General features: G+C 45.2%; 2 protein-coding genes and 1 long non-coding RNA gene across 3 annotated transcripts; 1 reads left to right on the top strand and 2 right to left on the bottom strand.

The window, feature by feature from the left end:
* The first annotated feature begins 225 nt into the window (after positions 1–225).
* On the top strand, positions 226–53,571 carry CLIC4 (chloride intracellular channel 4). Its single transcript, XM_030539120.1, has 6 exons — positions 226–379; positions 29,915–30,024; positions 38,330–38,455; positions 43,484–43,590; positions 51,662–51,843; positions 52,732–53,571. Exons 1-6 carry the CDS (start codon positions 308–310, stop codon positions 52,894–52,896), a joined length of 762 nt encoding a protein of 253 aa, XP_030394980.1. The 5' UTR covers positions 226–307; the 3' UTR covers positions 52,897–53,571.
* Positions 53,572–118,959: 65,388 nt separating this feature from the next.
* RUNX3 (RUNX family transcription factor 3) lies at positions 118,960–235,245 on the bottom strand. Its single transcript, XM_030539279.1, is given in 8 exon segments — positions 118,960–122,834; positions 122,836–123,172; positions 141,403–141,567; positions 168,877–168,981; positions 177,177–177,333; positions 179,803–180,047; positions 234,760–234,900; positions 235,138–235,245. Coding segments are annotated over 7 exon segments (1,254 nt in total). The 5' UTR covers positions 234,818–234,900; positions 235,138–235,245; the 3' UTR covers positions 118,960–122,647.
* Positions 197,315–207,671, bottom strand: LOC115637728. The gene is made up of 3 exons (XR_003997337.1): positions 207,660–207,671; positions 200,395–200,397; positions 197,315–197,424 (listed from the first exon to the last, which is right to left on the bottom strand). It is a non-coding gene; the product is annotated as an uncharacterized LOC115637728 (long non-coding RNA).
* Positions 235,246–288,358: the final 53,113 nt, after the last annotated feature.

A 288,358-nucleotide genomic window follows, 5' to 3' on the forward strand; every position in this document is an offset into this window, starting at 1 on the left:
CCCACCCCTCGGAGCTGCAGGCCGAGGCTCACTCCCGTCCGGTAGCCATAGGCCACGCCCCCTCCCATTGGCTCCCGCAGAGTCCGCCCGGCCGGGGACTCGTTTGTCCCAGCCCCGCCCCTATCCCCATAGACCACGCCCCTAACAGAGACTGATTGGTCCGGCCCCGCCCCCTCTGGCGCCGGCAGCGCGGGGCGGTCGGTCGGTCAGTCAGTCGCGCTCAGGGCGGGTGCTGGGAGCGGCGGCGTCTGTTGGTCCGCGCGAGGTGGGCAGGAGCGAGCCGGCGCTGCCGGCCGGGCAGGGGAGCATGGCGCTGTCGGTGCCGGTGAACGGGCTGAAGGACGGTGACAAGGAGCCGCTCATCGAACTCTTCGTCAAGGTATGAGCGGCTGGGGAGGCGCGCCGCCCTCAGCCCCCTCCACCCCGGGACCCCCCCTCAGCCCCCTCCGGACCCCCCCTCAGCCCCCTCCACCCCGGGACCCCCCCTCAGCCCCCTCCCGACCCCCCTCCACCCCGGGACCCCCCCTCAGCCCCCTCCGGACCCCCCTCAGCCTCCTCCACCCCGGGACCCGCCGTCAGCCCCCTCCACCCCGGGGAGACCGGCCGCCCCCCGGGACCCGCCCTCAGCCCCCTCCCGACCCCCCTCCACCCCGGGACCCCCCCTCAGCCCCCTACGGACCCCCCCCTCAGCCCCCTCCACCCCGGGACCCGCCCTCAGCCCCCTCCACCCCGGGGAGACCGGCCGCCCCCCGGGACCCGCCCTCAGCCCCCTCCGACCCCCCTCAGCTCCCTCCACCCCGGGACCCCCCCTCAGCTCCCTCCACCCCGGAGAGACTGGCCGCCCCCCGGGACCCGCCCTCAGCCCCCTCCCGACCCCCCTCCACCCCGGGACCCCCCCTCAGCCCCCTCCGGACCCCCCCCTCAGCCCCCTCCACCCCGGGGAGACCGGCCGCCCCCCGGGACCCGCCCTCAGCCCCCTCCCGAGCCCCCTCCACCCCGGGACCCGCCGTCAGCCCCCTCCGACCCCCCTCAGCTTCTTCCACCCCGGGACCCCCCCTCAGCTCCCTCCACCCCGGGGAGACCGGCCGCCCCCTGGAACTCGTCCCCGCTCTCAACTCTCCACCCCGGGGAGACCGGCCCCCCAGCTCCAAGTCTGAATCCATCCCCGCCGCCCCCCCCCCCGGACTCAGCCTCGGGGGCGATGTAGCCCTCCCCTTAGGAACCCCCCCACCCCCCCGAGGGAGCCCCCGCGGCTTCCCCCTCTCCGGGTCCGGCCGCTCCCGGCCTCCGTGGCCAGCCCCGGTGAGTCCCCTCCGCTCACCCGTCCCTGGGCGGCTCCCTCTGAGCAGCGCTAGGTCGCTCCCAGCAGGGAATTCCCCCGCGTCCCGCCTTGGGGCGAGGCCTCCCCCCTCCCCGGGGGTTTTCCCGCTGCCGCCTCCCCCCCCCCAACATCATCGTCCTTCGTCCAGGGTCTCCCTCGCCATGCCGGCCGGCCGGGGGTCGGGCTGGTGCGGGATGCACACGGGATCCTTGTATGAGGGGATCAGAGTTTAGAGGGGGAAAGTTTTTTTTGATGAAACTCTCTGGAGTGGGAGAGAGGAAACTGCCCCAAGAGGAGAGATCTTCACTCTTTAGAAGTCATTGTTAGTCCCTCCCTCCCCCCGCCATTGTTGCAAATGTAATTTATTTTGTGGGTTTCATGGACCTACCCCTATGAGTTAATAATCAGATTAGTTCTATCCCAGCCCCTTGTTTAAGCGGCACAGAGAAGATGTCTTCAGCTGAGATTTGAAAAAAGAGATGGAGAGTCGATGAGGCAGAAGCTAGAGCGGCTGAAGTCATGCTGTGGTGAAATCATTCTGTTATGCAGACGGTGAATAGTCTGTTACTCACCCGTTCTTGGTGTGAAAAGTGGTGAATTTCTTTGTTGTGGTGTTTCCAAAACCTTTTCTTAGATCTGCAAAATGCTTTTGCCCTCAGTGGCTGTAGGTAATGCCCACCTTCCTGCTGCACTTGAGGGGAAATGCATGCAGGGCTGGAGACAACTCAAGACAGGGCACCCTGTGTAGTCTTCAACTGAAAAGGAAGGTGTGTGCCAATTTGTTAAATGTTTTCCAGGAAGTGGAAGCTACCTAAAGGTCTTGAAGCTGTGACCTACAGTAAATATGTTCATATAGTTAGCAAATGATAATACAAACCACAGAAATACTTGAAGATACTAAGAATATGCATGGACTTTACAGAAAAATTGTCCAAACAGGAAGGAGAGCAACTGTTGCTATTATAATTTCTTCATACCAGACAATGTGCTCAATGTTGAAATGGCAAGGAATAGCTTCTATTTTCCATACCTCACAAATGCACCACAGTTCACCTCCCTACAGTTTGTCCCTACCTGTGTGCATGCAGTTAGTTATTAAAACATTAATAACTTTTTTCTTCTCTGCAACAATTTAACTATTTTGATTGAAACATAATAGGCCTTTAAATACACAACCAATTTTTCTTCCAGGCAAGGAGAGAGGTGTGTGGTGTTGCACTGTATTTGCATTTATCATAAAATAATGCAAATGCCATATGGTTCTCAAATGTGTATTTGTACGATGTAAAATCTTGGTTCCTCTGGGGCTCTTTGGTGATGCAGCATCATCCTTTCTGCATCAAAGTGGGGGAAGAAGTTTGTGAGCAATAAGTAGCAATATTTTTGTTTGCCCATAGGTTATTCATCAAGGAAAAATACTTTGGGGGACTCACTTTTTAAAAACTGTTTTTAACCCTTCAAATGAGGTTTCTGTTCAGTGCCATGAGAGGATAATACAAGATTCTTAATCTCTCTTTTTTTGGAAACTGCTCATTATATCAACCACAGGGGTAGAGTTGAGGAGTTAAAGCCTCCACCAAGACCTTTTTAAGTTCGTGCTGAAGTTAAGTGACCCACTTCTAAAAACTAAAACCTTTCCATTATTTAAAAGGTTGTATCAAGTCTGTACCAGAGGATGTACTAGTAACCACCTAGAGAAGACACTGCAGCAGAGGATTCTTGTTTTGTTTGCCCTTTTTTTCAAAATATTTTAAATCATAGAAGCACAGTACAAATGGTGACAGTAAAAAGTAAAATATAGATTATTCTTATTTGAAATGTTAGTCACAATTGTCTGTAATGCTTATTTAATATTCTAATAGCACGCAGAGATCTCAATGAGGATTTGAGCCTTATTGTGCTAGGTAAATCTAGGGTGATATTTTCAATGATTTCATAAGTCACTGCAGTGCTTTTGAAAATTCGACCGGATAGTGCAGGGGTGGGCAAACTTTTTGGCCTGAAGGCCACAGCAGGGTTGCAAAACTGCATGGAGGGCCAGGTAGGGAAGGCTGTGCCTTCCCAAACAGCCTGGCCCCCACTCCTTGTCCGATCCTCCCACTTTCTGCCCCCTAACTGGCCCCCTCCTGGGATCCGCCTCCCCATCCCCTGACCACCACCCCCAATTTCCACCCAATCCAACTGCCCCCTGGGACTCCCACGCCTACCCAAACCCCCTTGTTCCCTGTCCCCTGACCACCACCCCCAAACCTTCACCCCATCCAGGGCTATAAGTGAGTATTGCCTACCACTAGGAATCTCTCCTTCCTAATTTTATGAAAATACCATCTCACAACTCTCATCTGGGGTTATAATATCTGCCTTTAAAGTCAAGTCCTCAGACCTGAAGAAGAGCTCTATGTCACTCCAAATCTTGTGAGTCTCACCAACAGAAGTTGGTCAAATAAAAGAAATTACTTCATCCATCTTGTCACTTTAAAGTCAATATCAGGTTTTTTTTAAAAAACAAACAAAAAAGCTCATAACTGGTCCAGGGCATTATCTTTCCCTTCCTGATGCTTAGATCAGGGGAAATCTTAGAGGAAGATCCCACATTTGTAGGGAGAAAGGAAAAGTTTTTTCTGGCAACTTGATTAAAAAGCCATTTCCATTTCCAGTGCTCTGTAACCTATCCCACATTGTGCTTAAATCACTCTTTCTGTGAACAATAGTCTGTCATGCAGTTATTGTTTAGTGGGGAGCCAGCTGGGTAGAAAATAGCAGGACAATTAAGATGGTCATTTCCATATAAGCTAAGGTCAAAACAAATAGAACGTTTAAAAGAAGACACCTATTAATTTTTAGCTTAACCTCAATGGCAAGCTAATTTGGTGTTGCAGTCAGGCATTATGTCCCATAACCAGGAAACAGTGTATATGTTCCAGTTAATCAGAAGATGTAGCCTCATGCGTGGAATAGATTAAAAAAACATTAAGACATTTTCTGTGGTTACTTAATGAATGTAAAACCAAAAGATTGCATGGAATAGGGAACCTAAGTAATCCGTTACCAAAGTGAATACTACAATCTTTTGCGCAGCCTGTGCACAGTGAACCTTTTAATATAGAGGTAATGTAATGGAAAGACACTGACCAAGCGAGAAGTCTGGTTCATGAAGTCTGTGCCAAATGACCTGTGTAGACAGGATTGGAGCAGTCGGACTGAAATAAAATACAGGTATGGATTAAAGTTTCCGAAGTAAATTTATGAAGCATTAGTTAGTCTGGTTATATTCCCAACATTTTGGTCTTAAGGCCATCGTATTGGATTGTGATCAGTGACAGAACTGACTAGAGAAAAATGTGCTCCCATGGTTAGCTTTCAGTCATGTACAACTGTAAAAAGCTGTTAGAATAATCAAAACAATTTGAGGGTTTCTCAAGACAATATTCATACTGGGGGCTGTTGTAATTCATATTTGTCTTTTCTGTGCTGAGGCATATTTGAAAAGTAAGCACTAGATGTAGGGATAGCAAAACAGTTTCTGTAGTACAAAGCTATTGATGTGCTGTGCGAAGAATAATGTATGGTGTCGCTTGTGAAATTTATACTGGTGGTCTCTGGTAATGAATAGTTTTAGTATTTGTATAATTTGTCTTTCATTAACCTCACTGATAGGCTGTCTGCAGCCCATTTTAACCTACAAATGCAAAGGTTTGCTAAGTCTTCCTCCTAAGAAGCTCATAAAGAAACTAGTGATGTATCTCATTCCCCATGTGCTTTCAGTGTAGCTTCCTAGCATGTTCACATGTATTATTGATAAGGGAGGCCTGCTTCCATTGTCTAACTGGAATGTTTTTAAAAGACCCAAGTGGCATCTTACAGTAATGAAGACTGAAATGTAATAAGCATGAGGTATCACGCATAGCAACTCAGGCAATATGCTTTGATTAGAGCTCTTAGAAAGCAACCTATGGTATGGTAATTGCAGTTCAGTTTGTCTTGTGTGGATTTTGCTTTTTTTTTTTTTTTTTTAAGTGTTGGGTTAATGTTTCTTTAGTCAAATAGAAGCACTCATCTGTGAAACCTGATGATAGAGTACACAGAGCTTCTTGTAAGGTTTGTTTAAGATGGCATGCAAAAGAGCTGTGGATGAGGGATGCCCAGCACCCCACCTCCCCTTCTAGAGGGCAGCTTGAATACTCTGTAACAGCAGGGTGAACATAGAGCACATCAGTATTCCCAGACAGTTTAGGAAAGGAGGGAATTGCTGTATTACACTGAAACTACAGGGAGCATTTGAGAAGGTAAATTATAGTTAGCCAGATTGGGGCTAACATCCATACTCCTGCAAAAAGTGCTATGGGATCTTTAACTACAAGTGCCAAAGACTTTGATTTTGTCATATGTGTAAGAGCGCCTCTAGCACCAAGTGCCCTTTGACACCATGCTGAAGCATTGGTTCAGTGCTGGGTGAGAGGGAAGAATACACTGAATTGCCAATGTTCAGTGTTTTCTTTGGTTTTCTGGTCACATTTTAACAAGGCCCATCCCTTGTTAGAGATCTTGTGTCTCATGGGTGGTATGATAGCTGTATATTGTAACAGGTCATCCTTCAAACGTGTCATTGCCATAATTGTTTGCTTTGACAGCAAAACCATACAATCAGAACAAGACCCAGTCAGTAAATAAGCAATGTTACTTATTTCCAGCATCGTCCTAAGAAGATGATCTTGTCAGGGAGTGGCTCGTCACAGGTAATCTCATTAGACAGTCTTTTCTCTGGGTACAGTATTCTCAGTGAAGGATAATCGGGTAATAGCCTCTGCACCTGGGAATTTACACCAAATGTATTTCAGATGTAGGGTGAGAAAAGATAAACATTGTTTTATGGGTAACAGACATCTTGTTATTCCTCTCCACCTGGCTATCCTTTTCTTTGTCTGCTTTTATTTGTGGGGCAGGTCGGGGGGGAGGGGGAGTGGTTTCCCAGTGTTTGAGAGCAAATATTGGCAAAGCATAAGTGATTCTTTATACACTGAGGATTAAATGTCTTGCATGTCCTCAAAGGCAATTAATTATAATGAATCATACATTAGAAACTGGCATTGAACTTCTTCCCCTTCTTTGATCAGGCAAATCATATTTCTTTAACAACTGCCATTTGCTTTGGAGGAGGCATTAGTGCTCATAACCATAAACCCCATTGTTTTCTCATCTGCATCTGTTTTCTAATATCTCTTTTTAACAACAAAAAAAGCAGAGCAATGATACTTGGTTCTATATTCAGCTTTTTAAAAGTTTCAAGTTTCAACATCAAGTTCTGTCTAATGTTTAACCCCAGTAGAAAACAGGATAAAAAACTTGGAACAATTAACCATTAGTAATGGTTACACATGTGAATTAGCTCCTCTTAGACTGGAGGTCACTTGCAACATTTTGCTGAATTTCTGTTGTACTGTTTTTAACCAATAATTTTATTTCTGGCAGGTATTCCCCCTAATGCTGCTGTTAATGTTAAGGCAGTTCCATTTATGAACATCTTAGCTTTTTCAAGTTTAAAATCTGTATGTAGTTTCTCAACGGACCCTCTGTTTTACTTTGCAACTGGAAGATGTCTGACAGTGCACTGATTTCCCGCCCCCCCTCCCCCGGGGTGCTGTGAGCATTGGCTGAGTGTGTGGATTTGAACCCATTGTCTTCTGGCCCAAAATCAAGTGCTACAAATAGGACCATGGTGATATCTGCGGTGTATCTTGTGAGGGAAACAGACTTTTGCTCTGACATCCTCTGAAGCAGCTGTAACAGTTTACACCATAAACACTTTATATGAACATGGCGACTGCCAAGAAAGCACTCTTCAGTGGGAAGTATTGGGGGCTTTATTAGTACTGTATAAGCAATAAAGGGGGAAAAAATCAAAAGCTTTTGTGTACACAAACCTTGTCTCAAAACAGTCACACAGTAGAACAAAGAGTTTCAGCACATCAACCTAATAGAGATCAGCAAACAAAAAAGCACATCAAAGGCAATGGCAGACTGAATCCTGTCATATGCTCCATTGATGTTTGAGATGCATTTTTTTTATTGTCATGGTCTCTAATCATGTGTATATTAGGGAATGCACAGAATCATGGGAAGATAGTACTTATGAATGCGACATCAGAGGTCACATGTAAGTATTTGAGAAGGTGACACTAGCTGACTGCTGGAAAATAGCACACTTGTGAGGAAAGTTTATGTAAACTCACTAGTTACCCATATGAGCGAATGGGAGAGTCCGTAGTTTCAGATTCAAACACCTTGCAGATGTCGAATTTTGCATAAGTTGGGAGCATATACCCAATAATTACCTTCCCCCCCCCCCCCCCCAAAAAAAAAAAAAAAGCTTGCGGGACTTTTTCTGTAGATCCAGATTTGCCTAAGTTGGGTTTGCGTAACCTGGGGAGCGTCTGTAATCTTTCAGTGGCAGCACCCTAAAGACAGTATTAGCATCCTAAGAAGTTAGGCTGCAAGGGTAATGATTACCTGAAGTGACTCAAGATCACTGTCGAGTACAACAGAGGTTCTCAACTGTTTTCTTTTGGAGGCCCCCCCCAACATGCTGTAAAAACTCCACAGCCCACCTGTGCCACAACTACTATTTTTCTGCATATAAAAGCCAGGACTAGCATTAGGACAGGGGTCGGTAACCTTGCAACAGTGGTGTGCCGAGTCTTCATATGTACGCTCTAATTTAAGGCTTTGTGTGCCGGTAATACATTTTAATGTTTTTTTTAGAAGTTCTCTCTAAGTCTACATATAACAGTAGTTTGTTTATATATTATAAAGTAAACAAGGTTTTCTAAATGTTTCAGAAGCTTTATTTAAAATTAAATTAAAATGCAGATCTTATTAGTTTAGTGTGATCCTTGCCCTTGCTTTTCCTTGCTGAGATTTCCAATGTCTGATGGCATGTTTTTGGATACTTTAAGATGCACACAGGCTTCTGAGTGATCGGTTGTTTACTGGCTGGAACCCCAGATCAGCATCTGAGGTGAGTGGAGCTGGCGGCTGGTAGGGCTGAGCAGGGCCAGAGGCCTGGACCCTGTCTGGCAGGAGCCAGTAGCCAAAACCCCAGAGGGGGTGCAGGCGGAGACCCTCAGCCCACTGCCAAAACCCCACAGTTGGGCCTGCGCTGGAACTCCAACTGGAAGCAAGGTGAGTGGGGCTGCGGCGGGGACCCCAGCTGGCAAAGGGCCAGCAGCTGGAACCCTGAGTGGCAGCGGGCTGAGTGGGTCAGCCCGCCCAACTCTGGGGTTTTGGTGGTGGGCTGAGAGTCTCCGCCTGCCCCCCCCCCGGGGTTTTGGCTTCTGGTTCCTGCCAGCCGGGGTCTCAGCCCGCATCCAGCCTGGGGAAAGGAACCCCAGGCCAGCAGCAGGCACTGAGTGGGACCGGCAGTGGGACCCTGGCTGGCAGGAGCTGGCGGTGGAAACCCCAGAGTGGTGGCGGGCTGAGTGGCTCAGCCCACCACCGCTCGGGTTTCCACCGCCAGCTCCTGCCGGCTGGGGTCACAGCTCGCTGCCAGTGTGGGGTTCTTTCCCCCAGGCCAGCAGTGGGTGCTGAGTGGGACCAGTGGCAGGACCCTGGCTGGCAAGGGGCCAGCAGCGGGAACCCCGGAGCGGCACTCGGCCTGCCCTGTTCTGGGGTTTCAGCTGCCGGCTCCTGCCAGCTAGGGTCTCAGCCTGCCGCCAGTCAGGGGTTCCTTCCCCCAGGCCAGCTGCGGGTGCTGAGTGGGACCCCAGCTGGCAAGGGACCAGCAGTGGGAACTCCAGAGCGGCGGTGGGCTGAGCAGCTCAGCCTACCTCCACTCTGGGGTTTCCACCGCCAGCTTCTGCCCGCTGGGGTCTCAGCCCGCCGCCAGCTTGGGGGAAGGAAACCCAGTCCAGCAGCGGGCACTGAGTGGGACCACTGGCAAGGGGCCAGCGGTGGGAACCCCAGAGCGGTGGCAGGCTGAGCGGCTCAGCCTACCCTGCGTGCCATGAAAAATAGGTTCGCGTGCCACCTTTTGGCACTTGTGCTGTAGGTTGCTAACCTCTGCATTAGGGGATAGCAAGCAGGATGATTGCCTGGGGCCTACGCCACAGGGGGCCCTGTGAAGGTAAGTTGCTCAGGCTTTGACTTCAGCCCCGGTGGTAGGGTTCTGGGCCCCAGGCTTCAGCCATATGCAGTGGGGCTTCAGCTTTCTGCCCTGGGCCCCAGCATGTCTAGTGCCGGCCTTGCTTTGTGGACCCCCAGAAACTTGTGGACCCCCAGAAACTTGCGGTCCCCCCAAGGGGGCCCTGGACTGCTAGTTGAGAACCACTGCAGTACGGGATAGCAAGCATGAACTAACTTGTGGAGGAGGCAGTCAGACTACCTCATGGAAGAAACAGTTCTTCTGAGATTAGTTGGAATGACAGCAATTCCTTTTTTCCTTTGCATGCTTATCCCCAGAGTGGACAGAGAAGAAAATTCCCTGTTATCTACAGCTAGCTTTTCACATCTCCATTGCAGGCCCTTCTTGGTGTTTTATCCCCAGTGTGTCTCAGACCTTGTTCAGAGACTGGAAGTAGCTTATGGCAGACAGTTATATGAATCGAATATACTAGCCATGCCTAGGCTGAGTTGGTATGAACTAGCAAAGAGAGTTCTACTACAACAACGGGAGGATGGAGAACCTAATTTCTTTACCTAGACCCATTAGCTGAGTGCTTCTCATTCTCCAGAGAAGGAGCAAGCTCTGAGTTGCATTTCATTATAACATCTGTGTGTGTTAGTGCAGCTGCTAGTTAAACAGTAAGTTCTGTGCTTCTGAGACAGAATGACTTTTGTACTCCGTGAGGTTGCATATTTGTTTAAAAGGTTTAACTCTTTCAAAATGGGCAATGGGGGACTTGAATTCATGTTAACATTTCTTGTTTGGCTTATGAGAGTTTACTCATCGATTCATAGACTCATTTTTACAGTCAGGATGACAATTATGATCACCTAGCTCAGGGGTTCTCAAACTGGGAATGGGGACCCCTCAGGGGGTTGCAAGCTTCGTATGGGGGGGGGATCACAAACTGTCAGCCTCCACCCCAAATCCTGCTTTGCTTCCAGCATTTGTAATGGAGTTCAAATATATAAAGCATTTTTAATTGATGGGGGGGGGGTCACACTCAGAGGCTTGCTATGTGAAAGGGGTCGCCATTAAAAAGAAGTTTGAGAATCACTGACCTAGCTTGACATGCATAACACAAGCCATAGAATTTCACCTAACGATTCCTGCATCAAGCCCATAAATCCTGATTGAGCTAAACATATCTTTTAGAAGGGCATTTAATCTTAAAATGAAGTCTGAGCGGAACTTGTATACCTGTCAGTAACTAGTATGTTCTTTTTGGGTAGAGGTTCTCTATATCAATCAGTCCCCTGAAATTGAGGGTGGCTGCATTCAACTTTTTCTGGAGGTTGTTGGCCTTTTGTCTTGGATTATCAAAAGAGTCACTTAAGCAATGTAGGGGCAGTGTTCTGGACCAAAGCATATTGCTTTCATGGTACTCACACTCTGTTGGCCTGAGGAGTGAAGGACTGAGCTTGGACCAAGGATTTAGGTCGAGGTTATCAAACTGGGGGTCAGGACCCCTCAGGGGGTCTCAAGGTTATTACATGGGGGTGCGGGTCACAAGCTGTCAGCCTCACTCCAAACCCAGCTTTGCCTCCAGCATTTATAATGCTGTTAAATATATTAAAGTGTTTTTACTTTATAAGGGTGGTTGCACTCAGGCTTGCTGTGTGAGAGGGGTCACCAATACAAAAGTGTGAGAACTACCGATTTAGGTGAAACTAAACCGTTAGTAACTTTGCTTTGAATGCCCTACTGCAGCAAGATCTCTGTCGGGGGACAGTTTGCACAGAAAACTGATGTAAATCTGTATTTGTAACAAAACCCAACTTATTTGTAAAGTACTTTGAGTATGGGAAAACATTATATAAAGTGATCTTTATTAATAGTCAAGTTTCATTTACAATTTTTTTCTTGCAGCTACTTCTCAAACTGTGAATAAACTTAATTTGTAAAATTACTCTGATTTGATCTATTCCACCCTTGAAACACTTAGTACCCAAAAAGGCAGTCCCCTTATACTGTGCTCATCACAATGGGTATCTGAGTGCCTGAACATATTCTCTGTCTTCAGGAAACTTCCTGCTTAACTTTCATACTTCTGTGATTTTAGGCAGAAATTTGGTCTTTGGTTCTGTTAACTCCTATATTGGCTTTTTGCTAAAGAGGAGAGCGTAGCTATAAACTTAGGTTGAATATTTTCCATTTCAAGTAAAAATTTGCCGTTGTGGCACAGTCTGATTTCAGTGTGTAGAATGCTGCATTTGCTTATATTAAAGCTTAAAACATAAACCAAACTTCCCATTAATTACAAGGCTCTTTGTGTTGCAGTGTTCTAAAGAGACCAAACTTAATCTTTGTATCGTTGGCTAGACAAAGGGTCAAGGGGCTTTCTTTATGCAAGGAAAGGAAATGACTTTCAGTTCTGTAGTTTAAATGTCCATATTAGGTATAAACTAAATATAGGAGTGTAATCCAGGAGTGAAGTCACATCTGTCTAATTTCATGAGGCGACCTAATGAGATCATTCAGTGCTACTGCATCGGCTTCAGATTCCTCCCCCTTTTATATTTTTGGCTCTGTTAAAATGTTATCAGATTGGCAAGAGCCTCTAGGTCTGCACTTTTAGTTTTCTTTAAATAAAGGAAATAGTTTCTACAAAGAATTGGTTGGCTATAAATAAGTTCAACAAATGCAAGTGTTTTTATAAACTTTCAGAGCTAGGATATATTTCTCTGTAGCAGAATAGGCCATACAGACAATTGTATTATAGCTTCAGTGTCATGGGGAAGTGGGTTTGAGGGGTATTGGCTCCCAGTAAATGAGAAATAGGTATGCCATAATCTATTCTAATGCGTGTAGAGTGCATGCAGATGCTGGAGATGTGATTGCAGACTTCCATTTTGAAAAGATGGCTCCTAATAAATCTACTAGTTTGCCTGCTGGTTAAAAAAGAGCTTTGTAAACTAAGATGCTGCTGTTTTCCTTCTATAGATATGGAAAACTCCAGAGCATGTGCATTGTCAGTGTGTAATCCTTCATTTTGATTGGCTTTAACAGCTTGAATTATTTTTTTCACATGCACATTCTGGATATGAAGCATAAGAGAACTGTGAAACTTTGGAATCCTATTGTTTTAGTCATATTCTTCTGGCTTTATCGGAAAATCAAACCCCTCAACTTTCTACTTTTGTCACTTGAGCGCTCCCCATTGGCTCTAACTCTCCTGATCCATGAGGATTATTTTTTCATAATAATTTAACATGACAGCTTGAATGACTTGAACTTATATTTCGTTTGAACAAAAATTGCTCTTCTAAGAGTTTCTTCTGTTCTTTGTTTTTATCATTCCACTCCACTAATTTACCCAACTTTTCCCCATTAGTTTATAAATTAAATTGCAAAATACTCAGAACTGAGAACTTGTTAATTTGTTTGCATTACTCTGCACACCTATGGCATTATAAATCTTAAACTATCAAGAATCAGAACTTTATTCATGTTTCTGAAGTCCAGTGGCTGGGGATATGATTCCTTCTTCTACAGTTTTATGAGCCATTGCTGTATTTTGCGTGGAGGCCAGGCCAAAGCTAGGGAGTAGATCTCTTGTGCTGTAGCCAGAGCTCGTGTTGTACTCTACCAAACTTAAGGGAGGGTGGTGGGAAGGCTCTCTCAATAGCTTTTTCCAAGCTCTTGTGCTAAGTATGCAACTTTGAGTTCCAAGCACTTTGTTGAACAAACTTACCAGAGTGCAGTTAACTTTGTACTTAGATTTTCATTTAAATATTGCAACGTTTTATATCCAGCTATTACACACAGTTGATTTTAGTCAATTTTGTCACACATTATTTATTCTTTCGTAACAAAAGCCTAGCTCTTTTATCAGAGAATCTGCCCTCAACAGGTAGAGATTGCAGCTGAGACACACCAGTGGAATATCTGATGTGACAGTTTTTATGCCATTACTTAATAGGTGTTGTGCCAAGGCAGGAAAACTTAATGCATGTGGAATATTTCACACAATCCAAGTTTTTATTTATGTGGTTACATTTCTTTGTCCACTGAAGGACTCTGACCTGTATGTGATGCAGTTTTTGACCTGACCACTTAGCTGATTCCCATGACGATGAATTCCTGACGAATAACAAAATAAGAACTTATATATTTTAATATCCTGCCATGAAAAATGAAGACTTTTTTTACAGAATTGCACTTTGAGAATTGGGTAATGGCAAACATAATTCTTCTGGAACCATAAAAAAAGATGTCTGACTTTTCCTTTCTTATAGAGCTCTAAGATACTAAAGACAGTAATCGCATAATCAGTTCTGGTTCATACTGGTTACTAGCACAACATCATTTTCTTGCTTTGTGGTGGCTTATTTGAAAGGTGCCATGTTGGATTTAAGGTGGAGATTCTTATCCCTTCATTGGTGATAGTCAAGTAGAGAGAGGGAGGGGTAGTTCATTCTATTCTTTTCATTGCTTTTGAGGTTACACAGAAGAATACCAACTGATGTGGCCAGGGATTAATTAAAAAGATCACCAACTAATTTCATATAGGACTACTGGAGTGTCATCAGGCAGTAGTAATCTTTTCAGTCTCTTCTAATCTGGGCCAGATTTCAGCTAATAACCTGTAAGAGAAATGTTCCATATCCTGTTGTCAGTCTTTTGAGCCTTTTGGTCCCTCTGACTTGGTTTCCAGTTTCACTGAATCAATACAAAATTCTGCTGCAGTCTGGTTAAGCTACTTTTATTACCTCTTCTGCTGCTCCTGACTATAACTTCTGGTTATCGGATATGTCCATTTTTTGTTTTCATTTTTATCGGTCTGTCTAAAAAGTCTCTGGATATTTGAGACTTGCCCAAAGTTACTTTTGATCATTTTTGCTATATAGATAAAATTAACTAAATTAATGCAAGTTTTGTGTGTAGAGGAGGCTATAGTCTAGCTGCTGTAGATTAATTCATTATTTCTTTAGTGGTGTTTCCTCAAGTTGCAGGAGGAGAAAGCTATAGAAGTGACTGTAAATATGCTAGTCCTCCTACTTGGAAACTCTTGAATTAATTGTTTATTTCCCTTCATTCTTGTAAAGGTTTTTGGGTAAAATTGGCCTGAGAATAATTTATACCTGTAGTTACTAATTTTGTCCTTTTTATATAAATTAGATTTCAATTTTGGAAATATTTTATTTTCTGAATACTAAACCAGTTTGTATTCCTCAGTAACTGGTAAGGTAGGATGGGTTTAGTGTATAATTATGCTGCTCTGGTTCTTTTAATAGAAAATAGGACTATTGAGGAAATGGCATAACGTAGTGGCACTGCCCTTCCTGCGTTGGCAGTAGTCTGTAATATGTTCTGGGTGTGTCTGCCCAGGAAAAGGAATATAGTGGGCAGAAGTAAATTTGAAGAATTAGGTATTTAAAGCTCTCACATAGTAAGTTTATTTTACACAACTTCCAGAGTTTAATATTAGACATGATTTGATATGGTAGCTTACCAGCATTATGGAAGTGTATGAGTTAAATTTTCAGCACAATGCAAAGGTAGTTGGATGCATAAATTATTGGGTGTTTCATATCTAATCTATGCTTATGAATGAATTTGTAACAATTTACTGTTCTGTTTCTGTAAAAGGCATTTCAGTAGGATATGTTTCCAAACATCTATATACTCAGACTTTTTTGTAATGTTTATTGGTTCTTTTTCAAATAGCTGTTATGTGGCAAAGGAAGACAAGAAACCTGGATTGCTTTATGGGACCTGCAATGTGAATCTGAGAGCTCAATTTTTGCCCTAAACTTGTTAGCTATTTCAGTGGATTGAGCTGAGAATACATATAAACCTTTCTGCACTAAATATGGGAAACAGACCTGAGTGTGTTTAGACACAGTCCCACTAAATATTTATATAAGCACAAATCTCCTGTGTTTTTTCTTGACTTCTGCTTAATGTTTAGTTAATCAAACTGTCTTCTATATTTTTATGCTTTTGTAGAAGTTTTCAGATATTGCACAGCTTGAACCTGTTTGAGATTTGCCTTTGGTCTGATTTGGCTGAGAGTCTCCAGTTGGTTAATTTGCCCTCGAGATAAACAACTTTGGTCCTAAGTAGTTGCTGAATGTATCTTATCTATGGACAAAAGATATCAGAGGAATGAGTTTTGAATCTCAAATAAACATGACAGACATGTACTGCAAGAAACTTCCCAAACTGGAACAAAGAAACTTACAGTGTAAACTAGTTAGTGAATGTTTTCTTTTTTACAAGTCTTAGCTCTAATACCCTGCCACACAGAGGTTACAAAGTACACTAGCTTAGAGGGAAATGTTCTGAAATGTGTTCTGTTCTATCCCCACATGACTGGTTGTTGTAGATACACTACTTTCTTCTTCATGCTAAGATCCACGTAGCTCTTTCAGTGAATAATACTTCAGCCTGCTTGCAGCTTGGGAGCAGAACTAGACCTGTCAGTCATAGTCAGTAGCTGAGTGACCTGTTCTCTCCTCACCCTACCCCTTATCTGCCTGCACAGCAGTGGGCCAGTTCAACCAGACCCCCTGCTAAAGAGCTTTTTTTTTTTTTTTAGAGAATATTCCAAATTCAAATTTCTGACATTTTTGGCTCAATGTGTCTAATTCCTAGCTGTCTGTCTGGACTACGTTTGGTTTTTGGGCAGACTTTCCCTTCAGTTCTGCTTCCCCTTCAGAGATGTTTCCAGGGTAGTGACCCTGCAGGCTTCAAGGAAAGAGTTAAGATGAGAAAAGCCAGAGGCAAAAGGAAGTGTCTGTCTCCTGTTTCACCCCTTTATCAACTGCCTCATTGGGGAGCTTGGCTGGGTGTGGGGGAAGATTGCAGTAATTCTCTTCCCCCCGCCCCGGTAGCCCCTGGTTGGTGAAGGGTCTCTTTGGCTCTGCTTCCGAAGGCAGGCAGGATGTTGCCAATGACTATTCTCTAACTAGAGCACAGTACCTGTCTGAAAAAAAAAAAAATAATTACAAAGGTCTTAAAAGCGGGGAGGGCTGTTCTGAAATGAATGTGGATGGGAAGTTAATATCACGCTGTAGGGGCCACTGTTACAAAGGTGCGGTGTTGGGATCCTCAAAAGGTGGTTGGTGCACAGATACTGAAATGCAGCAGGCTCACTCCAAAGTAATTCCTATAGAGAGATTTGCTCATTAGCAATTGATTTAACTACAAAGAATCACACTTCCATTTGTTAATGGTTTGCCTGCAGTTGGCTTCTCTAGCTCTTTGTGTTCCACCCATACATATAAGAAACAGAACATCTGAGATGGAGGGAGGTGAGTGGAAAACTGGCTAACTGCTTTAGGTAAAGTCGATCTAAAATAGACAGCTTCAATTTTAGAATTTGAATGACTCAGCTGCTCCATTTCAGTGCATTTTGGAGACACGCAGCTTAGATATTGAGTTCTTATATTATAGCAGAACTTGCAGCTTACCACTATTGTTACAGGCTTGTCAATGTTCCGATTGCCAGTTCACTAACTAATAATATTGGTTCACAGTAACTCTGTAGCAAGGCATATTTGCTCTAGGCTGAAACTTGGCAAGAAGATCTTTCTGGCATTCCAAGAAGTCTCTGCCTTGTGAAATGAAGTCTTGCTGGCTGTTCGCTCTGCGTGCGGACTAGACCTCTTTGTTGCCCTGACCTTCAGTTTTTCTCTCGCATATTATGGCAAAGAATTCTTTCAGGCTCTCAGCAATATCAGCCTCATCTGTCACTAACTACCCACTCTTGCCCTTTAAAGGTCCCACTAATTCTTCACCTGGCTAGTTGTACACCTCTGCCCCGATATAATGCTGTCCTCGGGAGCCAAAAAATCTTACCGCGTTATAGGAGAAACTGCATTATATTGAACTTGCTTTGATCTGCCCGAGTGTGCAGCTCCAATCCTCCGGAGCACTGCTTTACCGCATTATATCCGAATTTGTGTTATATCGGGTCACGTTATGTCAGGGTAGAGGTGTATGTGGGAGAGGGCAGTAGAGTCCAAAACAAAAAGTGTCACTTAAGCAAGGACACAGTCTATCCCTACAAGCCTGGGGCAGCAAGATGGAAAAGGAAATTAAGTGGAAATTCTTACTTTGCCATCATAGGACATCAACAGTGTTAGGGCCAGCTTTATTCTGATCATTAGCATCAAAGTGCAGAGTCCAAAGAAAATCCTGGAGATATGCAAGTTCACTGAGCAAGTGGAGCATTGCATATTGGATTCAGAATACATTTTGGTTTCGTGAACTGCCACTGTAATAATTGGACAGTTGGGATTTTTGGATGAGACTTCGTTAATATTTTAGACAGAGCATCTTTCATCTTGAAGGGTTCCAAAATGCCTTGCAAACTATTCACAGTGCATGTAGTGTCACTGAGATTCAGCCATTTCTTGGGCAGAGAACAACAAATAACTGGTACACAGCATGCTGCTCAACAGTAGGGACATTTTGGTCACTGTTATAGCAAACACTTAATCGTGTAGTTCTTGCATGGATTTTAGTTTTTACGTCTTATCTGAAAGACTCACATGGTTAACTGTATGGAACTTTATTTATACAATTTGATAAGATAAAGATCCAAGTTGGATTTGAACCAGTAGTACTGGACAGTTTTAGGTATTTATGTGTGGGCCTCTGAATCACTTTTTCATCTCTCTGGGTTTTTGAATAGCTGCATACGTTTTCCCTCTGATCACTTCATGAATCACCTCACTAATCCATCTAAAACTGCTCCTCCATCTGTAATCCTATGTGGATCAGTGATTTATTTAACTTTTTCGTGGGTAAACTTACTGCTCATGAAGTATCAAGCTAACTCTGCTAGCATGCCCAGTACTTGATGCATCATGCTGGTTTCCTCATAACTTCTCCAGTATATTTCTGTCCGGACTGGCAACATCTCTGCTGTCCCAGTATTGCAGAGCCCAGCTTTTCTTCCTGCTCTATTTAGTTATTTGTGTGAAAACAGTCGCCAGAGGTGAAACCTGTTGAATCCTCAAATCCATTTCAATTTTTTATTCAAGGGGCAGGGAGTTCTCTTACTAATGTATCCAACAGTCTCATTACTTTTCTTCTTTCACAATAGGTTACTCAGATTTTTACTATTTTGCACCCCCACTCCTGCCCTGCTTCTTCCAAACCTCACTTTCTCTGCTCTCTGGCATATCAAATCTGAGAGAGTTTCCCTTGCTAGTTACTGATGAATTAGGAAATAATCCTGTGCAAGGTCTTCCAACATTCTGCCCTTTGCCTCAATTTTATTTACAGAGCCAGAGACTAATATATATTAAATATCCCACTGCATGCACTTTGACCTTATTATTTCTGCCTCATAGTGTGTTCCTGTTACTGATTTGCTATTTGAAACAATTCTACCTTGAGTCCAGAATTATACCCCAAATTTAATGATCCTCTGGTTCCATAAGTTCCTCATTGTGTTACATGGACTTCAAACTCCTCCTACATATTTCCACACTGCTCTTTTATATTCCAGTTCCTGTCCTGCTGATCTGAAGAATCACATGCTATCCAGTTTATGTATATAATAAAAAGGGAGGGGGGAGGTAGGAATGGATATGAAGGGGAAAAATACATCTAACATATTTCACAACTGAACATAAGCAAGCCATAATGGATCAAGTCAGTGGTCCATCTAGCCCAGTATCCTCTTTCTCTGTGGCTTGTGCCAGATGCCTCTGAGGGAATGAACAGAACAGGGCAATTTCAAGTGGCCCATCCCATCATCCAGTCCTAGCTTCTGGGCTAGCTGTCAGTGGGGTGATAGATTTTTTTTTTTCTTTTTCAGCGAGCTCACCCTCTCATTGAACCAAACTCTGACAGGGGAGCAGTCAATAATTTAAAAAATGAAGCTGTGGGCTGTGATAGTTCTGGTTCTCATTGCCCTCTTAATGCTTGCTGATATTTTTGCCCGATCACTACAGAGTTTCTCCTGATACCTTTTTTTTTGGGGTCGGAGGGGGGCTAAAACTCTCCCTGTTTCCATTCTTTGGATCTCTTGCTTCCTTCTATAAAATGATATAAACAAAAAACATTGCAGAGGTGGTTATAAAGACTTCAACTATGATGTTTGAATACCTGTCCCTTTCTACTAATATTTTTCATACCATATACACCTCTACCCCTATATAATGCAACCCGATATAATACAAATTTGGATATAATGCGGTAAAGCAGTGCTCCGGGTGGGCGGCGCTGCACACTCCTTTGGATCAAAGCAAGTTTGAAATAATGCGGTTTCACCTGTAAGATGGTAAGATTTTTTGGCTCCTGATGACAGCGTTATATTGGGGTAGAGGTGTAGTACTTTAATGTACTTGTCAGTTAAGTTATAAAGCAGTTGAGCCCATTTTGCCATTTTTTCTAAACAGTGTTAAATTAGCAACAGAAGCATAAAAATTTATCTTCATAGAACTGCGCATCATCTACCATAATGAATCTGCTATAGCTTGAAAAGTTTCTAGTTTAGCATCCAGACTAGTGTCAGTATCACCGCTCAAACTGGGCATGGCTACATTGTAGTTCAGGGGCAAGGTTACACTTCGGGTGTCAGCAGTGTACCTTCCTTGATCAAACAGAAGGCAAGTTTTGTCAGAGCTAGTGATCCCTTAATCTTTAATGACTAAAATATTCACTTGCAGATGAAAAATGTCATGTTATCTGCACAACATGGGAGTGAAAAGATAACCCCTGCCTCTAATCTCTCACTGTACAAATGAAATGCCAAGGTGTGGTGAGTCAGATTAATGGATGACTGGAAAGAGTGCTGCAAGTATGAAGCTCTCCTAACCCTTTGTTAAAATTATTTGTGCAAAGTTAGGTCTGATTTGAAAGAAACCCATATTTGTCCACTATAAAGACAAACCCTACAACTGATGACATTGGCGTGATTTAGTGATATCAGTTAGAGATAGCCCTACACTATGGTTTTGCATTTATTACTTAACGTGATGATTCTGAGAGAGACTTTACTAAAATTAGTTTTGTTTGCCAGTTAAGGGACAAGGCATTAAATAAAAGCTCAGATCTGTGCTAAATGATTCCAAGCAGATTATTATTCCTCCATTGCCTCTATATAAATCCATGGTATTCTCACATCTTGAATACTGCATGCAGATGTGCTCGCCTCATCTCAAAAAAGATATACTGGAATTGGAAATGGTTCAGAAAAGGGCAACAAATATGATTAGGGGATGGAATGGCTTCCGTATGATGAGAGATTAATAAAACTGGGACTTTTCAGCTTGGAAAAGACAACTAAGGGGGGATATGTTAGAGGTCTATAAAAATATGATGTATGCTCAACACAAGAACTAGGGGTCCCCAAATGAAATTAATAGGCAGCGAGTTTAAAACAAACAAAAGGAAGCTTTTTTTTTTTTTCACACAGTGCACAGTCAACCTGTGGAACTCCTTGCAAGAGGGTGTTGTGTAGGCCAAGACTATCACAGGGTTCAAAAAAGAACTAGATAAATTCATGGAGGATTGGTCCATCAGTTGCTATTAGCCAGGATGGGCAGGGATGGTGTCCCTAGCCTCTGTTTGCCAGAAGTTGGGAATGGGTGATGGGATGGATCACTTGATGATTCCCTGTTCTGTTCATTCCCTCTGGTGCACCTGGCATTGGCTACTGTTGGAAGACAGGATACTAGGCTAGATGGACTTTCTGTTTGACCCAGCATGGCCTTTTTTATGTGATTCAGCACAGAAATAAAACACTTAATAGTTTCCTCCCTAATGTGAAGTGAATTGGTGGTACTTGGCTCACTGGAGATGCTATAGAATGTTGCAGCGTGATCTCAGATACAAGGTATGCATCATTTCATGGTTTCTTCAGCAAGCTAGTAAGTGTCATTGCATTTTATGGAGGTGGGGAGCAGAGGGCTTGATTTCAGATGTTAACTGGTGTATGTACTGAAATCCCTCTTTCCCTTATTTTTCCTTCCTCCCCACAAAATATAGTCTGGTGAAGCAAAACTGGGGCATCTAGGCTTAATGCTATTAATTTAGCATTGCAATTCCCTGTTTGAATAGGGAGGGAGTATAGTCAAATGGTTAGAGCCACAGGGCCTGGAGCTGAATTCTGGTCTCTTCCTGGCTCTGCTGCTGACTTGCTATGTGACTAGTCATTTAACCTTGCTGTGCCTCAATTTACTCATCTATAAAAATACCTGGCTCACAGCTTTGAGACTTAACTCTTCTGTTTGATGTCCATAGGTGAGGTGCTAGAGAATTCCAAAGTACTATTACATTGTTTCCCAGGATTTTTGTTGTATTGTCAGCACAACATCCTGTTGCAGTGGAGACAATTGATACTTATTTAACAGCTGAAATCTTTTACCCAGGGATTCTCAACCTTTTTCTTTCTAAGACACCCCCTCCACTCCCCCCCCCGACCACCCAACTGGCTGTAAAAACTCCGCAGCTCAGCTGTGTACCACAACTGTTTTTCTGCAAATAAAAGCCAGGGCCAGTGTTAGGGGGTAGCAAGCAGGGCATTTGCCTGGGGCCCCACACCAGAGCGGGCCCTGCAATACTAAAGTTGCCCAAGCTTCAGCTTTAGCCCTGGGTGGTAGGGCTTGGTGCCTGGGCTGCAGTTCTGTGCAGTGGGGCTTTGGCTTTCTGCCCTGGGCCCTAGCAAGTCTAACACCAGTCATTCCTGGTGGAATCTGAAACCTGCTTGCAGCCCCCCAGGGTGCCCCAGAGCCCTTGTTGAGAACCACTGATTTATACGCCATATTTTGCAGGGCTCTACAGAACATTTGCTTTGAGCACAGGTATCAATATGCAGTTATAATGTAACTGTTTGAGGACTTTGACAGACGTTTGAAAAATGTTGGTAGGAGAGTTCTGAGTGGAACTAGTTTGACTTTCAGAGTTGTTTACATAGTTTGTTTTTCTTTCAGTAATTAAAACAAATCAAAATTCAGATCTGTCTCAAAGTTTTGTCTTCAAAATACCACTACTTAGTTGTTCCTCGTTTTTTTCATTGTAACAAATCACACACGCTGCACCCCCAAAATATAACAAACATCAGGCCTATGTAAAAATGGACCTCTCATGCAAACAGTCACATAGCAGAATTCCTCAGCTCAACAGGACTGAAGCCAAAAGTTCCTTGGCATTCTCAAGACATTCTTTCATTTTCCAGAATGTGCTCAGAATTTTTACTCCTTTAGTGTGTAGACAAAAACATACATTCAATTTATAGCTTCTCCACTTCAGATTTTTAAAAAAATGGATCTAGATTTTATTTAAATCAAAGGACATTGTTTAATGGACTGTAATATTTCTCATCTGATTCAAATCATACAGAAAACCGAGACAGGCTAAGTGAAAGCAGATGCTATTGGAGTTTTTATTTATTTGAAAACTGCACTCTGGGTGGGAGAGGAAAGTGACTAATGGAAGAAGTTAAAACTGTATTTCTAATCTATTTCACCTTTTTTGAGGGGGCGCATCCTCATAAGTTATATATTGTGCACTGCGATATTGTAGTAGCTATTAAATGTAACACTACTCAGAATGTTGCATCTGCTTTCTAAGAGCATGCTTATGAGTAAATATTTGAAATAATGATTGGAATAGTTTCAAATTTCTAAGATTTGTTTTGGTGCAGTTCAGTGTTTTTAACTAAGATCCTGACAGTTTTGGACCTGTGCGCTTGATATAAAAGCAGTTCTGCTTTGGGCTCCAAACTGACTAATCTTAGTTCCGTCCCAATGGTGATCTTATTAAACAAAACTATTTGCTGCACTTGAGATTTGTATTTACAGTTGCAGCTCTTATAATCTTTCACTATCAATGCATGAAATTCTACAGTGGAATTAAAACTTAAGTGATGGAAGATATGGCCTTCCATCCAGCACCGTGCTTCTTTAGAACAGTGCCAGTTTCACAGCTGATAAATTCTAGAGATCGTGAATATGAAATGCTTTACATCTGCAAGTCATTAACATTAAGATTCTTTTCTGTGCCCTCAGTACATCATTTTGGAGCTGAATGTTACTACTCCTTTCTATCAGGCTGACAGGCAGCAGAGGCTGCCAAGGCTAATGGTTTCTTGGCACCTTTTCTTGAGCTGTAATTTCTCGCACAGATTGACATTTTCATAGCCAATACTTTGATTTGTGTGTTTTTTTTTTTTTTAAATTACAAAATCTCTTTGCTGTAAATTTTTTTTGCAGTTTCAAATCATCAGCTTTCAAACCTGGCCGTTCTAGTTTGGTACACTCAGCAAACTGTAGCTTTTTCATCTGATTTCAAAGCACTTTACAAATCTTCTCACCACGTTTATGAGATAAACCTTACATTTTTGGCTCAGAGGGGGAGTGACCTTATCCAAGGTCACAAGTTGTATGGCACACAAATGAGCCTATGAGTCCTTACTCAGTCCCCTCTTGTAGTCAGAATATCCGGGTTGGAAGGGACCTCAGATCATCTAGTCCAGCCTCCTACTCAAAGCAGGACAAATCCCTAGACAGTTTTTTTTTTCCCTTTTAAACCCCTGTTCCCTAAATGGCCCCCTCAAGGATTGAACTCACAACCCTGGGTTTAGCAGGCTAATGCTCAAACCACTGAGCTGTCCCTTCCCCCCTAATCACTAGACTATATCCCTGTCTTATGTGAAGTGAGACTTAATGTTTTATGATCACCAGGTTGACTTGTGAAATAAAGTCCTGTACAGATGCCTGCCTGTTACGCATCAGAACTGTGTGTATAGTGAGTGCTGATCCTGGGGGCACAATCTGTTCTCTGTCAAGCTTACCAGTATGTTATGATATAGGAACATCATGGAATATTTGACAATTTTGATGGAATATTGGACAATTTTTACATGTACACAGTAGAATAGCTCTGTGGATTTGTCTAGTATTTTGGCATTTTGATTATATGGGCTTCTGCTTAGTTCATTCTTCTATCAGAGGGGCCTGAGAAATCAAACAGTTAAACTAGTGCAGTGAGACCTACAGAAACTAATACTTTTAAATGAAAATGTTAGTGGTGAGATGCTAGTTTGTAGTATTCTCTGACCAAAGTATACTGTTCATTCCCTTAGGAGTAGCTGTTTGCTGTTTGCTGTCATGGGAGGGGGTGAGCTGTTTACAGAAACTTTTCGTGTTTCAGTATCATAGCAGTTACATTCCCACTGGCATACAGTAAAATCTAGTCTCTCCAGTGAACTGATTACTTACTTTAAGCTATTCTAAGGAGGCACAATCTGCAGTTTTTTAGCCTGGATTTTGCCTTCATCTCTTCCTTCAAATCTTACATGATGATGGTAAAATGATGACTAAAACGGTCTTATCTGTCCCTTCTGTAGTAAATAATTCAAAAGAATGGGGCAGCCCGACAAAAGGGATATTTGTGGTAATGAGACTAGTGTTTGAGGAGAAATGCTGAGAAAAGGGGATATTGAAGTTGGGTATCATGGAGCTCTAATGATGAGTCCTAGTACAAGCTTTGCAGTTAAGGCTTTAGCTAGGCCTCCATTATAAATCAGATTTGTGACTCCTTTCTAGCTTTGTGTGTGTTAAAATACAATAAGCTAACTCCACCTGAAATTTCTGGTGGCCTTCTTCCAGAAGCTCCTGTGGTACTTCTGATTTTTAAAATGTTCATAAGTATTTTACTAGTTGCAGAATGTTCTGGTCTCTCTTGCAACATCCTGTCTGAAAAGTGGCTTGGTCTGCAGATTCCAAACTCTGTTTGTTCAAGTGTCCTTATTTGGGGGGTTTGTGCCTCTGAGGAGTTTTGGAATGTTTGAATGATTACTGATACTTCTGCAGTTGTTTACTGACTTGTGAACTCTATGAACTTCATGCTGTCTGCAGACTGGGAGTGATGCGGACATTCAGTTTTACAGGATCAGAGCCACTGAGTCCAAGAACCACTCTGTTTCTGTAGAGCAGAAGTGCTGAAGCTTGTCAGGAGCTGGTGGGTCTTTCGGGTACCAGTTCTTACAGCATATTTGGGTCTTCATCAGAGCTCCTGGAGTGAGGATGCTTTTCTAAATTTATAAACATCATTGAAGTGGATCTATATTAAGAAACTGCCCAGTGCAATTACTGAACATTACAGTCTTGCCCACATGCTCAGGGTTTAGCTGATCGCCATATTTGGGGTCGGGAAGGAATTTTCCTCCAGGGCGGATTGGCAGGGGCACTGGAGGTTTTTCGTCTTCCTCTGCAGCGTGGGGCATGGGTCGCTTGCTGGTGGATTCTCTGCAGTTTGAGGTCTCCAAACCAGTTTTGAGGATTTCAGTAACTCAGTCCTGGATTAGGGGTTGTATAAAAGTGGATGGGTAGGGTTCTGTGGCCTGCCTTGTGCAGGAGGTCAGACTAGATGATCATATTGGTCCCTTCTGGTCTATGAGTCTATGGGCTTGTCTACATCAGAAAGTTGCAGCGCTGGTGAGGGAGTTACAGCGCTGCAACTTAGGAGGTGTACACATCTGCAGGGCACCACCAGCGCTGCAACTCCCTGTTTGCAGCGCTGGCCGTACTCCCGTTTTGTCTCGGGTGTAGAGGATCCAGCGCTGGTGATCCAGCGCTGGTAATCAAGTATAGACACTTACCAGCGCTTTTCTTGACCTCCGTGGAATAAGCAGGTATCCCAGCATACCTGAGGAAGCCTCTGGTAATCAAACTGGTCTCCTTCCCCAGCTTGCTCTCGCGTTCCCCGAACCCCGAGCAAGCAGGTCTCCTTCCCTGAGGTTTGCTGGGTGGTTCCGGGAACGCGAGAGCAAACCGCGGCAAAGCTGGTCTCCTTCCCCGGTTTGCTATCGCGTTCCCCGAACCCCCGAGCAAGCAGGTCTCCTTCCCTACGGTTTGCAGGGTGGTTCGGGGAACGCGAGAGCAAACCGCGGCGAAGCTGGTCTCCTTTCCCGGTTTGCTCTCTCGTTCCCCGAACCCCCGAGCAAGCAGGTCTCCTTCCCTACGGTTTGCAGGGTGGTTCGGGGAACGCGAGAGCAAACAGCGGCGAAGCTGGTCTCCTTTCCCGGTTTGCTCTCTCGTTCCCCGAACCCCCGAGCAAGCAGGTCTCCTTCCCTGCGGTTTGCAGGGTGGTTCGGGGAACGCGAGAGCAAACCGGGAAAGGAGACCAGCTTCGCCGCGGTTTGCTCTCGCGTTCCCCGAACAAGCAGGTCTCCTTCCCTGCGGTTTGCAGGGTGGTTCGGGGAACGCGAGAGCAAACCGCGGCGAAGCTGGTCTCCTTTCCCGGTTTGCGCTCTCGTTCCCCGAGCAAGCAGGTCTCCTTCCCTGCAGTTTGCAGGGTGGTTCGGGGAACGCGAGAGCAAACCGCGGCGAAGCTGGTCTCCTTTCCCAGTTTGCTCTCGCGTTCCCCGAACCCCCCTTGAAGCCGCCCAACAGCGCTGCAGTGTGGCCACATCTAACACCACTTGCAGCGCTGGTTGCTGTAAGTGTGGCCACTCTGCAGCGCTGGCCCTATACAGCTGTACTAATACAGCTGTAACAACCAGCGCTGCAAAATTTTAGATGTAGACATGGCCTATGAGTAGCAAAGCTTTTTGCAAAACTTCTATCTGCCTCTCAGCTCAGGTGATTACTCTGACTACATGCAGGAAAGGCTCCCTGGGGAGGACTTTCTACTGTAGCCTATTCCCAGATGCCAGATACACCATGACCAATACACAGTGTTAAAAATCATGAGTTGGGCCCCTCAAAATCATAAGATTATCGTGAGGTTTTTAAAAAAACCATTTGTTTTCAATTGCTTTCTAGTCTGAGTCTTTAGAATTTTTCACATTTTCAAGCTTGTCTACAGAACTCACGGTCAGAAACTTACGTTTTAAAATAAAAACTGAGATTCTTGTATAGTCATGAGTCCAGGAGCTGGGACTTCAAGAAAAACTCCAAATCTAGCTGGACTTGTGATAGTCATGAGTTGGCAACTGTTCAATGATATTTTAATTTAATTAGATGACTTCTATAGAGGTAGGTAGGATAAAACTTGTTCGAATTTAAAAACTGAATACTTCTAATGGTGAACTTTAGATGTACTTCTATTTCTTACCTTAGAAATAAAGGAATTTAGTGACCAGAAATCCCTAAGATTGATGATGAAACCTTAAGATTACTTCTAGACTTCTTAACGCTTTTAAGCTTTTTTTTCCCCTTGAACTACTGGTCCAGTGTTCTAATTACCTGACTTTTCAATGTTTAACTACAAATTTAAAATGTTTTAATAGATTTCTGTTTCTAACCTTGTCTTTCTTGCCTGGGAATTTTTCTGGAGACCACTAAAAATGTAACATTACTTAAGCTGTACATACATGCATAAATTCATTTTCCTAGCAAAGCAGTCATGAGAGACAAATCATTGCATGCTGTGGAGTGCCTTATTGTGATCATGCAATAGATCTTTGTTGTGCTAAGATACTGTCTGTGTGAAAATTGTTCCTGTCATGTATGGATGAAGATAGTCTTACCCTGATGTCACTTATGACTGCAGATAGTGAATCTTGCCTTTCCTCGAAAGATCCACAATATAATCGAGATACATAGTCACTAACTGAAACTGGCTGACTGCAGTACTACTCACTCGATGAGAGGTAGCAGAAATGGGGTAGAACGTTACTATAGCAATTCACCCCAAAAGAAGGGAAATAAGTGGAAAGGTCAACATAGAATTATCTGTTGGAATGTTGCCATCAAAAGATGTGTTCAGGTGAAGTTTAGTTGCCACCTAATGTTAAAAAGCTCTTGAATCATCTAATACTTGAAAGATGAGCTATTTTTACGTACATCAAAAACTGTTTAAAAAATCCATAAGCAGTCATTGAAGGAAATGAGAAGCAAGTAGTTTATTCAGGTTTACAAGTATGCAAAACCGCAGCATAATTCACATCTCTACTAAAATGCCAGTCCTGCCTTTGTTGCAAAGAATCATTGTACAATGGTCACAACAAATGACCAATAAAAAGCAACTTGGCAACAAACAAAGCAGATGCAGGCATCCAAGTTTATACTCCCAGAGGAGGCATGCACTTCACACCTCTCCTTAATGATCCGTTGCTGCTTATTTCCTTTGAGTGCCTGGGCAAGAGCTAGGATTTTAAGAGTTAAAGCTGCAGCGTTTTCCATTATTGGCATCTTATTTAGGATGGAGATGTGTGTGGCAAGTGAATGTCTCATGCTCCTTTTTAATGCTCACTATCCTTGTACAGTCCTGAATGTATTTATAAGTCACATCACCAGCGTATGGGAGAGCAGAGGTTTGCATAGTGCTGCCCTGGCAGAGGGGTGGGAGAGTAGAAAGTCTTATATACCCTTGTGAGATTAAAATGCATATATTTCTTAAGCAGCAGCAATGCAATTTCCCCTCCTTTCCCAGTTTGTTCCTCACTGTGACTTCTAGGAACGACAGGGTCCAACTTCAATGGCTTATACAGTTCTCCCCCCCTTTGAGAAAGTCAGTTGGGTTTCCATTTGTTCTGATGGTTTTGTGAGATAAGCATCTGTCCTTTGGAAATGAGACTGAGACCATTACCCCCCAACGTGGTTTTATGCAGGCGACTTACCAGCCATCAGGTGATAACTTTCAATCACTACCAGTCTGTGTTGGATTCAAACTGAAACTTTGTGTTTGAGACAGCCTTTCACATGGAAACTGACTCATAAGGCAACTCCCTTATCTTCAATATCTATTTCTACTCCTGTGAGTAATTAAACAACTAACCTTGGTGAGTTAGAGGGGAAGCAGACTATATCATTTTGATGGTATGGCTTATCCATCTATTCCCATCCTTCATATGTTGCTTATCTTAGATGGCAAGCTCCTTGGAACAGGAATTTTGCCGTACCTGCGTGGACAGCACGTAACACTCTGTAGGATATTCTTGAATACAAATAACACTTCAGCATGTACATTCAGTCCCCAAGGTAGCCAGTCTGGAAGTTCTACCACTAGCTATTTAAGTGCAATAGGATTGGGAGTGCTCCCTGCCACAGGAGGTTAAAGGATAAAATGAAAGATGTATAATAGCAATATTTTTAATACATCTTTTAAATCTGTTTTTCATGCACTATACTAAGAAGGATGGTAAACCCAACAATTTTGGAAATTTTCATTTAAAACATGCTGAGGAATCCCCTCTGTTGGGTATTGTATGGTAATATCCTGAGGATACCCCTTCAGGTACCTGAGCAGGACTTTGGAACAGCTAAAGGGCTGCTCCCAGAGAATCCTTCGCAGCCTTTACTCTGAAACCAGTGCTAGTCAGGATGAGACTCTGGGATTTGTGACTGCTGTGTAATACTGGCATGGTGGAGACATGATAGGTAAAATTTAGTCACAGACCTTACTATCAAGTCTCTGCTTTTATTTCAGGAGCTACCAGTAACGGGAAGGGGTGTGTGAGACACAGAACGGATAGTACACCTACTGGTTCCCTTTGATATTAATGACCTGTTTCTCTTTCACAGGCAGGAAGTGATGGTGAAAGCATAGGAAACTGTCCCTTTTCCCAGAGACTCTTCATGATTCTGTGGCTCAAGGGAGTAGTGTTTAGTGTCACAACCGTTGACTTGAAGAGGTAAGAAACATTGTTTCTCTGTCAAATGTACAGTAGCTTCAATTCTCAATCTGATGTGTTTAGGTCTAAGGCTTCCAAATTTTACTTAGTATATCTTATTTCAAACATAATTGACTTCTTGCAGCAATCACTGTGCCATGGGTATATTCTCTAAAGCACCTATGGTCGAATACTTATTTGGTGGTGTGCGTCACTGCATGATAGTTGCAAGGTCTTGCCCAGTTTGAGTTCTCTCATCTGTTTACATTATTGAAAGCCAGCTTTAATGTCCAGTGATGGCTTCTGTAAAGCTAACTCATGGGAAGACATGTTAGTGGATGCTGCCTTAACTGAACAAGTAACATAGGACACTGATTTAAACAAGGACTATAGATAACTGGCTTATGATCCAGACGCAGTTTGAGAAGCCGATTCAGCCTCTGTCCGTTATGAACAAATTCCTATATTTACTTACCTTTTTGAGATGTGGAGATTGCTATCAATGTCTCAGTTACTCCTGTATTTTATTTTTTAATGTGCTGTGCATGCTTGATTATTTATCTGGAAAACTTTTGCCATGCACAAAGGCTTAGATGATCAATATTTCATTAGCAGACCAACCATATTCCTGTGTGAGACACTTAATTTAGTGTCACACATACAATTATCTCACACGACACAAAAAATGTAGCCCTTGTCAAATTTTCAGCAAAGTTTCCCCCTTTTTTTTTTTCCAGCTTCATCCCCAGTTGAGTTAATATCTTTCATGCCCTGAACCTCAAAGGCATTGTCCTTTTAATATGAGTGGCTCGACACCATTCAGGTTAGTGAGACAAACACAGGACAGTAACCTAGAATCAAATATTATATCCATGAGCTCGGAGAGAAATATGCACTTGCTTCCGTAAGGCCATCTGTAGTGTATCCTGTAAATAGGATACAAAATGAAGTACATTATGTCACACAGATCACTTTATATATTCCTGGCCCTTATTAACAAGGGGTGACTGGAGTATATCTTAGTGGGAATTATATGATCAATGACACACAAGAATAAATGGACACAAATCGAACATCAGGAATTGTAACATACAAAAGCTAGTAGGAGAACACTTCAGTGTCCCTGGACATTCTGTAACAGCTTTAAAAGTAGCTATACTTGAACAGAAAAAAACTTCAGAAACAGACTTCAAAGAGAAACAGCAGAACTAAAATTCATTTGCAAATTTAATATGATTAATTTGGGCTTGAATAGTGACTGGGAGTGGCTGGCTCATTACAAAAACAGCTTTGCCTCTCCTGGAATTGACACCACCTCATCTATTACTGGGAGTGGACTACATCCACCCTGATTGAATTGGCCCTGTCAACACTGGTTTTCCACTTGTGAGGTAACTCCCTTCTCCTCATGTGTCATTATATAATGCCTGCATCTGTAATTTTCACTCCATGCATCTGAAGTGAGGTTTTTTACCCTCGAAAGCTTGTGCCCAAATAAATCTGTTGGTCTTCAAGGTGCCAGTGGACTCTTTTTGTTTTTATGGATACAGAATAACAAGGCTACCCCCCGATACATGATCAATGTGGTTATAGCTTCCTTAGATTTCCAGCATACCTGAACGTTTGTATTGGGTGACAGTGAAAGTTGGAAGGCCTTTCTGTACCAAACCACACAGAAAATCACTCAGTATAGTTAAGTATTTTGTCACCAGGTACACACCCTTAATATTTCCTAGAACAGATGAATTTTTCCTATCCAGTTTCTTTAAAGAACATACTAATAGGTTAGTCTCTTACAATACTCACTTTCAGTGGCTAACTGTATTGCAGGATAATCTGGGTTGAAAGCAAGTGTTTATCAATTTGGTTAACTTTGAAGTGGCAGAAGAGAGAGCCTATGGCATTCTAGACTTTAATATTAATTACAAATTAATTTTTCCTATTTGGAGTAAAGAACACAATGTATTGTGTTCGCCTAAGAGTAAAACCAAAGAAATATGTGGATATTGCTGTCAGAGCTTTTTTTAAAAGTCTGGCAAGAGGAGGCCAGCGTGAGACATCCTGAACTTTATTTCTAATAACAAACTAGTTTGATTTAGCTTTTGTTGATATTGCCAGCCTTGGAACAGAAACCCTTTAGCACCACAGATTGAAGTTAACTCCATACTGGTAATCCAGTGTCAGGTGTTTACTGTTCCTCCATACAGCCATGAGACATGACACATTTAAAAGAAAAGTCTTTATTTGACATGACTGCATTTGTAGCAGTGTTATAAAGTTCTTTGGGCTGGATAGGATTTCCTTGTGAACATAGGTGTTGCTTCCAATTCACACAAACTACATGTATTGAATCTTCCATTTAACTCTGTGTGGTTGTGGACCCTCCAAAACAGACTTCAGGCTTCTACAGGGTTTTAGCTCTGGACTGCCAGTTATTTTATTGATTGCATACTTTAAAAATCCAGTGCAGCTTCTGGGAAAAAAAAATTAGAGGACCATGTTAATAGAACCATTATGTATTTATAAGCATGAGAAGTATCTGGGTCACTTCTACTCATGTCAGACATGTAATTAGAAATGCAAAAGATTTCTGTATACTCTTCACATCTGGGCATTAATGGAAAGAAAATTCAGGTTTAACTTGATTGCAAACAGTTTAAATTATCCTGTCTCCATCCTAATAAGTCTTTCCTTCTAGTTCTCTAGATTTTGATGTAGAGGAAAAAATACAAAGTAGATTCAAAACTGAGAAATAGGATTAGAGTAAAGCAGCTGGAATTTTGTTTTGTACCTGACCTTATAGTAATGGAGGTGCGCTCTGTGATAGAGGGACACATCTGCAGTCACTACAATTAATTAAAATCTTGAATAGAGGTTAAATCTTTGTGTTAAAAAAAAAAGTTCGAAATAAGGCTACAGAAATGCACATTTTGCTGTTAACTTATTGATCAATGTGCCTGGATTTCCATATGCCTAGCAGTAGTGCCACATGGCACATACGAGTAGTTGAATGTTTTGATTAAATTGGAGCCTTATTTACATGTAGGTTTTCTACCATTTACCAAGATAAGAACGGGTGCTGGCATTTGTCTCCATATTTGTAATAGTGCCATTAGGAATGGCTTCCAGTGACTATCATATGCTCTTATACTTTTATCCCCCCAAGTTTAACATGCTGTACATATTCTTAAGCTTCATTTTCCAAACTTTACTGCTCCTGTTTTGTCCCATTATGGACAGCCACAAACTTGTTGTGAAAGTTAGATGCTAAGAACTTTTCACTCATTAATTTATCTCACTAACCTAGAAATTGTGGATACACTTGCAAACCATCCTCTTGCTTGACAGTACAGTACAATTTGTATACAATAGCAGGCCTAATTTGCAATAACTAATTTTTGACACTGTAAGGTCAGTGTTTGGCCTTAAATGAAAGATCTATGGGAGGTCTAATTCAATTCTGTAGTTGTCTTAGCAGGTCATGGTTTGGTACAAAAGTTCACAGACAAGTAACTTTGGGACACACCAGAAGAACTGAGTCATATTCGATTTACTTTGTATGATGTGTATTTTCCTTTCCTAAATTGTGTTAAATATAGTACTGTGCAAACAAAAGAATATTTTGCAGTTCTCAGTTCAACTATTAGTTACTAGGGGCACAAGAGAAAATATGCACACAGACTGAATTAAATGAGACATGCCAGCATTTCAGTGAGACCATGCATTTCTTGCTTCAATGCAGTCAAAGACAGAGGCTCTATTCTTTCCCTTTTCAGTAACACAACTTTTTATGGGCAGAAATTTAATTTGTTCTGATGACTGGAGCAGGGCTGCAGTGTAAAAACTGAATCTTGTAATAAAATTCAAGGCGTGTGTGTTTGGTTTCATTTAGAAATCCTGTTTGGGAGCATTAGTTTACACTTTTGAGATTCTATTTTTAAACTATTCTTCAAATTTATAAAATTGACACCCAATCCATAACTAACCTCCACCCCTAAACGTTCAAGGACTACCCATAAATAATAGCCTGTGTAAGGTGGGGGAAAGTTTCCTTTTTGCTAATGTATTTATACCAGTGCTGCTTGGAGATTTGCTTCAGCATGTGGCAGACAAACACCATTCAGTTATGCTAACCCACTACCCTGGCTTTTACTATGCTATTCAACTTTAAGGGCTTGTATACACACAGAGTTGTTCCTGATTAACTCCGTGTGTGGACAGTTATTCTGAAGCAAGAGTTCTGGAATAAGTGTCTACACTTGGATATGATTAGGAGCAGCTTTTGTGCTTTAAATTCACACCTACCGTAGTCCATGTTAACCTTCGAGTGCAGACAAGGTTACTTTCCTAAACTGTGGTAAATAGCCAAACTAGATTTCAGTTGTCACCAGATAATTAAATGGACAAATTGCTCTTAATAAGGGCTTGTCTACACTGTGCTTTAGTCTGCACTAGCTGGGATGTAAATTCTAACTGGCCTATGTGGATCCTGCTAGTGAATGCTAAAAGTTTTTGCTTATGTGCATTAATGTAGTCCTGTTTCAAACACGTGGGCCAGTTAGTGTGCAACACATTGGTACTCACTAGAAGTTGCATCCCAGCTGGTGCAGAGACAAGCCCTAACATGGATCTGAGCTGTAAACTTCATATAGCCCACACCTACAAATCAAAGTAGAAATCAGTATTTTTAGAAGCTCAGTGAAAGAGACAAAATAATTTGTTAAAGGTTCCTGTTGCAGCCCCTAGGCACAATATATGTATGATAAACCAATTTTCATTCTAATTTCATATAGGGGCTAATACTAGGTCACCTTGCTATCCAGTCAAGTCATTTATAACCAAACTGTTTTCTGTAATTTCTGGGATACAGCTTTTTAAGCACACCATTGACCTCTTATTCTGAACATCAAAGGAGTAAAGGGAGGCCATGTGGCCTGAGTAGAGTCTGACTCTCTTAAGGACATGCCACTGCATTCATAGGGTACCTCTATTTGTAGCTGGGAAGGTGCTTCTCAGTTCAGGTAGGCAGACGTACTATCTCTCCAAGTGAGTCCACTAAAAGCAGTGTAGCCAGGTATAGCACAGGCAGCAGCACCAGCTAGTTGCTGGAGTACAAACTTGCCTAGAACACCGGGTACGTACTTGCTCAGCTAGCCTGAGCCAGTGCCCATACTGCACCCAGCTACCCTGCTCTCTCAAGCGCACCAGCTCGAGCAGAGCTAGTGCATGTCTGTCTGCCTGAGCTGGGAAGCATGCTGTTAGCTACAGTGTTAGACATACCCATAAATAATCAAGTAGTGTTTGAGGTTGTGGCTTGTAAGATAAGCATGAACTAATGGTAAGCATAGCAAACTGTAGGTCATAACTCCTGCATTCTATTCCTGGGTCTGTGCTGGCTGACTTAGACCTTAAACTTAAGGTCCTAGACCTTAAACTTTGCCTGTTAGCTCGTTTGTAAAAAGGAAGGAGGCAAACAGCACAGCGTTTGAGGTTTTATTTATAAAGTGCTTTGAGAACCTTGGGTGAAATGTGCTTTGCTGAGCCAATATTCTAGGCTTCACAGGTGTCTATACTTTATTCCATGTGCTTTGTTTTCATATGTCAATTTTATTTAAAGACAATGCAGCTAATAAACTACTTTAATGTAATTTGAAATCATGTAGAAACCTTCCCTTTTGATATTTCATTAGTGTGAAGTCTTGTCTGTTTCTGAAATTAAACCTTCTCCTTGAGAGCATTATTGCAAGTCCGGTGGTTTTGGCTGCATTTGTTTAAAATAAAAATTCCTGAAGAGGAATGTTATCTAGCCGATGTGCAAAATTGGAAGGGAGCCATGATGACTTCCTGCAGTTGTTGCGGGTGTACAGAGCTGTATTTTAATATAAGGTTAAGGTATGAACTGACTCTCAGAGCTCTCTGGCATAGAACAAGGGGCGGGGGGGGGGGGCAAATGGCAAATATTAATGGCACTCTGCAATGAGTGAGAACTACTTGGAAAATGAAAAATGCCACACTTGCCGCAATATCTGACTTCTGCCATCTTTACTAAAATGCCACCAGACTAAAAGTGGGTGTTAATCTTAACACTGAGGTGCTTGAGGACTGACAATGAAATTCAGTTTTGCATATAATTTCAGCTGCATGTAATTCATAGGGATGCTTATAGCATAAGTGCAAATGATCCTGTGTGCATCTGCCAAAGCATTAGAGCCTTTTTATGGCTATTGCCACTTCCTCTGTTAAAAGACTTGTGCTGTAGCCAGGGAATGAAATCTAGCATGTCTTTTAAATTCTGTTGGAATTTACACTGTCTCAGATTGCTGCAGTACTAACTGGTAACTATAGGTATGCTTGATTAACTAAATTTAGAGGTGTTTTCTATGCACCTCTGTGCTTTTCCACACCAGTTTGAAACAATCTTCTTTCCACTTATTGTTGCTAGCATAGTTTTGTTGATCAGTGTGAACAAGGGTTTTAGTATGAGAATCATGCTATAGATACACCCTAAAATCATCTAGAGCATGAATATAACTTCAAATTCCTATTTATGCTTGCCAGAGAAACTATTCTGGACCATAAAGAACCACTGGCTGCAGTCCAGGATTTAACTTCCACTATAAGACTGATGAAGAGTTGACACATAGTATTGTAATTCCAGTTTGAGTTAAGATTGCCACAATAGCATGGAAGTATTGAATTCCATGGGGATTTCTTATAGGAGAGTATTTGAAGGGAGCTATTTTAGATGATTCAGAGCCTGGATCCTTTATTCCCATCCCCTGCCTGAACTTCTCAACTTCTGTACTCGAACATTAAATGTCCCTCTGCTTCCCTATGTCTGATGCTACAAATGAAATAGCAGATGTGCAAACGCACCGTGTGTTGAAAGGAGTAAATTACATAAGTCAGAATGAATGTGAGTGGACGGATGCACACGAGGCTGGCACACAGCTTTTAGATGCGTGCCTGCAATGTCGCATGCTGTCACCACTCCACCACTACCAACTAAGGGAAAAGGAGCAGCAGCCAAGTGCCCATAAAATAAACTAGCTAGGCTTGACAAGAAATACAGCATGAAAGGCATTGTGGGTAGACACCCTAGAAAGCAAGAAGTGTCACCAAATCTTTTTATAAAGATTTAATTTAGAGACATTGAAGCATTTAACTTGATGCCTTGCTCATACCTATTGAATCCAAGTACTTACAACTGTGCCAGTCAGTGATGTCGTCCTCTTCCCACCCCGTGCCCATGGTTCTTGCCAGGAAAATCTTTCTTTCCTCAATATTTACTTAGAGAAAAAAAAGTCACCTCCTAATCTTAGATTGATAGTAGGGCATGCTTTTCTCCTTACTGCATGGCTTTTTTTGTTGGCAAAGAACGGCATGTGTGGTGTTTTAATTTATTTCTGGTTTATATCCATTAGGAAAGATTTGGATGTGGAGAAGTAGAGGTATTAGGGATGCATGCAGGTTCCATTCAGGTTGCTCCATGTACCAACATACATTGAGAGTAAAACAGACCTGAAGGTGAGGAAAGAAATTACAACCCTAAACATCTCAAAATAACTATATACAGTAGAACCTCAGAGTTAACACCAGAGTTATGAACTGACCAGTCAACCACATACCTCATTTGGAACTGGAAGTACGCAATCAGTAGCAGAGACCCAAAAACAAACACAAACCAAAACTACAAATATAGTACAGTACTGTATTAAGCGTAAACTACTAAAAATATAAAGGGAAAGTTTAAAAAAAAAGTGATAAGGTAAGGAAACTGTTTCTGTGCTTGTTTAATTTAAATTAGAATGGTTAAAAGCAGCATTTTTCTTCTGCACAGTAAAGTTTCAAAGCTGTATTAAGTGAATGTTCTGTTGTAAACTTTTGAAGGAACACCCATAATGGTTTGTTCAGAGTTGCAAACATTTCAGAATTACAAACATTCTCCATTCCTGAGGTGTTCATAACTCTGAGGTTCTACTGTATTCTACTATTCCTACAAAGGAGATCTGAAAACAGCTAATTAAGAATTAAAGCAAATTTCGAAGAACCACAAATACATTGAGATTAAAAACTTTACTAGTATAATTCTCATAAAATTGCAAGGCATTGAACTCCCTTTCATATGCTGTTGCTTACTGAAAGCACTGTTGAACCACTGAGGCTCTTGTTAACTCCACTAGGGGGGGCAGAGCTGGCACGCAGAGCTTGGCCTCAGGCAGTACCTCTGTGATCAGAGGTACCACTGATAGCTGGGATCATGGCTGTACTGTGCTCACTTGTTCCTTTTTAAAATTGTTTTTATCACATTTGCATCACACCATAGGAAACCAGCAGACCTTCAGAACTTGGCTCCAGGGACTCATCCACCCTTTATTACCTACAATGGTGAAGTGAAAACAGATGTGAACAAGATTGAAGAGTTCCTTGAAGATGTCTTGTGTCCACCCAAGTAAGTGTTGTGGGGAAAATGTATTTGGCGACAGTAGCATGGTGTCTGACCTCAGGGTTGTTGGTGTTGCTTTGTTTAAATTCCTGTTTATGGAGAAGCTACCTGCAATAAATAGTGCAAGTACTAGTGCTAACCAAGTTTAAGGTGCTTCCCATATCAACAAATGAAAATCTGAATCTTTGTAATATAGATTGAGGCCTTAAATATTTCAGCCAAAACCCATATTTTTTATAAATACCCATTTGTTTAGGAAGAAATCAACGTGGAAATAGACTGGAGATTATCTGTAATCAATGGTTACTGTTTTATACATGCATATTGGAGCCTGAATATTTTTCATTTTTGGTGGTTGAGGGTGGGTGCTAGAAAGGAGGCAGGGTACGAAGGCCCTGCTATTAAGATTGTACTTGTGTGACTGAAAATGGGGCCCCACTTCACAGAACTATGTATCAATGCATTAACATTAAATCTTTAGGAAAACCTTTGCAAGATTTGTATTTGCAGGCATTCTTCTAGAAGTAAATGACATGGCATTTAGCCTTTTGGTTAAAATGAAAAGTTCATTTCAAGTAAAGATGGTAAATGTCAGTGACTTGCATTTTTTCCATTAGAAAATTTTTCCTCATTCCTTCCTAGTTTATTGAATAAGAAAAAGGATAAGCTTGTATAGTCATTGCAGAATCAATCATATCTATGTGCATGTTGGCAGTAGCTGATTTTTGCAAGACTTTCTGTGGCTTGGGCCTGTCTTGCCGCACACAATGATATGCTCCCCACTTCTAAATGTGTATGTGAGGCTAAGGTTGAGCCTTAAGCCTGTCAAAATTGTGATGGAAAGATGTGAATACATGTTTTATTCATTAGGTTTTATAGTGCAAGAGCAGGAAACTTTATCAAGTACCCTTTAAACTCCAACTGGCAGGCTATGGTGCTGATCAGACATGGGTAGTCTCTTACTAGCTGAGCGCACACTCTTTCTCTCTCCTCTGAGCCTTCAGGAAGAGGAAGGATTTCTGGAACGTCACATTTTTTCTTCTCTTGTTAGGAATCTTGAGGTCAATGACCACTTATCTTCTGGGACAGATGGTTTTTAAGTTACATATTTTTAAAAATGTCTCCTTTCCCTTGGGCTGGCAGGACTAGCGGAGCAAAGCAGACTGTGTATGGCTGCCTATTGTTCTACTGTGTATAGAACCCAATTTTCCATTCACAGAGCACTGGATTGCAGTGATAAGGGGGGCAGCTTTTCACTGTAATCCCCCTCTATTACGTTAAAAGCACCATGTGCTTGATTTTATATGCTTGCTCCAGAAAGCAGAAATATGTAATTATAGTCTCTACCCCAGGTGGTATAAGAGAATCTGAAGCAGGACTTGTCCAGTTCTCTACAAGTAAAAAATTCATTTGGACAGATAATGTACTTGACTGTCCATAAGGCAAGTCTTCTCTCTTTTTCTAAACATACACTTTGCTTTTAAGAGTGTTTTGAATTGAATTAAAATGATTGCAGATGTTAATATCTTTTGGGGATGACAGGCACGATGTAGATGTAAGAGTAAATGAACTGAGGTATTTCTATCTCACATAGGAAAGGGTCAGAAAGTTAAGGTTACAAAAAGTCTGTTTCTTTAAGCTGAGAACTATTAACATCAAACATTCCAGTCAACCTTAAGCTGTTCTTGGAATAGAAAAGAGCCATTGTGTCTATTCAGTCATCTGAAAAAAGGAAGGTCAAAAGGGATTGATCAATTACCAGTGAGATTGTTTTACTGTACACTAAAAAAGCGGGCTCTTGTTGATCAGAAAGCAACTTTATTTTTTAATCTAATTTTTTTCTGGTTGGATTTTATGTTGTAAACCAGTCTTGAATACTGCAAGTGCTCTCCTTATCTACTGTGTGAACCCTATGTATAATCTGCAGAGTTTTGCGCCCATTTTAGAGGAGTCATGGGAGAGTTAGTGGTCTCCAGTTAAAGGTGGGCTTGAGTAAAACCCAGGATCTCAACCATCAACTCTGAGGGTGTTCAAAGTCTAGGTTAAACTTCTGTGAATGGCCTCTCTGTGTATAATTGGTTAAATCAGAAACTGAGATCCGAACTTTGAGGTAGTTGACATCAGAGCTGGGTTGAGCTCATCCTTAGGGTATGTCTACATTGCAGTGAGAGATGTGACTGCATCACATGTAGACAACTGAGATAGCTTCAAACTAGGTAGCTCAAACAACAATAGCGACAACGCCTCTGCAACCCCAGAGCCATGGGTATGTACTGAAGTGGCTTACTTGTGCTGCTGTCCATGCTGCCGTGACTTCATCACTATTGTTTTTTGAACTAGTTAGATCAAAGCTAGTTTGTATATGTCTGCATTTGCTGCATTCACACCTCTTATTGCAGTGTAGACATACCCTTGGTCTTTGTCTACACTAGCACTTTCGTCAGCAAAACTTTTGTTGGTCAGGGGTGTGAAAAAAATAGCCACCGACCCTTCCTGTTTCACTGACAAAAGCGGCATAGAGAGGCTACACTACGGACCTTTCAGCACCACAGCTGTACTGCTGCAAGGTCCATAGTGTAGACATAGCCTCAAGGTATGTTTACACTACCCGCTGGATAGTGATCAATCTGTCGGGGATTGATTTCTTGCATCTAGTGTAGAAGCGATAAATCAATCCCCAGTCGGTCTGCCATCAACTCCTGTGAACCCCACCACAGCGAGAGGCGGACGTCGACCCCGCGCCATGAGGACGCAAGGTAAGTTGACTTAAGATATATCAACTTCAGCTATGCTATTCTCATAGCTGACATTGCGTATCTTAGGTCGATCCCCCTCTTTCCTCCTGCCCCCCAGGGTAGACCAGGCCCAAGTCTCAATGGATAGTCCACAAAAGGGAGGGATCTGGGAATGAAAAATTGCTATTAAAATCCCTTATTTTGATATTAAGTGACTAGTAGGGGAATCCTCTGGGGGAAAGCAAACGAGTGGGTGGTGGTATTGTGGGGGTGCATTGTGGACAACAGTACTGATTTTTGGCCCTGTGTACATAGCACTGTTGGAAGGGTTCCAAAACTCACTTCAAACATAGTTCATTTAAACTAGTTGACTAACACTGGACAGTGACAAATTCTCTTCAAAACACTTCCCATACATCAGTATTACTGTTTACTTTGCCCAGAGATATTTGATAAAAAAAAATGCCTAATTGCTTAACATGGTTTCCATAAACCATTTTCAAATTAGTTTTGACTCTCCTGATCAAATTACATTACAACAGAGCTTAGTAAGGATTTTTTTAATACAAGACTAGTCATTTGCCGTCTTGTGGCTATTGGTTTGGGAGATGAAGGTTGAAAAGAAACTACATATATGGCAATTTTAACCAACTGAATCTCAGTTGAGTAACCAGTATCATTTGGGAAGAGAAACATGGAAAACAAACCTTTTTAGTGTTATAAATGTAATTTGTATCTAGTCTCACTATAGGCGGCAGGCAGGTAATACATAATATGACCAGATTTGGTTAATATTTTAGGGAAAAAAATAAAAGGGCACTAATACCTAAAATCTCTCAATATATATATATATAATTATAATATATAATTATAATTATATTTTATATAATTAAATATAACAGCAGAAATCTAGAAAGTTAGTCAAAATGTACATATTTCAAGTAACACATTGACTGACTATTCCAATTTTCATGTTTAGGAAAAGTATCAGTGCAGTCTTGACTTAAATAAGTACAAGTTTGCCTGTCATTAACTAGACAAGAATGAGCACTATTCTTTGTTCAATGTAACTGACATAGCAATATTCAGGACCAGCCTGAGGGGTGGGCAATCAGGTTGGCTGCCCATTGTTCCACCACTCAACCACTTTTCCCCCAACTCAGGGCACTCTAAACATCCTGGGGCGGGCCCTGACAATATTGTTTGTATCGATCAAGAGATTCCAGTTACATAGTGACAAGGAACCTTTTAAAAATATCACTGCTTCACAGAAAAGAGCAATAGGACAGATCTCAGTGTTCAAAAGAGCAGTGTATTTCCCTTTGCACAGGGTTGTGCATTAACATTTTTGTTTGTAAAGCTTAGCTGGGCATTTTATAGTCTCCTGATCTTTACAAATATGTAAAGAACATAAAATGTTAAAGGTCTGCTGGTGAACAGGTAACTAAAACCCACAGCCAGCTCAGAAATCCAAGCTTTGTGACCCTCAGTGTAACTGGATACCCATTTTACATGCTGTATATAGGTTTTTTTCATATTCTCCAGTGGAATTGGCAGGTCCTCTGGTAATCCTTATCGCAGAAATAAGCACTGAAGTTCTTCAGAGTTCCAGGTCCTGACTCATGTTATAGATAGATGTGTCACATTGAGATATGGAGCACTTGGGTTAAACATAATTTATTTATTTTTTTTTAAATTCCTTGCATGTTGTTGATACCAATTTAAGTTAATAAAATTGAGTTTCCCTTTCACTGTTTATGCTGTTCAGTATTTGCAGATCAGTGAGGTTTACAGTGAAAGTAGAACAGCCACATTTGGCAGTAAGTTTCATTTCTAGATTCTGATTGAACTGCTTCAGTGCAACATTGCAAATGTTTAAATCACAGTTTTTGTTGATATTTGTTTTAAAAAAACACTAAACATTTCCATTTGGATCTTGTAAACTTAAATGTTGGGCCTGAAAATGATTACATTGTGTGTGTTTGTTTTAATAAGTTGCACATAATATAGAACAATGGTTTTCAACCTTTTTTCATTTGTGGGCCCCAATGAAATTTTGAATGGAGGTAATGATTTCTTTGGAAATCTTAGACATAGTCTGCATACCCCACGGGTCCACTGATCACCAGTCAAAATCCACTGATATAATGTGTTAATAACCTAAGTAGAGTGTACACATTTCTTTGCCTGCTTAATGCTAATAAATACATGACTGACTGGTCATATTGTTTCTGCTGAATATTGCAGTATAACTGCTATTGGAATATTTTCCCACAAACTATTGCATCTTTCTGCTTAGGTACTTAAAGCTTTCACCAAAGCACCCAGAATCAAACACTGCTGGAATGGACATCTTTGCCAAATTTTCTGCATTTATCAAGAATTCCAGACCAGAGGCCAATGAAGGTAGGAGACCTCAGTCCTGTAATCTCTTGTGCCTGGTATTTCATTGGGCTGTGGGTATGGCAAAAACAGCTGTCTTTTTCTTCTTTCTGGCTTTCTTTCTGGCTTTCTTTCATTTTCTTTTTGGTTCTTTTTTCTTTTTCTTCTTTCTTTTTCATTCTTTACTAATTGTTTTGTACTATTTCCCCCTCTCTGTTTACATCTTTATTCGTTCTTTCTACAAGGTAGAACAGGGTATGGTAGAGGTTTTGTGTAAAGGCAGCACTGTTGATGTCCACAAATCACTTCCCTGAACTAGACATCCCTTTAATCTGATTTTGCTTTCTTAAAGTCCAGGGCTAGCCAGATCACCTCTTTGATGGGTGTCTTTAAACTACATAAAGACACTATTTCAGGGCAAACTAAGGTATTGACGACAGTTCTGAGGGCTACACATGTAAGGTGGGACGGCACTACTTTCACTCTGTCCTCATCCCACAACACTTAACCTCACTTCCTTTTTCCTCCTGAGGGCAGCCAATGTCAGTTACTTATTCTGGACTAATTTGATGGTCCTATTAATTGAGGGGTTTATGACTTGCAATTAATTTGTTACTATTGGTACCATTAGTGGACCTGCCCCTTAATTACTGGTGCATTTTAGGGGTGTAAAACACACAAGCTATATTCATTTGTAATGGCTGACTGTAAATCTTAAATCCTATTAATCAAAATCTCCATGGTTGAGTAGGTGGCTTTTAGTCTTGAGTTAATGATCTCAGAACCAGTGACTCTGAATCTACCTTGAGAGAACCAGACCAGTTAGGCTGTCTAGTCAAACTCACTGTCTAGTGTTGTAAATACCCATTTTGGGAATTTAACCATGACATGCAGTTTCTTTGAAATGTGCAGTGATGCTCAACTTGCCCCCATGCAGCCTCCCTGTGACATGCTGTAAACTGACTCCATAGATAGTGCATTTCAACATCTGACTTTTTAGTCAGATATACACTAAACTTATGGGCATCTTGGTCAGCTGGCCATGCTTTTAAACTGACAATGTTCCTTTATAGTTAATCACATTTACTTTGAAATATTCTGTGTATTTAGAGACTTATTCTAACCTGGAAGCTTACTTTAGGTTCCCCAGTGGCAACTACTGGCCTAATGCTCAGAGATGCTAAATATCTACAATTTCTGTTGATTTCATTTGAGGCTGTTGGTGCTCAGCACTTCTGAAACTCCAACCCAAGATCAGTAGAGGCAGACTTTGGCTCTTAAACTGTGCACAAAAATTCATTAGAAATGGACCTGGACAGCATTAGTAATTTATTGAAAAGCAGAGATGTGAAATGCATTGATTGCCTGTCCATGATAAAGTTAAGGACTTATGTGTAAAAGCTGAGTTTTAATTAACCTTTAACTCTGAGAATGCGTGTACTTTCCCATAAACTAGTGATGAAAGTGTTCAATGCCTTCCTGCAGTCACCTGAAGGCCTCACTCCCTCCCATCTTCAGAATCCACCTTTACTCCCTTCCCCCACTGCTGTAAGTTTCCAGTTTGAGTGCTGTGCCACTGGAAACTGGGTAGCATTTTAAGAATTAAAATGATCATAGGCTCATTAATGTTCCCTGCAACTTTTCTCAGTCATGAAATTAAAGTATCAGTTTAATATTAAACATCTGTAAATTCACATTTCTTTTCCTTTCTATCTTGTATCTTGCTGCTGCTTGTTTCAACCTTTGGTTTCTCTGAGCAGCTCTTCCCTAGAGCTAACTCTGGTCTAGATCCTTTGTCTAGCAAATACAAGCTGCTGTCATCCCAATTGGTTTCCTGCTGTTCAAAGGTCAGTTGCATCCTTTACATCATCCAGGTAGCCTCTGCTAGCTGGAGGCTTGTAAATCGAACTTGCGTATTCTGCCACTGTGGCAGAGTTTTCATGGGTTATATTTTTAGGTGAAGACCGCAGAAATATCAGAAGCCACAAAGGGTAAATAAAATGCAAATACCAGTTACAAAAGAGCAAGAAATTAGGCTGGATAAGTAAACAATCTTGTTCACACACTTGCTACCAATCTACATGCCAGTGCATTAATGAGCAGATGTCTGATAGCCCCTTACAATTATTGATACTCTAGTGCACTTACTGTGCTGTATCTGGACTATTAGTGTGGTCTGTAATCAATTGCATACACTTGTTTTTTAAATATTTTTTTACCCTTATAAAATAGACATTAATTTTTAGGGTATGTTTTCAAACTTGCTGGATAATGGCATAATACTAGCTCATGACTTGTGTTACTACACACATGCTGGCTTCTGTTTATTGGGGTTGACATCCAAAGAGTAGTTGTTTTTAAAAACAAACAAAAAAAAGACACCAAATCCTGGTTAAAATGAAGCTGCTAAGGAACTCTCTTATAACAAGGATGGTTACTCATTCCAGAAGACTCTGACCAGATTCGAAAGTGTGTATTAGAGAGTAATTTATTTACTATTAAATAGTAGAAGCTACATGGTCCTCTGACTGCTTTAACTTCGAGTGCTGACTGCAGCTCAACCATCATTTTAAGTAAAACTATATCTAATACTTTTCTCTTCTCTTGCTTTGTTGCTGCCAGGAATAACCATCTATCCTCACTAACCTCAAAATGACATAACCAATCCGGACCAAATGCACAGTGGGTTGTTCAGTTTGCAACATATAGACCTTAGATTAAATTACTTATTGGTAAATAAGAACTCCCAGTTGCCAAGCAACCTTTTGCCCCAGGGATCTATTATAGCAGCTGTGTTCAAGAAAACAATATTCAGTTCTGCTCTGTAGTGTCTCCCTAATGGATTTTGTTGTAGGTCTATGGACTCTTAGCTGTTACTTTAAAATATCATTTAATTCAAGATACAGGATTCGACAAAAGGATTTCAGCATTTCTAAAGAGAGAATCCTAGTTAGGCAATGCTACGTTCAAGCAGCATTCAGTTGAAATACACCCATGATTTCTTAAAACTCCAGAAAAATTTGGAGTTTGGGTTTTATTACTTTAAACTGTCCCCTGCAGCATAGCATATATAACCAGCGCATCCCTGTGTTAACATGAGTGTTGTATACAATTGACACCCACCAATCTGTGTACTTTTTGCACTGCACTCTGTGAAACTAAGGTATGTAAATATCTTGAAGTAAATAAGGTTTCTAAAATCTGTTCCAACAGCCTAAGGAGCTACTTTTAACAAGCAAGGCTATGGTTTTTAAATGATTTTTACTTTGAAACCATAAAGTGGCAGGTCACAGGACTAGCTGCATTTCTGTCTCCTCGGACTCTCTCAGTGCACCCCGTCAGGTGTCAGTCCCAATGCCTTTACCTACCCTGGGTAGAATTCCACAGTTATCCTGCTCCCAGATAAGGCTCTACACTACAGTACTCTTGTGTACTGAGAGTACTTACTCAGCAGGTCAGACTGAATTCTGGCATCTGCTGTTCTTCCTGATCAGCCTTCTGAAAAGCAAAGTATTTATTTTTAACAGTAGGAACAAAGCATTTAGAGAAAAGGGGAGTTTAAAAATCTAAACAGGTCTCTGTCTTATCTAAAGTCTTTCTGTCTCCTGATAGTAAGCTAGGTAGCCTTACTTCAGACATCCCCGGCATGTGTCTGCATGTCAATCTGATTGCCCCAGCTCCCCACCATCTCCTGAGAGGGAGACTTTTCAAACTGCTATAATCCTTTTGATCATCTGGTTCCCAGGATTTTCCTGTAATGGCATTGTCTCTTAACCCTCCAGGGCTTGTGGAGAAGTGGCTTATCTTTTGAGTCAGTTTCCTTCCTAATTGTTTTCCTATAGCTGCCCATTAAACTAAACCAATGTATTCGTATTGTAAACATTCCAATAACTAGGTCAACATTAATAAACTAGAACAGAACAATTCCATTTTGTCTATAAAAAGCTTACCAGCATTATAAATACTGTCTCGGTGGAGAGGCTGGTTGTAAACTTGCTCAGATGTCAAACTTGCCTATAAAACCTATAGAAGTTTAGCTGGGTGAAGGGGGTGAGGGAGTGGAATCTTGTTAAATATCTATTTATACTAGTCACCTGAACATGCAGTACCAAATTTCGCATAGAACTTAATGGTGTTCAAAGATATTCAGCTGCTTTGGACTAGTGGTGAGGGTGAGCTGCAAACTTCATATCTGAACTTTCCCAGCATTCAGGATGTTCAGATCCAAGGTTTTGATTTACACTCATTTCATTAGCTTGCATCTTTTTAAAAATGGTATAAAGCTTTAACCTTGCCATGTGAAGAGTAAATAGCAATATTTGGGAAGCGCTGCTGTTTTCTGATACCACCCCAAATTTTGAGATTGACAAGCCATGAGCAATGCAGGATTGGACCCTTGAATCATCAGAGAAATCTTATTTTATTCCTAAATGGTTGTTGCAGGAGAATGTAAGTAAAACACACAATCCTACTGTTTTTCTGCAATGTTTACATTTAGAAAAGAGATAAAATTCCTTCAATATAACCACTGTTGTAGAATTAGGTATGCTTCAGTTTTATGGGCTATACTGCCCTCTGCTGTTGTCTTTGATTCATTTGCTTTATCAGGAGTTCAGACTTATCTGCATGAGAATTGCAACAAATTTAACATGTGCTTTCAAAACTGAGATTACCCTGGCTTAACCAGGAGATCTTCAGCGACTTGAAACTCCAAAAAAAATCATACAAAAAGTGGAAACAAGGTCTAATTATGAAGGATGAATATAAAAATACACAAGTGTGTGGGGAAAAAATTAAAAAGGCCAAGGCAAAAAAAGGGATTAAACTAGCTAGGATCAGAAAGGGTAATAAGAAAACATTTTACAAATGCATTAAAAGCAAGAGGAAGACCAAGGACATGCAGCAATGGACAAAATGTTAAATGCCTTTCTGGTGTCAGTTCCCCCCCAAAAAAACTTAGCAGTGATTGGATAATTAATATTGTGAACATCAGTGTAAATGGGATATGATCTAAAATGGGAAAAGAATAAGTTAAGGATTATTTATACAAGGTAGATGTCTTCAAGTTGGCAGCACCTGATTAAATGCATCCTAGAATACTTAAGGAACTGGCTGAAGAGATGTCTGAGCCATTTGCAGTTATCTTTGAGAACTTGTGGAGGCTGGGAAAAGGGCAAATATAGCACCTGTCTATAAAAGAGGAATAAAGATAACCCAGGGAATTATAGACCACAGTCAACTTAACTTCAGTACCTGGAAAGATAATGGAGCAAATAATCAAGCAATTAGTTTGTAAGCACCTGGAAGATGATCGGGTGATAAATAAGTCAACATGGATTTGTCAGGAACAAATTATGTCAAACCAACTTAATATCCTTCTTTGACAAGGTAACAAGCCTTGTGGCTAGGGAGGAAGTGGTAGAAGTGATTATATCTCTACTTTAGTAAAGCTTTTGATACTGTTTCACATGACCCTCTCATAAACAAATTAGGGAGATATAGCTTAGATGCACCTACTATAAGGGGAGTGGACAACTGGTTGGAAAAGCATAGTTAGAAAGTAGTTATCCATGGTTCACAATCAAGCTGGAAGGGCATATTGAGTGGGTCCTGCAGGCATCTGTCCTGGATCTGGTTCTATTGAATATCTTCATACATGGTTTGGATAATGGCACAGAGAGTACATATATAAAGTTTGCAGACAATACCAAGCTTGGAGGGGTTGCAAGCACTTCAGAGGACAGGATTAGAATTCAAAATGATCTTGACAAACTGAAGAGGTGACCTGAGGTAAATAGGAAGAAATTCAATAAGGACAAATGCAAAGTACCACACTTAGGAAGAAACAATCAGTTGTACAAATACAGAATGGGAAATGTCTGTCTGGGACCCAGTACTACAGAAAATGATCTAGGGTTATAGTAGATCACAAACCAAATGAGTCACCAATGGAATACTGTTGCAAAGAAAGTGAACATCATTATGGCCTGTATAAGTAGGAGAGTTGTAAGCAAGATCTGAGAAATAATTCTACTCTTCTCAGTGCTGATAGGCCCTCAACTGGAGTGTTGTCCAGTTCTGGACACCACGCTTCAGAAAAGATGTGGACAAATTGGAGGAAGTCCAGAGGAGAAGAAAAAATGATTAAACCTCTAGAAAACAAGACCTATGAAGAAAGTGGAAAAAATTGGATTTCTTTAGTCTGGAGAAGAGAAGACTGGGTGATGGTGGGGGACATGAAAATAATTTTCAAATACATAAAATGTTGTTAGAAAGAGGACACTGATAAATGTTCTCCTTAACTACTATGAGGAGAGGACAAGAAGTAATGACCTTAAATTGCATCAAGGGAGGTTTAGGTTGGACATTAGGAAAAACTTCCTAATGCTAAGGGTAGTTAAGCACTGAAACAAATCACTTAAGGAAGTTGTGGAATCTCCTTTCAGTGTAGGTTTTAAAGAACAGATTAGTCAAACATCTGCCAGGGATAGTCTCGATTATCATAGAATCATAGACTATTAGGGTTGGAAGGGACCTCAGGAGGTCATCTAGTCCAACCCCCTGCTCCAAGCAGGACCAATCCCCAGATTTTTACCCCAGTTCCCTTAATGGCCCCCTTAGGGATTGAACTCACAACCCTGGGTTTAGTAGGCCAATGCTCAAACCCCTGAGCTATCCCCCCACCCCCAAAAAATTGTACTTAGTCCTGCCTCAGTTCAAGGGAACTGGACTAGATGACCTATTGAGGTCCCTTCCAGTCCCATGTTTGTGTGATTCTGATTTAGTTAAATAAGAGCAAATCTTGTGAGACTTATTTCAGTTAGGAACAGATTTAAGATAAAATGACATAAGCCATTCTTAAATGGCAAATAAGTGCCCACCTAGTGATTTAACTAAACTGGTGCAAGCTTGTATTTAGACCAGACCTTAGATAGCAATAAACCCTTACAGGGTGTATTTTAATGACTTAGTCATGTCAAGTTGACAAAAACAAGGAAGAGCTAAGAGTTTGTCTCCATGGAAATGGGCACTGAAAATAACTAAATGAGCTGTTAATTTACACCTTCAGTTACTTGAGTGTATAGGTACATCCACACTACCTGCCAGATCGGCAGGTAGCAATCGATCTATCGGGGATTGATTTATCGCATCTCGTCTAGACGCGATAAATCGATTCCCGAACACGCTCCCCCATCAACTCTGGAGTCAATGAGGGAGCTGTGGCCGTCGATCCTGTGCCGTGAGGATGGGAGGTGAGTTAAAATAAGATACGTCAACTTCAGCTACGCTATTCTCATAGCTGAAGTTGCATATTTTACATCACCCCCACTCCCCCATGTAAACCAGGCCTATGTCCGTGTGGATGCACTTGTTCTGGAATAGAGAGCCCTATTCTGACGTAGGGTTCTCTTATTCCAGAATAAGTGCATCCACACAGACGTGTGCTGAAGATGTGAATTACAGCTGATTTAGTTATTTCTGTGCCTGTTTCCATGTAGACAAGACCTAAGATTAAACTTCAGTTTGTCCTGTTTTGGTAGGTAGCACAGATTTCAGTTCAGTGTATAATGCTACCAGCTACCACTAAAGCTGCTTTAAGAGTGACTTTGCCATAATAGCCATGGCAAAGGAGACTGAATGTCTGTTTCAGTGTTTTAGCACTGCCGTGGGTATCACAGCAATGCAAATTCATGTAAGCAGCCTTAGTGGTATGTAGGGCTACATATGTGCCAAGTAACTATTATAAAGTGCATCTGATGTACCTACTGTAGTACAAGGAGATAGATTGGGAATTTTGTAGAGAAACACTTCTTTCCACTTAATATACAAGTCCTGAATTCATACTTTTCTTAAAACATGAATTGTAAAAAAGATTGTCTATAAACTAATCCCATCTCAGTGCATTACTGAGGTGCTTTACACTTAGCGAATTCTCTTGCATTACATTGCATCAAGGAAGAGGATGCAAGAACCAGACACGCTTCCTGTATAGATATCAGTAGCGAATAGATTGATAACTCTTTGAATACTGCTTTGTGGCTTTCTTTCCTTCCTCTTTATTGTTCTCGTATAAACCTGTATTCCTTTCTTGCAGCTTTGGAACGTAGCCTCTTGAAAACTCTGCAGAAACTGGATGAGTATCTGAACACTCCTCTCCCTGATGAGATAGATGAGAACAGCATGGAGGATATCGCAGCTTCTACCCGCAAGTTTCTGGATGGCAATGAGATGACGTTAGCAGACTGCAATCTGCTACCTAAACTACACATTGTCAAGGTAAATGATTTTATTAGGAGGGACTACAGTCATTTCAGTTACGTTTCTTATAGTGGATATAATATACTACAAAATAATAAAAGTAAAAGTTAGAGAAAATGTACAAGGTCCTGGATCCAATCCCATTGCAATGAACTTGGTAAATAAGGCTCAGTACATATGTCCTTGTTAAGTGTAACCACAATATTAACAGCATTGCATAAGAATTTAATGAATGATTCTTGAAATGTCTGTGAAACTTCTGTGCCTACCCTAGTTACAGTGAGAACTAACAGATAACTAGGATACAAGGATTTATGGCCCAAGTCAAGCCAGGTTTTAATACGCTGTAGAAACAAGGCAGTCATGAGACTTTAAGAAGAAAGAACCATATGACTACAGTTTTTCCATGTTTCATTAAGCATGTTTTTTCTATCTGTATAGAAAATGGCCGTAGTAATACAAGTAAATTGCACAATGCCAAATATAGGACCAGAGGACAAGTTAGACACACTTGAAAGATCTGGGTGATGGGAGAGGATAACTGCAAAAATGAAGATTTTTCTTTATTACCATGGTCTGACTTCTGTTCCCCTTCTCTTGCACTGTTCTAGGCAGTCTCACACTGCACATGGAGACTCAGGTTCAGTTTATATGCCTGGCTGTAGCAGTAGTTAATCTGTAGTACAAGTTTGCTCATTGTCTTTGGATAAACTGAAGCATATAGTGTACTACCGGGTCCGCATACATACCAGAAGGGCAAGATCTACTGATGTTGATCTTTAATGGAAGTTACATTGTAGGGTTTATACTCTGTGAGGTTAGTGTGACAAAGAATGCAAGAACTGATGTAACATAAAGTACATTAAGTAGTCATTGCATATTTCTTTATTTTTTTTTTTGTTCTAGGTGGTTGCCAAAAAATATCGCAATTTTGATATTCCCAAGGAAATGGCAGGGATTTGGAGATACCTGACCAATGCCTATAGCAGGGATGAATTCACCAATACTTGTCCCGGAGACAAAGAGATTGAAATAGCTTACAGCGATGTAGCCAAGAGACTCACTAATTAAACAGCACTTGCAAAAAAGATGACTTCTCACATATTCCATAACAGAATGCTTCTCCTAACAGACTGCTCTTTTGCATATAAAATAACAGTTTATTTTGCATGAATTTGCAGTTATTCAATGCTATGTTGGATAGAGCAGGTACAGTAATTACCTAAAATTTGCAAAACAGGAGTAATGAGGCTTGTTTTTCTTTACCTTCTTTAGCAGCAAATATGAAGAAGCAAATATGTATCATTAATACAGTTTGTGTTTAATGTTGCATTGGGGTACCCTAGACACCCCAGCATAAAGGGTTATTTTCCTTCACTCCTTTTCTTTTATCTATTACCTATAGCTAAAACTTGCAAACATTTGGTCCATTTCTGTGTAGACACTCTTTTGAAATTCACTAATTGGTCCACAATGTTTTCTTGGTATATAGTACAAGAAATATTTATGTATTTTGGAATTTACTACTTCTTAAAGGTCTGCATGTAGGATAAAATAGTTATCTACAACATACTGATCTGTACCTGCTTGTCTATCCCAGCCGTATACCAAAGGATCTTATTTCCAAAAAAGCCTTTTGCAGAATACTTGGCAATATATTTTTTTAAAAAAACAAGGGGAAAAAATACTGTTAATTAACTGTTGGATTACAAACACTCTTCTGCTCCGTTCCCCCCCACCCCCCCCCCCCAAAAAAAATACGGCCACTGCAGACCCAGATACGAATGCCCCAAACTGTGGGAGTTGGGATCTTGGTCTGAATTTTGTTTCGGGGCCTCTCAGAGAGTGTGTTTAGGTCTGGGCCTTCTGGAGCCCAATGAGCATTAGTAATGGTTGGTGGCTTAAAAAACAAACATTGCTGTCTGAACTGAGTTTTGGGTCAGACCAGATAAACAGTTAGCAGGAGGTCATTTTGATGGTGCATCATGAAGAAACCAAAAGAGCTAGACACCCACCATTGGTTCATTTTAAGAACTGCAAGTGGCTGCTTTTTTGGTAGTAAAGAGCCTTTGTTCTGTGTAAGTCATTTTAGTAACATTTATTTAGGAAAATTGTGCTGTCATAAACAAGGTACATGTAAACTTTAGGGTTCTAGTTGACAAATAGCTACTGTATATGATAGCTAGGAGTGCAGTGATTAGGAATGCAAGACTGACACACAGCAACTAGAGTAGAAATCTTGCTGAGAATTTTTTAAAGATGATTTTTTCTGAAGCATGTGTAAGTGACCTTTAAAAGAGAATATTTGCCTTAACGTACAATATGCATTTTTCTAAAAGAAAAGCCCTCTCTTGTTTTCTCTTTAAAAATAATGCTCTGTGAAGTGCTAGCCTTTCTAGGAATTAATTTATCCCGAGTGTCACTTGTCTACATACTTGGATGGCAATTTTGCATAACAGTAATCATTGCACTATTCTACATTTAGGTTTTCTGCAGGAACACTGAGGAATAGCACTGCAGTTTTTTAAGAAGCAATTTTCAAATATTTCTAAACCAGGGAATAGTTTTCTTGTTTAATACAGAAAGGCAAGGTTTTCATGCATTGAAATAAATTACTAGGTTATTTTAGAGGCCATCAAACCCTACTCCAAAGAGCATTAACCTATTTTTTGTAATGATACTTTTTTATATTTAACTGATTTTAGAAGTCTGGAAAGTGCTATTCCTTGTAGGTTGTTTTTCCGATATTAAACCTACTGCAATAACACGAAAATGCTCACAGAAACACTTTTATACACTAACGTTTTGGTAAGCACCAGTTTTATGAAAAACAGCATGACTTTCTAAGCATCCTGCTTTTGCTACTTCATATATCCATAAAGTTAGCTTGAAATAATTGAGTACTCCATGTTTGTATACGTGGCTTGTGGTGCCTTTGTCTTGCCTTCTTAGGTCTAGAATTCCATTATTGTAACAACTTTCAATTGTTATGTCTTTTCAAAGACAGCAATCGATACATTTATAATCAAACTCTGTTGTGATTTATTGCAGAGGTGTTCAGGAACTGAAAGGAAAATCTACAGAGTAGCCTGATTAAAAATGATCTGTAGCCTTTTTATATTCACTGTATCCTAAAGGCCCATTCACACCATGAATAAAGTTTGTCTAGCAGTAAAAAAAACTCCTGTAGGGGTTTAATACTTGCCAGTGCTACATCCAGAGAGAGGAATTATTTCATTTTTTGTCAGATTAAAACATGGTTTTGTTTAGTTGTTAATAACACATGGAGGGTAACAATGGAAGTTGATTGGTTTGGTGCTTTTTGCCTTTTGTATAGCTTAAAATGCTCAACTAAAAATGGAATATAGGAATCCATTTACTTTTGGGTATGTCTTAGTCAATTGAAATTAATAATCTATATTAAACTTAGATCAGGATGGCCCTTCAGAGTTGTTTTTTAGTTAGTGATCAGGCCCAATTTTTTTTTGTAAACAGATTAGGCACCCAGTATGCACACAGCTTGTGTGTGCTGGGTAACTGTCAATGCACATGATCATAACTAATCGTTTGTACCACAGTTGCGTGTACAAATTTGGTAACTGCCCACAAACCAGGCATATACATGCTTACTTTGTTAAAATATTAGGCCTGTAGTCTAGTATAAACCATAGATGCTTTGTAATTCCCCTTCAATAATCTCTTAATTATCATCCTCAAAACATGGATGTTAAATATAATCTACACCTAAGTCATTTTAATGGCTGACACAGTTAAAAGCTTGGGAACTAAGTTAACGCTCTTGCTGTCTTTGGCACCCGTTGATGTATTTCTTGTCTCAATACAATGAGCTATCGAGTGTCAGAATGGATGGCAACTAAAAGAACAAGCTTTTCCCTTCTAGTCACAGTTCAAATGAGGCTCTGGTTGGTTAGTAACTGAAAGGGGATACGCCATGTGGTGGCCGCTTGCTGATCTCTGCGAAATGCATTGCTGTCTTTCTGATTTCCTAGGGGATGGGTATCTGCGTTGCAGTGCATCACTATAGCTGTCCCACTTGTTGGCATCCTCAGCATAGAGGCCAACAACTTAGTAGAGACTGAACATCTTTCACCTCTACAGGTAGTCCCTCCAGGTCAGAACCGCAGGGCATTGGCAGGGTGGTATGTGGTGGGATTAGCCATCTGTGCTATATGTATACTATAGAAAGAGGACTTCATCTGACCCCAGTGACCAGCACTTACAGTAACCCTTAATGGGAAACTCCCTGTCCCCATTCCCTCCTGCTTTGACTGGAGAACAAGGTATATACACACATTTGGGTTTTAAACAAAGTTTTCCTTTCTGGAAAAGACTTTCTACATGTGCAAAACTGTTTGAGCGGGATGCATGTGAACCCTTGAAATGATGTCATGCACTCCAAACATTTCCTATATGTCTGTCTGTTTTGTCTCTGGCACTCAGGTCCCACATGGACTACTGCAGCCGTGTAGTTGCATAATTATATTTTTCCCATAAAATTGGTAATTTTCTGGAATAGGTCTGTCTAAACTGATTGAAAAGAATTGTATGCAGTTCCTTGATAAGAAAAAAGATTAAATCAACTTTATATGCTAAGGAAGCAAATTAGCTTTTCATATCAAAGGAACAGACACATGAAGAAAACTGACTTGTGTTGAGCCAAACCCACGATATCTATCTCCATGTAGAACACAGTGGCTAAGAACAGCAAAGCGTACTCTGCCATTCAGATAATGATTTGAATGTGTTAAATGAGAATCTTTGGAACAAAACTTTATCTATCCCAAGTCAGCCCACTTAGCGTGTGACACTAATCCTTGCCTTTTGTATGTGGGTGGGATGAAGTCGGGTGAGATGCAAACTTCCAGAACTGGACATCTGGAATTGGAGTGTGGTATTCAGAAATACTTGACACATCCATACAGTTTATTGTAGTATGCTTATGTCTCTCACTTGCTGGATCATCTTTTACAGTATATTGCTGGCAGCTAAAAATAAAATTATATTTTCACTACCAAGCAGATCTTGATGTTTTTGTGTGTGCGCACATATCCGACAATTCAAGAGGGTATGTTGTGATGCACTACTGTATACACAATTTTTATTATCTGACAGTTAAAGCCAGTGATAGGGCATACAATTCCTAGTTTTGCCATTGGCCTTGTGACCTCTAGTTGCATTTAACATCGGTCTATCTTTCTGTAACTAGGTGTAATATTTACCCACTCTGCAGGAGTGTTGACTAGAATGAGTTTAAAAATGCCAATTTTTTCCACACATAACTTTTAAAAATGATCACTTTTCAATATTTTCTATGGAAAATCTCTTGATAGAAAACTTTTTGAAAATTGGGAGTTTGTTTTTTTCTAAAACATTGGTTTTCAAAAACTGAAGACCAAAACATTTTAAGAAAAAAAACTTTCACTTTGCAGTTCTTTTTTAAAAAAAAGTCAAATTTCCCATGAAAATGTTTTTGTTGAAAAGCCACTTTTCATCATGTTCCAACAAAAAATTTCAATCTCAGCTGTGGAGAGCTTAACTGATACTTTGTTACAGAAAAGAGTTAGGGTCCCAAGCTGGGATACTTCGGTTCTGAGTTTGAACCACACACCTCTCAGGACTTCTGCTTAGCAATGTTTCAGCCTGAAAACTTCCATCTTTGCTCTCTAACCTGTCAAGACCCAGTCAAGTCATCAGTTTCCATAGGAAGGTTCTAAGAATATCCAGGGTGTTGCTAAGACAGCCATTCATCATCTGGTTCACCTTGGGGGTGTGAAGTAGATCTCTCATTTGATTTGCAAGGAGATTTGTTTTCTGGAGAATGTGCTCCAGGATGCAGTCACCTACACTCAACATGCCAAATGAGACTGTTATAGCCTTGGATGATGTAGTTTGCGTTCTAAAATACCAAGGCTCCCCTCTGAAAGAATTTGGAGGCTAAACCCATGTTAAGACTACATCATCAATACTCATCTACTTCACTGTGGATAGGTGGACTGATTGCAGGTCTAGAATGTGGTAATCCAGAAAAGAGAGTTTACTGCCTGTGTTAATTTGAGGCATTCAACAAAGGATGCAGTCCCTCCCATCAGAATGTGTAACTAACTCCAGATCCTTTGGCGTTTGTGAGAGATCAGAGAGAGAACCTGATTTTTGCCATAAAAAGATCCACAGTCATCTTGCATATTACCAAATTCCAGCACTTTCTTGAAATCTAAGCGGGACATAATGCTGCCTTGCAAATCTGGAGAGCAGAATGAAGGGAAACAACAAGGAATCGGGGAGGGGGCCAGAACAGAAGACTTCTACCTGCACCAGGCAATATGTAAAGGATAGATGATGCGCTTGTTTGCTTAGTGCTATTTGCTGCAGTAAGTCTGTTGAACTGCTCTTTATTTAACAATCTCCTCCATTTCTCTAAACTCTGCTTTTAAGATGCTTTAAAAACAGGTGCCTAGATTCTTAGTGCACATAATCCTGGCTGGGTGTCCCAGCTAGAAAAAACTGGCCGGTTGGCCTCAGATGCTATGGAGATCACTCCCCAAACAGTGCCATGAAGATGCTGGCTGTGGTCAGTGTGGGCAGGGAAAGCTTAAAATCTTGAAGGGAGCTAGGTGTAGTTACAAAGACACATCATGAATGTGTCACACATGACCCCTGACCACAGCATTCCCCCTATGTTGGTTTCAGTGGTGGTCCTGATCCAACATCCTTGAACTTTGGACAAGTTTGGGTCCGAACTTTTTAACTCAGGCTAGTCTCTAAGGATGTGGCCCTGCTCCCAGTGAAGTCAATTGGAGTTTTGCCAATGATGATTGCAAGTGTTGCTGCATTTTTGCCAGTGGGAAGGGCCAGGACCGAAGTATACTTGAATTGCCCTCTTCTCATTTCTCTCTTTTCTACTTCATCCTGTTCATAATGACCCATGCTGAGCCGGCCACTAGCCATTGGTATTTGGCCAAGGAGAGAGCTGGTTCTGTTGGAATATTGGTTCCCCTTGAAGTTGCACACAATGACTGGGCTTGTCTTGGCACTAGCCTTGAAAGCCGGTCTCTTGTGTGGAAATATTCTTTTGGGGGCTAATCAACTTATGTGAAGTTTTTGCTGAACAGTGTTAGTTTATTTCTATGAGCTGTTAAAATGGTTTCACTTTTACCTAGGGCTACTACATTTATATATATATTTTTAAAATCCAGAGTTGTCTTGGTTCATTCCTTTAGCAATTAGTACATTTAATAGGGCTCCAGGTTTTTATAGCAGAGAGGTTAAAATATACTAATAGCTGAAAGCTGCTGTAATAATTGGGCTATGGAAATTCCAGAAATAATTTCCTAATTACTTCCTCCTTCATAAGCAGCAGTAAAATACAGTAGCGAACTGGGCCAGGACACCCTGCCAATGTCTGCAACCTGCGCCCTGGTGGAAGACCAAAAGTAAACCGTGACTTTTGAGGGCCCAATTTCAGATACCTTAAAGGGGCCTGGTTTTTGGAGGCAATGTGCTGGGCACTTTTCTGAAATTGAGGCCTGAGGTCCTAGCCTGTCCCCACAACGCACAAACAAGTAATGTGGGATATGCGACTAAGCGGAACTTTCTTGCAGTAGATTTACAGCACTTGGTCTGGCTACATTTTTTGACGAGCTCTCTCGACTGATGCTGGATGCATTCCAGGGCTGGAGAAAAGAGAGCTCCTGATTCTTTGAGTCAGGAGAAGAGCTGCTGTGTTCTTCCTGCTGGACAGAGAGATGAAAAAAGTTGTTAAAAGACCAAGATCAAACATGAGAACTTCAAAAACAACTGAATTAATAAAGTGGATGCCAGGGGACATTTAACTCTTTTGATCACTAAGACAGAGGGCTTGGCAGGACCAGGAGAAGGATTTTTGTCAGTTTTTTTAAATTGAGTATTCCACATACAGAAGCTCTGGTTCAAGTAATATTGTTCAATAAGTGAGCTTGAAAGTTAAACTGATTGAAATGTCCCTTTCCTTCCATGCAACCAGAGTGCTCAAGGGTGTTGTTCCATCTAGGGCAGAGAGGGAAGAAAGACTAATGGTGTTAGGTCCCGAATTGTGAATGAATGGTAAACTTTACTGTCACGTGAAGTTTATTCGACTATGGTGAAGTTATCAAGGGAAATGTGACAATCTTCTGTGGAGCCACTCAAAACTCTGTCAAACACACCAAGGGTGTTCTGTCGGGAACAATGGGTCACATGAGACAGGGTCCCTTCCGTATCTGATGTCGAGGGAGCAGGCTTGGTCCTTTCTGTTTGATCATCTCAGAACCTTAACCTGCGAACCACCCTGGGCGATGGGTAAGGGAAAGTGAGCCCCATCTTACGGAGGGGAAAGTGAGCCACAGGGGTTGACTGACTTGCCCAGGATCAGACAACAGTGATCATGGTGGAAACTCAGCCCAGGAGTAGACACAGCTCTAGTTCATCCCCCCAGTCTGCTCCAACCAAAAGTCAAGCAATGAAACTAACTAAGAGCTGGATCTCAACCATCACTAATTTTGCCCTTAATGGATATGCTGAGAAGGCTTGACTTCTCCTCCTCCTACTCCTCTGCAGTGACAACTAGACAACGCTCCAGCCTGCATAGCTATGTAGCTTTATCTCCACACCTTCAGTGTCCCTCTCTCATGGCGCAATTCCAGTTTGTCTCCTTGCCTGCCTGCCTGCCTCTCTCTCTGCATGGCCCTTGTAATCCCTGCTGCATGATGCTTTAACATGGAAGTGGAACACAGCTGCAGTTGACTTCTGGTTTTGATCCCTAGAAGTCCAATCCCTTGCCCGTGCCATGTGGCTCAGCTGCATCCAGGCCCTGTTGCGTTAGGACCCTGTAACATGTTCCTTCTTGCAGACCCTCCGCTGAATTTGCCTGTTGTGCTGCACATAAGGAGCTCACAATGGATTCTCCATCTTTCAGCTGCTCTGTGATGCCAAGCAAAAGCACCTTGGCCTCTTTGAACAGTATCGAGCTGGAAGCAATACGATCCAATGGGCAGAGGGTTTGGAACCAGGAGATCAAACCATGGGGCTGCAGTTACTGCTGTGCTGTGGCCTTTGGCAAATTGTCATCGTCTCTGTGCCCCCGTTCCCCAGCTGTAAAATGAGGAGAGTTCTCTACATCCCAGGGATGCCAGTAGAAAGTAGGTTAACAGAGAGGGCTAAGCCAAAGAGCCAGGGCCAACCTCTCCATGCACCCACCCTTCTGCAATTTGGATCTGAATTTGAGCTGGCCGATAACGATCCAGTCTTAACCCCTGTGCTTTGGAGCATGAAATCCGCTATTGAATTTTGCAGCTCATCTCTCATTAGTCATGTGCCTTGAAAACACACAGAGCAGGCTCCATGCGAAGTGGCACAATCTGGGCCTGCACAAGCAGTGCCCGCCAGCTCCCCGATGACACTTTTCAAGGGCCCAGGGGCTCAATACAGGAAAAGGCTGCAACCCATTGTCACTCCTGGTTTTGTATGTGTGGGAAATGAATTTAGACAAGCACATGCCATCAGTGTCAGTTCTTCCTTCGTTTTAATTGCCAGGCACAATGTTTCTTATAGTGATTGAGTTTTTGCTTTGAATCCTCTGTGTTTAAGGCAGAGTTTCCCAAGTGATTTGATTTTGGGGTGGTGAGGGGAGAGGGGGTGCATTGTCTGAGACTTCTCCAAGGAGCCTGACTTTCAGATACTCTTGAACACCTTCCCTCTGCAATCAGGCCCTTTAAGATGGGACAACTTGGGGACCCAAAATCATGAGTCACTTCTGAAAATCTTGACCCCATCATGTGTACAAATTAGCCCTGGCTGGCTGCACTCCTATGTTGGTGTCCTATCCCCTTGCGCACTCATGGGCAGCTGTTAATGATGGCACCATGCTGACTCATGGAGTTAATGTTGCCGACCCCCAAGCATTCAAAAATTGTGAGTCACGCCCGTGAAAAAACATGAAATTTAAAAAACAAAACAAAAAAGGACAGGGCCCTTTATATTCATTTTCTAGTGTTTGGCGCAATTTAAGGGCTCATGTTTTCCAGCTTTATTCTGTCGCCACTAGGGCTAGAAACTTTTTTTTTTTTTTAAGTGGAGATTTTTTCATGTATTCGCATGACTCCAAGAGGCAGGGCTTTAGAGAGAACAGCAAAGACTGAGATTAGTGATGAAATCTCAAGAGCTGGCAACATTGAAACCACAAAGTAGCTGATGTTGTAATGGGAACTGAGTTTGCTGACGCTCTCTGGTTTTGTATGTTCCAGTCCAAAGGACCTAGTCACATGACACTCTCTGTAGCTCAGTTAGGGTCGGTCTTTACTGCAGAGTTCGCTCCCAGCAGCCAGACTGCCTTTGCCTGGCTGTAAGCAGCCGTGCTGGAAAGCCATCCCTGACTCTCCTTGTGAGAGCTGCACTTGCCCCTTTGAGTCACTAGGTTTTCTTGGGGCACCCCCCAGGTTGCTCTGGGCTGCAGAGAACTGAGCCACTTGGGTTCTTTTCCAGTGAATTGGGGGAGAACTTATCTGTCCTGGGCAGCCAGAGGGAATTGTGGGGAGGCACTGGTGGGCTGTCGGCACTGGTGTGGCTTAGCCTCTGTCCTTGCTGAAAAGTACATAGGTTACCAGCCTATGTGTAAGGTGGCCAGTTCGGGCCGGCTCGCCTGGGTTGAAAGTGCTATCCCCCTCGAGCAAGAGGGTTTGGTGTGTGGACAGGCAGGGGGTTAGGGCTAGCATCTGGGGCAGAGCGCAAATGAACTCTGCAGTGAAACCAGAGAGTGAATGGGGGCTCAATGCCGCTTTGCGTGCACTGGGTGGAATCGTCTTCCTGTGGTAAAGCCATTATTTAACCTTAACTGAAGGAGGAATTGGGGAAAGACCTCTCCTCACCCTCTTAGTGCAGCTGGGGGAGACCAATGGGGTGGGTTGGTAACACACACAGCCCCTGCCCCCCTCTCCTGTGAAGCAGGTGTTAAGTTGGCTGGGTCTCTAAATGGTTAAGCTTGTGTCTCTGCTGGGAGAGGCGCCTGCTGGCAGTTTACACTGCTGCAGGGGGGCAGTTCTGAGCATCAGAATGTCGCCGACATATTAGAATTCTTTGAAGTCTTAATCTGACATCCAGCTCGCCCGGAGCAGCTTTCATCCCTCTCCAGCGCTTCCCCAGCCAAGGCTGTTAACGGGAAACTCTAAGCCATAAATTTTGACTGTTAACATCTCCTGCAGTAAAGGTTTCATAATGAGCTGAAGTCACAGTGGAAGATGAGTGAAAGGCCTTTAAGCTAGCACAAGTCCTGACTGGGTAAAGCCCACCAGGGCTGGGAAGAGCTGAACTTCAGAGCTACGCTGGGGGTTGCTCTAGGTATCGCTCTGCTCTCAGGGTTGGGCTCTGCCACTGCCTTTGTGTCACTTGGGCCTCACCTTCCTCTGTTGACTTCAGTGGGGCAGATGGTGCATTCTCTGCTGTGAAATGGGGTGATGCACACCCAGTGGCTAAAGACTGAAACAGGAGCAACGAGATCTCACCGCACTTCCTACGGACCAGATGGGGATCCAGAGGGAGTGCTGCTTACCCTAACCAGGGAGCGGAGGAGGGAGAGCTGGGCTCCCCTTATTTCAAAATCCTATACATGTCCTCTAATGCTCAGCCTCCCGACAAGTTAGTGGAGCAGGAGACAAGGCCACCTGTTGAGTATCCATTTTGCATATGGGGAAACTGAGGCACAGGGGTGCTGTGACTTGCCCAAGGTTACCCAGTCAGCCTCAGTGCTGGGAATAGGACCCAGGAGTCCTGACTCTTAAGGTGCCTTGGGTCACACTGCCAGACTAGAACAAGTAACAAAAAGGGAGGCCTATTCATGGAGAGCAAAGGAAACTGGGTGGGGTGGGCAAAAGGCCCCGCCCAAGCCACCATTGGAAGATGGAGCAGCAGGGATAACGCCTGGGAATATTTCCTCTAGTGAAGGGACACATTGTCAGTCAAGTAGGAATTGAGGTCATGCTCCCATTTTTATTATATCATTGCTGTGAGCCTAATCCCTACCCATCCTGGAACACACAGGTCTCCGCAGCATCCATTTCACCCTAAGAATTTTGTATGTGCAATCGGTCTCTACAATGGTTTGGCTGCCAGCGAATTTCCTGAATGACACACTTCATGGGAGTCCTGTTTTCTCACATCTTTTGCTCAGCAGAAGTCTGGCAACTTTGTGCCAAGCCACAGGCTGGGGGAAGGTAGCGTACCCCAAGAATGAGGATCAGAGTGGGAAACTGTTCTGCCTAGAAATGCCAGGGTAGGACTCCTGATCAGTAATAGTCTGACTGCTTCAATGAGGGTGCCAAGTGTTCCTCCAAGAGCTTTTCCATGTGGTTTATCCAGAACATCTTGTCCAGTTCTGGAAGAACACTTCATCCTATTCTTTGGGATCCAAAAACTCAGTTCACCTCCAGCTCATCACTCAGGTGACTTTTTTAGGATGGAACAATTCTAGGCCTACCTTGGCCAGGCCCAGACTCGGGGTGAAACCACAATTCCAAGTCATAGCACACATTATGCAGTTTTTATACATTTCCCCCTAGCTACTAACATCTATTTTTCTTGAACATAAGTGGTTTGGATATCATAGAGCTCATGTAGTGACCAATCGCTTTGCAGATTGTGTAAGGGCCAATCACTTTCATGCTTCCCCAATCTGCGTTTCAAGCTTATCAATTCAGGGGGTTTCCACTTATCTCAACTAACCTGACAACACAGTCTCCAGCACCCAGCCTAGCGCACCCTTGTTTACAGTGTAACCTGGCACTCAGAGGAAGCTGTCTGCATCTTTATTCATGGCCAGAATGATCTATGCCTACACCAAGCTTGTGATTATTTATACAACAATCGCATTTATAAATCTCAACTCAGATTGAGCCTGGAGTGTGCTAGGTGCTGTCCATACACCTCTCTGGGTACTTGTGACCTCATCACTACAGTATCAGAGCAGCTCCCAATCAGCAAGGGGTTTCACCTGAACAGAAGCCCCATGGGGTATGGAATATTATCCCCATTTTGTGACTTGGGGTGTATTGGTGACCTTGCCCAAGGTCACATGGGAAGTCTGTTACCTTGCCTGGGACTGAACTCTGGTTTCTTGAGTCCCCTTTGACTTGACCGTTCTTCTCACTCTCCCTGCTTTGGAGAGCTTGCAATCTAAGCAGACAGGACAGAGATGGAGCTGAAACAAGAGGCAAGGAGAGGGGATGTGCCTGGCTTGTGCTGTCACCTCCAGCCAGAGCTGAGAATAGAACCCAGGTCTCACAACAGCGCAGTCCAGAGTCCTCCTCCCCTGGCATCCCACTGCTTCTCCAGTGTATTTGCTGCTTCTCTCCACTCCCGCTTGTCCTTTTAGGCAGCAAAAACAATCCCCATAAGGCAGACTTGTTGAATGATCCTCCTTCACGCAGCTCAGCCATGCTGCCACTGCATGTGCCCCACAGCTATTTATATTTGTGCTAGCTCTTTTCAAGCTCCCACAAGTGTGTATAGATGAGGAGGGAAATCACGGCCCTAGCTCGTAGTGTTGATGTAACCTTAGAGTCTCCATGGTGGTTTTACAGGCTTACCCGGCATACTTCATACCCAGGTATAAAGAGTTTATTACAATAATAAAACCTAGCTCTTCTCCTAGATAGTGTTTCTCAGCAGTACATGGCTGAGGTGCTTTATTAGATTGTTAATCAATTGTTAGAGAGGCCAACAGGTCAGGAAGTTAAATATGGCAATATACCTATCTCATAGAGCTGGAAGGGACTCTGAAGGGCATTGAATCCAGCCCCCTGCCTTCACTAGCAGGAACAAATACTGATTTTGCCTCAAATCCCTAAGTGGCCCCTTCAAGGGCTGAACTCACAACCCTGGGTTTAGCAGGCCAATGCTCAAACCACAGGGCTATCCCATCTCTGAGTGGCTGCTAACCCTCTACAACACTTTTGACTGATGTTGTCCTGATCATCTATTACACACATTCCTCATGCCTGCGACATGCTTGGAACATTTATTAAACAGGCTCCTTTAAGGGTAAATATTTGCATCTGAAATGGCCACCAGCCACAAAACCCAGAGGATCTGGAGCTGGAGGTCCTTTTCCGTCTGAGGTACTTCTATGGCTTCCCATAGCGTCAGAGCACACGCAAGCTCTTATCTGTAACGTAGTTCATCCTCACTTACCCCCGTGGGGCAGGAAAGTGCTGCAAGCCCCATAGGAAGTCTGTGGAGGGGCAGGGATACCTTAACCACTGAACTCCCCCGTACTCTGGGCTGGTGGCTTCATGGCACTCTATGGGCCTGATTCTGCTGCTATCCGCATCAGTGACAAAGCTTCATTCGATTTAAATGGGAACAGGATCTGCCCCTCTGTGAATCTAGTTTCTGTGCATTTATCTTACAAACTTCTTTTCGCCCCCTCCCCGTGTATCACTTTTGAAGGGCTGCGTCACTGGGAGATGTCCAGAATGTGTCGGCCTGCAGAGGTCACTCTACGCTAGGAGAATACCTCCGAAGGCTGTAGCTGTGATGGGGAAGCTTCCTTCCAAAGCCATGTGGGGTGATGCTGCTTCACAGATGGAATCTGAAACATTTATAGTCCCATGTCATTCCATGACTGTGGGAGATGCTCTCTTACACTAGGGATTTGATGGCTTCCCCCCCTCGCCCACCCCAAATGCCAGAAGCTGCTTTTTTTTTTATTGGTCTAGAGAGAAGAATATTAATAAGGTGTCACAAAAATATTTCAGAGTAGCAGCCGTGTTAGTCTGTATCCGCAAAAAGAACAGGAGGACTTGTGGCACCTTAGAGACGAACACATTTATTTCAGCATGAGCTTTCGTGAGCTACAGCCATGCATCCGAAGAAGTGAGCAGTAGCTCATGAAAGCTCATGCTGAAATAAATGTGTTCGTCTCTAAGGTGCCACAAGTCCTCCTGTTCGTTTTACAAAAATATTTCACTTCCAGTGTTAATATACCGCCTGCCGCCCCCATTAAAAAATATCGGGGGGGGGGGGTAGGGTGTTGGAAGGAAAGGCCACTGCCATGTACCTGATCCGTTAAATTCAGGGCCAGATCAGCCAGTGCCACTGGACCCTAAAATGTCTTACACGCTCCCCATGTTCCTGATGCACTTGCAGTGGGAAATCAGCAGCAGCTTTAGGGGGCTCTGCATTTTCTACAGGAGCATGACAACAGCCTGCATCCTTTGGCTAAAGCGTTCCTGCTGATCGTGCCCAGCTCTGTGTCTGTTGGCTGCACTGAGGCTATCTCCATTTCTGGCCTTTTTCCAGGTGAAATCCTTGTCAGCTACAGTCACTGGTCACCTCCCCAGCAGAATCATTGGGGGGCTCTGTGGACTGATGTTTGCCCTGACATTTGCTCTGTACTACCCCACTGACCATCCACACCCAAATAGTCATTCCCCTCTGAACGTCATCCGAGCCAGACGCCCATCTCCTTCCTGGATGAGATGGCAGTCACGCAGCAGGGTCTCAATGCATGGGACAAGTTCTCCTGAGCTCCATGACCTAGTTACTTTTTAATTTTGGGCCAACCTTTCCAGTTTTATCATGAGACTCACGATGTGTGGTTATTTTTTTTCCCCCTGAAAGCTCCAGCTACTGGAATCATGTGATCATGTGAGCTCTACTTTTATTTGGAAGCACACAGAAAAAAAGTGTTGCAACAGCCTTGTGTGTGGAGTGAGTACTCACCTTACACATGGACCACAAGGTTTGGGGTAAGCTATGGTATTTCTGATGCATGCATCACCATAGTGTACAGGTTAAGCAATAAGTCCACAGCAGAGGGGATTTCAGTCTAGGAGTCATGACTCCCAGTCCTCTGCTCTAACCATTTAGGCATACTATCTCCTGAGCTGATCATATGATCAAAGCTCAAACAGCAGTTGTAGTGATGCATCAGATCGGATCAAAATAAATTAACACATGCACAGATTGTATTTTATCAGATTCCTCAGCAGCTTCATGGTGTGGGTTTTCACTCCATCTGGATCTACCATCAATAAAATTGTAACATTCATCCTACGAGTGCAATTCGCTGCTCTTTCGGCTGGTGAGATTTGAAACAAGTGGGTGTTTGTGTTCAATACCAGAGGATCTCTCATGTTCTGAATGCTGCAAACCACTAGAAAAGTTCTGGGCTTTGTCAAAGTTTCAGAGCTGGCTGCAAAAAAGGTTTATAAAGGTGCCTGGGGTGAAACCATGAAGTAAATCTGACATTTGACACACATGTGACAGCGGTTGGCAAAGCCCATGAGTTGGCCAATGTGACATGTGATTCGAGTTCTGTGGCACTAAGTCATTTTCCACCACAAGGAGTTTGCTTTGTATTTCTCCTGTGCCTCTGAGCTGAGGATCTCAAAGCAGCTTTCCAGATGCTAATTAAGTCTTACAGCACTCAGGTGATAATACTGACCATATTTCCTATAGACAGGTAAACCAGTGCATGCATAGGTTAAGTGACTTGCCCAACATCACACAGCAAGAAGAGTTGGGTTTAGGACCCAGAAGTCTCATCTCAGGCTCCCGCTGTAACCACTAGACATATGACTCTGTGCTTATTACTTACTTATGACAACTGCTACGTTCAGAGGTGAAATTGTGTTTCTGGGAATGCTTGCTAGCATGTCCCTGAAGTAAGGACATTTTCCACTTGAATGAGAGGTGTGCATTGATGTTCGATGCTCAGGAGACTATGCACTGCAAACAGTATTCAAGTCAGGTTCTTATACGGCCCTCACCATTGTAGTATCTGAGTCCCTTCCAGCAATGTGATGGTGATAATACTCAGCCATAGATCTTAAAGAACTTAACAAGAGAGGGCTGTATAAAAACCTGAATAGAAAACTCTTTTCAATGCATCTTCTGCTGATCATAAAACATCACTGACAGAGAGGAAAGCCAGCCTAAGACCACCTATAATACACACGGATCTTGCCAGCTAAGTTCACTGTGTCCCTTATAGTAAGGAATGAACTCCTGATTAGCTTTGGTCTGGCGCCACCTCTCTTAGCACAAACTCTAACTTTTATGAGTACTGGATCTTCACTAGTCCATGATTTTACCTGTGATACTGTCACTGGGGGTGTATCAAAATAGTCCATTGGTAACACTGTCTTCTTCACGTTTGTCTTTTTCACATCTCCGGTAAACGGTTTAACGCATCCACATTTCCAAACTTCTTACTGGCTTTGGCTACAATGCTGTCTTCATAGCCTCTTATCACTGCTCAGCTCTGGATTCCGGGGGATGCTTTTTGTGGCACAGCCTTCATCTCACTAAACAATGCGATCAGAGGTTTGTGACTGGAGCAAACTGTAAACCTACGCCCATATATTTGTCTGTGATTGGAGCAAATTGTAAACCTACGCCCATCTATATATTCGTGAAACTCCTGCACCCCAAAGACAGCAGCTAATCCTTCTTGATCTAACTGTGAATAATTATATTCAGCAGAAGACAGAGTCTGGGATGCAAATCCAGTTGGTTTCTCTGACCTAGTCTCCATCCAGTGAACTAAAACAGCTTCAATTCCATAAAAAGATGCATCTGAAGTCAAGAACAATTCTTCGTCAGCTTGATAATGGACCAGAACTTCTGAGGACTTTGGTAATAGTTTAGAATCCTGAAACGCTTTTTCCTGAGCTGATTTCCAATACAATTTACTTCCTTTTAAGTTACATACACAGAGGCATTCGTAAGTGTTGATCAGCTTGGCAAAAACTTGCTGTGGTAATTCAGCAAGTCTAAATAAACCTTCAGTTCTGAGCAATTCCTTGCTGCTGGAGCATCCTTTATTGCTTGGACTTTTTTTCTCAAGGGGTGCAGTCCCTGGGCACCCATTTTACATCCCAAGTTTATCACTTCATGTGCCAGAAAGGAACACGTGTTCTTTTTCAGACACAGACCTGCTTCCTTTCGCCTGCTTAGCTCTTCTGCTAAATTTTGTCAGTGCCATACATCTGTGGCACTGGTGACTCGTATCATCCAGATATACTGCCACATGTGGAATGCCCTGAATCAATCCTTCCAGGGTTCTTTGGAAAACAGCAGGGGCTGGGGACACACCAAAAGGTAACGGATGCTATTGAAGCAGTCCTATGTGAGTATTTTCAGTGATATACTGTTTGAAACCTTCGTCCAGGATGATCTGTTGGCAGCTGTGAACAAATGCCCTCCTGCTAAAACTGCACATTCCTAAGTTCTTGGAATTCGGTATTCTAATTGGGAGACCCTATTTACAGTCAACGTATAGTCACTACATATGCGTACAGAGCCCAACACTGGCACTACTGGTGCAGCCGATTCAGACAACTTTACAGGTTCAATAATCCCAGTTGCCTGTAGTCTCACTTTCAACTTTTTGTTTCATGGCAAATGATACAGAGCTGGCTTTGAAATAACAAGGCTTGACATGTGGGTTTATGTAGCTTTTAGCAAGTGCATCTTTTAAAGTGCCCAGTTCCTATTTAAAAACTTCCTTAGATGTATTTAAAACCATCTCCAGAATGAGCTCATCTTCTGATTTCAAGTGATGCACTTTCTCTTTCCAATCCAGTGAAAGGCCAGCCACCCACCCTCTATCCAGCAAGTCAGGGCCTGCAACCACTAGCAGTGGTAGATGCCTTAGTGAGGTCTGGTGGCAACCCTTCACATTGGTGTCTCCCCAGGTTTTTACTGCTTCTCTGGTGGATGTTTATAATTTTATCCTGCATTTCTGGTTCACTGTATTCTTCTTGGCTCATAATTGTTATGTTACATCCTGTGTCGAGCTGAAATCCTACTTTTTTCCCCCATTTACACTCAGTCCAAAATTAATGGACCCCCCTTTGGGAATATTTGTTTCCATTATATTATAGGTAGTATAAGCTACTTTTCTTTCCTCCTCCAGGTCATGAAAGGCACTATGGCTATGAGACTGCTTTTTTATCGTGGTTTTGTGTGTTTGCTTTCTTAGCCCTAGTCTACATTGGGGGGTAGTGGAGGGGATCGATCTAAGTTATGCAACTTCAGCTACATGAATAATGTAGCTGAAGTCGATGTACTTAGAGCGACTTACTGTGGTGTCTTTACCACAGTGAGTCGACTGCTGCCGCTCTCCTGGCGAATTTGCCTGCGCCTCTCACCGTGCTGGAGTACAGGAGTCGACAGGAGAGCGCTTTGGGGGTCGATTTATCGTGTCTTGACTAGACGCAATAAATCAATCCCCACTGGATCGATCGCTGCCCGCCGATCCGGCGGGTAGTGTAGACATATCCTTAGTTTTGTTCCGACATATTCTTTGAATGTGCCAAGTCCATTTGCAAATGTGACATTGTTCATTTTGAAACCTGCAGACCGCTGGCGTGAATTTGCTTCCACAAGGATAGCACTCTCTGCTAGCTGACTGGATCTGTTTCCTGGGTTGCCTTGCAATTTTGTGCACAGTACTTTGTGTCTCCTGTATGCTATTTCCATCTCCCCAGGCTCCTGTGGTTGTGTTTGTGAAGCTTGTATGTTTTTATTTGCAGATTCCACAGCCCGGGCCAATTTCAGAGCTGTTTCAAATATGAACTGTGGTTCAGACAGTAAAATCTCCTTTGCATTTTGTCATCATTAGCGCCACAAAATAATCTGTCTCTTGGCACTTGTCAGAGTCACACCATAATTACAATCTTGAGAGAGTTTCCTCAGTTGTGCCACAAATTCTCCTACTGTCTCCCTGGATTTCCCCGATCGAGAGTTAAACTTAAGTCATTCTCCTGTTTTACTGGGTGTTGGGTTGAAATGGATTTTTTTTAACAGATTTACTAGCTTGTCAAAAGTTTTATCTCCAGCCTTTTCAGGGGTTAACAGGTTTCTCATGAAATGGTAAGTCTTGGCCCCTACCTTCACCTGTAATATCATTTATTTAACCTCACCTAATCAGGGAAAAAATAAGGTATTTCACAGTCTTCTTCCCAAGTTTGGTGTTTGCGGATTAAATGGTGAAATAGTCCCAAATGATGCAGCCATTTTCCTTGTGTTTGTAAAGGCGCATAGGCCCTACTTACAGATGACTTCCCAGACCTATTTCTTTCCACTTCAGCTCCACCTCATCACCATAGGCTGTTGCATAACCTAGACGTACTCCAACTTCTTTGAGTATGAACAGGCAATGTGTGTATAGCTCCATAGAGCCACTCTGTCCACACCTGCCAACCACGCACAACACTAGAGCGGTCACACGCTTCCCATCTGCCAATTCCCTCGGCAGGTTGATTTTATTACACACGTTGTGATGGTGACCCAAACACCCCAGCCACTCACAAGAGCCAAAGGAAGACTGAGGTTTGGATTTAAGATATCCTGGGGGGGTTGGTGTCTTACTCCACAAGACAATTCTCTTTGTTGTAACCCAGGGACTCAGCGCTGGCCAGTGGGGAAGACTTGCCCATTGGCATTGACCAAGATGGTGTATCTAGTTTCCCAGGCTTGTGTGTGGGTGGGTGGGTGGAGTGGGGAGGGGCTCAAGCCAATATTAGCTAAGTCTTTAAGGAAACCCCTAGAAAACTGAACCTCACCCTTTTTGCTGCTGTCAACACCTGGCAGCGGAAAGGCCACATAATATATTGTGTACATGGTGCTACATGCTTATTAGCAAAAGCAAGGTTACAGGGGGTGGTTGTGGGGGAAGCAGCTTTCACTCAGACTGGGAGGTGGTGAGGATTTATTAGATAGAAGGACAAATAGGACAGACCTGCTGTGAGGCCTTCATTGGATTCAATGGTGTTACACGTGTACAATGCTTAACATCCCCGTCTGCCTCTAGTGCCTGGATGAGAGCCTGCTGCTGAGTGACAGGGAAGGCAGTTACTCCTTTAGCTCACGTGGTTATGGCTAGTGCCAAAGGCCATCCTAGGTTCTCTGCTCAGGGATGGCCCATGGTGAGGGAGGGCGGTTGTTTACCGGTACATTAGCAACCCTGAAGACAGGTGCCTGGCAAGTAGGCATCTAATCTCCAGGTACAGTAGATGCCCCAATGCCAGAGAGCCTGTACAGAGCTCCCAGGGCTGAATGTGGCCATCTTCACAGAACTGGCCACCTTGAGAAACAAGCCGGCAGGGTGCCCATTGAGGCAGAAGGGTCTTGCAATGCTGCTAATAGAGCGAAGCCCACAAAGCATTTTGTGAGGGAACAGACTTGGCTATTGGTGTTCGCCGACTGACATGTTGATCCTTTGGTTCCTGCTGCCTGTTCTCCTACCAGAACAATAGCCCTCTCCTTTCCTGCAGTTCCCGCCACCTGCCCCATTCACTAGCTGACTCCTGCATTCTTTGTTCCGTAGCCTATAAAGATTGATTGCTCCGGTTGGAGTTGTGTGTGACTGGGCAAGGCGAGACATTCCTGTATTTATTGACACGGTTGCTTTTGACTTGGGAGGCCAGCAGTTCTCAGTGCGCGTGCTGCCTTCGCTCGTGAATGTGCAGCGAACCTAACCTTGTTCATAGACGGCTCTGAATGGCAATTCAATTCCTCCACACTGTGGATATTCTTTTGGAGGAGAACCTCCTGGCCACTTATGGTCATCACAGACCCCATGGCCTTGTTGTAAAGACTCTAGGCATTAGCCAGATTCCAACTCAGGTAACAGTGTTCTGCCAGGGCTTTTAATAAAATACATGATTCTCCTTCACTTTCTGTCCTTGAATGGCTGTGCACTGTGAAACACCTGCCATGCTCCAACCTAGAGGTGGCTGCATTTCAGTGACGGCGAAGCAATTACTGCATAACTGATCTACAGGTGCATCAGCTTGTCTAGTTCAAAGTATGTGTGTGAATGGATTTAAAAATGCCAGAAGAGACCTGCTGTGGGGAAATCGCTTTTCTGAGTATTGTTCCTTTGTGCTGCTCTAGCCCCTGGCCCATGCTTCTCCTCGAGCCTGCTCTGTTCCCCTGACCACAAGAGTCCAATGGTGGACAGGGGCAAATCTGGGGGAGCTTTGCCTGCCAAAGCAGGAGAGGACAGAACCTCTAGGGTTATTTTTTTTAAATTTTTCAGGAGCTGGATAAGTGAAATAAGAAAGTAAGATGACTATATGCAAGGTATGTGTTGTATGTATACACACAGAAAGAGAGTGCCATACCCAGGGTGAAATCCTGGCCCCACTGAAGTCAATGGCAATGCTAACATTGATTTTGATGGCACAGAATTTCATCCATTTTGCCTGTATTTTACACACACACACACACACACACACACACACACACACACACACACACACACATGTTTGTGACTATAAAGTGCATAATACTATGTATGTATATGTATTATATACACATATGTATATATACTATATAATCATAAATTCATAGATACAAATATGTTTTGTGCCTATACCCATATCTATATAGTATGTTTCACTCACTGACATACTTTACATGTGCATGTATGTATGTATGTACACAAATACACACATATATAGGTCTGTCCTGGAGGCAGTAGACCCAGAGTTCTGTGGAAGATGGCAAGCATAACATAGAATGATTTTAAGTCAAATGAAGCTGTCGGGCGAGCAGGATATAAGTCAGGGTATGGGATTGGTTGCAATCAGAAAGATGACGTTGATGGGGACCACCGCAGAAGACAACAAGTAACCATCAAGTGATCCATCCCCTGTCTCCCATTCCCAGCTTCTGACCACCAGCTAGATGGCAAGATATCTTGTGCAGGGCTGTGACCAGCCTGGGCCACGCTGTACTGCCCGCCATGTCTGCAAAGATGCTTTTGGATAAGAAGTGTGTGTGTGTGTGTGTGTGTGTGTGTGTGTGTGTGTGTGTGTGTGTGTGTGTGAACACAAATACATATGCAATATGGCCTAAAATAGAACAGATTTAAATACACACACACACACATTCAAACATTGTGTGTGTGTATATATATATATAAAAATACATAAACAAAGATTCATGTATAGAGAATGCCTTTAGTGTAATCTATTTTTGGCCACACCAGATTGTAATCCTGGCCCAGTGAGATGACTTCTAGCTATGAAAGGTGCTTTACAAATAAAGCTGCTCTTAGGATTGTATTTTCAGAGGATTTTCTTACCATGGATTTTTTTTTTAAAGCTCCTTTTGTTCATTTTGGACCAAGTTTGTCATATTTCTTAGAGTCTCCAGTGACTCCTTTTTACTACAGACTTTCTGGAGTCCTCCTTGTTAGACTGAGAATTGCATGATTCATTGTGTGCCGGAGATTTAATACAGCACATAAAATATTCCCGTTTCAAATTTGTTTTCTTTTTTTCCCCTCTCTCTCTCGCTTTCTTTCTTGGCCTCTCACTTACATCCTGGAATTTTTTTCACAAGATATAAAATAAATGTATTCACAGATATATCCAGTAGGAAATGAACTGCCCAGGTTTTTCACCCGCTGTTTTAAGGCTCACAAGGTTTGACGCTATTTAACTTTTTCTCTACGTGACGGGTTGGTGTGGGTGCGTGTTTGAGAAGTGGAGTGAGAAACGATTCAAAACAAAATGTTTTCCTCATTTCCTGATTTTTCCAACGGGATTCTAGTCGGGAGTGTGGGGTGCTGGGAGGAGGGAGTTCTCTGGCCTGTGTCATGCAGGAGGTCACACTAGATCACAAGGATCCCTACTGGCCCTTGGAATCTCTGGACCTTTTTGGAATTTCGGTTCCAAGAGAAATGTGGACTTTTCGTTCCAATTTGGAATGAAAACAAATTTCAGAATGTTGGCATTCCCTGGGAGATGGTCATTCCTTTTTCAGACCAGTTCTCGTACTACCCTGGACCCTATTACAACCAGTGACCTAGGGCCAGATTTTCAGGCGAGCCTGGGGTCAGATTTCCCAGAGCTCTGTTCCCACAACTGCAGCCGGATTTTGGAAGGAGTTTAGCTCCTAGTTCAGCACTTGAAGGTCAGATTTCCAAAAGCTCTCAGCACCCTAAGCTGTCATTGGCCACGTTCTCAGGAGAGCTCTGGCCCAGATCCACAATGAGACTTAAGCTCCTAAACGCCAGAGGTTCCTGGCTGTGGATGGCAAGCAGAGCTAGGCTCCTCCCTGGAGCCTAGATTTAGGCACCAAACTCTGTAAGGAGGTGGGGATTAGGACACAACCTTCTCACTGGCATTTACATTAACTAGCTTAGGCAGCTGCCTGCTTAGCGTATTGGCTTTTGTAGATCCTGTTCCTAAGTGCCTGTCTCTCTCTATGCCTTGCATAGGTGCCCAGGCTTCCTAATTCGGGCTTTGTGGATTCTGTTGCGGTTCCAGTGACTTTCCTAGGTGCTCAAAAGTTAGATGTTGTGACGCTCAGTGGCACGAAGCCGATGACCCTTTGTGGGTCTGGGCTTCTGCTCCCAATGTGCACCCAGCTCTGTGTGCTCTGAACATGTGGCCACCTTCTTGGGTGCTTAAATGGGAGCTGAGCAAGTTTGGAAGTTTGCCCCTAGAATTGTCCCATCCTCTGGAACCAGCCAGCCCTACTCATGTTTTTGGGTCTGTGGATATATTCCCCGTTCTTTGCCTGGCATTACTCCTTACAGTGACATGCTTGGTCATGTTTTCCAAGGCCAGAAGCAGGTGCAATTCCCATTGAAGCCAGTGGAGGGAGCTGAATCTTCCTACACCACGGTTGCATCTGGCCTCTTCTCTTCAGCCTGGGGGATGTCACAATGCACATGCACGAATCTTCCAGTTAATGAGACTACGCTGTGATTCCTGCTTCTCTGGCCAAGCATACAGCTTAGCCGCTATCTCTGTGCTTAAGTGATGTAGCAGCTCCTGGAAGTGTGGAGATATTTATATGGAGACGCAGCTCTCCTGCTTTGACACTTTGTGTAAAGGCTTCAAGGCTGTAATGGGCTCAGCCTGGAATGCCTGGCTGGCATCGCCTCCCTGCTGGGCTTCGGGAACTGCATGACAATTTGATGGGTTTCACTTCACTTATTTGTATAGCAAGAGGGACAAATTGGATCCCCTGATCCAATCCCTCCTGCGCTTTGTATCTTCCTCCTTCTGGAGAGATTCACCAATTTGGTTTCAGACATCTCCCCTGTCCCTAAGGAAATTCAGACGATTTCTGTGCTCCACTGATGTTGCTGGCTGAGGTGATCACAAATCTAAATGGCTCTGGTTTGCTTTTGTCGAGGAATTCCTGTCTGTGCATTCACCCCCAATTTTCCTTACATTCCCCGTTTCAATCAGCGATCGCTTCAGTTCATGTGTCATCTTTTGTGCTTCCTGACAGACATCCTCAATGGCACAGGCAGCCAATCAGAGATGCAATCTGGTTGCACAGCAATGAGGAAGGATCTCTGTACTCCTCCCCCCCAGAGCCACTTAGAAGAGAGTTTCTATGACCCAAGAACCCATCAGTGCCAACTGGCAAGGGGTTTACAAGTGTCCGGATTATAATACCTCCATTCTGGTTCACCAAAGAACATCATGTGAGGTTTTAAATGAAAGCTGGGGTCATTAATGTCATTATGCAATGTATGTACAGATATAATGTGCAGAGTTCTGTATATACACTGACAATGTGTTCTTAGAGTCTGTGTCAAGGTATGAATCCCAGCAGAGGTGAAACAGGTTTTCTGTCAGACAAGAAATGTTATGCACTTGTTTCTCTGCCAGGATGTGAATTAAGCATTGTAAGCTAACACAGTCGGATACCCACTTACATACAAAGTCAGTGAAGAGAAGTGAAGTCAACGGGGAAGCAGGACAGAGGAAAAATAAGCCATAGCCTGTCTCCGAGTACAGGCAAAGATGACCCCCCCCCATCCTGCACCTAGGAACTAAATGGGAGGTGAGTTTACATTCATGAAAATGGCTTTTCAGCCAATGTTGGTTGAAAAGTTGCAGAAGATGGTGGGTGAGATAAACTTCTTTAGACAGGAGGTCAATCAGTTAGGTTTCGTCTCTAGAAAGTGTGTTATGATATTGTTTTATAAGTGACCTTTTGTTTCCAGCATCCTTCCTCACTATCACTTGAATCGCGAGTCTTTGATGATAAACTTATGCTTGACTTTACTATAAATATATCTCAGTGCCGTGATGTTAAGCAATGTGGCGGTCCAGTGGAACCTCACAAGCTGGTGTGCACTATTTCTTTGGGGTCAATGGAGCTGGTATTTCTGTGAGTGTTAGTTGGATAAGGGGCTGGACACAACAGGGGAACACTTCAAAAGGACTCAGGGACTGGGGTGTACCTATTGTTAACCTGCAAGGTAACGTAAGGGTTGCCATAGTTCAGAGGAGAATGCTTGAGTGGCTAACAGGCTGGTGGTGACAGGGGGCAGAGGCAAAACTCCCTCACATTGGATGTAGGGGGGTCAGAAGGTGACTGGCAGCCCTGGGTATCCCAAGAACCATCACCGCTCCAAATCTGGAATTCTTTTGACAGCGGCAATGAGGTAAAAACCATACACAGACTTCTAGGAAAGCTTGGCTGGTCAAAATAACATAGCATCTCCCCGGCACACATGTTAGTGGTTTTGAGGGCTACAGTGGACTTACAGAATTAGCAGCCTTTGTAAGTCAATAACAACATGTTCTAATGAATGCAATATGTCCCTAGGAAATTAATGCTCCTTCACTCTACTAGTATCCTGTGATCAGGGGAGGATCAGTAATGAGGAAGGAAATGTTTTAAGCAGAGATGGGTCTGAGATACAAAATCGACATCCACATTTCAAACACACCAACGTTTGGATCTAGGAGCGTTCGTCTGGGTCATTTTGAGTTGTGAAATATGGACCTGGTTCTGTGATTGGATTCCAGATTCCCCTAGACTTTGGGATGGGGTGAGCTTCGGACCAGCTGCTAAGGGACAGATAGCGAACCCAGAGGTACAGCTAATGGCTTGAGGAATGAACATTCAGTGACAGCTCTGCTGAGGGTAGAGAAGTGGGGCTGAATTCAGAACAGCCTCCAGTATCCCCAATTTCTTTCTGCCTGATGCAAATAGAGGGATCAGCAGATACTATATTGCTCGCATTAGTGCTGGACTGAAATGAAGCATCGTGGAGTCTGCCAAGGATATACTAATAAAGAAGGGATCCCTGTGATATTTTGAGAAGGAAAATTAAAAAAAACCCTATTGAATGCCAAAGAAGTGGAAAGTTCAGATAATCTCTCTGAATTCTAGCACAAATGAAGGAACAGGTGAAAAAAGCATTTTTCTCAAGGTGCTTTCATTTTGCATAGCTCTGGAATCTGGATCCAGAGGCCCTGGTACGTAAAAGGCATGAGTGGGCAGTAGGTTAACAATCCCCCTCGAGGCTATGAAGTAACAGATTTGTTTATTTCTATGGTCGAATCCTGGGGTCCTTTGGCGTTTACTCAGGCAAAGCTCCCACTGAAATTAATTGCTTCAGCTTGCTTAAAACCGGATTAAGGACCTCAGGGTTTGCACTGACTCAGATACAAGCAGATTGACTACAGTATTTTAGGTATAAACCCTTCCTGTATTGCCCCAACCAACTGTAATCCGTTGATGGCCTACAGTTGAGCAAATGCTAGTCCCAAAAGACTCATCTAGCATTGAGCTCCAAAGGTTGATGAGGTCCAGAGCTCGAAGACTTTGATTGTAAAGTCCATAGTCTGACTTGCCCTGGCACCACAGTGCATGTATGTGAGCAGGAATCGGAAATACTATGCAGGTTTAAGAACAGAGATTAACTGACTCAGTTTCACAAACCCACCAGACAAGCTGCCTAAATTTCAATCTGAGTTTGCCCCTGTGAATGATTCTCTTTCTCAGCCCAGGCCATTGCGGTCTCTAATCAACACTGTTATTGAAAGCAGATGCCAGGCAGTCGTGTCTGTGGCTACTAATGAGCACAAAGCAAAATCATATGCATTTTTCTGCCTAGTATTTCTCAGGTTACCGGCCGCGCACCCTGTGTTGGGGAAAAGGCTGAGATGCAGGTTCACCTTTCAGCATCTGGTCAAAGTCACTGGAAAAATTCATTAAGAAAACCTCAAAAAATATTATCTGCAAATACAAGGCCCAAACCATAAGATGCTGAGGGTTATGATGCTGGTTATGTTAATGGAGCTGTATGTTAACAGATAAGATGCCAATAGATAACACTGAGACAGGAATATGTAGCATAGTGCCCCGGTTTTGTAGGACCAAAACTCGTTGCTGTTGTGTGCATCATAACTAGCTTCCTTGGTGCAGCTCTTTGTATCTGCTCCTGACGCTGGGCATTCTCCATGCCTAGTGAAGTGAAAGGGATTGGAAGGCACTCGTTCCCCCTTGCAGGCGCAGTCCCAACATGCTGAGAAGACAATGATGACACCTTCCTAAAGGTCCAATGAAAAATATGGTTCTCATGCTCCATCTGGTTGGTGGAGCAAACTTTTTCAGGTGGCTGGAAAGACCGGGCCTGCAAAAATGCAAATGCACCTGTAGTACCTGCACATTTGTGCCAGTCAGGTAACTGGACACATTCAACCTGATGTTAAAAACCCCAAACAAACCCCATATGTTCCATGCACAAATGGGATACGTGCACAAGCCAACAGCACCTGGGTGAACGATTAGCCAATCTGTGTGCAAGTAAATGATTGCTGTGGGAGCAAAAGCGTGTAGCGTTACATGTGCAATGGGTGTGTGTTGGGTGTGGGGTGTTTTGCGGGTGCAAGCTTTGGCTGCATTGCCAATCTGCCTCTGTAAATCTAATTCGGGGTAAATATTATTTATGTGCAAGAGATCTGTTGGTTTGAATCTTATTGATTAGCCGTTGGGGAGAGTGGGCTATTACATAGTGCATTTTGTTTTACTGTGCAAATGCAGCAGCATAACAATACTTTTTCCTTCAGGTCTCAGACTCTTTACAAAGAAGTGAATTAAGCCTCACAAGCTCCCTGTGCGAAAAGGAAGTGGTGTTATCCCCCCTTTACGGAGGGGGAAATTGAAGAGCACAGATATTATTCATAAAGCTGGTCAGTGGAAGACCTGTGAATAGAACCTGGGTCTCTTAACACCCAGTGACTGGCTCTAACTATTAACTCTGGCTCTGCTGGTGCTACAAATAGCGATGAGTGAACTTGCAAATTATTATTTGTATTGCATGAGTGCCTAAGTGACTTGATCATGGACCAACACCCCATGCTGCTAGGTGCTGGAACACGGAACAAAAAGTTCCTGCCCCAAAGAGCTTACATGGGCAGATGGCTACAGACACAGTGATGGGTAGGGGGGAGTGCATGGGGACAATGAGACCATATGGTTAGTGTGGTAGCCTAACCAGTGTCTGTATTTTTGTAGGCCTCACTGCAAATGGCTTGGTGTGGATACGGAACCAGAAGTTCTGCTACTTCTCTGCGTTATCCTTACTTCTCCAGTCTAGAAAACTAGGCTTGAAGTCTTAAAAGTCTGGCTGTCTTATGACTCATGAGATGCCACAAAATGTCCCGAAGTGAAATGGCCATGAAGGCAGACTCCAAAATTCCTGTGTTCTAATCCTACCTCAGACACTCGGTGTGTCTACACTGCAGTAAAAGACCCACACCAATGAGTTCCAGAGCCCAGGTCAACTGACTGAGGCTTACGGGCTCATGCTATGGGGCTACAAATAGCTGTGTAGATGTTTGGGCTCAGGTGCTGAAACCAAGGGTCGGTCTCAGAGCCCGGGCTCCAATTCAAGCAGGAACGTCTGCACAGCTATTGTTAGCCCTGTGGTGCAAGCCCAAGCCAGTTGACCCAGACTCTGAGACTCCCCGCCAAGGGTTTTTTTATTACAGTGTAGACATACCCACCGACTCCCTCTGTGGCCTCGAGCAAATCACATGGCCTCAGTTTTCCCACCTCTAAAATAGGCATAATAATATGGGCTTCACAGGGCTGTTGTGAGGATGAGTCAGTGCAGTGCTTTGAGTATACAAAGTTCTGTGTATGTGCTAAGTCTTATTAAATACCATTGAAAGCTGCTCTGATGGTGTTCTGGCCACAAATGAAAAAAAGCCAGGTTTCTGGATAGCTGTGAGGTCCGTTACTCTTCCCAGCTAGTTTCCTCTTGTCCAGGTCTGCATGATTCACTGAAGTCAGTAGCGATCAGACTGGCGAATAAACACTGATGAGGAAGATGCCGACACTGGCCACGGGCCTCACTCATGAGCTAATAAGATTCCTCCGGCTCCGACATCCACTCTGTGCTACCATTTGCTGGCATAGTATTTTAATGGCTCTACTGTTGCTTGCATGGGAGGGTTGTCTGAACACGTGTTTTATTTCCTGCGCCTGCTCCTGTAAACAAACAGATTTTTTTTCTTCCTCGGTAAAATGCTTACGTTAATCAACTGGGTCTCCCACCAGACTGCCATGCAGCGTGAACTAGGCAGACAGGTCAGGCTTTAAACCCGTCTGTGCAGCTGGCCATCTCGGGGAATACTCAAGCTTCATTGAATCTGGCCAGCCGTTGAGTCAGGTTGGCTGATAGAAGATCTGCTCCTACCAGGATCTGGGGATCAGGAAGTGATGCAGCCTGAGCTGAAGAGGCCGTTACACAAAAAACCTGGGCTTGTTCCAAAGAGAGATGCCAGGGGCACAGGCGTAAAATCAGGAATCCCTCAATAAGCTCCCCACCCTAGGGTGATCTGGGCCCGAAGAGACGGCAGCCTTGAAAACGGCTCCTTCGCACTTCTACGTTCCGACATTGCTGCAGTGTTCTCACTTGCCTTTTTCCAGCTGTAGCCAACATGCAGAAAATCAGGAGTTGGGTGGGTAATTTATGAAGGATAAAGGCAACAGGCCAAATTCTGACCTCAGAGGCATGCCCACGGCCCTTCTTGCTTCATGGGACCCACCCATTGCACATCCAAAAGCAAAACCCAGCCCTGTACCTTCACCCTTGTTTAGGGAACATGGTGGGTTTGTCAAAAGAAGGATTTCTCAAGGCAGGAGACTGTGACAAATATAATGAAAACTTAGTGACTCTGAGCCTCGCTGTACTTCAAGTGGTTGTTTTTTCAAATTGCGTCTGTCAAAGCTCAGGTCCCCCGGGTACTAGGAGCTGTATGTACACACAATAAGAGCCAACTCCTGCTCCAAACAGATCACAACCTAAATGAGAAATTAGGAGAGAGAGAGGGTATGGTCAGCCTAGTTACAGAAGAGAAATAGAGGCTCAAAGAGGTGAAATGACAAACCATGAATAAATGGCAGATCTTGGAATAGAACTCAGATCTCCTGAGTCCCAGCTCAGTGCCTTAACAAAAAGGCCTTGCTGGGGCAGAGCTGATCACTGCTTGTGTTCGTTCCTTTCCGGATTGTCCGTCTTTCTATAACTTCACCCATTTGCACAAGTCATCTTTCCTTGTGCTCTCTCCTTCGATTTAGCCTTTCCTCCTGGCGCCAAGATCTTGTCAGCTCTCCCAAGCTAAGCAGCAGTGAGCCAGGTCTGTGTTTGGATAGGAGATGTCCGAGGGGTGCTTCCAGTGCTGCCGCTGCTTCAGGATGCATCCGTACTGAACGCACGAGCCAATGTGCGGCTCGGGATCCGGCGCTGCTTGCTTCTGGATGGGTTGGAGAAGCAAGATCCCTGCCCTGCAAAATGAAAGATCCTGTCATCTTCTGCTGAGTCAGGGGGCTGAGCAGCGCAGGGGTTGGGAGTTGTCCTGTCATGACAGTTGGGTGGACTTTCCACTGCTGGGGTCCCCTGTGCTTGAGGTCCCACGAGAAAGGATGGTGCCCTGGTTCAGGTGATAGACCTGGAGACTGGACTCATTCTCTATGACCTTGAGCAAATCACTTAGTCTCTCTGTGCCTTTAGCTCCCATCCATAAAACAGGGATAATACCTACCATACGGGGGTGCTGTGAGAATAAACACTGTGAGGTGCTCAGAGACCATGGTAACCGGGACCACTTAAGCACCTTTGATGGTGACAGCCAGCAGAACCCTGGGATGAAGAGATGCTGATGTGTGCTAGTTTTGATCTTCACAGGTGGAGTTCTGTTTGATCAGAGGAGGAGGATAGTGTTGACAGGGGGCTGTGAATCAATCAGAGGAGCTTCATTTTTCATTTCTGCTGCTCTGAGGAGAGCTTGGAGATCTGCCTATGGTTCAGTACAAGCCTCTGGGCTTTTTATTTTTTTGCTGTTTATTTTTTTTAGCAGGTGTGCAGCTAGTAAATCCACCTTTAATTGTTGTCTTCAGGGTCTCCCATAATGTGCTGTGAGAGCTAGTGGAATACTGGTTAAATGTTTATGAACCATTTAACACATGTTGCGTTGGAACCGAGGGCCTACGTTTTCAAAAGTGGCTAGTGATTTTTGAGGGTCTGACATTTAGAGCACCCAGCCTCAGACATCTTAATGGATTTTGATGTTCAGAGGGCAAATCAGGCTTCTTTAAAGTGTCTTAAGCCAAATGCCCCAAAAATTGAGACACCCAAACCCACTGGTCAGTTTTGACCTTGGAGGCCAAGACCTTTTGAGAGTGAGCGGTGTGCTGCATGGTGTCCCCAGCTTCAATGTTTGATGCGGTCTGGGTCAACACCCAAGCTAACTGTCATGTGGGCTTGAGCAGATAGAATCAGGAGCTCGGTTGCGGGGTCTGAACTTGTGTTGACCATTAGTGGTGAAACAAAACCAGTCTTATCCAGCTATACATTTTGGAGCCTGTTGTGTCATCATTGGTATCCAGTCAAAATGTGACCAATGAGGAGTGTTAAACAGAGGGAGCGCCACTGATAGCAACCACGGTGATACCATGGAGACAGAGTTATGGCATCTCTTGGGGGGACTAGGCGTCAAGCCATTTAGAGCTTTGAGCCAGTGGAAAAGGGACACAACACAAAGTGGGTGATAACGACTGGGCGTAATTAAGAGGATAGTTATAATGAATTCAGCAGAGGCGAGGGGAAGGCATACAGCTCCAGAGTTGTTTACACACACAAATGGGACAGCTTTACCTAGTCCGGTGTCGTTAAAGCAGTACAAACCACCACTCTCCCAGTTATTCCAATATTACTGGTTTCACACTAGTGGTTGTATTGATAGAACCATCTCGGTTAAAAAATAAATTACACCCTGGTTGACACAGTTATGCCAGTACAAAATCTGCCTATAAACAAGGCCTAAGGGTTGGAATCCACATTACCATTGTGTGTCTTTGTCCCCCTCTAATGGCGGGTTCGCGGAAGTGTCTGCTACACCTGCTCTTTCGGGGGGATAGTCCTTTAACTCAAGCATGATTTTAGTGCAAGACATCCTAGGTTCAATCCACACTGATGACCCCTAGTGAGGGGCAGTCACAGAACGTTTGGACTGGAGGCATTCACGCAGTGCTGACCTGGGAGGCATGGGAAAGGGACCCAGCTGGGTGTCTTTAGATCCAGGTATTAATTCTTCTATTTTCTTCCTTTCTTCTCTTTCCCTCTTGTGCTTTTTTGGCTTTAATCTTGTCTAGACTCTGCTGAATTCTGAACCCTATTTCCCCCTAGTTCAGTGAAACTCACATTTATTCCTGGGGTAGGATGAACCTGAGCGAAACTCTAGTATCTTTCTCCTGCTGGGTGTGCTCGTGTGAGCGCCTGCTTGCTTAGGGTGACTAGATGTCCCGATTTTATAGGGACAGTCCCAACTTTTCACATTTGCTGTCTGGTCACCCTATACGTGCTATAAACCCAGCTCGGCGAGAATTCTGATCGCCTTCAACATCTCAGCTAAAGCTCGATTCAATAGCAATTCTGTTTTGGCTTTCTCACCACCAAAGCCATGAAAACTGGCTGTGCATCCAGCTGGCTGACTCAGCAAGATCTCATCCGGCCGTTTGCAAAAACTCATGGGAGGGGAGAAGGAGGAGGAGGTGGAGAGCTCAGTAAAAAAAAATGAGTTCTCCTTCAGGAGCCCGTTAATCTGACCAAGATTATTAGTTCCTCTTTGAGCCAGCAGTACGCCAGACCCTCCATTCACTAAGGAGTTGTTCCTCTGTTAAGCAATCCTGGTGGCCTAGGTGTGGGGTTTTTAATTTATTTTTTCAACCAACACAACCTCATTAAGCTTCTGCCCCCACCCCTAAACACGTGTGACCTGAACTCCTGCCCACTGCCTGCTTTTCTCCCCTTTTTCTGGGAGGCCTGTATGCTCTGGATCCCTTGGAAGATTATTTTGGCCTGTTCAGGACATATATATCTTTCATCAACTCCCCCAGCTAACAAATGTGGCTGTCCAGACCCTGTCAGTGTTTCTGTCAATATTTTTAACGAAGGCACAGATTGCGTTCTGTTCTTGGAGGAAAAAAGGTGTTTGCTTCCCAAATAGCTCCGCTTGGAAGCTTTCTAACTAATCGGCTTGGAGTCTCCGAAGCACATTTCTCAACGATATATTTTGGGCACCTTCAGCATCTTTATATGCTGGTAAATAGGAAGCAAGAGAATGGAATTTCCTCCTTTTGCTTGGTTAAAACCCAGTGTTCGTTTCAGTTAAAGGGGCAGCGTCAGCATGAGTGTGGCCCAGAATGGGACGTTTGTGAAATCTCAGACCAAAGGAATAGGGCTGATTTCTGTTTTTTAAGCAGATGCTTCTTTCCTCTGTAGAGTCTGCAACCCAAATACTGACGCAACGTGAGCCTGAAAGCAAAAGAGACTAAACAAAAGTGAAATGGACTCTTCTGCTGCTCATTGCCCAGCTGGAAGGGAATGGAAAATGGGAATGAATGGCATACGTCAGTTGTAAGCTCCTTGGCACCAAGACCACTTTTTGGTCTGTGTTCGTACAGCAGGTAGCACAATGGGGGTCTTGGTCCAAAACCAGGGCTCCTAGGTGCTATTACAATACACGTAAATATTAATTTGGGATGATGACTGAGCTGTTCACAAATTCTTTTGGTTTTAATAACCTGAGCAGCCTTTGCAAAATGGTCGTGAAATATTAACAGCTCAAACCTTGTTTTTGTAACCCTTACTCACTGAAGGAGTATTTCCTCATGCAAGAAATCCAATTGAAATCAATAGGACTAATCAGATGAGTAACTCACTCACTCATGCCCATCACCCCAATCGGAGTATGGGCCACCAACCACAGATCTCCAGAGTCCTCTATCCTGGGCCATTCACTCTAGCTGGTTCCAGGTATAGCCCATTTTTTGCTATCAGCCTGAAGGTCGCATCGCCAGGTATTTCTTGGACGGCCTCTTTTCCGCTTGCCTTGGGGGTTCCACCGCAGTGCCTGTCTGGTGATGTTAGTTGGCTGCTTATGTAGTGTATGTCCTATCCAACCCCACCTTCTCCTTCTGATTTAAGGGTTGAAGGATTGGGTTCTGGCACACAATCTCCAGACGATGGTGGTGAAAAAGATAGATCTTGATTATCCTCCATTTACACACTGGTGTAACTCCAATGAGTTCTGTAGTTTCACTCCTGATTCAGACTGGTATGAGGGAGAGGAGAATCAGATAGGTCCATGCTATTTAACTGGTCTGTTGTTTTTTTTTAAAAAGAAAAGAAAAATGACTCAGCCCACATGAATGAGAACAATTTTGCAAGCTGAATTGAAGCCTGAATCCCTACTGCCATTGCACCATGTGTAGCCATTTACACCTGTCCACAATGACCATGAAACAGGGCCACTGAGAGGATTCAGGGGCCTGAGGTCTTCGGCGGTGTGGGGCCCCTGCCGCCGAATTGTCGTCGAAGACCCGGCACTTCAGTGGTGGTCCCAGAGCAGAAGGGTCCCCCGCCACCGAATTGCCGCCGAAGACTCAGACTGGAAGAAGCTCCAGGGGCCCGGGACCCACAAGAGTTTTCCAGGGCCACTGGAGCGAGTGAAGGACCCTGCTTCAGGGGCCCCAAAAAACTCTCATGGGGCCTGGGGAAAATTGTCCCACTTCCCCTGCCCAGTCTGGGCGGCCCTGCCGTGAAAATGATGTTTGCAGTGATAGTATAGTTGTCTTGGTCTCAGGATACGAGAGACAGTAATAGCTTGTATTAGACCAATTTCTGTTGGTGAGAGTGGCAAGCATTCGAGTGCCACAGAGCTCTGAGTAGCTCAAAAGTGTGTCTCCTTCACCAACAGAAGTTGGGCCAATACAAGATACTACCTCACCCACCTTGCCCCTCCTCTGTTAAAATGCTGATGCTGAACTTGTTTTATGGTAGGGGTGCAGGACGGGCACATAGCCAAAGGTGGTCCTTGCCCTGAAGAGTTCTAGACAGACAAGACAGATGATAGTGGGTGGGAGAAGGGAAGGGTTTTTTATGCCCATTTGACAGATGGGAACAGGCCCAGAGCGTGAGCTGATTTGCTCGAGGTCATGCAGGCAGTCTGTGACAGAGCCGGGCACTGAACCTAGTGCCCAAGGCCTTAAAACCGAACACCCTTGTGCCGCCCCCTGCCCTGCTTCTTCCCCGAGGCTCCACTCCTGCTTGCTTCTCCCTCCACCCCGTTGCTTGCTGCCCACCCCCCAGCCCTTACTCCCCCATCTCCCGGGACTCACCTGCTTCCCACACAGCGGGGATCGGTCCCCATAGAGAAGGGCCAGGGCTGAGGCACAGTGGGGGTTGGTCCCCGTAGCGAGGGGCTGAGGCAATTGGGGCACGGCAGGGCAGAAGGAGGGGGGAGACAGGATTCCCTCACCTTGGGCAGCAGCACCTTCCTCTTGGAGCCGGGGCCAAAAGCCAGTTACTGCAGCCAACTGGACTTACAGCATCCGGTCAGTTGTGCTGACCAGATGCTGGCAGGTTTCCCTTTCGACGACACCTGGTAACCCTAAAGGCCCCCTTCCTCTACCAAATCAGCATGGCAGCATATTACACTTCCTGTGAATAGCTGCATGGCAGCTGATTCTTTGCTCCCTCGTGCCAATGGCAGCCAGGCATGGCTCTGGTGGGTCACAGGAGTGAAACCGTATAGGTGAGAGGAGAACCAGCCCACGGCCTCCCCTTTAAGCTGAGGGCTTGGCTGATTTTTATTTGATCTATTGTTTGTTTTACTTTCCAGACAAGCGTCAGGAGCTGAGTGGGAATAGTTCACTGACGTGTGGTAAATGTCTGCAGCTGCCAGGAACGCTGGCGTTTGTATTCCGCTACAGTGGAAATTGAACTGGACTCTTCGTTCCCGACCTTTCGTCACTCTTGCGGGAGTGTTAGCCAGGGGCAGCGCGCTGACCCACCACAATTCTTCACCTGGGGATTCGGGCCCAGTTTCCTTCCAGACGCAGAGTTTTCATCTCCAAAGTTGAACCTATTAATACTTTTGTTGGCGCGTACGCAAAAAAGAAACAGCCCCCAAACCCAACTCTCTCTTCTTGTAAAAACAGCTGATTCAGATTCTTAATATCTTGATGTAGCAGAAAGAAATTAGCTGTGCATGTGGGCTGAGAAACGCTGCCTATGCAGGAGAGGGGCCAGCGTTTTTTTAACCATAGAAATGGTCGTGCTTGCTTTATGTGAATGGCTTTGTTTTCTTTTCAAGTGACACGGTGTTGATGAAACCTGCCAGATTAACAGCACGGGAAGCTGGCTCTTCTTCTTGCCCAGAGAACGGGTCCTGCCTAAATTAGCGACAGCTTCCCAACATACCCTGCCAACGTGCATCAGCGGGGAGGGACCACCTCTCAGGGTGAGAGGGGATAGTTTGGTCTCCATGGCCCATTTGGTGCTTTGATCCTGCCAAGAAAGGAGGCCAACCAATGCCAAGCGCCAGAGTGGCTTTGGAAGAGTCTTGTTATATTTTAAGCAGTTGAAGAAGAGGAAATAAGGAGGAAATAATAGGATTGGAGCCAAGCTGCAGTCTCCCACGACGATGCTGATGTGAGAGTGGATGAAGGCAATTCCTTGTTAGTTCAGCCTTTTCCCTGATCGTGTGAGTCTGAGTGTGTGTCAGGAAGTTCCCTGCGAATGCGGGAGGGTGGAGGGATAGGAGGGGCAGTAAGGAGGGGCTACTGAGACTTGAGGGGTGAGGGGGTGGTGGGGGGGGTGGCTCCATGCTTGGAAGAAGGATATCAGGGGTTCCTACCTGCTCTTGGACCTGTTCCATCCCCTCTGGGTCCCGTTCTTGCTGCTGCCCACCTCCGGGGGTGGGCAATTTATGTGGAGGCAGAGCCCTCCCCAGTATTTCCATTCATGCCCCCTGGTTCCTCTGCCCCTGATCCAGCAGCCACCATCATGCAGGACAAAGGGTGCAGTTTAACACCAATGCAACTCTCGACAGCCATGTTCAGAAGTGGTAACGTTCCCTAGAAGAGACCAGGCCAATGTGAAAACAGCTGAAACTGCGGTGTGTACCAGTGCTTTGTGAATGAGAAGATGAGTCTTGCTCCGGATCTGCACTACATCTTGGCTCCTTGGCTATTCTCTGAAACATGGCCCAGGTTAAAGGTTCATGAACCTGGACAAACTTTTGGCCAAATCTGGCTCGAGTAAGAGGCTCTTCACGTGAATTTCACTCTGTTCTGGTGGTAAACTTTGATATGAGCAGAAAGCCCATGAACTAGATAAGTTAGCCAGGATGAGCAGGGATGGTGTCTCTAGCCTCTGTTTGCCAGAAACTGGGAATGGGATCACTTGGTGATTACCTGTTCTGTTCATTCCCTCTGGGGCACCTGGCATTGGCCATTGTCAGAAGACAGGATACTGGGCTAGATGGACCTTTGGCCTGACCCAGAATGGCAGTTCTTATGTTCTAAGCCAAGCACACACCTATTGTTAGTCACTGGCATGGATGGGTATGGAAGAGGTGACCGTTTTCTCTCTGTCTCTACATTCACTGCTCACCAAGAAAGTTTTCCAGCTTGGGAAGAGTGGTTTACACATTAAAGTCAGAGCTATGGCAGGTGTTGGCTGAAAGTTGTCCCCATGTCATGGCTGTTTGGTGGCCAGCGTGATCTGAGTCTGAACCTGGACTACTTGCTGGTAGGTGTAGCTATGAGTATGTCACACAGACCACCACCCCAGCTGGCACCCATTGGCCCCATTGCTGTCAGGTTCAGCAGAGATGATGAGGACTGTATGGGTCAGACAGAGATGAACTCCCCTCTCAGCTTGGAGAGGATCTCTCCCAGGCAAGGCAAAGTTTAAGGGAGTGGGGTTGCTACTGGCAGCACTGCTATCTGAGATCTCTGGAGAAACCTCTGCTCTGCCGGGGTTGCCAGGTGGGAATTTTTCCAAGCCGTAAATTAGCTTGAAATCCAAGGGTTTTAAAACCTTAATTAAGCCTCACAATAGCTAGGTAGAATTATACCCATTTTACAGAAGGGTGAACTAAGGCACCGAAAGGTGCATGCTCAGACCCACAAAGGTATTTAGGAATCTAATGCCCATAGAGGTGTTTTGAAGATCCCTTGAGGATCTCAACTTCAAGTCACTTGGTAAGCGCTTATCTAAAGAAAACCCCGAGACAGACAGGCTGGCCAAAGATCACCCAGTGAGTCCGTGCCACAGTCAGTAATATAGCGATTCCTGATTCCCAGTCCCCAGACTTTATGTACCAAACCACAGTTTCTCTCTCATTATAGGCTGCTGAAGGCAGTGAGGGTCTTTCCATGGACTTCAGTGGGCTTGGGCTCAGATCTGGTAGGGGCAATCCTGTGTGTGTATCTGGTCCAGGAAACCAACCAGATAGTGTCTCAACATCCTCTAATCAGAGACAGAACTGGAGGGAGCAAGGGAGAGACAAAATAGGTCCCTTTAAAATCTGATCCTCCCTGCTGCAAATGGTAAAAGAGCCCACACAGATGGAAGCTTGAGTAGGAAAGGGTTAAAGTTTATTCAATCCACCTGTATATTTTCACAACCCTCCAGATAGCAACTGAGAAAGCAGGAAACTGTACATGTAAAGGGGCTGAATTGACGCTACCTGTGCTACAAGCCAAACGTTTAAAGCAAAGTTTATTTGTAAAATTGCAGCACATCGGAGAATCTCCCATTAATGGGTAAGTCTCTTTAAAGTCCTCTTTTTTCCCACCGTTTAAAAGGACTGAGCTTGGGAAGAGGGAAAAGAAGTCATTACGAGGTTTTTTTTTTTCCCCCAGCCTACTAAGTATTTTTCCCTTGTAGGCAAATGCTACAGATTAGCATTGCTCTCTGCACTGGTTTAGAGGGGAATCTTTATTGACTTTCTTTTCCAGCTTCAGGCTGTGTTGAAGCCCATCAGAAAGCCTGTGATACGGATGGGCAGTTTAAAAGTGACTTGCACAGGTAAAGGGTGGACTGGTAATTACACCAGCAGGGAATAGAATACAGGTATCCTGAGGGCCTTGCTCTGCCATTTGAAATCAGCCAGGTTTAAATCTACAGCCTAGACCGTGCGGCCACCATTCCCATTGATTGCCTCACTATGCCACCCTTGTACCGTGAGCAAGGCTGCCTCTGTTCACTCATCTGTAAAACGGGAGTAATGCTTCGCTACGTTAGTGGGAGGCACAGGCTTTAAGGAATCAGTGTTTTTCCAGTGCTTTGAGATCTTCAGAATCAAAACACTGTGTGATCTCAGTGCAGATCATATGTAACTTAAGCAGGATGCCCTGAGGTTGGGATTTGTCATGTGAGGCAGATAGGAGCCCAAATCCCACTGAGGTTGGGAGATGGACACTTAACTCCACGAGGGTTTGTTTGTAATGAAGCGGCTGTAATGTCTCCAAGAGCCAGGTGCCCCAGGATGGGCCTAACATCTGTCTGTGGCTATGTAGACACTATAGCATAGGTTGATATAATGTATGTCACTCAAGGGTGTGAATAAGCCACTCCCCCCGAACGATGTAAGTTACACCAATCCAAGCGCTGGTGTGGACAGTGCTAAGTTCATAGACTCATAGACTCATAGGTCAGAAGGGACCAATATGATCATCTAGTCTGACCTCCTGCACAAGGCAGGCCACAGAACCCTACCCATCCACTTTTATAACAACCCCTAACCCAGGACTGAGTTATTGAAATCCTCAAAATTGGTTTGAAGACCTCAAGCTGCAGAGAATCCACCAGCAAGCGACCCATGCCCCACGCTGCAGGGGAAGGCGAAAAACCTCCAGGGCCCCTGCCAATCCGCCCTGGAGGAAAATTCCTTCCCGACCCCAAATTTGGCGATCAGCTAAACCCTGAGCATGTGGGCAAGACTCACCAGCCAGCACCCAAGAAGGAATTCTCTGCAGTAACTCAGTTCCCATCCCATCCAACATCTCCCCGCAAACCATTGAGCAGACTTATCTGGTGATAATCCAAGATCAATTGCCCAAATTAGCAATCCTATCATAACATTCCCTCCATCAAGCTTAGTCTTAAAGCCAGATAAGTCTTTTGCCCCCACTACTTCCCTCGGAAGGCTGTTCCAGAACTTCACTCCCCTAATGGTTAGAAACCTTCGTCTAATTTCAAGTCTAAACTTCCTAATATCCAGTTTGTACCCATTCGTCCTCGTGCCTACATTAGTACTAAACTTAAATAATTCCTCTCCCTCCCTAACGTTAACCCCCCTGATATATTTATATATTTATATAGAGCAAGCGGGAAAGCTTCACCTGCCAACTTAGCTACTGCCACGCGCAGGGGCTGGAGTAATCAAGGCGAGGGCCCAGTGCTACTGTAAGCTCTGCATTGTAGCCGCAGCCTATCTAAGGTATTTCCACCATCTTGGTATGGAGCCCTGCTGGATGATGGAGTTTGCACTGAATCACTGAGGTACCTCTTTAGATAAAAAAATAACCTGCAAGTTTTTCAAAGCTGACTGTGTATTATTTCATACTTAGGCATGGAAGCATTAGATCTTGATCGGTAAATGTCGGTAAAGGTTGAGATCTTCGTCAACACAGAAACCCACAAAAAAAGATTTCCTTTGGTGATAGAAATTTACAGATTAAAAAAGTAAGAAAAATGCTGTTTGAGAACTTTATTCGTGTTTGATTTTAGGATATTTACTTTGCATATTTGGCAAGGGGATGTTGACAGTTTGTGTTTTAGCTGTTAGAAATCTTTAACTCTTTGACTCTCAGGATCTACTGTCCTTAAAAAAAAATAAAAAAATCTGATCCTGCACCATAACTTCCCACAGCTGTGAAAACGTATATGGATCCAAATAGAAAAAAAATGCATAAAACACACAGCTGTGCAAATGTGAGCATTTAAATAAAAACAAATGGAAAAAATTGTTTAAAATAATCATCAATATGATCCATCAAAATGGAAAAAAAAATCACATTCTGCCACACCTATTTATACCCCAAGGATACAGGGTGTTTGGGTCACGCTGGTATTATGACAGTGCTGGGATACAAGAGCAGGTGTAAGTGAAAGTGTGTTAATACCTTTCGATATATATTCTTCAAATATCTAGCCACATTGAAAGTTGAATTTGTTTTGAATTTTGTATTTTAGAAGAGGAAGAATGGGTGTGCCACTAGGGCCTGGATAAGAACTCAGGAAATGTGGTTTCAGGTCTTCGGTATGCCACAGGCTTCTTTTGTGACCTTGAGCAATTTATTTCCTCTCTCTCTGCCTCAGTTCCCCCATGAGTGGGAGCTAGTTATTACAATCCCCCATGGGGGTGGGGCTGCCAGAGTAAAACCATAAAACACTTGTAGGGTGCTTAGATACTGCTGTGATGAGGCTGTGGAAGGATCTACAAAGATGTCCACTTTCAGCAGATGGCTTGGTGGGCAGGAATATTCATGAACCCAGTGGCAGCTGTACACGTTAGGCATGGTGTTTACCAATGGCAGGACAGGGCCTCCTTGGGAGGCAGTTTGCCCTAGGCCCTTCATTTGAGAAGGCCCCAAAACCAAGTGGCATTGTGACCTGGGGGTCGCAATGCCACTCAGGTTTGACCTGTTGGCCCTTTGACAGAGGGGATGGCCACACTGGTCACTGAAATATGGCCCAGTTGCCCCTCCGTTGTGATGGGACTTAAATCAGGGCCCCCCAGAATGGGTTCGGTGAAAAACATTTTTCGGGCCCCCCAGCAAGGGCGGACCAGCTAAACAGGGCCGTTGAAGATGGGGAAGCCATATTTGAAGAAAGTGAATTTTAAACAAACCTTGGTGCCTGTTTCTGAAAACTACAATCATCCAGTCACAGAATAGAAATAACACCACGTGACCCCTTTTGGTGAAATTCACCCCAGGCAGAGGGCCAGCAGACGACTATTAACTGCTTCTGCCCCATTCATGCCCTGGCACTTAAGTGGTGAATTCGCTCTCCATTTCACTCTGTGGCTAAATCCTCTTGGACAAAACCAATGTGACTTTACCCGGGAAATAACTAATGTGCATTAGCCATCCACCTGCGGAAACAGAGCCACAATCAACCACTGTAGCTTTACTGCCGGGTAACATAGGTGTGGTCAGCGATGGGTGGGAAGGTTTAATACTGGCCTACTTATCTTGCAGTAAACACCACAAGCGCCACGTCTCTGTTAACGATTTTATACTGAGATAAATATCATGCCTTTGTTATCTCGCTGTTAATAAAAAAATCAAAAAAAAATCCGTTCTTTGTTTTCAGTGCAGATAAAGCCTGCCTGACCTTGGGCAAGTCCTTTCATGTCCCAGTGCTTCAGTGTTCTGGGATGAGAACACGCTCACCCACCTCCTGGGAGAGTTATTGACATTAATTAATTTTAATCGCTCCAAAGCACCTTGGGGTCCTCATATGCAAAGCATTGGAGGAGAAAACTATTTAAAAGTATTTAAGTGCCTGCTTAATTACATCTTTGGGCGCTACGGTGAGCCCATTTCTGCAGATACAGGAAACTGTTTTCTTAGTGCAAAAGTACTATTGAATACGAGTTAATTATGAGAAAAAATATAATTGTTTTTATTTCTCATGCTAGACAGTGGGTAATTATTATATAGCCACTTGTTGCTCACAGATCCCTGGCATAGGAAAGGGTAGATAATAAGTCAAAATCTTAAATCAGATTAGTCACAGTGCAGCAGATTCTTTCGCGCTGTGACTTCACAGAGGCCGATGGGTGTATTGCATCCACCTTGCTAGAAATGTTTATCCCCACCTGGTCAGGATCTTCTGAAGTCCTTACTTGGTTTTTACTCAGTGTTTAATCCTGCTAGTTCTTAGTCCCTCTCTCGTTGCTTATTTGCATCACTGCAGCACACAGAGGCCCCAAACAGGGATTTTGCTGGGCGCTGTATGGACACGAAAGCCGCTGGCTGCTCCAAAGATCTTAAATAGTCCAAGCTTAGGCAGTGCCTTGCAAATTGGGTATCACGATCCCTATTTTACAGCAGGGAAAATAGAGGCGCACAGAGGTTACGTGAACCTGCCCAAGAACAGGCCTGGATTAAAGAATTCGGGGGCCCTGGGTACTGTGGAAATTGGAGGACTGTCAGCTGCTCTTGGTGCAGTGGAGTCCCAGCTTTCTCCTGTCTGGTCCCCTTCAATTCATCTACACTTAGACCTGTGTACAAGTTCTGAATTTAAATTGAGTGACTCAGCCCCTAACCAGCAGGGCTGGCCATCTCCCTGGCAGGTCTCAGAGCAGCCTGGCATGTGGGTATTGCCCCTCTGCTGCCCCAGGCCTTTCTGTCTCCTTTTCCTTCCCTGTTCTTCCCTGTTTTCTTTATTGGTGGCAGCTGAGGGTGCTCAGGTCCAGGACCCCCGTGGGGGTGTTGTCAGTTTCACTGTCTGCAAGCAGGGAAGACTTTCCTCTCCCTTCTGCCTATGCTCGGTGTCGGGTTTGTAAAGACTGTTCCCGGGGCCATCACCATCCGCAAACTCAACAGCACACACCCTGTACACACACCCTGCCCCACACAGACCTCTGAATGCACCCCCCATCCCATACATACCCCATCCTACACAGAGATTCCCAAATGCCCCTCCCACCCCACATATACCCCGACAACCCTCCACCAGCCCCCACTTATCCTGACTGCCCCCCGCCACATCCCAGCAGTCCTGATACTCCCTGCAGCCCTCAGCAATTCAACTCCACCAGCCACAGATTCAACATTCCCCCTTTGCCCCACCACTCACCATCACCCTCCCCCCAACAGCCTGGCTCCCATTCCGCCCACAACACCTCCAACATCACCCACTTGTCCCCAACCCATCACCCCACCAACAGCTTATTCCCCTCACCCACCACCCCTGGGACTGTTCTGGCCACTCACCAGTGCTCCCCCTGCCTCAGTGCTCTGCTCCTGTCCTGGGCTAGGGTGGGCCCCCCACAATCCCAGCCACCCAGCTCTGTTTGCTCTGCATGCCCGTGGCCCCATGCTGCCCGGGGGTGGTGCGGCTGTGTGGCGGTCATGACAGAAGGCGTTTGGGTCAGATTGGAGTGAGTAGCCACGGAGCCACTCAGGTGATGGGGGCCAGTGCAAGTGCCCAAGGGTGCACATTGGCGAATGCCAACCTGCCCCAGTGGTCACTGTTGGCCAATGGCTGTGGGGCAATAGAACCCAATTGTCCTCGCTCCTGGGCCAGTGCCTTGTCCATCGGATCAGGCTGCCTTCCAAGGAAGCCAACGCCACAGTGCCTGAGGAAGGACTAAATGAAACCGGAGTTGAGGACATAATGATTTTGCCTCAGGGGCCTGGTGAGCGTTTTCCTGCTGGTTTCCATGGGGTTTGGATCAGATTGTAGGTGCTTCACCAAGTGCATGGTTAGGTATTTGCATGAAAATACCTCTGGAAGGGTTGAAGCAGGATCAGGAACGAATGCCACTTGTTTGGGTTCATTCAAATATTTAGGCACTGGCTAACCCCCCTGAAATGCACATTTGATAACTAGTGTCAGAGGGGGAGCCGTGTTAGTCTGGATCTGTAAAAGCAGCAAAGAGTCCTGTGGCACCTTATAGACTAACAGACGTATTGGAGCATGAGCTTTCGTGGGTGAATGCCCACTTCGTCGGATGCAACAATTTGATAACTGGATTTATTAGGAGCCTCTTTCTTATTTTAATTGCTCAATCAGAGCTGAAACCAGTTGTGGTAGATCTGTGTTCCTGCTCTGCCTGCTAAGAGCTAAAAATCACTGCGAGACGGATGTGCAGGGGGTCACAGCAGAGAGGCAGATGGTATCAGAAGGTGTCTGATAGTTGGCTGGTGAGCGAGTGCCTGGTGAGGTGGAGAGGCGTGGCATGCAGCCAGCTGGGCGGCTGGCGGAGATGCGCGGTGAGTGGCCAGCAGGGCGGCTGGCGGAGAGGCGCGGCGGGCGGCCAGCGGGGCGGCTGGCGGAGATGGCCACAGCAACAGACAGAGGGGCGGCAAGTGAGTGCTCAAACAGCAGAGTGAGTAAAGAGCCTCTTTACCCTCCTCTCCACCCAGGGTGAGCAATGAACTCTGCAGATGCACCTTTGGGTCTGCACTGACCAAGGACAGCAACTGTGAGTGGGATGCAGAGAAGGGTTGGGCACGTGAAAGGGACTTTTGGGTTGCTGGACTTAAGAACCTGAGGGGAAAAGGACACTGCCCAACTTACTTGGGGGTAGGTCTTTTGCTCGTGGTTTACGTTTATGAATCCTGTTTGCGGTGTTTTCTCACATTAACGCCAAGTTACTTCCCTCCTTTTATTAAAATGTTTCTTTTCTACACTCAGACTCTGTGCTTGCGAGTGGGGAAGTATTTCCTCTAGAGGCGCCCAGGGGTGGTGTGTAAATTTCCCAGGTTACCGGGTGGGGGCTCGAGCAGGTTCTGTGTTTTATCTGGCAGAAGGGTTGCACAATAAGCCACTGGTTAGAACATGGTGAGTTGGTGGTGGATAATAGGCAGGGCTTCATGGGGCCAAATTCTGTAGCAGCTGCTTCTAAATCCTGCAGCAATGCCTAAATTCTGCTGCAAGTTTGATTCATTCTGTCTCTATGGAATAAACTTTGTTCCAATTGTCCTGCTCCTCCCTCACTCCCAACTACTGCTTATAACTGACACTAATCACCGGCATGCTCTTAGGTTACGTCTACACTGCCCGCCTGTAGTGTTTCAGTGTAGCCACTCACTACAGCAACAGGAGGGGTTTTCTCATCACTGAGAGGCACTAGCTAGGTCAATGGAAGACTTCTTCTGTCAACGTAGCCACATCTACACCAGGGGTGAGGTCACCTTAAATAAGTTGCTCAGGGGTGTGGATTTGTCACAACCCTAAGCTGAATTGACTTAACTTTTTAGTTTAGAATCACAGAATATCAGGGTTGGAAGGGACCTCAGGAGGTATCTAGTCCAACCCCCTGCTCAAAGCGGGACCAATCCCCAACTAAATCATCCCAGCCAGGGCTTTGGCAAGCCTGACCTTAAAAACCTCTAAAGAAGGAGATTCCACCACCTCCCTAGGTAACCCATTCCAGTGCTTCACCACCCTCCCAGTAAAAAAGATTTCCTAATATCCAACCTAAATCTCCCACACTGCAACTTGAGACCATTACTCCTTGTTCTGTCATCTGCCACCACTGAGAACAGTCTAGATCCATCCTCTTTGGAATCCCCTTCAGGTAGTTGAAAGCAGCTATCAAATCCCCCCTCATTCTTCTCTTCTGCAGACTAAATAATCCCAGTTCCCCGGGCCTCTCCTCATAAGTCATGTGCTCCAGCCCCCTAATAATTTTTGTTGCCCTCCGCTCGACTCTTTCCAATTTTTCCTCATCCTTCTTGTAGTGTGGCACCCAAAACTGGACACAGTACTCCAGATGAGGCCTCACCAATGTTGAATAGAGAGGAATGATAATGTTCCTCGATCTGCTGGCAATGCCCCTACTTATACAGCCCAAAATGCCATTAGCCTTCTTGGCAACAAGGGCACACTGTCGACTCATATCCAGCTTCTCATCCTCTGTAACCCCTAGGTCCTTTTCTGCAGAACTGCTACCTAGCCACTCGGTCCCTAGTCTGTAGCAGTGCATGGGATTCTTCCTTCCTAAGTGTAGGACTCTGCACTTGTCCTTGTTGAATCTCATCAGCTTTCTTTTGGCCCAATCCTCTAATTTGCCTAGGTCCCTCTGTATCCTATCCCTACCCTCCAGCATATCTACCATTCCTCCCAGTTTGGTGTCATCCGGTCTCAGTCAGTTGTTTTCATTGTGTTCTCCAGATGGCTCCGTTCCATGGGCCTTGGTTGTCATCCGCTCAGACAATGTGGCTCAGAATCTCCTTCACCCAGGTGTGTGAGGGGAAGGAGGAAGCCATAGCCAGCTGCAGTTACTACTCCTCCTTGGTTTCCTAGGCTCTTGCTGTACAGCTGAGTGAAATTGTTAAACCGAAACTGTTTTTCAGTGAAAAATGCAGATTGGTCAACGCTGAAGCATCCGGTGAATTTGTGTCAGTTTTGTCAAATAAATTGGGGAGGAAAAAAAAAGAACCTTTAAAATTTCAAGTGACTTTTTGTTGAGAAATTTCCTTTAATTTTGTTTTTAATTTAAAAAAAATTAAAACGGCTCAAAACCTAAATGAAACATTTTGTTTGACTCAATATATATATATTTTTTTATTTTTGGATTTGCTGAATTTTTTTAAAAAATTTGGTTTTGGTTCAATCCAAACTGAATTCCCCCTCGCCCTCGATTTTTCCGAATTGCCAGCAAACTGAAAATCCACGGTTCACCCACCCAGCTCTTCTTGGGTGTGGTGTTTGTTCTCCAAGCAGATCAGCCGACACTTCAAGCTGCATACTGGGCACCACCCGTAGCTTCCCCAAGCCCCTGCCTTGCTCTGTAGGAGAGTGCAGGGAACAGGAGCTCCAATTCAGTGAATTCTCCTTTGTGTGGAACGCTGGACAGCAAAAAACATCTGTAGATAGGTCCCAGCAAGTCAGGGAAACAGATAACAAGATGTCAAGCACCTGACTGCAGCACGTGAGTGCATTGCACTACAAAAAGACAGATTTCCATGACATCCTAGAAAAATGCAACATTCTGCAGCCACAGATTCATGGAGTCCATTGGCCCCCATTTGAGTTGAAGGGGGCAAATGGGGAACGTGGTCAGTACAGCTTAGGGATTCTGCGAGCTATGTATCCCTAGCAAGCTGCAGACGCCAAATGGAGTGTGGGGTCTAGTTGTCTTCTCTGTGGTCTCTTTGCCTCCATGTTGGACTGAAATTCCAATGGATAGTGGTGCAGGGCTGACAATGGAGGGCCCTCTACTGATATGCAACCACCCTAAACAATGCACTAGGAGAATGGGTTGTCGAGAGAAAAAGCACCTAGCAATGAGGTCACCTGTTCGGTCTGACCAGGAGGTCACCTGACAGAGGCTCTGGAAGGTTATAAAAGGCCAGCATTTGATCTCTTCAGCCATGAGATGAAAGGAGCTGCTGCAGGGTGGCTGATGAGAACCCTGCCTACCTGAACCCAAAAGATCCCCTAAAGACTTTCAAGGGAAGTGTGAACTAGAGTGAGGGGATCTGCGTGGAGGGTTTATTGATTTTGTATAGGTCTGTGTATTTCTTGTGTGATTAAGTGAAGAGCAACAATGTGTTAGGCATCTGTGAAAAGAGTCCCTGTGTTGTATGCTACTCATACCATATGCCCGCTGAGAGAGCTGGCCTGTAACCCAGACAGCCTACACCTTTAGTGAGACGCTGGGGATATGTGTTTAAGCTCCAGGGAGAGTCTGAGGGGCCAGCACTGAGCCTAAGGAGCTAGGCAGGTAGGTCATCTGGTTGCAGTTCTCAGCAGGGGGTCTGCATCCCAAGAGTGCACCTAGGGGCCCAAAGACTGGGCCAGCACCTGAGCTCTGTTCAGACTCAGGAGGTTTAACTCACATGGAGGATTCCCTGTCCGGATTTCCTCCGAGTAGTCTGGTGAGCACCAGCAGGGGGAGCCTGACCAGATCTGGGACAGCCAGTCACACCTCTTAGACCTACAGTTTCAGGCTGTGGGCAAATTCAAGCAGACATAACCTTTCAGATGTGAACGGATGCAGTAATCTTTGCAGCCATATGGGCTAGAAACATACTTTAGGGGAAATAAGTGAAAGTTGATGTTTAAGACCACAATTCTGCAGTCAGGAGTAAATTCTGCTCCATAGTAACTGAGCATTTTATTTAGCCAGTACGGCCAAGGTGCCGTTTATAGCAACACCATAATAAAATAATCTCTTCAGACCAAGGCAAAGCCCATCTGTGGGCTATTGACCACAATCTGTATTAAACTTCCTTTGTAACTAGAACGTGGAAGTGGACTAAAGGGAGATTGGGACACTGGAAATAAGTTATCTCTGAGGCTGCATTATATGGGGCATTGCTGTACTTGGCACCTTTGACTCTCTCAATGAAACATTCACCTTTAAAAAAAAATTCTACCCACATTTTCTACATTTTTTCCCTCACAGCCCCAATCTGGATCATCTACCATCATTCCAAAGCCGCAAGAAAATATCATATTTTAAATAAAACCTCGGGGTAAATAAAGGCAACGATGCTGTGTTTATATTTAACACACTCCGCTTCTATTGACTTTACTATGTGGGCTTTTTTTTTTTCACCCCTGAAATCCAGTGTAGTTTTCTGCAGATATAAGATAGAAAGGTGGAGAACATTTTTTAAATGTTCTGAAAACATTCCATCATCCATCGGAATCAAAGACCCATTGAAAGCTACAGAACCCCTTACAGGCCAGGTTTTAATGAAAACCAAATTTTTCATTCCCTGTGTTTTTCTTTGCAAGGATTTCCAAGGGAATACAACTGAAGCGGGGGGCTGATTTCAGGAACTTGACGAAAGTTTCCCCTTCCCCAAGTTTCCCAGTTTCCCAATATATATTTTTAGGCTAATATGGCCCTCATATTTTTATACTGGTCAGAGTTCTCGCTGCCCCCTTTCCCTCAATCAAAGTGGAGTTGTTTTTCATTGGAAAATAAATGAAAGCTATGAAATGGGTGGGGGAGGGGAGAGATTGCAATATCTGCAGTTGTTCCCAGTGTTGGTCTTTTGTAGCTGCATGCCTGTTCACAAAGAGGTATTGTCTCCTGCCTTGGGCTGATGAGCTGGGAAGAAAGGCTTCTCCGAGGGACTGGGCCAGAATACAGGCACTGATAACTCATCACTTTACAACAACTGCTATCTCTTGCATCAAGCAGAAAGAGCTCTGATCTTAGACTCCTGGGGGCCTGTAAGGACTGACTGTTTGAGCTGGGCTAGAGCAGAAGTTATTCACCTGCAGTCTTTCCCCATGGGGCTCTTGTGACTGGCGAGAGAAGTCGGTATGGCACTGGATTGGAACTCAGAAGCCCCCCAGCCCCGCCTTAGACTTCCCATGTGACCTCGAGTCAGTTACTTAGGCCCAGAGCCTCAAAGGTGTTTAGGTGCCTAACTCCCATTGATTCTGGTGGGAGTTAGGTGCCTAAATTAGGGTGACCAGACAGCAAGTGTGTAAAATCGGGACAGGGGTGGGGAGTAATAGGAGCCTATATAAGAAAGACCCAAAAATGGGGACTTGCCCTATAAAATCAGAACATCTGGTCACCCTAGCCTAAATACCTTTTGAGGCTTTGGGTCTTAACCTCCCCGTGCCTCAGTTCTCCATCTGTAAAATGGATATAGTGAGACTTCCCTCTTTGGAAAGTGTGGAATGATGCCTTAAATGATTCCTTGTCTCTCTTGAATTGCACTGTAAGAACTTTGGGGCAGGGACTGTCGCTTGCTATGTGAATGTACAGTGCCTGGCACAAAGGGGCCCAAATCTCAGCTGAGACCTCTATGCACTGTCCTATTATTACTCTACCAGTAAATATTATTCATTCTGCTAAAGAGATGGACACGAGCAGCTACAGCATTTGCATGCTGGCTTTGAAGCCCAGCAAAGTTTGAGGCCATTCAGACTCCAGGGCTTGTTTGGGACCCATCAGTGATCGGCACCGTCAGCTAGTGACATTTCTTAGGCACACTGAGATCCATTTCCATGAAAGGTAAGAGCACAGTGCAAGCTCACATACCAAGAGGGGTAGACACAGGCTAGAGAGAACATAATGCTAGCGGGTGGCAGTATCAAGTGTGTAGCTCCCAGCCTGCTCTTTCCATGCAATCTTCCCATGGTCAGGGGGAGAGTTGGGGGAAATTTTTTTTGGTCTTCTTCCCTGGAAAAATGCATTTTTCTGAGCCTGAAACTATTAATCAAATGTGGGTTGAATTCAACTAATGGTTTCCACTGAAAAAATAAATTTCAAAAGCGTTTGTTTCAATTTCAAATTGGGCCAGTTTAACCCCCCCCTCACACACACACATAAACACAAAAAGAGTGAAAATCACCCAACACGGATGAAACTAAATGAAAAACTCAAAAAAAATAATTTTGCTTAGAGTTGACGCAAAAATGCTTTGGTTGATTTGAAATGATTTTGTTTGTTTCGATTGAACGAAAAAACTTGATTATTTTTTTCTGGTTCAAGCCTCCAAACCATGTCTACTCATATGTTCCCATGAAGACAGCGTCCTGGCCTTTAGATCTCTCTCTCTTTCATTCTGGGACATCATCTTTTGCTTGGCACAGGCAATTAACAGGTCATGATACGTAATCAAGTGAGGGGGCCCACCAAGCTCCTTCTGGAGGGGAAACTTTAGGTGTGGAGTCAGGGCACATTCAACAACAATAGAAGGTGACATCCTGCAAACTAAAGAAAGGAAATAATTCTTCACACTGGGAGGGATGAAACTGTGGAACTCACTGGCACAGGAAGTTGTTGAGACCTGGTATTTAGGAAGATTCTAGAAGGGGCTGACTATTGCTCTGGATAACCCTAGATAGTCTTGTTCTCATAATTAATTGTGATGAAAATTCCAGAATGGATACCATACATCATGCTTCAGGCCTTTAACTGGTACCCTACTAGGGATCAGGATGAGACTTAATATGTGGGGCACCTTACCTCACAGCTACTCACTGTGGTACTCTTGCACCTTCTTCTGAAGCACCTGGTACTGACCACTGTCAGAGACAGGATACCGGACTAGATTGGTCCTCCAGCCTGATTCCCCTGTGGCAATTCCTATTAAACCCCATATATGGTCAGGCTCTGGCAGTCTAAGGATGAGGATGTGATGCCTTCATCCCCCAATGATTCCAGCAGCTCGTTATTTTGGGCCACACCCTTGCTGGGTTCTGTTCTAGGTTTCACACATCTGTGGCATCTTTTATCCAAGGAGCTCAAAGCACTTTTTACAAATGCTCCTGAATTAAATCTCACCTAGGCTGGGATGAAGTCGTTTTGAAATCCTTGTTTTACACATGGGGAAACTGAGGCACAGACTGATTGAAGCAACTTGCTTAAGGCCACACAGGGAGTTAATGGTGGCGCCAGAAACAGAACCCTGGAATGATGGCTCCTGCTGCCACGTGCTAACCACTAGACCACACAAAGCAGGGAAGGATTGCATTGAATATTAAAAATACAGAACAGTGAGGAAGGAAAAGACCAAGGACTCCTTAGGTTTTAATCTCAGGCACATTTATTCCTCTTGTTAACATTGCCCACTGGAACAATTAATTCTTTCAGTCTGGCTTAAACACCCAACTTTATTTTACAGCCCATTTCATTTATGACTGAGAAATGAAATTACTGTGTCGGTTTCACTACCTACATCCAACCCTGGGTGTTCCACAGTCATAAGAAACCCAACGGCTGCAAAGATAAACAACAGGACCTACCAAGCTGGTGAAGTGCGAGCTGCAGGCTGCAGCCCCTGAACTGTGGCTTGCTGGGTTTTGCACAGCACCACTTTCTGAGGGAGCTGAGGATTAAGCCACCAGCGCTTTGCACAGCATTAGCACCACGCTGCAGATGCCAGGGTCATGGGTGACTCTTCTTTGCGTGAGTTCTCCAGTCAACTTGCTCTCTTTTTAAAAAAGACTTAGGGACCCAAGGCCTTGCGACTTCCCCAGAGCCAAAGGAAATGCCCCCTTTGACTAGCACAAAATATTCCACCTGGACCTAGGCCAGGAACCAAGTACGATCTGTGGCCGGTGTGGAAGTGCAAGTGTTGAACCAAAAGGCCCGATTCAATGACATTGCTCCTGAGGTACCCGTGGTAGGGAAGTCGGGAGCAGGTTTCAAGGCGTTGTGTTGAACCAGCTGGTAAAGTTTAAAATGCAACTTTAATTTTCTGTTTCCTTCCCCGTGTCTTGGCCCAAGCTCTGACCTCAGTTACGCTGCTGTAAAGATGTTGGCTTTCCTGTGGCTAGACACCGGTGTAACGGGTCAGAATTTAGCCCTTTCTCGCTGGCCCTTTATTTTGGGTGTAATGCTAATGACGGCGCATTGTGCAGTGGAAGGGTTCAAAGGGCTTTGCAGACACCGGTAAAGCAGGCCTCGCCACACGGGTGCGGGGTGCGGCGCTAGCACAATCCTTGCTCTACGGCTGGGGAAACAAGCACAGAGGAGTTCGTCGACTTGCCAAAGCTCGTGCAGCCAGTCAGTAACTGAACCTGGGGCCTTGACTCCCAAGCTCTGTTCTTTCTAGAGGGGACGCGTCGCCTTGTGGTGCGCACATTGGTGTGGGACCTGGGCCACCTGGCTCCAGTTCTGAGTTTGGCTAATATGCTGTGCCCAGTGCCCTGCCTATCCAAGGGGAATCAGAGAGTGCTGTCTGTCTTGTCTAGTTACGTTGTCAGGGGCTGAGGCGCGTTCATGGTGCTTGAATAGGGCCTGGGGCAGTGGGACCTTGATCTCTGTTAGTAAGCACCCTGTAATATTAACAGTTACTGTTGGTTAATGCTGGCCCATCAAAGGGCTAGAAGTTGACAGGAGCTAGGGGCTTAGCTGGTACATGGGGAGGGTGATTGCTTGACTAGGTAGAAGAGGGCATGTGTCCTAACTCAGGGGGCAGAGACTGGAGAGAAAGACAAGTTGGAAGTGTTTGGATAGAAATGGGAGGGCTGTGAATTGGCCATCAGGGATGGTGCCCAGTTTATCCGGTGGGAGTGCCAAGGTGTGCAGGCATATGATCATCCAGCTCTGAACTCCTGGGCCGCATCCCCGTCCTACCTGCTCCAGCAGCAGGGCCTTTAATTCTTTCAAGAGAACTTTGGCTGCTGTCTCTCGGTCGGTCTCAGATAGATTCATGATATTTTTCAAACAAGTTACAGTCACCCCCGTCATGAGTGGCCACCCACGAGACCAACAGATTTTCAGAAGGGGCTTTTCAGAGTGGAACAACATTGAACTGGAGCCTTTCAAAGTGGTTACTTAAGGCAGGCGGCTTCCTGCCGTGGGCTGGGTGGGAGAGGTCTGGCTTTGCTTTCCTTGTGCGTCCTTCACTTCGAGTTTGTTTAAAGGAGGCACTAAAATGCTCAGGTTCAAATGAGGCTATGAGTCTGTTACGGCCCCTAACAACTTTAGCTCAACTGGTCGCCGTCTATGCTTTTAGCCCTGAAGGTCCCTGGTTCAGTCCTTGGGGTGCTGGCCAAGACAGTGGTTGTGGTTACGTTTGTGTGTTTGTCTGTGCCCGCCTGGTGCAAGGATGTGTGAGTATCAAGCGTGCCCATGTTCAGGCACCAGCACTTCTCTGTGGGTGTGGTGTTTTCTCTCGCTGGCTTGCCTCTGTTTTCCTAATTAAAACCATCTATCTCTGCCATCGTCTCACGTGAGTCAAAGGTACAGTTAATGAGAATAATTGTTTTCCATCTTCCCCTGCCCGCCCCTTTGATGTTTCATTCGCCGTCATTTGCTGCAGACAAGTATCTACTCTAGCACACCGGGCCGCGGTGCCAAAGATGTGTTACTTCCATCAATTTTATGTCGGTAAATTAAGCCAAGAACAAAGATTCGTGGATCAGCTGGACAGTTTAATTTATACTGTCTTTTGTGTCTTCTGATCTGGCAACCCAGCCAAATCTCCGTAGGTTTCTCGAGCATGAGAAAACACCTTAGCTGGATTTGCCTCGCTACAGTCAGGGAATTAACAGTTACACAGTCGACTTTGTTTGCAAAATTGTTAAATCACAGCCTGGTTCAGAAAGGCCCATATGTTGCACGGGGAATTTGGAGATGGTTTCTAGGCCTTGGGCAGCTGCTTTGTCATAGCTGCCACACGTGTGAGACTTATTCCTGTGCTCTGTTATGTTTTACACACCCGCCAGCTTCAGCGGGAGAGTTGGGGCCGCTATGAAAGGACGCATTTCCCGATGATTGACTGACTGCATTAAGGCATGAGACTCGTGTTTCAGTGAGGGGGCTACGTAGCACATTCCTCAAGGTGTCACAAAGCGAGGCAGGCCTTGAATTAGTCAGGCAGGACTTAGGAGGGGGTCAAGGCATTAGACTGGGACTCAGGTGATCTGAGTTCAAGTCAGGTTCTGCCACTGAATAGTATGTGACCTTGTCTTAGGCACTCTTGAAAATTTTATGCTCAAGTGACTTGGGAACCTAACGCCCATTTTCCAAAGTGACTTACAGCCTGATTTTAAAGGTTATTTAGGTGCCTACAGATGCAGATAGGCACCAAGTGGGATTTACAAAAGCACCTGGGTGCCTAACTCCCATTGGAATCAACCTAAATACTTTTCAAAGCCTTGCCCGTAGTCACTTAGGAGGCCAATGAGACTTAGGCCTCTAAGTGCCTTTGAGGATCTGGGCCTAATTCACTTTTGAAAATGGACCTTAAGCTCCTAAATCCTTTAGGGGCTTTTGGAAATAGAACCCTTCTTTTCTCTGTGCCTCCATTCCCCATATGTAAAATGGAGATGAAGCCTCTTTTCTCCTATTCAGTGCCTGTCCTTGTCGGTGAGGACGGCACGTTTTGCTTCTTACTATGGGAATGTCCATCACCTAATCTGGTTACTGTAACCCAAGTAATAATGAATTAACTGCTGGTAATACAGTGGTCATGTGGGACAGCAAGGCAACTATGCTATGCTCATCCTGTAGGTCTCACAAGTGCCTTTAAAGCTGTTCCACAAAGAGAACGATTGTTGGTCAGGAATCTAGACACCAGCGTTGTCTTCTATTCACTGAGAAAAGTTCACTGAGATTGAAAGCGTCCAATGGGATGGCTAGCAGAGAGGGGTTGGAGGGACGTAGGTTATAGAGCTCTCCTGAAAGGGGGTCCTTCTAACAGAGCCCTGGACACCCCTAATGTTAGCACTGGGTGTATGTCCCACGGAGGTCTATAAACCTCTTGTCCCAGCTCTTCAAGGCTTCGCTTTGGCAGGGTGGGCACTGTGTTAATAAAACATCGTTATTTTTTCATGCTAGTTACAATGGTTTGGGTTGAACGTGCCGCAGGAGTCTCTTCATCTAGGGCTTGAGCCTGAGCTATGCTGAGCTTCTGCAGCTGCTCAACAAGTCTCAGGGTCAGGCCACTTGCTGGGACTGGACAGACAAGTCCAGTGTGAACTGAATTTCTCCATGAGAACCCTGCCTGACGGGATGGTTTCTGTTTGAGGGGTGAGGTGTCCATGCTCAGTTTTTCCAGCCTATTTGGTTTATACTATCCAGTTCCATACCCCAAGGGCTCACTTTGAGTTTTGGGGTTCACCTCCCACCCCAAAACATAGCTGAAACACAACTGCATTTCACTTCATTTCCACCAGAAACCAGCCACCAACCCAGGTTTATGTGACACCGGGCCCCAGAGTTTGTCAGCTTCTTGAAATGCAGCCACCTCTAAGGCAGAACCCATCAGCTAACAGCGCTCAACAACTGTACCCAGCAGTTTGGGACAGGAAGAGAAGAATTACAGTAGCCATGTGAAACAGTAGGAGGGCAGCAGAATGTGATTATGAGCTCCGGGTCACCCATTACAATGGCCATGGGACCACTTGGCTCGTGCAGGGGTTACCGTAATACTAGTAATAAATACTCTGCTCAGAAGTGTTCTTTTATCTTTATTAGCTACTAGCTGCCAGGTTCTTGCTTTCATGTCTCCAGCGCTCAGATGCCACCTCCAGCAGAGGAGCCCGCCCCTCACTCCAGTGCAATGCTGACTCAGAAACAACTGCTCTGCCTCGCAAGATGGCAACCAGGCCAGACACTAGAGTAGCTTTCTTTCTCCCAGCCACTCAGCCTGACCCTGAGGAGCGGGTGAGCACTGATGAGAATGCAGCCCCAGCTGTCTAGTTCAAAGTGTCTGGCATTCCTTTCGGAGCTGCAAATGCCAGGCTGCCTCTGGCATAGGCTGCCTCTTGTTTGGAAAGCCTGTGAGAACCTAAACCTCTCTTTATCCCTATCTGTGAATCAGATCGAAAAAAACCCAATCTCCCCCAAGGCGTGAGGTCCGGCTGAGTAAGTGGATGGGAATGCCGTGGAACAGAACGCGTTCCCAGATGCTTAATGAATTTTCCATGTTTGCCATTGGTTAGCTGCTAAATAGGCAGTATTCAAAACCAGCTTTTACAACAGGACATCCTCGCGGCGGAATTAGCAGCCCTCTGATGCACATGCAAATCGGGTTGCATAGCAGACAGTTAAAAGTGTTTCATGTTGCACAGAAAAATTCTCTGTGGTTTATAAGCGCAGTCATGGGCTCCATTCCCACCAAGGACATTTGCTGCAGAATGGCTCTCTCCCGGTGGTTCCTGGGCACCTGAAGCAGGGTCTACGTGGATGTCCCTCGGGCTGTGTCTACACTGCAGTGAAAGACCCGCAGCATGGCCACTGCTTGGGCTGTGGGGCTATAAAACTGCAGTGTAGATGTTCGGGTTTGGGCTGGAGCCCAGGCTCTGAGGCACTGCGAGGGTGGAGGATTTCAGGGCCCAGACTCTAGCCCGATCCTGCTGTTTTTAGCCCTGCAAGCCCAATCAGCTGAACCAGGGCTCTGAGCCTGGGTGCCATGGGTTTTTTATGGCAGTGTAGATGTACCGTCTGTTACATTTGCTCAGGATGGCTAGGGCTGTGCGTCACCTTGTTATTCCCCCTGCCTCCAGCAAGAAGAAGATTTGCTTGTGCAGTCTGGTAGCCCCCTGGGCTCTACCAGCCCTTACTTTGTCTTGGAGATTAAGAGCAGGTGCATCCCAGCCCCTGAGCCCCTCAGAAATTGCCCCCCTGTAGTATCCAGACCTTGTCACTGGGCACACTCAGAAATTACTACTCAATTACCACCAGTGAGTGAGGGACCAGCATCCATGCAGCTTGACTGGTACAACTCAGGATCAGGTTCTTTAGAACATCCCATGGAGCCACACACTGACCCCACAAAGCACTGAGCCAGGCACTGACCCTACAATGCACGGACCCTTGCAAAGCATTGAGCCAGGCACTGACCCCACAAGACTGAGCCAGGCACTGACCTCCCACAAAGCACCGAGAGGTGCGCTCACCCCACAAGAGAAAATTCGGTGGCTTAAACTACATGCAACAAGATCGCAGAAACCCAGCTGCTGCCTAAAGGAAATGGTCCTTCAGCATTAAGCTAGTAACCTCTACTGCTGAAGCCTCAGAAATCTGCAGCGCAGTAAGCACTTCCTTCCATTAAGGGGAGCACTCAGTCTGTGCACCAGCGGATCAGCGAGTCCGCGCTTGCGCTAGAGAGGTCCTGAGTACAATAGCCCTTAGCTAAGAGATGCCAAATGAAAGACTCAGAGCAGAAAGAAACAGTCTGTAGAGTAAAATGAGGGCTTCTGATTGCTCAGAGTGATAAAATACGGGGAGGATCTGCTGAGACACAGCCCAGTGAAAAAGAGTCCCATTCAATTACATCACGTAATGGCAGACAGTGCTTATATACAAGCGCTCGAAGTCGAAACAATATGGGTGAACTAGAGTGGCTCGTATAAATGAGGATATTGCTATAATAGGCATCAGAGAAACGTGGTGGAATGAGGATAATCAATGGGACACAGTAATACTAGGATACAAAATATAGGGTGGACAGAACTGGTTGTGCTGGTGGGAGAGTGGCACTACATGTGAAAGCGTAGAACCTGTACCATAGAATCTCTATGGATAGTAATTCCGTGCTCTAATAATAAGAACATAGCAGTAGGGATAAATTACCGACCACTTGACCAGGATGATGAGAGTGACTGTGAAATGCTCAGGAGATTAGAAAGGCTATAAAATAAAATACTCAGTAATAACGAGGGGCTTCAGCTATCCCCATATTGACTGGGTACATGTCACCTGAGGATGGGATGCAGTGATAAAGTGTCTTGATACTTTAAATGGCTGCTCCTTGGAGCAGCTAGTCCTGGAACCCGCCAGAGGAGAGGCTATTCTTGATTTAGTCCTAAGTGGAGCACAGGATCTGGTCCAAGAGGTGAATACGGCTAGACCACTTTGTAATAGTGACCATAATATAATTAAATTTAACATCCCTGTGGTGGGAAAAACACCACAGCAGCCCAACACTGTAGCATTTAATTTCAGAAAGGGGGACCACACAAAAACGAGGAGGTTAGTTAAACAGAAATTAAAAGGTACAGCACCAAAATGAAATACCTGCAAGCTGCATGGAAACTTTTGAAGACACCATAATAGAGGCTCAAGTTAAACATATATCCTAAATTAAAAATCATAGTAAGAGAACCAAAAAAGAGCCACTGTGGCTAAACAACAAAGTAAAAGAAGCGGTGAGAGACAAAAAGGCGCCCGTTAAAAAGTGGAAGTTAAATCCTAGTGAGGAAAATAGAAAGGAGCATAAACACTGGCAAATGAAGTATAGAAGTATAATTAGGAAGGCCAAAAGAGAAAGTGAAGAACAGCTAGCCAAAGACTCAAAAAGTAATAGCAATTTTTTTTTTACATCCCAAGCAGGAAGCCTGCTAAACAACCAGTGGGGCCATTGGACTATCGAGATGCTAAAGGAGCAGTCAAGGACAATTAGGCCATTGTGGAGAAACTAAATGAATTCTTTGCATCAGTTTTCATGGCTGAGGGTATGAGGGAGATTCCCAAACATGAGCCATTCTTTTTAGGTGACAAATCTGAGGAACTGTCCCAGATTGAGGTGGCATTAGAGGAGGTTTTGGAACAAAGTGATAAACTCGACAGGACCAGATGGTAGTCATCCAAGAATTCTGAAGGAATTCAGATGTGAAATTGCAGAACTACTAACTAGGGTTTGTAACCTATCATTTAAATAAGCTTCTGTACCAGGTGACTGGAGGATAGCTAATGTGACACCAGTTTTTCAAAAGGGCTCCAGAGGTGATCCTGACAATTACAGGCTGGTAAGCCTGACTTCAGTACTGGGCAAACTTATTGAAACTATAGTAGGGAACAAAATTGTGAAGCACATAGATGAACATAATTTGTTGGGGAAGAGTCAACATGGTTTTTGTAAAGAGAAATCATGCCTCACCAATCTACTAAAATTCTTTGAAGGGGTCAACAAGCATGTGGACAAGGGGGACCCAGTGGATATAGTGTAATTAGATTTTCAGAAAGCCTTTGACACAGTCCCTCACCAAAGGCTCTTAAGCTGCCATGGGATAAGAGGGAAGGTCCTCTCAACGGATGGTAACTGGTTAAAAGGTAGGAAACAAAGGGTAGGAATAATGAGCAATTTTCAGAATGGAGAGAGGTAAATACTGGTGTCCCCCAAGGGTCTGTATTGGGACCAGTCCTATGCAACATATTCATAAATGATCTGGAAAAAACGGTAAACAGTGAGGGAATGGGTGACGGGCTGGATCACTTGATGATTACAGGTTCTGTTCATTCCCTCTGGGGCATCTGGCATTGGCCACGGTCAGAAGACAGGATAATGGGCTAGATGGGCCTTTGGTCTGACCCAGGATGACTGTTCTTATGTTCTTACGTTATGACATGCGCTAGGTGTGTTAGGATCCTTGCTGTCACGCGTTAGCGCTAATAGAATTTTAATCTGGAAAGAACTCCACTTGGGAGCCATTTTTGGTCAGTTTTGTAAAGACTTACTAAATGAATACGACCTTGGGTGGGAAGCAGATGCAGACATACTCAATGACCAGAACTTTACCGGGGTTATTGCATGAAACCCTGCAGTACTGCCACCTCCAAGTGTTCAGAAATCATGGTCTTGGCCTTCAAAATCCTGAAAGTGGCTTAAAAAGCATGTGATTTAAAAAAAATAGGTCTTTTTACTTGCTTTTTGAGCTGTTAGGGTTCATTCAAGACATGTTTTCAGGTTTTTCTCCATAACCACGAGTGCTAGAAACTCCCTTTGTTTTTTAATGAGAGGTGAGATTCTCAACTAATCACTTGTCTCCAGGGGCTGGGGATTTAGGGAAAACCAATAGCACAAGACTGATGATAAAATCATGAGTTGTTGTTTTTCAGTAAGTCTTGGAGCACTGGAAAATTCAAGAAGACTGGAAGAAAGTTAACATTATGCCAATTTTTAAAAAGGGGAAACGAGATGACCTGGATAATTATAGGCCTGTCAGCCTGACATTAATCCCAAACAAGAGAATGGAACGGTTGATATGGGACTTGATTAATAAAGAATTAAAGGAAGGCAATGTAATTAATGCAAATCGACATGGGTTTGTTGAAAAACAGATTCTAGCAAACTAATTTCCTTATCTTTTTTTTTCATGAGATTACAAGTTTCGGTGAGAAAGGTCATCATGTTGATGTCAGAGACCTCTGTAAGGAATTTGACTTGGTATCACACCACATTTTGATTAGAAAACTGGAATGATATAAAATTAATATGGCACACATTAAATGGATTAAAAACTGGCTAACTGATAGGGCTTGAAATGTAATTGTAAATAGGGAACATCATCAAGCAGGTGTGTTTTCAGTGGGGTCCCACAGGAACCGGTTCTTGGGCTTATGCTATTTATCAGTGACCTGGAAGAAAACATAAAGTCATCACTGATGAAGTTTAAAATGGCACAAAAATTGGGGGAATGGTAAATAATAAACAAGACAAGATCTTGGTAAATTGGGCACAAGCAAATAATATGTGTTTTAATACAGGTAAATGTATCCATCTAGGAACAAAGACTGTAGGCCGCTCTTACAGAATGGGGGATTCTACCCTGGGAAGCAATGAAAAAGATTTGGCGGTTGTGGTGGATAAGCGGGTAAATGTGAGCTCCCAGTATAACTCTGTGGCCAAAAGGGCTAATGCGATCCTGGGATGCATAAACAGGGGAATCTCAAATAGGAATAGAGAGGGATTTTTTTTACCTCTGTATTTGGTACTGGTGCGACCACTGCTGGAATATTGTGTCCAGTCCTGGTGTCCACGATTCAAGAAGGATGTTGATAAATTGGAGAAGGTTCAGAGAAGAGCCAGGAAACTGATTAAAGGGTTAGAAAACCTGCCTCATAGTGAGTGATAGACTTAAATAGCTGAATCTATTTAGGTTAACAAAGAGAAGGTTAGAGTGACTAGATTACAGTCTATATCAGAGATCAAATATTTAATAATAGGCTGTTCAGGCTAGCAGAGGAAGGTCTAACAGGAGCCAAAGGCTGGAGGATACAGCTAGACAAAGTCAGTCTGGAAATAAGATGTAAACTTTTAACAATGAGGGTCATGTACGATTGGACCAGTGTGCCCAGGGTTATGGGGGATTCTCCATCACTGACCATTTCTAAATCAAGATTATCTGTTTTCCTAGAAGACGAGGGCTCTAGGAATTATTTGGGGGACATTCTATGGCCTGTGTTCTACAGAAGCTTGGCCTAGATGGTCACAATGGTCCCTTCTGGCCTTGGGATCTATGAAACGCTGCCCCTGTGAGACGTGCATGGCTGAGGTCCAGTGGGGGCAGTCTTCTGGCTGAGACAACAATGACCCATTACAGCACCATGATGCTAGGGAGCGCTGCATGGCTAACGATGTGGTCTATTGGCTGACATGTAAAACTGACAGCCTGGGACTTTAAATATTTGATGGCACTTTTCACAATAATCTAGTAGCTCCTGGACAAATTTAATTTCAAGTGAGTTATAGTCTGCCTTGTACGGCCTTTTCCCCATCTCTCGCTCATGTTTGCACCTGGGCAGAGTTCCTGGAAGCAGAGTGCACTGGGACTCCTTCTTGGATCAGTGGCATTTTCCAGGGTTCTCTGCTTTCTCTCCACTGGACCCCTTATTTGCAACCCCCAGCCCCATTTATCATTCCCCATAATCTCTGAAATTCTGGGGTCCCTCCCTCAGCTGAGGGGGCCTTCTGTTGTTCTGGTAGGATGCACCTGCCACCCCAGGACTTAGGCTGCTCTAGTTTCAGTTGGGTAGATTGTTCTTCCTCCAGTCCAAACCTCCGCTGTTGTGTGCTGCTGAAGAGTTGATGCTTTTACTCTATAGTAAAGTGATTCTATAGGGTAGATTTATACCATTAGCATACAGAGTTTGTACAAAAGCACTTTGAGATGGGGAGGGGGGAACGCTGGGAACTCAGGAAACCTGCATTCAGTTCCTTCATCTGCTGCAGACTATCGAATGGGAATAATTATACTTCCTTTTCTCCCACGCCTTGTCTATTCAGAGTGCAAATTCTTCCAGGCAAGGTCTGTCTCTTAGGGCTTGTCTGCTCATCTGTCCCAGTGATTTAACTACATCGATAGAAAAAACAATGTAGTCAAATCAGTACAACCCCTTTTTACACTATCACCAAGAGATATAACTACACCCACGCTAGGGGATTGCATTGACCAAAGTACATCTCCCTACCCCCACCTCAATGGTTTAGCTAAATTGGTACAAAACCTGTGTAGACCCATCCTAGCTCCGTGTCTGGATACTGCCTATCACAAGAGGGTCCCGATCTCGGATGGGGGCCTACATAAATAATAATAAGCAGTGACAGGATCTAATAAGATCAAACCGGAATTATTTCAAGGAAGTCCTGTGGCCTGTGTGATGCAGGACGTCAGAGCAGATGATGACACTGGTCCTTTCTGGCCTTAGAATCTATTACTGTGTTTGGTTGACATGTGCTGTATACATCTAAGATCATTAGCATTCCAATCTACTCTGTTATCTTGTTAATTAGTGATCTTCCTCATTTTCCCACCCCGAATGGGATGCCTTGGCCCAGAGGCTTCCAAAAATGATCATCTGATACAGGTTTAACTAGCGTGCCTTAGAATTGCTGCTTCACATTAGGACCCTGACAAACCCTGCACGACTGCAAAGATCACCTGCGGGAACTGCATGAAGCCCATTCAAGGGGGTGGGGGCAGGTTAGAGACAACAGCAGCTTTGCAAAAAACTTTTGCAGCTTTCAGTATTGCGTGGGAGCTATCTCTCTCGTACGACCATTGGATAGTGCTTTTGTGCTAGCATAGGGTGACCTGCTGTCCTGATTTTATAGGGACAGTGCCGATTTTGGGGGCTTTTTCTTAGATAGGCTCCTGTCACCCCCTCACCCTGTCTCGATTTTTCACACTTGCTGTCTGGTTACCCTATGCCAGCACGACAAAGCGCCCCTCGCTATTTTTGTCAGTATGGCTTTCAACGGGGCTGCGTGTAGCTTGGATCAGTTTGGAATGGAAAGTTCCTGTAAAGAATAGTTTCATCGCTGGGTGCTTCCTCTTCCAGCAGCTGTGAAAAAAAAGGCAGTTCCGCCTATGGCTTCACTTGAAACGCATTTCCATTGGCTGAGGCTGTGAAACTGAGTTCTCATCCATATCAGCTTTTATTGTGGTTTCTTTGGGGTTTTTCTCCCTAAATGCAACCATGGGCTAAAGTCATGCAACCGTGTGCAAAGGCGTATCTGAAGCATTGCTCAGCATCAGAACTCTCTCACATGCCGCACTCCTGATTCCGTGCAAGTGCCTTAGTGCTCCAGGCAGGGCCTGGCTTTTTGAGATGTGTTTGTACAGAACACAGCTGGCATCTAGGCATGGCAGTGATGCAAAATAATAAATAAAAGAGTTGCAGGAGTTGGCTCTGGTTCTCAGCAGCCAAAGCCCCTAGGAAGCTTGGCAGGGGTTTTCACTGCCATCTGTGGTGTTGCTTTTCAGCTGGAATTGTGATATAGTGTTTGTGGCTGCTAAGGGACTTAGTTCTTGTATACTAGGAGAGGGAGTAGTGGTTACGGTAGGCTGCTGGGCATCAGCATCCCTGGCATCTGTTCATTTTTCTGCAACTGACATGCTACCATGCGTAGCCTTGGCCAATTCATTTAGGGTTTGCTACACGTTTTGCTGAAGTCTGTAAGAGTCTTTCCATTCATTTCTTTAAACTTTAGATTGGGCCCGCAATAGCGCCATGCCTCAGTTTACTACTCAGCGGTGATGCAGCCAGCATGCGGATTGACTTCACAGCAGCTGTGTGAAGGATTATTAACAAACGAGCTGAGTTCTATTCGCGGAGTTGCCGGTGTCAATCTGGAGTCATGACATTGATTTCAGTGCAATAGCTCTGGATTTACACCACCTTATTTTAGATTGGGAGCTTGGCCCAATTGTTGTCTGCTGTTGAAGAGCAGTAACATTTCCAGAGCCGGTGGGTTATGAAAACACAAAGATCTAAACATCTGGTACCTCCGAATTCTGCAAAGGGAATGGTCAAAAATCAGGCCTCTAACGAGAAGCCAGTTTCCATCTGAGCTATGGAGCTGTTTCAGCAACTCCATCTTTACATGGCCTGGATGCATTTCAGCTCTTATGCGGTGTGCACAAGTTTGCATGGAGCTACGCTATGGGCTAGAGTCACTTAAAAATCAGGTTTCAGTAGAAATGGTTCATTTGGTCTCTCTGGCAATGAGTAGGGCCTGCTGTTTGGCAAGGAGGGGATATCCCCCAGCCCATGTGTTCTCTTGGGAGGATGGTGATAGAGAAAAAAGTGGGGTGGAAGGTTCAGCACTATGCCACACCAGGCACCTTTCTTTGGGCATGATGCTCTTTTCTCACTGGTGTGAATCGGGGCTGATGCCGTTGGAGTCAGTGTTACATATTACATACACTTTAAAATAAAGTGTGTGTGTGTTTGTGTGTGTGTGTGTGTAAAATCTGGAGATCAGGGCTTGATCACACTGGGTGCTGAGCACCCTCTGCTTTCCAATGCAAATTCAGTGTGAGTAGATGCTCTGTGCCTCAGTTTCCCCATCTGTAAAGTGGAGCCAATTATCCTTACGCACCTCTCAGGGGTGCTGTGAGTTAAATGCCGTAGTGGGCCAAACCTCTAGCTCATGTAAATCAGCAGAGCCCCGCTGAAGCCAGTGGTGTGCTGCCGACGAGCTGAGAACTTGACCTCATGTCTCTGAGATGCTTGTAGCGCCTCAGGTATGAGGCACTGGGTACGGGGAAAGCGTTGGGACTGAGTTGTGTATTTGCACAAACACTGGTGAGCAGCACGAGACAATCGAACAGGCAGGAGGCACCACGGAGACTTGGAACCATACATTTATTATTCCATGTGGAAAGGCCTTAAAATGATTACACAGATGCCTGACAAGATAATCACGTACATTTGATAAGAACATCGACGTTTATAATAGAAAAGCAGAACTGGCCACTTCGCTATGGCTTCTTACAAACTCGAGTCCACCTATTCACAAGATAGGCTAAGAAGAGGGGGCCTGATTCTGTGCTCACTGAAGCTAAAAGCAGCAGAATCATCCGCAGTGAGATCTTTGCTAATGACTTCAATGGGCACAGACCCCCTCCCTCCCCAGTGACAAGTGCTACAGGTAAAAAGATGGGCTACATATTAAATATAGGGAGTTACCTTCAAGTAGGGCTGGTATATTACACAAAAATCCACATTATTTGGTATTACTAGCATTTTTGCAATGGCCGTCCCAAAATTCCATTTAAACAAAACACATAGACAAGCTCTGCCCTCTTTAGCTACAGCAAGATCTTTCTTCCATTCTCACTTTTTGGTTGTTTCTGGTTTTTGACCCTGCACGCGCAAGTCGAGGAAGCATTATTAAGAACTGGATCCTTCAACATATTTAAGAATTATATTATTATAACACATAAGACCAAAAAATTAGATTTTACAGTTAAATATTTCATAAGCCAGACAAAGGTTTTACTGTACAAGCGATTGTGCATTTATTTATTTATTTTAAAAAAAGCAAATGATAGTGCAAAGCAAATTCTTTTGGCCAGTCTTGCGACCATTTGCATAAAATAGAGATGCCTGTATTTACCCCTTCATATGACACAATATGTCATAAAGGAACATAGTTGCAGATTTTTATTATTTTTTTTTTTGGTTTTAAATACTCCATGAACACCATTAAATTGGTATGAAGAATTCCTTGTTTTCTTTGTGCTTTCTATCAGTGGAAATATTGTACTGATGAACTTGAATGCATCACAAGACAGGCTGCCATAGTCCAGTTTGACAGACAGATAGCAATCAAGAGGCATGGGCTTGCTGTTTGCTAAGGCAAGTGGAGTTTGCGGTTTTTAAATCCATGAGTGGTCATTGCAGCTTTACAACTAAATCCCGGTACGTATGATTTGATGTCTCAACCCCATATTTAAACGGTAGTGCAATTTCTAGGCATTATATGTCATTTGATTGCTGGAAAGAAACCCACTGAGATTTGATAAGCCATCCATCTTTGCTTTAGCTGTGGTGCGTAGGGTGGAATTTTCAAAGGCGCTCAAGATGTCCAGATTTTATAGGGACAGTCTTGATTTTTGGGTCTTTTTCTTGTATAGGCTCTTATTACCCCCCACCCCGTCCCGATTTTTCACACTTGCTGTCCGGTCACCCTAGCTCAAGGGCTCATTGAAATTCAACCTTAACTCACTCAAACATAAGCAACCAGATGCCAAATAATTCTCATGATAACTTTAAATCCCCCTCACTGAGTAGTAGCAGTTTCATAATTGGTTAAGGGGAAAAAAAGGGGCAGCTCTGGGCCTACATCACCCTGCTAGACAGATGCTTGCTTCCAGCCACATGCTTTGTTAAATACTCACAGAGTTATGATGAACTTAGAACTAAGCTTCAGCATTATTATTAACAGGTCTCATCTGAAGTGGCTACACAACTACAGGAGACCTCTAGTTCAGATCCTCCTATTTAACAAGACTGGGAATCGAATTCTAGGCCTTGACTCTCAATCACCCGTCGCCATGTGCAAAGTGGAGGGAAAATGCTTCCAGTCTGGTTCCGTAGCATTTTGTATCCATTTTGCATGGGCGTACATGTTTCACTGCAACACGGGAGCAGGCCCACCCTCTCCTTAAAATAGCTATTGCAACACACAAGTCCTGGGTTCTGGTCCCACCTACTCTGCCACTGGTGTGCTATGTTCAGTTATCTAGTGTGGCAGCTCTTCCAACCCACTTGCAGGCTGATGGGGCAAACTGTTATACAGGCAAACGTACGTTATTCACAGGAGTCGTCTCATTGTCTTCAATGGAACAACTAGTGGGAGTAAGGTTATGTTAGGATCAGGCCCTAATTCCTGTTTGAAGCCCAGGGAGCTAACTTTTGTCAGCTAGCAATGTGGAGGGGCAGTATGGTCCAGGGAGATCCCAGGAATGCTGGGTTCTAGCCCAGACTCTGCCACAGAGCTACTGTGTGATGTCTCATTTACTTCCTTGTGCTTTGTCTATTTCAGTTGTAAGGTCCCTGTGGAGGATGGTCACTATGTGTCTGTGCAGCACCCAGCACGATGGGCCGTAATCTCAGCTGAGGCCTCTAGCTGATGCTCCGGTATCGGTGATATGCGTGGGTCAATAGTGCCACTGAACGTGGCCTTAGAAAAATCCTATCTCAGTTTACCTGTCTGTAAAATGGGGATAATAATAGTGCCCTAAATCACTGCAGGGGCTGTGATATGAAGATTAATTACGCCAAGCACTTTGAGATGAGAGGTGCTATAGATTATGATTTCATTTGTCTAAAAAAACCCCCCAAAACCGGGGAGTTACATTTTATTTAAAATGGAGGGGTCATTCAAATCTCAGTCAGTACTTTAAGAATCAGCTGACAATCTCCTTTCTTTAAGCACAGATGCATGGTGTGTTGAGCCACTCTGGGTGCAAAAATGGAAGAGAACCATAAAATAAATACTAAGTGTTGCCACAGCTGCCTGTGTGCCACTTGGAAATGAGAGAGGAGAAGCCGCTATCCTGGATTTCGTACGATTCCAAAGGCTTCCGAGTCCTCTTTGCAGCAAACATGTTTGTAAGTGCACCTCACACACTGGATTGTCCCAAACGCATTCTTCGTCTCGGACGCAACCATCGAGACTGACTAGAAGTAGCAAGAACTTAACGTCCATGTCAGGACAAAAGGAAAACACATTGTGTAAAAAAATTACATCTCATGTAAACATATGGGAAGGGGATTGGGGAGGTCGTCAAGCGTGAGATCAGCCATGTTACCATTAAAAACAAAACAAAACAAAAATCACAATACAACCACGTTCCAAATCAAATCACAGCACTTGTTCACATGGCTGATACCTGCTCACTCGCTAGCAATGTTCTTCAGAGCCTTAACTGCGTCAGCGAGAGCCAGTCACATCTGTTTTGCTGTAAACAAGACTCGCGTCTCAGCTGATGCGGGCAGCTCTGGTATCCTTACTGAGTTCATTTGGTGGTTAAAGGCCCTTTTCTGGAAGGGGCGAGTGGCTAAGGCGTCTTAGTTCATTCTTCCTGTATTTGCAGAGAGATGGACTGGCTGATTTCTGGGGGCTTTGTAAAATTTTCTCTAACACCTATGATTCTGCAGGAGGGCAGGGTTTTTTTGGTTAAGAGCGAGATGATTGATCGGCATTTTGAACATAGCCATAGCTGCGCAATTAACAAACATCTGATTCCACACACTCCTATATACAATCCACCCATTTCAGAGAGACCAAAGGGACCTTACTGAGTGACCAAGTCAAGACTTGTGGACGTGTGTCTTGAACTGTATACAGCTCTGGTCCGTCTTTGCTTGCCAATTACCTATATTGATGAAGGAAGGATCCTGACTTGCCTTCAGATTGGGAGGCATCCCGTGCTAGGCCTCATTTTGCTCTATTCGCGATTGACAAGAGTAACACATTGTTAGGCATTTTATTCAGTTCAAGTTACACGTGCCTCCTTGAGTCCTTTCTAATAGGGTCTCCAGACAGACTCATCCATCCTCCCGGTGGTCGTCATGGCTGTCGGCGAGTTACTGTGACTACCATCCGCATCCACTCCATCATTCTGATTGGCAAGGTTGGGATTCATTAAGTTGTTGCCCGCTGAGGCGCTCGTGCAGGAGGACAGCATCCTCGTGGGCGAGCGCTCCCCCCCCCGCCACCATGGAGAACTGGTATGATCCGGACGACGTACCGTAGTACAAATGGTAAGGGGAGGGGTTGGTTTGGAAGGGTCCACTTTGGTTCTGGGTGGAGCCAGGGTAGGGTGGCGGAAGATAGGTATGGTGGAAGCGGGTCGTGGTGGGCATGCTGGTCATGCTGAGGCCACTGATTCCCGTGGCTGAGGGCGTGGCGGTGTAAGGGAAGGCCGCTGACATCGCGCCGGGGTAATGCATCCGGGGGTCAGAAAACCTGGTCTCGGTGAGGGCCGGCAGCGTGGGAAAGGAGCGATCAAACTGACGTGGGTCGGAGAAGGGGCTCAGATCCGACGTGCCTGTTTGCAAGAAAAAAGAACATTGCCTGGTTAGGCTTTTCCTGGTGAAAAACAAAGACCACAGCTGATGGGCGCAGCTTTAGGGTGTACTTGGGGCTGACGTTTAACGCGCAGAGTGAGTGATTTGTCCAGACAGGGTCCTCTGAGCAACAAGTCCTCTGCAACAGGGAAAAAGCCACACTGATCTAAACACCTTTACACAGGTAGAACTGCATCCATAAAGCGATTGCATCCACACTAAGGGACTGCACTGACTTAACTGGTTTGGTTTCTAAACCAGGTACAAAAGTGATATGAAGACAGACCAGCCTTCACAGCCAGCATTATGTCTGTCGCTATCCTTTCTAGATGGCAAAAGGATTGCAGCCTTTACCTAAATCAGTCCGTGAAACTGAAGAAATTCTAAACAATAAATAAACCATTTAGGAGTGTGAACAACAAAACAGAAAGTAGGGATCTACCACCAATCGGCAGTTGTGTAACAAAGTAGTCTTACCTAGTGGCTAGAGCACTGGACAGGGGGCTTTGGAAACCTGGGTTCTACGCCTGCCTCTGCCACTGGTCTGCTGAGTGACTGTGTGCAAGTTACTTCAGCTCCCTGTGCCTCAGTTTCCCTAACTATACAATGGGCATAATGTGCTTGGTAAAAGCAGTTTGAGTTCTACTGATGAGGAGGGTGAGGTCTCTTTGTACTCTACAGCATGGCACACAGCCTGGGGTTGGTGCGTTAATCCTTGTGTCTCCAGCACAAGAAAAAAAAATTGCAGTAAGAGACACATTCTACATCTGCAGTTAAGGAGAGTTGTGGAAGCTAAAAAAAAGTCCTAAAGTCAATTGTTTAGGCCAGTCCAGTTTCCTGCCCTAAAAGCTGTTGTTTCTTATCCGCGAAAGAATGGGGATCAGCTTATTTCTCTAGCGGTTTATCCGTCTCCAGCAGAAAAAAAAGCTATAAACACAAAAAAATTGTTTAGCCATTGCGTGGGCTGTGTAGCAAATAAACCGGCACAGGGCCCCAGACAGCCAGTCCCTGAGCCAGTCAGTCAGGCCCCCTTGGTGTACACACACGCACAAACAGAGCCAGGGAGAGAAAGCCGGAGTCTAGGCCAGGTCGTTAAGCCTTCGTGTGGGTGGCCTGTTCATGCTGATAGCATCAGGGGATGGAGCTGATAAACACACAGCTGAAAGCTCCCAAGCTGAGCCACCATGTCCCTGCTGCTTTTTGCCTCTGTGGGGATAAAGAGTGGAAAACTTGGTTCTTCTGGCCAAAAGTCAGATGGAGGGGCAGGGAGGCCAGTATAAAGTGGCGTCCTCTCTAATTCCCTCAGACATTGGGGCAGCCCCTGTCTGTTTAGGGGGAGGTCAAGGAGATATGGAGCCACCCTTCACCACTGGAAACCCAAAGGATTTCCCAGACAGACCAAGCTAGGAAAGGGAGTCCAAGATGGCATGGTTCCCAGGGGAGCACTGGGTCTTCTCATGAATGTACCAGACTTTGCTGCCTGCCTTAAGATCTGTGGCATCTCCCCTTGGATTCCAGCACATCTCTGGGCATGGGGGGCCTGCTACAAAGCAAAGATGAGCCTACACCCCTAGGTGGTACGAGTCACTGCAAAGCCCACGCGCTCAAGGGCCTAGCGTTGCCCACCCTAGGTTGACCCTCCTGCAGTTCATTGCGGGGGAGGGCAAGATTTAGCCTCATGGTTCTTGATCCAACTGTGAAAGCTGCTGCTGGGCCAGTTACAACCTCACAGCCCCTGCCGGCGGGTCCCGCTGTACAGAGAGTGGGCAAGACGTCTTCCCAGCATCTCCGCTTCTGGGCCCTTGGCCTATTCCTGTTCTAACCAAGCAGCAGCAGGAGAATGGAGCTGGCCAAAGGAGGTACAAGAAAGGGGCTTTGCTCAGCCCCATTCAAAACACCACCTTTGCGTGAGATTATGGTGCAGAGCAGCTCTCCTCAGATCCGTGGTCGCCGCGCAACATGACCTTAGAGTCCCAGCCCAAGCCCCAGGCTGGCTAGCACCATTGATTTCAGTGGCGTGGCTCCCCCTTATGCCGGCTCTGAATCTGGCCCATAGGGTCAACCTTGGCTGCTGTTTCTCAGTCTCTAGCCCAGAATAATGTAGTTTTTTACTGCAGCTTTTTTCTGTAATGACAAAATACAAGTGATGGGATCCTTCTCCATACACGTCTATACAGAGAGGGCGCTTTGTAGGTTGCATTGTATCCCTAAGACATGAGCTTCCTGAATGCCAAAGAATGACACGTCAATGGATTAGGAGGAGGGAAATAATACAGTTCGAAGCTGTGTTTCTGATCTTCCTCTCACTGGTGTGACCCTACTGACTTTCAAGGCTTGAGTCCTGATTTGTACTGGTCTAAGTAGCTGGTCTAAGCTGCGGACCACAATCAGAGCTGGCCTGTAGCTTTGTATCAGAAGAGGAATTGTAACAGTGAGATCCTTGCAAATGGGTAGGAGTGGAGACTTATTTAGAATCATAGACTTTAAGGTCAGAAGGGACCATTATGATCATCTAGTCTGACCTCCTGCGCAATGCAAGCCACAGAATCTCACCCACCCACTCCTGTATCAAACCTGTGTCTGAGCCATTGAAGTCCTCAAATCATGGTTTACAGACTTCAAGGTCCAGAAAATCTTCCAGCAAGTGACCTGTGCCCCATGCTGCAGAGGAAGGTGAAAACCCCCCAGGGCTTCTGTTAATCTGCCCTGGAGGAAAATTCCTTCCCAACTCCAAATATGGCGATCAGCTAAACCCTGAGCATGTGGGCAAGATTCACCAGGGGAGCAAATAGATTAGGCTACCCAGGGAAGGGTGTGAGGTGCAGTGTAGTTTCACTGCCTTTTTCTTAGATGTGGGGATAATAAATAAAGCCCAACCTAGATGGTGCTTTTTCAACCCAAAATGCTTTACAAATTATATGTCTATATTGCAAAGCAGAACAAAATCTGTCCATCCACCACCAAAACACAGCCCAGCAATGTTACTCGGCAGTTTGGGACAGGAAGAGAAGAAGAGGGCCCTGTCCTACCATGAATGCAGGGGGATCTTAGAGCGGGAGAATGGAATGACTCATGTTGGAATTTGTCTAGTCTCTCCTGGCTAACACCCTTCTACTGCTGGGAGAGGCACTCTCCGATTGTTAACCACTGCAAATGACCAAAGGACCTTCACTTTACATCTCATCCTAAAGGCAGAATCTCCAGCAGCACAATATCCTCCCAGGAAGCCATGAATCCACAAAAGAGAAGTGAAGCACCAACAGTCCTTCCTGATGTGCCTAGGCATTGCTTGGAGATCTCTCATGCAAGCTTTGGGCTGCCTAGACCTGCTTAATTTTGACACCTGATAAGTTCCCAACACACGAAGACAGTATGGCTGCATAAAACGAACAGCGCCGTTCCGTGATAAGGTGAACAGCACCACCTATTGAATCAGAGCCCGTGCCCCCGATTGCTTCCTGCACCTGCAATTTCATTTGTAATCTTTGGACTCTTTTGTCACGTTCTCAGGGAAGCAGGCTCCAAATTTGCTACATTTCTCCCAGGGTTAGGCCATCCCTGGGAATTCAGCTTCACACGATCGGCCAATACAGATGATGACTACCTCACGTTAAATGGTGAGCAGACCGCACCAAGCTACATCCCAACAGCTGAGCCAAGAGGCAATTACTTTCCTTCATTATGTTTCATATGCCCATAAATAACATTCCATAAAAAGCAAATTGAAATAAAACGTAAGTTCTCAAGGCACATTTCCCTTTGCCTCTATAAGACACTCAAAAGGGGGTTATTTTGAAGTCAACTTTTTATTGGTCTGTACTTGCAACACTTGGCAATCCACCCTTGCTACTATTTAGATGCAACAGTATCAAAATGTTAATTACAGGCCCTGTGCAGGGAGCTCTGTGCATGGCTAGGTCTATGGACACTCCTTCTACTGCATGCAAATACAGCTAGCTTTCCAGGTGTCAGCGCTTACCCCTCAGCACAAGCCAGTGATAATGAGCCAGATGCAATGGAATTAAACCAAGGCTGAATCTGGATCAGTATGCTGCCCTCTCTACAGAATGCATGCTCCTTAGCACTGAGTCTTCGCATGTTAAGTAGTGGTATGAGTCTCATCCTGAATCAACTTAAACTACAGTGTACGCTTTGCAGGCTCGCTGCTACACACCCACGCCCCTAATAGTCTATATCTCTATGCCTCTGCCCACTGAAATACAGCCACCTCAGTGCTGGCGTGCCACAGTGCAGAGCGGTTTAAGGCAGGAAGTGAAGACGAATATCTTGGCCAGCTGAAACTATGGAAGGAACAGGAGGGGCTGGAAGTTAGCCAGGAGACCTGTGCTAACATCACCCTTGCAAACAGTGGTCAGGACCTGGATTTAACATCTTATCCGGAAGAAGGTTTCAGCTTTTACAGAGCAGCAGTAAAACTAGCCCTGATTGTTTGTTTTTCAATTCTCATCCTTCATCTCTGGGGACTTTGTCCCACCAGGAAAATCCAAACAGTGGCCACGGACCAACACACCACCTCCCCAGATAATGGCAGCCTTTGTGTTCTGATTCTCCACTCCTCCTATCCCCCCCCACCTTTCCGATATAAAGGTGGAGAAATGGCTCCATCCTGGAGTTGTAGACACTTGAAGCCAACGGGGAAATGGGAAGTATCCTTCTGGCAGATCCTGCCCAAACAGGGCAGATGGGGGAGGTTGACAGGCTGGAGGGACGGGAAAAAGATTCCTGGTGTGCTGAATAAGTGTTTGTTCTATTTATAGCCATGGTTGGGTTGTATAACAACCTCCCAGGGATCAGAACGGGTATGCTGAGGATTAACACACCCACGGAATAGCCCCGACTGCTTGGGAGCCCGCAGCCTGCACTCCCGGAATGGGCAAGGCCCCGCTTTGCATAGCCATGTGTATTGGAGTCAATACAAACGCTGAGTGGAAGATGGGGCACTGAAGGGTTTAAGCTCAGGTTTTACCCACCAGGCCTTAACCATTGAAGCTTTTTGTCCCTCACCGAGAGACACACTAAGGATAACTGAGTAAGGCACATGTGTCTCTAATGCCTACAACTCACTGCCCCACAGTGATAGCCAAACCCTGCCCCAGGACATCAAAACTGCAGCTGCTGAATGAGTGACAGAAGTGGGGGTGGTTTAGTGAAGCTGGTGACCACATGCTACAGGCTTCCCCACCCATGGATAATATGAGCTGGTACGTTCCAGCCCCTGCCTAGGGAACCTTGCCTCTGGAGCGCCAGATGTAGCAGCTCCTGCCTTTCGTCCTGGCAGGCTCCTGTTCAACCTGTGGGGCGTTAGCCAAGGTCAGAGCCAGCCCATAAGCCTGGCATGCGTCATGTGGCTAGACAGCCCAGATGCCAGTTACTGCGATGTTGAGGTGTATGGAAAGCTAGAATCTGGCCTCACTCAGACTTGACCAAAGGACCCTCGGCTACAAAACTGCAGCTCTCCCATGCTGGGTGAACATCTCTTTGCGAAGCAATAGTCGCTTTTATATCAGGCCCTTTTTCCAAGCTGCACCCATCAGACGGCAATATCACTGCAAAGTGATCAACACCTGGACGAGACCTGACATTCTGTCCACTAGAGGGCAGTGGTGCACACAGACCCCATTCCAGACACTTTACACACACTGACATACAGGTTGCAAATGGCGACAAAAGATGGTCTTGGGGCAAAGCAAGAGATCTGGATTCAGTTCCCAACTCTGCTACCGCCTCTTTGTGTCACTGTGAACACGTTACTTAGTCCCCCCCACTTCCGTTTCCCCAGTAAAATGGAGATAATATTTTATTTCCTCCATGCAGGGTCAGTCTCGTCTGTTTAGACTGAGAGTTCTGTGCAGCGGGAATGCTCTCGGAGTATGTGTATGGACAGCGCCTAGCGCAACGGGGACCCACTCTCAGTTGCAGTCTCCAGGCACTGGTGTCATATGTATAATGCTGAACCTGTGTTCCTGCAGCATTCAACCAACTCTATCCCAAAAGAACAAACCAAACAACTGCAGCCTGAAGTTTTACACAATTAATAAGCACAATTAGTAAGCAAACAATTAACTGTAATTCGTCACCAAGCTAAAATTTTTCCCTACATATTTGCTGGGCATCATTGTCCTCTAATGAAATTTGGAAGGCTGTTCATCTTGCCTGACTTCCTAGTCTCCTCCTGCTGCAATCAGAAGGGTCACCCCTGACGTTCTGAATCATAACAGCCTCGGCAAGTTCCAAATAAAACAGCTGTATTAATGTCTTCCATAACCACCTATTGCAACAGTTAAGGAAACTTCTGTCACATTAAACAAGCGATCAAGGGGCATACAATTTGCACAACCAGCTAGGCGCATGCCAGGAAAGTCAGAGTTAGTACCATGTACCTACAGTCTCCTCATCAGCCCTTCACTCCGTTTGAAATCAGAGCTGCTTTTTAAACTCTCTCTCACCCACACCCACACCCACTCCACTGCAACACACATACACACACACTCCACTGCATCTAAAACACGCATCTGCAACGCTTTGGATCTGCAAATTTATGATGGCTTGCCTTGGTTTCTAGCTGTCCAGCCCCCTTTGCATTTTAGACCCTGGCAATTTGAGCTTGAGTATTTCAGTTGTCCAGTTGCCAATCAAAATATTTGAAGGAAATGTTTATTTTCTTCTCGAAATCACACCAGCTGCTGCACTAACTGAATAAGCCCATTTAGATGTAAGAATTTAACCATTGTAAGATTGAACCGAGTGCCCAGCTACTCCAAAATCTGACCCAATCGCCCAGCGGAAATGTCAGTGTTTTGGATGGGAGATTGGGGAAGCGTGGAATGTGTATTAACTAAAAGCCATGGAGAGGTCAAAGCCCTGATTGCTAACGGCACTGTCTCGTAGTTGGGCTCGTTCTGGCATCGGGATGGCGTGGAGGAGCAGGCCAGCACACACTCTATTAGTTAATTGTGCCAGTGCAATATGCACGTCTTAAAGCCCCCTCACCTCCCTGCTTTTGCCAAGCTGCAGACAAACCAGCTTTCAAAGCCGTGTCGCGCTTTTCCAGCTAGAGCAACTGAGCCCAAGTGACAGAGTGTCCCAGCAGCTTGGGCGCCAATATTGGCCTTTTCTGGAGCGGAGGAGAGAAAGGACAAGCACGGTATCAAATGCCTGCTTATTAATGGCAGCAAAGCCCTAGCGAGTCAGCAGCGGAGGAGCAAACATGGGGATGCTTTGTGTCATGCAGCAGGAGGGAGGAGCGTCTCTGATGCGGGACGGAAAGGTCTGCCTCCTCACCGAAGAGCCGCTATCTGTCCCAGGACGGCTGGGCAACCCGAACTCACTGCCTTTTCTGGCCTGCACCATTCTCACCGGCCCTGACCCCCTGCCGGCAGGAACATTCTGGGGCACAGGGGCCAGCCTCCACTGGGGCACGTGTCGACACACCTGTGCTAGCCTGGATCTGGCAAGCGCCGAAACCAACAGTGACTGAGTAGCAGTGCAGTGAAGCCACGGCAGCTCAGGCCACAGCAGCCTCAAGTACATACCCACGCCGCTGCAGCGGCTTCCCTCCCATTGTTCTTGGTGCTAGCTAGCTCGGGGACGTCTGCACATGCTCCAGTCACACCTCTGGCTGAAGTGTAGCTATAACTCAGGGCACATGGTGGGACAGGGAATCCACAGATGAGCATGTCACTGGTTTAGGTTACAAGGAGGAAGGAATTATTTTGGGGCCATGGGAAGTCCCTGGGGTATAAATACTCTAGGAGTACAGAGGTTGAAAGGGGGGGGCGCAGAAGAAAATGTAGGCTGACCACTAGGAAACACGGCTTATCGTGAAGGCTAATAGTCAATGGAAAAGCAGCAATGCTTTGCATGGCCCATTACCAAAAGTGCTTTACACAGTTACTGGGTAAAACTCTCAGCTTTGCCATAAAGTGACTGGTAAGCCTACGTCTCATTTTCAAGAGTGAATTAGGCACGTAGAGTGGCATTCACAAGGGTCTTTAAGTGCCTAACTCTTACTGAACCAGTGGATGTTAAGTGCCTAAGTCCTTTTGTGAATCCCGCCCTTTGGTGCTTTGGAAAATGTTTCCCACCATAAAGTGTCATGAGCCTCATTTTATAGATGGAGAAACTGAGGCACAGACAGGTAACATGTCTTCCCCAAATAAGTCAGCAGCAAAGCGCTGTGTGTGTACGTGTGTGTGTTTATAGGCCCGCACATTTTGTTCAGCTTGACTCTAGCCGTGTGATGTGTGTATGTACATATCTTGCAAAATTGACATGAAAAATCCAGCCTGGGGGAGACGGGGGGCGGATCTACTTTCCTGCCATATGGCATGATGATTGATGACAATGTAAACACGAATGATATTTTACACTTCTGTATACAATTATGTCTGTGAAAGACAGTGAGTAGTGGGGGAGAAAACTGTTTCTCTACATCTCTCTGTGCCTCTGATTTTCCCCCCACCCTTCCCTTCTAGTCTTTGTTCTCCTTGTACCTAAATTGTCTTCCAACATGCTTCTCTTTTCTCTTTGCTTGCGTCTCTCCCTGTTTTTTTGTACTTCTAATGCCTGGTCCATCTGGGAGCACAGGCAGTAGGTGGTCCACAGAGAGGGACAGTGTGTTCTCTAGAATAGCAAATCCTCCTACTTTCTAGAGAGGATTCCAAACCCTCCCTTAAATGCCAGTTCTCATGGCTACTTGTCACCTCTCACATCTGTGAACGAGTTCATTTACTTTCAACTCAGAGTCGACAAAGAGGAAGGCGAGGAAAAAAAAAGGGTGAATGTTTCTGGAAAGAAAACAGAACAGAGTTTATTTCGGGGCACTGAAAAGCCAAGGTGTGAACAGTGTCCGTTGCAACAACCAGCAAAGCGGTTGTTCTGTATCTGATATAACTAACTCATGAACTACATGTGATTACTTCCTCTGCTGTGTCTGAAATACCATACAGCTTATCTGAGCATCTCAGGGGCACTTGCTCTAGCGGGTAAAGAACATTTATGGCTTGAAACCGTCTGTTTTTATAAATGTCTTGAAATTTAGAGCGATATGAACACGCACACACAGCCCTCCAATCTACTCACCAAAATCCACCCAAGCCAGCTTCTTTGTTCCCAGGGCCTTAAATCTCATTCCATTGACACACCTCAGCTCTGCTGGGTGGAGCTCACATTCCCAAAGGTATTTAGGTGTCTCACTCCCATGGATCTCCCATGGGAGTGAGGTGCCCAGGTGTCTGTGAATTTGGGCCTAAGCTAGCAGCATTCTAGCTCACAGTTCACTATGCACCTGTATTGCAAAGAGTAGCAAAAGCCCTGATAGGCTGGTATTTGGAGAGATCAATAGCCTGCAGCCCGACTACCTCATGAGCTGTGTGTCAGGTCAATACTTGGAAGTGGAGACCCCTTAAGGAACACCAAGCTGATTCAGTAGGCAGCACTTATTTTACTCTACGGCCCCCAAACCCGCCTCAGAACACAGTAGCCCAGACCTATGCAGCAAGGCAAAATCCTACCAACATCAGTGCAATTCTCTTCATCCAGGGGGTCTGTGCTAGACAATGTTAGTGAAGCATCAAGAGCTAAGTCGGTCTGGACTGAAGGAAAACCAAGATCCTGACCACTCAAGAGTCCATGGCCCACCCGCAAGAGGAGAGCTGTTAACCCTAGTGTCAAAACCAAATTCCAGGTTGGCTACTTACATTCAATCTTATGCAGCTGCAAAGGAAGAGGGTGTTTTATTTCCCTTCATAAACTGTTGCTGGTAAACAGTTGCCGTGCTCTAATCCAGCAGTGGCTGCACATCAGTGGTAGGTGAGTGATTGCTCTGCACGCTCTTTATGAAATAAAGTGCTTAAGTGCTATTTTTGTGGCTCGTCATGATGCTGCATTTCTTTATGAGGTTATATTCCATCTTTAAACATTTTAAACTCGATTCATTTCACGGACTATTGTCCAATGTGCAAATCTAATTCACTGGCTCAGAAGAGCAGTTTAAAGACATAGGAATACTTAGAGATAGAAAGACGCCAGGAAACCCATCTTGGTGTGTTCCTTCCTTTGAGGCGAAAGTTATAGCCCACACTGTATTTTCTTCCCACTAATGCTTGCCTAACTTCCTTTGGATACAATTTAGTAGCTGCCTAGGGTAGAATGTTTTTAATCATTAAGAAACAGCTATTTTAAAGAGACTATAAGTCAATCTGGATGGGCTCTTGGAGGACGAGGGAGGAGAAATGAAATGTACTGGCTAGGTCTATAATTTAGAATTTAACCTCAGAACAGCCACGTTGCATTTCTGAGGCCGGGTCTACACTGCAGTCATTACAATGGCCTAGCAGTTGTGATGCTGCAGGGCCATAATGTAGACATTTGCTACATCACCAGAAGGAGGTTTTTCTGTTGATGTGCTTAATCCATGTTTCTGAGAGGCAGTAGCTAGGTCAATGGAAGAATTCGTCAGTTGACCTCGCCCCTCTACACTGGGGGTGGAGAGAGGGTTACGCTGACCTCATCACACCATTCAGGATGCAACATTTTTCATAGCCCTGAGCAATGTAGCTAGGTCAACCTAATTATGAAGTGCAGACCATGCCTGAAACACTGGGGTGCCAACAAGCTATGCCAAGAGACCTATTAAAAGTAATACAGTACTTTACAAACATAAAAAAAGGGGGAAGGAAGATTTTCTTTAAGTACGTATGGTAAAGCAGTCTTCTAGTCTTCATTAGGAGGGTGGTGAAGCACTGGAATGGGTTGCCTACGGAGGTGGTGGAATCTCCATCCTTAGAGGTTTTTAAGGTCAGGCTTGACAAAGCCCTGGCTGGGATGATTTAGCTGGGGATTGGTCCTGCTCTGAGCAGGGGTTGGACTAGATACCTCCCGAGGTCCCTTCCAATTCTGATATTCTATGATTCTGTGGCCTAATCTGTACTTGAAAAATTGCCCCGGGTTTAACTAAATCGATTTAAAAATCAATTTGGTGTGAACCCCTAACGTAGCTGCGCTGAGAGCGGGATTCTCAAAAGCGCTCAGCATCGGCCTCACCCTCTTTCCACTGAAGTCAATGGACACTAGGATTCAATGGCAGCAAAGTTAGGTTTGCAAATTGCCCAAATAAGCCAGACCAATTTAAGCTGGGGGTTCAACTAGTTGAAGTGCGTTTACACAAGGTGCTGCCCTGGTTCTAACTAGATCAGTTTTGTTAAACCAGTGCAATTGTTCTAATGCAGCAAAGACTCACGTCTACCTGGTCCTTTCCAGGGGATTTGCAAGAGAGGTGACTTATATTTCATTTTTTATGGGATCCTTAAAACGCATCCTATTTGTGCACATAGCTAGTCTATATCACCACATGTCCCTCTACTGGTATCATCACACGCCTTGCTGCAGGCATGATATTTGCCCTCCCTGATGGCACCTTGTCTTTACACTATACTGTGAACTCTTCTGGGCAGGGGCTGTCTCCTTTTATGTGTTTGAACAGCACCTCGCACAACTGGGGCCCCGATCTCGACTGGAGCCTTTGGCCGCTACCGCTGTTTGCCAGTGTCTGCGGGCAGTTTGAAACAATAACTCGGAGAGGTGTGAACTACCCCCAGGATCCTCTCGGGGGTCTTGATGCTGAACCCTAATTTGGCTTGTTTAAAAGTCACCCTTGTTAATTATTCCGCTGCTGGCCATTTTAGGAGAACTGGCCAGCTACTGAACTAGTGTTGGATGCACTGGCCTGCATTGGGGTGGGGTGGGATGTAGCGCATCTCCAGAGAGGTTTTGGGACGGGTCGTGAGGAATTCAAACTCCCCTGCACCATATTTAAAGTCGCCTCCATTCCCCACCCAAACCAGGGAAGATGCATCCCCATCCCCTATGTCCCAAAAGCCTCCCTTGTCTCATGGTCCCCGGGATACCAAAATGGACTCCTCAAGGGATCGAAAACCCTAAGCCCTCCCTGCAAACCATCCTCCTTCTTCCCAGCAGCTTCTACGAGGCAGTCGTGCCTTGTCAATGCCAAACTCTGCAGCAGCCTGAAAATGTAGGGGGGTGGATGGGGTGGGATGAGGTGTGTGTGGGGCATATTAAATACATTGAACTGAATATCAACATAGAAAAATAAAAGGGGACCCTGCTGTGATTGTACTGGATAGGTGGGGCGGGCACACCCTGACAAAGGGGCTTGCAGGGGGTTGTGATGCTTAATCCAGGGGTTCCTATTAGGTCTCGTGAGCTGCATTTGGATACAGGGCCTTTCCCCAGGATTCACGTCTAACCAGGGTAACTTCTTGGTTTATAAACCATCACCAAGCAAATCTCACTATGTTATCTGTAGTAGCCTGGTCTTGGGGAAGAACTGCCTTATGGATTAAATGCAGTCCTGGGACTCACGAGACCTGGGTTCTAGTCCTGGCTCTATCACCGACCTACTGAGTGACTTTGGGCAAATTGCTACATTGCTCTGTGCCTCAGTTTCCCCAGCTATAAAATAAGGCTATTAATAGATTCCAAGCTTGGAAGGGACCACTCTAATTATCTCCCCTGAATTCCCACCCAGCACAAGCCATTAATAGTAATGAGCTCACAGGGCTGCTTATAAGGATTGATGGGTTTAGAGGCCTTCTTAAACATCAGGTGCCACGAACCGGATTCTCACAGGTGCTGAGCGGCTTGGACTGACATCAGCTGGAGCTGGGGGCTGCTCAGTGCCTGTAAAAATCATGCCCCAGCATTCTGTGGAACACCACTGGCATATGGCTGGAGCCCACACCCACTGAAGACAATGGAAAGTTTCCCATTAGCAACCACGGGATGAGAGCCGGATCAGATTCCTCCGCATTTGGGTTCACTGCAGCAACCGGCCAGCCAAGCCAGGGAAACAATTTTGAAACACCCAACAGGAAGGTGCCAACGTTTCTTGTTTTCAAAGGAACCTCCCTGCCTCCCCCACCCCCCCGCAACAACTGATACTAGCAAGAACCATGTCAGTTATGCGGCAGTGAGTCATTCATGAAGCCCCTACAGCCCAGGGGCCTGGAGCGCAGCCAGAGGAAACGTGTTGCAAGTGCGTGTATAAATCATGTCACACTTTGCTTTGTCACTGTCTTTGGCATGAGAGGAAGGGCGCTTGAGGTTTAGTCTGGGTTCGGGTCAGACTGGCAGTTTGCAGTAAGGATGTGTCTCGTCTCAATTCTAAAAAGGTAGGAAAATTCCACATGGGAAAACCAAATTCTGCCAGGCGAAAGGCACGCCACCCCATCCACTTGTGTTACGCCATGGCTGGAAGAGGCATCATAGACTCATAGACTCATAGACTAATAGGTCAGAAGGGACCAATCTGATCAGTTTGGATTTGTGAAATCCGTCGCTCATGCACGCATCATTATTTTTAAAAGTTGCCATTTTGGGGTGGTCTGCTATAAAAACAAGATGCCCTGTTCTCAGCTGCCCCCAAGGCGTGGCTAGGTGGAGGTGCGGGGAGGTTTCTGCCCCAGTCCCAGCGCTGATTCTGTGCTGATCTGGTTCCCCAAGGTGCCGATGACCCCCAAGACCTGTTCCTGCAGCCAGGGATTGCACAGGTGCTGAGATGTCCTTTCTCCTCAGCGTAATCCTCACATCTGGATCCACTGGCTTTGAGTCTGTTTTGTGTTACTTCAGGCTTGTCCACACATGAAAATTAATCCGGAATAAAGTAAAGCATGAATTTAAAGCAGATTAACTATTCCTGATTAATTCCATGTGTAGATGCTCTTGTTCTGGAATAACAGTGCCTTCTTCTGAATGATCTTAACCCAGGGATTAAGGCACTCAAATTCTGGACTAAGAGCGTACACACACACAGAGTTAATCAGGTAGAGCTGCTCCAGAATAACTCTCCATGTAGACAAGCCCTTAGAACTCTAGAACGCTGGGTTATATAGTATCTCAGGCCCTGCCCCGCTCCTGTTGACTCATTGATAATGTTCCCACTGACTTCAGTAGAGCATAACCAGGCCCTTTTTTTGAACAGAGAGAAAGAAAGAATCCCGAGGAAAGCTAGCCAGCTATTAGGACAATTACATTTTTTCCTAGTACCACAGATATTTGCTACCATTCAGACTGCCTTCACTGAACAACGTGACCTCAGAACAGCCTCAGGGAGTCTGACATATGTTCCTCTAACATAGCGTTTCATTCTGGAGGCTGATCAACTATCCTAGCTAAGAGACAAAGCCCACAAGGTAAGGACCTAAAACAAATAGAAAAGAAACAAAGATGGGAAATTTAGCAGCACGGAGCCATGTCTGTGCATGCCCCATAATAAGGGAAAATTTTCAAACCATTCTAATGATAGCTTGGCATTTCACAGCGCATGGGAGAGCCAGGATTTTAAAACCTCAGATTTCACAGGGCTCACTTGAGAAATACCGGGCCAGATCTTCTACTGAGCTGAGTAGAATGAACTCAGCTCTGCTGAAGTCAATGGCACTATGCTGATTTATGTACCAGAGCTGCTGATTTAACACACTGCAGAGCCAGATTCTGCTCTTAGTTACTCTGGTGTAAATCCAGAGCAACCCCTTTGTCTCCAGTAGCATTTACATTGGTGCCAAATGAAAGCAGACCGTGGCCTGATGAGAGATCGTAACAGGAGTAAACTGCAGTTGCATGCAGATATATGAAGGGTCTGATTCTCTTCTCACTAACGCTGGTGTACACCAGGACTGACCCCACTGAAATGAATGGCATTTAATGGTGTGAAACCGGCATAAGTGAGAAGAAAATCAGGCGTGCTGAACTCGGGTGTGGTCAAACTTTCCTTAGGTGCTTCCTCCCCAGCCCACCAGAAATGATCAGGTTTTTCTCTTCTTGGGAGGTTTTTCATTTTGAGATTAGACCATTTAACCTCAGGATGATCGTTTTACTGGGGGTGCTATTTATACATGCCAGGGGCTACCTCAGTGTAAGGTTTGTGCAGAGGGTCAGATTCTGCTCTGTTACCCCAGCATTAACTCCAGAGTCACTCCATCCACCTCAGCTGGAGAGTGGGGTCTGGACCAGTATGTTCATTTTCTATGCAATTTACAGACAGGAGCAAATGCCTCGGCAGCGGCAGGCAGCGTGGAGATGTGGGAGTTGGGTGGGAGGGTGTTTCAACATGGCCGAAGATGGAGCTGGCTCTATCTCGGTTTGAGCAAGGCTGGGTGAATGAGGAAAAGGGGTGGCGCTGACACAGGCAGGCCCAGAACACTGCTCCTCCCGTGACTAGAGCAAGTGGTAGTAATGGCTCAAAAGCCCTCCGTGCAATGCCAAGCAAGCACAGCCCACCCCCAGGGATTGTGTGTAGGCCCACTTAGGTTACAGTTGAATGCTGCTTCTAGCCCATTTTCTTTTGTTGGTGACAGTCACATAACTTGCCCCACGTTTTCCAGAATAGCACATAGGTGCCCATGAACTATTTATGGTCCAAAAAGAAGATTCACTCAATCCCTAGTGACAATCTGCAGCAACACACCTGGGTAGCCAAACCATATCCCAGAGAAGAAGGATTTCCCAGTGGTCAGGGTGCTTGCCTAGGACTGGGAAGACCTGGCTTCAAGTGCTGGCTCTGCCACTGATTCTCTGTATAACCTTGGGCAACTCATTTAGTCTCTCTGTGCCTCTGTTTCCCATCTAGCCAATGGGAATAATGGCCCTGCCCTACCACACAGCAGTGTTGTGAGGTTACTTTGAAGATTGTGAGCTGCTACGATAATGGCAGCCGTCTAAATACCATAGACAGATTCTGGCTTCTCCCTCTTGCCCTTCCCATCCTGCATCATCTCTCAGAGCGAATCGTCTTCTTATATGTGTTACCTAAGAATGTGCCAAGAGATGAGAAAAATTACAGGCCTATTAACTCTTGTATTATTCTTGGCAGGCCTGAGTTCTAATGGTCAGGGCAAAATGATGATCACTGTGAATTACACGGGTGTCTGTGAGGGGTTTTTATTATTATTATTGGTTGTAGTTCGTGTTAAGCTGAAAGGACACTCTCAAGCTAAAATGTTATGAAACAGATTTAGCTCCTGCTTACCCTGGGGCAAATCCAGAGTAACTGTTAACTTTAACGCAGTCACTCGAAATTGACACCTGTGGAACTGCGCACAGAATCTGCCCCCGTGTGTTTTGTAAAGTTCCTGCTACCTTAGATTATCAAAAAGGAAAGAATGTTATACACCTAATTTGCTTTTCACCATTTCTGCTGTTGCTTGACCTTTTGCATTTCAGTGAAATTATCCTGGCCAGTTTCACTTTGATTTTGAGTCAGTCTCACTACCTGATTCTCAGGCACTTGTCCGAAACCGTTATGTATGGGTTTTCAGCAGGGGAAGATGTCAGTTTTTTAAATACATATATATGCATACAGTGAATCTTTTGTAATCATGAAAGAGCACGATGTCTTTGAGGTCTCTAAAACGTTGCCCCCTTTAAACAAAACTTAAACAGTGGTTCTAAAACTTGTTGGCAGAGTCCCTTTAATAGGAGATACTAATCTTAATTAAATTTCCAAGGAGAGCCTCTCAAAAAAAACTTAGAATTTCAATGAAAAGAATCTAAATAAAAATTTCACTGAACTTTAGTTTTATTTATGTAACTGCTTTGGAGCTGGGGTATAATTTTCAAAAGTGCTTAAGTGATTTAGCTGCCTAAGTCTCATTGACTGTCAATGACGTAAGCTCCTAAAGCCCTGATCCTGAAAGATATGTAGGCTCCTACCTCCCATCAGTTTCTAAGGGAGTTTGGCACCTAAATAATTTTTAGAGTCCAGGCCTAAGCACTTAAGTCACCTTCGGAAATGGGACTTAGGCACTTTTAAAAAATTTACCCCACCCAAAAGAAAATTTCAAATTTCAAATTTTCCATCAAAAATTTGAATTTTGAAAAAAAAAGTAACAAAATGTTAGCTAAAAATGTAATTTTGTTTTTCATTCAAGCCTTTTATTACTTTATATTTAATTTCCACGGGGAGAAAATGATGTGATTATAAATCATAAAAGAGGTCTGATAAAAGAACCTCTCACAGTAGCATATTAAGCAAGCAAGTCTCCGGGGACAGGTAGCTGCAATGCAGGACAGTCTATTCTCAAATGCTTAGCCCAATCTAGTGATGAAATCCAAAATCTGTGCATGCTAGGATAAACACACTGATATCTCCAGGTTAATTATCTACAGGCATAAGTAGGATTTGTGCATTTTCACTTGCAAACACCTTGGATGCAGATTCATGTGCAACACCTTGTTGTCTGTCTGTGTGCCCATTAATGAGGGTTGCAGAAAACTCTGTGTGTGTATTGGGTGGGGAGTTGTTTTTGTTGGGTAAGTCCATCTGCAGACTTGGCATAAGCACAATGCAAGCAGACAAGACACCGTTCTGATTATCATGTAGTGTACAATACACCCTTAACAACCTAAACACACAGGTGCATTCATGTTAAAAAAGTTACTCAGTTTAAAGTACACCTCTACCCCGATATAACGTGACCCGATATAACACGAATTTGGATATAACGCAGTAAAGCAGCGGTCGGGGGGGGGGGGGCTGTACACTCCAGCGGATCAAAGCAAGTTTGATATAACGCGGTTTCACCTATAACGTGGTAAGATTCTCTGGCTCCCGAGGACAGCGTTATATTGGGGTAGAGGTGTACATGCCTAGAGCTCCCCCCAGATCTGCTGCCTAAGTAGGCAAATGCATTCTTCCTGTGATTGTTAATGAACACACTAAATTAAACCTAGGGAGTGCTAGGATACAGCTGCCAGCACAGGAGCCCTCTCTCATTTAATGTGACCTCCTGTCATGAGAGGACATGGGGCTCCGGGATTTAAAGGGGAGCTAGAGGGAGTGCAGACCCCCGCCCTATCTGAACGCTCCCCCTCTGACTTGGCTGGTGCCGTGAGAGATAGCCCCTCCTGTTTCAACCTCCTTTGACCCTTGCTGGCTCCTTTCTGAACTCTCAATCCTGCCATCTCCCCAACAGCAGTTTAACTCCTCCCACATGGGGGGCAAGGGTAATACATTATCTGGCAGCGTGCTCAAGGTTGGGAAGAGAGAGAGAATTCCACCTCTCATGAACTGCGCAAGGAAGATTCCCAGCAGAATCTGGGACACATTGTCCAAGTCAGCCTCAGGGACTCAAGTGTCAAGGCAGGTGAGTGCTAATGAACCCAATCCGGTTACCTTGTATTGGAGTCTGAGTCTGTGACCCAAAGTGGCCTGGGGCGGTCAGGGATCCTCGGGGATTGGGAGTTGTTGGGGTAACTCTCATAGACTGGCGCAGACGTTCCAGTTCGCTATAGCGGTCTGTGTAGGGCTTGGCTTGGTCTTCTAGCTTTTGTCTGTGCCCTGCAACATTGTGAGAAAATCCGAGATTTAATCAGTCACCCTTTGGCTAGAGAGCCCTTGTCAATAAAAAGTGAGAATGGTATAACAATTTACAGTTTGGTCGTATTACTTGTATTGCGGTAGCATGTAGAGGCCCCCAACTGAGATCAGGTCATGTTGTGCTAGGCGCTGTACAGACACATAGTAAGAGACAGTCCCTGTCCCAATCTAAACGGCAGAGTGAAAGGGGAAACTGAGGCACAGAGTGGAGAGGAAGTGACTTGCCCAAGGTCACCCAGTAGTCAGTGGTGGAGCTAATAGGGGACTGGGGCGGGGGTGACTGCCCCCTTTGGTGGTATGTGTGGTGCCTTTTCCAGCATATTATACACAGAGGCCGCTCTAGGCATAGGCAAGTTAGGCAGTTTTTGAAATGGGACCAGATCAAAGCACGCTAACAAATGGCTAATACGTGTCAGCACAATGCAGACGGTGCGTGCAGAAGCCTCGGCATGGACCATGCTGCTGGAAAGCCCAGCCCAGCAGGAGCACACAGCCTGGCCCAGCCCCAGGAGGCCTATCGCTGGACGAGTGTGAGAAAAGGGGCCCCCTTGTGCAGCTAGGCAGCAAGCAGGTAAGTGGCACTCTCTGGCCCCCATCTGCACCTTGCCCTAGTGCTCCTGCCCCTCTGTGTCCCAAAGCACTACCTTCACCCCCTCTGCTCCTAACCTGCCAGGATCCTGCTCCCCATTTTCCCTTAACCAGATCCCACCCCAGCCTTCCTGGTTGCAAAACCCAGCACCCCCACTGCCAGGGTGAGGACAGGAAGCCAGGTCTCCTGAGTCCTGATACCCTCCATGTTGTCCTAGTCGCCAGACCTAGCCATGACTCTTAATTCATTTGGGAAAAGAAATGGAAACTGATGCAAATGATTTTAAACACCATTTCTTGGCACGCCTGGGGAATAAGTAAAGGACAAGCTGAATTAAAACTATCTTCATTGTGTTTGCTCATTGCACAAACGACAGAGGTTTTTCACTGCAGTCTCCAGGAGTCAAACTGTGCACAGAGAACTAGGAAGGAAAGATGGCATGGCTAAGCCACAGCAGTGGGAGTCAGGAGAACTGGCTTTGACAGTCATTGTGCGCGCTACCTTGGGAATCCACTTTGCTGCTCTTGGCCTCAGTTTTCTCATCTGTAAAATGGGGAGAATGTTCACCTGCTTCAGCAAGGTACTGCACCAAGCAAGGAATGCTTGCACAGTACTCTGAAATCCTCAGGCAGAAGCTGCTAAAGCCGGGGGATAGTCATTTAATTGATGCCAAAGCAAAGGGAGCATGGAATGCACCTGCCACACCACTTTCACATTTGACTGTGTTAATCAACATGAAAGGTCTTCTCTCTCTCTGGGCCAGATTCCAATCTCAGTTACACCCGCGCACACCTGGAGTGACTCCAGGGAAACCAGCAGCATTGTTTCAGATTGACATCGGCATAACTGAGCTCAGGCTCTGGCCCCTACTCAGCACACTCTTGGGCTGAAGTCTACAAATCCGCCTGACGGACCAACACTTTGCACATCTGCAGCCCCTGTCATCCAAGGATCTCAAAGCACTTTGCAACGATGGGTAACACGTTATCCCCGTTTCAAAGGGGAAGGCAACACGAGGAGTTAGTAGCGGAGCTGGGAACAGAACCCAGAATTTCTGACTCATAGCAGACCACAGCTGCACGTTATCTGATGCAACCAAATAACATAACATACAGGGACTGAAATGCAACTTCACTTGGCTTTTAAAAAGGGACACTCTCAGCTCTTAAAAACACCAAATTAACTGCTCCATATTTGCTCCGCCCTGCCCCCGCCCATGGTTATAGTATCTCAAGTTACAATTTACAGCCAAGTCGAACGAAAGTAGTCCCCACACTTTCCCTTTACAGATCTTTTGCCCACTATCTCACTATCTTGCACTGGTTCGTCTCATCTCACTCAGATCTGCATTCTGCAGTTGCTCTGTGCATGGAACTCCACAAGCATGTAGGTGAGAGAAGGATCCTGTTGGGATCTGAGTGTGGGATCTGAGCCTCACTTTGAAAAGCTCCTTGTAAATTTATAGTCCTACATCTCTTATTGCTCATCAGAATTATTAAACTCAAACCTCGTGTTTCAAGGGACACACTGGCGACTAGTTTAAAGCTCCAAATTCAGCCAATGAATAAATTGCCGCAACTTCCTCTGAAATCAGTGGGAATCGCACCAATCTACCAAAAGGCAGGATTCCCTCCTTAGATTTGTCATAAAAGGGGCATCTGGGTGTTTAACAATATCAGGGAAAGGAGCAAAATAACAACAAGAGGAATAAAAATATTGCCATTTTTAAAATCAATGTTTCTTTCCCACTCCTCTTTCTCTACCCCCTAATTCTCTGGATGTGTTGCAGACCCCACACCAGGCTAGTAATAGGAACCAGAAAGCAAAAATGATTAAAAATGGATTCTAAGCTATGTGGAAGTGAAAAAAGGTCTATTCTAGTCTTTACAGGTCCTTATACTGTGCTCATCACTGAAATACTGTGGGCGTCACCTTCCAGTTGTGCATTAAGCAACATGACTGACATCTGTCACGTTTGGTCTCTCATCCTTCTGACAGGGGAGAGTGGCGCATGCAGTGAAGTGCCCTGGTTTGGGAGGGTATTTTAGAAGTGGCTAGTGATTCTAGGTGTGTCACTTAAACATCTTTAAAAGAACTGGTTTCCAGTAAGTGCTGAGCACCTGCACTCTGAAAATCTGGCATCTTTAGGGTGTCTTGAGCTGAGCCCACCCACCCCTACACATAGGCACCTAAAATCAGTAGTCACTTTTGAAAAATGTAAGCCAAGGGCCCATCTACCCGATGAAACTGGCAATGTTAAAGCATGGGGACGAAGCACGGTTGGAAGCCAACTCTGTTGTTTGGCCTTTTGACCCTCTAGCTAGGGTTTGAAAGGTGGCTTAGCGCCATTCCTATAGGCAGGGCCCAACTGTGCAAAACAATTTGAAGAAAGCAGCACACGAGTTAAAAAAAAACCCAACCCCAGCCTCCACAAATAACAAGCAGATTTTTGCACACCCTGTGCTGCTGAGACTTCCTGTCGCTTTTCGCTAGAGCTGGGAACGTCAGACTGTGTCATGCAAGAGCGGAGTCACTATTAATGTGCTTCTTTCATGAGAACGTCCTCGGCTTTTAATTTCTGCAGAGGCTCATTTCATTAAAGCCCTTCGCCATCAAACCACACTCAACACACAGAGGAAACCCACACGGACAAATTAACATGAGTGCTGCACCCTAAAGAAAAGGATGGTAGTTTCCAAGCTCTGCAAACCCCAATCTTTGCCTGAAGCCCATAGAAATCAGTGAGAGTCCTTCCATTGACTTCAAAGAGCCTTGGCTCAAGTCCCAAGAACCCAGTCCCAAGAGATGTTGAGTCTTTTGCATACGGAACCCATCACTGCACGGCTGGGGTGTATTTTTGCCACCAGATAGCCCGCAAGGTTATATCATTTTGCTCTCAGATGTCACCCAGCTGCCTCTCCTCCGGCCTAGCAGTCACATTCTCAAACAAATACAAGTAAATGGTGACTCATGTCTTTATGGAAATGTTAAGTCCTGATGTAACAAAACACAGACAGCTACTGACTTGGCCTGCCTCTTGTCAACAAGGAAGACATTTTTAAAAGATGCAGTTTTCCAGTCAGGTAACTTTGCTATCCAGCATGATATTAACCATGACAGGTCACCTTATATCACTGATGTAACAAGATCAGCATCACTACATCAAACAAACCGAACTCCATTGAATATTTTCCATATGAAAGAATCGATGTGAATCTGACACTCTGATCAATAATAAAAAGCACGTTGGAAGTACTGGGTGTTTCCTTGGAATGGCGACAGTGAATTACTGTACGCAAGCCATGAAACTGTAGCCCTTAAAGCTGTGCTTTAAAGACATGCCTTCCGCATTAAAACATTTCAAAGGCAAAACAGGCCCTTCTCTTCCTGTTAGAACTTTGGAAACTGACAAGACTTCAGAAACTCCATGATTGGAACTTTTCATGTGCTCGTGGGGGGTGTCTCCCCCCAGGATTCTACACAAGCATCTCATTTTCCTAGATCGCTAAGGAGCCAAATCACCATCGTTTTGAAGGTGTCTGTGCTACTGCAGAGCACAGCTAGCACTTGACTCTGTGTTAGACCAAAAGTAGAAATAGACCCCCCAGGTTCAGAGTCTCCATCCGGGTTTTGAATGCTTCCAAAGTTCAGCTCTGCGGTTTTTGGTCTGGCCCATTAGTAAGATAGGAATCATTTGCAAAACACGGCTAGGCAGCCCCAAGCTTGGGTGCTCAGCTCAGGGGTTTTGGCCCACATTCATGTCGAACGTATCACTGTGACTGGCAAGGGAACTGCCTGGCACATGCTTTCTCTCAATGCCTTTGGTATTGAGATGTCACGGTCGTTTCATGTGACCTCTCCATCAGCACTGGCCCTGGCAGGGTGTTGATGGTCAGGGGAGTTGGTTTTTCTACCTCAAGACTTGTCATGGCTGAAGATGGTCAGTGTAAACTTTTAAAATTGTTGGGCTTTTTCAGGAAAGGGAGGGGCGCGCATGGCTTTTGCAGTTTGTTCCCCTGGTTTCCGCTAAGGAGAAAGGGATGAGGAGATAAGTAAAATATCCTGCTAACTTGCGTGGCCCCCTTAACTAGCTTGTCCTCAACTGATGTGGCTTTAACTGAGGCATCATCAGTGGATAAGATCTTCATCCATCCAGCCTTAAATGGAGACTTCGCTGAAGGAACCCCCATCAGAGGTGTTCTCATAGAGTCATCGACTTTAAGGTCAGAAGGAACCATTATGGTCATCTAGTCTGACCTCCTGCACAACGCAGGCTACAGAATCTCACCCACCCACTCTTGTAACAAACTCCTAGCCTATATCTGAGCCACTGAAGTCCTCAAATTGTGGTTTAAAGATTCTGAGATGCCATTAAACAAAGGTGTTGTTAAGATACCAACGGCAAATTCTAATGGTTTAGACATGAAAATGGCAAAGTGATGACTAGATTCTGCCTCCCTTCCCCCCCGCCGGTTAGTTCCTTGCTCTATGAGACATTTTGTTGATTTCAGTGGCGTTATTACACGTGGTAAGTGGTCACCAGTGGATGAAATTCATTCCTGTGCAGAGCCAGTGCAAGGACTAAGGCCTGTCTTATGTCCTACTAAACACCTCGATGTAAGCACGTCAGTGGGACCCAGATGTTGCACTGGCCCTCTGCATGGTGTGAACTTCACTTCAATCCGAGCACCGGTTGGACAATCAGGTGTACTGTATAGACACAAGCTGTATTTGAAATAACTAGCTTCCGTAGAGCCTGAGTTAATTGATTTCCACATTCTCAATCAGAACAGATGGGGAAAGGGGGTTCAGCTGCACGCTCCCGTAAATTAAAAATAGCGCTGCTGATTTTTACTCAGAAAAATCCACCTGTGGGCTGAGATGAAGCACGGGAGATGCCACGCTACGAGGACTTGGGATGAGAAAGTTATGGGCAACTGAAAGAGAGGCGGGAGGTAAAGAATGGAAATTGGAACTCGGCCTTGACCATAGCTTCTGCTGCTGGAAGGTGCACAAATACCCCGTCCACACATCTGCATATCAGTCTATCTGCACAGGATGGCAATGGCTGCTGTTTTGGCTCGCTTCATAAAGTGAAACCCAGAAGTTCAAGGGAGGGAGAAGAGACGGCCCCGTCTTTTCTCCGGCCTAACAACGTCCACCACAGATAACTCATTATCCACATGTTTGAAGTTGGCTTGCTTACGCCATTTGGAAAGAGAATCAGTCACGCCAAGTCTTTGCTTTGGCTTCCTCCTGGCTTCTCAAGACACTGCCGCTACTGTCTTTCTCCAGCCTTGAAAGAGAGAGCAAAGTGTCACCGTAGCCTTCAGCCCGCCTGTTTTGTCGGCAGATTTACACTGACTTTAACAACCAAAGGAAAATAATATTGGAGAGTGGGAGGGAGAGGCTGATGATAATTTAAAAAGATTTTCTAGCCTGTGGTGGTCTGTGATGAATGGCTGCCTATAAAGGGATGAAAATAAATATCCCTTTTTGAAGGAAATAGGTTGGCTCCGGTCCAGCTGGCAGGGAGCAGAGAGAGAGATGTTGCAATTACAGTAGGTCTTTACTGTCTGAACTGAGAACAGTGGGAGAGATGTTCATTATACACGGCCTGGTGCTGATTAGCCGAACTGAAAACCAGCCGACTGGTCCGTAGCCCCCTTGCTCGCCTTTCGCGTTGGGAAGCCCTTTAACTCTTTCTCTGCTCCTTCCAGCCTTCCTCGCCCCCACTGTTGCTGACTGATGTGGCTGTTTATGGAGCAGCCTCTTCTGGCTGGTGGCATTTTATTCTATATCCTCAGATCCAAAAAACCTATTTAATACCCTGAGAAAACAGGTTGCTACTGCAGGTGTCTACGTGTTCATCTAGGAGGCTATTTTCAAAAGGGCCAAAGTGACTTGGGAGCCTACATTCCATGTTCAGAAGGGATTCAGGCACTTAAAGAGTCTCGGTCCCATCGACTGATGATGCAAGTCAGAATAAAAGCGCTTTGCATGGGGAATGGTGTCGGTGGTGTGATAAATGGACACCTCCACCTTCAGTCTGGGCAGAGCACAGAACACCTGCTCAGTTGCTCCAGCAGCCCAGAGGCTGCCTTAGAGATGCACTCCCATGTAGGAGGCTGGGATCCAGTGGATCAGTGCAGTCCACAGACCCTCTGGCCATACCCCTGCTGTGCCATAGGAACCTGCAGGCGGCGTCTGCAGCATCTTTGCTTCCTAACCCCCGTGATTCGTTGATTTTGGTCTTTATGGGACAAAGATGAGAGGCAGGTGGGAAGCCCCAGGGATTTGGCCCCTGAGCTGCACCCCTCTCTGCGTGATATTGATTCATGGGGAAGAGGAAGACAAAATAACGCAAAATCATTTTTCAGCACCTTCCTCCACCGAATACAATTTATCTGCAGTTGATTTCAAAGGGGGCCTCTGGAACCCTGCTGTGGAAAAGCAAGGCCCTGGGAACAACTTAATCGCACTCTGAGTCAAATTCTCTTCCTTTCTCTGCCACATCATTTGAAGTTATTGGCCAAACCGCTACGCTCTTCGAAGAGCCCAGCCCCGAGATCTGTGGCGCTCTTGTGGTTTCGTTTGATAGCTCAGGCGCTTAAGCTGTCGTATTCCCCGAAATGAAACCTTGCTTTTAGCATCGACTGTTTTTTTTCCACAGCTCTTGCATTATCCTCTTAGATTTGCTAATCCTGCCAAACATAAGCCGGGATAACCTTATTAGTACATTAGGAGATACGTTCCCAAATAGGCCTGAATAATTCCCTTCAATTCTACACCAGCCTTCATTTTGGGGGCCTCCCAGTGCTTTAGACACATTCATTACATTCTCACAATATCCTTTGTGAGGTAGGTAAGTAAATACTATTTGACCCTGATGGGTAAACTGAGGCACGGAGACGTTGGGTCAAATTCAGACCTGGTCTTATTGAACTGTTGACCCCGCTCTTCGCTCATCAGTGACACCAGTCTTGCTTGTAGGCTTTTCCCTCAAGTACCTCTGCGCTTTCCCCTGGGCATGGGAAAATTTTCTCATCAAAGGCTATGTCTACCCTATGGACCTTACAGCAGCACAGAGCTCTCCTGCCCGCATAATTCAACCATCTCTAATGAACGGCGGTAGCTATGTCAGCAGGAGAGCGTCTTCTGACACAGCACTGTCCACCCTGGTGCTTTTGTGGGTGAAACTTTTGTTGGCCAGGGGTAGGGTTTTTCCATACCCCCTAACCGACAAAAGTTTTACCGACAAAAGCACTAGTGCAGACTTAGGCCAAATTTGTAAAGTCATCACCTTGTGGTCCTTTAAATCCCTCCTTAATAGACTATTAGGGCAGGTTCTCTGCTGGAGTATGCCAGTTGGGAACTTGGCTGTGGGTTTCCAAAAGGCTTTCATGCAGGAAGTGTGGCAAGCAGATGGATTCTATAGAAAAATGGTTTCATACTGCACAAGCGACATCAGTTCTTCTCTCTCGTTCTAGTGTGTTGTGTTGCTTAGGATGGTAATTTTAAGTGAAATCATTTTAGTTATATGCTGGTGATTATAAAAGGGAAGCTGGGATTTACTATGTGGACTGCATGCAGCAAATGAAATAGCTAGAGGGTGAAATCACTGGAGCCTGTCTCATGGTCTTTCAATATTTCTGTTAAAACTGAGATTACACCCTGGAATTATAGCACACCAGTACAATACACCTCCAGAAGAGGCCCAGTAGTGCTGAGCATAGAAATAATAAACCTTTGTACCTGTATAGCTCCTGTCACACAAAGATCTCAAAGCACACTACAAAAAAACTAACTTAACTGAGGTAGGCAAATATTATTATACCCATTTAGCAGGTGGAGAAGCTGAGGCCCATGGTCACATAACCAGTCAGTGGTAGAGCTGGAAACAGAACCAAAGGGTTGTAACACTTAATCCAGGGCTCTAAACACTAGACTGCACTTCTCTCAATGCAATGCACCTCCAAAAAGGGCAAATGGGATCCTCAGATGTATGAGCAAAGGTATTTCCAGGGAAGAGAAGGACATATTAATGCCATTGTACAAGGCACTGGTAAGACCTCATTTGGAATTTCAAGTGGGTCAGGTCCAGAGACAGGCCCCTAGGATGACTGGGGACTGGAGGGCCTGTCTTATGGAAAGAGCTTGACTCGTTTAGCCAAAACAAAGGCTGAGACGGGAATCTAAGTGCTTTTTATAAATACATCAGGGAGTAAAGCCCAGGCTGGATGAAATGTTATTTATGTTAAAAGATAATATTGGCACATAAACAAATGGGTATAAATTGGGCACGAACCCGTTTAGGCTGGAAATTGGAAGAAAGTTTCTAACCATCAGAGGAATGAGGTGCTAGAACAGCCTCCCAATAGAAGCTTGGGGGAGGGGCAGGGTGGCAAATAACATAATTAGTTTCAAGAGAGAGCTGGGCAAATTTATGAGTGAGGTTGTATGACAGCATTGCTTATGGTGACAAGCAGCTCTGACAGCCTCTTCTGGTTTATGTCTGATGTTCCTAAAATCTCATGCTTCAGGGCTACAGCTGGTCACCTGCAAGGGTCAGGAAGGGATATTTTCTCCCCATGCTTATCTTGGCCACAGCTAAAGCTGGGATACGGGACCCAGTGAGCCCGTGCTCTGAGGTCACACCCAGCTTTCTCCCTCTCATGTGCTTAGTTGCCTGGTTCTTGCTTACATGCTCAGGGTCTAACTCTGGGGTGGGCAAACTTTTTGGCCTGAGGGCCACATCGGGGTTCAGAAACTGTATGGAGGGCTGGGGGTAGTGTATTAAATTGCTCCCCATAGGAATGTGCTACTTATGGTGTATTACGGCTGCCAGTCCTGGTGCTCTGAGTGGCGTGGTAAGGGGGCAGGGAGCAGGGGTGTTGAATAAGGGGCAGGGGGTTCTGGGGGGCAGTCAGGGGATGGGGAATGGGGTGGGGGTGAATAGGTGTGGGAGTCCCAGGGGGCCTGTCGGGGGCGGGGATGTGGATAGGGGTCGGGGCAGTCAGGGAACAGGGAGCAGGGGGGGTTGGATAGGGGGTGAGGTCCCAGGGGTGTTTGGGGCGGGGGGGTCCCAGGAGGGGGCAGTCAGGGGACAAGGAGCTTGGTTGGGTCGGGGGTTCTAAGAGGGGGCACTCAGGGTGCGGGAAGTGGGAGGGGGCGGATAGGGGTCAGAGGCCAGGCTGGTTGGAGCCTTCCTTACCTGGGGTGTAGTGTAAATTGTTCCCCACAGGAATGTGCTACTTACGAAGCACCAGGACTGGCAGCCATAATACACCCTAAGTAGCACACTCCTACGGGGAGCAATTTAATTCACTGCACCCAGCGGCTCGCGCTGCCCGGCAGGAACTCGCAGCCCTGCCACCCAGAGCACTGGTGGCACAGCGAGCTGAGGCTGCGAGGGAGGGGCCGGGGACTAGCCTCCCCGGCCGGGAGCTCAAGGGCCAGGCAGGACAGTCCCGCAGGCTGCATGTGGCCCACAGGCCATAGTTTGCCCACCTCTGGTCTAACTGCTCGCTGTGTGTGGGATCAGAAAGGAATTTTCCCTCAGATCAGATCGGCAGTGACCTTGGGGGGTTTCACCTTCTTGTGCGGCATGTGAGCGTGGGTCACTTGCCAGGATTATCTGAGTATATCTCACTTAATCAATTCCCTGTCATTGCAGGGGCCTTGGGCACCGGTGCATGTCGGTACCTCCTTATTATCTGCTTGTGGAACGTAATAATTTAGTCTCCTATGGCTGTAATTTCGGTTGCTGGGTGCAGTGTGCAGATGCTAGGTAGTGCTGGTAGCCTGTGACATACAGGAGGTCAGTCTGAATGATCAAGGGGTCCCTTCTGGCCTTAAACTCCATGACTCTCTGCTTCTCTTTGGGTTTTGTTACTTAGGGCTCATTTCTTGAGGTTATTGTCCTCAACCTCCCTTAGAAGTGGAGGGAACTCAGCACCATGCAGCGGCAGGCCCATAATGGGTTAAATGAGTATATGTGCATGGAGCCTGGAGTCAGGAAGATAAGAAATAAAAGGCTCATGTTGGCTAACAGAACTTCTCAAGTTACATGTATCAACAAGAGACCTAAATTACTTCTGAGGAACACAATGCACTGTCCGGACCAGCCATGCACGGAAGGTTGATTCCCACCCGCTGGGATCAAAAAACGGGAGCAATGGGAATACAAATACAGGAATGGTCCTTTCCAGCAAGTACTGATTTGCAAGATCTTTTGTGCTAACCTGGAAGCTCCCAAAACCTAAGCTAGATTCTCCTCTGACTTCAGTTACTCCTGATTTGCACCATGGTTTTCAAGAGGAGACCAGGCCTCTACCTTTATTCCATAACTGAGGTCAACAACAATGCAAATTGAAGATCCTCAGCTATGTAAATCAGCATAGCTCTGTTGAAGATAGGGCCCATTTAGGTTGATATGCACAAGATGGTAACAGCAGCTACCCCCTGTTCAACAAAACACTTCAGCATGACTCATTTAAACAAATGGAGTAAATAGGACAATACGTGTGCTTAAATTTAAGCATGTGCTTAAGTACTCTGCTGGGTCAGGGCCTAAAGCAGGGCAGATTTAGTGGCTAGGGAGTGTCAGGATAGCAGATTTGGCCTTTGTGGGTTTCTTTATTTAAGTTTCCTACGCAGCCCATCAACCGCACAGCATCTGATGCAAACACCATGAAGAGAAGGCAGCAAAGCTCAGTTGAAGCATTCTCTTTGCCTGTAATTTGTCTTCATTAAAAGAGCACACAGGACAGGGAAGTGAGGAAGGAACTTCCAGGCCTCCATCCAGAAGAAGTACAACTCCTACTAAAGACATTTTGAGGCAGCCAATTTGGCTGTCAGATGCAGTCACTTTGCAAGAAAGACCCTCCCCCTTTCTTCAGGCATTCTAACCCTGTCCATGAACTTCATGCCTTCTGACTAGAGTTGGTTGGAAAACTGATAAGAAGAGTTCCCATGAAAAATATCCACTGCAAAAAATCCACCATTTTTGGTTGAACAATTTTCATGGAAATTTTGGCACTTTCATAAGAAAGGAGTGTTATTATTAGGGCTGTCAATGAATAGCTGTTAACTCAAGAGATTAACTCAAAACAAATTAGCTCAATTAAAAAAATTAATCACAATTAATCACAGTTTTAATCTCACTGTTAACAATACCAGAATATCAATTGGAATTTATTATAAATATTTGTGGATGTTTTTCTGCGATTTCAATTGCAACACAGAATACAAAGTGTACAGTGCTCACTTGCTATTATTATTTTTTATTACAAATATTTGCACTGTAAAAAAGATTAAACAAAAGAAATAGTATTTTTCAATTCACCTCATACAAGTACTGTAGTGAAATTACTTTAGTGAAAGTGCAACTTACAAATGTAGATTTTTTTTGTTACATAACTGCACTCAAAAACAAAACAATGTAAAACTTTAGAGCCTACAAGTCCTCTCAGTCCTACTTCTTGTTCAACCAATTGCCAAGACATACAACTTTGTTTACATTTACGGGAGATAATGTTGCCTGCTTCTTATTTACAACATCACCTGAAAGTGAGAACAGGCATTCACATGGCACTTTTGTAGTCTGTGTTGCAAGGTATTTATGTGTCAGATATGCTAAACATTTGTATGTTCCTTCACTCTTCTGCCACCTTAGGGTCAGTTTGAGATCAGTGCCCCAGTAGGGGGGCACTGCGCTGCTGGGGTCTCATTATTCAGGAGACCTGTCAAACTGAGCTGCTGACCATGTGAAAAAGCCGCTAGCAAAATTTCAATCTACATTTTTAGATTCAACTACTCTAAATTCTCCCTGCCATTTTGACAAAATATTCCTCTGTCCCACACAGTGGTGTAGTGCTACTATGAACCGTTGAGCCATCGCTGTGTTATACCCCAGAGGTGACCGCATTTCAGTGGCAGACAAAGAGATCACAGTAAACAGTGGGACTTCAGTAGTATAGCTGGTCAGGAATTTTTCTGCAGAAGTGTTTCTTTTTTGCTGAAAAATGCCAAATCGTCAAATCCAAAACTTGTTTGTGAAACAGAGTCAGTTCTGACAAATCTCCCAGCTCCAACCATTTCTCGGAAAAGGTTTCATAATTGTCAAAATGTCCTTTCTAAAGGAAAAGTTTGTTTTGGAGGGTTGGCATGAGAAAGGACTTTTTGCTTAGAAATTTTGGTAAATTTAGCCTCAAAAAAAGGTTAAAAAAAAGAAAAAGTTTGAACTAAGAAATGAAACATCGAATTCTAAATGGAATGTTTTGATTGACCCAAAAGAATTTGTTTTGGGGTTTTTTTTTGGCTTGTCAGTTGGTGAAAATTTTCAAAGTTTCAGCTGTTTGTTCTGATTTGAGATGGGGAAAAAATTCCAAATCTCAAAAAGTCTCGCAAGATGATAAAACTGTTTCATGCCCAGCAATCTTCAACAGTTGCTTTGCCTGGGTAAGAAATGAGAATCACAACGTTCTCTTCTAATACCCTTTACCAGCGTAGCTGAGAACCTCCCAGAGCTAAGAATTAACAAGGAAGCTAGCATCTGTTATTCAAGGCTTCCTTTTCATCCACCCCTGAGAAGAGGCTGGGTCCCAACAAATGATAAATCAGCATTTTTAAAAATTCTTTACATACTTTAAAGTAGAACCAATTGTAGCAATTTTCTATCCACAAACAGCCCTCTGCGAAATGAGGAGTTCAGTCGTTTCGTTCAATTTCATTTTGTTTGTTTGATTTCCCGTTTTTCACAATTCCTGTTCAAACTGGGAAATATTTTTAGCTGGCTCAGGGTACGACGAAAAAGAAAACCCCAAACTGCAACCCCAGGGGAGCGTTTCAGCAACTAGCCTGCTCGACATTATATATAAACATCTCAAGTTCAAGTTTAATTCATCCCCCTGAGAAACTATTTTTTGCCAAGATAAAGATCTCGACATGTACTGCATTGGCACAACACAGCTTGTATCTCGAGTCTGAAATCAGGTTTCCGGGAAACAGCCCCCCTCCAGTATTAACTATCCCATCTTCTGGTACGATATCAATGTGGCGTAAAATTTCCTTGGGTCAAAGTGGCAGCAAATGCTCCTGGTTATCACTCTAGGGTTCTACGCTGTACATGAATTATGGGCATAACGCAAACCAACCAGGGAAGCATCCTGTCTCTCTCCTCCAGATCCACTCCCAGTCCATGGATCTGGGGCTGCACAGCTCAACGGTATGCATGGCTGGGCTGGGCAATGACTATTCTCTGTGGCCCCCTCTACCTTGAAACAAGCAGATATTTCCTTTTATCAGCATCATCTTTCACAAAAATCACACTCAGCACACTGATAACAACCCTTGCTCCCAGAGAGGGGTGATGAAGCAGTAGCTGGGGCCGGGGCGAGTGGCAGTAAAGTTGCAGGAGGAACCACGCTTCTGTGGACAGGGAAGGTGATAGGTCCATAGAGTAGAGCGAAGGCCCTAGGACACCATTGGATTCCCCCATTGATCTCAGGACACCCACAGGTTTTGTAGGCCCCATTCCCTCCCTACTCCTGTGTGGGGTGTGATGGGGGGACAATTTGCAGGAAACTGTGAGTGAGTTCCTGGCCTTTCCACAGACTTCAGCTTGGTTCGGAATAAGCTTTCAAACTCGGGTCCCTCTGGCTTGAAAAGCGAGGCTGGCAAGCTCATGCATAACACAATACATGGGATCACAGTCTACCCTAAACAGGAGTCTATTATTAAAGAAAATACACAGAAGCCACAAATCAGGCTTCTTCCACGTGGCTTGAGTTCCAGCTTTGTCTCCCTTGTTTACCAGGGACCCCACCCTGTCTGGAACTCCATACAGTATATGGAGAAATCTAATGATTGAATAATATGCTACATGCAAAAATATTACAGTGAGGACAGTCTATCCTACAGTATTTCACTACCTAGAACCAAAAATCAGCAGTGGGAAAAACAAACAGAGCATCTCAGAACAAGGTTCAGTTTAAACACAAGTGAAGCTTCAGGGAAGTTCTTGTTCTTCCCAAAAGGGACGGATTAAGGCAGGGGCTTTAGGGGCTGCAGCCCAGGGCCCTGGCTCAAGAAGGGCCCCGCAAAAATAAATCACAGGCAGCGATCTCCAACTCTGGGCTGCCAGAAGTCCCGTGGCACAGCGGGGTACTCAGGCAGGCTGCCTGCCATAGCCCCATGCCGCTGCCGGAAGCGGCTGCCTGCTAGCATGTCTCTGTGGCCCCTGGTGGGTGGGGGGAGGCAACTCTGCGCACTGGCCCCACTCCCAGCACCATCCTCACAGCTCCCATTCGCCAGAAATCGACCAATGGGAGCTACAGGGGTGGCACTTGCAGGTGCGGGCAGCTCACGGAGACATACTGTCCCCCTCCCCACAGGGGCCGCAGAGACGTGCTAGGAGCCAGCCGCTTCTGGGAGCAGGGTTGGGCTGTGGCAGGCAGGCAGGCCTGAGCCCTGCTGCGCTGCCAGCTGGGAGCCACCTGTGGTAAGCACCTCCCGGCTGGAGCCTGCATCTCGCACCTCCTCCTCCACCCCAACCTCCTACCCCAGATCAGAATCCCCTTCCTGCACCCAAACTCCCTCTCAGGTCCCGCACTCCCTCCTGCCTCCCAATACCCTGCCCCAGCCCCCTTCCACACCAAACTCTCTCCCAGGAAAAAGACTTGTATACAGGGGCCCCACAAAATCTAATAGCCCCGGGCCCACAGGAGAATTAATCTGGCCCTGGTTCCCAAACCAGGAACCCTTGCCCAGACCCTCAGGCCAAGATTCTTGGCTACAATCCTCTTATTCTCCACGCAGTTACTTTCTGCTGTTCATTCATAAGCCACGTTACTTTCCCCACATCCCAGGCACATACAGAGATTTTTCATATCATAGAATTTATTGCCAGAAGGAGCCATTGGATCATCTAGTTGGACATCCTGTATAACACAGGCCATGAATCGTACCTGTTTACCCTGTATTGAGCCACGATGCTATAGAGATCGAATCATAGACTCGTAAGATGGGAAAGGACCTTGTGAGGTCATCTAGTCCAGTCCCCTGCATTCAGCTCCATGTCTGTTCTAAAGTTGCTTCAAACTCTAATGACATCACTATACAAATTACTCCGTTTTCCTCGAGGAGGAAGTGTGCTGTGGATTTATGCAAATCTGCCTGCAATTCATGTGAATGTGATAAAAATATCCTTCAATCACCTTCCCAAAATACTACTTGCCTGCTTCACCTTGGCTGATGGGCAAGCGAAATATCATTAAATTGTCATCATCCCAGTTTATCTGGGGTGGGTAGATTTTGTACTTGGCCTGGTTTGTTTTGATTATTTTGCAAGGTTGCCATAGTGAGTCAGTAATCACCCAGACCTCAGTGTAAGTCAGTGTAGCTGCATTGACTCCAATGGGGCTACACGGATTTACATCACCCAAGGATCTAGCCCATTAAGTCTAACATGGGATCAAGAGAGGAAAAAACACAGTTGTCCTTAATCATAGCTGTGACACCATGCGTGGAGAAGTGGCCCTGCAGTTAGGGCAGTGGCTGCTAACTCAGGTCCAATCCCACTTCAGCCATGGGTGCCATACCTCAGTTTCCCCACCTGTAAATTGGGGGGGAAATAACCTACTTCCCAGGGGTATGGCAAGACTTCATTCATTCAATGTGAGGAAGTTTGATACTATGGTGGAAAACAGTACAGAACTATTCTAATAATGAACAGCTTCCTTAAAGCACGGCGAGATCTATAAACAGCTCCATTGAGAATTTTTCTCTACCTATTGTGTGGCTCCCAGGTCTTAGTTTCTCAAAACTGCTAGCAATTTGCCTTGAACGGAGTGCAGTTTACCGAAGGGTGGGGGGAATGTAATGAGTGCATTCATGCACCATTTAATTTAATCGTTTGACCCCCATGCAGTCATATTTCTCAGAGGTAATTGGAACATTTTTTTTTACACAGTGCAAATAAAGGAAGCCCTAAAAAGGTGCTCTTTGTTACTAGTAATTACCGAGGAGTCAGAAATTTGGCCAGACTTGATAATTGTTGTCGTTTCTTGAAAGAAAGAAAGAAAAAAAAAAAAACAAGCCCAAAGCTGGCAAAGAAACAACCAACCCTACAGTTTATTAAACAAGTCATTTCATATGTGTTATGGTGTTTAAGCCATTAAGGCATGAAAACATGAAGCTGGTCAAAGAATGATTTTGCAAGGCCTGAGCCTTTTAATAACCTCCCCAAGATGAACTCTGGCTCTGCTAGAAATACTACCAAAGCCTGGCGAACGGATGCCATGTGACACAGTGGAGGGCATTTGCTCTCCCAGTGTAACCAAAAGCAAACGTAAAACCACACGGTGTGAAACTAACTGGGCCAAAGCCCACTGAAATCGACGGAGAGAGCATCCAGTGGCTGCGGATCAAGTGCTCTCGCAAAAGACACCAGGCAGGAATGAATCGGTGCTGAGCTTAGATTCAGAAAACAAAATTGAGATGAAAAGTCTGAAGAAAACAATGGCCCTGGTCTCCGTTCAGCATTTCCTGTCAATGTGGTGGAACGTTTGTGAGAAGGGCTAATAGATTGGGAAAGGGGAGGGGTAGGTGAGAGATTATTTTTAAAAAACGCTCTGAGGATAGAGTGAAAAAACATACAACCCTTCTTTGTTTAAAAAAGAAATGAGAACTCTCTGTAACAGTCTGGGGACACAGCCCGCCCAGGACCTGACCTGAAATTGTGGGGACTCAAGGAAGGGCAGGTGGCCTGCCAGTCTAGCCTAGAGCTGCAAAAATCCTGGGTTCTAATCCTGCACAGAGACAGTGAAGCTGTGAAAATTGCAGCAGGCCAACGGGCATGGCTTAAGAACCTGCATAGAGGGGTTGGGGCCTTCCAGAAAAATTCTCCCAGGTTTCATGCTGAACCCCATGCATCCTGGAGCAGGAGATTAGTGGGTGCTGGGTGGCCACTCATGATCAAGAAAACTGATAGTTATGTGCAACACTATCAAAGCTCAGCGCCTTTTATTGGTTTTAAGGATCTACCCAGTACTTAGTGAGATGAAGCTCTTCTGCAACGACTGCTCCCCCCTACCCGCACCCCGGCACCTCCAAGTCCGAACTTCTCAGCTCACTTCTACGGGCCAGTTCCTCAGCTGGTGTAAATCTCAGGAGGCCAACAGCGCTAGCCTGATTTATACCAACACGGCCCTTTATGCAGTATTTCATTTGTAACGAAAGCCAAGCCTAAGCACTGTCCTTGTCATAGCTGGAACCAAAACAAGACACAAACATCCCTAAACTCCGTGGTTCACCTCTATTCAAATGACCAACTGGCCCCTCTGGCTCTAAACTTCCCCCCACTCCGGAACATTCTCTATGCTGTATTAAGTCAGGTGAATTTGTGCTTTGAAGTTTTTCCTCTTACATATGAGTGCAGATTTCCATGCATCTGACGAAGTGGGTATTCACCCACGAAAGCTCATGCTCCAAAACGTCTGTTAGTCTATAAGGTGCCACAGGATTCTTTGCTACCTTTCAATAGCTCTTTTTAAAAAGAGACCTTTACACCAGTTCCTGAATCTCCTTTGGTATCAGGCTAGATTCTGCCCTTCGATGTGCAAGAATGGGCAAAGGAGAAGGCGCTAGAAACCTCAGTGAGGTGTTTAGATTTCATGACAATGGGTGTGGTATGAGAACCGAGATAGATAAGATAAGATACAGAGCGCGTGGGCAGCAAGAAATGAGGCGTGCCTGCCTTTGATATAAATATACTGTAGGATGACGTGGTGCGATATAAAGGGTTTTAATCGGCATGGGTTTGGGATGGCAAAGCCACACACTAGTTATGTAGATCATCCAAGTGAGTGCTGGTATTTAAGTTTATGGTACTAAGTGCTCTATCCCTCCATCTGCAGTGCTAGGCTGCCCTGACTAAGCAAAGTTCCCATTCCGATCCCTTCCCTCGCCATACAGAGAGGGATTGAAGTAACAAAGTCCTAATCAGGACTGATTCACAAACATAAAGGGGCTTTTCCCAGCAGGATTTCTTATCCCTGTAGCTCTCTCTCTCTCTCTCTTAGAGTTCCTCCCTGCCTTTTATAGCCCTGAGTCAGAGCTAAAGTGACCCAGCTAATCTGGCTGCCAGGGTGAGTCAGCAGAATAGCTCTGTAATCTCCTCACAGTGTCCTAAAGCTTGACCCACAGAGAGTGCCTTACGCCACCTGAATCCAAACATACTAGTGGAAGACGTGAGAAAGTAATAATAATTGCACAAACTTCTAAAAATAGCTTTTCCATAGATCATGTCATGACTTAAAAACCCAATATGTTACACAGGCTTGTATGCCAGGAGCTGCACGTGATGTAAGACTCAGGCCATTAGAGTGGCCATCACAAGTCATTAACAGAAACATGACCACAAGCACTAAGTCAGTGTATTACATGCACACATTAAACCAGTGGGAGCTGCACAATATCATCATTGAATCAGGCCCATTTTACGCAAATAACCATTACTATGTATTAATTTGTTCATAATAAGGGAAAGTTCATTCCTGCCAGTGTTCCAGTGGACAAGGAAAATGGCACAATATTAATTAATTCATTAAGTCATCATGAATATTGAATTTGCAAAGGAAACGTGCTGCAACATAGACAGAAATCATTTCATCTTTCAACATGTCTGATTATTAATAGCAGCACAGTAGGTATAAATACTGTTGTGATCTGTGGACTTTACAACAGACCTGTGGGAAGTCAGGGGTGTTAGAGGAAAGATCCTTCTACAGGAGATGAATTCTGAGCTGGAATTTTCCTCTTGTATCATTTAATCCTTTACCTTTGAACCAGCATTAATAAGTAACAGAAAAGCAAACCACTAAATGAAAAGAAATGAACGTCATGCATTAAAATAACATTATGGCCACTCAGTCGACATTAGCACAGAAGGAGCAATGGATCACACAGAATCTTCCCTGGGATAAATACGTAGGCTGGGCCATTTTCGTGCATTTCTCATTACAGTAGCCTGCTTGCTTGTCTACTCGGGTTTTTGGCTGGAGGGAGAACATCTATTTTAAACAGGTTTTCCAACTGTGACTGTAAACATTAGAAACAGGCTTGACGCTTGGAGCTGTCTTAGGCCTCACGACGCAAATAGGGAAGGCTTTGAACATTGCCTGCTCCTGTTCCTCTGGAGCAATGATTGGATCTCACAGGCACCGGCTGCACTGCATTTCCATTTCCCAGAAGAAACCTTTGGCAAATCCTTTTGTCCCTGTTCAATTCTTCTTTCAGGCTGGAAGAGTCACTCTTCCTCGGGGTTTCTTTACCCCCTTTTGGGAGGAAGGATGGTCTTGTGATAAGACACTTGGCCGGTCTCTGGGAGAGCTGGGTTCAATGGACTCCATTAATGGTTACGATCAGCATTCATTCGTATGATCAAATCACTTAGGAGCCCATCATGGAACAGGACTGCACGGTGCTAGGTGCTGTACAGACAAAGAGCACAAAGACAGGCTCTGCCCCAAAGAGCCTACAACCAGATTACAAGGCAGGAAACAAAACGACAGATGGGGAAGCACACGGAAACAATGAGACAATGTTGATCAGCGTGACGGGCAGGTACCTAACCGTGGTAAAGCATATAGAGTCATAGAACTGGAAGGGACCTTGAGGCGTCATCTAGCCTAGTCCCCTGCACTCATGGCACGACAAAGTATTATCTAGACCATCCCTGACAAGTGTTTGTCCAACCTGCTCTTAAAAATCCCCAACAATGGTGATTTCACCACCTCTTTAGGCAATTTATTCCAGTGGGCTGTAGCCCACAAAAGCTTATGTTCAAATCAATTTGTTAGTCTCTAAGGTGCCACAAGTCCTCCTGTTCTTTTTGCGGATACAGACTAACATGGCTGCTACTCTGAAATCTGACAGTTAGGAAGTTTTTCCTAACGTTCAACCTAAACTGCCTTTGCTGCAGTTTAAGCCCATTGCTTCTTGTTCTATCCTTAGAGGCTAAGATGAACAAGTTTTCTCCCTCCTCCTGATGACACTGTTTTAGATACCTGAAAACTGCTATCATGTCCCCTCTCAGTCTCCTCTTCTCCAAACTAAACAAACCCAATTTTTTCAATCTTTACTCACAGGTCATGTTTTCTAGACCTTTAATCATTTTTGTTGCTCATTTCTGGACTTTCTCCAATTTGTCCACATCTTTCCTGAAATACTCCAGTTGAGGCCTAATCAGCACGGAGTAGAGCGGAAGAATTACTTCTCGTGTCTTGCTTACAATATTCCTGCTAATACATCCCAGAATGATGTTTGCTTTTTTTGCAACAGCGTTACACTGTTGACTCATATTTAGCTTGTGATCCACTATGACCCCCAGATCCCTTTCTGCCGTACTCCTTCCTGGGCAGTCTTTTCCCAATTTGCATGTGTGCAACTGATTGCTCCTTCCTAAGTGGGGTACTTTGCATTTGTCCTTATTGAATTTCAGAGAAACAGAAATAGAAAGAGAAATAGAGCTGAAAAATTTTCAGGGGAACAGTTTTCTGTAAGAAAATGAAATTTTTGATGGGACAAAGTCAAAATGAATCATTTCAAGCTTTCCCGGTTCGATAACGTTGAAACTTTTTTATATAAAGTCAAAGCATTTCAGTTCTCATTTTGTTTAGACTTTTAAATTATAACCCACTATTAAAATGATAGGCTATTTACATGTACTATATTTAATATTAGAATGATTCAGCATGATCTAAATAATTTGCCGTTCAAAAAGGGTCCAAATTGATTTTTTTTTAAACTTTCATTCCACAGGAAATTTCAGCTTTTTGCTCCGACTTGGAACAAAAACGGATTTGAAATGTCAGCATTTCCTGCCGAAGGGAATTTCCATTTTTCAGCCAGTTGTTAAATTCTTGGTTCCATTGCGGCCCAGGGCAAGTCATTTAATCTCCCTGCACCACAGTGCCTGACCTGTAAAATGGTCATAACACTCACTTTCTCCCCTCCTTTCTCTGCCATGTCTATTTCAATTGCAAACGCTTCCAGGCAGGAACTGTCGCTAACACTGTGTATGTACAATTGGGCCCTGACTTTGGACAGGGCTGTAGGCACTACCGCAATGTTGGTGAAAAATCACCACCACCACCGACGATGCTGTGCAAAGGTTGCACCAACTCTTACAGCTCAGGCAGCAGAGTTCTCAAGAACAGTGGAGGCTAGAGGACAGGCAACTGGGAGACTAAAGCACCTAGCCGCTAATCCTGCTCCGAAACCGACTTGCTGGGTGACCTTGAGCAAAGCACTTAATAGCACCAGGCCAAATCCTTGGTGACGCATGTGCATGCCCACGGTTGGGGTTGAGCCTGTGTAACAAAGAGCAGGAAGCTGGTTCTCGATTTCTGCGCCCCTAAAAGGGGGGTGATGGTATTCATCTACCACAGAGGACAGGCTGTGAGGATTAAGTAGAGAGTGGGCCCCTTTTCTGCCTTCAGTTATAGCCATGTAACCCTGGCCAATTGAAGTGGGTTACACAGGGGATAGCGTGAACACTTGGTGCATGGAAAGCTCTACCTCTGGCCTATGCTTCAGGCCGATGACTGAAGGTCATGACTCGGTTGGAGCGGGATTAGGGGGTACCCTCACATTGCTGAATCCACTCTGAAGGCCAGTGTCTCACACTATAAGAGAATAAGGAAAGAGGGTAGGGCTTAATCTTGTCCATATCCCCAAAGGGAAAATCAAATATTCATTCACAAGGCTCTTGCACATACCCGGCCCCAAGGAACCAAGTTTGCTTGCCTCTTGGAGAAGAGCTAACCTACAGATGTTTAACATCTATGGGGCTGGCAGTGGATGCTGAAGGGAGCTGTACCAGGTAAGGAGGGAGCCTTTTCGTTGCTCAGAAGTGGGATCAGCTGGTGGCTTTTAGGGGGAGTTTGTTCCAGCCTCCTGCTGCGGTGTGAACTGTTCTTAACATGACCCCGCCCTCCCCACTTGGAGTGTTCGGGTGGCAGTTGGCAATTCTGATGACATTTTCCCCGAAGTAAAAAAATGTCAAACATTTCAGCTGCTCCCAAACAAACACAAACAAAAAAAGTCAATGACACATGAGTTGTCTAATTCATACCAGGAGGAAGGAGTTTCCCCAAAAACAGAAATTTTCAACTGGAAAAAAAAAAATCTAAACTGGACATTTTTTTCTGCCCAGTCATGACTCTTCATGACACAATGTGATCACACGATGCAAAAAACGTCATGTTGTGACCTCAGACATGGTGGTGACATTTTCCCCAGCCTGAAAGAGTTTACGGGCCAGCTAAACAGAGCCATGAATGGCACATGAAGAATGAGGAACTGTCCTGGCAAATTTCAGACATTCACTTGCAAAATTCAGGGTAACGGCAGCTTCCATACTTCAGCATTATGTTTTGCAGGGTAAATTAAACAATTTGCTGCCTCTCTCACTTTCTAATGTAACATCTCTGCAGGGTTTTATACCATTACCATCACTATCAATGTCCAGTCCCGGAAAGATTTCAAAGTGATTGTTTTAAGAACAATATTATGGGCCAAATTCAGCACTGATTTAAGCAGTTACAGTTAACAGGACTGTCAATAGTTGATGTACCAATTTACTCCAGGGTTGAATTCGATGTTATCGAACAGCTTCAGACTTGATTTTTCAGTTTTCTGCCTCCCGTGGGTTACGCTGTTAGCTGCTATGGATATTCAAAGTTCTGCACAAAAACTGCAGTTTACTGAAGTTTGGGCTCTCTCTAAATAAAGAGCTTGCAAAGAAAAGAAAAAAAAAGGAAATTCCACAGGAAGTTCAAATATTTTATTACTTCCTGTTTGAACAAGCATGTCAACACTTGGCACTTGAAGTGCAATTTGTTCAGAATTTAAGGTGTCAGCTTGAAAAATGTTATTTCCAGCCCTAACCCACAACAAATTTTAGCGCAATAATCAAAGTAATAAATGAAAAAGAAAACAACCGCGGCATTTCAGAGTAACTCTTTCCTGGTGCAAACAGTACATGATCTGGCATGTTGAGGGAGGATACATGCTGTAAAAAACTCCTATCAGGTTCATTGAATGGCCTCTTTTTCAAAACCCAACCTCTCACATTTCCCACATGGAGTTTTGCACACAGGACGGATTGCTAGGGAAAACTGCAGGTGCAAATGAGAGAAATGGCCAAATCCAGCTTCCCGGCTGCAACTCATTAGATCAGCTACTACATTCTCTTGTTATTTTTGGCTGCCATTTATGCAAAATTAGGGACCAGATAAAGGCCTCTTTGAAAAAGAGAGCCTTGAATACATTGTCCTGATTCTTTGGTTCTTATGGGATTTAAACAGGTAAAGAGCAGATGTAGACACCTCCACTGCAACATTCACCCCACAGGCCAGCTTTCAACTTCCAGCCCAACCCGCAGCTCCTGGGTCTTACTCTAACCTAATGTAGATATCGGTTTAGAACTGGCTGAAACTCGGCATTTCAGTTCTGCGGGAAATTCTGACGTTTCAAAACTTGTTTACGTTCCAAATTGGAACCAAAAAAAAAAAAAAAAACAACTTTCAAAATTTCCCATGAAATCCCCTGGATGCAGATTCTTCTCCTTACAATTCAGGGATGTTGTGATCTGGGGTTGGGATTGGACCACATTTCCCAGGCTACTGATACAAATGGCTGATTCTTTTAGTACAGAAGATGACTTTTGTTCCATACCCGACTGGCCCAGTGGCCTTCCCAGCCCTGTACCCCCGCTTCCAGCACTGGCCGACGCCTGGTGCTGCAAGAGAAGGAACAAAGGCAAAGCTTTCTGCCAACTGTACAATGCTGGAGATGGGGTGGGGGGGGTGACCATTGATACCCTTGCAGTGATCAGCTAATGGCCATAGACAGGGGATTAATAATAAGAATACTAAGCTCCAATCAGTACATCTCAAACTGCTTCACAATGGAGGTCAGTATCATTATTCCCATTCTACAGAGGCGGAAACTGAGGCATAAACAGGAGAAGTGACTTGCCCAAGGTCACCCAGCATCGAAACCAGGACTAGAACTCAGGAGACCCAATCCAGGATTCGACCCACTAGACACCACTTCCCATAGAGGAGGAGGATGATAACAAGCCATGAGTTTTACAGCAAAGTAACTGCCCACAGTAACTCAGCCGGTTAGGAAGTCTTAGCCCACACACCACAAAGCGACCTTCAGACCATTAAGAATCTTTAATTTAATCCCCATACTGAAATTCAAAGGCAGAATGGAAATGATTCTGTTTGATTGTTGGCAAGTGCCGATTACTGGAGAAGTCAATCAAAGAAAACCAAATTGTAAAAATTTTAACTATGAAAGCTTTTGTTAGAAGGCTCATAGACTCTAGGACTGGAAGGGACCTCGAGCGGTCATCGAGTCCAGTCCCCTGCCCTCATGACAGGACCAAATACTGTCTAGACCATCCCTAATAGACATTTATCTAACCTACTCTTAAATATCTCCAGAGATGGAGATTCCACAACTTCCCTAGGCAATCTATTCCAGTGTTTAACTACCCTGACAGTTAGGAACTTTTTCCTAATGTCCAACCTAAATCTCCCTTGCTGCAGTTTAAGCCCATTGCTTCTTGTTCTGTCATTGGAGGCTAAGGTGAACAAGTTTTCTCCCTCCTCCTGATGACACCCTTTTAGATACCTGAAAACTGCTATCATGTCCCCTTTCAGTCTTCTCTTTTCCAAACTAAACAAACCCAATTCCTTCAGCCTTCCTTCATAGATCATGTTCTCAAGACCAAGGCAGTGTGGCCTAGTGGATTGGGCCTAGGCTGGATTGTCAGAAGACCTAGGTTCTGAACCCGATGACGACCTTATCCAAACGCCTCTCCCACCTTTTGTCTATTTATATTCTAAATTGTTCAGGCTGGGGCTGTTTCTTACTATGTGTATGTATATCACCAGACGCTTCAGTTAGAGTACTACTGTAACAGGAAAAAAGCCCTGTTGTTGCTTAAAAAAATGGCATCACCTGGACTCTGACCATTTCAAACAATAACTACCACATCAAGCCAGCCCCGATGGGTGACATTCGAAACCTCTGTGCTTTTGTCCAAAATTTAAAAACCACCACCAAACACCCACACACCCACAAACACACACACAAAAACTAAACCAAATCAAACCATTTCACACGGAGGCCTGACGCTTGTTACACTCTGATCCTGGTCTGGCATTCAGCGGAGCATATGGCCACAGCATCAACAGAAAATATTTTCAAAAGCGTATTTAGAAGGATCAAAATGTTCCCCTTTAATCTTGACACTGACAGCTCTCCAGCCAAAGAGAACAAATTCAGCCTTATAGTCCAGGAGGGTCGCACTGCGTAATCCTCAGTAAAGGAATGTAAGGTCTGGGCAAAGCTTTCTAGTTCAATGCCAGGCAGAAAGCAGCAAGGCAGCCACTAGGAGCTAAGAAGCGGAAGAAAGGGCTTGATCTCCAAATACGAGAAGTGTTGCAAAGTAAGTGGTGTGTATGTGTGTGTGTGATGCTCCTGTATAGTGTCATTCAGGCAGAGATGACCCCTGGGGGGCCAGAGGCTTCAGCAGCTGATGATCAGTCCATGTGAGTATGCTCACTACAAGCCAACTAACAAATCAGGGGTGGAGGCGGCACAGGACTCCACATGACACCCCCCCCCACACACACACACGCATCACCTCTGTACACATGGTTCATGGCTGGGGCTCCTTGGTGCTACTGCAGTACCAATAAATCATAATGCTGGAAGAATTCTTCCATCCAGAGGACTTTCCCAGCGCTCCTGAATTCAATGGTGCAGCCATGCAAATCTAGGACTGCCCGAACCCGCTTAGCTCACGTCACATGGGGCAGGCAGATTTGAGATGCCCTCAACTCAGCTTTGTCCAGCATTTGATCAAAACAAAACCCAAGAGCAACAAGAGCGGAGAGTTTTTCAAACAAAGGAATAGCACATGCCTGCCGAACGCCGCAGTGCTGGGAACCTGAAAGCAAAACTGACTACAAACGAAAGAGGGCAACTGGCTTCAGCGCTTTGCATGACTCTGATGAAGAGAAATGCATAGAGACAATGAACCCTGAAAAGGAAACGGGACTTTTAAAGCCCTTTCTGTTTTAATAATCTAAGAAAAACACATCAAGAAATGGGCTTGCTTAGGGTCCATGTACTAAGTGGTGCTGGGCACCATTGGCTTCAATGAGACTAGCAAGTGCTCTGCATTGCTCAGGATTTGAGCCAGTGGTTATTTTTTAAGCCAACAGCATTTGGTTTTACTGCTTATAGCATCCCGAGGGCTATAAGCAGTAAAACCATATCCCACCAATCATCTTCATAGTGCTATTTGTGTAAGCACACAGGCTTTCAAGCACACAGGCAGCTTCCAACACACATATTCAGTGTGTGCTTACAGCATTCACTGTCCCAAAGAAACCCTGCACATGCTGCAAATCAGACCCCTCCGAGTGCTCTCATGACAGGCCAGCACTGGCACGCACTTTAACACAATAAAAAGCCTGACTGGGCTGTGCACTGGTACATAAGCATCTTTCACACACATATACGTGGTAATATCAGCATGCTCCACACACCCTCTCCTACTCACCCGCTTCCAAATAAAATACATAACTTACTTCTTGGTTCCCGTGGTCCATCCACAGTCACTTTAATGGCTCGGTGATAGGTAGCGACTTGTGTGGGGTTTGTGAACACTGTGATTGTCAATGTAAAGCTTTTTCCTAAAGGGAGAGAGAGAAAAAGGAGAGGAAATGCACATGGGTTGATTTCTTCAGTAAGCAGAGTGCATCCGGAGGCTTGGAAAGCTTAGGGCCAGATTTCGGAAATGATCATGAAGCCACAAATGCTGCTGTACAAATGAAACTAAGGGAGCATCTGATTCATATATTTAAATTTGTGAGGCACTGTTTGTTGCTGGCAGGTACCAAGAAATTGGGCCTGATCCCACTGGAGTCAATGGCAAACCTCCCACTGAGAGAGCTGGGCCCATTTCTGAATCAAAGCCAGAATCCTTTTTGATACATTATAACAGCCAGGATTATTTTTCCTCTCTACCTAGAACATTTTCCTTCTTCTCATGTGACAGGACGTTTCCTCCTCCCCATGCAAATCCAACCTCGAAACCCAGTGCTGTCAACTCACTTCCCATCATTACTCTCAGACCTGGAGCTCTCTGCCCCCCAGCACCTGGGCACCGAGGGCCCAACTGTGCAACCATAGGTTTGTGTCACCGGTCCCAGAGATTGCTCAGGGCATGAGCAAACTTCTCAGCATGAGTCAGGATTCCAGAATTGGGCCCATAAAATAAAGTATTTTTTAAATGATAGATACACACATTTGGATGATAAGGATAGACAGACAGATAGAGCAAACATTTACCACCAAGAGTAGTACTTACTACCATGTGCAATTCTATTAACTTCACTGGCACTGCATCCAGTAGTCAATATCTGCATGACAAAGCCCTTATTTTTTTTAATTTACTGTCATGAGCATAAAAACATAAGAACGGCCAGTATCCTGACCAAAGGTCCATCCAGCCCAGTATCCTGTCTACTGACAGTGGCCAATGCCAGGTGTTCCAGAGGGAGTGAACCTAACAGGCAATGATCAAGTGATCTCTCTCCTGCCATCCATCTCCATCCTCTGATGAACAGAGTCTAGGGACACCATTCCTTACCCATCCTGGCTAACAGCCATTAATGGTCTTAACCTCCATGAATTTATCTAGTTCTCTTTTAAACCCTGTTAGAGTCCTAGCCTTCATAACCTCCTCAGGCAAGGAGTTCCACAGGTTGACTGTGAGCTGTGTGAAGAACTTCCTTTTATTTGTTTTAAACCTGCTACCTATTAATTCCATTTGGTGGGCCCTAGTTCTTTTATTATGGGAACAAGTAAATAACTTTTCCTTATTCACTTTCTCCACTCCACTCATGATTTTCTATACCTCTATCATATTCCCCCTTAGTCTCCTCTTTTCCAAGCTGAAAAGTCCTAGCCTCTTTAATCTCTCCTCATATGAGACCTGTTCCAAACCCCTAATCATTTTAGCTGCCCCTCTCTGAACCTTTTCACCTTTTTGAGATGAGGAGACCACATCTGTATGCAGTATTCAAGATGTGGGTGTACCATGGATTTATATAAGGGCAATAAGATATTCTCAATCTTATTCTCTATGTCTTTTTGAATGATTCCAAATATCCTGTTTACTTTTTTGACTGCTGCTGCACACTGCATGGACGTTTTCAGAGAACTATCCACAATGACTCCAAGATCTCTTTCCTGATTAGTTGTAGCTAAATTAGTTCCCATCATATTGTATGTACAGCTGGGGTTATTTTTTCCAATGTGCATTACTTTACATTTATCCACATTAATTTCATTTGCCATTTTCCTGCCCAATCACTTAGTTTTGTGAGATCACTTTGAAGTTCTTCAATCTGCTTTGGTCTGTAATTGCCGGGATCACCTCTTGAGCCCTTTTTAAATATTGGCATTACATTAGCTATCTTCCAGTCACTGGGTACAGAAGCCAATTTAAAGGACAGGTTACAAACCATAGTTAATAGTTCCATAACTTCACATTTGAGTTCTTTCAGAACTCTTGGGTGAATGCCATCTGGTCCCAGTGACTTGTTACTGTTACGTTTATCAATTAATTCCAAAACCTCCTCTAGTGATACTTCAGTCTGTGACAATTCTTCAGATTTGTCACCTACAAAGGACAGCTCAGGTTTGGGAATCTCCCTAACAACCTCAGCCGTGGAGACTGAAGCAAAGAATTCATTTAGCTTCTCCGCAATGGCTTTATCATCTTTAAGTGCTCCTTTTGTATCTTGATCATCGAGGGGCCCCACTGGTTGTTTAGCAGGCTTCCTGCTTCCTATGTACTTACAAATATTTTGTTATTATCTTCTGAGTTTTTGGCTAGCTGTTCTTCAAACTCCTCTTTGGCTTTTCTTATTACATTTTCACACTTAATTTGGCACTGTTTATGCTCCTTTCTATTTACCTCACTAGGATTTGACTTCCACTTTTAAAAAGATGCCTTTTTATCTCTCACTGCTTCTTTTACATGGTTGTTAAGCCCAGTGGCTCTTTTTTAGTTTTTACTGTGTTTTTTAATTTGGGATACACATTGAAGTTGGGCCTCTATTATCGTGTCTTTGAAAGGTGTCCATGCAGCTTGCAGGGATTTCACTCTAGTCACTGTACCTTTTAATTTCTGTTTAACTAACCTCATTTTTGCTCAATTCCCCTTTCTGAAATTAAATGAACATCCTTCTGTCAGCAGACCTCTCTTGCCTCTTTTCTGCTCTTCCCCACCCTCCTTCCATTCTTCATTCTGTTGCTGTTCTTCACCTCATTATCTGGAGACAGGGGCCATAAGAGCTGAACCTTGCATCTGAATGGCCCCGAACTTTGGGGACAAAGATAAAAAGGAAACAGGATCCAAACCAACCCCCCTTGCTTTCAGTTTTGCAAAATCGAAAGCAGACCAGTGAGGGTTTGAGGTTCTGATGATTGTGGGCTCGTACTCATTTGCTTCCTTGTCTATACAGCACTAAGGTGTACTGGGGTGAGGGACCGCGATCAGGAGCCAGGCTGCCAGAAAAATGATTTAAAATACCAGTCGTAGGGATGAGGGGTTACATTACATTTTCCAAGTTAATAGCTTATTTATTTTTAAATCGGGATAATGTTGTCAAATGGCTCGGGGAACGTCTGTGTCTTTGTTAATAATGAAGTAGCAATATTTTGCACTGATATAGACACACTTTGTTTCACCCAGAGCTTTGAAAGCACTTTGCCAAGGGGTGAGCTATCGTTATCTTTGTTTTACCGATGGGGAAACAGAGACACAGAGAAGCTAAATGACTTGGCCAAGGTCTCAGGGTGACTCAACGACAGCAGAGCCAGGAATGGAAACAAGGTCTCCAAACTCCTCCCCTACCATTCCAACCACTAGCCAATACTCTCTGCCACAGCCAAGGATGCAACCCAAGGGACAGTTCCTCAGCTGGTGGGAACTGCCATAGTTGACACCAGCTGAAGATCTGTCTCCAAGAATCCTGCCTCCCGACTGCCTTCTCTGACCGCTCGGCTATAGTCTCTCAGAGCTTGGAAGAGAAAAGCAGCCTGACCGGGAGTCCTGATTCTGGGCCCTATGCCCTAACCATTAGCTCACAGCTGCCCTTCTAGATTGGGCTGCGCTCAGCACCGGTGAAGGCTCACTGATATTATCACCAGACTCACTGTCTAGCCAGAATGCAAGATTTAACAAAACCATTGTTATAATGGACACTACCCCTGCCAGCTCTCAGGACTGTTTGTGCTATGAGCTTGTAGCTGTTTCACCTTGACTACCAGCCACAAAGCACTTTTGCTACCATATATCTGGTCTGGACAAATCCCATTTTACTGCCCTTAGGTCCTTGTGCATTCACCACAGACACACTTTTTCACTGGCTGTCATTAATTATAGCTGAGCAAACCCTGTACAGCAAAAAAAAATCATTCGCTCCAATATCATTTTTTTTGAGATCTACAATAATTTTAAAGGGATGCCCTATCCAAAACCTCCACGCACCCCAAATCCAGTGACAAAAACAAACCTTGCAATTAAATGATTTATTCATCTAAAATCAAATTTTAAAAAGATGGAGTCTCTCCCTGTGGGTTAACGTCTCACATCTATTTTACTGAAAATATTTCCTTGCAGGACTGTTCATGGAAAATGGCTAATTTTAAATGGATACTGCGGAATATTCATGTAAAGGGTGAAATTCACCCTGATGCAGAGAGCCAGCACAGAGCACAGGTATCATTTAAAATCTCAGATTAGGACTTAAATGGTGCAAATACCTTCTTACTGGCTTTCTGCATAGAGGTGAATTTTCCCCACAGTACATTTCACTATCAAATGCAAGTATTTGCACTCACAACCTATGTTTAAAAGTTCCACTTATGGAGGGTAGGAAACAAAAATAATGTGACATGACCTTTGCATCCAGTCAGAACTAGCCAACACAGTGAGAACATCCCATAGCAAAATTCTCTCAGTGAAATAACTTACAGATCAGGAATTATTAGCAGAGTTTATTCACGGAGCAAGTTCAGCTATAGGCAATAAGATTAGAGACAATATCTGTCTACTCGCACGCAATTCGCAAACAGAACAGGAGGCAAAAAAGTCTTCCAGTAAATTATTTGGTACGAAGCTTAGCACAAATACATGAACACTAACGTTCAGATGATCAGTCTGGTCTAATGCCTAGTCTGGACATTTCGGAGATTTAAACCCTGGATTCTCTTCCCAGCTCTGCCTATTTTACCCAAATTACTTGACTTCTCTGAATTTCAGTTTCACCCTCTGTAACATAGGGTTCATAATAACACTTTCCTTCCTCACTAGGGGCACTGTCTTCAGTGGGAGCAACCTGTATTCCTCTGATAGCAATATGCGATGCTTAGTGTTTCTAAAGCAGTGTAGAGATCTTCAGATGAATTGCATTATATAGCGCAAATGATGATGATTATTATTACTCAGCATCAATTTACTCATTCCCATCCTTCTTTGGTGACAGACTAGAACAAGTACAACTTGAGCAATTTCAACCCATCTCCCTCCCCAGACACACCATTATGCACAACATCAATCATGCTAGGCAGCCTGACTGCATAAGAAGGCCTCAGTTCACGTTCCAAGCTTCCTACTTTGGGCAAATTGCTAATTATGGGCCAGATTCCAAACGCCCTTACTCACATTGAGTAGTACCTTACTCCATAAGGAGTTCCACTGATTTCAATGGGGCTACTCCCAGAGCAAGATAATGTTCAATGGGTCTTTGTGCAAGTCATTCAATCTCTCTGTACCTCTGTTCTCCATCTGTAAAATGGGAGTAAGTATATTTTTCTTCCCCCCCCCCCAAGTCTCTGCCTTGTCTATGACTGTAAACTCTTTGGAGCAGGGATTTTTTTCTTGCTATGTGTTTGTGCAGCTCGTGGAATAATGCGGCACCGATCTCAGTTGGCGCCTATCAGTGTTACCTTAATAAATAATAATAATAATATACCAGAATCTGGTATGATGAGATCTTGGAGTAGATTCGGTCTAATCGGGTTTTACACATACAATTCATGCATCTCTCTCATAGCTGAAACGGAAACATACATGAATCAGAGGCCCAAATTCTGCTCACATCCAACACTCCAGATTTCTGTTCGTGTAGACAAGCGCAGAATCTGGCCCTCTTAGAGATTTAAAAGCTCAAACAGGAGAAAGCAAAGTGTGACAGAGAAAGCAGAAACCTAACAGAAATCATTTCTATCACTAATTTTTTAAAAAGATATTTGGCCAAATTCTGCTTTCAGCCTCGCTATTTGGGAAAGTGCTTAAGCGTGGTGTACAATTGTAGGCACGTGCCTAAAGTTAAGCATGTACACAGGTACTTTCACATACCACATAGATAAGTGAGGTACAGATAAATTAGAAAATGGACACACATTCCAGTGCAGATTCCAAGTAACTCCACTGAGGTCAGTTGAGTAATTTTAGATCGAAGAGAGAAGAATTTGGCCCAGGTTGTGCATTCTTGCTTCTACCCTCCCCAAACTCCTATTGACTTCCTTGTTGCTCAGAGAAAGCAGCATGTTAGGGTCTAGTCTCAACATACGTGCCTAAGTCATGAGTGCACATGGGGCCTGACCCAAGGCCCATTGAAGCCAATGGGTGCCTTTCCACTGATTTTCATGGGCTTTGATCAGGTCCATGGTTTGGGAGACAGACTGTACGCATAAGTACTTTCAAGAGACAGTGAACTCCTGTTTCAGGGCATGAACATGGGAACCCAGGGGAGGAAAATTACTAATGAATTCAAGAGTCAGGCTGAGATTGGGTTAGATTCATAGGGCAAGAAAGATCCTCTAGTCGGACCTCCTGCACATCCCAGGCCACACAAGCTCACCCACCCACTCCTGTAATAGGCCCCTACCCTCTGGCTGAGTTACTGAAGTCCTCAAATTTTGATTTTTAAAACATCAAGTTACAGAGAATCCATCATTTACTCATTCGGGTTGGAAATTTGTGTAAGAAAGATGAACAAAAGAGAGAGCCTAAGAGAATAATTGACTACAGAGAAGAAAGCTGAATTCATAAAAGAAAAAACATTTTCCATCCATCAACCTGCAACCAGTTAAGTGGAGAGTTTTAAAGAAAATCTGCAACTTGGAAAAGGAGCCAACAGGAAAACGGAAATGTCTGAAAGAATGTAAACTATTCCAGTTTCATAAAGAGTAACAAGTAAACAATTATTACATGCAAATAATTTTTAACATTGCTGGTTTTAATTAATGCTGAGAAGCCAAAATATCTTTGACATTTGTATGTATACATTTGAAAAGTTAGAGAAAACACTGCCATATGGCCATTAAAATATTGGGTTTAACTTTTTGAGAAGAACGAACTGCTTAAATCTGCAGGGTTTACTGGTGACGAAATTTTAAAATTCTATGTCAAATATGGCTGCAATGAATATGCATGACGGTAAGGGATATAATACTTGCCTTCAAAAGTCGTCTGGCCTGCTGTATAGTTTAGAATTGTAGTTAGTGATATAGCACAATGTCATTTAATTGATAGTTGATTTTAAAAGTTATGCATTATGATTAGTTTAAGATTAAATTATAGTGTCATAGCTTTTTAAGACCAGAAGGGATCATTAGATCATCTAGTTTGACTTCTTGTATATCACAGGTCATAGAATTTTATCCAGTTAATCCGGCATTAAGACTAATAACAGGCTTGACTAAAGCATATCTTCTCTGCAGTCATGCTCTGAAGACTTCCACTGGTAGTTTGTTCCAATGGTAAATCACCCTCCCTGTTAAAAAGTTGTGCCTTATTTCTAATTTGAACTTGTCTTGCTTTAATGTCCTATAACTATTAAATTTAATAAATTAGGTTGGTCTCACACCTTTAGAATATGACACTATGTCATGGTATATACTGCACTCTGGAATTTCTTTTCAGAAGGGTTTCAAATCTTTTTGTTTGTTTGTTTAACTCGTCCTCTAATAAGTTTAGCATTTAACCTGGAAGTACCGTAAATTGATTATAATATTCAACAATATATTTTACTAATAACTTCCTTTTCTTTGAGGAGTGAGGGTAGGGTAGGGGAATAGGATTAGTCACACTTCAAACTCTCCATCTACAAGCTCTAGTAATAATTATAAGCTTGTGTTGACTATGTCCAGCCACTGCAAATATTTACTTCCCTTCTTATAAATCCTGAACAGACACAGTATAAGTTACTGTGTTTAAAGCGGTACTGAAGAGACATTTGGATCTTTAAGCTGCTATCCATTTATGGACTAATCCAACGAGAATCTTTTCACAGATTTGAATTGGCTTTGCATCAGGCCTGCAGTCTGGAAAAATGGATACGTGTCTTTTTGTGCAATTTTAGTGTGGAAGGGTGAAAGACGAAAGCAAGCAGATTTAGGTTACAGTAATCAGCAGCTTCGTATGTTAAAAATAGATTGCTTTCCTTCTTGACGTATGACTTTTGTGCATAAATGTAGGTAAAGCCCAAAAGAATAGCTGCACCGCAAAGCAGTGGAATCCAGCGTGTACTGACCCTAATAATAATTGAAAGGGCCCAATTCTGATTCCATTGAAAGCAGTGGCAAAACCTCCATTGACTTCACTGGGAGCACTATTAAGTCCTGCATCGCTCATTTCAAAAGCTGGCAATTCTGGTGCCTCTCGTGAAATCACACATTGTTATAAATGATTTCCCCTCCTCCCCACACTTTAGAAGGCCATTCCACAGCTACAAAGCCATCTCCATGCTGATTTGCAGCTGCTTTAAAATCAAAGCATTGTACAGTCACGTAGGTGACAGTTACCTACCTCTGCCACTTCGCCCAACAAATCTGAGGTCATTAAACCTTGCCACTTGATTTTTCATGACTGCGGAGGCATTTCTGAGCTCTGCAGAATAATTCTCATCGTTTCCAGCCATGACTGTGACTACAGTCCCATCAGGTACATCTCCAAGGGCTACCACCTAGAGATCAGTGCAACAAAGTTATTTTATATTATTCATTATTAATAATAATAATTATTATTAAGCTGATCAAAGCAGGCTCATCATTCTGCAACCAGACAGGAGGAATTGTCATTCTGAGTAGAGAAAAGTATTGATTTTTAAAAAAAATTAAAACTGAAATATATTTCTTTAAGAACATTCAAAAGAATTCAAGTTCCTTTCATCAAATAAACCTGGCAAATTGTGTCTCGATAGCTGAATGATCCCTGTTTTCTTAATAAGTGGATTTATATATTTTTGGAAATTCCTGGGGTTTTTTTAAAAGTCACAGTCAAAATACTGTTAAAATGTGAATAATTTTCAGTGAAAATTTTGCCTGAGTGAAAACAGTTGGATTTCTCTTGTAAGAAATCTCTCTCGATATAATCCCCCTGCGATGATCGCTAATAGCACTATCCAAGCATGGAAGAGAATTTACATGTCAATAATTTCATTGTATGTAACTCAGTTACATACTCGAGGATTTCGTCTTTTATTTCCACTTCAGAAGCTAAGCTGTCTATTATACACACCACAACACAGTTTTAACAGAAAACCCCACAGAATATTCCAAATATTGTCAAAATTTCAGTCCTTAAAAGGGCCAGGTGCATGTTATTCTAAACACCTATGGAAGCCGACACAAAATATCCTCTTCTAGAAAATACAGCCGAGCCTGGATTCGTTTTAAAAGAATTGCCAAAGGGAGTTTTTCTGCCCCACGCTCGTTTATATAAATACCTATTTGCAAAAGGATTCAGATAAACCGCTGGAGCTGAAGAATATTTTAAAAGCCATGTAATTTAGGGGCTGCAACATCCTGAAAACATCAAGAGAAGAGGGCTCATTTTTTTGCTATTATGCAAAACGACAGTTTCCCTCTAAATACCCTGGATCGAAACCTACCAGGTTTCCGCTTTGATTTCAGTTGGCTGTAGCTCTGTTAAGCTTTAAATTTTTGGAAAAGTCAGAAATAAAGGAACTCATATTTTCCCAAAGACTTTCAATATCTCTCGCGGGTTTTTAAGCAGGGATTAATTTTCTTTTTCAGCCTTTTCTTGATTTGAGAGGGCAGACAGCATTCAAAAGTGATATTTACACTCCTACAGTTGAAATGTATCTTCTGACTTCCATCATTTCCCCAGGCTTATTTGCTAAACGTTTGTGCTCCTAAAATATTATCTGCACCAATGATGTCAAGCCCTTTTGGTTTTATCTACTGCTGTTGCTCAGGCTGCTTTCTTGTCGGTCTATCATTTGAGTAAAAGAAATTAAACTGGAGTTTTAAACGATCATTCATCACTTCCCTCCGCCCCCAAAACACAACAACACTGGTTTGAATGTGTTGGGTTTGGTTTTCAGTTTCTTTATATCATTTTTATATTAACTCCCTTTTCCATCCATTCAGGTCAGATCAATTTTCTAGCCACATCTCCCTACCGCACACCTATAATTATTTTTTGCAATAGCCCCAAAAAATTACATATGTGTCCCCCATAAAGAACCTTTTCGGTGTCGCCGTTTCTTGCTAGCCTATAGCCGCTGCAACACAGCGCTCTGAAAGGTTTTCGTCCTTCTTTATTAACTCCAGCCTTCAGCTCCTGGTTTGTTTGGTTTTTTCCATGTCTATATTTTAACACCCTCCCATTCTTCCTAAGAAACTGACGAGAAACTCCATAAATCCTTAAGGGATCAGCGTTCAAGTTGACCGCGAAAGATTTACTTTCGCCTGTATTGTTTGGCCTGATCATGAATCCAGAATAAGGGAAAATATTTGGTTTTCCTTTGTCAGACTTTTGCGGTCTCTCTGATCCGTGGTGAAAGATCTGGGTCTGTGTAAGGTGACTGTCACTTTTGTCTGCTATCTTTCTTCCTCGTATAGTGCCCCCCTCCCCCAGTTCAGTCTATACATCCAGAAACAGAAACCCGGCCGATTTTTAATGTTTAAATATCCCATAGGAGCCAACTGACTGAGTGAATTACAACCGGGACAAAAGCCACGACGAAGCGACATGGAAGCTGCTCTTTAATGAAGCCCAGTTGTCTCTGCAGTTCACTTCTTCCCTTTATTATTTCAGAGCAGATCTTCCCCCCCACCCCACTTAGGTAATTAGCCTCGACTCTCATTAAACTTCAGAGTTCCCTGACAGCTCCTAACCCTATCGGAGATGTTATAACCGTAGGGTAGCGCGAAAGCTTGATTAAAAATTAATACGCGCCCCGAAAGTGAAGGCAGAATTGATTTAAAATGAACAGGGGGCGGGAGCAGGAGTGCAAATATTAAGGTTGATTTTCGTAGGTAAGATTCTCCCCACTAAAAAAAAGCCTCGCGCCCTTCTCCTCCCGCCCCCAGCCATTGCTCAGGGGGATCAGACACAGCCCTTTGGAAGAAGCCACATCTGGCGGCTCTGGAAACATCTGCCTCCCCCTCCCCGCCCCTTGGCTTACCTTGAAGGCCACCGGCAGGGTCTTGTTGCACCTCCAGTGCGAAGGCAGCACCGAGCACAAGAAGTTGGGGCTGTCTGTGCGCACCAGCTCGCCCGCGTGGTCCGCCAGCACGTCCACCACCGAGCGCACCTCGGGCCGACTTCGGGAGCCCGGCGCCGGCGCGCTCAGCGCCCCGCTGTTCTCTCCCATCTTACCGCAGGGGAAGGCCGTGGAGGGAGGTGTGAAGCGCCGGCTGGTGCTGGGGTCTACGGGAATACGCATCACAACAGCGGGCGTTAGAGAGCCGGCGAGCGAGGGGCGCGGGGGGCTGGCGGGCCGGGGGAGCTGGGGAGAGGCGCCCGGAGCGCGCCGCTGCCCTCTCCAAGCCAGGGGTCGGCCGGGTCCGATGCAGCTTCTCGGGGCAGCGCTTTATAGAGAGCAGGAAAAGAAGAAGCGGCCGAGGGAGTCGGGGTGTGACCTGCGCTCAGGAAACGCGCCTCCGCCCTGTCAGGGGCTGGGACCCGCAGCGCCCTTCGCCTCCTCCTCAGGCCAAAGGAGCCGGGGGAAAGGTCGAGTCACAGCTGGGGCAAAAGGGGACCCCGGCTCCTGAGGGTCACCCGTGGGCTCCGGCGCCGGGCTGGCGTCGCGTGGCGACAGGGCTCGGGTGGCGAGCTCCTGGGCTCTCTCCTCCCTCCCTGCCCGCAGCAGCGGCCCTGGAGTCAGGCAGCGAGTCCCCCTCTTTGCCGGATCTGGGCGAGTCTGCCCGGGCGCGCACGGGTCCCTTGGCACTGGGCAGGTCTCCGTGCGCTCTGCTGGGGAGCTGGCCGGAGCCCTCGCTCGATCCCGGGATGTTTCCTTCCTCTCTGGTGCTGAAGCCGCTTTGCAAATCGGTGCGCGGTCGCTGGGGGCTTTCCTCCAGCCAAACTTCTGCCCCCGAAGGTGCAGCGCTGCGGGAGTTGAGTTGGCACCCGAGGGCCCAGCCTCCAGGCAGCGAGTCTGGGAGGAGACGCGCCCCCGCCAACCCCCAAGCGAGTCCCAGAAACAGCTCCACCGTCCTCTCCGGCCCGTTCCCAGCACAGTCCTCGCTGGGAGTGGGGCACCAATCCTGAACAGCTGGGCTCCCCCAGCCCCACTTCTCTGGCTCGCAGGTGGCAGACACTGCCCCCCTTCGCCACAGAGCCCTGCCGAGCTCTCAAACCAGCCCAAAGAGTCCGCAGACAGACTCCGAGGTCCCCTATCTACTCAAGGCAGCCCGGGGGCGGAGCTGCTCGCTGACTGACGGGGAGGAGCGCCAATGGAGAGGAAGGGCCGGGAACCCTCATTTGCACACGTTGCCTGGGAAAGCGATAGAAGCAAGGGGAGGAGTGGGCGGAGCGAGGAGGCAAGGGGGTGGGTCTCTGCGGGAAGCCCCGCCCCCAAGCCCCAGCCTGGAAGGAGGACGCACCTAGCGGACCGGTGGCACATTAAAAACACGCATAGACAGAGCGCTCCATTCAGCGGGGCTTCATTAAGCGGCCGGGGCCAATTAAAACGTTGCTTTATAGCCTCACCTATTGCGGGACGGAGCACGGTGCAAGGACGCCACAGTTGCGGCAATGGCCTCCGAGTCTCCCCAAACTTTCACACGCTGCAGGGACACGTGGCTCTTAAGCCGAGAGTCCGTCTAGATGCCCGTCTGAATCCCACCCTGCGAACACGACTGCCACCGACAGCGAAACGTGTCTGGAGCCGACAGGCAGCCCTGCCGCCTCAAAAAAAAAAAGCGTCCAAGGGTCAAAATAAGAAACGAGCGAGGCTCGACCTCTCCAAGAAACCGCAGAGCGATGCCACGCTTTCGCAGAGCGCTAGCGAGATAGCAGCGAGGCTGACCGATTTGCTAGGATTTGTTAAAATGTCCAACCCAAAAGGAAAAAAAGATCCAGGGATTATTTACTAATGATCAACTCACTGCTGTGTGTGTAACACCAAAAGGACACAACCGACAGCCCTCATTATCAGTCTGCAGTTTAGCCAGTGTGAACTGCATTTTCAGACGGAAATTGACATAGGGACCTAAGAATACATTGTGCAAAGGAGTCTGGGGGCTTTTCTTTTCTTAACACGCTTCCTCCACTATCTTACTGGCCCAGAGTGAAACTGACACAGGCACAGATAGACAAGCCGATCGTTTCAGGACAAAGTCCTATTTACTATTATCCTTTTTAAAAACAAACAAAAATAAAATAATGTCTAGTTTAGCAACTCTTAAAACAGTAATAATGATCCTTCCCAATGCATTTGTTTGGATTTAAAACCAGGGAAATACATGTTTTCAAAATGGAATTTGAACAACAAAATCTGTAGGGGGCAAAAATGATACTGATTCTGTAAGAATAAAATTAATTGATCGGTTGTAGTTTTTGTTTCATGTTTGCATACAGGTTTTTTTTAAACAGATAAATCGTCTGTCTAATAAACTATAAAACCGCTACAACGAAATGCACCGCAGAATAATCTATAAAACCAAACAGGGTTTTTGTCACATTTGAACACAAATAATACTAATATGTCCAATGGAAATTAAAGCACCGTCACACACAGTTTAACTGCTGACATTTCTAAAAGGACGTTAGATTTCTGCACCATCATGTCCAGGGAGGTAAATCGATTGCTTCACTTCAACAGCTTCGCTGGTGGGTTTTACAAATTCCTTTATGGCACATGGCATGTTCTCTGTAGCAAGCCATTCAGTCTACACCGGATCAGAAACTGTTTAGATTCTGGGCTGGGTAAACTGTTCATTGGACTATGTAAAAAAAAACAACCACTTTTCTTTTGAGGTCGTAGATATTGAAAGAAGGTTGATCCTGCGGCAGCACCGACACATTGAATTCGATTAGGGGCTTTTGTCTTCCAAATCCCTCCAATTTCTATTCATTCCCTGGAACCTTTTCTCCATATCATTTTATACGATTGTTTACTTTGATCCTATCCTATAGAATTCTAATCTAGAAAATTGACTCGTAGATTCATAGACTCTAGGACTGGAAGGGACCTCAAGAGGTCATCGAGTCCAGTCCCCTGCCCTCAGGAGCCAACATTGCAGTGTTTCTTAAACAGAAGAAACTCGTGTCAATTTCACTAATCTTAACATTTTTTTCCAAGCCAATTTATAATTTTTCAATAACCAGATCTCTGTGAATGGTTTGGTTATGTAGTAAAAAGGATCCAAACATGCTCATGTTGAAAGTTGCTTTTCTCTGCGTGTGTGTGTGTGTTTAGACTTCTCTATAATGAACATTAAATGAAAAGAAACCTCAAACTTAGACCATCTTGAAACACAATCGTGGAAAATTGAATGGGGGTGCGGAGGGGAGGAGGGACGGGGCGGACGGCTGGATGAAATCACAAAGGGAGAAATCCAGAAGAACAGATTTCTATTTGTCTCACAGCTGTGATTGTAATCGACGTGCGTGTCTAATCAACTCTTAACAATGCTACAATTCTTTCCCTTTTTAGGTGAAAGTCTGAGGTCCGTAGAATCACCCCTGTTCTTTTCCACAACAAAAGAGATCGACAGAGCCATATTCCACAGAAAGCACCAATGTCTGGTTATACTTACAAACCCAGTAACGGGGGAGAGATTTGAATACAGCCCTGGCAGCGGGGAGTGGGTAGATATGACCCAAATGATCTGTCTCTTCCAAAGATTTTTTTGTAGAAGGGGTATCTGCAAACGAAGCCAAGTTCCTCCATGGCTCCACTTAAAGGGCGTGTTTTGGGGGGAGGGGGGAGGAAGGGGCTCACAGATGTTGGGATGGGTTGTCACCCCCCCACCCATGTTTGCGCGCTGGAAAACCTGGAGGGGCGGGTCAGCCACACCCAAGCTGAACGGCGGAGGAAGTGAAGTTCTCCGACTCAGCCGCTAGTTGGCGCTTTAGCCACGTCTGAATGGCCCTAAGAGAAAAGGGACCCGGGCAACCGGGAGCAGCTTTGCCAGCTCGGGGCGGCTCCGTTTTCTAGCTTGTGCAGAATCAAAGCCCCTCACCCCGTTGGCCCCCCACGTCTCCCCACCAATCCCTCTTCCCCGCCCCCGAACCTGGCTCCCTCGATTAGTCCCATGCTAACAGCAGGATGCAGCCAGGAGGTTCCCACTGTGTCCAGCCAGCTTTGTTCAATCCGACCCCGGGCTTAAAAGCAATGTGCTCCCCGAAGATGCGGCGGAGCGACCCGAGAAAGTCTTTTACCGACCCTTTTCTCCCCACGGGAGAGACACAGACACTGGCTCTTTCACCTGGAGAGCAGCATCTGCCCCTTGAAAGCTCCCACAGACTCCCCCCAAAAGGGGAACTTTGTGTTACAGGCTGTATTTGCCGCAATCTTTGGGATCAAGCACACGGGAGGGGGAATACAGGAACATTCCTCTGGGGTTCAGAATTTATTCTGACATTTAAACTCGATTTGGGGGATTTTGTTTGTTTCTTTTTATGTTAAACTAGATACATTTATTCCCCCCCCCCCCCGATTTATTCCCGGTTAATATCATGAGAAAGAGATGGGGGAGGTCTCTTTACAGCGAGCTCAGCTGCTTTTCCAACAGGAACTTTTTGTTCAGGGCAGGTTTTATCCACGATTTGGCCTCACAGAAGTTGCCAGATTGTCAAAATCTCACTCAACCGCTGCCAGGGGAGAACCTGGCTGGTTTATTTAGCTGCCTGAATAGAAGCCGAGCTCTTTGGAGCACCTGGTTTTTAGAGACTAAAGCAGAAAATAAATGTCTAACTTTTCAGTCTCTTTCCAGTGATCGAAATCTGCCACTAAAACTCCCCGCGTCAAAAGGAAGCGGTTTAAAATGGTCGGTACCAGCTGGGAACGTCCTGCCAGTGGAAACGGATTCGAACGATCCAGATCTAAGTGGTGTGAATCACAAACGATCGCTGATATTGTCACTGTTTGTGAACGGCTCTGATCTGCTAATCTGAGCAAATAAAATTTGTCAGGTGATTGAATTTGCCGAATATCACAGCTAAACTTTCTCAGCGCCAGCCCCAGGGCATTCCCCAATGAACCCCCTCAAACACTTAGCTGCACTTTTACTCCATGCCAAAAATAACAATAAATTTTTTTTTAAAAAGATAAGATATCCTAGACTCTCGTGTCTAATATTTTCTATACGTTGCAGCTCACGAGAATTTCACCAGGGGTTTAATGCACCTGAGTGGGTTTACTGGAGAAGCCAGAGATAAATGCTGGTTTTCTCTCTCTGCAATACATACACAATATGGGGTGTGTGTGTGTGTGTGTGTGTACACACAGAGAGTTAGTTCTACAGACTGCTCTTACATACAACATGGCAAACAATGCAGAAAGTCAGTTGCAGGGAGCACATTTTCCAGTGATTCCGCTGGTTGCCTCATTTCCCAGTTGCTCTACAGGTTTCTCCCGAGTAACGGAGGCTTTTACCAAAATATTCCCTCCCTCCATCGCAATCCCGATCTGCTTTTCTGATTTTCTGCTTGGCGAGCAAATATTCTTTGAAATCTACCACTCCAACCGCCTTGGGGGCAGACGGTGGCTCTCTTTTCAGCTCTGCAGGGACACAAGTTCGCAGGGTGCTAAATCCAGTACGTGCCCGGGGGTATTTTGACAAGACAGCCCAAACGGAAAGTGGCGGGGAAGGGGGAGAACGAAATAACGCCTACATATTCCCCAGGCAGCCTGGACTCCACCGACATTCTCGTGTACGAGCACGAAATAAACCCAACGGTGCTTTCCCACGAGCCAGCTCCTTGTAGAGGGTTTACAATTTCCCCCCTCGTTCATTAAAATGCTCGATGGAATGAAATCACCTTCATTCCCTTATGCCAGTAGCACGTCCCTTGCAAAAGCCAACGCTGAGCCCTGCAATGGAGACACGTTTCACTCACCCCTTCTGTTCTCATTTCTAACCCTGTAGCTCCGCGTTTGCTTTCTCCGACCTGCAGTGCTTGGTGTGGGGATCTTGTTGGCATCCCTACGATCTGCAAACGTGGGAGGGGGGGCAAAGAGTATTGGAGCATAAGCTCTGAGGAAGTGGGTATTCACCCAGGAAAGCTTATGCTCCAATAGTCCATCAGGTGCCACAGGACCCTGTCGCTTTTTACAGATCCAGACTAATAGGATTACACCTCTGATACCTGAAACATGGGGGAGGGGGATTAATCCCTTATGGTTCGATCGCCTATTACACCCCCAACTCCTACAGGCAATGCCTTCCTTAACCAGCATGTATTTATGGAGAAATAATGAATCCTGTGGCACCTTATAGACTAACAGACGTTTTGGAGCATGAGCTTTCGTGGGTGAATACCCACTTCCTCAGAGCTTATGCTCCAATACTCTTTGCCCCCCCTCCCACGTTTGCAGATCGTACGGATGCCAACAAGATCCCCACACCAAGCACTGCAGACTAACACGGCTACCCTCTGATACTGGAGAAATAATGTAATACAAATCAGGCCCCCTCCCCAAAGAATACATTTAGCATGAAAACAATTTTCTCTTCAGTAGCAAGTTGCTGCATACCGAATGCACTGGTATTTTTTAAAACAGAGGTTGATTTGTTCTGCAACAGAAATCAACAGATTTACCATCATTTTAATACGCATGGTAAGGGAAATTCTTGAATATATTTGGGCATTTAAATCATACGCCTCATTAGCCTCTTCCAGGCCAGCTCTACCTGTTTCGTGCAGGCATTATACACACACGGAGCTCGATTAAACCGAATTACCTGTTTATACCCTATTTGGTGCAGTTCGGAATTAGACCCATCGGGAGTTTCCTTTGGCCGAATCGGTCCTGTTGCTTTGGCTACCGAGGAATGTAGTAGATGGATTTTATTTTCAGGTAAAGAGCGACTGAAGGATCTTTGCGTTAACATATTTCGATGCTCCTTTATAGTCTAAACAGTTTTTAAAAAAAAGATCTGTATGGGTAAATTGCTTGAAAGTGGATGGTTGGGAGCTGGGTTTTATAGCTGGAAAGGCATTTAGATGAAATCATTGATTTTAGCTAAACCCATCAAGGGCTGTAGGTTCTGATCTGTTTGAAAGATTCTTTTCCAGCGTGCAAACGTGGTTGGTTCAGTTACACTGAGGAACTGAAAGATTTTTCAGGCATTTTCTGCCCAGTGCACAAATCCCACTCTCCACCCTTGTGAAGAGACATTGGGTAACACACTCTATGAAGAGGGTGTGTCCTGCTTTAGGGTCGGGGGTGGAGGGCTGGCTGACAGGCGATGGAAGCTGTCTGTGTCTCTGGGCCTTTTCACTGGCTGGTTTTTGAAAGCCTCCAGCCTGTCATATCTCAGGGAGAGTAACTCAGAGAGAGCTGATTAAATTCAGGATAGACAGACAATCATCTGAAAGGTGCAATTCCCCAAGCTTTAGGAAACCTCTGTGCATGATCCTATTAGAGAAACAGACTTGTTTTATTGTGTGTAATGTACAAACCCTTATTTTAACACTGAACCTCATAGATCAAACCCCAAAATATCCAAGAAGGGGCTGTCTCTGGACTGTTTGATATTGACCTGAAGAAGAGCTCTGGATAGCTTGTCTCTTTCACCAACAGAAGGTAGTCCAATAAAAGATATTACCACCCCCATCTTTTCTCTCTGATCTTGTACATGGCAGTTTGTGTTTGACTTAAATGTCTTAAATAATTGCTTCCACACTGGAGTCAGGTTTGCATCGCTTCGTCAGGCTGCATGAGTCCACAGTGAAGTTTTGAAAGACGCTCAAAATTTAATCAGAAGATACCAGTCCCAGTGAAGTTAAGGGCCATGACTTGTTGGAGAACAGGATAAGAGCAGTTGTGCTAAGGTAAAATCACGCAGATACAAATCCCATTTAGCCAGCCAAGTTAAATATGTTATTTAAAAAATATTAGCTGCCTTTTATCAATGATTTCAATGGTGGTCACTATGTGAGAATGAAGGTTGAGTGTGCACTGTCAAATACTGTATTGTCTAGTTTTAAAGTAATATTTACCTTTAAGAACAAAGGTCTCTTTTCAAACTTTAAGGACATCAGCAGAGAGATAATTGGATTGTGTTGGGTGAATGGTAAAGCTAAAGGAAAAAAAATACGGCATTTAGAGTCCGTCTATAAAGGAGCTTAGCTCACATTTAGGTCTCTAAACAAGTGGTTAGATTTTCAAAAGACCAGACCACCTTGTAGGGAAGCAGAGTGCTGAGCACATTTGATAACCGGTCTTCTATTGTGGGTGCTTAGAAACCCAACCATTAAAGCCTTTTCAGCATTTCCCAAAGAAAAATTAGGTTAGAATTTTAAAAGGTGTCTGTTTTATCTGATTCAAAAGTAAAATCCTGATATTTGAGGTTTATTTGATTGTTTTAAATTCCCTTCTCTTTTCTTTAAAGGCAAGTTTCTGCTAATAATTTTAAGGGATTATTCCTAAAATGTGACAGACAGACACAAAAAGCCAAAACAAACAAACATATACAAACCAGTCCACCCCAGAAGACAAACTATAACAGAAAAGTGACAAGTTATGTTTTCCTGTTTACAGAAGCTACAAGTGACAGGACCATTCATTTTGCATGACAATGACCATATTGTTGAGAACACACGTGTAATAAGCGTGATGAACAGAGCTGTTTATCAGGTTTCATGGGCACATGCAGAATTAAGGAAGTAGGAGCTCAGAGAGCAAGTGGAAAGGCAAGGTGGCTTCTGTGAGGGGATTAAAGGGAAACCTGCAAAATGAAAGAAAAGAAGCACCTTGAAAATAGCCTCCAGATTCCTAACTTTGGACCAGGTGATCCCACAGACCAACCTACCACAGAAAGCAATGGGAGTTATGCCTACAGACTGTAGGGCAATTGGTTACCTTCTGTCCATATTTACAAATGAGATGCAGTAGATGTTTAGATTGTAAATTCTCTGTTCTGCATTTGTTCAACCCCTAGCCCAATGGTCCATGACTGAGCGTCATAGGTGCTGCCAAGAGTTTTCATTGGAAGTATATTGGTATTTTATTGATTTAACTTTATGCCCGTGCTAAAAAGGACATCTAACTATATGCTCTAGGCGTTCTTAACACAATTTGTAAATACTTCCCAAATATACCTTAAGGGCGACAGAACAATTTAACATAACCCAGTGCTAGCAAGACATGCAACTCAAAACGCTCAAATCCTCCTCCCACTCCAACAATTCCCCACTCTGGTTTGCTGTCCCTTCTCCCCCTTGTTTTCAGCTGCCTGGGGGGAAAAAGATGAGCTCTGTAGCCTACCTAGAAAGGCAGCAAATTCAAGCTATTTCAAATCAGTGGCTTTTGATCCTTTCCCCTGAGACCTTATGGACTCAGTTCTGCACTCAGATGCACTGGTGACATTTGATTTGCACCCGTGTAACTGAGGGCAGACTTGAGCCCCAGAAGCCTGAGTCACCATTGCCCTGCACCTTATTTCTTGATTTGCACCCATGCCAAGTGAGTGCACAAGGGTGCCAAATGCTCCGGCTCCAATCTGGGAACCTTTTACACAAAGGTTGCCCTGGTCTGAATGACGGCATAAAGTGCAAAGCCATGTGGGATCAGGCCCAGCGGTCAGCAAGGTGGCCAGTGGAGCCAGATGCACATCCTGAGACACGCAGTGCCCAGTTCATGGTAGCCTGGTGGCTCCTTTTGCAAAGGGAATACAAAGCAAACACCCAACCCAGAGAATACCCCTGGCCCAACAGACCCTCAGCACCAAAAGAAGCTTACAGGCCTGATTCCCTTTCCTCCTCCCTCCAGAGCATGTCCTCATTCTTTTCAGTGGAGTCACTCCCAATTTATACCAGTGGAAGTGGGAGGAAAATCAGATCCCATCTGTGCTTTACAGTAAGGAGAAATGTACACATCCTTCACAAACTCAGCCTAGTCCTTCCTTTTGCAAGGGAAAGCTGAATTTTTCAAGCTCTCTTTCTTGAGGCTGCGGTGGAAATGGCAAGAATGGCGCTACAGACAGACCTCGTTTAATCTCTGATCTTCGCTCTCCTCTCAGCATATTCTTTATTCCTTCACAAATTTGTAAGTATCGACATGTGGGAAATAGGTTTTAGAGCTCTTACTAGTTAAGCTTTTCCCCCTTGGTAGTGAGTGCATTTTAGAAAAGGTTAACAGTGAATAAGTCCTAGGATTTGCATGTGCCTCTTCTAAAATACTTAATACTTTAAAGCTACTGTTCCTGTGTCAGGGAGGTCAGCAAGCCCTTAAATCACTGCTTGCTGGGATTACTTCACTTACTATATCCTCTGTAGTTTTTAATTCAATTGAGCTGGTATTTAGTAGCAGATCCATTCGCTTTAACATCAAGGAAGTAAATGAATGGTCTATAGGAAGCTTTCTATTAAAAATTCATTGCAAGCTGTGTCCCAAAGCTCTCAGGAGCAAACATCTCTCAGCAGGGCCATTCGGGTGTCTGGATCTGTTTTGCAGTTAAGGGACGGGATCTGAGAGCAGCATGTGCAGAAAGGGACATGCCATTCATTCATAAATCAAACAACAGAGGCTGGGCCCAAGGGGGAACAGGCTGTGACATTTTATAACCCCAGAGTGCCTCCATCTTTGAAAGATCAGATAGTGTTAATATATGAATTGTGGCAGTGCCCAAGAGCTCCAGGGATGGATCAGAATCTCACTGTGCCAGGGGCTACCCAAACACAGAATTAAAAGACAGCCCTTGCACCCAGCAAAAGGCAATGGGAGTTTGTCTAGGCAAGGCAAACAGTAAGAAATCAGCTCCTGGGCTGGGATTAGCTCCATGTACAACTCCACTGACTCAGGGAACTTGCATGGTGCTCAGAAACTGCAGTGATGCATTTGTCCCAAAGAGTCTTAATCTACTTGAACATGAGTGTTTGTGCGATTGATTACACCACAAAATGTGCTGATGTGGGAATGGTCCTTTTTTCATGCAATGGGCCTGCTTCCCTTCTCAGAGCTACTTTTCTCACAATCAAAACCAAGTCTTTGCTCCCATTAGCCCTTCAGAAGCCAGCAGGCCTCAGAGTGTGGACTCAGTTCCATTTTGCTGGGTGCGTTTTCAACAGAATTGTCAGCCAGGCTCCAGTTGAAGGATTTTTATAATTAGAAGCAGTGAGAGAAGCAGGGGGACTCCCTCCCGCTGGAGTTTAAGATCCTAGGGGTGAAATCCTGGCCCCAAAAGTAAATGGCAAAATTCCCATTGACTTCACTGGAGCCAGAATTTCACTGTAGGGGTTTGCAAGGCCGATAGGTCGTCTTTGCTCTACTGGCTAAAATGTGTCTGGGAGCCAGAAGAATCACCTTCTATTCTTTACTGTGGGGGTTCAGACCCCTCAGGGAGTCACACACTATCAGCCTCCACCTCAAACTCCCCTTTGCTTCCAGCGTTTACAATGGTGTTAAATATATAAAAAGTGCTTTTAATGCATAAGGGGGGGGTCACACTCAGAGGCTTGCTATGTGAAAGGGGTCACTAACGATGCAGACTGTGGGTCACCCCTGTGGTTCCTCCTACTGGTGGTCTTAGGGAATTAGCTCTCCAGCCATTGGAGCACCCTCTGCAGGCCAGTGTCCTGCTAGGCCCCCCATATCCCTCCTGGGCCTGGTGCCCTGTTATCTGAGGCACTGCCCCCTGGCAGTAACCCCTCAGTCTTAGGGTCTCCCCTCCCCAGGAACCCCCACCCACTATTCCCACCTCACCTCAGTATACAGCTACTGCCAGTTATCATCTAGCCCCCACGCCTTGGGGCAAACTGCAGTATCAGTCTACTCATCCCTGCCAAAGTTGGGTTTGGACCTGCTGCTTTTGCCTACTCCTGGGCTGCCCTCTGCAACCCCCAGTACCTATTAGCCCCATGCTAGGCCACAGCCTGGGGCTTTCCAGGCTGGAGCTCCCTGGCTCCTCTGCCTTTCCCCAGCCCTGCTTCACTCAGGTACCCTGTCTCTAGCTCCTTGCAGCCAGGCCCATCTCTCTCTGCAGCCAGAGAAAGACTCAAGCACCTGGCTCCCAGCCTCTTATACAGGGCCAGCTGAGACCTGATTGGGGCGTGGCCCAGCTGCTTCACCAATCAGCCTAGTAGCTGCTTTCCCTGCCACAGCCCTCTCCCTTCAGGGCAGGATCATTGAGTCCAGCCCCCTGCCTTCACTAGCAGGACCAAGTACTGATTTTGCCCCAGATCCCTAAGTGGCTCCCTCAAGGACTGAACTCACAACCCTGGGTTGAGCAGGCCAATGTGCAAACCACTGAGCCCACGTCCAGACTAACCCGCGGCATCGGTGGGTTAAAATCGATTGCTCGGGGATCGATATATCGCGTCTAGTCTGGACGCAATGTATCGATCCCCGAGCGCGCTTACATCGATTCCGGAACTCCATCAACCCGAACGGAGTTCCGGAATCGACATGGGGAGCCGCGGACATCGATGCTGCGCCGTCTGGACGGGTGAGTACCTCGATTTTAGAAATTCGACTTCAGCTACGTTATTCCCGTAGCTGAAGTTGCGTATCTAAAATCGATTTTAATACCTAGTCTGGACGTGGCCTGAGTTAGAGAATTGCACCCAAAAGGTGCTATTTTCTTCACAGCCGTCACAGGCATGAGCAGTCTGCCCTTTGCCCTAGGATGAATGTTTAAGATGATCTGGAACCCAGTCAAAATGGTTGATCATTTTGGGATCATTTTGGGATTTTCAAAAGCATCTAAGTGACTTAGAAGCCCCAGTTCCACTTCTTGAAACTTGTGCTTTGAAGTCAGTTAGGCCCCCCTCATCAGAACTCTCCTCTCCCTTCACTACATAACAATTAAGGTTACACTTGCTCAGCGTACACGTCCTGTGTGCAACTGACAATGAGGTCGAGGGTTTTTTTGAGTGTGGGTCCCATCTGCTTTTCCCACTCTTTTTAAAAAGACCCTAATGATTGTCAGTCCCTTTTTAGTTCTTAATTAATTTCAGAGTTCAATTGCAAATAGGAAACAAGGCAGCTTTTGCCCTTACGCACATGAATATTACTGTTCCATTTAATGTGGTTACGTGTGGAATGCTGTTATCCATTCCTGCCTGCAATAAAAGCCACATGTTTTTAAAATTTTGCACTTGAAAAAACTTTTAGGAAAGGAATCAAGTATGTTTTGTATGCATGGCATGAGATAAAAACTAGTCATAAATATTCAAAGAACAGTTCAAGCTTTATGCTTGATTTAAACAAGTGAGCACAGGGGTAAGGCCATTCAAATAATGAAAGAATGAAATTCCAACTTTCTTTTAGGAATGTGCTTATGAAGAGAAAATGAACTATTTGTGCTGAAGGGTAATAAAGCACCTAAAGACAGAACAGCCCCTTCGAAAGCGATCAAGGGCTGCTAATGGAAATGGGACTTTACGGGCTGATCCAAAGCCCACTGAAGTCAATGGGTGTCTTTCCTTATGGATTTAAGTGGAATTTAACTGGTGCATAACGTCTTGAGCTGGCCCTTATGTAAAAATGGTGAATTTCACGATTGGGTGGAGACTAGGGTGACCAGACGGCAAGTGTGAAAAATCGGGACAGGGGGTGGAGGGTAATAGGAACCTATATAAGAAAACAAGCCAAAAATTGGGACTGTCCCTATAAAATTGGGACATCTGGTCACCCTAATGGAGACTCCATTTGCCTCAAAGGTGTATCATAAATAACACCGCATTCTAACCTGAAATGCATATGAACATGCTGTGCCAGATTTTTCCCTCAGGTACACTGGCGTAAGTCCAGAGTCCTTGAAATCCACACTGTGATATCTCTGACTCTCAGATACATCTGAGTATCACTGACTCTGGATGCAGTCGAGATTGTAGCCAATCCCCTGCCATTACAGTTGCTTTGTAGGACGCTAGTGTCAACCAGCCACCGGCATTTGGAACCCGCTGATGTCTCGCTCTGTTCACAATAGGTGTGGTGGACCCAATAGTCAAATCACAGGCAGCCAGGCTATATTAGTACTTCCAGTGTTGCTAGCACTGGTGGTAGAGCAACCCTGGGAGATGTCCCTAAAATCCGCACTGTAGGCGAGGACCTGTGATGCTGCAGAGGCGATATGCTGAGCCCTCCAAAAAGGGCAAGAAAGAAAACGTCCAAAGGAAAGAGAAAGAGGAAATGTCTGGATGAGAGAAAGGGAAGTGAAAGTCACATGGGAACGAAAAAGTACAGCAGAGTCAAAACAAACAGAGTTATAGTTTATTATTTATAATCTGGTAGCTCCCATCACGCATCAGGATCCCATTGTGGTGGATGTCATAGAAACATAGATCAACAAGTCTGTGCCCCCTGGCATCCAGTGCAGCAGAGGGGCAAGATCTTGGGACACCATTTGAGGCTGGTGTGGAAATCTGTTGTCCTAACACAATGAGGTCCTGGCCTATACCTAGGACTCCTGGAGGCTATGCTAATACGAATAAATAATGGTAATAATCTTGGACACAGAAAGGACACCTAAAGCCAATTCTTGTACAAGATGGTTGCTACGGCTTTCAGGAAACTGTCCTGGCTGCTATCCACCAGCAGATCATCCACTACCAGCACAGTCTGCAGCCATCTCAAATAGACTGTGATCACTTCAGATGGCCCAAGTCAGGCAGGATCGGGCTGGGTCATTACTTAGTCAGGTGACCCTCAAGGAACACCAAGGTGCTACTATGCCGATTGTTGGTCATTCAGTAGGTGGTGCCCTCCCCTGGGATTCTGCACTGAGCCAGTGCCCCAGGATGCACAAGGGGCTGTGGCAGACGCCATCTTTCAGCTGTAACAGTAATTTACACTTACAGACCACCTTGCGTCAGAAGATCTCCCACAGCCACACAAAGCTACTCCAGTGTTATTATCCTCATCTGCCAGATTAGGGAAAAAGAAGCTCAGAAAACTGCAGGGATTTACCCAGGATTGTACAACAAATTAATGGCAGCCTCCATTCCCCTGATTCCCAATCCCCAGCTCTAATCACCAGACAATCCTGCCAAGTTAAGTCCATAATGGGAGGTAACAAGAACGGGCTCCTGCCTGTGTGAGAGCATTGCACACTCGGTGGCACTGTTCCCAAGAGCAATGGGAGATAATCCCAGTGTTCCAGCCAGATTCCAATTGAATAATCCCATTCTGCTGCCCTAAATCCACCACGCAGTTTCCCTGGGACATGGCATTCTTTACAGCCTGCTCGAAACTGTTGCGCAGGAACAATTTGTAGAGTGGGGGTGCCGAGAGACATTGAACCAACTGCAAAGCCTGTATGTAATGGAAACCACTTTAAACCAGGGGGTGCAGCAGCACCCCAAGAATCCCTAGCTCCAGCACCTATGCTGTTGGGTGGTCTTGCTGCCTGCTAACTAGTTGCCATATTTCATCCCAGAGGTGGTTGCACTATGGTGGCATAGGGAGGGCAGCCTGAAGCTTGTAAAGCCCTTTGGGATGAAGATTATCAGCACGTATAGTAATAGAATACATTGTTCTTCATTCATACTCACCTCACCAAGCTGACAGGACAAGGGACGAGAATGTGGAAGGACTAAGGAAACCAGGACTAGCGAGACACAATGCTTCAATATCTACCAATGACTCATTCTCATCAAGTCACGAGACAAGTCTGGCATTGCATCACAGAACACTGTCTGCTCCCTGTAGATGCATTGATTTCACATTCATCCTGACCAGAGGATGAACTCTGAGAGAGTCATTCGTGCATGGCGAGAAAGTAAATACCAGTGCGATCACCTAGGCTTCTATGCAACCCTCAGTATGACCAAGATTTTGAGATGCAACTAGTATTCTTGTGTGGCTTAGCCTTGGGGTTCCTAACTTGACATACCTGAAAAGAAGCCTGAATTTCAGTAAATGTGAAGCACCTATCTTCTGAAAAATCAGGCTCCTTTGAGGTGTTTCAAGTGGGTCACCCCACAACGGAGGCTTCTGAAATCACTAGCTACTTTTAAAAATCTTGGCTAGGGTTTGTGGTAACCTGCTGTAGTTATTAGTATCGAACAGGAAGCTCAAATAACTCATGATGTTATAGTTTAATACAGCATCTCAAACATATGTTGTGGCCTCTTCATTGTGGTAGCTGTACAGCACAGAACCAACAAAACCAGCTATGTAACCATGTGTGAATACACCATACTCATATAACTAGTCTGTGGATGACAGGACACTTAAAACTCAGAACCACCCAAGAAATGTTTCAGCAAACTTCCAAACCAACCTCTTATGGGTTCAGCCAAAATCATGCAGCCGCCAACACCCCATCAGAGCCAAAAATGAGGAAACAAAATCCATACCTTGCTCTTGCAATAGCATATAAAAGTCTTTGATACGAAAGTGAACAAAAATTCAGTCCCCAGCATTCTAATCTAGATGTTTGAAATTCTGAGTAGAGAGGAGACAGGAAAGAAGCGTCCTAAATTACAGATATTCTCAGATTACTTAGAACCTCCACCTGGGTATATCAGCTATCAAAAGGGGATGCTATAATCCCAGATCTGGTCAAGGATGCTTCTGCAAAAGGCATTTTAGGATCCGACAGTAAAATGGATCTGATGCTACAAATCAGAAGTCTTGGTGGGGAGAAGAGAGATGGGATTTCAGGGGAAAGAACGACTGCAGCATCTGTGGGTAGCAGACGAGTGAATGTCAATATGTCCAACCTTCCTGCCAATCGTCAAAACACTTCTATAGTCAGAAACAATCATCATCTTCTAAGGCATGTGGGTGCTAAAAGTGAAGCTATGTGAAACGCAGCCATTTTGGACTCCTAAGAAGGAAACCATCAGGGTCCGTTAGCATAGCATAGGTAAGGAATCAGAAGAAAGTTTTATTCCCGGCTCCACCACCAACCTGCTGTGTGACTTTGGGCACATCAGTTAACCTCGCGGTGCCTCAGTTTCCCCCATCCATAAAATGAGGACAGGAATATTTTTCACTCTTTCATAGGCACTTTGAGATCTACCGATGGAATGTGCCAATTGTAAGTATTATTTATTACTCCATAGGGTTTCACATCTCTTAAGTTTTGCTTTAAGTTTGGCGTTCAGGTAAAACCACAGTTGAATACTAAGACTATTTTGATTTATATTGCCCATTTTAGCAAAGTGCGTCAGTGCTTTTCTGAAGCTTTTCTGGACATAAGCATGTGCTTAAGTGCTTTCCTAAATGGAGGCCTAGCTACAAAGCCCCCCATCAGCTGTCACAAACATTCACAAGCTTCTCAGCCGAGTGCAGCCCACCACTGGGTCGGTAACAAAACCTTGGACCAAGCAAAGTTTCAGGTTTCATTACAAAAGTTTTGCTCGCCTCTAACCATTATGCAGATAGTGACTGGAGCTAAAGCCACTAGATGGATACAGAGAGAGAGAGAGGAAGCTTACTAACTGGCACTAATCATTAGAGGAGTGCTCTGTTCCTGTACAGCTGTAAATAGTTTGTTAATAGATAAGGTCTCAGTAGCTGGTTTTCAAGTCTGCGTAGCACAGTTTCTGGGCTTAGCATAGGTTGACCAGATGGCACAATTTTATAGGGACCATCCTGCTATTCAGGGATTTTTCTTATACAGATACCTATTACCCCCCACTCCGGTCCTGATTTTTCACACTTGCTATCCAGTCATCCTAGCTTAGCAGGATCAATAAAACTTATTGTGCACTTAAGCTGCTATCTCTTGCAGCTCTGTACAGCAGCTCTTAACATGAACGACACAGAGACTCACTGCCAGTTGCTGTAATGTGTGAATGGGAGGCACAGGCTGAGCTCAGGGGCCCTGCGCCGAACAGGGGCCAGTGCAGAGCCAGAAGTGGGAGATCATTTCTATGCCAGAAGTGGAGTTTTCTCAAGGCCCTGATGGTGATGAGCACAGCATAAGAAACCTATAGATAACTAGGCATCTCCTGCCCTGTGGATTCTGCAAGATCAGTCTCTACCCTGTGGATATTGCTGGATGATATTGACCCCTGGATGTGCCAGAATGATCTGACCCTAGAGTAACAGAAGCAGCTATTATAAGGATATTGTCACTTCTGTCAAGTAACTATGCCCCGCTTCAGGCCAGTGTGTGTGATGTGCTTCCCTCTGTGCCCAATGCAGAGGATGTGGGTCTATTCCAAACCCTGACTATAGAGGCTGGCTCTGCAGCCCAAGCACGAGAAGCTCCTGCTTGGAGGGCTTTGGTTCAATCAGTCCTGGGTGCGAAGGCCAAGAGAAGAGCTGCCACACCTGCTTATTGAGAGGCTAAGGACCTTGGGTGAAACGCTGTCCCCACTGAAGTTAATGGGAGTTGTGCCATTGACATTCCTGATGTGTATTTTTGCTCAGACACTGCTTGCCCGTTAAGAATCCCATCGATGTGTCTTCAGGACGTGGACCCAGTTTTTCTATGGTATTTAGGCACCTAACTCCCATTGATTCCTAAGTATCTTTGAGGGTCTGGGCCATGATCCTTGGAGTTGAGGTGGTGAAACCAACTAGTGTTGTACCCCTCAAGACCCAAAGAGAGCAGCCAATCAAGCTCTTGCTGGCTCAGGGGCGAGTCAACCACTCCCTCTTGACATCTGTATCAGCCCAACTTTCCCCACATTAAAACCATCCCTTCTACCCTCATGATTTTGGGGCTACAGGCCCCCATATTCATCCTCTTCCACTCCCATCCTCTTCCCTCCTGCATTTGACTCCACTGGATTAATCTCCTCTGTTGTTTACAGAGGGTGGTTTCCGTTAACATGGTTATGTTGTTTTAGCGCCTTTGTACTGTTGTGCAGAACTCTGAGCACCTCAGCAAGGATGGGGGTTGGAAGGAAGGGGAGTGGAAGGGGTGCTGTATAAATAACAATGAGTTTATTATTGGTATATGTGGTTTGTCACATCGCCCAGCCTATGAGCAGTGATCTGTGGGAGGTTTTTCAGCATTTCCTTTAAATTCAGATAAAGTTTGCAATGCAACCGGGATTTCAGGTCGGCTGGTATTTCTTCTGCAGAGGGAGAACAGGTAGAGAACTTGCAAAATGACATTTAGAGGCAAAAATCTGTGCTCTGGTTCATCCTAGGAAGGAGGAAGAGAAAGAATGGCGAGAAAATGGCACGAGAACAAGCCAAGCCGCAGGACCAAAATGAGCCATTCGGGGCTAGATCTTCTCCTTTGCACTGCAATAGTGCGTAGTCCCTCCTCTCAGAGACCCGGACTAGGGGCAATACAAGCACAGAACAAAAAGATAGAATGTAAAACGACTGACTGATTCCAAAAGCAACCCTGGGGAAATTAGGAAACCCAAGACTGGATGCTTGGGATGGCTTTAATAGAGAGCGTTTCAAAAGTACTCGGTTCAGTTTGCTGCACAGATCTCTGGGCCATTCTGCTGGAGAAAGGAATGGGTCACTGGGCCAGGAGCACACACGCCTCTGTGTGTGTGTGTGTGTGTGTGTGTGTGTGTGTAGGGGGGGCACTTTCTACTGAAAAAATACCATCAGAGCAGCTGTTCTGTACGTGTCATTGATCCCTGTGATATTTAATGTGAGAGCCGGTGAGTAGGATGGGGTGGGGAAATTGATCTAAACAGAGTGGGGATGCGGAGAAAGGGACTGGAATAAGGGAGGTGAAAAGGTAGAGAACCAAGGAGAAGAGACGAAGACAAAGCCGGGGCCAAGAGGGGTAACATCAGTGGAGTTTGAATTCCAAGGGAATCTAGGGCATTGCCCCACTTTGACAAACATAGTCACTGTGAAAGGACATGTGCCTTCCTCGCAATTCTCTGCACTGTTCCCAGCTGTTAATGGAACCCCGCTCCTTCATCTCCTGGGGGCAGCCACTCAAAGTGCCCCAGACTGTGTAGCCCATTCAAGTGCAGATTGCAAAGAGGCAGGGAGTAGCCAAGAGCCATAATTAACCAAGAGGAAGTTCAATGAGTCCACATTCAGCTATGGGGGCTGGCTGTGCTGTGGGTGGGATGAGAGGAGGGAAATAAGGCAGAGAAAGAACGAGAAACCGAGAAGCCGAAAAGACCACACAGGTTGATCTAAAAGAGAAATGAATGAGAGAGTGGGAAAATAACGGAAAAGAAAAGAGAGGGAGAGAGAACTCAACACAGCACAGGAGAATGGGGTGGTCCTGAATGGACAGAGACTTGAGGGACGAGAGTGTTGCAGCTTGGATCGAGGATGATTCTAACTGGCCTTCCTCGGTTTTTTAACCCACCAGGCCCATTTGTCGTCAGTATCTGATGCTCACACACATGCTCCAGGTGTAGGAATAAAGGTGGGATTTTATTCTCAGTCACTAAGCCATGGGACCAACACCCACGATGGAAGGAAAGGTAGCACCCAAAGAGGAGGGAGTAGCACTGGGTGTCCAGAATTCTACTGTGTATGGCAAAATGGAAAGAGATACTCGGCAGCTGGCCGCAAAGCATGCTGAGATCAATGGAAAGCCTCCAGTTAACTTTAACCAGCTTTGGATCAGGCCTTTGGGGCAGACAGGAAGGGGGAAGGGCTGGGCTTTTGACACAAAAGTCTTCCCTAGTTTCAACAGGACAGCCTGCATTTACTGTATGCTCAGAACGCAAGGTAAATCGAACCTAGCTCCAGTCAGGGCTGGACACGCTGCCTGGCTCACAGACAGCATCATTCCCATTTGAGGCCATTGAAGTCAGCTGCATTTTTATAGAAGGGCAACATGTGGCCATAAAATTCTCCAAGGAACAAAGGGATCCTCTAAATAACCCTTAGCCAACATTCCCACTTGCCCTGGTCCTGGACGGGGTTCCTGCATTTAAGATTCTAAAGCCAGATGGAACCGTTGTGAACCCATATAACCTAGTCCAGGTCAATCCCTGAATTAATTCCTGATTGAACTGGAGCAGGTCTTCAAAGAAGACAAACCCCATCCAATCTCGATTTTAAAACGGACAGTGCCAGAGAATCCACCCCCAGCCTTTGGAAGTTGTTCCAATGGTAAATCGCCCTCTCTGTGGAAAATCTGAGCCTTCTGGCAGGGTAACTGTACTTCCTACTTTGGGTGTAAACGTATTGCCACAGGCGCCAGGAAGGCATTTGTGGCCCCATGGATAGCACTGTGCAATTGGCTACTGAGGGTTCACAGGCAGGGTAGCTTGCTTGTGGGATCAGTGATCAGTGGGCTGAACAGGTCTTCCACATCACTAGCAGCAAGGGGCCAGTTCAGATGCCCTTATCGTACACTGATTAGTAAGTAGCTTACTCCTCATTGAAATCAGAGGGACCAGCTGCCGAGAGCTACTACTTAGCGTGAGTCAAGATGGAAGATTCTTCCTCCCGACACCATGTCTCAGATCAGTAACTATACATGTGAGGAAAGCGATCAGGAACCTGAATCTGGTTCCATGTCCCAGCGCACGAGCAGACTGTATGTGCACCGAGACTCACTGGTTTCTTCCAGGCACTCAACCACTGTTCCCCAGTGATCACACAAGTTACAAATTAAACCATGAAATCGCCAGCAAACACAGCTCATTAACTCGGCCTAAAAGCGCAAGGCAGAAAGAGCTAAATAAAGTCATTACTTAGGACTGGCTGGAAAACCATTTTCCAATGACCCGGCCTTCTAACCACAGTAGATTCCACTGCCGGCGTGACACTTAATGTAACTGATTGTTCTTTTTTCACACTTAAAAATAAACTCTCCATTTTTTCAAAAAGCCTGTTCTGCTCAGGAGTCCTGTTTAATTTCCCTTTGCGCACAGAGTTCCTGTCCAAATAGCTGATTTTGACGAACAGATTGCCAAGTACCAGCTCAAGGCCGTGGTTAATCGGGACCTTAACAATGACTAGAGCACGGATGGCTAACAGGCAGTTTGTTACCAAACACATTTCACTGACGTTGGCATAAATAAAACAAAGATTTGTGCAAAAACAAGGTACGGCTTTGCTTTGAAACAGAACAGACCAAGGTTCCAGTGGGCATAATTTGAATCCTTATCCATGTGTACAGGCCAAAACCTGCAGGTGTGTGCAATAGGTGGGTGCATAGCTCACCTAATCAATTCCCTGCCATTGCAGCGGCCACCCTCAGGCCCTGGTGGCACCGTGGTGTCTATTGTTTTCTGCCTGTAATCTCCTGAAGACTGAAATACTTTAAGTAAAGCCATTAGGATCCATACAGGGGTATCTGGGTGAAGTGTAATGGCCTGTGCTGGACAGGAGGTCAGATGAGAGGATCTAACAGTCTCTTCCGGCCTTAAACTCCAGGAAAAAATAACATAGGAGGTTAGGTGATGTGAATGGCTCAGGGGACAGGGAGTCTCCTTGTTAGGTGGCCTGCTAAAATCCAGCCCTCGTCAATAGTGACCCTGAATTGTTACTGTCACAAGGCCTTTGTGAAGTGTGTTTGGTGGGGGTCAGGCCAGTTCACAGTGCCCACACTACAGACATCAGCGCAACTGGAACCAAATGTTGGCAACCTGCACAGAATGGCCCCAAAACAACTGGGCCAGGTAGACTGTCTCATCCCAGAAGATAGCTTCTCCAGGTCAGGAGCAATGCACATTGGAAAACTGGTCATCTGGGGCCTCTTCCTTTGTGGTTCTAAGCCCCTGTGACTCTCAGTCATTGTACTGCCGAGGGACAGTGCACGCCCGGAATAGTTACATAGCAAGAACCCCTTGGTTGCCAGCAAGGATAGCCCTGGAATCTTCAGCACAACAAGCAGCCCCCTCCCACTTAAGCTAGAGGAGCAACTCCATTAGCTGCCTGGTAGCAGTAGCAGGCTCTTAGTCTCTGTGTACACTAGCCAGCAGAGGGGAATATGACACACTTAGCCAGCATGTTCCATGTGCACTTTTGAAATGACTAGTTATTTATAGGCCACTGCTGTCCGGCAGTTTGCATTGACAGGAGTAGCAGAGATCCCTTTTGTAAGAACCTCACGCAGAGGTCGGGCGGCTTCAGTTTCAGACGAAAACCTAGTGCAAGCTGCCAGAAGTAAGTTTGTCCTGAGCGCACCAAAGTTGCTGTGGCAGCTGCTAGTTGACGGAGCTCTCTCCAGACGTCTGACTCAGTCCATCCCATCCTCCCCTTTTAAACCACACAGGGAAAAAACTTTTTCAGACGGGATTTCTATTGCTGACACTTTGTTCTTCTCTGGGGACCTCAAAGGGCCAGATTCTGACATCCTTGCCCAACCTGAATACAGCCTGACTCTGTGAGTGCTGCCAGTTTTGCTCTGCCTAGCATGTTTGCTTGTGCATGAATCATCTCTGCACTGGAAACACCTTTTTCCAGATAAAAATTCAACAACTGGACATAGCCCCAAGAAAAAGGCAATGTGGTCTAGTGGCTAGAACACTTGTCTGGGATTCAGGAGACCTGGGTTTTATTCCTGGCTGTGCCACTGACCTGCTGGATGAGCCTGTACAAGTTACTTCCTGTCACTGTTTCCCCTGCTATCTTTTGTCTGTCTTGCTTATTTAAATTGTAAGATCTTCGGGCAAAGACCATCTCTTGCTATGCATACGTACAGCACCTAGCACCCTGGGTCCCCAATCTTATCTGGGTTCTCCAGACACTAGCCTAATACCCAGAAATATTAACAAATTACCTTTCCAGTGACACATGGAATGACCTTCAACTCCTAAAAGAGCTCAGTGAAGGAGCTCACAGGGAATTTATTTGACAAAAGTAGCCTCTTTTTCTAGTTGTAAATTGTCTTCCCACTGCTTCGGATTTTTCGATTGATTAGTTATTTGGAATTATTGACCAGCTTCATTTCTATGAATAATTCTTGGCTTGCAGATTTTTTACTGGTATTCGAAGTTCGAGCAGCATTTTGCATTTTGACTAGGCAGAGGTCACACAGCATTGCTTCTGATCTCTGACTGGATGAGTGTGTTTCTCAGTATCAGGTTACCGGTACAAATGCTCACATTTACCATTCAAAAGTTGTTATGCTCTAAATGCTCCCTAAATAGAGCTGGTTCAGCAAACACCCCTGCCAGCAAGACTGGTTGCTCTAAAATATTTGTGGCAAGCAATTGCACAGGGGACTCAGGTTACTATCTAACACAGCACGTACACATCAATTGAAGCACATAAATGTTTCCATTGACTTCAGACTCTAGGAGCTACTCACATGCTTGAAGTTATGCATGCAAATAAGTGTTTTGCTGGCTCGCGGTGGCTTTGAACACAGACAAATCAAATGCACAGCTATTTAGGGAACAATCATTAATCTATTTTGTTGCTGTTCACCCAGCCCTAACTAATAGTGTAAAGAGGGTTTCAGGTCTCCCTGTTTCATTCAAAGTTCCCAAGCCATGTGATCATCTCATTTTGCAGAAGTTTCTCATAAAGTTTGTGTGCAAACCAGGAGACGTCTGTCTGCCTTGGTCAGCTGTCTGGGACGACGGCTACACTCAGACTCCCAGCCTCAACCTAGACAGGGTGAGAGCAAATAATATAATTCAGAAACAGGTTAGGGCTGGAACGGATAGAAATGGAGAACTTGTCCAGACAAAATGGTAGTGGCTTTTTTGGTCTAGCGTGAGCACTGTGATGCTGCGGTGAGAGTCTGCATCTTATCTGTAACATGCAGCCTCAGCTGGTTCCTGGGTTCTCAAGCACAGTTTTGTATCTGTCTGATTTTCTTGTCTGAACCTCAAAAACTGGAAGAGATAATGTGGTTTTTGAGAATATTTTGAGATTTTCTACTAAAATGGAAGGGGGGGGCGCTCCTTGTGAGGAAGGTGAAGAAATTGGCAGAGGTTATGTCCACACTGCAGTCGGGAGATGGGACTGAAGCACATGTAGACACACCTGACCTAGTGCAATTAGCTAGTTCTCGTAACCAGAGCAGTGAAACAGCCACTCAAGTACGTACTCCAGGTCCTGGCCGGCGGGTGGGAGGGCCAGCCTGTGCAGCCCCCTGTGCTGCTCCAATATCATCGCTATTGTTATGTACACTGGATCAAAGCTAGCTTGGATAGGTCTCCATGTACTGCCATCATGCTTCCTGCCTGCAGTCTCGACCCACCTAGGGACTCAGGAGGTCTGGGTCCAATTCACAGCTCTTCCACAGGCTTCCCAAGGACTCTGTGCCTCAATTCTCCCCTCTGTAAAGCCACAAGGACAATATTTCTCTTTTCTATTGAATGCTGCAAGCTCTTCAAAGCAAGGACAGTTTAGGGTGTGTCCACACTACAGAATTCATTTGAGTGTTCTGCCCTCGAGTTCCTTCCCACACTAATGGGTGTACAATGGAGCCCTGATCTCAGTGGGGGCCTCTGGGCAGGTTCATAGAACTTTACAGTGTTCAAGATAGGCCATGCTCACGTTCTTGACATTTCAGTTCCCGGGATGATGAAACGAAAACATTTCAGAGCCATCTCTGCCAGACACCGAACTTCACTTCCACTTCGCTCAGTCAGAATTTGAGTTTCCTAGATTCTCACAGGATCGGGCCCTGTATCTATAAATAGAACTACAGCAGCTACGGGTCAGATTCTACTGAAGCCACTGGGGGGAGTTAGGAAAGACAGAATGTAATTCCCAATGTATAGAATTTGGCCAGGACACCTGAGTTAACATCCTCACCCTTGTGAAAAATGATGTATTCAGTGTCAAGCCCATGGTGCGGTATTGTTGGAGGTGCCATACTTCAGATTAAAGCAAGTTGTCATCTGACAAACACCTGTCAGGGATGGGCTAGGTCAGGAATATTTAATCCTGCCTCAGTGCCGGGGGATGGACTCGGGGACCTCTTGAAGTCTCTTTCAGTCTGACCTTGCTATGATTCTGTAATATCCGCTGGCTGTCCAGATGGAAAACAGAAATCTCAGAATGCTTTTCAAAATGAATAGGGGATCACCCTAAGGTCCTGACCAATACTCCTCCTCCAATAAAGCCAGTTGCAATGCTCCAGGTGGCACATGAGCTGTTGCCGAGTGCACCATGTATGGGGGCAGCCTTGCATTTTTCTAACCAATCCCTGCATTAGGTTCATTGAATTCACTTCTCTGTGCCACCTAGACACTGGTCTGAACCAAAACGTCAGATCCAAACACCTCCAGTATTTGTGGATGTTCAAAATCTGAACCCAGATCTACATTCAAATTCTGCAGCGGGCCCCCTAACTTGAAAGGGGTCCAAACCACCCCCCCCATCCCCCAGATCTAAACACCGCCAAGCATTGGAGTGATGGAAATGTGGCTCTAGATTTTTAAGGCTTAAGCCCATCTCTGATTCTCACCAGGCTGAGGCCAAAGCAGACAAGCAGGGAAAATCTAGGTCTTGTCTGCATTAGGGATTAGCCCCAGTTCCAGACACTGACACAGCTGGCCCCGTGCACAATGAAGATAAGGTAAACCATGATTTGCATCCCTGCTCAAAACTGGGGTGAGCGCCATCACTGAAGATCCCAGCATTCCTGGTCTAAGTGAGAGGTTTGCACTGGTCCAGCTACACCAACTTTTAGGCCCTTGTATCAGATCAACACCCACCCACGAGCAGCTGTAGGGAAAGCAAATTCTTGCTCTGTTTGAGTGGAGAATAAGAAATTTTTTGAAAGCTGGGGTGGCAGCTTTTGCATTTTTCAGCTGACTGCTAGGTTGCTTCAGAACGTACACATGGGAAAGGTTGTGGTCTAGCCATAAAATCCTAAGCCCCTTCTAATAAATGCAAACAGCATTTATGCATTATACTGACGTTCTATAATGTTCTTTCAGAATGAAAAGAGACCATCCTTGAGCATCTCCAGAACTGATATTAGAGAGATTAAGGTAGGGGAGTTTAAACACAATATATAGGTTTTGATTTAAAACAGTTACCATATTTAGGACTGACCCTGAAAAACTTTCACTCAAACTAGTTGTTCCATTAACTTCAGCCATGCAAGAAAGGAACATTCCTGTAAGGGTTGCAGGACTGGGCCCATTCCTTTTCAGTGTCCCTCCTTTCAAGAGAAATCACTAATTTTCGTCCCACAGTTCCACACAGTTGTGCAATCCCTTTGCTTTTGTCACTGAAAATAATTTGCATCAGAAATAAAGACGCATGAAACTGAGATTTCAGAAAAAGCCTTTTATGTGAAATGAAGGCCTACCCACAGCATCTGAAGTTTCTTATATGAATAATTTTTTAATGTCCCTCATTCTGGGGCTTTGTCACATATGAGGTTAGAGCAGGGGTTCTCAAATTGGGGGTCAGGACCCCTTGGGGGGTCATGAGGTTATTATATGTGGGGTCGCGAGCTGCCAGTCTCCACTCCAAACCCTGCTTTGCTTCCAGCATTTATAATAGTGTTAAATATATACAAAAGTGTTTTTAATTTATAGGGGGGGTGTTGTACTCAGAGGCTTGCTCTGTGAAAGGGGTCACCAGTATAAAAGTTTGAGAACCACTGGGTTAGAGTCTCATCTGGGCTCAACTGGTTCAGCTTTATTGACTTAAATAAGAGTTTTGCTGATTTGCACCAGCTAACAATCAGGTGCAGAGACTGTACCTTTCATTTAGATTTTAGCAGGCTGAGAGGCATGACTGAGTCCATCCTTCCAAATGTCTACCAGAAATTTTTTCAAAACACAGTTTCAATTAAAACAGTTTAAAAGAAACTGATTAAACAGTACCTTCTGATGTTTGCAACCTAAACATGGCAGCATCGAGCTGTACTACAGGAGAACCAGGAAGGTGAAAGTGACAAGAAAGAGAAAGGTGCAACGGCAAAAAGCAGAAAAGTGAAACTTATTGATCCAGCTTCATTGTCCAAACTAGATGCAAAAAGAAAATAAACTACAGTAAAAATGACAAGTAAACAGGGCGAGTGCAAGGATGTTTCGCACTCTAGGCAAAACTTCCACCTTGCCCCCCACCGCCCGAGCCCTGTGGCAGCTCTCCACCAACCCCCGCCCTGAGGCATCCCTCCTGCGGCAGCTCCCTTCCGCCTGGGGAGCCGTGCGGCAGCTCTCCGCCCCAGCTCACCTCTGCTCCGCCTTCTCCCCAAGCACGCCGTCGCCGCTCCACTTCTCCCGCCTCCCAGGTTTGTGGCACCAATCAGCTGTTTGGCGCCGCAGGCCTGGGAGAGAGAGAAGCAGAGCAGGGCGGCGTGCTCAGGGGAGGAAGCAGAGCAGAGGTGAGCTGGGGCAGGGAGTGGTTCCCCTATGTGCCGTGCCTCCCCTTACTTGCTGCAGACGACCCTCCCCGCACCCTCAGGCCCCTCCACCTAAATGCCAACAACAACTGGGGTGGCCGAAGATCTGGCCACCGCAGTCACTGCCGAAGGACCCGAAATTCTACCCCCCAAATGCTAGTGCCCTAGGCGACTGCCTAGGTCGCCTAATGGGTTGCACCAGCCCTGCAAGTAAATTAGATTCTGACAATTCCTGCAGTTTAAAAGGTACCTATTAATACACAGGTAAAGAAGTTTTAAAATATATGCATGGGATTTTTAATGAGGGTCTAACACACTCTGATATGGGTATGTAGCTATAACATACAGACACCCGTCTGATGTTGAGAAAGGTGGGCAGAGAATAACTGCTCTGTGGGCCATATGCCAGATGAATCTTTATGGCAAAGTCCCTAGCAATGAGACCAGACCTATTTAAAGCCTCTGGGCCTGGTTCCCATTGAAATTGGTGGGTGTTCTGCCATTGACTTCAATGGAAGCCGGAGTTGGGGCCATTGCTGGTTCTCTGCAGGTTGGCAGCTTTGCTGAGTTTTATGGAGAAACAGAGGGCTTGTTCCCTGGGCGAGATTTTCCAAACCTACCCAGCCCTAATAAAAAAAGGTGTTTAATTACAGGGCTCAATGTGAACAGGCACAAAAGCGGCCAGTAAAACGCAGCGTTGTACAAAGGAGCGGCAGTGTAAGGGCTTAATTTCGGAACGGCACATCTGATTTATTCTTTATGCTTTTTGGCGAGTGCTGTCCCTACCTCCTTCCAATGAGGGAAAATGGCAGTGGTATTTCAGGAATCCCTGCTAAGTAGTTTATTCCTGACTTACAGTCAGTGAAATCACAGCACCGTGATCTGTCCCTAAATTATCTCCAGGCATATGCTTTGCATTTAAAGAAAACTGCACAGTCTGTGCAGGCAGTTTAAAGTCTGCCAGTCGGCATTTGACCATACCAGGCATTTGGAGAGTGAGGCCAGGGCTGCTTTCGTTGGTGAAAAGGGGTTTGAAATCTCTGCTATGAGAAGTTGGATTTTACGCACAAGTCTGATGTGGGGAGTGGAGGGTGCTCCACACTTCACAGGTCCAGACCGACTGAACTCAGACACATCCGAATTCTGTAGATAATAACCAGAACAAACTCCCTCTGTCTTTCCAAGGAGTTAGGCACCAAAATGCCTTTGAGGATATGGGCCTCTGAATTGCAATGTACAGTTCTGGTTACAGTTCCTGATCCTACAAACAGGCACATGCGTAATTTTATTTAGTCCCATTGACTCATGTGCATTTTCAGCACTGAGCTCCTACGGAGACATGTGGAGAAGGGGTCTGAGCAGAGACCCGGGACCTACATGTTCCTTCCTTCTGATCTTGATTCCCTGTACTGCCTCTGGCACCATGTAACCTCCATGTAAGGAAGCACAGGAGGGCTACAAAAGATCAATGTTTAGTTCCAGTCACATGTCATGAGGCAGGGGTATGAAACATTGCCCCCACGTCACATGGCAGAGGTCAGCCTCGACTTGGTACAACCCGTGCCTCAGTTTCCCCAGCAGCAAAATGGGGGAGAACCCTCCTTGACTGACATGGAGGCTTGTGGAGAAGTTAATTACTCAAGGATGCAAAGTGCTGGGGGAGTGCAAGGGTGTTATTATTCCTAAAAGAGGATTGCAATGTATTTCTGGTTTTATTCATTTATATGAGTATTTTAATATTTGTATTAAATGGATTTTCCCCCAATTTTTGTTCCTTTTTTTCCTGGTGATCATGGAAAGCCTCTTCCCGAGTCAGATTCATCCCATTAACAAGGCTTAATTTTTCTTCCTAGAGCATGATTCATTTCAACCTCGTGCACCATAGGTGTACAATAAAATGGCAAGTCCTTGAGCTTATTAATTATCTTGTCACCCCTCTGCCGAGCAGCAGCAGATTTTGGAGCACTGTAGGTTGTCTCTTCATTGGAGGAGAAATCAGTGACATACAATCTGGGTGTATTCTTAGAGCAACTTGTTTTAGACTACATACAGCAGTCCTTGAACAGGGACGGTCACAAACAGCATGCAGGCAATGCCCTCTTTCAAGACTCTCAGCTATAACACTGATGCCCAGTTTCCAGGGAGCAAGAACTGACTCTAAAGAGATTAAAGCAGAGATCAAATTTCCCTGCTGCTTGCCACAGCTCCCCAAAAAGAAACAAAATCACAAAACTTACAACAACGCAAGCATTTCTTCAAAACTCGATCAGTGCACCAACACTAAGAACTTGCAAGACTCTGTTTACCTGTGTTTACCAGCTTCATCTGGTAAGTCCCGTCATAACAGTATTTACACAGTAACCAACGGCAGCCTAGCATTTCGCAGACAAATGAAAGTCACAATCTCGCCTCCAAGCAACTTACAACCTCAGTCCCACATTGTGAACCACACAGGTGGTCCCCTGCACCTGCGCAGACCCTCTCGGAACTCTGGTTCCAGGCCCTGTGGTGCTCCATACACAGGCACAAGAGACTGAGCCTGCTATGAATAATTTTATTAACGTCCTGGCTGGGTTTGCAAGCTCAGGCTGTACAAGCCCAACTTTGCTCCCATCAAAGGTAAAACTTTCAGTGACTTCAGTGGAAACAGGATCATGCCTCCCAAATAGATCTGCTCTTCTTGGCACCATCCAGCACACAAACGTATTATTAAGTCCCTTGTGTTTATTTTGTTCCCATAACTGTAGTGATTATTGTAATATTTCAAGAGGGTTGGAGAGTACCCCAAGCACTCCCTGAAGGCTTATTCTCAGATAGAGAGGATTTGGCAGGGAGGGTTCGCCAATAAACAGCTGAAAACAGAAATTAAAGGCTATTCCAGCAAATTAATCCGTATAAACTATCAGTTACTTTGGCGCGTTCTTACCTCCCCCACAGGAGCATTGTGAGGACTAATTGGGGAAAGTTGTAAATCTGTAAGAGCCCCAGGTACTGTGTTACACATCCTGGAACGGAGTGGCGTGCTCAGTTCTCAGTCGTTCTGCTTATCAGTGCTGTGCCCACAGAGGGCACTTTTTCTGGATCTCAAACTGCTTTACAGATATGGCACTCCTGCAGCCCAGGTCAGTACCATCACCCCCCTTTTACGCACGAGGAACGGTCAGTGATCAGTCCCAAAGAACAGAGTGACGCAGCAGCAAGGCTGGGAACAGACCCAAGGGAAGGACTGCGGTGTCTTGCAGCTCTGCAATAGCCATGAACTGCAGCAGTTGCTATTAGTATTGTGCTGTGCAATAGCCAGAGCACACACGGCACTTTACAGCTAAACATCGATAAGGGGCCTGATTCTGATCTCCCGGGCCCTGGTGGTTTTCCACAGGTATAATTCTCTTGACTTTGATGGAGTTATCTTGGATTTACACCAGTGTAAGTATGATGAGATCTGGGCCCTAAACAGGCAAAGAGCCTGGAAAACAGTATGCAGCAAAAAGGAGGCTCAGGCCCTGCGGATGTGGACTAAGCAGACTGAGGATGTATAAGTCAGAGTCAAGTCTGGTCTATTACCATAGTTCTCCTCACTCCCCCAAGTTGGTTTTGATTTTGGTAAGTTATTTTGTTAACAATAGCCATGTTTTGTCGTGAAATCACATCCCCACACAGCTAACACCACAGGCCACTTACCAAATAACCCACGAAGCCCAAGGATGACGGGGCAGCATAACCTCTCAAGCATGTCTGCTCCTGGGGATGTCATTTCTTTTCATGCCAGAACTGCCTGCACTCCACCCTAAAGCAGCCTCCTCTTGACTTATATTGTGGAGAAGAAATTTACATCAGGAGTCGTGAAACTGACTTTACAGAGAGTTTGCAAATGAATGAACAAATCCTCACAGCATCTAAAAAGTCTCCCCACATGAATAATTTTTATCTCCCTCATTTTGAGGGGTTGTCACACACTGGGTCAGCTGGTGTGAATTGGCAAAGCTCCATTGACGTACAAGGAGCTACCCCAGTTTACATCAGCTGAAGATCTGGCCCAGCGATTGTATCCCTCATTTGGGTACTGGGAAGTTGAGGAGTATGGAGACTATAGGCCACCTGACTGGAAAGCGCATCAAAAATCACTCCCACCACTAGCAATTGTTCAGGCCGTTCTCTTCAGGCTGGCATTTTATTTCCCTAAAATCAAAACAGCTCAGCGCTACACAAACCAAACCGGTAAATCAGGCCTTGCCTCCTGCTGGAGCCTTCCTGCTTCCTGCAGGTATCACTCTTATCTAAGGTCCAGCTGACGAGCAGCCTCTCAGGTTATGTCTACACTGCAATAAGAAATCCAGGGCACCAGGTCAGCTGACTCGGGCTCATGGGTCTTGGGTTGCAGGGCTAAACATAGCAGTGTAGACAGTCAGGCTCAGGCTGGAGCCTGGACTCTGAGATCCACTGTCCTGAGCCAGGGGCCACTGATCTTTTATTGCAGAAAAAACCTACCCTCCCTGGGTACAAACTCATCACTTGGGAGGCAGCTAGTCAATTGCAAAAGGGGTTGAGATGAAACCCAATTCCCTTAAAGGGCCCTCCTGCCTTGTGGCAGAGGGTGATGTTGAATGAGGCTAATTTTTCAGTATCTCCCTTCACGATCAATTTCAACAAAACACTTTTTGCTTCCCCCGCTCCATGTTGGTTGTTTTTATATTTTCTTTTATTTAATGACAACTCAAGTAATACATTCCTCATGCTCCCACTGTGCTCACTTCTTCCCAGGGGGAATGCAATCATTTCTAAATGTGTTTATATTATGGGAAATTGTAGATGCTTTGACTGTCCCATTCCCTTCAGAAATAATGTTTTTAAAAAAGGCAAGGAAGGAATGGAGAGGAAGGAGGGCCTAGCAGTGAAAGCACTGGACAGGACTCAGGACTACAGCAGGCTGAAAGTTTTTGGCCGGAACTTTTTGTCCATTGAAAAATGCAGATTTGGGTCGATCAAAACATTTTGCAATGTCATATCGAATTGGCTGACTTGTTTTGGTTGAAAAAGAAACCAACCAACAATCATTCCAAACACGTGGAAATGTTTTAATGTTCCTATTCAAAACAACTTACCATTTCCAAAATTTGCTTCTATTTTATTTTTCAACCAAATAAAAAAACTCATAAAGGAAACCAAACATTTCATTTTGGGCTGAGCAAAACATTTCATTCATTTTTTTTTCTTCAGCATTTCAGACTGGCCAGGGAACCAAAAAAAATATCAGTTTTGTGCACAGCTGTATTGAGAATATCTAGGCTCAAACCTGATTCTGCCAGACTCCCTGTGACTTCGGGCCAGTCACTTGTGGTCAGTTTGTTTTTCTCTGTAGATGGCAAGCTCATAGTAGGGTGACCAGACAGCAAGTGTGAAAAATCGGGATGGGGGTTGGGGGTAAAAGGAGCCTATATAAGAAAAAGACCCCAAAAATCAGGATTGTCCCTATAAAATCAGGACATCTGGTCACCCTACTACATAGTGCAAATAAATAAGAACTATAATGATATCGTAAGTCCCTGCCTTGTTTCTTTCAGTATAATCCCTCCCCACTCATTACTAATTCACACACTATTGTCTCTCTCTTGTTTTTCCCCGATGTTTATGCTAAACTTTAAAATCGCAAGAGCTCTCATCCCAGCGTCAGTGCGAGCTTACCTGGGTGATTGTCACCCAGTGAAGAGCAGTTGTCCACATTTTAAGCCCAACAGTTTCAAAACTGGCCATTCATTTGGGGGTAAAGAAGGCCTTCATTTTTAGGAGCCCAATTCGACCTACCTCGCTTTGATTTCAAGAGGTGTTGAGCAAGTATGGAGCAGGGGATCTTCAGCAACTCTAGAAATTAGAGCATCTCAAGACGAGGCACCCAAAATTAACGGATCCTTCTGAAACCTTGGCCTTAGCCTTTTAAACCCAGGTTAGAGTAGACCCAAAGGAGTTAATGGAGCAGGAGCAGGGACAGCAGCTGAGCTGGGGAATTTATAGCCAAGAAGTAGCACAAGTGAGAAATCTACCCTGATAAGGCTTTAAAAGACCACGGCCAAGTCTTCGAGTCTACTGATTAAGGGTGGGTGAGTATTTGCAGCCTCCGTGGGAAAGGAACTGATGGGAGGAAGTGGGGAGGCAGGGACAGCTCCAGGCACCAGCATGCCAAGCGCGTGCCTGGGGCGGCAAGCCATGGGGGCCGCTCTGCTGGTTGCCATGAGGGCGGCAGGCAGGCTGTCTTTGGTGGCTTGCCTGCGGAGGGTCTGCTGGTCCCGCGGCTTCGGTGGACCTCCCGCAGGCAAGCCGCCGAAGGCAGCTTGCCTGCCTTGCTTGGGGCGGCAGAATATTTAGAGCCCTGGGGGGAGGAACAGGTCCAGGGGAACAGTCAGGGGACTTATTGCTCAGAAGTAGCACAACGGAGACACGTTCCCCGCCCCCAAACAGGCTTGCAAACCCTGACCTACAGCCAGGCACAGGCAATAATACGACGATATCACACTCAGGGCAATCACATCTTGGTCTGTCACTCAATGCTGACCACTATTCAACATCCAGCAACCCCGTTTTCCCTCGCCCCTTGTGAGGAGAGCTACCTTGCTGCTTGGTTACCGGCTTAGCCCATGGTGCGATGACCCAGATCCTTAGAGGTATTTAGGCACCTAATTCCCATTTAAATCAATGGGAGCGAGATGCCTAAATATCTTTGAGAATCTGGGCTTGGGCTCATTAGCTGAGCACAGCCAGGTGTAGCCTGTAGCTCCCCTCCCCTACCTGCCTAACCCCAGGCCTTTGTCCTGGCACTCTGAGGCTTTAACAGATTTCTCAGACCTCCACGATCTCGAGACTTTTAGCTGCATTGCAACCATGCAAATGGCATTAACTAGAACGTAGCAGGAAGAGGGCAATGGATCTTCTCCAGAGGGCAGAAACTGAAGGGATGTGGCTGAGAGGAAATTCAAAAGGCTTTGCAAATTCCTGTTATCTACTACACTTGTGTGAGTGATTTGTATAACTGACCAAATCAGTGCAAACTGCCAGTAGTCCAATTGACTAGAAAGTGCAGTGTTGTTAGGTTCCTACATCATCCAGTCGGGGAAAAGGAGTTTTCTTCTTATAGCAGATGTACACTTAGCTCCCTGCGTTCTCACAGGCCATCCAGAATGGCAAATCAAGGTTGTCAGTCAAATATTAGTCTGTGTGTGATTAGTCTGGGCATCACACGTTACACAAACATAGAAGAAGACTCAGTCCCCACCCGTATGAGTTTACAGTATAAGACCTGGATCCAGCCAACCCTTCCCATATGCTTAACGTTAAGCGTATGAGTGTGTGTAGGACTGACACCTTGCAACAGGGCTGCTGTTCCCACTGGAATAAGTGGGAGTTTATGGCTGACTTCAGTGGTAGCAATATCAAACCCTACATCAAACTGACTGTTCACCAAGGAATGGCAATAGGCCAAAATGAGCAGAGCAAAGGGGAAGAGAGGCAGTGGGAGTGCCCATTAAATAACATTATCTGGAGTGGAGCAGATATGTCACCGGCCTGGAGGCGATACACTACAGACACGCACAGAGCGAGTCCTTTCTTGCCCGCTACACTGCTGCGCTGCTTGTGTCTTCAGAGCAAGAAGCGATGCAGATTTAATAAACGGCAATTCAACGTGTGGCTCTAATATCGCCAAAGCCTGTGAGCCACGACGCCTGCAGTGCTTACCACTGGAGCTCAGTATAACCGAGTCGGCTCACAACCGTGAGCTGTGTGGTGAGTGTCTAGAACCAACCATTCAGAGCAAACCTTATATTTGTGGCTTCGTTCTCTTCCAGGCACAAACCAAAGTACCTGCAAGTGGCTCTACAGCAATTGTAAAAAAAAAAAAAAAGACAAAAGCCACCCACTGCGGAAGCTGAAGTTACTGCAGCAGAACCCTTCTAAAAGACACGTTCTCGTTCAACCACAAGTTACTGGGCTAGACGCAGAAGTCTGGGTAGAATCTCTGGCCCGTGGAGTTCAGACTAGACAGTCATAATGGTCCCTCCTGGCCTTAAGAGAGACGGGCCAAACTCTAGTCTCTTGCTGATCTACTCTGATGTAACTCTTCTGGTTTCAATGGGTTTACTCCAGAATGAGATCAGACTCAGGCCCTCCCTATGAATTCCTAGCATTACTGGAGTCAATGAGCCACATGCATTCATCCGGGCAGTGGTTTGGGGCCTTTATAGAGAGCATTCCAAATACAAGGCTACTCTGGAATGGGCTAGTCAGAGGTTTCTCCATGAGGCCATAAATCACCTTAAATTAGGGAAGTTTGGACTGGTTTTCAGGTGGGGGGAAAAATTCCCGGTTCAGCTTTCGGCCTGGACAACAACACCCTTGCTGAACTTAGGGGGGATTCCAGACTTGAGCAATGAGCAATGCCAGGAGTTAGCTACCCAGTTGTTTTTCTCAGAACCCAGTACAGGTGGAGTTTTTCAATACTCTGTGTGGGAGTTATGTGCACCAGAAATAATAAAAAAAAAAATCTGGGTTTTCAGACAGCCCCTTCTTCCCATGTGCTGTTCTCACACTGTCTGCTTCTCCTGTCAGAGACTGATGTGTGAACTGCTCAATCAGAAGGAAGCCTGACCCGTGTGTACATGGGACCTATTCTGAGAACTTTCACATAGTTCCCATTGACTGGGAAACCACTTCCTCTGTCTGCGAGAGCAGCTACCTCATTTGGAAAGTGACTCTCGCACACAATACCGTGTTCTTTCTTCATTGGCTTGTCTGACTTGTGAACGTACCGGGACGGGGAGGGAGGGAAAAAGAGAGGAGACGAATTGACCAAACAGGTGAGACAAGAGAGAAACATTTCCAGACTAGTGACTGGTAACAGTTTGACAGCCCACTCTCTGCAGGGAAGGGGTGTGAAAGTCATGTATGTATCAGAGATCAGAAGAGGACTCTACATTGTATAGAGCTGGACTCTAAAGGCCTTTGAGTTTTTACCCAGTCTTTACTCTGGCACAACTTACTATCTATCGTAGGTGCTTACACAGCCCCATTACACAGTCCCCCATTCTTTAGTGTCACACAACCCTGTAAGGTAGGAAATTGCTACTATCCCAATTTTGGTAAACTGAGGCACAACGAGGCTAAGGGACTTGCCCAAGGTCACACTGGAAGTCTGTGGCAGAGCAGGGACATGAACACAAAATTCTGGCTAGGGCCCTAACCACTGGAACCTTCTTCCTCCCATGGACTTCCTCTTCCATTGACTTCATCTGGTGTCTTGCCTGTGCATGGACTGCAGGCTCTGGCCCACAGGTTTAATTGTTCCTGATCCATAACAGGACCTCACTCATTCTCCTCTGTTGCATTCACCCCATGGCAAAAAGCCTGGCTTTGGCCATCTTTAGGACATGCTGCAAGGCACATCTGTATTCCCAGGCTGTCCCTGGGGTCACAGCTGTGTGGGAGGGGTGGAGGCGAGGATAAGAACTGTGTGACGAGACCGCTTAAAAGAACATTTGTATTTACAGAGCAGAAGCTCTCAAGAAGTGCTTGGTGCTTTGCAGACAGCGGTGAAGAGGCAGTCTCTGCATCAAAGAGAGGAAGGATGGTCCAGGAGTTAACGCCCTAGCCGCAGATCTAGGTTCAATTCCCTCCTCTGCTACAGACTTCCAATGTAACCTTGGGCAAGTCATTTAGTCTCTCTAGGCCTCAATGCCTCATCTGTAAAACATGGATAACAGCATTGTCCTACCTCACAGGGGTACTGTGATGACAGACATTAATGAGCATAAGGCCCCAGGATACGACACAGTGACGGGGTCATCTATGCACCGTAGGCAGACAGACTGAGCTCTGGACAGGCAGTGCTGTGGATTAAAGGACCTCTATCCTGCGAATCTTTTGGGAATTTCAGGCCCAGTCAGTTGTGGCCATGCCCCTTGGGGAGCCATTTACACCAATGCAAAGGGAGTGTGAAACACCCTCACATCACTTTGCACTGATGTTAACCGCGGCAGACGGAGCAGGGCAACACTGAACTGGGCCCTTGGACCAAGATTTTCAAAAGCTACGAGTGATTTTGGGGGCCTCCATTTAGAGCCCAGCTAGACAGGCCTTCAAGGACCCTGACTTTCAGAAAGGGCTCTCCAGGGTGTGGTTAGCTCAGCACTCCAAAGCAGTCGGCCCTTTTGAAAATCACAGCCTGTGTACATGGAGTGTTTTGGTAAGAAGTTACGTCTCCAATATCTCCTGTTCATAACACAGTTTGGGTGTGAGACAGTGGGCCAATGCCACAGGGCTAGGCATGGCAGAAAACCCTGGAGCAGTAGGTCAGACAAGAGGGAGATGAAAGCCAAAATAACTACTCATTTCTATTTATTTATTATTATTCAGCTCTGCCCAAGCTCAATCTGTCCATGGTACATATATGGCACCCGTCACTGTGTCGTCTGCTAGGGCCTTACCATTATTAATGTATTTGTCAACACAATACCCCTGTGAGGTAGAGACCAACACAATATCCCCATTTCACAGATGAGAAACTGAGGCACAGAGAGACTAAATGACTTGCCCAAGGACACACTGGATGTCTACAGCAGTGGTTCTCAACCAGGGGTTCACATATTATCCCTGGTGGTATGCAGAGGTCTTCCAAGAGGTACATCAACTCATCTAGATAGTTGCCTAGTTTTACAACAGGCTACATAAAAAGCACGAGCGAAGTCAGTACAAACTAAAATTTCATACAGTCAATGACTTGTTTATACTGAGCTATACCCTGAAATGTAAGTACAATATTTATATTCCAACTGATTTGATAATTATACAGTAACAATGAGAAAGTCAGCAATTTTTCAGTAATGGTGTGGCTGTGACGCTTCTGTATTTTTATGTCTGATTTTGTAATTAAGTAGTTTTTTAAGTGAGGTGAAACTTGGGGTACGCAAGACAAATCAGACACCTGAATGGGGTACAGTCATCTGGGAAGGTTGAGAGCCACTGATCTACAGCAGAGCAGAGAGATGTTTAAAAGGTCCTGCGTGTTGCCCTAACTCTGTCCCCATCGCAGTTAATTGTAAAATGGCCAATGAGTTCGGTGGCAGCAGAGTTAGACCAGTGCTGAGTGCATTTCGGTCCATTCTAATATATATTGATCCTATAGGTAGCAGTAAGCATATATCCTGTAATTTTAGTAACACATACATTTGATGATATTTGCAATGGGTAACAATATGCTGGCAGTATAATTTACTATTTACTGGCTATTTTGTATAATGTACACAATGGGAATATGTTACATAGGGTGAAAATGATTTGTGCCTCTAATGAACTGGCTAGAGTGTATGTGTCACCCATTGTGCTGTCCATGATGGAGTAAGGTCTGCTCAGCTATGCATCAGAGCCCCAACACAGGAAGCAGTTAATGGAGAGTCTCCTTTGATCCAGCTAGTTAGGGTTTGAAGTGAGATGTCTGGATCCAGAGCCAGATCTGACTTTCCAGGGGGTTTAGATGCTGGAGGCTCCAATTCATGCCTGTTTCTAATAACAGTGCTCTCAAATCATGATCTAAAGATGTGCTCTGAATCCAGGCTAGGGGTGCTTACTTCAGGTCTCCTGATGCAGATTCCACAACCTCCCTAGGCAATTTATTCCAGTACTTAACCATCCTGGCAGTTAGGAAGTTTTTCCTAATGTCCAACCTAAACCTCTCTTGCTGCAATTTAAGCCCATTGCTTCTTGTCCTGTCCCCAGAGGTTAAGAAGAACAATTTTTCTGCCTTCTCCTTGTAACAACCTTTTATATACTTGAAAACTGTTCTCATGTCCCCTCTCAGTCTTCTCTTCTCCTGACTAAACAAACCCAGTTTTTTGAATCTTCCCTCATAGGTCATGTTTTCTAGACCTTTACGATAACATGGCTTCCAGGTAACATGGTAGCATCCATCAGACATGAAGAAGCAGGCAAGGTTAAAGAGAATTGATTCACTGACCACATTCTGAGCTTTTATCTTCGGCTGAGTCATTTGCTGAAGGGATTTTGTCTCTCAGACCATTTTCATTAGCTTCCTGGCTAAGGTTCTGCCTATCTATATGCCTTTTTGTAACATGCAAATAACAAGCAGATCCTATATGTCTGCATGATGTGAAACACATAGCTGACATGTCTCAGACTGCAGTAAGCATCAGACAAAATAGCTGCATTTTAGTGAAGTTGGTGTTAAAGGAATAAGTACTATTTATCATCCATGAAATCACTGTAAAAACCTAAATGAAATCTAAATTCCTCCTCGGCAGATTTTGCCCAGGGAAAGGACTATGCCTTTAATGAGACAACACTGCTTCCCTGGCCTAACGATATCATGATAGAATATTATGAGGTGTGAAATTAAAAATGTCCCTCAAATCCCTCTTTAGTAATCCCCTCTGACATGCAGCCTAATGCAGGCAGATGTGAGCTACATTGTACATGCAAAGAGAAATGTAGCAACATGTCTGTACTACTGCAGCCACGTTCTGCCTTCTTCCCATTAGTGATTTACCATATCCACCTGTTGCATCTTGTCATTAACCAAGCTTGTATGTCCACTGAGGCAGGGCCTGTCTTTTTACTACATCTTTGTACAGCACCTGGCACAGTGGGGTCCCAATCACTGACTCAGGCCTTTAGGATCGTCTGTAAATAATAACTAGAGCACTTTCTTCTCTAACAGCGGCTCCCAGTAGCAAAATACTCTACACGTTATCCATTGTGATGTTGATTGTATCTGGTTTCTTAAGACCCATCTGTGGCTGGGACTTAAAACCAGGAAGCTGGCCATAATAATTAAAGATCACATGGGTCTCTTGTTAAAAAACAAATAGATATTAGCCTAGTGTCCTAGCCAAAAGACATGTCGGGGGGCACCGAAACTATTTGTAAATTTGAGTCGAATTTGACTAATAATTTTGGCCAAAACAAAACAAAAGGATTCCCCTTCCCAGAAATGTCAAAATAGTTCATTTAAAAAATATCACCATAAGCCCTTTTGAAAATGTGGACTCGATTCAAAGTTCCAAACATTTTGTTTCAAACCAAATTAAATATTTTTGGATTTTCATTTCGGCGAGAGAATTGGAAAAATTCAATTTCTGTTTGAAATGAAACTGGGTTTTGGTGTTGTTGTTGTTTTACAGTTTGGCCACCATTCTGAAAAGTCAATGATTTGCTCAGCTCTACTTAGGAGTCGGGGGTGGGGGTGGGGAATTTAGAACAGAGAAGGTGCCCAGATGTTTCAATCTGCCTGCAATGATTCAAATGGGCATGTCCCCCAAATTTAAGGCTGATTGTGCAAATTGCCATTTGAATACTTTCACTCTCGTTAGTCCTGGGAACGCACCCTGGACACCAGTAGAGTGGTGTTCTCCATGTGCCATTTGCCCTGCATGACTGGTGGATCTTCCTGGGCTTTGATGTCAGGATTCCCTGCCCACACTTGCCCTCTGACGTCAGTCTCTCAAACACTCTGTGCCTCTGTGTAACCATCTGTAAAATGGAGGAGTCACCAGTGTTTGTTGAGCACTTTTCGAGCCTCAGATGAAAAGAACCACAGACGTGCAATTGCATGACCACTCTCCTTCTCTGCCCTTTGCCTCATTAGTGACCAGCCCATGCAAGGTTTACAAGAGCAGTAGCCTTTTTGGGAATGGCATTATAGAGCTAAGGTAGGTGAGGTAATTAATATCTTTTACTGGACCAACTTGTTGCTGAGAGAGATGAACTTTTGAGCTAACACAGAGCTCACAGAGCTTCAGGACCTGAAGAAGAGCTCTGGGTCAGCTCAAAAGCTCCTCTCTCTCACCAGCAGAAGTCGATCCAGTAAAAGATATTCCCTCCCCTACCTTGTCTCTCTAATATCCTGGGACCAACACTGCTACTGCACACAACAATGGCAGCTGCATTGTCATTTAAGGGATTGCTCATGTCAGATGAATGTTTGTTTCATGAAAACTTTCACAGCAAGTAGCTGTTTTGCATGCATGGCAATCGGCGAAGGGTTAAACCGCCACTCTGCTCTCACTAATCACAAGTGGAAAACTCAGTTAGACACATGCAGCCGGGGGCTGGAACAGTTTTTATAGTGGAAGTGCTGAGAGCCATTGAACCAAACTGTAAACCCTGGATATAATAGAAACCACTTCAAGCCAGGGGGTGCGGCAGCCCCTCCAGCCCCCCTAGTTCCAGTGGCTATACTCACAGCTGGCCTGTGCCAGCCAATTTGGGCTCATGGGGCTCGGGCTGCAGGACTGTATCATTGCTGTGGAGACTTCCAGCCCAAGCTCTGGGACCCTCCCACCCCTTAGCACTAAGGTCTGATCCTCCACTGTTGCCATCAATGGAAGTAGGAATGGGACCTCTATGGCGCCTTAGAGAACACCCCAGTTTAACTCCTCCTTTCTCCAAATCTAGCTCAGTTTCCAGGCAAAAATCTTCTCTCTGACCTGCCTCCCAGATTGTTAAATGCCTGAGGCAGTTCCTGTGTGTGGCGTGACCCCAGGATGTGCGATTAGATTCCCATCAGCTGCATACTGACTTCAATATGTCTGCTGATGGTCTAAGAATTCAGCACCTGTCGAAGTACTTTGCTGAATCAGGGTCTTAGAGTCATTCATCCCAAAGAGCTTAACAACCTACACACGGGAGTCATTTTCCCCACCACTGAATTGCAGCCACCTCTGCCTTGAAACACAGTAACTTTTTACACCCCATGTGCCGTCTTCACTGCTATGGTTCCCTGGATTCGAGCCAGTTCACGGGCCTACCTGTATACAGCGTTTGCAGTAGAGACATACCCTTTGTTAAATAAACAGCAAAGACTTCAAGATGCGGCCCACTGAATTAGCCTTTGGTAGCATGGTCTCAAAACACGTATTTGGGTTCTGTCATTTAAAGGGTTCCTCACTTCTTTTGTGACTGTGGGCAAATCACTTAATCTCTCAGTGCCTCAGGAGCTGTAAAATGGGCATAACACTCCCTTTGCCTTGTCTATTTAGATTATAAACTCTTCAGGGTAGGGACTGTCTCGTTATGTGTCTGTACAGCACCTAGCACCAGAAAGCCTGATCTCAGCTGCAGCTGCTAGGTGCTATTGTAAGACTAATAAATATTGGCCATGGAGATCAGATTTCAGGATCGGGGCCTTCGATTGTAAGTGCCTCAGATCCGGGAATGCATGTCTCCTTCTGCTCTTAGTTGGGACCTCTGAGTGAGACTATAGTAAAATAATACACAATGCTTTCCAGGATTTTATGACATAAATTAAACACGAAGAGAAAGAGACCAGTTTAGCTCTGCCACGTGAGGAGATTCATGTAGGTGCTATTTAGAATGTGGAAAAATATTCTCCTTTCTTTTAGTTCAGAGAAATACTCCAGAAAGTCTTGATGAAACCACAGACATTTTCGTCTGGAATCTACCCCTATCGTACATTGCATTATAGATGAGTCATTCCTACACTCCCATCTTCCTCTGCTTTGAGATGTGGCGTTTCACATAACGCGACAGGAGAGAGAGAGAGAGAGAGAGAGAGAGAGCAATATTGTCAGGGTTACAGTTTTCCGTGGTTAAAAAGCAACACAGAAATCCATTAAAAGGAAAAGTTTGTAGAGCAGGAATCCTGAGGTGGTGAATTACGGGAAGATTATAAAATCAAAAACCTCTGCTTGTGCTGAAGTGGACATTGGCTCCAACCTACAACAAATGAAACAAGTGGGGCATTTTATCACAGCGCTATCCCATGAAACCGGAAATAGTTCTGTTCAAAGCAAGCAATCACTCAGCTAGACTTGGCTTAGGGCAGTGGTCCCCAACCTTTTTGTGGCCAGTGGCACATTCATGTTTTCAGAAGAGTGTGGCAGGCGCCAACAATTTTTCAAGGCTTATTTTGTATTTGTACATTAAATAATACAAAAAACATCATATTTAATATTACATAATATATGAATCAAGAGAGAAGAGAGAAGCCGAAGAGAAGCCGCGAGGACAGAGAACACTGGCACCCGCAGCCCCGGAGTACTCTGTCCCCGGCAGGCATGGGGCCGCGGCTTCTCTCCCCTGCTGGGCACTAGGCGGGCGCACATAAATGCCCTGGCAGGCACCATGGTGCCCGCGTGCACCACGTTGGGGACCACTGGCTTAGGGAATAGGGCAGGGCGCTGGCATGGGAAGGAGAGAGGTTCTGCAATGACCTTGGGAGCACGGGAACTTGTTGGCCCATCTGGAGAAGAAGAATGGCCTCGGTAAGCCACTGGAGTGTGAGTCAAATTTGCATTTGCCACAGACCCCTTCCATATGGGGGCAAGATATTTTCCCTCCCTGAGCCTCAGTTTGCCATCTATAAAATGAGGCTGACAATACCTCCTTCATCAGCCTTGTTTGCTCAGATTGTAGAGACCATCTGTCACTAGGTGCGTGGACATCAACTAGCATTGGGGGGCCCATCTTGGCCTTACGACCATACCAATGCATGGTTGTTATGGGACTTCCCGGAGAGTTGAGGATGCTCATCATCCCCCATGCTAGGGCCAATAATGAACTCTGATGGGTATCTCCTGCCATCATTTCCTGGTTTGGATCTGGAGCATGGTTTGGCGTATGGACTGCTGCTTCCTAGCCCCTCAATGGCGTGTTTTTCAGAGTGTCCTTTCAGGGAGACTGTGGTGCTTGTGATAGGCTGCGCTGCCTGGACGCACCCAGAGAACGACATTGTGTCTATCTGAGAGACAATGTGGGCAAGGGACTATCTTTCACTGGACCAGCTTCTGCTGGGGAGAGACGCCCGCTTTCGAGCTGACAGAGAGCTGCGGGAGATCCTCAGACATGAACCCCAGCTTGGAGAGACCCTCTCCAGCGCATGATGGGGAGCCAGTGACCAAAAGCAATGAAGGGGAGGGAAGGAAAGAGGAGTGAAGGACAGAAAACAAAGGGAGGACATGGGATATTTTATACTGAATGGCTGCCCTGGACATTCCCCCTCATTTTACAGCAGTGCAGGGGGTCTCAAACGTCACTGCGTTGGGGCCCCCTTCTGACAACAAAAATTACTACATGACTCTGAGTTGGGGGAGGCAAAGCCTGAGCCCACCCAAACCCCCACTGCCCTGGGCCGGGTGGGGGGGGGCAAAGAAGCCAAAGCCCAAGGGCTTTAGCCCCAGATGGGGGCCTGTAACCTGAGACCCACCACCCAGGGCTGAAGCCCTTGGGCTTCGGCTTAGGCCCCCAGCAAGTCTAACACCACCCCTGGCAACCCCATTAAGACAGGGTCACGACCCACAGTTTGAAAACCTCTGTTTTATAGGAATTATTGGTTCCTGGCTCTGCCTTTGGTTTGCCGCCAAAAATGAACTGGCTAAAATTTCCATCCACTGGAACATTACAAACCATCGCTGTCCTCTCTACTTGTGCGTGGCCTTCCCATTTATTTCCTAGGCTTCACAATTCTACCCTTTTGCGCCACCCACACAGATACCGCTCTGACGTCTCCAAGGAGAGCGTGGACGGAGTAGCACACGATGACTAAGGGCTCAATTCTGCTCGTCGCTATCACAGTTGAAATCCACAGTAGCACTGCTGGAGTCAGCAAAGTTACTCTGGATTTACGTCCCATGTAACTGAGAGCAGGATGTGACCCAAACCAAGTGGCACGTTGGCCTACAAGTGTTTATTGAATGACCGAGACCACAATCTCTAGAAAACAGTCATTGTGAAACCTCTGACTAATCTGCTCTGGTCTGTTCCTTGGTGTAATTTCAAGTTCAGTGACATTTCTGACCTTGCAGAGAAAAGACGAAGAAATAATGGCTCATCTGGTGCTTTGGGTTGTACTCGTTCCCAAGGCAAGGGAATGAACGACCATGCTAATATATTGCTAACACAAGAGAGACCCGAGGTGTGGAAATCAGCTCCGGATTTGAACCTGAAATTCACCCCAAATGTAGGGGCGTTTGCTTTGGATGCTCCAATTTAGGTAATTACAGAGCTAGGCTTGTACTACAAAGTGGATCCAGATCCGGATCTGCAGCTAAAACTGCTGCAAAGTTTCATCAGCTGCAGACCCATTGTTCCATTTCAAACTCATCTCTTTTGGCTAGAAATACAGCTGACTTACGCTCCTGGGGGCTTGTTGTTTTTGCTGCCTCAGCAGTCCTGTCTCCTTGTATTTTAATAAAACCACAGAAATTAGAGATAGAAAAGACCTATCAGGTCATCTGATAGGTCCTTCTTCCAAGCAAGTGCAGCATCGTCCCCTATTGTACAATGGGATTTCCCTGACTTCCTTCGGGAGGCTATTCCACAGTTGAGTAGATTTTGCTCTAAGGAAGGTTTTTTTTCATGATCAGAGTCATCAGTGGGGAAGATCTGGTGGCGAGATATTCAGGGGGTCCAGCAAACTCAGTTCTTTTGTCTGAATCACTGAATTGGATAGGTGCTCGAGAACGTTCTCGTCTTCTAGCCTCCATGATGGGGAAGACAATTTTCTCAGAGATGTCCCAGAAAATGCTCCTGAAGATATCAAGAACGCTTTGTGCAGGGCATAGACTTCCTTGGGCGATGATGAAACAGATCAAGACAGCAAAACCAAGATATTTTTGGGCACCACTCTCACTCCAAAAAAAAATCACAAATGTTTCCTGGCCCCGGTGGAAGCAGTTACTTGGAAGCAGATCAAAACTGGCGGCCCATTTGATCTGTTCCTGTCAGATCCTTCTGGTGGGTCGTGATTTTTTTGTGCCTGTTGCTCTGTGGCCTCTCTGAGGCAGAACCTTCGAGTTTCATAAGGATAAGGCAGTTAAGGGAGGTTGCTCTTGTTCTCTCCTGAGGCATCTGACATAGAGCCCTAGTTGTTTACAGATGTGTCGAGAGGGCGGAAGTGTTCATGCTAATGCAAGAGACTGAGCCAGGATTGTGGTGAACAGAGCGATCAAAAGGAATATTCCAGTTCAGCACCTTCTCCCCCCGTGCCCAGGGTAGTGGCTTTGGTCAAATAGGGTGGTCTTTCAGCTCGGACAATTTAGGAGCAGTTTAGAAATAAAATCAACAAGGAGTTATTAGATTCAGGGCCAGGACTTTAAATTGCTGAGGTTTTTGAATGGGGGAGGGTGTGTGTGTGGGGGGGGTAGCTTCTCAATACACTGTTAGGGCCAGCATATTGCTGGAGTCTGGAACCAATTTACTGGCTTTCAAGTGGTCTCCTTTCAGAATAGCAGCAGACCTGAAACTCTCGGGACACCTTGGTAAGACATGCCTGGTGAGGAAGTCAGTTGCCTCTTTGTCCCGGGGGCTCACTCTGCTTTGGTTCTTTCCATTTCTTTCAACAGAGAAAAGGGTTTTAACCCCTAAGTGATCAACACTAACAGCCGGTGAATGGGTTGGTGGGAGTGGTAGAGGGGCCTGCACGCTTAGACCGCTTTGCAGTGGGTTTTACTGTCAAACAGACATGACTGGAAGGAGTCTCCCTGACACAGAGTCCACAGGGCTTCCCTCAGTCCAAGTCTGCAACAGAAGCAGGGAAAGGCCCAGTTTGTTTCAGCTCAGGGGAAAACGAAGATCTGAAGCATGGTTCAAAGTTCCAGGTAGGAAGAAGAACCAAAGACCCTTTCTCCTGGTTCTCCTCTCTCAGCTTCATCCTTCTTCCCAGGAGCCAGCCTTCCTTAATGCCTGCAACAGTCTGCAGTTTCCCACAGCGCACCCTTAATGGTGCAGTGGGGATTAGTTCCCCAGCCCTACCATCCTGCAGCCAAGGCAGGCAACACTGAGTCTTCCTCTAGCCAGAGGGACAGGATTAGCCCCTTCTCTGCCAATCTGTGTGTAATAAAAGTGTGACACACGGGATTGCCGGTAAAAGACTGAGATCTTGGTTTCCTGGCTCCAGTCACATGACATGGGACACAGTTGCTAAGAAGGCTCTGATCTCTATCATATGACAGGGGTGAGCACACATTAACCGCTGAAGCCTGGCGGTTGGGGTACACCCAACCCATCACACAGAGCATGCAGTCTGTTTTTGGATTATTACTCTCTGCAGCAAGCACTGGCTCACGGAGGATTTTCTACTTCTCCCAGGTTAGACAGGACATTTTAATGGATAATACTGTAGAGGGTGGAAAGGACTTGTAGGTCTCTGGAAAACCAGAGCCCCATAAACTAGGAAGGCAGCGTGAGAGATATCGCTGGAGATGGAGACGGGGTGAAAGGAGGCATGCGTTATCCTCGGGGTTGGGTGGGGGCGCCTGATTGTAAAGGGGAGTCCTAGCCTAGGGCGTTAATCAGAGTGGCCCTTCCGATTTGATCAGGATGGTTAAACGGGACACTGTTGCAGATCCAATACTCGTACAGAGTGGGAAGTCATTTGTACCGGTATTATACCATGTTGTGTCCCCTGTATTCCTGCATTTCTTCTCTGTTTTAAGTTCTGTGTCTGCCTAGGTATCTGTTTAGCATCAGAACATCCCTACAAGCTCAGTCAGTATTAGACCCATTTTGCAGATGGGGAACTGAAGCCCAGAGAGATTATTAAGGAACCTGCTCAAGTCAAACAGGAAGTTTGAGAATTGCACCCTGATCCTTGTCTCCCTCTTGTTGGCTGCTGTATTTTTAACAGTTCTGTGATACGGCACCGCTGATGACTCTAATTCGTATGACAGTAGCAGCTAGAGGCCTCTCCCGAGATCTTGGGCCCATTGTGGTAGGTGCTGTACATACATAAAGTAAGACATGTCCCTGCCCTGAAGATCTGACGATCTAAATAGACACAGGTGGGAAGAGAAACTGAGGTGCAGAACCAAGAAATGTCTTATGCAAGATCAACGGCTGAGCAGGGAGTAGGACTCAACTCTTCTAAGGCCCTACCCACTAGACCACGTTGTCTCAGTAAATGTTGAAATTTTATATAGGTTTGGTTGCACAGATAAAACTCAGCCTTAAACTCCCAGCAGAGGAACCAATCCTGCTGTCCTCACACAGGCAGACCTCAATTGAAACTGAACTCATAGAGAGTTTCCTGGGGAAAAAGCAGCAGGACTGGGCCTGCAGTGTAAAAGGACCCAAGGTAAGCCACGATATGTTGTTGAGATTTAGGAGACTCACAGGGGGGGCATGTTGCAGCTGGGAAGATGATGGAAAGAAAAATCATAATTTTCTTTTCACTGGGAAACGTACAGATGGCAGCGTTTGACCAGCCACTCCTTTGCATTACTAGATTTACGGGGCCAAGTGACATTTACTGGAAAAATATAAAACGCCAGTGATCTGAAAACTAAGCCTGTTCGTGAACTCAGGATCATCCTAGATGATTTGCAGCAGAGCATGCTGCAGGGATACCATGCTCAGAGCTGGGCGGCTTGGAAGCCAAGGATGGCGGGAAGCCATTGGTTCAATAGTATGTAGAGCTACTGACAATTTTGCGAGCTAAGAAATGGAGTGAATAAGCACATTCCTGACATCCTTGAAGTCAGCACTCACCAGCAACCGCAGGCAAACTCTGGCCTCAAGCACCCGTTTTAAAGTATCCATAAGGACTTCTCGTATATTACAGTTTCGTGTGTGCTGCAGTCATGCCAGCTTCCCTAAATCCTGTGTCACAAGTTAGGCTCATTTAGTACTCTGATGGGAGATGTTTAAGCAACGTCTCCAGGATGAGGTGTCAGTTACCATCAATAATTTGTAGAATGGAAATACTGAGAAACCCTAGTGGCAATCAGAGCCACTAGGTGTTGTACAAACACACAGAAAGAGATAGTCCCTGCCTCCTACAACCAAACAGGCAAGACATAGGAGATGAATTGACCAACCTCACAGCATGGGGCAGAGCTAAGAATAGAACCCAGGTGTCTGTGAGGAGTCCGAGCTACTAGACCACATAGGTGAGCAAGAGATAATCTCACTGAGCCAGTGCCTAACCAGCAGGGTGCTAGGGGTAATACTTGAATTAGGGGAGGAAGTTTATCCTTTTTCAGGTTAAAAGTTAGAGTCTGGCAAAGCCATCCTCACCAAATCAAAGCACTGGGGATGAGGATGTATATGCTAGCGTCTTTGTGGCCCTTAAAGATCCCATGGTATTTTTTTGAAACAGCAGGTGCTAAACCCCCTGCCCTGGCCCAATTTCAGCCCTGGTAATTTCATTCCATCTCTCTAAATTCCCTTCCAAACTGCATCAGATCTCTCCCGCACTTCCTGTGCTCAACCATTGGATAGTGTTGCTGTTCACAGTTCTTTGCGTTGCTGTAGCACCCAGGAGCCGCAGTCCAGGACCCCACTGAGAGAGTTTTGGACAAACATGGAACAAAAAGTCCCTACCCCCAAAGAGCGGCCGGAAGAGGAGAAGCCTTTGTTCAGATGAGTCTTGTAAGGCTTAGCTAGTGTACGTCAGAGCTTCTCAAACTGGGGGTCGGGACCCCAGAGGGGGTCGCGAGGTTATTACATGGGGGGTTGCGAGCTGTCAGCTTCCATCCCAAACCCCGCTTTGCCTGCAGCATTTATTATGGTGTTAAATATATTAAAAAGTGTCTTTTATTTATAAGGGGGGGGTCGCACTCAGAGGCTTGCTATGTGAAAGGGGTCACTAGTACAAAAGTTTGAGAACCACTGGTGTACATGAAGTAACTCAAGAACCTCCAGTGAAAGGACAAAGCGAAATCAACTACCTTTAAGACCCACCTCTGTGAAGCAACGGAGTTTTGCTGGCCCTTTGGACGATGGCTCATGACCCATTTCGCTGTCTATATTTAAACTGCCTGGTGGGCACTAATTCCACTGAAGCCCCTGTGGAATTGAGGGTGCTTGGGAAGAAATTAGGCCCAGGTTATCATTTCTCAAGCCTTTGCCAGCATAACACAAGTATTGATTAATGAATGTGACATTTGTGGCTGGATGAGCTACGCTCATAGAGGTGGACTGAGATGCCAACGGGATAATGGACTTACTTAAAGCAGTTTCAAGATCAAATTACAGTGGGCGATGGTTCTTGTAACCAGCCACAGTCCTCAGTGTCAACGGCCTTGATGAGTAACACAGATTGGAGAAAGATTCCCTCCAGCACAGTTTAATAACTCCTCTTCTTCATGAGAGACATGGAAAACACTCTGTGTTCATGTAACACCTACGGAACAGAAAGTATTTGCGGGGGCAAAGAAATCCAATCTTCCCCATATGCCTCACCTCCCCTTATTTCATTGGGAGCTTTGATTATTCATGGCACGCAGGAATGAACTATTAGGCACTAGACGTCAATGGGGTCACTCCCAATTTAAACCAGCAAATTTAGGAGCAGAATTTGGCCGTGTAGTATTGGTCAGATTTTCAAGATAACCTAACATGCTACTTATTTTGGTGACTGTGTGGGAGCTGAAGCTCAGATGCTCAGAGGTATTTAAAAGCCTAACACATATTGAAATCAGTGGGCATTTGAGGATCTCGGCACCAGAACACTTATGAAAATTTGGCTGTACCTCTCCTATATGCATATTTCTCCTTTCTAAGCAAGAGTGAGGCAGTCTCCGACTTTGCAGGAGTGTTCTGCACCTTCATTACATTTCACTCTGGATTTATGTGAAGAGCTGGGCAAATTATTTGTAGGAAAAGAGTTTCTCCTATCCAGTTAGTTAGTCAGTCATAGACTCATAGAATATCAGGGTTGGAAGGGACCTCAGGAGGTCATCTAGTCCAACCCCTGCTCAAAGCAGGACCAATCCCCAACTAAATCATCCCAGGCAGGGTTTTGTCAAGCCGGGCCTTAAAAATCTCTAAGGAAGTTTCTCTGATCTCAAATTCCCTCAAACAGCCCATTTTTCTAAATTAGGTTTTATATCCAAAATTGTTCACTTTATGCAATTACATTTCAGCCCCGGCCAGTTACTTGGATTGTGATTGGTTATCCTAAATCACATGGCATTGCCTCTGCTTCATGATTGGGTAAGTGAAAAATATGCAGAAAAGGAGAAGGGGGGCAGCATTTCCAGTCTGAAGAGTGAATAGCTTTTGGAATTGTTTGTTTGTTTCATTCCTTAAATATTTGTGCAAACAAATAGCCATTTGCATGGACAGGGACAGAAAATCAATCACAATATGAATGTAGTTGAATCAGAAAGCCATTTGAAATTCATATAAAACATTCGTGAATGTTTTAACTATTCACCCAGATCCAGCTATGCACCCAACTGCACTGGAAAGGACACATCTAACCTCTTAAAGAAACAAGGATTTCTTGTCTTAATCGTAAACAAATGTTTCCCAATTTGGCTATTCTCCATCTTCAGTGTAATCGTTTTTCTCTCCTCCCCATTTAATAAAATTATGTCTGAAACAAAAATGTGTATTACTTTTATGAGTTCCTATTTGTATGGAAATTGAATTCAAGATGTGATATTTCCGTCTCTCTCTCTCTCTCTTTTTTTTAATGACCGATCATCGGCACTTCTTCATCTGGCTTGTGGCGGGAAAAGCACAGATTAAAAGGACCGTGCAAATGTTTTTTATAAACTTCTCTTATTTTCTTGCCATAGGACTGCCTTTAATTAGCTCTGTGGAGTACAAAGGATATGTAATGACACCATCTCACAGCGGAGGATATAAAGATCTACTATATTTATTGCTGAATATTCACACTGCACTCCAGTACTTTGATAAGTACCAACCTTGGACCATTGTAAATCCTGGAGTAACTCTGCTGAGGTCAAGGAAACTACTCTGGATTTACACCAATGTAACTAAAAATAGAATTTGGCTCATTATTCTCACTTTCCAACACACTCCGCTCAGAAGAAAATTCAAATACAGTAAATGTACTAGGACAGATTTAATTATGTTAATCCATTTAATATCATGTAACCTTTTGGATTTTTGAACACTACGCCAAATTCTGGTCTCTGACACTGGTAAAACCCTAATATGGTCTAGTGACTTCTGTAGTATTTTGCTAATTCTAGATAACACTCAACTTAAGATTTATCCCCAATCATTTTAATAGACGGGTATCAAAGTTGATTGATTTTGACACCGTTTTCTTTCATCCGTTTAGTTTCAGTATATTGTGTTAAGTTGCTATTTGAGAATTCTTTTTTTGTAATGCTTTTATCTTTGGAATCAGCTTGAACGTCTTATCTTGTTTTAGAAATTCAGCTACAAAACAAGTACAAAAAAATCCAACAAACCCCCATAATTTACAGTATTCTGGCGTACCTGTAGTACTCTAATGTTAAGGTCTAATCCTGCATTCCAGAGACATCTTCAACTCAGGGAATTAATGAGGGATTATTTGGATTGCACAAGGAATGAAAGATTGGGTCCATCCTGGTTTTCATTCACAGGTTTTAGAACTGAGAACATGCCAAGCTCCCCAGTTCAAAGTAAGTCAGTGAGAAGACCACCTGCACATTCTTTATGTCCTGATGAGTTACGTTTTTAAAGTATTCTGTAACCAGCATCCCAGATAGCAGGACTTGCAATCGCACAAATTGATTTTGTGCAATTTACTGGATTTACAAAAGCAGGTAACGCTGAGAAACACCCCCGATTTTAGCAATATGTCACAGAGCACGAGATAGTCCCTCTACACCAATAGGCTGAAAAAAATGAGACTGTCCCAGTTTGCAGTATTCTCCCAAGTAACAGAATGACAGAATGATATGCTGGAGCCTGCTTCCACACTGACACACGGCAGAAAAAGGTGCCTTCGCCATACAACAAAAAATAAATGCAGTCTAGTTTAAATTCTTTGGGTCAGATCTTAGGCACCTTGCTTTGTTTTTATGCAAGCAAAAGTGCTGAGTGAAAACTAAGTAAGGCACTCAGATTCAAGCAACAGTTTTCACACTCGGACTCTTTTGGATATTCGTGCTGAAATTTACAAATAAAAGGCTCATTGTGTGGCCTAGTAAAGCTTTCAACCCAGTTGTGGTCCCCAGTTTATATTGATACAGAAGAAAATGAGAGCGGAAAATGATCTGACGTTTGCGCTCTGTAAACAAGACCCAATTCAGCAATGCTCTAGGACGGAGTTAAACCTCCTAATCACATGCTGAACGTTGGAAATGTAAGGTCCCTCTGTGATAACAGAAAGATATAAAGCCTCATCTTTGTGCATTTGCTGTGGGTTGGAGCAGAAAGAGTAGGTGGAATAAACGTTGTCCAAAGCAATTACATTTCTGAAGTGCCTTTCAAAAATGAAACACTAGATGCTCACACACACTATAGCAAAGTCTTTCAAGTCTACCTTTAAAGCAACCATCCTCAAACACTCTTGTGCCCTGGACAGCTAGCTTTCCCCTTAGAAACGGAAAATGTTCAGTGCTATTAACTTTTGCAGCTCTTACCTGATGACTTAAGTTCTTTCCTTTCACCTGCTGGTTATGCATATTCTAAGGCATCCATCCCCACAGTGCTTGGATACTAGCTACTTTGGCTATGCAGGCAGAGTAGGACTGAAAGAAATATAGCATATATCTAGCACCAAGCAATGCCCTCTGGACAAATTATCACTCAGTTAATGTTCACGGTCCTACAACCAATTTTATGCCAAGCCTGGTGAGTCAACAACAGTGTGAAAAAGTCATCACGAAGGAAAAGGCACATCAAAGTAGGGCCTGGACAGAAGCGCCGAGAAGATCCAGAAGCTCATCATTTCACATAGCAATGGAGTGCTCTAAGCATGGGTCACACGCACAACAGAAAACTCATCCCACGACAGCCCACTGTGTGAGCAGCTAGCATGCAACTGAAGATGTGCCAGCGAAGTTATTAAAATATGCTGCTGTTCAGTGACAAACAACAACGTTTCCTGCCTTGAAGAAGATGAAAACAAGGGCTCTACTCACCACGGAGGAAGGTTGATGAATAGGTTGCAAACGAGTCAAATATGCTGTTGGAAGCCATGACCCCAGCCCAAAATGATTCTTCGGCCAGTCCTTGTGGTTTGTTTATATTCCCCCCGCTAGTCTTGAAAAAATAAGTTTGAACTGAAATACAAAAGAGAGAGAGAGAGAGAAATCCACAAGGAAGCTAAGTGCCTGTTTGTAACCAAGAATCTGGCTTTGCCGTGCCACAGGAATGCTTAGCCACAAGTTTTTCAACAGAAGCATATGCACGCTGGATCATTAGTACGAACAGGGGGGAAGAAAACAGGGTTTGCAAAGAGATAGACAGAGGGCGGTGTAAGATATGGAGAGCAAAATGAATGAATGAATGGAACTTACCCTAGATAGACAAAAATACAGCTGGTGTTAACAACCAAGGGGGGGAAAAAACCTCCTCGCTGAGGTACAGGTACTCTTCTAAATTGGAGATTGCAGTTTGCTTGTGGTTCTGTGGTCTCCTATGAGGCCTGAAAGAGTGTTAACTCAACCCCGGTTCTGAGACAGAAAAGACTCCAGCTAGTCATTCGCTGAGTGGAAGAGGAGAGTCAGCTGACCCATGATGTCAACGGGGCATGAAATATCTTTGTGGCTTCTTCTTCTTCTTTTTTTTTTTATGGTTTATATTTATTAGTTCATGGGAGGCCTGGTTGACTCTCCCGGACCCTATGGTGAATGACATACAGAAGCAGAACTCAGAAGCATCGAGACATTTCCTTTTAATTAATTATATTGTTGCCCCAAAAGAGACAGAAGAGAGACTTCAGATTTCAAATTGGTTGATTGAAGTAATAACCCATTTACATTCAGTGGTTTTCTCCTTTTAACTGCCTTTTTCCCCACATTTACCACTTGTCTGTATCATAATTTTTAGCTGTACATGGCTTTCTAACTCCCAGCTCTCTTGGCTGATTATTGTTACTGCGTGTCGAGACTATTTCCATATGTGTGGATGGGTGGCTCTTCTTCGTGGGGATTTTATGTGAATTAGTATTAAGCAAGACACAAAGCACATGCGGCAGAATAAACATTGCTAGCTGAAGAGGAGGCACTGCAGCCATTCATCATTCTTTAAAGGTGTAAAATCGCATTCCAGGGAAAGGAAGGTGCTCAAGCCCGCAGGCTCCTGAGTCTGAAGCCCGTGCTCATGCTGGGTAGTGCTTATTCATTGGAGTCAATGTGAATGTTGCCTGGGTAAAACTGCAGGGACTGGCTCCTTGTTTTTCAAGAGTAATAGTCACCAGCTGATTATTAACGACGATGCTTTGATAGCTGCAGGTGGGTAAGTGCAAAGGCCAGATTTTCAAAGGTATTTAGGCATCAAAGCAGGTTTGGCATCCAACCTACTTAGGTGCTTTTTGAAAATCACACTAGGTACCTTATCTTCATCTTTAGGTGCCTACATCCCTGTGAGAATCTGTCCCCATGACCCACAAAATAAGGCTGAAATGGGACATAGACTCTACATTAGGGTGACCAGATGTCCCAATTTTATAGGGATAGTCCCGATATTTGGGGCTTTTTCTTGTATAGGCACCTATTACCCCCTATCCCTGTCCTGATTTTTCACACTTCCTATCTGGTCACACTACTCTACATTGGTCTTCTCCAAGGGGTAAATTTCACCTGTTCAGGAAATAAACATTCCTGGGCGATGTACGTTGGGCCATCACATTTTAAGCAAACTTCCCCAGTGATTTCCCAGAGAAGTTCTGCATGAAATCCTGTGGCACTAGATGGTGCAGGGTCATTAGTAAAAATGTAACTTAAAGATCCCTCTGAACTGGTAGCATCAACATCTGCAAGGCCTTCAAATCCCTCCTTAAAACTCTCCTTTGCCTTGATGCCTACAGAAAACTTGACAGCTGGTGCACGGAGACCACTGCCAGTCACACTGACCAATATTGTCTCACTGTTTCCCTGTGCTCCAGTGTCGGTCTGTCTGTATCTCTCTGGTGTCTCTTGTCTTAGATTTACATTGCAAGCTCTTTGGGACAGGGACTGTCTTTTTGTTCTGTGTTTGAATAACCCCTAGTGCAATGGGTGCCTGGTTCTTGACTGGGACTCTTAGGAGCTACTACCTTACAAATAACTAATTTTCCACTTACACTTGTACATTTTGGGCTTACCTTTTCCCTTACTCACAGTGAGTAGTATTTACTCATGTGAGTAGTTATTGAGGACTTGGCCCAAGACACAAGCCCAAGCCAAAGGTGAAAAACACACAAACACCCCCACAAATGGAAGTAATGACACAGCCCTTCGGAATTCCGCCCAGAGAATCCTAGAAATCAGAGATGAGAACGGCCTCTTAGGTCATCTAGTTCACCTCCTTGCCAGTGTCCGCCTGGTGCCTACAGTCCATTTCCCAGTCCTTTGAGCAGCACAATTTTTAACTACCCCAAGTGCTTGAACTGCGGGGGGACCTGATAACAATGTTAAGGCCCGTTACAAAGAAAACGGTGATCGATTGTGCTCAGTGTCCAGCGAAGGCAGGACAAGAGGTACTGGGCTTACTCAGCAGCAAGGGAGATTTAAGTTAGATATTAGGAAAAGCTTTCTAATTCTGAGGGTAGTTAAGCTCTGGAACAGGCTTCCCCGGGGGGTGTGGAATCCCCCTCAAGAACTGGTTAGACAAACACCTGTCAGGAATGGTCTAGGTGAACTTGGCCATGCCTCAGCATGGTGGGATGTATGACGTGACCTCTCAAGGTCTCTTCCACCCCTAGATGTCTATGGTTCTACTCACTTCCCTTGGAAGATCATCCCACTTTAATAGTTCTCAGGGTCAGAAAACTTTTCCTGATATTGAACCTAAATTTCCCTCTCATGCTCTCCTCTTTGCCCTCAGTTAATCCCCTGTATTATTACTGATTACCAGTACTGTCTCCCTGTACACACCCAGACAAAGGCCGTTTGTACCAACCTTCAAATTTCCTCTTTCTTCTTAGCATTTACACCCTTCAGGTATTCCTAATAGGTTATTAGGTCCCTCCATGTTAGTGGCCAGTTAGTCAACGTTAACCAGATTCTGGTCTCACTGGCACCAATGTAAATCCAGAGTAACTCCATTTACATCAGACTCTGCTCTCTTTAATCAGGCAAAAATCCCATTGGGTCAAATTCTGTTTTCCACTACACTGGTATACTAAATTCACAGTAACTCTGTTGAAACCGATGGATTTCCTGCATATTTATCCCAGTCCAGCGTTCTGGTCCAAGGCCCAGTTTTGGGTTTAAAGAGGTTTTAGTTTGGACCATACATGAGAACAGAATTTGGCCCTTTATTTTTATGAGTCATCATTAGTTTTGAGAACCAAGTTGACACAAAGCTGGTCTTATGCCTATCGTCTGCAGTGTTATGTGGTGGGCATGTGTGGCTCACGTCCTAGTGATAATCACCATTCAAATATTATCCTTTCTCTGTGTGTTTTTTGCAGAGACATACTCACTGTCATGTCAGGTTAAGAAATAGTTTCATTGGGGCCCTATAGGTGGAGAAGTGACTAACTAAAATGCAGAGAGATTTTTCTTCCAAAAAAAGATGTTTGAGGAAGTGAAACTCGCAGTAAATTAAGTCTGAATGAAATCTGCAGGCAAAAAATACCAAGGTTTGTGCTATTTCCAGTGCATACAAGTGTGATCTAACAGTATTTATACAATCCCGCGTTCGCCAGATTTTGCGGGACGTACCTGTGGGCCCTACTCTTGGCTTTCACATAAGAGTGCAGGGGAATTGGAAGTATTAGACATGATTGATGCCCAGAATATTAACACTGAGATGCGTAAGAGCTGACCTTATTTACTGTGGCTCAAAATCCTGGGACTCTGTTTGTCCTTCATAAGAGTGGCCATACAGGGTCAGACCAATGGTCCATCTAGTCCAATATCTTGTCTTCTGACAGCAGCCAGTGCCTGATGCGTTTCTGACTAACTAAAAGAACCCCTGTCTCCAGGATGACAACACAAAGTTGGGGGAAGAGGAAGGTATGCTGATCATTTTACAGCACAAAAGGAGGGGGAAATATCAAATGAGCTTTTAAAAGGTTCAATGCAGGCCATCACCCGCAAGGCCTGTGGAGTAGGACAATGTCACCTTGTCTCCATATGCCTTGAATCTTCTCAGATCACAATGTCAACCCACTCCCTTTTCCCCAGACTTCCCCTACTTCTCCACATTACATGTTGCAGGCTGGCCATGCAGTACTATAAGCATGCAAAGCTCCAGGGCCGCTGGCCATTTTCATGAGTCCTTTGAAAGGGCTTAAGTCAGGGTCTGTGGTGAACTGGATGGGACAGAAGATTTCTCAAACCTTGCCCCGCTCTATAAAGTAGGGATTTTGTCTCCTGTCTCCACACATGTGCAAAAGGTGGATAATTGACATATTTTCCCTACAGTGCAACATTTTTCGTGTTTGACCCAGCAAGACTAAATGTATGTAGCATGAACGTGTGCCATTGTCTCATTCAGATTTTATGCTAGTTTTTGATTCCTTGGCCCCAATCCTTCATTGAGGAAAAGGACTGGGACTTTCAAAACCATTGACTTCAAAGAGAGCAGAGTTAGGCCAACAAGGAGCACTCTGGAAAACCCCACCCATGAAGCACAATTTAGAAAGTGGAGACGAGGAGCAGAGATGACTTAAGCTGCCTTCCTTATCCCTGATCCTAGCATGCCAGGTTGGACCCCTGACACACCTGTTCTGATTTACACCAACTACAGATGTCCCCTATGGTCATAGGACAGCTGGGGATCACTAAAGTGCAGAGAAAAGTGGTCATGCCTCCTTTTCCCGGGCCACACCCCCTAACTCACCAGCCAAGGTGGAGCAGAAGTTGCTACCCCAGGTTTACTCTACTCTGCACTGCGTTAATCCTCCCCAGCACAGATAAGTTGGCTTTACACGTGCTTTGCTCCAGCACGGTGTAGCCAAGGCGCCTGCCTCTGGGTGCTTTCCTTGTTATACTCATCTCTGAAATTATCCCCAGCTGTTTTCTTTATGATAAAATTCCCCCCTCTTTAAATTGCTGCATTTTTTCCATGGGTGTGTCTCTAAATCTAAATACTCCAATTTTGCTCATGCAGGCAAATGCAAGGGCTTATTATGTGGTCTAGAAATTGATGGGTATTCCATATGTTATCTATATACTGTAGCAGAAGCTTACACTGTGTTTCAAAGAAATTAACAACTAGTTCAGGCATTGCATTTCATTCTGTATATTCATATGCATCTATGAGTGTGTAATGTATGTGTTGATATATTTTATTTATTTATGACCATTTACACGTGGAAGTACAAAGCAGCTATCCGGCATTCTAAGAACTTTTGACAAACTTTAGCACACCAAAAAGTATTAGATCCGTTTACAAAAGGTTGGGTGCGGGAGGAGGTTGTTAACTTAGGAGCTGTGAAGTGAAATGGAGCCAAAACTGGGTAAAATGGTGAGCTCATAAAAAGTACAAAAGAATCTAAAATTATTCCTTTGTTTTTAATTTGGATTTTTGGTTTGAGACTCAGCCGTCATTAAGGGCGTGTACATGGGCCCAAAGTCTGGTGGAATGGGTGCATTTTAAAAAAACAGCTATAGATGTCCATGCTAATAATGATAGATCAAACAAGACACCCAACAGAGAGAGATACATCTAGATATATAAATATTATACACACCTACATGAGCACATTTATTCAGGCCAGAGACCATGTCTCAAAGATGTTGGTTCAGTGAATAAGACAATGGGGTTTCACTTCTGATTAGGCTCTCTGGATGCTGTTGCAAAGTAAACAGCCCCTAGATCTCCTCAGAAGATTGCTACATATATCTTCATTTGTGGACACACAGTTTGAGATTTTAAACACATCCGGGAGGCTTGGATGAGAAGGTATCTTCATTTGTTTTTTCTTTAGTTGAACCCTTTAAATAGCTGGAGTCACCGAGGCCATGGATATTTGACCCAAACTGAAGTTGATTTTCAGAAATGCTGGGCACTCGCAGTTCCCACTTACTTCAGGTGGAATCATGGGTGTTCCCTATCTTTGACGAGACTTGGCTCCTAAGCCCGGTGAAGTCAAATGTTTCCATGTTCTCCAGCAGGCTTCAGATCAGGCTCCTTTCTGATGTTACAAAAGTTGGAGCCTCAGAAACTGAGACCGCCCCTGCCCTCAAAATCAATGAATGCATTTGGAGATGGTAGCCTGTGGGATTGGGACAGTCTTTCGTTCTGTATTTGTACAGCCCCTAGCACAACGGGTCCATGACTGGGGCTCCCAGGTGCTACAATTATACAAGTGAAAATAACAACCAGCCGGCTGTGGAAAACCGATTGCACAAGCTTATCAATGGCTGGCAGCAGGAAAAGAGGCAAAGGCCCCTGTTCTCTGCCCTCGCTTTTACTTTGTGCATCGCTGAGCGGCATTTACCAGCTCTATCTCCATTCAAAGAATGAAAAAACCACCTTCCCTGGGGGGAGGGGAGGGTTGACGAGAACACCGCAGCTGCTTGGAGGTCTGCAGTTACCCATAGGCTACGCACAACCTTTTAAAGAGCTGGCATTGCCCTTCAGGAGTGGGCTGTTTGGAAGAGGCAACTTTTTATGCATTCTCCTCTGCCAAGTGAAAAACAAAACAATGTCGTCCTGGCAGAAAACCAGGCAAGTCAAGTCACAGGCTGCTGCAGGGCAGCTCAGATGCAGGCAGTTTGACGAGGCTGCCATCAAACCCAGTGCATCACAGGAAACCACTAACTCTAAACATGAGCAAACACTAGGCCACGCGACTCCCCCTCTGCTTCCATGAGTGGCGAGGAGGCAGAGCTGGCAGAGTGAGCGGAGCACGGTGGTGTGTCTGTGTGTTAGGACCAGCTTTGCAGCAAGTTGGCTCCTCTCCATCCACAAGAGCGCTGGAGACTCCTTCCTCCGGGTCTCTGTTTTTGCAGGGAGTGGAGTGGGTGGAACCAAAAAGCTGCATTCTGGGACTCGGTCCCCTTTGTACGTTCCCTGGCTTATGCCAGTGAAGAGCTCAGGGAGTTGGACGTGGCTTATTAATACCACCACGCTGCATTTGTGACCTGGCGATGGACCCGTCACAATTAGGGCAGGCTGCTCCCCTGAAGACATCCAGCTGAACGCAGACAGGGGCAAAGCAGATTGGGAAGACGCTGGCGGCATCAAATATTGTGGAGTCGGCAAAGGCATGGTGATGGGGAGGGAACAATGTACCCACGAGGAATCAGAATGCATCACTACTGCTGTTCAGAGTGAGCATGTGGCAGCTGGACTTGTAGCAGATTGGGAGTGCCAACAGGAGTGATTAGTATGGGCTAGCCGAGCCGGCACTGGCTTGAGAATCACAAGACCGGCATTCTAGTCCCATGTGACCTCAGGCAAGTCACTTCCTCTGTTTTCCTATCACCTTGTGTCTATCTAGGCCATTTAACACCCTGGTGCCCAATCTTCTTACACAGGAGGGTCACATAAACTTAAGAGTCTACATATCTGAATAAGATTTAAAGTCACCTGTACTGATTTATATTTTAAATTCAGTGTGTTTTGTATATATTTAGCTTGGTTGTTTCTATGTACAATATTGTCGACTTATACAACTTGGGGAAGCTAAAATGATGTAAACGTGATGACAATACGCTAATGAATTGGCCGTCAGTATATTGTGATGAAGCAAGCCACCCCGGTGAGCTGTGAACAGCCTGTTGGCCATAGGGTGGGCACTCCTGATTGAGACTATACACCCTTGGGCACAGGGACTGTCTCTCTGTGTTCATACCCCACCCAGCCTTCTCAGCTGCAGCATCTGTGTGCTATCAAAACAGATTATTATCATCACTGAGGAAACAGACAGGAGAAGCATCTGTCACGCCCTTTAAATTGCAATTATCACATGAAGCCTCATGGAAAGCTTGCACCGGGAGTTGTTCTCTGTTGAAGCCCTTCTCCCTGAGAGGGTGGGGCTATTTTTCAATACTGGGGGTGAGGGGGGTTACCTGTGTCAAGGTTCGATGGCATCTGCTGTTAGCGTTAATTTCTTCACCCCCGTTTTGGAGAGGCGGCTTTGGGTGGGTCTATGGGCTGTTTTAGTGCACAACTGGAACGTGGCCTGTAATGGAGACATGGCAAAACGAAGGGACAAATACATTAAAGGGGGACATTTGTTTAGTTAAAAGACAGGTTTTCCCTTATTGGCGTATGGAGAAATTCCCCCTCAGCCCTGAAGGGAGGGAAGCAGCACAAGGCCGCGAGGTGTATTTGAGAGCGGAAATGAGCCATTGGCCAAGTCCTGGCTTGGTGACTGCACAGGCAGAGGGTGCTGGCCTTCTGTGCGCCGGAGACTTTCTCCCCTACATGGGTAACTCAGATGACGCATCACCAGCGACCAGCAGTGGACAGGCTCACTCTGCCCGTGCCCTATCCCCACACGCTCGCTGGTCCTCCTCCTTCAGACTCCCCCTCAGTCTTTGTCTGCCCCCCCAACCCCAAATCAGCCCTCCACACGCTCTGCTCCCACGCTGAGGGGCAGGGCAAAGTAACAACAATGTGCATGACCAGGCAGCCTCTGCCCAGGATGTGTGGCCTGTATTGTGCGCACTCAGCTGAAAACAGGGGTCCCCTTTCGCCTTGCAAGCTAAAACTCCACAAAACAACCCTGCAGGCTGGTCTATTGGGTGAGCTCTGTCTCTCTCTTCCTGCTGATAAACTCCTCATGACGTCTCCTGCCACATCCAATTCTATCACCCCAGCATCCCATTGGAGGCTCCCCAGAATCACCCTAGGAGGCCATGCCATTTCCTCAGCCCCCGGAGAAGGAAGCCAGGACTGGGACCGAGAGCGCTCACCCACTGGAAAGGGAGAAGATGTGGCAAGCAGCAGCCAGGTTCTGTGCAAGTTTTTGCTCTGCCCTATTTAAAGGCCCAGACTGAGAAAAGCATGATGGGAAAAAAATCCTATAAAAGGATAGGCCTGCAAGGAGGGCAGGGTTAGCAAGGGACCATCTGAAAGAACTGGGGCGAGAGAACACCTCTATATCAGTTTCACTTTCAGCCTTCCTTCCCTCCTCTCTCCCCTCTCCCTATGGGTTCTCCGCCTGAGGTTCCTTTCTAGCTCTCATGTGGCCCACTACATCGGGACAGTTTCCCTGTTCTTCCTTACCAAGCCCTGCAGCCTCTCCTCCTTCAAATCCATCCCTCCCTTTTAAAATAATCCTCCCTACCTCCTTCTCTTGCTATTAATTCCCCATGCCCTCCCTTTCCTGGACTATTCCTCCCGTATCGGTTCGCCATGCCTGTCTCGGTGTGCCGGCCCTTTGCCCAGGTCTCCCGACACATTTACGAGGTACTGTGTCATTTTGGGGGCTGTACGTGATTTTGAAGAACGACGATGGCCGTGCACCCCGACTGCCGAAAGGGTTAAACAAAGAAGCCAAGGATGTATTCCCCATCTGACAAGGCCAAGCCATATAAGGCAGGCGGTGCAGAGCCAGAACTAACCCCCACAGATCATAATGCAGCCCACAGACATTTATGTGGAGGTTGGAGAAAATATGAAGCTGAGCACTGTGCTCGAAGATGTTAGGAGGATATTCAGTGAAGATGAAATTGCTCTTTCCGTTCTGGGGATTTCTTGGCTCAGGGAGAATTACAGGCTCCACTGGAAATAGAAAGAACCAAATTCTGCATTCACCTCCACACAGGCAACTCCATGGGAGGTAGGCAGACAGATCTGAGAGCTGAGTTTGCTCCAGAAGCAATAGAACTGCTCCTGGTAGTGGAAGTAAACATCCTTTTACTTAATGTTGTACGCTGTAGGCCTGTTCCTACTGAAAACAACAGCAAAACCTCCATTCGCTCCAACAGGAGCAGGGCCAACTCCCTGTATAGGGCCCTGATCCTGCAATGAGATGCACTCAGGCAGACCCTGCACCAATGAAGAGCTAAATGGGGCTCTGTGTAGGGGAAAGGGATCCACCTACATGCATCTCATTGCAGCACCAGGGACTTGGCCAAGTCATGTCCTGTGTGTTATGGTACCAATTTCTCGTGGCCGGCGGAAAAGTCACCCACTCATGTTATTTATCATCTACAACAATTTGAGCCCCCGGTTTCATGTGTTGCAGCTTTCGATGCCCCTTCTCTTTTCTCATGAAATTAACATTACACAAGGTTGTAATTCACCAGAGTGGCCTTTCATTATTGAAATGTCACCGATGGTTTTTAACTGGCTGCACCACAGTCTGGGCTTGGGCACCACAAACTCCTTCAGCATTTCAGGGTTTCAAAAGGAAGAACAAAAAAGACTTTTCAATGGGGTTTTTTTTGGCATCACACACAGGTTTCCTCCAGGCTACATCACTTATATGGCGTGGATGAAAATTATCCCATACAGCGAAGTGAAACTCTCTCTCTCTACGCCTCAATGACCCAAAATATTCTCATTCAAAAAGACACCATTTCCCCCAGTGGGTGTTAATGGTTGGTTTCCAGATATGCTGGATGACCCCAACTCCACTGAAGCAAAGAGGTAGTTCAGATTCTCACTGGCTTTGAAAATCAGTCCATGAATGCACTGAAAATTCCTCTGCTATATATATAGTAAGTCCTACTCTATTTATTTATATTACTTACTATAAATAGTCCCAAGGTCTTGTTGGGGTTAGAGTGGCCTAATAGCTAAAGCAGTGGCCTAGGAATCAGGAGACCTGGATTCTGTTCCTGGCTCTGCCACCGAGCACCTGCAGGACCCTGGGCAAGTCACTTCCCCTCTCATCTTGTCTATTAGACTGTAAGCTCCTCAGGGCAGGGACAGTCTTGAACAGTGGTTGTACAATGCCAGCACAGTGGTGCCCTATCCAGACACTCCTATAACAATAACAAGGTTCCCTGTTTAGTTCCCCGTCCTGTAATAAGCTCCACACAGGGAGTACAATGGCTGGAACATCAGTCACTCCATAAGGGCACAAGGATCCACCCGTGTGGAGATTCCTGCAGGATCAAGGGTATAATTGTGCACCTACAGAAAATGAAACAAACGAGACTAGGAGGCTGTTAAACCCAATGCTTTAACTGTTGCTTAGGCCAGTGACTCTGAACCTTTCCAAGTTATTGTACCCTTTCACATGTCTGATTTTTCTTGCCCACCCCAAGTTTCACCTCACTTAAAAACTACTTACTTACAAAATCAGATATAAAATCCAAACGTGTCACAGCACACGATTACTGAAAAATTGCTGACTTTCTTATTTTTACCATGTAATCGTAAAATAAATCTATTGGAATATAAATATTGTACTTGCATTTCAGTGTATAGTATATTCAGTGATATGAACAAGTCATTGTATGACATTCTTGTTTGTACTGACTTTGCAAGAGCTTTTTATGTAGCCTGTTGTAAAACTAGTAAGCAACTATCTAGACAAGTTGCTGCTCCCCTCCTGAAAGACCTCTGCATTCTCCCAGGGGTACATGTACCACTGGCTTAGGACACACAGGAGCATTGGCTTCACTGTGCCTCCAGGGCATGGCAGGGCATGAAGAGGCAGGGGAAAGTCATATATAAAAATACCACTGAGACGTGTTCCCTGTCCCTAAAAATATAGTCAAAAAACTCTGTAAATGGAGTAGTCTAGCTCTCTGATTCCTGTACCATAAAGTATGCAAATAACTGCCTGTGCTTTTCCTGTCTAGGAGCTGTATCAAACAGCTAGCAAAAACAATCTCATTACCCTCAGCAATAAACCTTTTTTAGAAAGAAAGAAAGAAAAATCTCATGTTAACTGGCAACTCTGGAATAAATTAGTTTTTGAATAAGGGAGGCAAAATTGCTAAAATAAAAAAATGCAGGTTTTTATGGATAATCTCAACTTCCCACAATGTACTGCAACAAAAACACAGCCACTTAGAACCTCTCCAAAGGACAGCCCCTACTAGAGATGAACAGTATACGGTCTTTGATACACCGCTGAGCATTTCTGATCCCCACGAGTAAAGAACAGTGTCTCCCCATCCACCCACCCACATATCTATATGAACTGAATGAGGTATGGGGTCCTGGGGAAGAACTAGCATGTTATCAGGTAATTAAAGACTGTGCACAAAGGGAAGGGAATAAAGTTGCACAAGCATCATTACTGTGGCATTGTTGAACTTTTGAGTGCTTGACTTTGCAACCTTAATAATGTGATTTTAATGTAGCATTTGTGTACACACACACACACACACACACACACACACACACACACACACACACACACACACACTATTGTCAGTCACCAAAATGCAATGACACAACTCCCCAAGACCTTCCCCATTACATGTATTTTGCCTTTGATTCAAATAAATTGAGCACTCGGACCTGGGGTGGCCTGCACTGCATGCTTGCTACCACTACATGCCAGAAGCATCACAGTAGATCACTACTGTGCCTCGAGAACTGAAGAGGCTGGTTGTGCTGCCATCCAGTGACTGCAAAAGCAACCTGGGAGCTAAAGCCAAGGGAATTTGAAATTAATTCCAGGCTCCAAGGAATTATCCACTGAAGTGACTAGAGCCAAAGGCAAATACTGTATGACCGAAAAATGGATAGCCAGCTTTATCAATACAGGGATGATGATAAAATCCTTGGAGAGCAGATTATTGCCTTTCATTTTACCTCTCTGGAGCATAATACACCTCTACCTTGAGATAACATGACCCGATATAACACGAATTCGGATAGAACGCAGTAAAACAGTGCTCTGGGGGGCGGGGGAGGGACTGCGCACTCCGGTGGATCAAAGGAAGTTTGATATAACGTGGTTTCACCTATAACGCAGTAAGATTTTTTGGCTCCCAAGGACAGCGTTATATCGGGGTAGAGGTGTACTCAACACTGAGGGTACGTCTACACTGCAATAAAAGATCTGCAGCCCGGCCACAGCTGGCCCGAGTCAGCTGACTCAGGCTCAGAGGGGTCAGGCTGTGGGGCTATAAAACTGCAGTGTAGACATTTGGCCTTGGACTGGAGCCCAGCTTCTGAAACTCCAAGAAGGGCTGGGGGGTGGGGAGCTCAAAACCCTGGTTCCAACCCAAGCAGGAATGTCTACACTACAATTTGATAGCCCCACAGCCCGAGTCAGCTGACCCAGGCATTGAGACTCAGTGCTGAGAGGTTTTGAAGGCAGTGTAGACACACCTTAAGTGACCACTTGTCACTTCCAAAGCTCTTTGCCACAGTCCCCACAGCCCTGTGTGGCAGGTGAGTATAATCACCACCATTTTACAGATGGTGAAACTGAGAAACGGAAAGGTGAAGGGACTTGCCCAAGGCCTCGGAGGGAGTTGGTGTCAGAGCTAGAATTAAAACTCAGAAGCTGAATCACCCTGGGAGATGCTAGTTTCAGGTCCTAGATCTGTGCTCAGTAACTCTTGACCTTGTCCCATAACCCTTAATTTCAATCAGACTCTAAGTCAGAGCCATGTAGTAGGGCGGGGGGTGAGGTCTAGTGGGAGCCAGGACTCCTGAGTTCTAACCTTGGCACTAGTTATGTGACTTTGGCACAGTCTATAAAGTGGGTACTGGTAATACGTCCCCTTCAAAAGGAGTGCTGTGAGAATGAACTACGTTTTGTAACTTGCTACATCGCCTCTTTGCCGTTATACAGCCCTCTTCATCTGAAGATCTCAGAGTGCTTTGCTAAGATGGCTAAGCCTCAGTTTCCCCATTTCAAAGCGCACCTTCCCCACTTTCCATGGCACCTTATCAAGCTGAGAACATGGTCTAGTCTTTAGTAGAGACGTTTGGCCCACTGGCTCGTGCAACCATGGTCGCGCTGAATGAGTCAGTTTTATCTCAGATCCTGCACCTGGCACATGTGCAGTATGGTTTTATAGATACGAGCAACGCGAAGCCATGGACAGCCTAGTAGAGCTAAGAGAGGGGCCAGGCAAGCCAGGAGCCACAATGCAGCTCACACACCCACTTAGGATGACCAGACGTCCCGATTTTATATGGACAGTCCCAATTTTGGGGTCTTTTTCTTATATAGGCTCCTATTACCCCCTACCCCCGTCCCGATTTTTCACACTTGCTGTCTGGTCGCCCTACATCCACTGCCTTTTGGTTTAGGGTTACAATGAGTCTACTGCTGCCGGATTTCAAACACCCGCATTTGAGTGTCTTGGAGCTGAGGGTTTGACAGATGGTGTCTGTCCTTGGGACCTGAGTTTCTGTTCAGAGCCATCTCTAGTCATTTGGGTGCATCTGGCTCTGGCAGATTTCAGAGACCTCCTCTGCCAAGAATTGATGCCCCATGATCCATCGCGCCACCCAGCACCAGCCTGGAGATCATCCTCAGCAGATAGCTCCATCCTTTCCCCAGGCAGCCCTGCCTGCCCTGGGCAGTCCCTGCCTACCCACGCTCCTTTACCCATCATCCTTTGCATGCCTCCCTTCACCATCCCCCCTGCACACAAAACTAACCCAAAGCCTTTCACAGACACTGCATCAGCACAAATCTCTCTCTCTCCTTTGCCCCCAACCTCTTCTAGCACCAACCTTCCTATTGTGCCCTCACACAATCCTGACACGTTTCAGCAAGAGACTTCTCCTCCTGTCTGAAACACAGGTCAAACATGGTTCAGTCTGCAAACATCAACCCTCCTAAGGATCCTGAACTGGGTGACACATGAGTTTCATTTTCACTTAGCACAGGGGGGTTTTGCTGGTGCTGACATAGATTTCGGCTGAGGCCAAAATAAGTGCAAAACCAGAAAGGCAACCCAGGACTCCTTCCCATGACAGGGGGCATTTCCCCAGGGCTGAATTACTGAGCTCAGTGTCCCCAGAGTGACCTAGATTAGCAGAAGTCCAGTTTTGCTGCATTGCACCCTCTTGGTCCTGACCTCAGTTCGGTTTCACCTGGCATTTGAGAAGTCACCATGCATGCTCCACAGAGCACATTACACACACCTTTAACCCAGGGCTGAATTCAAAGCAGCACACTCACCCCAAACCCTCAGACGCTACGGAAATAGGCGTGGTGTAAACACAGAGAGAGCACGATTAGCTAGAACTGTCCCTTCAAGCTCCGAGAAAGGGCAGATTTGGATCCAGATCCAGACTTAACTTGGACCTATGACCAGATTCACTAGAGTATTATTCATCTAGCACCACGAAGGAAAAGGACACGTTACGAGATGCATAGAAGGAGATAAGAAGGCATCAAAGCACAGGTCAGAAAACAGCACAGGGCAGCAATTCAGGTGCAGGAGACTGTGGGGAGATCTTTGGTGATGAGAGTGGGGTAGGTTTCAGGGAGGAGGAAGGTGGCAATTGGCCAGCAAGAAATGCAAAGTTGCAGTGCATGAATGATGGCACCAGGCTGGGCAGGAGAATGATACTGTTGCCCGGCAGGAGTTTGGATACTCCCATAATAGAGGGAACAATAGAACCTACTGAGTATGTAGACAGGGAGAGACATTAAGAGAGAAGCAAGTGGTGTCAGAGGAGTCCAAGGAAGGGAGATAAAGACTGGGGGAAGGTTATGTAGCAAGGATCCTGGCTACACAGTACTAGACAAGACACGATAGGGTCAAATCCGAAGCGGACTCCAATGGAGATGCACATCTCCTTCCCTCCACTCCTCCCGCCCCCAGCAATCCGATGTGAATCTGGCCCATAGAGAGAGCCTGAAAATAACCCAAACCTCAGCTCATCCCTGGAGGGGTCTGAAATTCTCTTTCCACTTTCAGTTTTAAAAAATCTGCCCATCCTAAAAAAACCAGGGGAATATATAATAATCGCCCATCCATTTTAACTATAGCCCTTGTGAACAGCGATGCGAAAACAAACAATAATTTATGGCAAGCAGCAGGGATTTTTGTGTCTGGTCTGTGGTCTCAGGGAGTGTGCTATCCAAGGACAGTGTTCCAAGCAAGCCAGGAAAACCCAGAATATTACTGGTGTGCTCTCGTTTGACTGATCTCCCTTGGAGGCGACCAAATTATAAATCAGTCAAAGAAGCCTAATTTAAAGGAAGCCTGTATCTTTCCCACACTTTTTCTTGTTTGTATTAGAGGCCCCGGCTGAGACTGGAGCCCTATTGTGCTTGCCCCAGGATAAACCCTCAGGACGGGTCTAGACACAGTTTTTGTACTATGTCAGTTGGGGTAAGTTAGACCAGTACATCCCCTAGTGTGGACGTAATTATATAGGTGCCTTATACTGGTGTGGCTTATTTCCCATCCAGTGTGGGAATAGCTCTTCCAGTCTAAGCACATGGAGCAATATAACTGTACCCAAACTGGGGAGGAGGAGATTGGTACCCGTTAACTATCCTTAGAGTGTTAGCCAGGCAATTTTGGAGTGTAGAGAAGGCCCTATCCCACAGGCCAAGGAGGGAACCCAGAAGTGCCCAGGGACCTGGAAAGCAGGTCCAGTACAAAACCCAGGTTTCCAGAGCCCCAGTGCAGCCCCCCATCCACTAGGCCCAGTGCAAGATACCTGCCTGCTTTATGTGGCTTTTCGGGGTTCATTCAAAACCAACATACTTGTTTGGCTTCAGTTCTCTGCCCTTCCTCCAGAAGTTTGGCAGTGATCTCACCCCTCTCCAGCCCTCTGGTCCATTGCCTCGGCGCACTCAGTCTGGTAATGAATTGTGGGATGGGGGGCGGCAGGGAGTGAGTGCCCAGTTGCTGGTCCCGGGACACTTGGCTGCTAACCCCTCAGTTAACATGCTCTGCCTTCATTAGGAGTCTTGTGGTGGGAACAGCCTCCTCCCTCTCCCGCCTCACCCGGGGTCTTCAGGAAACAGCTTGGGATTGGTCATGGAAAGCTCCCGCTAGCCCCGTGGGGTGCTGTGATTGCCAACGGTTGACTACAGCCGCTAAGAAAAGTCAGGTACGGTAGAATCAACAAGTGCCGCTCACCGCTCTGAGCCAGCACCGAATCAGACCCCTCCCTAGTTCATTTGCCCCTCCCAGCCTTCCCCACCCCCCTTCACCTACTCTGCCCTCTATGCTGGGGACACGCTGCTGGTTCCAGTCCGTCCTGCCTCTTCCTTGAGCAGCCTCCTAACCATCACCGTCCTCCCCTCAGAGCAATAATCCCCACCCCCTCCCTTGCCTGAACCATTGCCGAGTGTACTGACTGCCTTAGATCCCAAGCCTACAGCCCACTGTGCAGTTGCCAACACATACACAATGAATTTTCAGGGTCAGGGCCTTAGAACATAAGTGATTTGGAGCAGGGAGAGTTAGGGTTAGTCTATGTAAACATGTAAATAGGGTTAATCTATGTAAAATGCCTAGTAAATATACGCTGATCTAAAGGCATTGTCTGGAATAATGAACCAAATAATACTTTATATGTCCGTAATTTTCGCCACCCATTCAGTATTTACCTACTAGGCAGTGGGCCTGATTTTTTCGATGCTGCATGGCGTGACTGTCTTGTCCTGTCTCTCTTCGGTTACATCTGTTGTATCGAAATGTTAAAATTGATAATAGTCAATTGAAATGCAACAACTCTGCCAGTGCGTGTAGGTGAGCTGAACCCTTGTTCTGCAGCGAGGCTGGTAGGGGATGATGTTTCCTGGTTTGGTTTGGGATCCTGGCAGGAGGAGTTGAAGGCTGTGTGTCAGTGGCTCTGGACGAAGGCAGAACACTTGGTCAGGACTGGAAGGCAGATGCATGTGTCTGACTTGTCAGCCCTCAGAGCACCAGGTATGTCGAGCCGGTCGTTTGATAAGTGCCTTTGATGATGGGGAAACACAGCCAAAGAGCGCACACACTGGGGAGACCATCAAAGAGATGCAATCATGACCAAAAGTCTGACTGTAGGTGAGAAATCCGACTGGGGAGTGCATTGACACAGCTTGAGATCGTGGTGATAAGAAGGGAGGAAATAAGCATTGAGAGAAATTGCACATTATCAGCATCCTGTAGTGGAGAAGGTGAAATTCTTTATATTTGTTTCTTTTTCTGTTGGCGGAACATGGTGCCTCATTTTTGATTTTACCAAAGGCCCGAGAGACGTCTTGTGAGCATGAGCCTAGAGCTCTTTTCTGATGACAGAGTTCTATTCGCAGCCCTGTCACTACTTCACTCTGCGTTCTCAAGCAATTCACCTCTCCGCCCCATGCCTCAGTTTCCCAGCCAATAAAAAAGGGGCAACAATACTCATCTCCCAAGTGGGGCTTGTGCGACTTAATTCGGTCGTGTGGGCTCTCTGAGGTGCTCACACGGATGGTGAGGTATTCTTAATGAATGGGATGCTGACAGCTAGTTTAAATAAGCCTCAACATGTATTTTTGTCAAATAATCAAACTGTTTTACAAAACTTTTTATTTTCACTTTTGAAGAAGATGAAATGCCCATCCAAAAGGGTTACGAATTTGAATATGTTTGTGCTATGCTGAAAGCCCCAACAACGCCCCAGTCGCACCCTGACAGCATGCTCTGCCTTGTATTAAACTAAGGCCCCGATCCTGCAAAGTGCTCCATGCAGGACAGATTCGCCATTAAAGTCAATGGGACGCGGTCCATGCACAGCTCACACACAGATCCTCAGCTGGTGCAAACTGGAACAATCCACTGAAATTGGTATAGCCATTGAAGTCAATGGAGCTACACTGATTTACACCTGCTACATATCCAGGCCTGTTTTTATTCTGTCTGTGCAGCCCTCATTCTAATGGAACTGCCACATCCTCAGGGTCACTGGGTGTGGCTGTAATACGAATAATAAAGATAATTAGAATAGTCCATGAAACCCCAGAAGTGAAACTAACCAAAAACAGAAGCCCGGTTTGAACTGAAGTGTAAAAGCTAAACAAAGATAAGGTGACCAGACAGCAAGTGTGAAAAATCAGGACGGGGATGGGGGGTAATAGGAGCCTATATAAGAAAAAGACCCCAAAATCGGGACTGTCCCTATAAAATTGGGACATCTGGTCACCCTAAACAAAGATCAGACAAAAATAGTGAAGGGTGGATTTGATTTTGTAAATTCTTGCTAATCTAAGGAGTTTTTAGTAACACAGATCATGAATTTTAAAGGCAGTCTTTTATCTTGGTAATGTCACTCCACCTATCAGCAACTATCATGTTTACTTATTTTTTTGCAACAGAAGAAACAGTTTTGATCATTTTCTTAGCTGACAACTGCAATGTGTTCTTAATTCGCGGCAAATCGGGGTGTGAATATATGTAGGGCTTTAGCAGGTGTAAATCAGCTTGGCTCTACTGAAGTCAATGATGCTGTGATCTACAGATCAGGCCCACAAAACATATTCCAAAAAGCAGAGGCAAGCCATGTTGGTACAGAATCTCCCCTACACTTCAGCCTCTGTTGTAAGTAGGACATCAGACATCTTAAAACGTGTGAGTTCAAAAGATCTTGGGTTTCATATAGATCCAGACACTTCGGCCAACAATAAAGTGGCTCCGTTTGGGATTTGTATCGTGTAAATCTGTAAAGGCTGGTGAAAAGGGCACCGCTTTATTGATCCAACAGCATCATCTTTTTGGTAAGCAGATGTGTTTATCAAAAAATGAAATCAATAGGTCTGAGTTGGACAGCTGACCTAGAGTGCGGAAGACAAGAGGTAGCTAGAGTCTTGCTCGGCTTCAGGAATAAAGCAGCTGTCTCTTTTGCCTTTTAAAACCTGGGATGCAAATTGTACCACTGTAAGATGCCAAGTCACCGCGTGGTTTGTCCCAGCTGCATCCCCTAAAGAAGGGGATCAGGTTTACTGTAGCAGCTGTGCTGGCTTTAATATGCTCTTCAATGATATTTAATAATTGTTAGCTCTTCTATCGTGCTTTTTATCCCTAGATCTCAACAGACCTTACAAAGCAGCATTCATATCATTATCCCTTACTTTACCAATAGAGAAACTGAGGCAGAAAGAGGGGACGGCCCAGATCCCATGATTTCAGTGGAAGTTAGGAGCTTAAATACCTGTTAGGATCTGGGCTGAAGTGATCAGCAGAGAGGAGGGATCTCTAGGCTCAGTCCCTAGGTTTATCACAGACCCTCTCAGTAACCTTGGGTAAGTCTGGTGTGTCTGGAGACCAGTTCTCCCTTGAATCCTCTACATGCTACTGTACTAAAATCCTCGAGCCCTAGTGGTACCTGGGGAATATTTTGTTGATTGAAAAAAAAAATAGCGCAGATGTATTTTTTCCTCTTTCTTTTTTTCTGGGAAGGGAAATCTTAAGTGTTTCAATTTCACAGTTCTTCACCGCAGTGACAGGATCCTCTCGTGGGGCCATTTGAATCAGAGGTTCCCTTAGCAGGTTTGCAGGAAGAGGATTATAACGTGTTTTGGTTTGTTTTTTGTTTCTCAGTTTTGGAAAAGGGCTTGGCTTTTATTTCTCTTTGTTTTGAAGCGTGCGATACGTGAGAACAAATGTGGGCTGCCGTTTGCTATCAGGGAGCCTTTGAAGTGGTTAGAAAACTGAGCATTATCCCCACAGCCTGTGGATTCGGAGACTTTTTCCACCATTAAAAAAGAAAAATCACACCCGCGCGTGCACACACACACACTCCACCCACGTCCCAGTTTCACTGAGCCACATTACGTCAGTGTCGAGTAAAGCAGTAGGGGCGACAGCACAACCCCATGGGGTCTACTCCTGATTAACACTGGTATAAACTACATCAGAGATTCTCTTCCTTCGACCTGGTGAAATTCACCCCTGTGCGTTGGACGCAGCATATCACTCAGTGTGGTGCATAGAGCTGGCACTGAGCCCTCTGCACAAGGGGTGAATTTGCTGCAACTGAAGTAGCTCAGGGGCTGCTTTTCATGAGTGTCTGCTGCCGTTCTAAGTGCAGACGGCCGTCTGACGGCTTTCAGAGCACTCCTGTACAGGCTGTTTTATGGAAGGGACAGAAATACAGGGCCTGGTTCTCTTCCCATTTCTACTAGCACATCTCCATTAATTTCAGTGGGAATACTGCTGGGTGAGGGAATAATCAAGGCCAGAGACTGATAAATGGGAAAGCCTAAATTCTCCAGGGTATTTAGGTACCTAACTCCTATCGGTTTCACTGGGAGTTAGGCACCTAAATCCCTTTGAGGTATACCTATCTAAGCATTTATGCCACACGCATCCTTGTGGTATCTGATTGCCTAGTTTGTGGGTTCAGGCCCCGATCCAGCAAAGCACTTAAGCACCTGCATAACTTTAAGTATGCTCGTACACCCATTGAGTGCAACTGAAACACTTATGGGGACGATTTCTTTGTCGCCATCTCTCATTAATTTAGCACGAGGTTGCAAAGGTTGGGTTTTTTCCCTTAAAGCCCCAGCTCCTGGAGTCGTGTTTATATGAGACTCCCAGGGTCTGGCCCTCATGGTTGGGGAGAAAAGATTGAAAACATGAACCCTAAAAAGCTTAAAAACCAGAAGGCCAGTAAAAAGATTACATTATGATGATGATGTATTATTTTGAGGGGGAGACCCAGCACATCATTTTTTAACATTTGGGGCTCTAATGAGGTGCCCAACCTTCACTAGCTGTCAAATTGCCCTTTGGGTCTTTGAAAATCTCATTCCACATGCTTAAAGTTAAGCAGCTCCTTAAGTGCTTTGCTAGATCAGAGCTCAAGACTGGGGCAGGGATTAGACCTGAGTTTGGGTTGCAAGGAGTCCTTTTACTGAGTTTCAGGTCTAAACAATGGGTTTGTCTAACGAGAACTGAATTAAACCCATTTGGCTCTAGCAAAATATGAGTTCCTGGCCAATGCACCTTTTCTCCTCCTGTTGCTATTTTAATTTCCTTGGCTTTCTTAGAAGCATGGCAGATTTCAAAGAAGCACCTCACAAGCTTCTATTCCATAGGAAATACATGTTGGTATACTTACATTAAATACAAAGGAAAAATGTTTTGTGGAACTCCCTTTGTAATTATAATATATATATAATCTGTCAATATAATTAATTCTATAGGTTTCAAAACATCACTGGATATGCCCCTCCCAGTCAGGATTTACATTCAAAATTAAGGTTATTACCTGATAGAACTTTTTACCATCAAGCTGCTTTACAAATATTACTAACTAATAGAACAGGTTGAAAATGTTCCATCAAAACATTTTTTTCAATGAAAAATAGCTTTTTTTTTTTACCAAAATGGAAATGTTTCATTTTGGCTGAAATTTTCTGGGTTTTTGTTTTGTTTTGTTTGGATTTTTTTTAAACAAAAATCTCTCCCATTTTGCTGTAAAATGTTCCAGTTTTCAGTAAAATTTTTCATTTCTTGAAAAAAAATATGTACTGAAAACTGAAAAAAAAAAATTTTTTTTAATAAAATTCCAGATGAAAAATAACTGACATTTTTCAACCAGCTGCACTAATCAATCTACTAATTAATGAATCTATTTATTAATTCACCTACTAGCTGTTTGTGAGAGCAATATTATTAACCCCTGTAGTATAGATTGGGAAACTGAGGCACAGGAGACAGCATCACAGAGTGAGCCAGTTTCAGAGCCAGCGTTGGAACTCAGGACTCCCTTGCTCCAAACCCTTGTTTCAGATCCTTAAGACTACAGCAGAGTGGGATGGCACAGTGGAAGCTGGGACTTCTCCGTGGGCTGTGCTGCCTTATTAAAGACTGAAGGCCCCTACAATCCACTTCCTGGTAAATGAATTAGATGTGCTCTGCAGGCTGCTTAGCAGTTTGGTCATTTGCTGTACAATGCTGAGCCTCCCACCTTGCATTAAGCAAACAAAGGAGATTTTTAAAGCCGGATTGCACTGTTGTGAAACGGGTGCTTGTATTTTATAGGCAACGTCGTTCAATATATTTTTTAAACCGCCTACTATAAAAAAAAAATCTTTCCCTTTTTGTTTTCTCTCAATCTAGATAGGGTGACTTTGGTTTTCCTCGCATTTCCTTCTAACTACACCAGTGTCAGTGGAACATTTAATAAGCATAGGTCTCCTGGAGGAATGTGCAGCTGATGTATTTCAAGGAGCAGACATTACTTAAAGAGACAGGATCTTTTTTTCTTATATGTCTAGGAAATCCACACAGCATTAAATAAATGCTGTAAGTAGATTTTCGTATTACCTCAAATTGTAAACAGTTTCCATGTCCAGTTTTACTAGGAACAGAGGGATTACCATGCCACCCAGACTAGGGGCCAGTCTAGTTTGGTATCTTGACTCCATTTGTGGCCAAGAAGGCATAAATCTCACATGCTGAGTTCAGAATCTAGTCCACTAACACCAAATTACTTCTAATTTACTCTGGTGCAAAGGAGATGAGAATCTGGACCACTGTGTTCAGTTGTTCTGTACTATGTTATGGGAAGGAAACTTCTTGCAATAGATAATTGTATGTCCTGAAGCATGTGGGTTGATTAACCTTGTCATATCCTAGCTAATGTACCTGCAGATGCTATTCCCAGTCATATAAAGGTGGAATGTTAATTTAACAAGATTAAGCACATTTGCCATAATAACATCCTTCAGCTGCAAGTTCTGCATGTTAATTTTATAGTAACTTGGGTTTTTAAAAAAATCCAAATGTATCATCTTTTCAGTCCATCAAGTGCCCTTTCTCTCTTGCATGGTGGGAAAGCATGAATGCCTAGTGGGCAGAGCAGGGGGCTAGTTGTCAGAACCCCAGGGTTCTAATCTTTGCTCTGCCACTGACTGGGCCGCTGTGTGACCTCCCTGCAAATTGCTTAACTTCTGCCCACCTGTAGCATGAAGGCAATTCCCACCTCATTAGGAAGTTCAGTGTTTGCAATAGACTTACACTCCTTGGATGAGCTGCACTGGGACCTAAGTGCACTCAATTAACTTTACCCACATAAGTCATTATTTTTTAAACCTCATCCATATCTCAGCAATCCCAGCAACATAAGACTGATCAGACCACAGGTCCATTTAGCTCAGCCTCTTGTCTCCCGTGTTGGCCAGAATCAGAATCAGATTCTTCTAATCAGACAATCCTGCCAAACCTGCAGCTGGATGAATCCTGAGGGTAAGGGGTCCAGCTACCCCGGGGACAGGTGGTGACACAAACCACACTTCAGTGTAAGTTTCATGCTAACAACTTGGGCCCTCTGGGACATTTGGGTGGTCTCCTGCTTTCTCACCATCCTGCTTGGGGAACAGCATAGGTTTCCCATGCCTCCTGTTTAACAGGAAACGCCAGCTATTAGTTACTGGGCTCAGTACAGGGATAGCCAGGGGGAATCCACTCGGCCATGTGACATAGGAGGTCAGACTAGATGTCTAATGGTCCCTTCTCACTCTAAAGCAGGGGTCCCCAATGCGGTGCCCGCAGGTGTCTAAGTGTGCCCGCATACTGGCCGGTGGATGAGCATCTGCTGAAATTTGGCAGCATTTCGTCGGCGACGCCTCTGGATGATGCCGGAATTCAGCGGCATTTCGGCAGATGCTCCTCCGCCACCACGGTCCTTGGTCTGGCGCCCGCCAGATGAAAAAGGTTGGGGACCACTGCTCTAAATTCTATGACCCTATGAATTCTGAAGAAGTCAAGTAATGGCCACCATTGGCCATATCAAGGAAAGCGCAATTTTACAGACAGTTCTCCCATGCGTCACCTTTCAACAGCCAAACTCTGCCACTGCGTGTATCCCTCCAGTGCCTTCTGTGGTGTCTCATGGTTTGAAGCCAAGGCAGAATTTAGCCCAACCAGTATTTCTCTTTTACAAGGTAAAATAAAGCTTCATATTCCAATACCCTGTAAGGTATTTCATTTTGTCCTTTCATTACAGAGCGTCAGGCTTGTCATCTGGTTTTCAACTCTGGTTTTTCTTGCTGTCCCAGGAAAATCACTTTGTTATGGTCCATCTTTATTGAGACCAGATTCGTTTCTTGGCCGACGATAAAATAATGGAAGGGCAAGCTAACAACAAGCCTCACACTTCAGTCTTAAAGGTCACCTTATGCAAACGGTGTGTGCCAATGCGGCTTTCAATTATTTCAAACTCACTGGCATTTTTTCACTTGAAGGAGGGATGCGTTTTCTTTCAATGCATGTGCTGAGTGCGAGCCCCTGGGCAAAAAGCCTCTTGATGGATTTCAGCAGGGTTGGACAGTGTATCAGTTAGAAGCCGTGGCAGCCAATTAGATTGCCGGTCACAAATCAGTGGCTAGATGCTAAAGAGTTGGTTGCTGTAGAAAACCCGACAATAGATAGAAATCACTGTCATCTGAGAGCGGTTGTTTAGTTCCCCCTCAAATCTTTGTGACTTTCACCTCTTTTTCAGGAATCTGATCAACAGCCCTGGGGGCTCAGGAAAGAAAAAAGAGCTTGTGGTTAAGGCACTGGACTGGTGCCCAGGAGCACGGGGTTCCTGGCTCTTCCAGAGCCTTCCAATGTGATCCTGAGCAGGCCCAGATCCTCCAAGGTATGTAGGTGCCTAACTCTGATCGGAACCTATGGGATAAGCACTTAAATATCTTTGGGGATCTGAGCCTTAATCTTTTTGTGCCTAGATTTCCGATCATTAAAATGGGAACAATATCACTTTCTGAACTCACAGAGATAGTAACCATAAAAACAGACAGAAGTCCTTCATGTATCCCCTTGAATAGGTGGTACACTGCCCATCAATTAGGGTGATCAGATGTCCCGATTTTACAGGGACAGTCCTGATTTTGGGGTCTTTTTCTTATATAGGCTCCTATTACCCCCCACCCCTGTCCCGATTTTTCACACTTGCTGTCTGGTCACCCTACCATCAATTTACCTCCACCATGAGCTAGAGGGGGCCAGTCCTAGGGATGAGAAAATACATCACGTCCATCCAGTCTTTAATGACACCGTGTCAATGGAAACTCCTGCTGTACTTTTGTCATGGCAACCAGGCCAATCCTGAATGGTGCAGGGCCATGTGAATGCAGAGCAGCCAGAATGGGGAGCAGAGAGATCACTGAGCCAGTGAGTGGCCAGGAAGTTCCCAACTCCTGGCACGGTGGATGAAGGACTAGGGAGAGATGTTGTGGGCTGTAGGGTGAGTAGGGAGCACTAGGGGGCTACAGAGTGAGGCGGTGGGGCGAGTGGGGGATGCTGGGTGCCGTGCTGACAGGATGTGTATCCGGGTTGCAGGGATGTATATAGAGATTGTCAGGATAAGTGGAGGCTGGTGGAGTGATGGGCTTTCAGCAGTCTGTGTGTAGAGTAGGAAGGCATTCTTGGCTTTGGATGGGGGCCCCTCATTTCCATTGCCCACGAGGCCCCAAAATTCTTTCATCAGGGGCTGGAGTATCATTATCTCAGGTTTCCAGAGGCACAAAGATTGTCAGTGACGTGCTCGAGAGCACACAGGAAGTTTGTGGCAGAGCCAGGGATCTGAGCCAGCGCGCGAGTCCTCAGCCAGGGCCTTAGCCACAAGACTAGCTTCCAGGGCTGTCAAGCTAGAAACTGCAGCCAGCATCAGGGAGAGAAAAACCCACTGCAAGGAAAGACTTGATTTGTTTAAATGTCTACCTGCACCACGACACATGCCAGCCAAGAGCCAGAGGCACAACTCTGCCGCGGTCTGTGTATTTCCCCAGCGCTGCCGTTCTCTGCATGGAAATAAACTGCATCTCCTTTGGCCAAGTGTTTAAAGCTCTGCACCAACAGCAGCCCAGTAGGTACCACACTCACTTCAGCGCTGGGGACCTCAAAAATCAAAAGTCCATTTGCAGTCAGTTTCCAGTTGTGAGGTGATAGGACATAGCTGTTATTCTGAGCTGCGGCCTTTATATTTGTGATCCCAATCCAAGATATAGACGTTAAAGATCCCCTGGAACGTATAATCCGAATGGGTGACTATAAATCTGGCTATCTGAGTAAAAACAATAAATAAATCCACCCCCCAAACAATGCACTTTGCTGCAAACTTAGAGGGGAAAGCAAAGTCTATGGAAACTGCATGTGAGATGAAATAGCCCCTCTAATTTGGGAGCTCTTGGAAAGGAATCGACTTTTTTTTTTTTTTTTTTTACAGGTAGGTGTCTGATCCTGTAGCCCAAAATAGGTTCAACCCCAGTACAAGACGTTTATAATGAATGAATGAATAAATACCTTTGTGAAGGAATTAACCTTGGAAAAGATAGATAACAGTGGTAGCAAGGCTGCTCCTTTAACGGCAGGCTTGGAAGGGCTAGATTTTTATCCGTAACTATGGGAAAACATCAATTTCACCAAATACGTGGCAATGAAAAAATACTTCCATTGATAATAATCGAAACCGACAGGCAAAGTAAGAAAAACGCTGCTTGAGATCTCAACAAGAGTTTGATTTAAGGCTATTGATTTTGTATATTTTGATATGTGATGTTGACAATTTGTGTTCTAATGGTTATAACCTTTCACTTTTTGCATCTCAACATCTTCGGTCATTAAAGAACTACTGTCTGACTTGCCTATTGTCTGACCCCCAGAATTTCCCGCAACTGGGAGAATTTAAATCAATAAAGATTGAAAAAAATGTGTAAAAACAAACTTTGATATTATCCTTCAAAAAAAATAAAATCAAATCCTGCTAAGCCTGTTTAACAGGGAATGTACTCCATATATGTAGCGAGGTTACATTGCTCACTAAAAAAGATGGACTTTTGTCACACACAATAGTTAAATACACCATGGTTTTGGAAATATTTTCCATGCTAAATACAGGGAATGCCAGAAATATTAGAAGAAAGGTAAATACCCTTTTATTGACGCTTGTAACGTCCTGAGACATTCAACTCCAGATTCCTGACTCAGATTTGCAAACAACCAAGAAAAGAGATTGCCACCCGATTCTCCAGGCCAGGTTTCATAATGAACAAAAGGCAAACCAGGTGCAGGACTTTGGGAGTTTAATGAGTGCTGTGTGAATGCACATGTGGTGCAGATTTGATCCTTAAAGCTCCGAGCTGTGTGTCTTCTCCTTGAGTCTCAGGCTAGGGCTACACTACAGAGCTTACCGTGGTGCAACTCCACTGCTACAATTGACCTGCTAGCGAAGATGTGCTGTCCATACCGGTGCTTAGGTTGGTGTAACTTCCCTCACTTGGAGGGGGGGTTATTCACACCCCTAAGCAACATAACTCATACCGGCTTAAGCTGCAGTGTGGGCGTGGCCACAGTGCTTTGATTTAAGGAGCTGCCATGAGCCAGAAGCATAACAGCCCCAGCAGACATTGATCCAGAAGGCTAAATTCTGCCTTTGGATTCAGCCCACTAAAGTCAATGGGGTTTTGCAGGTCTAACTGTGAGTCGCCTAAGGATATAGAGATTCCAACAGGGTGTGTCTTGTGGCAGTGAGGAGAGCAGATTTTGGCTCAGGCTTTCTATTTCACAGGCCTCTGTTTTTGGAAGCTCACCGCACATTGCGTAAAAATGACCTGGGGTCAGTAGAAGCAGTGTGCTCTTGGGGCTCAGGGTGGTGTGCAGTGCAAGACTCCAGGGTCTGAGTCGACTGCAACCTTCCTGGGTGACTTTGGCATGACCAATGGCATTGTGTTAATCCACAGGATGTTAAACATGGCTTTGTAGATGAGGACAGGGGTTAGGTTAATTCTGCCATTCCAATAGGATTTACCCATGGCTGGCTGTTAAACATCAGATGGTCCTTGTCACCACTGACTGACCATTGGCTAATTATCACCAGGCCTTCCCAAGACTGTGTTCTAACACTATCTCATTGTCTCTAGAAAAGAAATCCTTAAACTCTGGGCCTCAGTTTCTCCATCTCAAAAATGGAGATAAGGAGAAATCTGTCACTGTTTTGAGGTGCTAAGATACTATGTTGGCGGGGCAGATAACGGATCTGTAATAGGGTTCCTGAGCTGACTGGGAGAGAGACAACACAGCTCAATACAGTGCAGGATACCTGAGTTCTAAGGCCTGTCTGGGTGACCTTGGGCAAAGCACTTTCCCCCTCACTCTTTGTCTGTCTTGCCTATTTAGATTGTAAACTCTTTCCGTTACCTTTGTCCCTTACTTGTGTGCACACAGTGGGGTCCTGATCTCAGTCGAGTGCTCCTGCAATATAAATAATAAATACCAGTGTACTACCAACTGGTCATTGATCCGATTACTAGTCTCTACATCGCAAACTCTATTTTTTATTTGAAGGATGAGATCTTTATTGGACAATTACCATGTTACTTGTTTTTCTCCAGAAAGAGCAAATTTGAACCAGAAAGGGCTAACGATTTAAAGACTAGTGGTGAAATTAATCAGAGGGATATATAATGTGGTGTTTTCATTCCCATTCATGAAATGAGTACATTCCTTCTACTTTTGCTAAACAAAATAACACAGACTCATTTCTGTATGTGAGGGTGTGTATTTTTTTCCCCTTTCTTTGCCATCAGAAGTTTCTCTTGATCACATCTGTGGCAAATCTGCCGCTAATCTCAAACTGACAGCGCAAAATAGGATGGAAAAACGGAATGGCTGAAAATTGATCTGAGTGACTGATAGCACATGTGGGGCCTGAGGAGAAGAGGCGAACATTAAAGCGACAACAACAGCTAGTTTTAAGCTCCAAATTTAAGTTCTTCTAAGACCTGGTCTACACTACAAAGTTAGGTCAACATAAGTCACTTTGAATCCACCTATTTGTGCCGTGTCTACACTCACAAGTCTCTCCAGCAAAGCGCCCCATTGCAGCGACAGAGTAAAACCACTTCCCCAAACAGCAGAGCCATTGTTGACCGACTTAAGTCAACACAGCGTGAGTGTAGACACTATGTCGACCCTAACAGTCCTCTAGCAGCTGTCCCACAATGCCCCATTCCCTGCCACAGTGACTGCTCTGGTCACAATTTTAAACTCCACTGCCCAGGGTTCACAGAGATCAGAAGCCACTCCACCTCCACCCTGCACCCTGGCAGCAGCTTTTCCCCCTTTGCCTCACAGATATTGTGCAAGACACAACAGGCTGCTATAATCACTGGGATATTTTTCTCACTGAGCTCCAATCTAGTGAGCAAAAAATGCCAGCATCTCTTCAGTCTACCACAAGCGCATTTAACATGGTGGAAAGAGGCGGGGAAGAGGCAGGGTGGGGTGCAGCCCTGGGGAAGGAGCGGAGTGGGGGTGGTGCCAAGGGCAGAGGAGGTCGAGCACCCCCAAGTAGAGAGGAAGTCAGCACCTATGAATCCATAGGGCACCAGGGTGTCACATGCACTGCTGTTTGCACAAATAGTTACACACAGTAAAATTCCTCCCCGGTGTAATGGCACAGACTGACTCCACTGGAGTTATCCCAAAGATCAACATGGCCTTTTATTTGTAAATATAGAGGGCCCAATCTGGATGACTTTGCTCATTGTCTGCTCAGTCCTTACACAAAAGACAAGCAGGACCTGAGGATTTAACCCATGACTGGAAAGCTGGCGTTATCCCTTTAAGAGTGACTTAGCAGGTATTACCCATCAGAGCTGTGTGGCAGACAATTATTCAAACAGTGCAATTGCAAATCCATGTCAAAGAAATCTATAAAGGAGGGATAAAACCAACTGGCTTTTGTAAATACCGGAGCTTTTGTTCCCGGTGGTCTGACTCCTGGTGTGTTTCATTGAAAGGCAAAAGCGTGCCAAAAATAACTGCAGTTCATTACAGCTCCTAACCAAATGCATACAGAGTAGCGCTTGATTCTGTGTAGCGATTCTGATTCTCCACTGCTTGGCATGGTGTGCTGTCATCCGCACCCATGAAGATAGGCGTGATACACAAACAGATCAGAATTGCACCCATTTGGCACAGGCATTAATGATGACACAAACCGCTAGGCAACATGCTCCTCTCTGTTCCCCCTACCCATGGAAAAGCCTCCCTCAAAGCAGGCAGATCCCACTAGAGCTGTGGAGGGCTATGGCCATCGGTACTGAGGTTCTGTGCCCTGCTGGTGGTTCTGGCCACCATCTCTCCCACCTACCATTCCTTGGCACCACACTCAAGCTACCAGAGACATCCTCCCCATGTGTTTGCAGCAGCTCCCAGAAGGTGCACAGGGAATGTATTATTTTAGGGATGAATTGCAAGCTGTCATCCCATCCATGTGCTGATGAGCATCCACCTCTACACCACTGTCATTCAGTCATATGTCCTAGTTTATTGTGACATCCCAATCTGAGACCACATTTGAAGCCCAGCAAAAACTACCTTTCCAATGACATGCAATGCACGACCGGCCCCTTCTAATTGCTCCTGGGCAGCTTCCATTCACTGCATTCAGATTCCCCCAAATTACAGATGGAATTGTTTGATTTGGTGTTTGCACCACTTCACATTGGGGAGAGAAATGTTCAAGTCACCTCTGGACAGCAGTGTCTAATCCTGCTGCTTCAAGGTTGCTGTATTTTTAATAGAACGACTTTCAGTTTGAATGCAGTGCATCTGCCTTGTGATCTCATCAGCTATTTGAAAGCAAGTGCGTTGTCCTAGTCAGGACTTTCCAATACACAATGAGAATCACTTAACTGGTGGGCTTTCAGAGGAACACTAGTCATCTTGTCACCATGGAAAAGAAAGGTCAAACCTTTCTCTTGCTTACCCTGGTGTCAATCAAGAAGAACTCCACTGAAGTCAATGGAGTCAGCCCAGTGGAAGAGAGAAGAGAATCGGGCCCAAAGTGTTTATTTCAACATAGAAAATTAATTCTGGCCTCGGTTTCCCTAGTCAGTTGTTTGACTGGCCATTTGCACACATAACTGTTCCACTTGCATATGCAATTGCAGTAACCATGCATGCAAATCACGCACCACCAGAGTCTGGTAAATCCAGCCTTATAGTTCCAGTGCAGAAATGACACTGGTTGAAAATCTACTGGAGTGAAGGTGCCCATCAGGGACCTGGGCAATTTGTTCTGACCTTAGTTCCAGTCAAATTAAAACTCCCTTTCAAATTACACTTGGTGCTTTCTTTACTTCTCGGACAGTAGATCTCAAGCTGTGGCCATGAGGCTCTTTCTAGCAGGCCTCAGAGAAAACATGAGGCTTAAGTGGCGCAAAGGCCTTGTACTTGCTCTCTGAACAGGGGTGATTTCACCTCACGTGATCTTAGGCAAAGTCACTTGGGATTAGATTTTCAGAGAGATTAAACCCCTCAAAGTCAACCAGAGCTGTAGGTGCTCAGCACCTCTGAAAACCAGGCCAGTCTCATCTCTCAGTACCTCTGTCTCCTCTTTAAAACAGGCATAGGGCTATCTACTCACCAGGGGTTTTGTGAGGCTTGATGCATTGAGCTACACGGTGCGAAATGCCAAGTATTCTTGCCAGTCGTTGGCATCATCCCATAGGAACCAGTGGGGGGGAACGTCTTTGGCAGTTAGGTTGTGGTCAGTTCAAAGCTTGTGCATTTCTGAGACTGTTCTGAAACCTGCACAGATGTTGCTGCTAGCATGACCCTCCGCTGGGCGGAGGAAGTGGAAGAATGGTCTAGTGATTAAAGCCCAAGCTTGTCACTTGAGATCTCCAGATTCAAGTCCCTTTTCCACCATTCTAGTTAATACCAGTGGATGGTCTGGGCCTTGGGTTCCCTGCACATCACATGGGGATAGTAGCACTTGCCAGGATAAAAGTGCTAAAGGCAGAGGTGCTCAGAGGGCATGGTAACGGGAGGCCATACAAGTACCTAGCATAGACAAGAGAGCCTTGATCCTTGAGCGGAAGTATCATGCAGCAGGGAAATAGTGACGTGCTTAGAAGAAAGCTTCTCCAAAGGCCCCCAAGCTTCTCAGAATGCCCAGCTCTTCTCTGGGCCCCTCATCTGACGTACACGTTCTCAGTTGCCGTATGCAGCAGCTGCACTCATTTACTGGAAAGAGGTGCAGCAGGCGCGCCTTCCTTTCTCACAGCTTTTTCAGGCAGGGCTCAGAGCTTGAGCAAATGTGTCACTAGTGAGCAGCATCTCCCTCTTGCCGGAAACACAGCCTCAAAGCGCTTGTCACGAACGCTGTCCTCTCGAGGGTCAGGTGACTTGCAAGGAAGCCGAGGCCCTGGAAGGCGGCTCTGCAGAGAAAAGGGCTCTCTGGGCAAAGTGCAAAGAGCTGAGACTTATCTGCAAAGATCAGCTGTGCAAGGAAACCACAGAGCAGCACCGCAAAGCTGGAGAGTTTGCATGCACCTGGATTCCCCAGGCGCTTGCAGACCCCCCTAACTCTTTTCTCTCTCTGCCTCAGCTCCTGTTTGTAGGGGAGCTGAGCCAAGCCTTTCATTTCAGCACCCTGCCCCAGATTTCACACTTCTACCATCCCAAGCGAATGTGACCTGTTTTCACTACTTTTCAGTTTAAGGGTTGGGGAAGAGGGGAGAGCAGAGGGTAGAGGGGGGCGTTGAAATATGACCAGTGGCTAAGCAGCAAATGCATGGTCAATCCACAGCTTTTGGAGTCTATTTAAAGCGCAGACCGTGGGAAACTTCTTCAGACGTGTGCGGTTTTCTCTAAACGGAGGGACTTGTGTCTTTAGCTGTTGACGGGTGAGTCACAGTCAATGCAAGAGAAGAGAGAGAGAATTAAAAAAAAAAACAAAAAAACGAAGCTGCCGTGGCAATTAGAGCCTCTGCATCTGAGGACACAAAGTGTGCAATTATCTCCCCTTCCAAAGATCAGGGCTAGATCTGTCAGAGGACACAGCTCCAATGAGGTTTTGTTTTTAAACGTTTATGTACATGACATGTGACCTTTACAAGGCCTGATCCTGCAGACCCCTAGCATCCAGGAGAGACTATTGAAATCAACAGGGTGGGGCTGGCTGGGCACTTACTTTCTAGCCCTAAGGAAGGGGCAGCACCTACCTACACTACATCAGGAGCAAAGCAGACCCAGGCCCAGCCTACACCTAAAACTTAGGTCAGCCTGGCAACATCATGGAGCGGTACGAAAAATTCACACCCCTGAGCAACGCAGTTAAGCCCACCTAAACCTCAGTATAGACACCACTAGGTCAACAGAAGAATGCCCCACCTTCAGAGGGCGCGGATTTACTACAGGGAGGGAAAAACCCCTTCCGGTGCTGGAGGAAGTGTCCATGCTACAGGGCGCTGAGCTTGCAGAGGTCATAGTGTAGACATAGCCTCAGTGTCACTGTTCCATCCCTGGTTGGTTCCCCTCTTGCTCCATGGGGGTAGTCATCTGCCCTTGTAACCACCAGCAGCTCACTGCCCCCTCAGCTGCCTGATACCCCCTCCCATCCCCCGAGAGAGGCAGGGAGTGACTCACAATCTTAGCTACGAAAGTGCTCATGCGAGCCGGGTCGGCTCATGGACCAGAGGGTACAGGACCAAGCTTTCTAACAAGCAATTGCACTTCATTCCATGGGCCCCATGTGGACACCTACAGTCACACCTGCAGCATTTGTGCATACACCTGTTGCACCAACAAATCCCACGTGGGGCAGCCGACCTGGATAATAGCACCTCGCCCCAGACAATTAACGGTTTGCAGATACAGAGGCCAGATCCTCAGCTGGTGTAAATCAGCATAGCTGTGCTGAAGTCAATGGAACTACACTGATTTACACCAGCTGAGGATCTAGCCCATACTGTCCCAGGGGCCATTTTCACAGGCACATCTCCCTGTGAAAACTGAACCTTGATAGGTCTCGGAACTGTTTTCTGAACAGCTCAATTTATTATGTCCTGAGTTAAAACAAAAACAAAACAAAAACCACCACCACCCTACCTTCATTGATAAGTGACATTGTAAAGTAGCTCCACCCAGGTGACATCTTTGCCACAAGCAAATAAGGGGCTAGATTCCCACCTGGTGTAATTTGATGCAGCTCCACTGCCTGCAAGGGAGCGATGCTGATTTACACCACCTGGAGATCTGGCCCATGATGAGGATTTCACTGCCAGGGGAGCATGTGCATCTGATTCCCAACCCCCGGGGCCACATTCTGCTGTCGAGTCAGTTGCGTTAGACTTCTTTGATTCCGAGATAAGCGAGTTTCATTTCTGAATTCTCTGGGCACATCCTCAGCCGGTGGTAATCAGCACAGCTCCCATTGAAGTCAAGGGAGAGATGCTGATTTACACCATGCAGGATCCTACAACTGCTGCTGCTACTGCGGTGGCCGCCATTGCAGATAGGCAGCAAACGGCAGTAAGTTAGAGGATTTTATTTATTTTTGTTACATTACTTCCCTGTTTTTTTTTCCCTAACGAAATAGGCTTTAAACCACAACCTTGTGCCCTGCGTTGCCAGCCACTGTAAAAATAGAGAGTGCCAGGGAGGGGAAAACACAAGGATTTCATTGACGTGATTAGTCCAAGATGGGAATGAACGCAGCGTTTCTTGCCTCATTGCAAGGGCGTGTTTGTGGGGGGAGAGGCTGACTGTGGCTGGGACATGGAGGAGTGCATCAGACTGGCACTAGACTGTGTGATCCCTTTCCGTTCTCTCTCTGAAAAAAGAATCAGGAGATGCACTAATGCATCCTGTCAAGACTAAATAAATAACACTTTGCTCTTACAGCTCTTTTCCTCAGAACGTCTTCAAGCATTTCCCAAGCGTGAGTCAGGATTATCATGTCTGTGGTGCAGATGAGGAAGTTGAAGTGCAGATAGGCCACGGCCCAACTCTCCGTCCTTGGGCCTGGTATTCAGAAGTGCTGAAGTCAGTGGGAGCAGGAAGAAATCATCCCCTCCAAAATGTGGGCCAACATGTCCGATGCTGGACACCCAACAGTTGAGGTAGCCCAAGCCAGTGGCCACGTTTGAAAATTCTGGCCCAAGTGACTTACCCAGGGTCATGCAATGATCCAGGGACTAAGCCAGGCAGAGAACGGAGGAACCAGTTCCCCAGCTGGCCTGACTCAATGTAGTGCCATGTAAATCAACAGAGCACCAGCAATTTACAGCAACTAAGGGTATGTCAATACTACCCACCGGATTGGCGGACAGCGATCGATCCAGCAGGGATCGATTTATCGTGTCTACTCTAGATGTGATAAATCGACCCCCAAGCACTCTCCCATCGACTCCTGTACTTCACTGCTGGGAGAGGCACTGGAGTGAAGACCCCACGGTAAGTCGATCTAAGTACATCGACTTCGTAGCTGAAGTTGCATAACTTAGATCGATCCCTCCCCCACCCCCAGTGTAGACCACGGCTAAGACTCTGGCCTCAGGTCTGAACTCCCACTGCTGTGCTCTAACCCCATGACCATTCAGCCTCCCAGTGAAAAGCATTTCAGAATTTAAAGTAGCATCCGTCAGGATACAAAGAGATTATAGAGTGTAAGGCCAGAAGGGACCATCGTGATCATCTAGTCTGACCTTCTGCACATTGCAGACCACAGAACCTCACCTACCTATCCCGTAATAGACCCAGAACCTCTGGCTGAATTACTGAAGTCCTCAAATCATGGTTTAAAAACATAAAGTTACAGAGAATCCACCATTTATACTAGTTTAAACTTACAAGTGAACCGTGCCCTATACTGCAGAGGAAGGCGAAACCCCCTCCACCCGCCAGGGTCTCTGCCAATCTGACCCCGGGGAAAATTCATTCCTGACCCCAAATATGTTGATCAGTTAGACCCTCACAGGTGGGCAAGACCCACCAGCCAGACACCTGGAAAAGAATTCTCTGTAGTAACTCAGAGCCCCACCCATCTAGTGTCCCATCACTGGCCGTTGGAAATATTTGCTGTGAGCAGTCGCAGATTGGCTAGATGCCATCGTAGGCAGTCTCATCCTACCATCCCTGCCCTAAACTTATCAAGCTCAGTCTTGAAGCCAGATCTCTTGTTCCCTGATTATTTTTCATCTATCATTTAATGTTGTTTGATCTTGCTCCACTCTGGACCTATCTGAAGATACTTTTTTGTCCGAGACATTGGTTTTTATTTCTCTCCTGTTACCGTCCCCAGAAAGTGCATAGTCACGGAGGAATTAAAGTGAATTATTCTTGTAGAGCAGCTATTGATGACCCCTACCCAGGGCCCCTCCCAATCTAGCACCTGCTTGTCGACCAGCTAACAAGCCCAAGCACCTGTGAACAGGTCAATTAAGGATGCTGGAGCTGTGAAGTGCTGACTCATTTCAAGATCATATCGCGTGCCAGTCACCTGACACAGGTAGGACAGAAGGGAATCCAAAGAGAGAATGAATGAAAGTTCACTTCAGCCTAAAGAAGCATTTCCCTTCTTCATCGCTTGGTTCTTTAACCTTTTCTTTACATGTGGGATGCTCTACAGGTTAGAACAGAGAACTAGACAGCTGCTTTTTGGGTCTGTGCCTGGTTCTGCCACTGACCTAATGTGTGTTGTCTTTTGGCAGGTCATGTAACCTCTCTGTACCTTGGAATCTCTCCTGAAATGGAGATAATATTTCTCTACCATGCAGGCATATCATAACGCTTCATTAATTAGAGCTTCTAAAGCTGGAGACGTTTGGAGGAAAGTCACTAGCTAAGCACAACACATCTATACTTGATTTTACTGATAAAAGTCTTGGTGCAGTATTAGGCCAGTCACCCAAGTAGTCAGTCCAGGAAGGAATTTCAGCACCATCCCATCCCTCCCTGAGATATTGCCTCACCTTACTACAGCAAGTTCCAAAGAGTGCCTATTAGCCCATCATCCAGAGACCGTGCAATGGTCATGGCACACAAATAGCTGTTTAGAGCAGTGGTTTTCAATCTTTTTTCAGTTGTGGACCCCTAAAAAATTTCAAATGGCAGTACGGACCCTTTGGAAATCTACTGTCTATATATAGAGTTGAATTCTGTTCAGTCAGTTTTCAGTGTAAATCTTTTGCAGACTCCTTTAACATAGTCCACAGACTGCCAGGCATCCACAGACCACAGGTTGAGAACCACTGGTTTTGAGAACATCTTCAGAGCAGGTGGCCTCAGAACTCGATTCTGGCTTATGGCAGAAGTCCCACAATGTACTACAGAGCTGAAGGGGTCGTGTATATTGTGCACTTGGCAAGCACCTCTATGTCGATATATTATACAGAATGTTGCTCAGCTGGCATTACTGCATTTCGGGCACACAGGGAGATTTGGGAACAGGATATAGATAACCAGCTGAGAAAAGAGAGCAAGGTAGCACTTGCAAACATTAAAATAAGAAACGTGAATTCGATTTGACTGTGACCCTTTAATCTGTTTTCTGCAACCGCTCGTATGAGTAATTGGGAAAAGCAGCAGTAAATGGAGAGAGGTTCACAACAGCACTCAAAGGCCCAACGCGACACTCTCTTGAGATCTCTTTGTTCATAAGAGTTTCAGTTACCAGAACAGGGAGCAAGAACACCATTTCACTCAAGGGACCAGCCGCTGAACACAGAACAAAGAGGCAGCAGGTACCAGTAAGAAATGGAGGGGAATCTGCCTATAAAATTTTAAATTTCTACTACCACAATTTGCATTTCCAAAGTTTGGACTTTTGAAGGGCCGGAGATGACAATGGCAGTTCACTTGTGTGCACAGACCTGAGCAGATGCACCTACATCTGCTTTCTCTGCAGAAGCCAGGGGGAGAGATAGCTCAGTGGTTTGAGCATTGGCCTGCTAAACCCAGGGTTTTGAGCTCAACCCTTAAGAGGGCCATTTAGGGATAAGGAGCAAAAATTGGCTGGATGATTTAATTGCAGATTGATCTTGCTTTGAGCAGGGGGCTGGACTAGATGATCTCCAGAGGTCCCTTCTAACTCTGATATTCTATGAAACAAGCATCCACTCAGATTTGCACCCACAGTCTATTTTTCAGGGGCAATTTAGCCATTTACTTTATGTCCTCTCCTAGGGATCAACCATATCTCAATTTCCCTCAATTTCTCCTTTGGGCTACAATAAATAAGTGCGTTCATCCTCTAGCCAGAAGAAGAGTCCTCCCCTTCTGGGCAAACAAGAGTCCCAACACAAAATAAAATGGTCCTTCCACCAGAAGACAGTCATCACCCCCTACCCATTGTGTAAGGGCACAGTGGTCTTTCACCCCCTGACACAGGGTTCTACAGTCTTCCGGCCTCCCTACCTTAGGCTCCCTCCCACTCTTTCTGCAAGTTCCAGCCTCTAAATAAGCACAGGTGCCAACATCATGACTGCACTGTCCCAGGCATTTTCTTTCGCTTGCGTTACCTCAGCCCAGGCTCTCCATCTCCCTGTCTCTATGCTTCCTTCAAGCCCTTTTCCACAGACTGTTTCTTCACCTCTCTGAGCTAAGCAACCACACAGCAAGCCTGGCCTCATCTGTGGTCACCTTCCTCCTAAGGGATGACTGCTCTTTATATTCTCGGGCACTTCTTCCCAGCATGCCCTGCAGCAGCTTGCAATTCCTAGGTTCCCTCTGAAGACTACATCTCCCAGACTTCCCTTTTTCCATGCCAAAGGAGGATGAGGCCACCCTTGACTTATAGCCTCCCTTAAAGTGCTAGCGTGCTCTTCATTTCACACAACAGTATGGAAGCAAATCACAGTGACAGCTGGGGAGTCACACTGCAGGAAGTTATACCCCCAAACATCTCAGGGTCCTGATATTTTTTCTACCCAGGATAACTTATCAAATGGTCAGAGACATTTTCAGGAGACTCTAAATGAAACTGCACTGAGATTTAAGTTTTGAATTCTTATAATTACGTCCCATATGAATCATTCTACCAAGGCTTAGTAAGTGACTCAACCCAGGAAAATCTCAAAACCACATTTCATTCATACCTGGAAGAAACATGAGCAGGGTTGGGGTTTTTTGTTTTACTTATCAGATTATGCACTAATATCTGCATATACATTGCTATCAAACTATCCAGATTCCCAGCTAAGGGTGGGTTATTAACCAGCTTCATTATAAAACCTAGCAGGGGAACTCCTCCGGCGAAAACAAGGAGCAAGCTATATTTTTTCCCCAATGGATTAATTCTTCAGGCACAGCCCCTGCTAGGTCAGTGCTGGGACAGGGGGATAGGAAATTCTCAAAAGATAAAGAGGTTTGGCTCACAGAAATGCTCAAAAGTTTGGAGGATTCAGATCCTCCTCCAGTCTATCAGAACCTCCTCTGGAAACGGACAGGTGTGGAGAGGCATGTGGTCTAGTGCAGTGTTTCTCAATGATCAGTCTGTGAACTGGTGCTGGTCCCTGATATTTCCCTGACACCGTTTAGGAAGGCAGCAAGCCGGTGCCTGGTATCAAAAAGGTTGCAAAACACTGGGTTTGTGGGGCACTGGATGAGGAGTCAGGTAATAAGGAAGGGCACAGGTCACAGAGACAGAGCAATCTGGATCACTTGGTAAGGCTGGGCTCAGGCAAACAATATGTGTTTTAATTAGGGCTGTCAATTAATCGCAGTTAACTCACGCGATTAACTAAATCAGTTTTAATCGCATTGTTAAACAATAGAATCTCAATTTAAATTTATTAAATATTTTTAGATGTTCTACATTTTCAAATATATTGACTTCAATTACAACGCAGAATATAAAGTGAACAGTGCTCACTTTATATTGATTTTTTATTATATATATTTGCACTGTAAAAATGATAAACAAAAGAAATATTATTTTTCAGTTTACCCCAGACAAGTACTGTAGTGCTATCTCTTTATTGTGAAAGTGTAACTTACAAATGTAGATTTTTTTTGTTACTGAAATGCACTAAAAAACAAAACAGTGTAAAACTTTACAGCATACAAGTCCACTCAGTCCTACTTCTTGTTCAGCTAACCTCTCAGACAAACAAGTTTGTTTACACTTACGGGAGAGAATGCTGCCCGCTTCTTATTTACAATGTTACCTGCAAGTGAGAATGCGCATTCACATGGCACTTTTGTAGCCGGCATTGCAAAGTATTTACATGCCAGATATGCTAAACATTCGTATGCCCCTTCACTCTTCGGCCGCCATTCCAGAGGACACATTTCCATGCTGATGACACTCGTTAAAAAAATAATGCATTAATTAAATTTGTGACTGAACTACGTGGGGGAAAATTGTATGCCTTCAGCTCTGTTTTACCTGCATTCTCCCATATATTTTATGTTACAGAAGTCTTGTATGATGACCCAGCACTCGTTCATTTTAAGAACACTTACACCGCAGATTTGACAAAACACAAAAAGGGTACCAATGTGAGATTTCTAAATATAGCTAGAGCACTTGACCCAAGGTTTAAGAATCTGAAGTGCCTTCCAAAATCTGAGAGGGATGAGGTATGGAGCATGCTTTCAGATGTTTAAAGAGCAACACTCCGATGTGGAAACTACAGAACCCGAACCACCAAAAAAGAAAATCAACCTTCTGCTGGTGGCATGTGACTCAGATAATGAAAATGAACATGCATTGGTTCCCACTGCTTTGGTTTGTTATCGAGCAGAACCCATCATAAGCATGTATACATGTCCTCTGGAATGGTGGTTGAAGCATGAAGGGACATATGAATCTTTAGTGCTTCTGGCATGTAAATATCTTGCAACGCCAGCTACATCAGTGCCATGCAAACACCTGTTCTCACTTTCAGGTGACGTTGTAAACAAGAAGTGGGCAGCATTATCTCCTGCAAATGTAAAACAAACTTGTTTGTCTGAGCGATTGGCTGAACAAGAAGTAGGACTGAATGGACTTGTAGGCTCTAAAGTTTGACATTGTTTTATTTTTGAATGCAGTTATTCTGTACACAGTTCTACATTTGTAAGTTCAACTTTCGTGATAAAGAGATTGCACTACTGTACTTGTAATGGAGGAATTGAAAATACTATTTTTTGTTTTTTTACAGTGCAAATATTTGTAATAAAAATAAATATAAAGTGAGCACTGTTCACTTTGTATTCTGTGTTGTAATTGAAATCAATACATTTGAAAATGTAGAAAACATCCAAAAATATTCAAATAAATGGTATTCTGTTATTATCAGCGTTTAATCATGTGCTTAATTATAATTAATTTTTAATCGCGTGACAGCCCTACTTTTAATACAGCTAAATGTAAATGTGTACATCCTGGAATAAAGAGTGTAGGCCACAATTACATGATGGGGGACTTGATCTTGGGAAACAGCGACTCTGAAAAAGATTTGGGGGTCCCAGTGTGACACTGTGGCCAAAAGGGCTAATGCAATCCTGGGATGCATACGCAAGAAGATCTTGAGTAGGAGCAGAGAGGTTATTTTACCTTTGTATTTGGCACGGGTGTGACCACTGCTGGAATACTGTGTCCAGTTCTGGTGTCCACAATTCAATAAGGATGTTGATAAATTGGAGGGTTCAGAGAAGAGCCACAAGGATGATTAAAGGATTCGAAATCCTGCCTTATAGTGATAGGCTAAATAGACTGCGCTCCTCGAGTCTAACAAAGAGATGGTTTGGGGTGATCACAGTCTATAAGTACCTACATGGGGAACACATATTTAATAATGGGCTCTTGAGCAGAGAAACATCTAACAGGATCCACTGGCTGGAAGTTGGAGTTAGACAAATCCAGACTGGAAATGAGGTGTCAATTTTTAACATTGAGGGTAATTAACCATTGGAACAACTTACCCAGGGTCATGGTGGATTCTCTGTCACTGACAATTTTAAAATCAAGACTGGATGTTTTTTTAAAAGACCTGCTCCAGGAATTGTTGTGGGGCAGTTCTGTGGCCTGTGTTTTACAGGAGGCCAGACTGGATGATCACAATAGTCCCTTCTGGCCTTGGAATCTATGTCTGTTTGTTTCCCCTCCCAACCTTTGCCTCGTCTGTTTAGACAGTAAGCTCTTCGGGGCAGAGTAAGTTCAGAACCCAGCCTAATGGGGCCCTGATCTCAGTGGAAGCCTGGGTATTTACCTACAAAAGCTCATCCTCCAATACATCTGTTAGTCTATAAGGTGCCACAGGACTCTTTGCTGCTTCCAGTGCTACTATAATATAAATAATAATAATGGACATCATTCTTCTGGAGCTATAAGATAAACTGAAGGCCTTGCTCTTCTTCTGTGTGGATCTTTCAGCTAAGACTGTCCTCTCTGTATGGACAACAGAGATCCTACGGCACTCAGGTGTCTGACCCAGCATCCTTGGCCAAAATGTTTCCACTCCACTGTAGTGAAGTGTGCAGTGCTGTGACTGAGTTCCTGCTCTCCACCCCAGAGGTGGCTGCATGTCAGTGGTGCTGCACAGATGTAGCGTATGAAGCATACAGGGAGCTGCAGGAATAGAAAAGATCATTGTTTCACATAAGACCCCGGCCGCAAGGATGCTGTGGAAGACCATACAGGGTAAGCTTCCTGGAGTCTTTGTCTAGCAGAAAAGTGCTTGAGTGGTGAAGCATCCTGGGAACATCAGACTACCTTCAGGGAGGCACTCAATGGCTTAGAGAAATCTGGAGAGGAGGACTTGGAACCAAGGATCTTGCTCTTACAAGAGTGGAAAGAGCACCTGCACTTTGTATGAAAAGCTGAGATGCCCCAGCCCGTCCCAGCCTTGCAGCCCACAGACGTTTTTGAACTTAGCAAGAACTCTGTGGTGACACAAAGACACAAGCCAGAAGCGACCTCATCTATAATCTGCATAGCTGATCTGAAACCAGAGCAGCCAAGGGGACCTGACAGAAGATGACAGTCAGAGGGAAGGGGAGCTGCATATAGCAGCCTTCAGATAGGTCAGGAGATCCTTCGTTCCAAAATGCTCACAAACCCTGAACTGGTGCAACATCCTGGGTCTGACTCTCCACTGCCCCGGAGCTTGCATGGCAGATCTGGAATGCTGCTGCAGCAAGGCGTGGGGGCACAGCACTGTTCTCGTACAGCCCCTGGCAATGACCTGTTCTGTCAGAGCTTCAAGGCCAACATCAAACCGTTTGTTCCCAGCAGCACTCTTCCACGGGTGTCACTATGAAACCCCATGCCACAAGGTGCTGCTAGGGGGTGCTGTGCTGCCAACAGTGCCATCGTCAGGATAAGATGCTAACCAGAGCCCCCTGTGGTCACTGCAGAAACCCCTGGCGATCCAGGTTTTAAACCCTAAATTCTAACTGGAGCAAGTATATTCTATTCCCCATAGTCGATCTCTCCCCGCTTATTCAGCTGGAAGAGGCACTGCTCACTCACTGCTCTCAGTCGGCTGCAGCGTCGCCGCCTGCCCTCAAACAGCAGCTGTATTCCAGCAGGACATGAGCCGACCCGTGTGCTCAGTGCTTTGGGACGAGAGGGGCTCTGCTAACCTGGGATCCTTGCCAGCGATGCACAAGGTCTCCATGCAGGGGGAAATTCACCCCACGACTGAGATTCCTGTGCAGCGGAGCTTGCAGAACTCCACCCACTCCCGCCCCAGTGCTGCAGGGCTCTGCATTGCATCCCCTTGGGACCAGTCCCGATGACAGAGACAGCAGGGTGGCCAATTGTGACCCCCCCCCATGCAGGGGGTGCTCAGGGATCCCTGCCTCAGCTCCAGCCCAAGAAGTGGAGCAAGCAGCCAAAAATGGGGCTTCAGGGCTTTTGCATCCTCCCCATAGGTCAGGAGGGGGATTCCACCACTCCACTCCCCACATCAAGCCCCATTTCCTAGCCTCTGTGCACACAGTGGGGAGGGGCACCAAGCATCACCCCCGCGGAGCTGAAGTCAGATTGTTTTTTGGTTTGAGTGTTTTTTAAACAGACACAACAAAAGCAACTTCCGGCCTCAGGGATGGGGGGGCAGGGGGGAACCAGACAGAAGGTGATCAGCCATCACGCACGTCGGGCTCCTCAAAGCCGCCGCATCTCCTGTTCTTCCCCGGAAAGCAGAAGTCTGTGCCGGGGTGGGGGAAGTCATCGGTTTTTGATGGCCCTTAGAGCGGTTTCTGCCATTGCTATTGCTTCAGTGCAAGCTCGCGGTGGCCAGGCTGTGCGAGACAGGATGCTGTACGTCTTGCAGACAGGCCGTCATATGTCACCTGCAGCGTCCTCGGGCCTGGAAAAAGCCAAGCATCACGGTCCCCTTGGGGGAGGGGGGGCAGGTTAAACCAAGAAACAAGGCTGAGTGATTGGCTCCTGAGTTTTCCAGCATAAAGAGCTGTCTCCCCAGACTGCATTTTGGTAAGAGCCAGCCTGCAGGCACCTGAGGGGGACAGAATCACACTGAGTGGGTTCCACTAGCCCTGCACGTGGGCAGTGGAAGGGGCTTCCCGTGGCCCCCAGGGGCATGGAGAGCAGAGTGCACCCCAGCCACAGCTCCTGTGCCAATGGCTGGGATACCTGAGGAACCCTAGCCGCTAGCCAGGGAGCCTCATGGGGCTGTTTAAAGCCCCTCCGTACTGCCAGCGTGACATAAAAGGCCTTGTCCTATTTCCCTCCCTGTTGGCAAAGTTTCCCATTGATCCCAGCTGAGCCCCTTTACCTCCCCCTAGTGGCTACAGTGTCAGCTCCGTGCATGATACATCCGCTCTCAGCCTACGTCCACACTACAGCTTTAAATCGATATTAGTAAAATCGATTTTATAAAACAGGTTTTATAAAATCGATTTTACGCGTCCACACTAGGGCACATTACTTCGGTGGTGTGCGTCCATGGTCCCAGGGTACCATCGATTTCCGGAGCGGTGCACTCTGGGTAGCTCAGTAAAAGAATAGGACCAATAACTTCAATATCCGTCCACACTAACCCTAAATCGATTTAGTAATATCGATTTTAGGGTTACTCCTTTCGTTTAGCTGGAGTACAGAAATCGATTTTAAGACCCCTTAAAATCGATTTTAAGTGCCTTGTAGTGTGGACAGTTACAGCGTTAAATCGATTTAACGCTGTTTAAATCGATTTAACGCTGTAGTGTGGACCTGGCCTCAGAGGACTATATGCTGCCCTGGCAAAGGGATGGACTCAGTGATCTCACATATACTGTCAGAACTTGTTATTTCAGTTGGAACTAGGCCCAACTCCAGGGAAGTTCCCCCAGATCCCTTCTCTCAGCAGCTGCCATGGTCCAGATCAGCCCAAGTGTCAGAAAACTGGAGGCACACAGGGCCTTGGCAGCAACCGCTCAGGAGTACAGGAAGAACAGACCTCGGCTCATCCCATAACACCCTCTGGGGCTCACAGTGCTTTCTGGCTGTGCAAATGTGGTATTGGAGCCATGCCAGCCAGCGCCGGCAGCCAGCAGCGTGAGGGGATCAGGGCTGCCTGCATGTTCAGGGCTGGGGTTCTGAAGACTCACAAACCCTCAAGACCACAGGCACAGGGTTTTGCAAGTGACCTAGATACGCAGAAAAACAAAACCCAAATCAGCAGCATCTTTCAGGAAAAAAAAACAACAAAAACCTTTCATGGTTACCAAAGAAACCAACACACCCTCGGGTTTGACTTTCCCGATAGGCACCCAGAACACTCTTGCTTCCGTCACAGTATCAGAAACTAGTAACAGCTCTTTGGCCATTTCTCTTATTTCTTGGGCCAGAGATTTTCAAAGTGCTTAACTCCCAGTGCAGTAGGACCCGGCTATTAGCCCCACTGTACAGCTGGGGGAAACGAGGGGGGATTTGGGCCCATGTAGTTAAAAAATGATCACTGATTTTAGATGCCGTCATTTTCAGGTGCCTACTCACACCTACACCTGAGACACCTTGGGCCTGATTTTCAGAGGCACGAAGTCCAAACAGCTCCCATTGACATGACCTGAAGCTGCAGGCACTCAGCACCTCTCTCAATCAGGCTCACATTCCCGCCCCCCCCCCCAAAAAAAAATTCAGCCCAAAATCTATGGCTATTTAAAAAAATATTTGAACCTAAGTGACAAGCCCAGAGTCACACAGCAAGTTGGTAGCAGCGTTGAGAATGGAATCCAGGAGTCCTGGCTCCTAAACCCCTCCTATAACTTCTTGTATTAAGTTGCATCGGCATCACTTAAAGCAGCATCAGAATTAATCCCATAGCAGTCTCTTGTCTGCCCTTGGCTTGACTGTTGACACTCCCTTAGGGAAGGACTGGGGCAGTGGAGCACGCAGTCCCTAGGACATCCTAGCTGTACCGTAGAGACGTGGGCTGTCTCCGGTGACCAGAGCCACCTGTCCCAATAAACAGTCCAACACTGAGCTTCCCCCATTCGTTGCTCCGTATCATGTGGACACCTGTCACGTCAGCCTGAAAAACAGCAACCTCTTTGGCGGCCACGGTAACACAGTTGTGGAGCCTTCCCCTTCCATATACCAGGGTGAACTCCATTGGGTCACACTGAGTTCCTGTCCACGATGCTCCTTTCCCATGGGCTGGGTGGGATTTTAAAGCTACAAAACCATGGGTTTCACTGTCCGGGACGGAATGTATGTGTAATACTGCCCCCTACTGGATGGAAAGTCAGACCTGCGCGGGGGTTAACCGGTTTGTCACCATCTCACCCTCTTGTGGGAAGTCTGAAGAGATGTGTCAAGGACCCACAATTCCCAGTGAGGTCAGTGGGAGCTGTGAGTACCCAGGACCGCTGAAAACCCAGCCCCTGTATCTCAGGTGGCAGCCAGCAGAAGTTTATTAGTTCTCTTGCCCATTCTGCATGCGCCAGCTGGGCTCTGCCTCACTGCACGAGGCCCCCGATTGTTACCAAAAGCTTCTTAAAAGTCATACCAGGTGCTCTGAGTGTTACTCCTGACTGGTGCCCTGCAGCCGCAGCATCTGCTACCAGAGTTTGCTAGTGAGGCTGAAGCTGGGAAAGACCTCGGCCCACCGACCTCTGTAGCCCAGGTGCGGTGGCAGGACCTCGGATCCCAGCTGATGTGGAAGATGGGAGGGAGAAACTAATGTTTTTGCCAACATGTCCCCATCCCCTGGGGAAGTCAAGTCCTTCCAGGCCTGAGGGGAAAGAGGGAGTGCTCAGGAACAAGGAAATGCCTGGATAAAGCTTTCCCAGTGCAGAGGTGACGTAAGATGGCGTGAGTTGAACACTGGTAAGTGGGGGTGACTGAGTCTGTCACGCTGTAAGTTCAAGGAGGCCCATCCCTGCTTTGAAGTTAGACCTTCTTCCAACCCCTGAGGAGCAGACTGATCCTGCGCTGGCACAGGTGCTAACGTAGGGGAAGGAGTTTGCACCAGCCCTATTCAGGGTCTGTGGGGCCAGTACGACACCCGGTGCAAGCTACAGCAGCCTTGGAGCTGCCCTAAGTTACATCTCTGCTGCAGTGGCTATGCAGGGGCATAGAATCTCTGGGAGAAGGTCTGCCCCAATCTGTCCCTTCCCTATCCCGGCCCAACCCCAGTGCCCAGGGTTGCTGCAGAGATGGCACAGAGGCTTTGTCCACCAGCAGGACAAAGGAGGAAGGGTAAGATTATGTCACTGAGGTCACAAAGGTCATGGGTTCTGTGACTTCCAGAGACCTCTGTCACATTTTCCGCTTCAGTCCCGGGATGATGGGGCTGGAGCTGTCAGCAGTTGGAGGCCCTGGAGTTCCAAGCCACTGCGGTTGGCGGGTGGACCCTTGCAGCTCTTAGTCACCACAAGCCATGGGGGAATCTGGAGCTCTAAGCTGTTGGCCCCAAAGCTCCCAGCCGCCACGGGTGGAGATGGGGACCCCGCTACTGTCAGCCAAAGTGGATGCTGGACCTCCCATCGCCTCCCACAGCAGAGCTAGGGCTCTCATTCCCCCTCAGCCCCATTTTGTCACTGTCATTTTTAGTAAAAGTCAGGGACAGGTTCCGGGTTTCCGAGAATTTTTGTTTATCGCCTGTGACCGATCCCTGTCTTTTACGAAAAACAACCCTGACACAATCCTAACCTCAGGCATAGCACAATGGTGACTCAGGCCCTGAAGGTGAAATCCTGGCCTGACCGAAGTCAGTGGGAGTTTTGCCATTGACTTCGATGGGGCTAGGACTTACCCTCAGCGTATAACTCACTCCAGCTAATGTGAACTCCACCCGAACTCAGAGTCAGGCCGGTGAGTTATGGAGCTCTGGAGAAGCAGCGTGTTGTAATTTACAGTAACATACAAACACCTTTAGGAATAATTTACTCAGGAAAGGCCAGTTCTCTCACATCCCTAACCACGGCAAATGTACTTCCTTCATTACCAGGCTTGTCCATTTCATTAGAAATGACTTATTAATCAGCAACCTAACATTTCTTGCTGCAGGTAGTTTATGACAGGTGGTCAGCTGGTCAGCGACCACTGAAAATGCATTTACTTTATTATTAGGACTGTGCGTTTCATTACAAATGGATTATTGCGCCATTTATAATTAAATGCGCAGACCCTTAAAATATCACACAGTAAACACACTGGCAGTGGCACTAATCAACTGTTACTGATCTGGGCTGCAAACGCTTTGTAAATTATTTGTATGGTATTGCACATCACCATATATAATCTAGAGAAGGCTTATCAATATATTATTAACTCATAGTAACTCACTGCAAGGCCGCCCTTGATAATAAAACCTTGCAAAACCCATAAGTAACGTTTTCCATCAGCAATAACACCATTCTTATTTATTATGGACCAGACTGTGGTATTCTTTTTCATGCTGCATCTTATCCCACCAGTATTTCCATTGATTTCAATGGCATAAGGGGAAATAACGTGTGATTCAATGTGAGTAAGGGTATTGGAGTCTGGCTGTATCAGATCTAAAGTGAGTTCTTTCATATGAGCCCCAGAGAGAAGTTTGTGGGAATGAAAGTTTTAGTGAGTTCTTATCTTTTCTGTCTTGATTCATCAGTCGCCAGTTTCCCCTTCTCTCTCTGAATTAGTCAAATGGCCCTCATCACTGCAGTATCTGAGCAACAGACAAAGGGGCTGTTTCACCTCCGATTGGCTTCTGCTAACTGTTGAGGTGTAAAACTCATCCCACACAGTTGGTATCAAATGGTTCTATTAACAGGAACAATCTGCAATGCATAGCAGGAGTGCAAGTACTTACCAGGCAGGTTCGAATTTATTAGCTTTTAATATATCAGAAGGTAGCAGCATCTTTATGTTTCCCATGTGCTCAGCTCATGTGCCACTTGGCAAATGCTCCTAAATATGAAAAACAGGTAAATGAGATGGATATAATGATACAGAACAATTTCAGGGCCCAATCCTCTCAACACTTTGACATGTGAGTAACTTTAAGCATCTGACTAGCTCCATTAAAGTCAATAGGATGACTCATGGGAATAAAATTACTCATGGAGATAAGTATTTGCAGGACTAGGCCCTTAATTCTGCCCAGTGCTGAGCACCCTCTGCTCCCACTCAAAGCAACTGGTGTGGAGAGTGCCCAGCAATTTGCAGAATCAGGCCCTACGTTTGATCCTGTTTCCATTGGAGTCAATGGCAAAACCCCTGTAGACTTCAGAGACAGCAGGATCAGGTCCAAAGATCAGCATCCTCCCCGGTGCTAATGAAACATGCCTGATTGACAGCCCCGGTGCCTGAAGCCTACAGGGGCAGGGCAAGCTCAAACCCACCATGAAGGGTGGGACCATAGCTCAGTGTCCACCAGCCGTTCCTTCTCTACTCAGGCTGCCAGCTCAGAAGGGCCGTTTTCACATCAAAACTGCGAGCATTTCTTGTGCTTGCTGCATCCATTGGATGGTTTGGTTTTGCTTTTAATCTGGATGATATGTCCTATTTCAAAACTTGTTGGAAGCCTTTTTTCAAATAAAAAGCGACCGAGAGTCCTGTGGCACCTTATAGACTAACAGACGTATTGGAGCATGAGCTTTTGTAGGTGAATACCCACTTTGTCAGATGCACGTGGTGGAAATTTCTAGAGGCAGGTATAAAGATGCAGGCAAGAATCAGTCTAGAGATAACGAGGTCAGTTCAAGCAGGGAGGATGAGGCCCTCTTCTAGCAGTTGAGGTGTGAACACCAAGGAAGGAGAAACTGCTTTGGTAGGAGGCTAGCCATTCACAGTCTTTGTTTAATCCTGAGCTGATGGTGTCAAATTTGCAGATGAACTGAAGCTCAGCAGTTTCTCTTTGGAGTCTGGTCCTGAAGATTTTTTTTGCTGCAGGATGGCTACCTTTAAATCTGCTATTGTGTGTCCAGGGAGGTTGAAGTGTTCTCCTACAGGTTTTTGTATATTGCCATTCCTAATAGATGATTTGTGTCCATTTATCCTTTTACATAGGGACTGTCCAGTTTGGCCGACGTATATAGCAGAGGGGCATTGCGGCATATGATGGCGTATATTACGTTAGCAGACGTGCAGGTGAATGAACCGGTGATGGCGTGGCTGATCTGGTTAGATCCTGTGATGTTGTCGCTGGTGTAGATATGTGGGCAGAGTTGGCATCGAGGTTTGTTGCATGGATTGGTTCCTGAGTTAGAGTTACTATGGTGTGGTGTGTGGTTATTGGTGAGAATATGCTTAAGGTTGGTGGGTTGTCTGTGGGCGAGGACTGGCCTGCCTCTCAAGGCCTGTGAAAGTGAGGGATCGTTGTCCAGGATGGTTGTAGATCACTGATGATGCATTGGAGAGGTTTTAGCTGAGGAATTTATGTGATGGCCAGTGGGGTTCTGTTGTTTTCTTTCTTGGGCTTGTCTTGCAGCAGGAGGCTTCTGGGTACACCTCTGGCTCTGCTGATTTGTTTCCTTATTTTCTTGTGTGGGTATCGTAGTTATGAGAATGCTTGGTGAAGATCTTGTAGGTGTTGGTCTCTGTCTGAGGGGTTGGAGCAAATGCGGTTGTACCTCAATGCTTGGATGTAGACGATGGATTGTGTGGTGGGTCCGGGATGGAAGCTGGAGGCATGATGGTAGGCATAGTGGTCAGTGGGTTTTTGGTATAGGGTGGTGTTAATGTGACCGTCACTTATTTGTACCGTGTTGTCTAGGAAGTGGACAAGGCCAGTCTAGGAACTGGACAGTCACTACATAAAAGGATAAATGATACTTTTTTCAAGTAAAAAGCAACAAAGATTCCTGTGGCACCTTACAGACTAACCAAGTTTTTTCAACTAGAAACTCTCGGTTCCCTGTAGTTTACTGACAACCTGGACAGCTCTTTGGGATGGGGACCATCCTCTTGTTCTGTGTTTGCACAACACCTAACACCGAGTGCAATGGGCCCCTTGTCCACGAATGGGACTCCGAGCTGCTACTGCAATACAAATTAATAATCATAACCATAATCAATCAATGAAATGCAAAAATCCCTTGAGCCAGATCCTCCATTGCCCTTCATGCAGTCAGGTACAGCCGGACAAGGGGGGTGTAACATGCTAGCCGTCTGATCTGGTCACTTTGCCAGGGTATCAATAAAGGCCCGGTGCAGCAGGGCAATGGAGAATCTGGCCCGCTTGATATTTTGATGGGTCCGTTTGTCTCACATTTTCCACAGGCCTCTAGCAAGGAGTGAATTTCACAATGGCAAGTAGGCAGTTCACCTGCTCTCTTCATATATTTCAAAGCTATGAAGATCGATTCTAGCCTTCTGTTACACAATTTGCCCGAGGGCCCGATCCTGCATCGACTTACCACTGTGCATAGCACTTACTACCATGATCCCATGGAAGCGTTTATCAAATTGGGCTCCTGCTTACGCTGCTAGGCTTAGAGCAATCATAAGAGCGACCCAATCTCTCTGGCTGCAGAAGTAACGCTGGGGCCAGGAAGAAGACAATTGAAATTCTAGCCCACTCCTACAGATGATGGGTGAAGCAGGAAGAAATGTAGTGTCAAATTCTCCTGTCAATTACACAGGTGTAAATCCAGCATAACCGCAGTGGGGCAACTTTCAATCTATACTGGGGTAACTCAGAGGAGAATCAGGCCCGCCAGTTGTTTTTTTTAAAGCATGGCAGGGTTTAATTTATTGCGTACACCATCAGCAGCAAACTGGCCGATCTGTAATGTGCGGTACAGGAAATGTCTTTTAGTGCAGCAAAGTAAATCCCTTAAAACCAAGCTCGATTTAGTTAACACTCTAGCAGAGGCCCACAGGCAGCCTGCAGGGAGCAAGGGGCTGCAAAGGAGGGATCATGCTCAGCACCGTCTTGTGGTCGGAGTAAATAGACTTTACAGGAAACAGCCACTATAGGCTAATGTGCAGCTCGGTTCCTGGAAAGTCTGAAGACATGCAGGGTGGACACTGTGTGCCTGAGTGGGAGCGGGGGCTGCATTGCAATGACACAGGGATGGAAGTGATCACCAAAGTCAGAATGCAGCATTCCTCACTGGAGAGGACTTTAGAAGGCAGATCAGGGGATATGGGTTCTGTTTCTGGCTTAGTTACTGAGTGGCTGCATGAATTGGCACAAGCCATGGTGCCTCTATTTCCCTGTCTGTCTTGTCTATTTAGCATGTAAGTGTTTTGTGGCAGGCACTGCAGGCACTGCCTCACACCAGCACAATGGGGCCTCTATCGTAATATAAATAAGAAGTTTAAGGCCCTATCTATGCCACAGAAATAACCACGTTTCAACATGGCTGGGACCAAACTGTGGTAACACATTTCAAATTTCTCCGCAGGGTTGGAAAAAGCCCAGGCGCGATCCAGCTCTTTGGAGCCCGGCCTGCCTTTCTATTGCGTATGTACAGCACCTAGCACACCCTGATTGAGGCACAGGGGTGCTACTGCAAAACAACTAATATTAACATGTGTTAAAGAACCAGGTTAGTCTAGGGAATAAATAGTTGGAGGGAAGGATCTTTAAAGGGTCACATGGCAGAATCCTGCTCTCCTTCCTCATAGGAACAATTCCATTTATTTCACTGAGTAAATGAAGTGATT

This window comes from Gopherus evgoodei, chromosome 20 (genome assembly GCF_007399415.2).
Source record: "Gopherus evgoodei ecotype Sinaloan lineage chromosome 20, rGopEvg1_v1.p, whole genome shotgun sequence".
In the NCBI taxonomy this organism is placed as follows: Eukaryota; Metazoa; Chordata; order Testudines; family Testudinidae; genus Gopherus; species Gopherus evgoodei.

Excerpts from the sequence above, each read along its gene's own strand:
- CLIC4 (XM_030539120.1), top strand. The coding sequence starts at position 308 with ATGGCGCTGTCGGTGCCGGTGAACGGGCTGAAGGACGGTGACAAGGAG. Across the intron at positions 380-29,914 it reads TCATCGAACTCTTCGTCAAG|GCAGGAAGTGATGGTGAAAG; the intron begins GTATGAGCGGCT and ends TCTCTTTCACAG. Across the intron at positions 38,456-43,483 it reads GATGTCTTGTGTCCACCCAA|GTACTTAAAGCTTTCACCAA; the intron begins GTAAGTGTTGTG and ends CTTTCTGCTTAG.